This window comes from Leptonotus elevatus, chromosome 1 (genome assembly GCF_054856555.1).
Source record: "Leptonotus elevatus isolate MCC_2025b chromosome 1, RoL_Lele_1.0, whole genome shotgun sequence".
NCBI classification, from domain to species: domain Eukaryota; kingdom Metazoa; phylum Chordata; class Actinopteri; order Syngnathiformes; family Syngnathidae; genus Leptonotus; species Leptonotus elevatus.
Genome location: NC_141239.1, coordinates 21,679,595 through 21,916,884, shown reverse-complemented (window position 1 = coordinate 21,916,884; position 237,290 = coordinate 21,679,595). Strand labels below are relative to the sequence as shown.

The window sequence follows — 237,290 nt, the reverse complement described above, 5'->3', positions numbered from 1 at the left end:
CTTACTTTTGGCTTTCCCATGGTCTCCACAGGATCTAAATGATGCAACTTCATGAATGTGGATCTTGTCATGTGATTTGTGAAATATTTTCATCTGTGGAAATGTGTAAAAGTCATACGAGTATGCAACTTTTGGGTCGATACAGATAGCAAGTACCGACACCATTCGTACTTTTGCAAATTCCCCCCCCCCCCAACACAATGACAAATAATTTTAAATTGAGACACATATATCGTAATATACATTTTCTTTAACTTATTTACTCGCAGACATTTTCACTGCAGCAATCCCCTTTGCTCCCGGCTGTTTTACTGGATTTTGACTGATTTTGCAAGGTCAACAGAATATTGTGTTCTATCACTATAAAAACATGGAACCTACCAAAAGAAATACTTCTTTCATCAGGAAAAAAAAGTATATTTGTATCTGTTTCCATTTTGCAGCAATTAGTATTAGAATGTAGCTAAGTTTCATCATTATTCACGAATCTGTTTCAATCTGTGGGTAAATGAGCTTTGTTGAAACATGGCCATGAGATCTCTTATACTCTGCTGCCACCTGCTGGCTGTTAAAAAAAACTACCATTATAAATACGTTTTTGGGAGTGCAGGACAAAGTATTAAAAACGTATTTATATGTTTTTGGGTTTGAATGAGTAAAGACTACCAAAAATATGTAAAATTATAACGACTTCAAATGACTTAAATTTTTAAGTGAAATTTTAGTTTTTAATTCTTTCACATTGTATTTATTTACAATTAACAAGATCAATGTGCAGGACACTTTACTTAGTCGAATGAATACAAATTGCAATTGAATTTTATTAAAATGAATAAATAAATAAATACAAATCCCCTTGAGGCCACAAATAGCACGTGTTTGGTGGAATGGCCATTATTGTAAAAATACTAACACATATATATATATATATATATATATATATATATATATATATATATATATATATATATATATATATATATATATATATATATATACTTCTAAACGTTCCAGTTACCAAATTTGGTTCCTTAATCAATAAAGTGCTTTATGGGTGTCCAATAAAAGAAAACAATAGAACCCTCAAGAAAATCTGGATAATAATGACAAATTTGGTATGAAATACATATAGCAATTTGGGGGAGTCATAAAGAAAAAGTACAATACTAAATTGGAGGCCAAAATGTCTACGTGTGAAATTGAATCAGGATATAGTTGGAACAATACCAGTGCTTAGGTCTTTCCAGCAGGTCATGATGTCTACTGCACGAGGAGCAGATTTTTCCTTCAACAACAATAAATCCGCAGATACATTCTGACAGTTGCTTGGATGACTGCTCTGTTTGCACATGATTTATATGATGTACATGACAGGATTAAACAATGAGCAGTTTTGCTGCAAGGCCTACCGAGTCTCTCTGGTGCCTCCGCTTAAAAATCTTTCAATTACGCAAACAAATGCGTGATTAAAAATGGTGCACGGGGCTCTAAAGCCAGCTGTTTGAGGTCTGTCTGACACAGCTGTATACATGTGTCTCTGTTCGCGATGAATCAAATGTCCCATTGTGCTCATCTGGAGCGTATTAGCGGGAGGGAAGGTGGGAAGGAGTGGGCTTTGATATACAGAGAAGGAAATGGGTGATGTCCTGAAACCACATGCAGCATCCTATTAGTAGCTGCTGACTGATGTCAGGAGACAAGCAGATAAACGAGAATGCGGTCTTCTTGCTATTGAAAGGAGACTATGGAAAAAAAAATTAATTAAAATTTAAAATTTTTAAAATAAAAAATTTAAAGTAGACTATGCATCTATTTATTTTTATTTAAAAAAATGTTTTAATGGCTTGCGTAGAAATAGTTGGGTCTCCAGAGTGTCTGCCCCTAGTGTGAAATTAAACAACCGAGTAAATCTTTGTGATCTGTCTATTTCTGAAAAAGTGTGTCTGTGAGCATGAAGTCGATCTGCACCGCCGCCCATCTGTCATGTGACAGTGGGATTCATTTACATTAGAGCGGAACAATTAATTAAATTCAAATCAACATCGCAATGTAGTGAAAAGTGGTTTTCAAATCGCAAAAGATGCAATTTGTGGGTGTGTGGGGGGTAGTGGGGGGGGGGGCTGCTCCATTTCAATCATTCGCTAAACTTTATTTTATTTTATTTGTTACATATATTCTATTTCATACATTTATTTGTGGGGTGTCAAGCAATTAATACATTTTAATTGTATAAATTACTTAAATGACATACATTTTATATCTGCTCTAAATGTACAATAAAACAAGTTTAATACTACTGTTAATATAAAAGTGGAAATGCTAAACTAGTAGAAATATGGCTGTATATTTTAGTCACTGATACAATAATTTCATAATTATTCATAAAATTGAGTTAAGATGTAGGCTAAGTGTGATACTGATTTGTGTTGAGGTCATTTTTCAGCCACTAGATGGCATAATTGCATTTGTAAGACGTTAGTGACAGCTCAGTGCATTTTTCTTCATATTAAGAGCTATCTAATCTATATCATTAAGTAACTTGTGAAATACATTATTAACTAATTTGCTCTTTTACGTTTTATTTTAAATATTGCCATAGTCCCAAAAACGTATTTATAAATTTGTAATATTTTTTCTATGATAGAGCATACAGAAGGCTTTGATGCAGCTTCTGACCAGAAGAGGTCACTTAAATCAATGGTAGTTATTACAAACTATATATGTATAAAAGATCAACCAGGGCCATGTTGCAAACTCTTTTTCCCAGTGTTTTCAACAGGTTTGGGATAATGATGAAATTGAGCTATATTCTAATGGTAATTGCTGCAAAATGGAAACAGATACAAATTTACTCTTTTTTCCTGATGAAAGAAGAGACTGTAATCTTTCTTTTGGTAGGTTCCATGTTTTTATAACAGAGTTGAGTTAAGGGGGCCGGGGGGAATCGCATGTAGATTATTTTTCTAAATCATTTAGCCCAAATTTACACAATAACCACGCCCATACTGTGCTTCTGGCTTGGTGAAAATCCAGAGCCACTTACAAGTGACAGCCCAACTACATTGTTTAAACACTATCATGCAGAAACACCAACATCCACATCTGCTATTTTCAAAACCAAAATGCATGGAGATTTGGTCATTCCACAGATTAGCGATAGCAAACAGCATTAGCTTCCGATAACTGGCATGTACATTGGTGGCTTGAGATCGGGGGCGGGAACCAGCTGTTTGGGAAACTCCCGAAATTCCCAATGGGCAGTCCGCCCCAGCTTGAGATATGAGTAATTCAGTGACAAATCCTCTTCCGCACTGAAATGAATGGGAAAGGCATTCATCTGTCCCAACCCTGTTAAAACAAAACTTTATTTTATGTGTTTTTAACTCATTCACTGTCATTGCGCTGCAATGATGTCGTCATGATGCACAAAATGTTTAATTCTTTACATTCTTTTAATGGTATTTCTATATGTTTTATCGTATTATAGAGTGATAGTTCCCTTACTAACTCATTCACTGCCATTGACGGTTGTAGACGTCAAAAATTCATTTGAACAATTTTTATTAGATTAACATTTTTACCACTTTTGTTAACAAGAGTATGAAAACCTAGAATTTTTTATTGTACATTTAGAACAGATATAAAATGTATGATTAATCGTGAGTAACTATGTCATGCGATTAATTACAATAAAAAAAATTAATCACCTGAGGCAATTAAAAAAAAGAAAAGATTATAAAAAATTAGGAGCGTCAGGCGATATTTAGTTTTTATTGTAATTATTCGCAATTAATTGCATGACTTCACGAGTTAACTCACAATTAATCACAAATTTTATATCTGTTCTAAATGTACAATTAAAACAATTCTAGGTTTTCATACTCTTGTTAACAAAAGTGGAAAAAAATGTTAAACTAATAGAAATAGTTCAAATACATTTTTGACGTCTACAACCGTCAATGGCAGTGAATAAGTTAGTAACGGAACTATCACTCTATAATACGATAAAACATATAGAAATACCATTAAAAGAATGTAAAGAATTAAACATTTTGTGCATCATGATGACATCATTGCGGCGCCTTCTGGTGTGCGAGACTTGGACATCGGGGCCGTACAATACAGTCAAGCAGACACAAATTATGAAGAGTTTCACAACTACTGAAAAAAATTGTGTGTTGAATTCACTCAATTTTATTCTGTTAAGTGCACAGAATAAAATCAACTGGATCCAGATAAAAAAAATAAATAGATGCATAGTCTACTTTAAAACGTAGGAATGAGCAAGTACTATGGATGTACGATACCACTTTTTTTTCAGACCAATACTCAACTCTTGAGTAGTCACCGATACCGATACCAGATACTGATACAACTAGTACATAAAAAATGGCAGATAATTTTAAAGAAAGACCTATATATCCTAATATAGTATTTTTTCCTCAAATTTACATGAAAGTAATTGCAATTTTCTCATTTCAAATTTTTCGTTACCGATTGCATAATGGCAACTAGAGGACGGCCGATACTGGCCACCATTGCGAGTACCGATACCTTAAAATAAGACTGGTATTGTCGCAGATAACGATACCTGGTATCGGTACTCGCCCATCCCTCGTGAGTACCAATAGCAGGTATAGGTATTGGGCCGATAACTGGCCATATCGGCCGCCCTCTTGTGGCCATTATACAATCCAGAAGTAGAAATTAGAGTTTAGAAGAAGAGAAAATTGCCATTAATTTCATGCAAACTTAACTCATTTGCGCCCCAAAATGTATAAATGCGTTGTATTTTAAATGTTTTAAGTGTCCCAAAGACGCATTTATACGTTTTTGTTTTGTTTTTTTATGCTAGAGAAAACAGAAGGCTTTGATGCAGCCTCTAAACTGCAGAGAATGGGCAAAGCAATTGTAGTAATTATGAAAACGGCCAGCAGGTGGCAGCAGAGAGATCAACCAGGGCCGTGCTGCAACAAGCTCATTTACCCACAATTCTAAACAGATTTGTGAATAATGATGACACTTTGCTATATTCTAATGCGAATTGCTGCAAAACGGAAACAGATACAAATAGACTTGTTTTCCTGATGAAAGAAGAGACTAATCTTTCTTTTGGAAGGCTCCATGTTTTTATAGCAATAGAACACAACATTCTGTGGGCCTTGCAAAATCAGGCAAAATCCAGTAAAACAGCCGGGAGCGAAGGGGGTTGCTGCAGTGAAAATGGCTGCGAGTAAATGAGTTAAGGGAAATTGTTATTTGCGATATATGTGTCTCAATTTAAAATGATTTGTCATTGTTTTTTGGGGGGAAATTTGCAAAAGTACGAGTGGTATCGGTACTTGCTATCTGTTGCATACTCCTACTTGTATAGATTTGAGGGGGAAAAAAGGTATCCCTATTAAAATGATGATTTTAATTTGTGCAACCACTTGATGAAATAAAATTGAGTAAAATCAACAAGAACTTTTCTGAGTAGGTAATTTGGTAAGCTGCAGAAATATAAACTTAGACAAAATTTTGGACATCTAACACTCGGTTGCGTCATTTCACACTTGTTGAGTGAGCAGCCACTTCAGACACCTAACTATGTGTATACAAGGCAAGCTATTAAAAGGACATTTCTCATAAGTCCCCTTTAAGACACGTCTACCAGCTTGTTGGACTTTTTTTTTCTTCTTTTGTCTAGTGAACTTATTTAGGGCTTTAAGTGGTATCAGATCATATCCGTGAGTAAGGTCTGTGCACACTAACAAGTGCATCGCCCTGCAATTTCCCCAGCGCTCCGTAATGTATTCATGCCAGCTGAGGACGTGCTCACACAGTGGTGCGAGCAGCTAATTTAGGATAGCTGCACAATATGCCCTTTGAAGTCAGCGAACAACATCTTCAGCACAAAATAAGCCCCCCCCCCTTCCCAACTACACTGCCTCATTGTTTGGCTGCCTCGGTCGGGTCGCGCATGCATGAGAAAGTCCAAGTCAAGCAAATTATAGCGAGGAAGTCGTCTGGGAACAGTAAATTCCAAGGATGTCATTATTCTCTAATGTTTTTAGTGATGCGTGTTTTATCCGCAGATAAGGTGATTCACATTTGATGAAACTATCCAGCGAGGCGACCCAGACATCGCCAGTCTGGTGTCATTTCTCACTTCTTTTTTGGAAAAAGATGACAGAGATTATATGAGGATAACGTCGAGCGCAACATGGCCGCCCGAGCCAGATCAAAGCCGAGACAATCAAAGCCAGTGCGAAAGCTACAGCAGTAAGCTCTTTTAAACGTCCGCCTCGAGCTCGGGGGGCGCTCGGGTTCTCCTCGACTCTTTTCCATCCGCCGTCCTTCCTCTGGAGCCCCGGACAGTGAGCGAACTGACATAAATCCTTCAAAGCGAATGCAAACAGCCCCGCCGGTGACCCGCGAGAATATTAAAACCTGCACCGTGGATCTGCGCGGCTTGAGTGCGCGTGTGCGCAAGGCAGAGGCTGATAAGACACGACACTGGTCGCAATGGTTTAGAAAGCCATGCTGAGACCATGCAACACGGTTGTGACAAAGAAAGGCCTCGCACGGTCTCTGAGTCCCAAACAAGCCCTGGTAAAGGAAGGGGGGGGGGGGGGGGGGGAAATCATAGGAAAACACACCAGTCACCAGTGCATTTGGACTTGGTGAACTTTGAACTTGAACCCGCTGTGTGTTTGGGAATTGATGATGAATGTATTTTTTCAGCCTTCCGGACAACGTCGCACCAGGTAATTCATCACGTTTTTCCCCTGCCAGTTGTAGTAATATAGACCAGAAATCTTTGATTTTGTCTTTTTACGCTTCATGATGGATTTTTAATAAAACAATCAAGATGTGATTCAAGTCTTGACTTTTAGCTTCCAACTAAAGAGCATTCACAAAAATATGGCTATTAGTTTTAAAGCTACTGAGCATAGAAAATTCTATTTCGAATCACTACTGACGCCTGTTGACGAAAAATGAAACTGCGCATAACCTTCTTCGCATACAAAACGCGCACATGCCGTCATATCCGCAGAAAGATGGTGGGAAATTCGAACCTGAATCCAGTCTGAAAATTATTGACCAGAGGCTTGCAGGAGTACCCATTGTGTATGGAGGACCAAAACTGCCAAAATTAAAAATAAATAAATGACTAAATTAATAAATAAATGACTAAATTAATAAACAAATGACGGTTTCTGTCACGTCACCGCAAAAATCAGAACAACTAGGAAATAGATTTTTTTTTTTATGTACTTTGCATGGATGGATGGTTTGAGTGAGAGGAGACGGCATTTAGATGAAGAATTTGAAATGGCTAACAGTAGAGTGGAACGAAAATAGACAAAGGATTATTAAGAGAATTGTTTTGGTGGAAGAGACTCAAGCCGAGAATGCATCATCGCCGCGCATGAAGGTAAGATCATTTTTTTATACTAAATCATTTTTAGCCAATCAGCACAAAAGCCCGAGCGGGAGTTTATCGGGCCGGCGGAGTACCTACCCTCGAGTAGGACCTCCGCTCCTCCCCGTAAGTCACTGTAAATGTGGCCCGGTTGGGAAGGCTCCTGCAGTGAAGACACGCACATACGGGGCTGGCCCCGTAAATTTACTCCAAAGTTCCTGCGGTGGCTTTTGAGGAGGATGGTAGGAACACTGCCACACAAAAAAACTTGATGTCATACGTCACTTCCCCATTTCCCCATTCGTTACAAAAATGGAAGACAATTTGAATATTGATGCACGATTGCTGCTTTCCTGGCAGAAGCTGCAAAACAACTGAATTTTTTTTTTTCTGAGGAGACAAAAAAGGAAAAGGGAAGCTACCTGGATAAAAGTCAAGGACTAACATTGGCCCGGATTTCACTTGCTGGCGTGAGCAAAAAAAACAAAAACAAAAAACGACGCAATGCGCTTGTCCTCATAGGAAATGTGGTCTACCTTCAGGCATAAAAATGCCGCTTTTGTCCATATGGCGCTGCCATAATCAACATCCACTGAAAGTTCCTTGGTGTTGCTTTAAGGAATTAGAAAATTGTAGAATATCTCACTCTAAAAACAGTTGGATCAAAAGTAACCCAATTGTGGATCAAAATTGGACTGATCCACTTTATGGGTCAATTTGACCCAACTTTGAGTCAAGAAATGGGTCTTTTAGTGTAAAACAACTCATAAATATTGGTCAGATCCTTTACTCGGGTCAAAAAATTGGGTAATTTTGTATAAAACAACCCATAAAGTTGGGCCAAATTGACCCAGTTCTTAGGAGTTCAGTAAGGCCTTCACGGCTTTAAGAAAGCAAGTAAAATTAATATTCTTCAATGGGCAAGTCAATTGCCCTATTTCAAACCTAAAGAATGTTTTTGTTTTTTTTACTGACTGAGGATGAGGCAAGGCAACAAGTGAAAGCAGCAACAATGAAGGCCTGGAAAAGCAAGTGCAGGGAAGACATCGATCAGACACTTTTTTTTTTAGTTAATTATTTTTATGTATTTAATTATTGTATAATAGTATTTTAGTGACAGTTTTTTATTTTATGTGTATGGTCATGATCAGATTTCAATGTGCGGCACTTTCGAAATGCTTGATTTGTGCTATAAAAATAAAGTGGATTGGATTCCTGTAGAGTAGCTCCTTTTGTAGGGGCTCATGGAGGTCTGAAATACTTTTTTGAAGGCAAATAAATACAGTGGTACCTCGGAGTTTGAACATAATTCGTTCCTGCGAAGTGTTCAAAGTCTGAATTGTTCAACCTCCGAAAATATTTTTCCCGTAGGAAACAATGTAAATGCAATTAATCTGTTCCCAAGCTCCAAAAACAGAAAATTCCTATTTTAATTTATATTTATGTTTTTTTGCATTTATACCCTGTACAGTATTTAAACAATAAAAAATACCTTACCTTTTTTGTTGTGGTGTGATGGCATCAGTGGATGATGAATGCTATGTTAATGCTTGCTTTAGTTCAGTGCTGAGTTTGTGTATTTGGGCATATTGTTTGACTAAGCGGTCCTTGCATGCGTTGTTGTTTATGGGGGGTCCTCGTGCCAGTATTTACAGAAGTAGTCACGGTAGTTACAACTGCGCGATAATCTCCTTCCTAATTCCACTGTGGTTCGTAGCACTGTATATTTTTCTTTGCTGCCACTGGCACTGTTGTCTTTCTTTGGGCCCATGGCGAAGAAAATTGTTGTGAAAAAATCAAAATGCACTCGCGAGTATGGAGCACCTCCGGGAGCATTCACGATCTGACTGGAAATGAGCAGTGCATCGTCTCAACTACCGCAACGTGAGCATTCGGCATTGCTTGGCTTCGCTCGGCTTCACTCGGCTTTGCTCGGCTTCACTCGGCTACCCGTTTTCAAGGTACGTTCGGCTTAGCTTGCTTTGCTTGGGTGTTTCGAACTCCGAAAATGAGTTCAAACTCCGAGGCATTTTTTACTCCGATTTTTTGGTTGAAGTCCGATTTGTACGAGTTCCGAGACGTTCAAACTCCGAGGTTCCACTGTATATCCTTATGGACATGTCAGCTGTCTGATGTCAAGCCGATAGAAGGTAACAAGACCCACAAGGCCTGGCAAGGCATGGAATCACCAATGATCAAGGCAGCCATTTTATGTAGATCACTTCCATTTTCTGAGACTCATACAGGGCTGCAAGATGTATTGAAGGCATAAAATGTCATATTACTTACTCACAAATCCGCTTGCTTCATTTCAAGCTATTAGATTAAGTAACTATAGGATTTAACCTGAGCCCACAATAGAGTAACAAACATAGCATGATTTTTGATTACCTAAGACAAAATTGAAGGCAGCAAACAAGCAGTGAAGGCCTGGCAAAGCATCATGACACATTTCCTTTTTATTTAAATGTAAATGTAATTTTAATTTTAATTTTAATTTTAATTTTAATTTTAATTTTAATTTTAATTTTAATTTTAATTTTAATTTTAATTTTAATTTTAATTTTAATTTTAATTTTAATTTTAATTTTAATTTTAATTTTAATTTTAATTTTTTGAAGTAAAATAAAAAAATGACAAACTTCCTGGCATTTCTCTAAGGAGTATTATGCACTGTACACCACATTGTCCAAACACGTTTGAGCACTTTTGGCTTCGATTCCTCTCAAAACTCTTTATTGACAAGTTTATTGATTTATTTCAAATCTAATGGATGGCATGTAAAGGTAAATTATTCAAAACTCCGCTGCCATTGTTGAAATATCTCTGTAGTTTCTGGTCTGCACAATTAGAAACACCTGGTTGCTTTCATTTTTTTTACCTTTTTACTGAGTGTCATTCCAGAAAGTACTTTCTGTACCTGTGCCTTATTAAAAGCCAATAATAAATATGGCAGATAAACAATGAGAGCAAAACAAACCCTCCTCATTATGTAGAGAGAATCTTGTTAAAGTACTGAGGGTTTTCTCAAGGTTAACACCAGAAATACCTTCCCCCCCATATTTAGATCTGAGCATCCACTGTAGCACCTACAAAACACTTTGAAACTCTTTTGGCATAATTACCGCAACACAGCCGTACCATAAATCAGTAATGAATAATTTAAAAGAAGAACAAAAGTTTCATTCCCTACAAGTTGGTGGTGGGATAGGAAGCAAGGGCTCAGTGGGGAGGTGGAAAAACAAGCTCCCGCCTGAGGCGTTTTGCTTTTGCCTCGGGGACGGAAGCCACAGGTAGACCTCTCCTAGGGATAAGCCTGCGTCATGAATCACTAGTAACAGAATCATTAAACCGCAGATGAAATACACGGCCTTCCACTGGAGTGTGGATAATATGTATGAGAGCGACGTTGACGGAGCATGTTGATAGGAATTCTCATTTCAATGCGGTTTCTTCACGCTGTTTGCAAAACCTTTCAGTCTTGAGGGATTCATTTGTCCTGTGTCCTTGAATACCTTTAGCCAAAAGCGATAAAACACGGCAGTGAGTCACGGCGGTGCCATTAAGTGACACACATACATAAATGATCTTTGAAATCAACTTTTACAAACCCGATTCCAATGAAGTTGGGACGCCCCCTGCTTATTTCAGCAAGACAACGTCAAACCACATTCTGCACGGGTTACAACAGTAGTAGTAGCCTAGTAAAATAGGGCAAGTACTTGATTCGCCTGCCTGCAGTCCAGACCTGTCTCCCATTGAAAATGTGCGGCGCATTATGAAGCGTAAAATACGACAACGGAGACCGAGGACTGTTGAACAACTGAAGCTGTCCATCAAGCAAAAATGGGAAAGAATCCCATCAACGGTTACTGAGTGTTGTTAAAAGAAAAGGTGATGTAACATTGGTAAACATGACGCTGTCTGTCCCACTTAGCCACTTAACCAGAAATGGCATAATGATGTTTCCAAAGGTATTCAGACAAAATACATGCATGTTGAAATTACTTCATGTTGAATTCTTAACATGTTTCTTCCGTTTAACTTTACAAAGTTAACTCATTTTCTTTGCAATAAGCAATAAGCTTATTACAATAAGTACCCACTAGTCTAACCATGGCATTCTTAATGATATTGTGTTTGTGGAATACGAGTTAAGCAGCAAAATCCACTTGTTTTTATCCATCTCAGGGGGCGGCCATTTTGCCACTTGCTGTCTACTGACGATGACATCAATGTTGCTCGGGGCTCAGGCAACGACCAATCACAACTCACCTGTTTTCTGATGCTGAGCTATGATTGGTTGTTACCTGAACAACATTGATGTCATCTTCAGTCGACAGCAAGTGGCAAAATGGCCGCCCCCTGAGAATGGATAAAATGGCTGGATTTTGCTTCATAACTCTTATTGACTGAAAATGACATCACAGTTGCTCAGGGCTCATGCTGCATTCGAGGACGGTCGGAAGTTGGATATATCCGACTTTTTCTTGTTGTGACCTGAAAACGTTCAAGGCGAAAGTAAACAACCAAAATGACGGATAGTGATAAATTGTTTTTTATTTTGGTCCTTCAAAACTTATTTTGACCTAAAGCAAACTTGCCTTCTCGCAATTTTGCTTCATTTATTGTTGTTATCATATTTCACAAGTAGGGCTGGGTAAAAAAAAAAAAAAAACAATATATTGACATTGAATCGATATTCCTTTTCGGAGCCCAAAATCAATTCATAAAACCATGAATCGATACTTTTAAATATGGCTACCAAATACAAATGTGCCCTTCTGTTTTTGCCACTTTATTTACATAGTGCTGTGGTTGTAATCGATTTCAATTATTATTTGTTTTGATCAGTTCATGTTGAATAAAACATACATGACTAATGGAACTGCATTGGATTCAATTTTAAACGTAAATATTCTTTTTTTTTTCATACTAATGCACCAAATAAGAGCAAGAAGTTTCTACTGTTTGTAGCATTGATACTTCTGAGAATGTCTTCCTTTTTTTTTTTTTAAATATATATATATATATATATACACATATATACATACATATATACATACATACATACATACTTTTTTTTTTTTTTTTTTTTTTTTGTGTGTGTGGGTGAGTATGTGTGTGTGCGTGCGTGCGTGCGTGTGTTTGTTAGCTCACCAGAAAACCTATTAGAAAAAAAAATCTTATACCGTTCACCTAAATCGAACACCAGGAGACCCGAGGGGACCGAAGAAAACCAAGGAAGGTGAAATCCAGCACCGACCAGACACCCCCCACCAGAACTCCTCCCCAGCCCAAGAAACATCCAGACCCCAACAAATCCAAAAAACATAAAGTCAGGGAGGCCTCAAGAGACCAACGGAGAGACCGAGAAAAGGAAGGAAGGACAGACGAAGCCGCGTGAGATCCGAGACACCAGCCTCCACCGATTCAATAACCTGAGGAGGAAACAGATTGTGTCTGAGTTTCGGTAGATGCTGGTGTGGTGGATCTGGCATGCATGAAAATCTCCACCAAAGAGGGGAGCCGTCGACCCCCGCCGGAACAGAGCAAGCGCAACACCTCAGGGCCCCCCAGGCCGCGGCAGCGCCAAAGGACGACCCCCGGGCCCCACCAGGGCCACCGGCCAGAGAGCAAACCCAGGAGCAGGAGCGCCCCCCGCCCCAACACGGCCCGCGCCCCCGGCCCAACGCAGCAGGACGGGGCACTGCAGGCCCACCAGGCACCCCACCGGCCCCCAACCCCCGCCCCCCCACCACCCCCCGCCCCCCATCCACCCCCCGCCACCCACCCCAACCCAGCCCCAGCCGCCCCCATGCCCCCAATCCCCCAGACACCCCCCACCCCCAGCACCCCCCACCCCGCAACCCCCACCACCGCCCCCCCCCCCAACAAAGCCGCCCCCCCCCCCGACCCCACCCCGACCAACCGGCAGCCCCCCAACCCCCGACCCCCAGCCCCCGGGGACCACCCGCACCCAGGCACCGGCGCCGAAGAGGGGCCGGACAGCGGAGCGGAGAGGGCAGCCGCGCCCACCCCACCCCCCGCCGTGTGGAAGGACGGAACACCGGGGGCAGAAGGGGGAGATGGGGGCACCGGAGGGCGGCCGACACCCCCGAACCCCAGGCCCAGCGGGGGAAGGCCCCGGTCGTCACCCCAGCGTTCTTTGTGAAAATTAACCCCTGTTACTGAGTCCGCCAGCTCGCGGACTGGCGAACTCTACCCCTAAACCGTGAATGTGACCCCACCCAGTGTATATACAAGTGTGTGTGTGTGGTGCATTAAAATTAGGAGCAGGTGAACCGGAGCCGATGGAAATGATATTCCCACGCTCCGATCCACCCGCCACCCAAGCATGTTGCTGAGTGTATGTGGTGCATTAAAAAAAATAGATAGGGCGGGGGGGGGGGGGGGTGGCGACACGGACAGGGGACCGCAGCACTGCTCTATACTGCGGCCCCCAACCGATGGCACCCCCACAAGCCCCCAAGCCCCCCCCCCCCACCCACAAGTTGTGTGGTGTATTAAAATTGGAGGGGAGTTGTAGGGTGAAGACGGTGTTTCCACCCTACCCCACCCCCCAAAGTGTGTTATGTGCCCTATATGTCTATAAAAGTGTATTGTGCAAACCTAGTGTAGTGAGTTAAGAGGTGTGACCAGCGGGGCCCCCCCCAACCGGGCGGGGGCAGGAGGCGCACCGGCCCACCAAGCCCCCACCCACCCCACCAGGACCCCGGCGGGCATATGGGACCCGTCCGGCGGGGCGATAGGGCTCGCCCCCCGGATACTGGGTCCCGCCCGAGGTGTCAGGACGCCCACCGGAACGGGGCGGGCACGACACCAAACCCCAGCCACCCCCGCCGGCCCCCATAGCACCGAGACCCGGGCCATGGATGGAGCCCCCGGCCCAGGGGAGGGGAAGGAAGGCGTACCGGGGAAGGGGAAGGGAGGAGGGAAGGGGACGACAAGAAGGGCAGGGGGCAGCGGCAGGGACGCAAGGAGAGGGGGAGAGGAGGAGGAAGGGCGACGAGGGAGAGGGGACAGGGAGGCGGAGGACGGGCGGGGAGAGGCGAGGAGGGAGAGGCAGCAAGGGGGAGGAAGGGGGAGGGGAGAGGGAACCACCGGGCACCCCGGCGGCCCACAGGCCCCGAACCGCGTCGCCGGGCCCAGAGCGACGGACCGCGCCGGAACGGCGCCGCCCCCGACACCAGGGAAAGCCCCGCAACGCAGCACCCCCCAAGAGACCCAGGGAACGGCCAAGACGCAGCCGCCACCCAGCAGCCAACAGAGGGGGAGACCCGCCCACTCCCCGCCAGGGGGGACAGCACCCACAGAATTAACCCACTGGCATGCCGTGAATCCGAATATCAACCCCTGGTGCCCATCGGAGGTGAATCCGCTCGATCCCGCTGGCAGCAGCCGGGTTCCTGACTATGGAAACACAACCATTAGTTACAAATTGCCTAATACAGAAACATCAATGCCAGTTATAACGCTGCTGTGGCTCTCGCTAACAGGCAGAATTAAAATCCAAGTTTAGGTTAAAAAATTCTATATACGTAGACCATGTTTCTTTAAATTTTGACATTTGGTTTTTATTTGAGGCAGATATTTTTTCCATTAAAATATGATTTATGAGGAGGTTAGACCATTGGTCGATATTCAAAGTTTGTTTATTTTTCCAGTTAACAAGAATTGTTTTTTTTGCGATAGTAAGGGCTACAAGTATAGATTGAAATTGTTTATGTGGTAAGTCAATTGTTGTTAAGTCACCTAGCAAACACAAGTTTGGAGAGAACGGTATCCTACAGTCCAAGACAGCGGAAAGTTTTTCTAAGACTTTAGTCCAGAAACACATAACCGGAGTACATAACCATAAAGCATGAAAATAAGTGTCTGTAGTGTTTTGTAAACACTGGAGACAAATGTCGGAGTCTGAGAGTCCCATTTTCTTCATCATATATTGAGTAATGTATGTTCTGTGAATAATTTTATATTGGATAAGTTGTAAATTTGTGTGTTTTGTCATTTTAAAAACATTTTCACAAACTTGAATCCAAAAGACAGATTCCGGAGCTATAGACAAGTCTGTTTCCCATTTTGAGATGGGTAAAGACGTTTTATCAGTATATGAAAGTAACTTATATATTTTTGAGAGTTTTTTTGTTGTTGTTGGAGAAAGCTTGGTAATATCTTTAGCTAAAACAGGCGGTTGGAGCGTACCCTGGAGTGTTGGAATTTGTTTCTTTATCATACTTTTAACTTGCAAATAATGTAAAAAGTTTCCGTTTTTTATTTTATATTTTTGGAGCAAGGATGTATATGATATAAACATATTATCTGAGAAGAGATGGTGGAGATGTGTAATTCCTTTCTGCTCCCACACATTCAAATAAAACTGAGAATGTCTTCCATATAAAAGTAAAATTGGTACTGCATGAAATCCTTAACTGAATCGAAAATCAACCGTCATGTACGTTGAGTTACGTGAAGTTATGTCGAATATTTATGAATGACGAAAGCTATCTAGTTTTATACTCGAGTAAATTGTATTTTTACCATTCACGGTCTGTGTTTCCAAAGGGGTCGCCATTGTAGAGTGACGTCACATTGTAGTCCGTCGGTGAAGTCGGGGTACTTTTTTCCCCCCGACTTCGCAAGTGAGATTTCTGAGTTCAAGGGGACGTTCCCGTACACACTTCCTGGTTTGAAGTCGGAAAAGTCCGACTTCCGACCATCCTTGAATGCAGCATTAGGTATCGACCAATCAACTACAACTGTGATGTCATTTTTGGTCGACAGGAAGAGGCAAAACGGCCGCCCTCTGAGATAGATAAAAACAAATTGCTTTTGCTGCTGAATTCATATTCCATTAACACAATGTTAATCAGAATACCGTGTTTAAACGCATAGAACATTATCGTAAAGAAAATTCCCTTTTAATTTTTTCGTCTATCTATACAGTATATGCATCAGTTAATGACGGACATCAATGTTAATTTCTTGTTCTTTTTTCATCTCTCTTCTTTTTCTACTTTTTTTTTGTTTATTTATTTTATTTTATTTTTTTATTTTTTATTTTTAAAGAGCTCAGTATTGTTCATTCGGTAATGTCATCATCATTGCTCTTTTTTTTTTGTATGTGTGTGAGTATGTGTATGTGCGTGTGTGCGTACGAGTGTGTGTGTATTCGTTAGTTCACCAAAAACCTATTAAAAAAAATCCCATACCGTTCACCTAAACCGAACACCGCCGTCAGGAGACCCGAGGAAGGACCAAAGAAAACAAAGGTAAGTGAAATCCAGCACCGACCAGACACCACCAACCAGAGTTCTTCACCAACCCCAGAAACATCTAAATTCCAACAAATCAAAAAATCTCTCATCTCTCTTCTGACTAATCTCCATCCAATGACGATGCATTCATTTCTTTTTCAGATTCTGAGGTCTTGTATTATCAACTCTAGAGAATTTTGGATGTTTTTGATTTATCTTCATCACAAGGGGCAACATCTACATCACTCAAGAAACTGCAATCATAAAATAAGCATTCAAGTTTATTTTGTGAAGGTTAGGTCCTGTCAGATGACTGCCTGTTTTTTAAAAAAATCTCCATTCTGAGTTTCGAATAAGATGCCAAATTTCTGACAATTCTTTGTGCCCTCTCATTTGTCTGAGTGCACGACAAATGACTGTTGGCATCGACACGGCAGCCGGCGGTCGCCCGTAACAAGCGACTGAAACACCTCTGCTCTAAATATTTATCCACAGACGCTTGTGTGCACTTCTAACAAGATGTGACTGCGACTGCATTGGCGTTATTGCACTTTTCAACTGTGCTTAGCACGCCTCCCGTGGATGTGAGAGATTACTAGTTAGCAGGGGGTGGTGGTCTGCACACCGTCCTTAACTTATGACAAAATCTCAAAAATACGAGTGTCATTTATTTTTACTCTCCTCATAGCTGAGCTTCCTGTGTCTCCCGCCATCGCAATTAAGGCCAAGAAGGATCAGAGCGGAGTCGGATGAAAGGCTCATAAAGCCCTGCTGAATAGAGACGTATGCCAGGCACCAGCTCGCTTACACACTTCGTTCTTTGTTCCTCGCCAATCTCGCTGATGGGCTGCAGGAGCCCCGAGCAGCCAAGGCGGGAAAATATTCCAGGTATTAACAGAGTCTATTTCCACTGCCACCATGTGGTAAGTGAGGCTTCAAAAGGGACAACAATCTGATGTGAAATGAAGCTAGGGATCAGTCAGTCCAAGCCAAGTGGTTCCATCCTTGTGACTATTCCATCGATTAATTGCCCTCCCACAGTTATAATTTCTTTAATCCCTTAAATTTGAACGTTAGTTGAATTGAGTGGATATGGGTACTCATAATTTATTATCTTCTATACATATGCATGATTAAACAACAACAAAATTAGCCTATGCTAAACGGTTAGCAATCACAATTAGCATTAGCATGCTAGCGATTACCACTTAATCGCCACCCTACCCATAATTTGTATTTATTTATTTATTTATTTATTTTCCCATTTTTTTAAATCCCTTAAATTTGGACGTTAGTTGAATTGAGTGGATATAGGTACTCATAATTTATTATCTTCTATACATATGCATGATTAAACAACAACAAAATGAGCCTATGCTAAACGTTTAGCAATCGCGATTAGCATTAACGCGCTAGTGATTACCACTTAATCGATAGGATAATCAATTCTGAAATTTACAAATTTCCTAGAAAATCACAATTCCACATCATTGGTGAGCTACTTTTTGAACAGGCCAACGGGTTGGTGACCCCTGGTTTAGGGTGATGAGATTATGAGAACGCGTCTGCTCCATCATGAAAAGTTGGACCTACATTTTTACTTTAGACTTCATTAATACTTAAAAGCAAATTGTACAGCTTTTGATTCCGATCTCATTAATTTTCCAGTCATCCCACTTTTTCCTCCTTGCATGAAACCCGTTCCCAGTGCAGTCACTTCCCCACGTTAGCCCCCCCCCCCCCCCCCCCAAAAATTCTCTGGCATAATTTCCTGACCATGCACCAAGGGAAAGAATTTCACACTATCGTGCAGTTTTATATCGGATAATAGAACTCCAACTTTTGACAGGCCCAAATGTGAAGTCAAGTGTGACAATTGGGAAGAGCGATGTTTAGGGTGATGAGGAAGCATCTATGTTGTCAAAAAACAGCTTCTTGTAGAACATGTTCTTGGTTTAAAAAAAAAATCCTCAATAAATATTTCAAAATCAGGTCTGATTAAAACTGCAAAATGTCACCGTGAAGTCATGGAGCGCACCTCAGATGGAGTAAAATGTCTCAGGTGCGATTAAGGTGAAACTGTTTCACGTCTATTTTTGTCAACATGACGCTCGCTTTAACCGTGCGGAATTTGCTTGCCGTCCCTGAGCAAACCATGTGGTGGTAGTCTTCGCACTCCACTCCTGATCTCCCCCCCGATTAAAATGAATGCCATTAAATCTCACGGGCGACATGCAATGAAACCGCATTGATCTATAAATCCTACACATCGTATGCATACATATCACTCTGCAAAGAATGGAAATTTTAATTTAATAAAAAAAATTAATCTCCTTTCACGGTGCAGCACCTTTGCGGACGCTTTGTGTACATTCCCTCAGAATGTTTAATCAGCCAAGGTCACTGTGTGTTTCCATGTTGTTCGAGGAGGTCCTGGCAGCAAAGCGAGGTGCTATTCGTCTCATCTGTATTCTCCCCACTTGGCTTACGTCTGCAGGATCATGCAGATATGGGATTTTGCTGGGAGAATTAACAAGGGTAGATATATCAGATAGAGGCGGATACGCTCCGTAAAATATTATTTATGGCTCTGCGGTTGGGGTAACTAACGCATCGGCGAGCAGTCACCGAGAACAATGTTTTATTAAAAAAAAAGAAAAATCCAGTTCCAGAATTTATATGGACCCCCCTGACTAAATAACACCTCATGCACACTCAGATATTTAATACGTATTAAATCATTTCACAGGAAAGCACAAAAGAAATGTTTTTACTAGTTTTGGATTGTAAGCTGATTTGTTGTTTATGGTTGTTGGCGTCATTTCCAGGAAATGGTGGTTTTCGCAAAACCTGATCCTTTCTTTGTTTGAATGTTTTCATATAACGGAAGACATGGATAGCATCTCTACCCCGTTTTTTAAAGTTGTGACTTTATTTTGCGATTCCCATGTGATTGCAAGCAAACATCCTCAAACAGTAGTAATGTTTTTAATGTGTTTTATTTATTTAGAATAGTGTGTTTCATTGCATTCTAATGATATTAAACCGCAAAATGGTTTAAAATGGAAGTCAACCTTAAACATTTCTTGACAATAATGTGTTATATGTGACCTCACTAATCTAAACATGACATTTGTGGAATATGAGTTATGCAGAAAAATCCAGCCGTTTTTATCCATCTCAGGGGTCGGCCATTTTGACACTTGTTGTGGACTGAAGATGACATCACAGTTACTCAGGGCTCAGGCAACGACCAATCACAGCTCACCTGTTTTCTGAAGCTGCGCTGTGATTGGTTGTTAGCTGAGACCTGAGCAACATTGATGTCATCTTGTGGCAAAATGGCCGCCCCCTTCTATGGATAAAACAGTAACTCATATTCCACTAATGCTTATATTAACCAGAATACTATCATATTTAGACTAGTGGGGCTGCATAGAACATATTATTGTAAAAAAAAAAAAAAAAAAAAGTTGACTTAATAAAAGAAGCTAAATTATAATTTCATTCTGGGGCTGGAATGGATTAACTGCATTTCCATTCATTTCAGTGAGAAACATGACCTCAATTTAGAAACATTTCAGGTTGGCTCACAGAACCAATTAAGTTTGTAATTTGAGGTTCCACTATACATACACACTACCATTACTTATGTTAGACAGCTATCAGCTTTCATGTCACTCCCTGCTCGTCACCTAATGCTGAACTGATGAACGAACGTCGATGCGGCACGGCTGTGCGTATGCTGACGGATTTGACAGCTTTGACACATTGATGTCTTTTGGCTCTGGAGTGGCAATCGAGTGACTCGCACAAGAACCTTTGGCTGCACCCCCCCCCCCCCAATTGCCCGCCCCACCACATAACTTTGATTACTGCGCCGCAATAACCGAGCGGCAACAAACAACACGACATCAAGACCGAGCAGGATGCGGCGATATGTGACATGCAGTATTTGATTGTACTGATGTGCAAACCAAATACGGTAGACGAGTGACGCCAAAGAGATTTTAATAGCTGGTTTACTGTGTTTGATCTTTGACACTCTATGGGAGCCTACAGCAATAATTAAAGAGATCTTGATGTTTCCTTCCTTCCCACTAGGAAACTTTAAATAAGACCTCAGAAGGGATGACAGCCTGGGTAAACTTTTTCTTTTCTTTTTTTAATATGACAGCGAGTGGCAAAATGGCCGCCCCCTGAGATGGATAAAACAGGTGGATTTTGCCGTTTGAGTTATATTCCACAAATGCAATATTAATCAGAATGCTGTGTTTAGAGTAGTGGGGGCTCATAATAACATATTGTAAGAATATTTGGGGGGGTTTGACTTCCACTTTAAAAATGTTTTGATGCCACATGGAACATTGATTATAATTAGGGATGGGTGAGTATTGATATCCGGCCTTATTTCAAATAATTTGGCAGCCCTTGTGTGGCCTATTTAAATAATATTTTTTATGCAGCCCCACAAGTCTAAATATGGTATTCTGGTTAATATTGCGTTAGTGGAATATGATTTAAGCAGCAAAATCCAACCATTTTTATCCACCTCAGAGGGCGGCCATTTTGCCACTTGCTGTTGACTGAAAATGTTGACTGAAAAAGACTGAATGAATGTTGCTTAGGTCAATTAATCACAGCGCAGCTTCAGAAAACAGGTGAGCTGTGATTGGCCGTTGCCTGAGCCCTGAGCAACTGTGATGTCATCTTTAGTCAGCAGCAAGTGGCAAAATGGCCGCCTCCTGAGATGGATAAAAACGGCTGGATTTATATTCATATTTATATATATTTATATATATATATATAGATTTATATATATACTCATATTCCACAAATATAATATGTTAATCAGAATGTCATGTTTAGACTAGTGAGGTCACATATAACATATTATTGTAAAATGATCTGAGCTATTATCTTTTTGGGGAAATATGTATCAAAAGTACTAGTGGTATCTATTGGTACTTTGTATTGGTGACTACTCAAGAGTTGAGTACTTGTAGTGGTAAGTGGTATTGAACAGCCCTAATTAATTATAACCATAGAAGCATCCCTCACATCTCTGCAGATATTGAATACATAATTATTTAAAATATATTTTCATTAAGAATATACACTTTGACACAAAGAGTCAGTGTACAGCTTACACAACAGCGTAAATGTATGAATCCAAAATGCAGCCATGCATAGCTAAACCCCTGGTAACAAAAGTGAGTACACCCCTATGTGAAAAGGTTTTGTGATCAAGTTTGACTATGGAAAAGATCAATTTCCTTCATTATTATTATTATCATTAGGGGTGTGCCAAAAAATCGATTCTCATAAGAATCGCAATTCTCATTTAGTACGATTCAGAACCGATTTTAAATGTCCCAAAATCGATTTTATTTAAATTATTTCATACTGTCTTGCCTTTGTCTGTGTGTTCCTTTATTTGGAGCGCTGTTCATGTTGTACCCGATTTGGCCACCTAAGGGCAGTGTGATTCCACGTGGTCTAATACACTGTTAAGCTGTAGCCACATTACAGAGTAGAAGGAAAAAGTCACGATCAAGTTATTCCAAAAAAAAACAATTTTTTTGCAGTGTGGAGCCGTTCTTTTGAGTGATAAAAGTGCCGCGAGTAGCGCGCTAATTAGCATTAGTGAGTCAGACTGTAGTAGATCATTACAATTCCTTGCACATCTATAGATTGAAGCAAAAATCATTGTCAATCAAATCATTTTGAATCAAAAATCGCTCTCATTCGAAAATCGATTCAGAATCGAATCGCAGACCCAAAAATCGGAAACGAATCGTGAGACATTCAAAGATTCCCACCTACAATTATCATCATCCTCATTTTTACTATTATTATTATTAGTATTATTATCACCATCATCCTCATTTTAATTATTATTATATTCTATGGGGAAAAAAATTATTTGTGCTCCACTGTGGAAGTACGCCACCTTGTAAACATCCACCGGCCATGCATGTATGAAACGCTTTCAAGTCATTACAATTCCAGTGTTTATGTCTAAAGTTATAAATATTTGAATAGGAAGCAGTCACATAAGTAACATGCAATTACATGGCTAATGCAAAAACAGAGCAGGGGCCCAGGCTGGCATTTTTTCGTCCCCTGACTCTTCATGCCCGCATTGACTGCATTCCGTCTCCTGTCATACTAATTCCACACATAGGTGAAGGCAGCGCGTGGCAGCCAGCTCCACTTAGGAGCACGGCATGTTAAATGGAGACGTACCTGAAGGTGACACAAACTTGGCAGGGGCGGCAAGACTTTCCAGAGAAGTTCATCAACCTCGCCGACCGGCCCAACCTGCGGCGGGAGAGAGATGGGGGTAAATACAAGCAGTCATGTTGACATGTCACACTTCATACATGTCACATGTGCGCCTGCCAGGCTTTACACTTTGTTTAGGTCTCAATTCAGCAGCTATTTGCGTCAAGAAGGCTCCATAGCTACTATGGCGGCCTGTAATTAACTCTAAAGCACTTTATGAAAGTGGCGTTTGTGTCGTCTGATGATGGGAGCATGGAAACTTCCTACCTGGATACTTCTCTGCATACGTCCTCCCGCATTCCATAAACATGCACGTTCGGTTCATTGACGACTAAATTGTCTGTGTGTTTATTATGCTAAACAAAGGAGAGTTTAACACATTAAGGATCTATTCCATTAGTTTTCGGAGAGGCAGCTTCCTGATGGCTTTGTGATTTTACTACCAGTTTTATTTGCAGTTGATTTCATTTTATTTTGTGATTTTATTAGTCCTTCACTTCAGTTCATTGCAACTTTTAATTTGCTGCACTTGTTTTGTACAATGACCTTGACTTTTAGAAACTTATTTTAATAAATACTTTCTTGTTAAGCGGTATCACAAAAGTGTATTTTTTTATTAAAAAACAAAACAATGAAACAATATAACATAATGTTTGGTAAATTTTTCACATTTTTGCACATAGGGCCCGATTATACGAGGAAGCTTGTGGCTAAAAACGACAAAATATTCCATCAGAAGTGCATTTGGTTTAGACAGTGATGGATACACAACATTTTGAAACCACCCACCACATGCTGGCCTAAAACTCAAAAGTCCGATCAGATCGTAACATACAAGTGGCAGTACCGGAAGGTAATTAAACAGATTATTATTATTATAACTGATTATAGATTCGTCGACCCATAAAACTAGTTTCACGACTGTAATAACCCAACAGGAGTCCTTCTAACAATTTTACATTATTTTTGTTTAAATATGTATATTTACAGCACAAAGTATACTAATACTCTAGGTTTGTACATCTTTCCGTCAATTCTATATGGTTTTCAATACGCGGGGTGGGAAATGATTCAAGGACGGTTCGATTTGAAAGTGGAGCAATTCGATTTGGTTCGACTAAGTGGGATTACAATTCAATTGGATATGGTATGGCTCAGTTCGAGTTCGATGATTGACTTTTTGGTTGTCATTTTACATACATTTCAATAAACTTGTCATTACTGTAAATGTGACATTTTCTTGTAAGAAATATCTCTCCAATAAAAAATAATATTCGAAAGGTATCGATATATTTCAAAGTGGAATGATTTGATTCGGATGCACTCGCACGTTTGAAATTTTTTATTTTTTATTTTTTGTTAAAGCCCCAACTAATGATACTAATAATAAATGTTTGCCTATGACATTCAGAATATTTGTTCATGTCAAATTACTGGAGTCTTTTTTTTTTCTTTTTCTTTTTTAATTATGCAGGTAATTAACTTATTTAAAAAAAAAAGAGGAGAATGAGAGTGTGCAGTGGATAAAAAAAATGCTGAAGACGTCCTCATAACATTAAATGTCGAAAGAATTAACACACAACAGGTGCTCTTCCAAATTGGCGGGGAAAATTTTTTCATAAAAAGCCTTTTAAAATACAAGATTAATCCTGATTAAGCAAAATTCTAAAATTTGATTAATCTGATAAAACATTTTTTAGTCATTTCACAGCTCTACTAAAAATATTTATATATGGCCATTGCTAAAACAACATCTATTATTGGCTGAGGACATAACACATGCCTTATTCTGGCTATATACATTTTTACTGGTGATGACGATTTAACAAAAAAAACATTTATTTAAAAAAAAAAAATCTCATAAAGTAATACCTAAACTCTTGGCTCTGATTTTAATCTGAAAGTTTCAACATCTGCAAACTGCTCTTTGGGACAGTTTGGCTCCAACGAATGCGAAGGAGTAACAGAAAAAGTATGTGTTCCGTCATGTTGGGGTGTAACGAGGTGAAATATTGCATAGTTTGGGAGTGAGGACTTTCAAACATCAACATATAATTCTCTCAAGTGTGAAAAACGACAAATTAATTGGATGTAGAGTATGTCAAATAGCCCATTTAATAAGAACGCTGATAAGGAAAATGGATGCGGCCTGAGTGAAAGCGTAATCCCGTTTGGGAACTGGAGGACATCTAATTACTTATTAATTCAAAACAATTTGTCCCATAGGAAATAATGTAAAGTCAATTCATTCATTTTGGGGTCCATCAGTTCATAACTTGACACTGACGGTGACATATAAGACATTTACAAGGGGCCCCTTTAAAATATATATTTTTTTGTAAATGTGGAAGTTTTAGAAAATGTTGTTGCATGTGTGCTACTTAAGATAAGGATCAGTGAAATGTACGTTTACTATGACCAAAAGCTCCATGACGACGTGTGTTTGCAGATTTTTTTCAAGAACACAACAATGCTCTCCATCCTCACTTCACTTAAAATAAATAACATTATGGTTTGCTAATTTGTGCCTTGAAGTTGTACTGATTTCTGTTGTGAAGATGCCGGTTATCCCCGGGCACCACATTGGCCACCCGCTACTTTGGACTGGAGCGTGTCATTTTAATAAACTATAACTTAATAATACTATAACCCAATATTGAGCAATTTTCTCTCAAAGTTAACGCAAGGCCCAATTATCAGGATGTCTCTATAGATGATCCTGAGCACTTATTTGTGCTTTGTGGTGTATTAAAGGTAGTATTTAAGTGTTTGCGAAAGTAGCGAATGTTTTTTCGTCAAATCCTGACGATAAACATTTGCAACGTTCGCAAACACTCGCAAGCCTTCAGCACTCACTGAGAAACGGGCTTAATAAGTGATTCTTCCTCTCCGAACTGATCAGAAAATGTTCCTCATGGTTGACAATTGTAAGTGCTAAATCTGTTCAATATTTCAAATGGCAAATCCTTCTGTGTCTGGACAACACAAGGTCGGGCCAAGCTGCCAACTCTAGAATTGTGACGTGAAACAGAAAGATTGCCAGAAAAAGACGAAGAAAAGAGTTTGCATACGCAATTTAGTTAAGCTAACAGTTAGCCTAGCTTGTTTTAGTTAAGCTAACAGTTAGCATAGCTTTTTCTATTACTTCTCCTACAACTCTTTCTTCTTTGTTATTTTCTGCCAGTATGGATGCCCTTTGGCACTGTGCTGCCTCTTGAAGGTCAATGTTGGTATGACAATAAGCATCTGGTTTGGGGGAGGAGACACGTGATTAAACAGAGATAACGTTATGCAAGTGTGATTTGCTGTGTTAGCCATCTTGAGTACAAGGCACACAATTAAGAGCAGTAACCTCGTCATGTGTGGAGTCGGTAACATTGTAACAATTAGCTGAAGCGGAATACACACCATTTTTATCCCACACCACAAGATAATGTTTTAGAGGCTTTTACTGAATTTGATCACGACGGAGAGAAAACACTCAAATTTTATAGTGTGTGTGTAACACACTAAATATGTTTAAAGTGACATGAACTTGTCGTACAGTATGTAATATGTAACATTTTGGAAGCGACTTGCCCAAATGTTGACCATCAACCACCAAGTTTAAAGACACATTTTTCCAGACCTAACTGTAATTATTACTTATTATTCAGTCTTTGGTAGATCCATTTCATGACGCTTCTACAAAGAGTCCAGATGTCGCCCTCCCGCTATTTTACGAAGCGAAAAACGCCAAGCTTCAGGGTGGCGGCCAGATATAAAGTCCACAGTGCGACATTAACATTTATGCGGCTCACATTTCCCACCACCACCCGCCGCAGTTTGTGCTCAAATCTGCTCTCCCCAAACAGGACGCCCTTTGAGTGATGCATCATCTCTTATTAGATGACCGTAGAAGTATGAAACATCTGGAGGGGGCTAACACCTCGCCGCTTCCCGCCGGGAGTAAAGTCATCACGTTTGTTGCAAGTGAGACTGACAAAGGTTATTTTTTTTTATGAGCAGGGTGTTTCCCCGCTCACATTTTTGGGAGGAGAATCCGAGGCGTGATGAACAGATTTGTCTTTTTCCCACGCCGTAGAGAAGATTGAGACCTTTGTGTTTACCCGGACACAGTGTCAGTTACAGCTTAAAAGTGGGTCCATTCTAGACGTCTTGACTTTTTGACTGCGTCATTATGGAACAATTTGCAGAGCTCCCAACCAATTTGGAAACGCTTTATTAGCATCATGCGGATGCCCAAAACAATCACGGCTGACGCGGACGATGCCCCGCGTTCTTGTTGCTGTCAAAGTATTTCCCTGACATGCGGTTTGCACTCCCGGCCTGCAATGGCTCCAGTTTCTTCATGGAAAAGGATTGCAGTGTGTGAGTGTGTGTGTGTGTGTGAGATTCACTGACGTTATTTACACGGCCACGGTTTTGCTGCCTCCCTCCCTCCCTCCCTCCCTCCCGGCTCGGCGAGTGGAGATTGTGGATTTTTTTTTGGCATTGACCCACATCTGGATTTGTGCACTCGAGGGTGCCCCACCCCCTCGACAAGTCTCTTGTGAAGCCACAAGCCGATACGTTCCCGCTCTTTCCCAGGGTACCGTGAATGCAAAGTCCGGGGTTCATCCGAAAAACTTCCTGCTACTCCGCTTAAAGTAGTTTTGTTTTTTACAAATGAACAGCAAAATGTCCTGAGGGCATTAAACGTGTCCTTGCTGTAGGTGGAAAAGTAAGCGGAGCGTTGAATCTGCTTTCCATCCCGGGTGCCCCACCTTGACTGGAATACAATGGATGGGGAGCAGGCCTACGACTCTTAACTCACTCTGCAGATTCCCCCCCTCCCCACAAAATTCCCTTGATGTTTGAGAACCAAAAGCAGCTTTGAATGCCATCACAAGGCCATATACTTTGTATATAGGGAATTGCACAATTGCGTTTATGGTTGGTAATGTGAAAACACACAGATGGATTTTTAGGAAGTGACTCAAATGATCCACTCGGATTGCAAAAAAATAATAATGTGGAGGTGGAACACTTTTTAGATAGCAAACTCACACTCTTATAACTGCTGGTTTAAAAGTAACCCAAATTGGTCAAACTATCAAATCAATTGCCACCCACGTCACCCGTCGATCCGGGTCAGTACAGACGGTTCTTCTTGGTCTGTGTATTTTTTCAAGGCTTCACGTCATAAAGCACTCGCCGAAAGGTGGGCATCCGTCAATGATGGGCCGACGTAGCAACGGAAGTGCTCGTGCGCCTCTAGCCCAACCTTGGTTAAAAGTAACCAAATCTGTCCAAAATCCACAGCTAACCTACAACCCATTCCAAAAAATGATGTACAATCGCTAATATAATTCACCAAAAAGTTGCTAATTGGACTATGCTGTCATTGATTAGAATGTTACCTGTATGACACAGACTGCCGCCACTTATGTAGGACCAAATCTGCCAAAATTCAAAATAAATAAATGACTAAAAGTGAAAATAAAAATGGATATAAAAAATATAATTCAAAAATTTAATGCAAATGCATTTATTAATATATATATATATATATATATATATATATATATATATATATATATATATATATATATATTGTTGTTGTTTTCATTTCCAATTATTTTTATTTTTTTCATTTAATTATTTAATTATAATTTTTTTACTGCCGTTTTTATTTTCACTTGTAGTCATTTATCTATTTATTTATTTAGAATTTTGGTCCTCCATAGCCACTAGCATTACCCGTCAGTCTGCGGTTGCGCTAGCCCCCCAACAAGAGAAAAGGTCTCAATGGCCAACCAGAGCTTAAAACTGTGGTTACATACATATGAAATTTAATTTCACATGTCTAAGAGCTACGCAAATAACGATGAGATTATTCAATTTAGCTTTGTGACTCACCGGCTTCCTTCTTCGTGAAGCATTACAGCTATCGATTTTGAACAAAACAGGTCGACTCAGATGTTGCTAACCTATTTTCACTTGTCATTGTCTATCAAGGATTTCTTACGTGTTTTTATATAACGCCGTGAGGCTGCCACAGATTGAAGAGAAGTGGTAGCGTTAAACATGAACTAGTCCAAATAAGAACATGAGAGTGATCATTTTTGTTTCATCATCCGTTTGTTAGTTAGCATGCTAGCTACTGCAGCTGTTGCGCTTCATGCTCACGCTGTGTGTTTTCCCCATGCTTGTCTGCTGTCAGTATTTTTTAGGCGTCTGTGTGGCACACTCATTCTCCCACTCAGTCAATTTGTACCAACTCCAAGGAGTACCGGCTTGTCGTTTCATTTTTTTGGGGTCAAACATCCTCTCTTTTCTCACCGATTGGCTGGTAGAACGATCACGCAGTTCTCTTAAGTGATCACATCTTTCTCCTTGCCAGATTAAAGGTTGTTGTTTTGTTTTTTCTTTTAATTTGTCACCCGCCCATGTATCGATTGGGCAGGCGCCCGGGACGTGTCAACGCGTCTATATTTGTCAGTGTTGCTTGCAGCCTCTTATTGAAGGCCAAGCTTTCCATACATAATTAAAAGAAGCTGGGATGAAAGAGCCGCTGCCTCAGTCAGTTGTTCATCCATCAAAAACTTTGAACTGGCTTTTGCACAGACGTCTCCGCCAATGATTTTCTGGTGGTAGCCACCGGACAAACAAAGGCACCCCTTTTCCATTTGCGCCTCATCCCTTTGTCTCATATTTGACTCGAGGGGGCTTTAAGGCTTTAATTAAATTCCAATCCCCCGCTCTCACTTCTCCACAGACTGTCCCCCTCCGTCGTGCCTCTGTGGGAGGTTGCGAAGTCGGCTTTGCTGCCTGTTGTGGTTTATTTGAAAGAGTCCTGTGGAAAGCTCAGCTCTTCATGATAGAATTCGCACATGTGGTGCAGACAGTAAGAGCAAGAGTGTGGGCCTGCACATGCACTGTAGTGACACCCTGTCTAGTTTGAGGGGCTCCCACCTGACCTAAGGGATTTGTGCAAATTTGTCCTGACCGCCATCCCTCTTTTTTATTTTTATTTTTTTTACTCTGTCATTGCACCCTTTTCCGTGGCCACCCACTACCATGGCCCACATTGCTCGCAATCAGACGCAACATCAATCTGTCATGAGACTGAGCTTGTCTAGTCTTGAGAGGAAGGAGGAGTTCTGCACGGCTGATCCACACTGACAGTGATGGACAGGTCCAGAGAGGAGAGCTGATGGCCAAAGTTCCTCTCCTGTCTTGCCCGGACAACGTCGGAGAGGATGGATGTGGCGCTTGTGAAGCATCCAAGTCGTGCTTGCTTCATATGTAGGCCGTGAATGTAAAAGGCGACGCTGAAATCCGAAACCTCTTTTTATTTGTCCAGGGTTTGTACATTTCCAGACAGAATGACAGAATAAATGTGAGCAAGTGATGGAAAACACACAGTAGGGACATTTTAGGGCTGGAATGGAATTCGGCAACCTAGCTTTTTGTTCCTGTGAAACCAATATATCGATATATATATATATGTATGTAATGTGGTTAGCTTGACTGCCTCACACTTCTGAGGTTCAGGGTTCAAATCTCGTGAACTTGCATGTTCTCTCCCTGTGCTTGTGTAGATTTTCTCGGATGCTCAGATGGAATTGGCCCCAGTTCACCCACAATTCTCTCTCTCTCATATATATATATATATATATATATAAATGAGAGAGGTGTCAAAATTAGTTAATTAATTTTGAGTTAATTAAAAGTTCCTTAAACGCCACAAATTTTTTTACTTACTTGGGAGAATTCTAGTCACAACGCAGCAATCACATCCACGTCAAAATTTTGCAGTAATAAATTTAATAATGACGCTTACAATTGTGGAGACTGGGGTCAAGTTGTATTTTACAATTTTAAAAATGTGAGGAATTTCACAAGTTACTTCATGTTAAAGAATATATACATATATATTTCAGAAATTTGGTTTTGTATATAATGAGGGAAAAAAGCCCAATACTGTACAGTATAATAAACTGCTTTTATCTTTTTACCATCTCTTTACCAATCCTAATGTCATCACAGGATAAAATGAGTAAGCAGTATGTCTTGTTTTCCCCGGTTGTGTCTTTTCAAGGGTATCGTTTGTTTAATGCGCCGTTGAAAAGGCTACAGCTGGAAAAGTGAACAGGAGCATTTTTTAACAAGCTCACAAAGCCCCTAAAGCCCAAATCCAGAGATGACCGGCTCACGCACACCAGGAAACAGTCCCGCAATCCGCCATTACCAAACCCTTCACGTCAATCTGCAATTTTAATTGAATTTCTCTCTCTTTTTTTAAAGGCCAAGCTCATCAGACATTGATTTGGAGAGAGCAATCTTCTGACCACAGTAGAATTCTAATCAGCATAATTCAAATTTGAAGCCGGCTCGCCTGAGATACGGCGGCGAGACCTTCAGGGCGCCCGTGGAAAATCGGCATGGACGAAGCTTTTCTGTGTTCGCTCATTTCCGCAGGGGGTGAAGAGGGATTTGTCCCATATATTGTGCGGCATTCCCGAAGGGATGACAAATCACCACAGAGAAGCCATCGTCAACATAAATAGGATATACAGCCCGGTCGAGTCTTCAGATTCCGCTAGGCCATAATGTGGATATCACGAGAATTAAATCTTACTTGTCCTTGGACGTGATAGCACATGTCATACGTGTCTGCTTCAGAAGGAAACCTGCGCATCAATCTGAATCATCAAAGCGGACATAGGAAATACATCATCAAAGCCATCAGGAAGATTTTTTAGTTGACATACTTCATTTGATACGCGACTCTGCGTTTTGCACGCATAAACATCACAGAGGATTTTGAAACATAAATTATGTCTACTATGGAGTTATTACTCTAAATATGATGTAAAATCCACTTTTAAATGATGACAAAACATTAGTGAAGACTTGCTTGGTTTTTGTACTGCCTCCTCTGATGTATGTAAACATCTTATCAAAGGATCTTTTGATTTGGAAAACTTTTAGCTATTCTGCCCTCCTTGAACATGCACCGTTTTGTTCAGCAGAAACCTCACAAAACTAACAAATTAGAAGCAAAGTCTATTTTGTCACTCTGTTGGGACATACACAAAACAAAGAAGGATGAAACATCAAGGGCCCTATTTTCGTGCCTCGCGGAAGTCTAGCTCAAAGTGCAGAGGAAGTTTTTTCTTTTGGAATTTCCTAGAAAACTTTGCACAGGTAGGATTGGGCGTAAGGTGGCGCTTGCCTTCATGTCAATCAAATGCACCAAAGTGCGTGCTAACATTTAGACGTGCTTTTACCAAGTCTAAAATCAAGTCTACTTCTTGCCACCAAATTCTGAGATGTGCTGGGGGAGCGTCAGCCGGGACCCTCACAAGCACGCTAAACTAGACTTGCTACGGCGCGAGAATGAAGATCTGGCCGTTTTTACGACAAGCACACAGGCACCCCGCTAAACATCCGACGTCCAGTGGACCTCCAGATCATGTCCGTATCGCGTGGGCCGCTCGTGGACCGTATTTCTACGTTATATGACCGCCAAAATAGGTTGACATATGACGTTTAACCATGGCCTTAATATGGACGTTGATATGACGTCCCATACTCACCATGTTTGTACTTTTTTAGTTAATACATTTTTTTTATTTTATTGCTATTTTTTGGACTTGAAAGTTTACGTTTTGATGCATATGTGGAAATTCATTCTATCCTGCGTGTTGTATATAGATTTAGGCTCCACCTCTCTAGGCTCTCCCATATGTGCATTCTCAGAGGAAGTGGTCCTGCTGATCTGCTCAAGGTAAGTTGCATTACGCCGCCCCATTTATTCGCTAATAGCCACATTTATACTTTTCGTTTCAATGCTGTATTGTGATCTGTCACTAGCGTTATTAATAGCAGGAGGACCTGCTGAGCTGCGTTCTTTTTAGCCATGCGGATGAAAAAATGGTACACATTTAGGCTGGGCGCTATGCTAGGTGCTAGCAGCTATAGCTAGCCACGCACCACCGCCGGTGTTCGTTGCCACTGTTGACATGTTTTAAGATGCTTTGTAATCATTCACCTCATCATATGTTCTCCTTTTCATATGTACGCTAAAGCAATGTGGGAGGAGGAGGGAAAAGAAGCGCAGGGCACGGTGCCATTCATCCGGACCGAACCATCCGATGGACACATAGCAAAGCACACATATGGCTTTAAAACAATAAACCAATTGTAACAAACTGAATTAGCACGCTATATTTTTATTTCTTTATTGAGCATTTTCATGCATGATTTCACACCAAAATAATGAATATAGGCCTGCAATTTGGTCTATACAAAGTGCCAAAAGGACGTCCACATGACCTGTTTTGAACCCGATTTCAATTACGTTGAAAAGACGTTGATGAAATTATGTAATCTGATATTGCAATCTGCAGCCTAATGTGACGTCTGTTCTACGTATGCCCGTTAGGGCCCCAAATGTTAAAGCACCCAAAAATGTCCAACCACAACTCATAATTATTTCAACTTAATATATTTGTCAGCTTGCATGTAATAGTAATGGACGCTGTCGGAGAGAGGAATAACGTTGTGGGAGAGGCAAAAAGTGAGTAAAAAAAAAAGACCCTAAACAACACAAGAAAAAAAGTTGCTAAATTTGTTGCGAGTCACTTTTGACGGAAAAAAAAAAGTCGCCAAGAAGCTTTGGAAAGTCGCCAGATTTAGCGAGAAAGACGCCAAGTTGGCAACACTGAATCAGTCTATTTCGCATGAACTCTACTTGTGTCTATTGATATCTAGCACTAGCCTCTCAATATTGCACCACAAGAAATAACAGCATTCTCGAGACTTTTGTCCATGTCGCTCGAAACCCAATTCTAATACCAAAAAGCTCTTTTTGTTTCTGAATGTGACTTTCTGAAGAGCAGCATATCATTTTCGATGCACTTTTGCCGGAAGTCGCAGTGAAAGTGAAACATTGTGCTCGCGATGGGAATAAGCGCAGCTTGACTCGCTCTCCTGAAAACTTAATTTTGAAGACTGATCTCCTTCAGAAGAACATTATAAAAAAAAGTTTTTAGAAAATGAGCACGGTTTTCTCTGCAGTTACTTTTATTCTGGGTTTCATGGTGGAAAGTTGAAACTACCGCTCTGTAAAATTCCCATGTCCAATAAAAGTGATGACAAAATGTGTTATTCCTTCCTACGAAGAAGTTCTTGTTAATAACAATTTGTAAGAGAAGTCTTACAGTATTTATGTCCACATGTTCCCAGGAAGTTTACAGCGGGATCTTTCCCCAAACAAAGGCCACAATGAAACATTTATTTTCTAGTTCTAGTTACATGTTGGCGTGGTTTCGTCTGAGTTTATCGATGCTTCTAAGCTAAATATTTAAGTGAAATCGGAGCCCTTGTTGACGCAGTCTGTCATAAAAGGGTCATTAAAGCGCCTGCGAGAAGGTCCGAAAATAAGACGTGTCACCGCGTGAACAGGTTCAACATTTTTCCCGCATGTAACTTTTATTTTTCAAAGCGGCGGCGCGGAAAAACGTTTGCTTTCTGCGCGAGCGTGACATTGATTTTCCTCCTAATTATCTCCACATGCTACACTTCTCGTTGCAAAAATGAGGCCGGCCCAGCGCCACCGGGATGCGTTCGCTGCTAATATAGTGTAAGTACATTAGCTGTGAATTAAACTTTTAAATACAGCATCGATCAGAGGCACCCCCCGCCCCCGCTTTGTAATGCTCACACTGGGAAGTCGGCGGCAATATACGGCAGGCTGACTACAGCGCTGCTTTATCACATTATAGCTTTCTATTTAAGTGTTTCATTCTAAAGGATGTTGCCCTTAATATGTCACTTATCTCTCCTGTTGGTAATGGATGGCAAATGAAAACATGAATAGCACTCAATGGAGCGCAGACTCGAGGGAAGAAAATGAGGACTGCATTTGTGTCTGGCCTTATGCGTAGCAGGGTACACACAAACCGATAATCGACACGAGCTTAAGTATCTTCTTGGCTTTCTATCAAAATTTAAAAAAAATCATGATTATTAGCTATATCTAAAAAAAAATTCTGATTTAATTATTAATTCAATTATTCAAATTATGCAGAGGTATTTTTCTAGAAGTGAATGGTCCTTTTTTTTTTTTTCCCTGAGAGAGCTCAGTATTGTTCATTCGGTAATCTTACAGGTTCAACATGTCATCATCATTGCTCTCTCTCTCTCTCTTTTTCCCTTTTTCCTTTTTTTTGTATGTGCGTGCGTGTGTGTGTGCTCATTAATTCACCTAAAACCTATTAAAAACCGAACACTTCAGAATCCAGCTAGAGTCGTGAGGATGTCAGGAGACCCGAGGAAGGATCAAAGAAAATTTGAATTTCGGTAGATGCTGGTGTGGTGGATCTGGCATGCATGAAAAACTCCACCAAAGAGGGGAGTTGTCGACCTCGGCCAGGACAGAAAAAGCACAACCCCCCAGGGCCCCATAGGCCGCGGCAGCGCCAAGGTACAAATCCCGGGCCCCGCAGGGGCCATCAGCTGGAGAGCAGACCCAGAAGCCAGGAGCACCCCCACCCCAACATGGCCCACGGCCCACGGCCCATGCCCCAAGCCCAACGCAGCAGAATGGGGCACGGCAGGCCCACCAGGCACCCCACCTGCCCGGGGCAACGGCCATTTCTCATGCAACTATATGGGACGTGCGTTGAACGGCGGCATATTGGCTCCATAACTGAATCACTTTGTGCTTAAAAATACTTGTTATCCCCTCCGGAGGCAGCTCTGACACTAAAGCGAGTAGCCCCGTACTTCCTACTTCCTTTCCTCCGTGACCGGGCGGTGGTCACATGACTACAGGGAATGCGCAAAAAGTGTTTTACACTTTTGCGAAATACTTCTATTTCGACACGTCTTAAAATCCACCTCATGAGAGCGTAAAAACATTTTTGCGATATTTTTTCCGAAAATCATGTGTTTCCATTACCAGCCTGCTTTTGCGCAATTTGCCTTTTGCGCAAAACTGCGGGTAATGGAAACGCACCAAGTGACGGACTGGGAAATTTGTCCTGATAAAATACGTCAATGGGTGGGTGCTTAACCTGGCTATAAACAGAGGTGGGTAGTAACGAGTTACATTTACTCCATTACATTTACATGATTAACTTTTTGAAAAAAAAATTACTTCTAAGAGTAGTTTTACCACACAGTACTTTTGACTTTTGCTTGAGTAGTTGATTCCGCGCCTAATTATGAGATGCACCTTTTGTGTGCACCGAGTCTATAAATGTGGTTGTGTGGCTTTGGTAAGTGCTCCACTTGACTGACTGTGTGGGAGCATTTCCACGGACATATTGCTTATATACAGGAAATGTGTCCCTGGTTGAGGACTGGCAGGCATGATGAGAACCTGAAAGAGTCAACTGAAAGATGACGTCTTGGTGCTTTTGTTTTAAGAAACTGCCACCTATGGTCGTTAGACTGGGAGTTAGCGCCGAGCGAGTTACGCCACAATTTGTGAATGGATTGTGCATGCTTGGGCTAACGTGTCTGCTTGCACTGTTCACAAGCTCAAAAAGTTCTTTATTTTATGATTTGAAGATGCCAGAATTTTCACATAATTTTATTGTTTTGTCTGTCTAATGACATTGTTTTTAAAAGTAAATCACACTTTATGTTCAAGCAGTTACTCAGTATTCTTTTCAGTGAATACTATTTTTGAAGTAATGCTACTCTTACTCGAGTACAATTTTTTTCTACTCTACTCACTTTTGGCTTTAAAGCCTAGTGGGCCGCCAGGCTTGTAAACGTTGGGGGAAACCCTGCAGTTGTTGTAAAAGCAATTCAGGACTGAACGTTTTTTTGTTTCTTCATCTGTTTGTTAGTAACCAGGCGACTTCCTGGTTCACAGTGGCTGCCCTAAGATGAGGATACTTACTATTAACGTGCCATAACATTTTTGATTCTTGATCTTGATTCTTATTTTTTTTTTATAAAAAATGAATTACGTTTTTTTGGTTTCTTTTAATTATCATTCTACTTTCCGATTATGTAAGACGACGGGCTACTATTTTGTTTTTGGGGTCGGGTCAGCATTTTCATCAAGACTCAAATGGCAAAAAGAAAACATAAATGACTAACTTTGAAGATCTTTGATAACTCGTTATGTACACCATGACCTCTGAATAAATCAGGAACTTTTATGCATATAGTTTGGGAATGTAAAATTGTTGCCAACTTTTGGCACTGTACTAAACAAAAATCCTGAAAATCCCCCCAAAACCTATTCTAAGTAAGTTATCCACAATTAACGCATAACAATGTCAAAGACGAGTAAAGTATTACTGGCTGGCCTAACAGTAACGAAAACTAAACGATTACATTGAGATGGCAACGACCGCACGCACTTAAGCATCTCTTCATGGTATCTGACGTTTCTTGGTATATTTTATCTGGAAATATCTACAGCCCAAATCCATGCAGCAATATGGCAGCAGATCAAATGAAAGCCAGACTTGGAAGATGACTTAAAAATGGGCACGCCTTGTATTTATTAATGATTATGATTTGCTTTGAGTTTATTATAGTACACCACTTCTGGATCATGTAAGGTGATAGAGCCACATATCATTTATGGATTCAAGGGCGTGGACAGCATTTACATCGTGATGCAATTAAAGAAATTACTCGAACAAAATTGAATAAAAAAAAAAACATTTTCCCTGTCCGATTGTGACTCCGCCATTTTTATTCTGGAACTCAGGGGAATCGTTTAAACAGCGAAATACGAAATTAATTCCACTCTCAATCGTTTTTATCCTGACGCTTGCGCCATTCATCCAACAATTTAAATAAAATAAAATAAATAAAAAACACAACATCTAAATTCAGTTATTCAATATGTAGTAAATAGAGCTCTGTAATGACTGTTTTCTGACAATAACATCTGTGCAAATTGACATATCAAAAGGCACTTTGAAGTGACAAGCACAGGAAAATAAAATGCTCATATTTAATTTTACGAGTTTCAAGTGCTGCTTATGCTTGACAGGGAGTCACGCAGTGTACTCAGATATTGCCTTTTTTCTCTCAATCCCTCTGCTGCACGTTAAAAAAATTACAATCATTACGTCTGCTCCCAAACGGCCACGAACTGTGGGAACAATTGCTTAAATGTCGGAAAATTCCTCCTCCCCGGAGCTTTAGGACTAATGGCAGTCATATGTTGTGTCACAGGGTGGAAGGAGGGGAATGCATTGCTATTATTTCAGCGGAGAGAACCCAACAAAAACACAGCCTCAGTGTGTTTACTGTATAATGGCGGAGACAGTGTTACCTCTGTTTGCCCGCCAACTGGTGTAATCAGACTCAAACTAGGAAAAACAACAACAATGGCATTTGCTCAATGGTCATCCTTTTTAAGTGCATGACTTGACTCGAGATTTGCAGCATGAATGAATAAAAAAGAAGTTACAATAAAACAGTAATGAGGTTTTGCTAAGCTAGTATATGCTAACTGGGCTACATGCTAACAGAACTTCTATTGCTAAATGACTTTATAAACATTTATTTTTCATTATTATTTTTTTCATGTGTAAAGCACTTTGAGTTGTTTCTGTACATGGTAAGGTGCTATATAAATGAAGTTGACTTGACATTGTATTGTTTGTACAATAACAATCAGGACAGTGACATTAGTTAGTGCTGGTGAAACAAGGTGGTTTCTGGTCCATCCATATTGTAAGCTATTAAAGTAGATGACCTGGAGTTCTTTTTGTCTCAAGATTGAAATCAGAATTTAAAATAAATAAATAATCAGAAACTAAAGATGCCAAGAAAGTAAACATTAGAATTGACAATGACGCAAGTGCTAGCAAAAAAATCTATCTAAACGGATTTAAAGCACATAAAAAAAAGCATAGCTAACTTGATTTTTCCATTGCATAAAGATAATTATAGTAATTAAATGTAAATTTTAAAAAACAAACAAAACAAAACAAAAACCTTTAGTAAACTGGGGAATTTTTTTTTATCAATTTGAGCTCAAAGAAATTGAATCTTAAAGTCAGAAGCTAAAGTTGTCAACCCAGAAATGCTAACAATGCTTCAAGCTAACACAACTCAGCTTATTCTATGACATTATGTCTTGAAATAAACATTGTGTTGTTGTTTTATATGTACAGCAAAACTGAGGATCGCTGCATTAGACCTGGCGTATTTGCCAACACAACCTGAGAAGTGTCTTGGCTCGTCCACCTACAGACTAAGTTGCCATCACAGATATTTTTCTAGTTAACATGATATTCTTAGTTTCTTACATACAGTAATTGTGCTTTAAATAGCATTCTGGATACAGCTGTGCCCTTGCTGCTCCAAGTATTATGTAAGGATAAATTATCCCATACCATTGCTTTACTTAGCAAATGCAACATTATAAATTAAAGGTCATTTAATATAGATTTTCACCATACTTTCAAATGTATATTTACTGTAAGCTACATCCACTTGCAGAGTCGATATTCCATACAGAGAGGGATACGCCCCAGGTATGAAAGATTAGTGCTCGCGGGCTGTTTTGACTCTTAGCTTGAGCTGCAAATTCAAAACAGAGCAGCCAAGTGGGCCGCTGACTTCAGCGCAGTGTTGCGCTGTGGGATGGCGGCGAGCGAGCGAGCGTCAGAGCGTCTTTATCTTGTTTGTGCAGAGTGAAACGTGGAGGAATGTAAGCTGTACATTTACACAGGCCCTGAGGAAATAGAATAGCCCTTCTGCATTGTGCTTGTCCTAATGTAATTATGCATAGTTCCTGCTCAGGCGAAAGGAAAGATTCCTATCCGCCAATATAATGTCTGCAAGTATGCCCCGTTTTTACTTGAATAATAATGTTAATATTATTTTTCCCAGCAAGACCTTGGTGGAGAAGGTCAAAAAGTAAACAGAAAGGAGTTTGGGATACTGCAGAATCTCTTAAATTAAACATAATTCCTTCTCAGGACGATACACCTCCCCATAGGGAATAATGGCAAAAGAAAACCTTGAACATTCTTTGCTGTCATACGATGCAAAAATAAGATAACCACTTCAAGATGAATATGATGAAAAAAATTGCAGTCATTTGAAGACTTTAGCGTCTTTTTTTTTTTTGTTATGATATGTATACTCTTTCAATAACATGAATCTGACATCTAACATTCTTTCACTAGGAGAAATACCAAAACTTGGAACATGAAAGTCACCCCAAAAATTTGCCACTAAAAATACTGACCAAAGAACTAACAAACTGAAATTCGGACCCAAAAAAGTTGGACAAGTTTATAAATAAGTAATGGTAAACTATCGTATTAATAAACACATTTACTGGTAACTAATCATTCGCAGGCAGCATTGCAATTCGACGCAATGTATGGCATAAGCAGCTGTTTTCGAGCCTTAATCTATGTGTGATGTGATTTTGAATTCTACGTGTTGTTTGATGTGTGTTTTTTTTTATATTTATTTTACCAGCGTGGACGTGAAATGATGTCCAAACTCTCCGGCGGCTGCAACATCAAAGGCGTCCAAGTGAAAACCTGCTAATGTCCTCTCTGGCGTCCATCAGCTCTTTAATTTGCCGCCAAAGAGGAGGGAGAAGACGTGCTTTCATCTTTTGGAAAACGGTGTCGTTTTTGTGTGTGTGCTTTTTCGAATGCAATCTGGGCGTGGCATGGAATAATGCGTCAAAAAAATTGTGTAAACTGAAAAAAAATATATATATATTTTTTCAAATTTCTTTTAGGGAGGAGGGTGTTGGGGTTCACAATTTTATAAATCAATTCCTTAGCGTAATTTAAAAAAAATCTGATTTTGTATTGATTTTGCTAAAAAAAATAATAATTCAGAGACACTTTTTTGGGGTAACAATATTTTTAACCATTTTCTTGTTTGATTTTCCGTGTCCTCAATAAAAGCCATACAGTAAAAAAATGTATATCAGTTACATTACAGATGCTAACGTGAATAGCAGATGCTAACATACAACAATAAACACCTATGTACAGTATGCCACTTAAAACATTAATGAAAAAGTTAATAGCGTCATTAGGGAGAGTTTTTTTTTGTTCCTTTACATCTCCAATGTGAATAACATGAAATAAAAAACAAACAAACTCAGAAGTCAACCAGCCCTTCATCACATTGAGGAAAGGACGTGATCATCTTTCTATGCATATTACGTTGTTCCTTTTTCACAATTCAATGTGCTTTAGGAGATAATACGGAGCACAGGTGACTTGAGTGATAATGAACCAATATATATGCATCAAACAAACGCTGTCCTCAGCCTTTATGAAAACGACATCACACAACACAATGCCTTTTTTTTTTGGAGGGATCTTTATACTTCAGAACAAGGTCTCTTTCTTGGTGCTTCTAAGGTGATTTATAAACGAATGAAACGCTTTCGCAAGGAGGCAGCGAGCCACGGACGACTCGCATGTCTGCAGCTTTGGCCTCTGCGCAGGTCTCTTGACATCAAACTCATAAAATGAGCCACCCGCAACATGCGCACATCGCAAGAGCTCCCGCTGAGCTCGTGTGTGGCCATTTTGAGCCGCAGCAGCTGAAAGATAGGCTATCGCGCTAACTGTCCGTACTTGACAAACCGCAAAGTCACATTCATTTTAAAACGTTTTTATTGGCTTGTTAATGTTGTGTGTTTGTTTAAGGGTAAAAGTATGTGCCTCCGTGTAAGGCAGGGGAAACTACGACGAAATACTGTAACAGCACTTTAGAAGCAAGCTAGCTAGTTTAGCCAGGCACAGTATTAGCCCTTGTACATTCCTATTGCAGATATCACTGAATCACCAATTGGTAGATTATGCTTCATTCTTTCCCCTCGTAAAAACAATCGCAAAATCCGTGCTCTTTTCCAAGCTGATATTGTGTCTGTGTCACCTGCAATATCATACTGGAACTGTCGTGTAAAGAATTTATGTTGGGAAAAAAATGTGGACCATGCCTCAGAAATTGACAAGGTGAAGAAAGTGTCTTAAAAAAATTATTCATCTTTGTTATCCTGTGAAATCCTTTTTTGTTAAATTTGGTAATGATATGGATCTGAACTGCCGCTTGTGTGGCTCCCAATCAGAGACTCGTGTGCATTTGTTTTGGAAATGTTCTTATGCTCGCAAGCTATGGCAAGATGTTTGCAAATTTATTTTGGACAATATCTTTTGTAATTTTGTGCTTTCCTTACTAAATGTTTTTTTGTTTTTTTTTGAACAATGACAATTTATTTGAAAAAAAATATCATTCAATTAGTCTTTTAATATATCTTGCTAAGTTTTATATTCATAAGTGTAAATTTGTAAAGTCTAAACCTATTTTTTTCTGTTTTTGAAAGAGATAGACTCATATTTACTAGGGGTGGGAATCTTTGAATGTCTCATGATTCGATTCGATTCAGATTTTTTGGCGTGCGATTAGATTTTGAATCGATTTTCGATTAAGAACGATTTTTGCTTCAAAATGATTTGATTGAGAATGATTTTTGCTTCAATTTATAGATGTTCAAGGAATCGTAATGATCTACTCCAGTCTGACTCGCTAATGCTAATTAGTGCTCTACTCGCGGCACTTTTATCACTCAATAGAACGGCTCTACGCTGAAAAAAAAAAAAAACTTTTATTGGAATAACTTGATCGTGACTTTTTCCTTCTACTCTCTAATGTGGCTACAACTTAACAGTGTATTAGACCGTGTGGAACTACACTGCCCCTCAATGGCCAAACCGGGTACAACATGAACAGCGCTACCAATAAAGGCACACACAAACAAAGCAAAGACAGTATGAAATAATTTAAATAAAATCGATTTTGGGGCATTTAAAATCGATTCTGAAGCGAACGAAATGAGAATCGTGATTCTTATGAAAATCGATTTTTTTGGCACACCCCTAATATTTACAGTCCATCTCTACTTCCAAATATAAGAAGGCTGTCAAGACCTTAATATTGTGTTTTCATTTTGGTGTTTTTAACATTTCTTAGTTTAAAACCCCTGGCATTTTGTTTTCACTATTATTATTTACCCCCTTTTCCTTTACTATTATTGTGAGATTGTTGTGAATGACTTGTAAGTTTACTGCGATGATGATGATTGTTTCCTTAATGTCTACCATGTTTTGGCTTTTGATTTCAATTTGTTAAATCAAGCAATTAAAAAAAAAGTATTAGCCCTTGTACAAAGAATCAACAATATAATACACTTACCGCCGCTGGTGTTAGCCAAACAAGTTACTTTAGTCCCTGTAAGAGAAAACAACAACAACAACAATAATAAAACACAATTACCCAAGAAGTTGGATGGTTAAGTACCTTTGTTAGCTTACTAAATCTGTAAGTAATTTAACGAGCAAACTAGACGTCTTAGCTCGCTAACTAAACTAAACTAAACAAAAGCTAGCTCCAGAATATGCATCTTTTTACAGTAAAAACATATAACAGTTTCTTGTGCTACGAATCTGTCAAGCGTAACTTGCAAGCGCCGCCGCCGCCTACTTACCGGTACCTAGCCTCGCTAGTTCATATTACCATCACTTACTTACTTAACCATAAACCAGTGCAAACCCGGCTAAACGATAGATACAGTATATTACAGTAATTTTAAACCAGCGTGCCATGATCCATTTATTTAATTTAACTGAATATTTTTATTGAATGATCTCTTAAGGCAAATAATTTAGGCTACCATGTTTTTCTGACTGTAAGTGATTTCCTACACCCCGTCCCCCTAAAGTTTTTCTCATACTCATCTGAATATTCTAGAATGTAAAGAGTGATTTTATAATTAGCAATGCTCACTAAATATAGAAGCTGTTAGCCATCTGTTATTTAACTTCACTAGGCTTACTTTACTGCCTATTAAGTGTATTTGGAGATCAGGGATGGGCAACTCGTGACTAGCCTGCGACCACACTATAAGAATTAAAAATAAAATACAAATAAAACAAACAAAAATTCTGCATTCTAATGATTTTGAAATGTAGTCTACGATGCATTTGGGGTCATTTTGATCCATGTTCTTGCTAGCGCTCCACTGTCTTAAAGCAATTTTCTTGGCTGCTAATCAGTTGTCTGCTACATTTTTCCTGGTTCATCCTGTGGGAAATTACTTCCGAGTTTCAGTTCATTGTTTAGGGCTCCCACAGTATCATTACTATTTCGGACCATTCTTGGCGGATCTCTTGTGTTTTCTCAAGAAAAGAAAAAAAAGGCTAACAATCTGCCGTGTAACTAGCTGCATAAAGCCGAATAAAGAGACCTAGTTAACGAATGCCAATGAACACAGCTGAGCACTTAGCGCATAAAGAGACATATTTCCCTCCGGGGTTTGATGGGTAAAACAAATGACTGTGGGATTTGTGTTGTCGGACAGAAACAAATAAATGATACTGTAATGCAGTTCCGTGTCTGCTGGATGCTTCATTAATCAAACTGCGAGAAGACGCCTTTGGAGGGGATTCACAAATTGGCTCAGCTGTTCACATCTGGCCACAAAAGATAAGGTCATACAAATTTCGCTTTTTTGTGTCAATCATGCATCTGAATGCCAAGGGGATCCTGCAGTGGCAACCCTGGCCGGCGCGCAGTGTGCTTTAGCGACATCGACGAAGTAAAGTTCCAGTACAAGTCCAACACGCAGACGGGGATCCTCGTGAGGCGACACCGGTAAAAAGTGAGCCGAAAATCTCTGAAGAAGACTCAGACAAAGGTATATATCAAGTAGTGATGGAAGTTAACAGCTGGCCAGCTAATAATGGCTAACTAACGTAAGGTACAGTTAAATGCCCAGCTAAAGCTAAAGAGCAAAACGGTAAATGGTTTAAACTTATTAAAAAGTCATAATTAATATTTTGACATGCGGCAGAAACCACGAACATCCAATGATTCTCATAAATATCACAGCGTCGGCTGAAAAGTTGAGATCTGTTCATATATTGAACCAAAACCGTCTGATAGCAGAGATCAGTTCTCCGGTGAAACCAGGACGTCCACCATCAGCAAAGTCAAAGTCTGATTTGAACCAGAATACTTACATTCCAAGTTTCTCCAAGGCATCGGTGACACAGATTGCTTCCGTAAATATCAAGCTAAGAGCAAAATTAGGATTGATTTCACAAAAATCACAACATTATCGGCAAAGCTAGCTAGTTAGTTAAATTCCAGTTCCAGGAAGTAAAAACCCTGAAACAGTTTAGCTTGAAGTGTTTCTGGTCAATAGGTGGAGATGAGCTCGTTTACCTGCCAGTTGAGTAGAAACACCTGTGACGAAAGAACAGGCCCCGTTTACACGGAAGTAAAGCCTGCTTCGTTCCTCAAAAAAATCTTGTACAGACAGAAACGTTTCTAAACATGCGAGTGTCCAAAAGAAGACGCTGAGGACGTTTAACGGCTGTAATGTAAATGCTGGAGTGAGTTAACGGAAAGCGTAGAAGAAGAATGAGCGAAAATGATTGGCTGTCCACCCTTGTCTCCTAACCCCTCATTCACTACATAGCCATGTTTTTTTTTTTCATACTCGCAATGCATTGTGGTCTATATCAACCCGGTTGAGTGAACATCGACGTTCACTACTTTTCAGAGTGCATTGTGGGTAATGCCCTACTCTTTCGTTCCCTGGACATTCAAACGCCACTCCATAATTTTTTAATTGTAAATGATCACATGGCTTCACTAGTTAACTAACAATTAATTTTAATTAAATTTTATAACTGTTCTAAATGTACAATATATTTTCCTAGGTTGTCATACTCTTGTTAGCAAAAGTGGGAAAAAAACTAAGTTAACTATGTTAAACTAATAGAAATAATTCAAATGAATTTTTTACGTCTATAGCCGTCAATGGCAGTGAATGAGTTAAAGAAGTATGATTTGAAATTATACATGGGATTTATCCAATTTAGGATTATATTGGGAAAAAAAAAGTTTTGGAAAGACACCGATGTGAGTTGCAGGTTTGGATCTGATTCTCCTGAAATTGGGGTACATACATAAAAAAATATCTTTGAATATATAGTAAATCATATTTAATATATTTATATTGAAAATTGCACGTGTTAAACTAAATTGTGTTATAAAGGACTAGATGTAATAAATTGGTACCTTACACGTTAAATATTTCTTATTTACGCTCATAAAAGGGGAGGAATACTGTACTTACAAACGTGATGCTGGCGGGGGCAGCAACGTACATGCCGTGCCTTGTCTGCCGGAAATGAAAGAAGAAGAAAGAAGAAGAACAAATGTGATGCCTCTCCACTGCCATTCGTTCCTTGAAGTACAAAATGCATCTTGGGATATTTTCTCAGCCAAGCCTTCACCAAGCAACAACCGATGGATCTTGATTTAAGCTAGCAAAAAAGAACGACATCCGGGAATTGCGTGTGGTCTTGGCTTATGCATACTCCGATTGGAAAAGTACTTGGGGCGCCACTGATGACGTCTCACGTCATCGCAAGGACGTAAGCAAAGTTTTTTCTACCGATGTATGTTGTTCAAACACATTTTGAAACATCATCATAGTTCATTGAAAGCTAGTCACATGATAAAACTGCGATGAATTACGGAAATACGCCAGCGCGATATGCGTGCTCGGGAAGTACGTTCTTGAGACCGGGTTTACCAAGACCCGACTCGTTGCGTCACAAGAACGTACTCTGTGTTGTTGATATTGAGAAACGGCCTATAGCAGATAGGCCAAGACTTTTGAAGCCGCAAGGCCGCCATGTTACTCCTCCTAAGAAACGTTTCTCGGCATACGATCCTATGGGATATATGCCACGGAGGAGGCGGGACTTCCGACTTCCTGGTTTTTACACACCAGCTTTGTTTCCGTGTCCTGTTTGCGACGCTTGGGCCGCCTCCCAGTTCTTGCGCTTCCGCCTTTGTGCCCCTCGGTTGCGCGTTCCCGTTGACGGGTGCGAGTGTGCAGTGTCTTATACTAACTGCTTACGAGCTGAATATGTCTCATCTGTACGTATACGGTAAAGTTTATACAGTAGTCTGTTTGTGAGGTGGGAGGAGCAAGATGGCCGCCCTGTGGCTTCAACGGCTTGCGCGGGGGTGTATGGGCTATCGGCTATCCAGTCATATATTCAGGTCAGCGAGAGCAGTGGTTCGTCTTCTTCGCTGATTCTTCTTCTACGCTTTCCGTTAACTCCCCGTGGCTGCGCTACAGCGCCACTCCAGGCTTGGCATATACATTACAGCCGTTAAACGTCCTCAGCGTCTTGAAGCAATTCAATTAAGTTAGTTCAACAATTCTCTTTTTGGGTTAATGGCAGGGTTTTTACTTTCTGGACTTGGATATGACACCTCTGATCTGTAATGTTTTGTAAATCTCTTCACCAATCAATGCCCCTCCATCGCCCTCCCAGCACAATCCAATACCCAATTAGTGTGGGACACATTCCTGAGAAAAGTTTTGCAACTCCGCCACCATCTTGTACGGCACAGCGGCCCAGTAACTTCTGTAGGATCCCACAAACCTGTGTAAGATGCACAATAAAAATTCAAATGTCTTTTTTTCGGGCATTTACAGATAAACACAAGGCACAACTTGTTGACCAAATAATCACTGGGACATTTGTGAACAAGAAAAAAAATTCACATTTAATTGATATCAAACAGGAGTTGAATTAAATATCAGCCGACAGTGGGCTCTTACAAAAGAAATTACATGAACGTAATCAGTGCCGCAACAACCTTTGCACAGTTTTTTTTTTTTTTTTACGGAATAGTTCTGTTAATAAATTAAAAAGCGAAAAAGAAAGACAAGTGTCTGCAAACAAAAAGTCCCGGTGACACATTTCCTTCCATGAAAGCAAAAGCACTTCACAAGCAGAGGCGTGAGCGTATGGATTCATATCTCTCTCCAAATACAGTTTTTTTTTCTTTTTTTTAAAAACATTTGATTATACAACAAGTGTGAGAGGAAACAAAAGCACATTTCCTCTATTTTTAACCTCACATAAAGAGTTCTATTAACATGGAAGAAGAGATTAATTACTGAATGGTTGCTTTTGATAGTTTTTTTGGTCACATTTTTTAATTTATATATTTTTAAACAGTTTTTCAGTTTTTTTACACTAGTGGTACAGCAAAATATAAATTCTTTAGCTGTTACTTTGACAACAGTTAATTGTGCAATAGCGAAAATATAAGGCCTGAGTCTGACTTAAGTGGTTTCAGTACTTTACAATCGCGATTGTGGAGCCTACTGGAGTTGGTCTCGAAAGAGCCCCACCAACCAGAACCCCAGGAGGGTGTCAGGACCTCCTTACTGGGGTATTGAAAATATTTTCATCCTTGAGATTTAGTACACACAAAGATAATCAGGCTGGTTTGGTCCTAAATTTGCTCCTTCCCGAAAGGCCAGACTAGCTTTGCTGTATGTCTTTTAAGATTGTCCGTCCCATAAAATGGTCCTGTGGTCTGAGGTTTGTTACGTTAAGAGTGAATTTGTCCCAATAATAGGGTCCAAGACAGGTTGGGCCCAACAATCTTAAATGTTAAACAATAATCAAGAACAAGAACCTTGGTGTGTGGGGAAAGCCGACGACTTCCGAGTCATGATTGTGAACTGTGACGTGGAACGGAATTGAGCCAATCAAGAAGAACCCGGAGTGACTATATATACATGCAGTCAATGTCAAATGTCAAAACACACATGTTGGCATTATTTGGGTTTTGAAAGGCCATGTAAAACCGCGCAAAAGACAAAATATGGGGCCGGTTTTTAGCCCAGTGGGAGAGCACCTGCACCATGAGCTGAGGTTCGATTCCTGAACTGGGCGGCTCTTTCTTTCTCCCACTTCATGCTCAAATTTCAGCTGTTTTATCATAATAATTTTTATTTAATTTTTTTATAAATCTGAGTATGCTCTTATTCAGGTTTAAAAACAAACAAGTTACCCTTCTCTAACTTAATATGTGGTCCTTAAACTCATTCACTGCCATTGACGGCTATAGACGTCAAAAATTCATTTGAACTATTTCTATTAGTTAAAAAAAAAAAAAATTGTTAAAAGTATGAAAACCTAGAATTTTTTATTATCCATTTAGAACAGATATAAAATGTGTGATTAATTGTGAGTTAACTAATGAAGTCATGCGATTAATTCTGATTACAAATTTGTATTGCCCGACGCCCCAAATGTTTTATATTTTTTTGTATTCATTCACTGCCATTGATGGCTATAAACGTCAAAAATTCATTTAAACTTTTTCTATTTAACATTTATTTTATTTTGTTAACAAGAGTATGAAAACCAATAATTTTTTTTATTGTATGTTTAGAACAGATATAAAATTTGTGATTAATATGAGTTAACTATTGAAATCATGCGATTTATCACAATTAAAAATATATATATATATATTTTATTTTTCATTTTTAATGAATTTATGGCAGTGAATGAGTTAAAAGCTTATCGAAGTGCCTGAATTTGGTTAGTATGCACGGCGGCCATCTTACGTTGCCAATCGCTAAACAACCCTAACTTGAATACATTGATTTCTCTGCGGCATTTTCACATTATTTTCTGTTTCTATGGTGAAAATGCCACGGAGTGTATGCACACATGCGTGTGTGCTTTATATAAGTATAAAACAAAAATGGCGTAACATGGCAACGAAGGACAGAACCACTTTTGGAGCGAGTGACGTGAATAGAATGTCTTTTATTGACCTGTTAAAGTTAAAATAAAAAATGACGTCTAGTTGCATAATGACGCTGTCCGTGCGTTGCGGTTTAGATTGCAATATGTACACGGGAGTTTTCCCGAATGTTTCAGAAATCGGAATTTTGCCCTTAACCCGAATATTGACTTCATGTAAATGTAGTCACTGAGAAACAATGACGCGTCTATAAATTTAAAGGGCAAGTCAACCTTGAACATTCCTTGACAATAATATCTTATATGTGACCTCACGAGTCTAAACATGACATTGTGATTAATATTACATTTGTGGAATATGAGGTATGCAGCAAAATCCAGACGATTTTTATCCGTTTCATTGTCACTTACTGTCGACTGTGGATGACATCGCAGTTGCTCAGGCGACGACCAATCACAGCTCACCTTTTCTCTGAAGCTGAGCTATGATTGGTTGTTACCTGAGACCTGAGAAACTGTGATGTCATTATCGACAGCAAGTGGCAAAATGGCCGCCGCCTTATATTGATAAAAACTGCTGGATTTTGATGCTTAACTCATAATCGACTAACCAGAATACTGTATTTAGACTAGTTTGGCTGCATAGAACATATTGTGCAGATTTTTGGGGGGGGTTGAAAAAAAAAAGTCCTATCAGATTTTGTATAAATGGGTTGGCCAGACGGCGAGAAGTTTCCAACGCAAATCTTTATTGACAACATCACCATTGGACAACACTCTCAACTCAGGAAACATCAATGCAACATATCCGGTTGTGTCTCTCCATTGTTTTTGTTCGATCACAGTTGATCGTGCGAGATTTCCGTCTTGGAGGACTGGACTGGATTCCGGATAAGAACAGAAGCTTTATGTGTGTGGTGTTCGGTGTCGATGATTATCGGCACACATCACAAACAATATGAACAAAACTCTTAAATTGTTTTCTTTATGTGCATGATCTGTAACAAACAATCTTTTAAGATTTGACCAAACCTGATGCGTGTCCTGGGCCTTACACAGTCTGACAGCAGGGTGTCCCCAGTCCACATTCAGGCCTCAGAAAAACATGTTTATGAGTGTCAACGAGTTCCGTGTGCAAAGCAAAAAAAAATGTCACTGATTCATTCCTTTATCCACCCAACAACGCCGCAACTTTCTGGGGCGCTTGTGGAGTGCAGAGCCGGGCTCAGCGGCTCATTTGACATCAACCGACAACATCCGCCCGCTCGGGTTCGAGCTCAGAGGCTGGTGATGATCTGCATCTGTCCGTCGGCGGGGGCGTCCCCCTCTTGGGGGGGGACGCCGCCGTCGCTGGGCACTCGGTTTATGTGGTAGTAGGACAGCGGGGGCGCATCCCCGAGCTCGGGCATGCTTTTATGGCACGCGTCCTCGCTGTCGCTGCGGGTTGAAGGGGAGAGCTCGTCCTCTTCCTCCTCCTCGGGGGGGTACGGTGAAGCTGGGGGCGAGTCCCTCAGGTTGGGCATGCTGGTGTAGAGCGAGTCTCTGTTGTTGTTGCTCGCGTCCTCCCCCGGCGTCACCGTCCCCTCCTCCAGCTGCCTGGGAGCCTTTTGAGCGTTGTAGAGCAGGGAGTGAGTCCTCTGGGGCAGGAGCGGGGCCTCCAGCGCCTCCTTGTGGTGGGGGTGCAGGAGCAACTCCAGGGGCGCGTGTCCTTCTCGCCCGTTTCCTCCCTGCGGGGACGACGCCTCGACGTGATCCGCCTCGATGGCGTCGTCCTCGCTGCCGCTTCCGCCCCGGTCTGCCGCTGCCGTTGTCCTCGGGGCCACCGGCGGGTCCCTCTCCCGCTGGGCGTCGCCGCGGCCTCTGGGGGCGGCGCGGGGCCGCAGGTTGTTGTGCACGATCTCGGATATGATCATCTTCTCAAAGGCGACGTCGTCCAGGTTGAGGCCCGCCATGTCGGGCGGGGGGGCGCGCACGCCGACGGCTTCATAGTCGTCGTCTCGCAGGGAGTAGCTGTTGTTGAAGTTGCCGTTGAGGGGGAGGGTGTCCATGGCGCTGATGTCCCTGCTGTTGCTCAGAGACTGCTGTCCTGCAACAAATGACAGACGCAGCACGTGAGATGACATTTTCTGCCTTATGACCGAACCCTAGTTAATAAATACGACGTCCTCATGGACTTTGATACTGCTCAGGATGCTTCTTCTCGTCATTCTACACGGTCTATGGCTCGAGCCAATCGAATGCTACGTCCACAAAAATAGGGGTATTTTTGAAAATAAAGTTTATACATACATAAAAAAAAAGAAAAAAGGAGAAGGCACGTTCATCTATAAACAACGCACCACAGAAAATCACAAAGAAATCCCAGAAAATAACCAAAAACTTAAAAAATTTAAATCCTACTTGAGTGATCATCACATGGAAGTCTTCCTGGACCTATGCCACAGGGTGTGAAACTCAGGGCCCGGGGGCCAGATGTGGCGAAAACAATCAAAAATCTGTACCAAAATTGCAAAATGTCTTAAAATGTTGAGATTTTACATTTAATTTCTTTGTGACTTTTTTAAAGTAACTTAAACAATAATTGATCAAACTATTGTCCTTGACTTCTGATGTCAAAACTAGTAATCCATCTCTTTGTTGTATATTATGTAATAAAACGATTAGACGATCAAACATTTCACAAAGACCCTCTGTGGGAAGCTCTAACTACAAACCGGCTGGTGACAAAGCTACCGTCAAAGTATATGGAAAAAATATTGTTTTTTTTAAAGCATAAATAAATACATATGATAAAAGTGAAACAAATTAATCAGGTAATAATACACAAAAATCTAATACATAAAATTAAAGGCATAAATTAAAAAATAAAATATGAGTGCTGTGAAAATAGCAAATGTCGGGTTGGCCGACGGCTTTTGCGTAGTATCGTACCGTTTTTTAATCAATTTTATGATAAGGATAAACGAAAATGTAAGTAGAATAGTAAAAATGTGCTAAAATATAATAAATAAGGGATGGGAAAGTACTGGTATCGGGCCGATAACCTGATTTCAAAGTACCGGTACTCGCGAACCTCTGTGGTTATTTTACAATGAGTAACTAGAAATGAGAAGAATAGAAAATTGCCATTAATTTAATACAATTTCAAGGAAAATACTATATTGGGATAAATAGGGGTTTCTTTAAAATTTTGTTTTTTTTAATTGTGAGTGGGGAGGTGATTTTATGAAACAAAAGTACACGTGGTATCAGTACTTGGTATCGTTATCAATTACTGAAGAGTTGAGTACTCGTACTGGTATTGTTCTGAAAAAAAAAATGGTATCGAACATCCTTAAATAAAATAATAAAATAAATAAAATCTAAATGAAATAATATAGTAATGTATCACAGCCGAAATGATTAACATGCAGATGTTAATAGTAATATACTGAAAATATAAAATACTATAAAAATAGTATATTTAAAAATATATCCTGGACAAATAGTGTATTTTATACTCAACAGGTTAAATAGCAAGTTATTACTTGGTACAAAAATCGACATATTCGGCAAAGAATAATATACATGTTTATACTGTATACGATTAAAATATACATACAAAAGTGTGTAAGTAACAGTAAAGTTAAAAAAGACAAATGTGAATATCATACAACTTAATCCATACAAATGATGTAATATAATACAAATAAAAATCATTAAAAAAATAAAATGTATCCTAATTATAATTTTTTTATTCCATAAAAAAATACCCATGTATTTGTGGACACGGCCTAAGAGTTGATCCCGAACAATATCTGCGCCATGAGGAAAGATGGCAATGAAGATGGCAATGAACAAACAAAACGGATCATACAGTAAAGCATGAGCGGCCGTATGTGAACAACAACGGTGCAGCACACAAAGCAGCCAGACGGACTGAAGAAAGAAAAGGAAAAGCACAAGCGTGGTGAACATAAAACATCCCCCCCATTCAAAAATACCCCAAAAAAGATCGGTGTGAAACACGGATGGCCCGCCACCTTTGTGCGCCCCCCGCCACAAAAAACACACACATGGTACGACACGCACGCACGCACAGGCACGGTGCAATGACTCACTTCGCCACCACTCACATCAAGTGTGTCTGCTCAGGCTATCTGGCCTGAGCACAGCTGATGTGCAAAAAAAGTGGGAAAACAAAGATGGCCGTTTTCAAAATTGCAGCAGAAACCACAAAATCACTCAAATCACACACACACACAAAAAAGCAAGAAAAGTGGAAAGTGCGCTGGATTCAGTCGGCTCGTGTCCTTCCAATACAAGATAATAGAATGCACATATATGATGTGTGTGTGTGTGTGTGTGTGTGTGTGTGTGTGTGTGTGTGTGTGTGTGTGTGTGTGTGTGTGTGTGTGTGTGTGTGTGTGTGAGTTAAACACTTTTGGAGGAGGACAAAAGCAAGGACGACTGAATCCTGGACTCAGCAGGTGCAGGAAAAGGCTCAGCGGCAAGCACACGTCAATTATTCCAACCTCACAACCCTTACTTTTGACTGACACATGACTTTTTTTTCTTCTTCTTTTTTTTTTACTTTCTTTGTATAAGACGCACATGCGCACACACGCGGAATTCACTCGCCTTTTCCAAAGTCAAATTTACGCACTTTCGACATCCATTTTGAACGCTTTTGCAGCTGCATATTTATACAGCAAAAAGTGCTGGCCAATCATTTTGACATAAAAAAACAATAACTGTTGTTGTTGTCACATGATGAATCGTATTCTAATATTTGACACTTTATTTTGGTGTGTTTTCAAATTAAGAGAAATAATTGTTTTGGGTGGAATATCATTAACACCACACCTAAAAACATTATTTACCTAATTGGAGCTATAAAAACATCAGTGTTAGTATAAATGGACAACATTTTGTGCTTTTAGGACCCGCCTGTGGTGGTTAGCTTGATTAAATAGAAAATAACTTTTTAAAAGTTTATTTTAAAAGCGATAAAGGATGGTAGCTCTAATTAAAAAATGTATTTACATTATAGACAAATTTTTTGTACACATTACAACTTTTCTCAAGTTATTATTATTAAACAATATTATGATATAGTTTTGCTATCATTAACAAATAATTATTATACAGTAAAATAAAATGACAAAAAATAATAGGGGTGATTAATACAAATTTGAAATCGTAATTAATCGCATGACTTAGTTAACACATGATTAATCACACATTTTTATATCTGTTCTAAACGTCTCTCTTGGTAACAAAAATGTTAAACTATTAGAAATATGGCTGCGTCTTTTAGTCACTGTTACAGTAATTTCATAATAATTTATCAAATTGAGTTAAATTAAAAAGATGTACTGAACTATAAAAAACAAGTGTGATATTGATTTGTTTTGAGGTCATTTTCTGCCACTAGATGGCATCATTGCATTTGTAAGACCGTGGTGATTTTTCTTTCCATATAAAGAGCTATCTAATCTTTAACATGAAGTAACTTGTGAAATTCTGCACATTTTTACAATTGTAAAATACAACTTGACCCCAGTCTCCACAAATGTATGCGTTATTTATTAATACACTCTAAAAACGGTTGGGTTAAAACTAACCCAACTATGGGTAAAAAAAATGGACCAATCCTCTACTTGGGTCTATTTGACCCAACTTTGAGTCAAGAAATGGGTCTTTCAGTGTAAAACAACTCAAATATTCCGATCCTTTACTTGGGTCAAAAAACGTTTTTTTATTTTGCATAAAACAACCCAGAAAGTTGGGTCAAATTGACCCATGAAGTGGGTCGGCCCATTATTGATCCATCATTGGGTTACTTTTGACCCAAATGTTTTTCGAGTGTACAAAATGTTGCCGCGGATGTGTCTGCTGCGCTGCCACTGGTATTTTCATATAAGGGCGTGGCCATCAATCGCGCATTCATTTGGACACATCTAAATAGAACATAAATGTTTCGCAATTCCAACAATAAATAACTGAATGCAACCAATGTTACAAAGCAAGTGTTAAGATGGAAGTTTGATTTGGCGATGGCGTGTTGTTAACGACTGTTCAGTGAGCCGTGTAAGTGACACACAAAGGGAAAAAAGCTTCCAGCACTTTTTCCGACCTTGAGACGGCAGCTTGAGTGTTTTGTTTGTTGCTGCTGTTGTTTTCCCGAGCACTCGCGCTAACCTTCATGCGCTCGCTCTCGTTTGATGTACTTTGATTTCACGAGGGGATTTCATGAGGCGGCGACGCGCCGAGGCTTCTTGTGGCGAGCTGACATTTTAGTGGCGCATAGCTCGACGGGGGAAAAAAAATAATTAAAAGAATCAAATTAAAAAAAAGATGTCGGCTAGCCAACATGAAAGCGATTTCTTGGATAGACGGTAAGCAGAGAGGTCAGGTGATTATTGGACATCTCTTAAATTTGCATGTGTTTATGCACAGACAGTTATTGCCTACTGGGAGATTTGCCGACGGAGGGAGGAGAGGCTGGGAAAGATGGGAAGTGAATCCGAGTGGACGCCGTGACAGCTGCACTCTGGGAATCCATCCAGAGGAAAAATTCATCCAAGATGTTTGCAATGCTCGTACGGCGCGAGGAGGAACATCTGCCGTGCATTTACTTTGTATTAATACACTCATAAGACATGACGATGTGGCTTTTTTTTTTGCTTTTGACTCCCCAAGGCGCCAAATGTAACGATTATAGCAGGCCAAATGTGAAAAGAATCTCGCGTCTCCCGCCGCGACTTTCCTACTTGGGAATCCGTCATTGGGCTTCCAGGAAAACGGCGCTCCATATGTTAGATTGCTTCTTGATCGACTCATAAATGCGGCCGTAAATGTGGCTGACGCTCCTCGAGAGGCAGGACGGAGCCGCAGATAACACAAGACATGTTTGATCTATAGCAACTTCTGCCTTTTAAACGTACATCATTTAATTAAATACATTAGGGGCCCAGCAAAAAGAAGACATGCTTGCATTTCTGACGTTAGTGATAGACTACTTTACATTCCAAATTCTAACACTTGCAAAAACTGAAATCTTAAGTAAGATATAATTTCTTAAATTTAACCTAAATGTGCTTTGACAAGTTATATCTACTCAAAATGGAATTGTCAGACAAGATCATCGTGCAAGTACTGTTAGGCTTAAAACAAGCATTTTACGCATTTTAAGATGACAACTAGACAACAACTGAACTGGTTGATTTTTTATTTTATTTGAAGATTTTGCATAATCTAGTAATAAGATAAATGGAAAAATACAAGTATGACAAATCAGTTAGTTTCGTTATATTCACTAAGCTCATTTTTTTCTTGTTCCAGTACCAGCTGTGTGGTCTAGTGGCAGGGTGCCTACCCCCGGACTTAGAGGTTGTGGGTTCGATCCTTGGCTGGGCCATATCAAAGATTATAAAAATTGGGACCTGGTACCTCCCTGCTTGACACTCAGGCTAAGTTATCCAAGCGTAAAAAAACTAAACATAAACACTTATGTATTTTAAGAAAATAGTTCTATTTATTACAGTTTGAAAAAAGTCAACATGACTTGTTTTTAGTTTAAAAATACTATTTTCAAGACTGCTGTGGTTGATATGGGCCGAGTATTATTTTCCTTTTTTCTCTCCAAATCTTACAGGTAAATTGAAGTAAAATTAAGCAAAAAATAAGCAAAACTATCTGCCAACAGATTTTGCTAATTTTAAGTAATAATTTTCTTATTTTACTATTTTTTTTCTTAAATTTTCTGCTGTCCTTTTTGCAGTGTACCATTCTATCGCTTCCTTCAGCAAACAAAATGGCGGCCAATGTTAGCAGTAATCGTGCGAAGCTAACTAAGCTAATATTTCTGTCAAGTTTCTGAAGAATAGTTGAAAGGTTTCATGTATTTTAAAGAAGATATCTGCGGTCTTGTTAGGCAAGATGAGAAAAAAAAATCTTATTTCATTTCCCTAATTATTTTTTTTTGCTAACACTACATATAAGCTAACAGAGTGTTTCGAGATCAGATGTACCGCAATTTGTGACTGTGTTTAACCAATGGTTCAAAAGGATTCAAATGGCTTAATTGATAAAAAAATATTAGCTCAAAATAAACATATCATCAGTTGCTAATACTTCTTCATGGGTTCTGCTGGTCATTAGCTTCATTTTTTATAGTTGCTTTTCAGTTTAGGAAAGAGAATAAACTTGTCACTCACAAGTCGTGCGCCATGATTTACGCCGGAACTAACATTCCTAAGAAAGCTGTTTTGGGCAACAATTTGTAACGCTGAACGGTAATCTGTTCCAGCAGGCTTCTAATATGCTAGAGTTGTTGAAAATTTGCGCCGGAACAAACTTCATATGGCACACCAAGAGTGGGCCTCCTAGAAATTGCCAAAATTAGCCCGAAAAGGAACAAGATAGGCGGGACATCATTGTAGCAATGTAGTATTTGTGTTTTTCAGATCCTCACTTTAACCTTTCAAAAATAATACACATCTTTTACCATACACAAAAAAAAAAAAAAAAAAAACAACAACAAAAAAACAACAACCCTAATCTACAGTTGTCAAACTCAAGGCTCTGGGGCCAGAATCGGGCCACCACGTCATTTTATGTGGCCCTCGAAAGCTAATTATGTGTGTCAACTTCCATGACTTTTGCTAATATCTGTACCAAAACATTTGAATTGTCATGTGTAATAAATAACAGATTTTTTTTGTCACCCTTTTTAAATTAACTTGAACAGAACGTAATTAACAATTTAGGACAATTAAACAATGATTTGGTTTCCACGTCATAACAGCTCAATGAGGGAAGCGACAAATAATTTTGACACCCCTGTTCTAACCTTAAAAAAAAAAAAAAAGTCAAAATACATTTTTTTTTTTTTTTAAAGCTAGATTATTATTTTTTTTCCCCCCAAACAATAATGAATGCTAACTTTCTCTCAAAAAGTTGCAAAATGTGCATTTTGAAGAAAATATTACGAGGCAGTGTTGGGACATCAGCCAGGTCGGTATTGTAGCATTTTGACTGTTTCTTGGCCTGATTTGATCTTATTTAGTACAAACGTTTCAATATGCAAAGCAAAAAATAAAATTTCCCTAAATAAATAAAAAAAACATTGAAAAGAAAAACATTATTCAGACAAATCCTAAAACAAATTGTAACACTAGAATTCTGAAAAATAAATACGAAAATACAATTCTGAAAATTCTCCCAAAATTTTAAACATTCAAAAGAAAAAAGAAAATCAATTTAAACAATGTAAAAAAAAAGAATCCCTCAACGTCTATGAAGAAGCTGCTCAACTGCAGTTTGAGCGACGACACTGCTGCTATACGAGCATGTCAAAATGCTAATATTTAATATTAGGATTCACTGACTGGATATGTGATATATTTTGTATGATGTTTTGAACAAGGTGTTTGATTTCCGATTCTGCCTTTTAAATTTTATTTAATTTTTTTTTGCTTTTTGACTTCATTGCATAGCAAGCGACTGACCTAACAGTGGATGAAAGTTAAGGTTGTGTTAAGTTTAACTCTTTGTATTCGTTCCACTGTTGGCCTATCATCATGCTGCTGTTGCTTTTCTTCATTCTCTTTTATCATCAAATGGGGAGAATATCTGAGGGCTACCACCGTGTACCCGCGCTGCATCACGCACGTCTTTTCTTCCCTTTGATTGGCTTTTTTTCCCCCCCTTTGGCTGCGCCGGCGTGGAATTAGGTCACTGCAGACACAAGTAAACATCGACTAAATAAAAGATAACTGGTACAAAGTGTTTCTCGCCGCTGACCGAAAATCAGTGAGACCTCACACTTTTTCACATGACCATACGTTCTCTCTTCGTATTAGAATAATGAGTGTTGGCAATAATGAATTATTCAATTATGTTTACATGTTCTTGTGTGAGTTTTCTCCAGGTGCTGCGGCTTTCTTTCTCCCACAGTTAGACTCGAAAATTTTCAGGTTTACTTGACTTTTCGCCTAAAATGAGCTGGGACAGATTCCGTCCGGCTCACCTGCAACCTTAATCGCCAAAGCTTAAGCGCCATAAAAATCAAATAGCTTGTAAGACATTTAAACCATGATTCCATGAACTCAGTCTGAATGCGTTATTCCAATTGCTGTAACGAGGGTTTCTGTTGAAGTTTCTACTTCCTGTAAGGTCATTGGCAGGATTTTGAGGCCGTTAAATATACAGATTTGTATGCTATACTGCAGAAAAGTCATGATTATTGTAAACATTTATAAGAAAAACTCTAATATGAAAGAAGCAAATTAAAGTCACGGAAATGGTAAATGATGAAAGAATGAGTAACCTTAAAACATAATTAAACTGAGGACCACCTGTAATTAGCATTATACTACATTTTGGATGCAACTTGGGACTTTTTTTTTTCCACCCGCCCTGTAATGCTATGAAGCTTCCTCCCATAGCAAGCTACCTTTAGCTCATGTTCAACGGCAAATGTGTCACTTCGCTCGGTTAGCCGGCTGTCTCAGCATGAGTGCTAAAGACATTGCAATGGATCCTGAATGCCAATAGTAGAAAATGAGATTTCGCAGCGTTTTGCTCTCCTCTTTTGCTCCACTAACGAGCGGCGAGCTTAGCTGTTTAGTGTCTTATTCCCGCAGGTAAAGGCTTTGTTGGCTTAAGTCCAGCACAAAGGCTCGACTGTGCTTTTATCTCTTACATTTCCATTGTTACTTGATTCTCTGTATGTCAAAGCTGAAAGACTGATATAAGTCAGAAAGATGAAAACGGGTTTTCTTTTCAGTCCCGCAGGCAAGATTGAATGTGGATTAGGAACCAACGGAAATCCAAAATCCAAAAATAAAACCATAAAATTACAAAATAAAGACGCAATTGAATGAAAAATATAATAAATTAGAATAAATGAATTTGTGACACATAAAACACAATCTGATGAATTTACAAATATTTAACAATATAACTTTTTGGCATTTTAACGTCAATTTTTTCCCCTCAATATTTTTCTCCTTATAATTAGCCCCCCCCCCCCCCCCAAAAAATTTTTTTGATATTATTTTTGCAACTTTTTCCTTGAAAACTTATAGGCTAGAATCCGACTTTTTATATTAGAGTTCTTGTTTTGTTATTTTTGTGTTTCCTTTTTTCCCCCCATTGTGGTTCCAATACTGGCATGTGAATATAATAATTTAATAAACAGCCATATTACACTATATAATTAATTGACTTTGTTGCAATTGTTATACATATTCACTTATTTATTTTAGATGAAACCGAACAGTCTGCTGGCTTCCGTTCCAATAAGTCGGTCTTTTCGCCTTCCTCCCAAACATCTCTCAACATGTTAAGCTTGCAGACAAATCAAAAGCGCAGGCAGACGGCGGAGGCAGGACGTGCACACCTGGAGAGTGAAAGGTCGGCGGAGAGGGCGTGTTGCACACCACCGTCTCAGCCAGCAGGTTGTTATAAGGGTTAGTGTCGTGGGTGCGGAGGAGGGGGTTAGTGAGGAGGTAGTTGCCCGTCATGCCTGAAATAACAGAAGAAGAAAAAGAGAAAGCAATGTCAGTACGGGCAGTCAGGGAAAAGTGAAAAAAGGCACCCTGACGGAATTGGCGCACCTCTATCGCCATCATCACAACACCCTCAACCCCCCAAAATATCCAAAACAAACTGTTAAGACACAAAGCGCGTTGATTGATTTGACATAGAACGGCCTTGTTTCCAAAGTTTCACACGTTCACCTTTCAACACCCCGATAATGTTGTACCTCCAGGATCTCAAAGCAGCCAAATCTAAATAAAACGTCCACACGCCCCATTCAAATGTCAGACTTATTACTCTTATAACGGGGGATGTGACTGTTTTCACAAATGGGACTCACAACACACCTGCCAACATTTAAAGTGCCTCTGATTAACCCTGATTAAAGCTCAGATGTTCTAGTAGGTTTTTCCTGCCATTTTTGTAGTCTTAGCTTACAAGTAAAAGCCAAGGTCCGCAAGAGAACTCACACAGTATAAGAGGGATGTCATTGTTCAAAGGTATCAGTCAGCAAGTGAAGACAGTCAGTCGTCATCAAGTTGCGAAAATAAGGCAAAACTGTGACATTACCAAGAATTGAATGCACCTTCAAAGCTGACGAAAAGACCCCCCAAAAAAAAGCTGCAAGAATATCTGGCAAGTATTGGCACTTGAGTAAATATTGACATCAATCTCCCATTTTCTCTATACTGTATGGGGTAGGATGGCTGCAAATTGTTTGCCCCAACACAACACTTGCTCATCACCGAAAATACACCATAGCATGGTGCTAGCAGCATCGTGCTTTGTTTAAGTCTAAGTTTGCTAACTGCAAACAAACTTTTTCACAACACAAAGTTGGCAAGTAAACTATGATTATCATGAGAAAAGGTTTGCAAGACCTACGAAAAAAATGTTCTATGATATTAAATCAATGTGATATTTTTTTTAAATTATAAATAAGTGTTGAATATTCCAACATTGGGTACATGTTTTGTGTCTGATTACTGAAAATAACATGACCCACAGTTTTTAAATTTTTTAGTAAACTTTCCCTCTTCGTTTAAAATGACTTCCGGTAGCCGAAAGAATGATTTCCTATCTCTATAACTCTAACCATACCACTGAATTTGTCGCAGATTTAGAAACTGTTTCACATATTTTTTACGTCTCACTATCTGATTTCTCATTCACTCGCGTTGGAAGAGTCTATATGAAGCCCCGTTAGCGTGTAGCTATGTTGACTGTACGCGGTGGAAAAGCCCCTCTTCAAAGCATAAATGAAACTCTTATTGTTGGTGTAGAGCTCACATCTCCTGGTCTCTGGTGAAATAATTGACATGAGGTGTGACTTTTGTTGACACGTGTACTTCCTGAACAAACACATAACATGCAAAACACTGAGGAATTAATTAAGTTAGCATTAGGCTAATTAGCTTAACCTGTTGCAGCCCCAGCTGGCTATACCCACCACATTAGCGGGTGTGGGATGATTAAGTGAAATCACTCCAGCACCTTAAGTTACGTAAGGCAGGCCCATTAGAACACTGAAAAACTAGCATAAATCAATATAAAGCCCATTTAGCATTTATCTAGCTACTGCATGTTGAATTATGTATTAAAACAGCATTTCTACAATTCTGAATACATGCCCTTCAATACACCAAAGTTGACGCACCCTGACACCACTTATTTGGTAAAAAAATAAATAAAAAAATCACACACTCGGGAAGCATAAAGACATTGCCCTGCGCGACACATCCAAACAAGCAGTCAAACAATATTAGTGCGACAAATGTTGACAACGCGATCATCCGCAGCATTTATGCGAAACAAATTACGGCATACAAAAGCATCCATTCGAGACGCAAGACAAAACACGGCGCTCTTATCACCCGCCGCACGCTGTTTGTGCAAAAGAACATAACGAGTCATTTCGCCCATTTAGATTTAGGTCGACAAGCTCTCTCTTTCTATGCACTGGCATGCTTTTTTAGAAAGGAGAAAAAAAAAAAGCTTGAGATTTCTAATTACGTTCCAAATCTGCAGCGGCGCAGCGGGGAGCTTTGGCAGTGTCGGGATCCATCCCAAAACATGCTCTGACCTCCGCCTGACTCACTCATCCCTCCCCTCCTTCCTCCTGACAAACTCTGCAGGCTGCAGATGAGTCAGGAGAGGCCGCTCCTGTCACCGGTGCCGCCATTTCAACCCGTCAAGGCCTGAAATATCACAACTTTTTTTTATATATATTTTTTTTAAAGATGATCCAAAAAACAGCATGAGCGAGAGGCAAACAGCTTCGGACTTGCAATATGTTATTGTGTGCTATTTTTGAACACAATGCGAAGAGAAAGAGGGGGAAAAAAACAGCATTAAAGTCTGCATCTTTTCCACCGCCGCCTCCATTGAAGCGACAAACAGCGAGCTCCGTCTCAAAGCGAATAACGTCTGGCGGCTTGCTTACCCTGGTTGAGCGTGGAGGTGCTGTTTATGTCTCCCGAGATGAAAGAGGACTCCGACTGCTTCCGCACCGTGTCGTTCCACATGCGCCTGATGCGGCTCTGCGTGCACAGGCAGAGAGACACGGATCAACAGGCTGTCGCCGCCAGCGTTTAAGTGGCTTACCGTCTTCAACCTGGCTTCGCAAAGCGTGACGCGACTGATCTAAAAATGGATAATTGAAAGATTTTAGCACTCTGCGGCACTCTTTTAGCAGGCAAACAACTCCCATAAGAAATCTTTGCAATGATTTAAATAAGTGATTTGCAACCTCAAGTGTGTTGTGGGATATGATCCAATTTCACTTAATTGGTCTAAAAATTATTACTCATTTACTTTTGTGTAACTATCAATTCCAGCGATGTACAGTGACAGGCAGAACAATTAAATGCTCTTACACCTAACGGCAAAAGGCACAACTAACACGCGTTTCCACTTGTCGCTATTCACACAACAGAATAATAACTTTCTGGTCGATAAAACAAGCCCACATTTCAGACCAAGCGAGTAAATTGTGAGCAAATTGAGACTAAAAGCATCATTGTTGCAGTATAAAAAAACTTTTGTGCCAATTTTGTTTGGTTGTGTGCTGTGAGACTTCTCCAATGAAAAATATGTGCCTTAGCTCAAAGTTTGGGAAACTCAAAATGAGCAATTTTGTCCATCTTGCCCTTGTCATTCGAACGTACTGCAAAGTCGATCGAACGACTATCAATATGCCCGAACGACTTTGGGGTACGTTAGAACGATTTTATCAACACGTTAGAACGACTTTGCAGTACGTTCTAACGACTTGCACAGTCAAAAGTGTTTACTTCACATTTCCACTCCACTTCCGTAATGGCTCCAGTTTGTAATATTTACCTCCATGTTTCAGTGTTTAATAACCACATACTGACTTCCTAACTTTCCACATTTGGAGGAAGGCTTTAGGGATGGATGACTAACATGTAGGGAATGCCGGAAAGGCAGAACAGCTGTGTTATGTTTAACAATATTTATCTTTATCATGACCTGTGTTTTTGTTGACATTAGAATTGCTTTGATTAGATTTAGTTTTGTTTGCTAATGAGTGTCTTGTCCTCGTAGCCTTGCTCTTTGTGTATCAACCAATCAGCTTTCTCCTGTCACTCGTGCCGATGTGCCTCATTATCTTGTCAGTTGTACTTTGTGTTTTGTTTCTTGGTTTCTTTCAGTCTGTGTCCGTTTGTAGTATGTAATAGACTTTGGTGAAAGGGAAAGTCAATCTTAAACATTTCTTGACAATAATATGTTATATGTGACTTCACTAGCCTAAACATGGCATTCTGATTAATATTACATTTGTGGAATATGAGTTATGAAGCAAAATCAAGATGTTTTTATCCATCTTAGGGGGCGGCCATTTTGCCACTCGCTGTCGACTGAAGATGACATCAATGTTGCTCGGGGCTCAGGCAACGACCAATCACAGCTCACCTGTTTTCTGAAGCTGAACTATGATTGGTTGTTGCCTGAGACCTGAGCAACATTGATGTCATCTTCAGTCAACAAGTGGCAAAATGGCCGCCACCTAAAATGGATAAAAACGGCTGGATTTTGCTGCTTAACTCATATTCCAATAACGCAATATTAACCAAAATACCGTATTTAGACTAGTGTGGCTGCATAGGACATATTGTCAAGAATTTTTGGGGGGGATTAACTTCTGAATTTTGCATTTTTCATTCTACCATGTACCTTTGTTTTCCTTTTTTGTAAATAAATACTTTTTCTTCAAATTACTCTTGTTCCACTGGCTCGCGACCCTCCTGCAATTATTGCTATCCGACAAGTACGTATTTGATATCTCACGCCAGATCCCGGCACTGCTGTTGTTCTACAGTCAATTATCTGAAAGCAGAACTCTGTGTTGGGTCTGTATAAGTATGGACTTATCATTAAAACAACTACAACATACTTGACCCTTGAGCACGTGTTTTCCCACTCGTCTACTTGCTGCTGGTCTATGGCTCTGAAGCTGCAATATTGCAGGAAATGTGAGCGTCAGGTGTTAAACTTCACAACCCCTTTTCTGCCCCACCTCAGATACTCCCCTTGACACCCCATTCCGTGCCGGGACCTTTCACACCAAGCATCCCCTGAAGACGGTTAAAGGCATCAGAAGAAGCTCTCTTCCTCTTCTCCCCACCCACACAACTGTCTCTTTAATCTCCTTACCACTTTGTCTCATTGAACAGTTTTAGTACTTTTGTGCTTGGAGGCCTGCGCCTGAATGCAGACCTTTGAGAGCACCGACGCCGCTGAGATGACTGATTCACGCGGCGTCGACATGCCTCACTCTGAGGAACCATCAATCCGGCGAGCGCCGCGGGGAGCGTGGATGAACACGGCGGTAAAGACTTGTCAAGCTGCGGCATTTCAACTCTACTCTACTTGTGAGGCCATGTTGGCATGGTTACACGTCAGAGTGGGCATTCACAATGGGGAGGGAAAAAAACAATGTTATTTTGTCAGTTTTTTTTGTGTGGTTGCTATTACCGACCTGGGTAGCAGAAGAGTAGCGCGCCGTGGTACGAGAGGTGGCAGTCTTTACCGAGCCGTGGGAGCCCTCGGGCGGCAGGGTGCCGCGGCACTTTGACTGACGGAAACATTTGCTGTACTCTTTGCGGACCTACGCAGGAAAAAGGACAGGTCAGGTACGAAGCAAGACAAAACACAAAAAAAGTGCATGTTCGGAATCTTTTATGATCGGATGTCACCGACAGCTGACGGCTCCTTAAATGCCACATGTGGAGGAGCAAGTATAAAATGATGGAATATTGAAAACGTAGGGGATACAGAATGATCTGATTTTGTTATTTTAAAAAGTATTTTAGATGGAAGGGTGTGCAGGATGTGCGGTGTCTTTGAAGGCCACATCCATCGATAAATTCACAGATAATACAAGTACATACTCGAGGTTACCTTGAAGCAGAAAAAGGTGGGCCTGTATGACAAAGTGACTAAAAGGACACATTCACACAGAGCTGAATCCATCTGGCATAGTTTTGAGTTTTGGAAACAGAACAAAAAAAATTCTCTTCAAGCTTTTGAAAGAGACAAAGGTTGATTTTTCACTGATTCAAATGACCAGGTGGACAGCGGCAAAGCTTTATCCAGCCTTTTTTGGAGTTTTTTTCCCCTTTAACCTCTTGGGGCAGACAAAGGTGCGCATGTTGATTTTTGATGGACGAAAATCACAGTGCCGAACAATCACAGTTTGATCTAGGTTAGTTTTTTGGGGAAATGAAGTAATAAAAAATAAAAATAAAACTTCAACCTGTTGGAGCCAGCCAAGCTGTGCTTGTTGCTTTGCGACTGATTCCATTTAACTTAATCCAGCTTTAACTGGGTTTGTTTGAGAAATGCAGAAACCCCCCCACCTTTCACTATTTGGGAGAAAAGCTGTGCAGAATAACCGCATACTTAAATCCATTCAACTGGGTTTGGAACTAGCATGAAAAAAAAAATAAATACTACTAGAGCGCCACTCGAGCAGATAAAGGTGAGACAGAGTCAAACAACTATGGCTGCATTCACACTGCAGCTCAATTCAGATTTTTTCAAAAGTATCAGAGTTTTTCATAGTGTGAACGGTACAATTCCGATTTGTTTACACCCGACCTGGGCCTCTTTCGTATGTGGATATAAATCGGATATGTATGCGATGCGACTGCACTGTGAACCCTCATCCGCACACATCCGATTCATACGTCATCAAAAACCTGATATGCGCTGTGCGCGGGCGGGAGAGAGTGCTTGGAAGGGAGACTATTGACACGTCTGTGAATATATATAAAACTGTTTTGAGTAACAGTGTTAACTTTTTATTGTAATTTATAATAATCACTTGAAACATGAAGCATAAAGTTGACATATGATGCGACAGTAGAAATTCAGTCCTGCAGACGGCTCGCATACATATCTGATTTATATGCACATACGAAAGAGGCCCAGGTCGGGTGAGAATTTTTTTTCTTTCGGAATTGTACCGTTCACACTGCATGAAAAAAAATCCGATACTTGTGAAAAAATCGGAATTGAGCTGCAGTGTGAACGCAGCCTAAATGTATCGAGAGTAAGTTATGAAAATGAAACAAGAAAAATTGCAGACAAAAGTGTAGTTGTTGCTTCCAGACTTATTCAAATGACTTATGTGGTCGGTTGCATTCCTTTTATACACATTCGGCTCTGTTAGTTTTAGATTTCAGAAACACAACAAAAAATATATACAGTATTCCCTCACTTTTTGCGGGTGATACGTTCAGTGGTCCCCGGCAATAGGTACATTTACGTGAGGTAGAAGTTGACTTTGGGGGGGGGGGGGGGGGGGGGGGGGTGTTACGTTTCTATTAAGCCATTACAAATCCCCACAACACAGTTTATATCCTCCTAAATATGTTACACTTAATAAATTTAACTTTTAAAATGAAAAATGAAGAATAAACACTGGTGCTGTAAATCCTTGTACTTCCAGTACTTTAAGACCAAAAGGAAGGTGATGAAGAAGAAGGCGCATTAGCCCACTAGGATTCAACGTTACAATGCGACAAAAATTATATGGTTGAGGTAAGACATTTTCAACTAAAAAGAGAAACTGTAACTTGGCATTTAACGGAACGTTTCACAGTCCCCTCGTTATTTCTGAATGCAGCCTATAATCAGCAGCTCGCGCTTCAACGGTTTACTACTGCCTGACGCACTGGCTTTCAGTACTGGGCAATTGTGAATAACCGAACGGCAAACTTCGAACAACACTGAGTTTCCGAACGGTCTGAGTGAAGCGGTGCGCCTGCAGTGTAATTACAAATGCACCCACGGTGAGGGAACGGGGATTTAGGGGGCGGACAATGTTCTAATACAACTTGTTACTGGTCTTGGTAAAATTATTATTATTATTTTTTCACTGGTCCGACTTTGAATAAAGAAATATAGCATGAAAAGCCACAAAATAGCAAGTTAAAATGGAAATAGATTAGGTTATGGTCACAAATAAAAACCTGCGATAACGTGACGTTGCAATGACCGAACCGCAGAGTAGCAAGGGAAAAACATACATACATATATATATATATATATATATATAAAACGCAAATATTTGACAGAGAGCTTCGTGCGTTTCCACTGGGTGTGTGGCTTAGCGAGTGTTTATTTAGCATCAAAGCCTTACCTTCTTCTGCAGGAGGCAGTGGAAGATGAAGATGAACATTCCTTGAAGGGTGTTAAAGATGGTAAAAAGGTACGCCATCACAATGGAGGATTCGTTGAGGAAGAACAGGCCAAAGGACCACGTGAGGCCCAAAAGACAAAGCAGGGCAAACGCTCCCAACACCCACGACCTGAGAGAAAAAACAAAACGTTTTTAGAGATCATTTTCTATGGCGAACAAGCTTGCAGAGGAATGCAGAATAAACAATGATACAAGCTATTGTGCTTTTGAGTCCCGAGACCGCAAAGGTAGCATGTTTTGCCTCGGCTGCTTCCAGGAAAAGCCTGGAGGAAACGCGATCACTTGGCAGTCAGTTTCAATGACGACTGCTTCTCCTTATGGATACACTGTCGACAAGTGAGATGCCCCCAGAGAGAGCGCGCAAATCCGAGAAACCTTAGCAGGAAAAATGAGACCCGGTATGGAGAAAGACAGCCGACTGCGCGCGCGGGCCCGGGACCGCATTTTCGCTCATAATCACACAGGATGTAACCTTCCGTTTAACTTTTGTACACGCACGGCTGATTTGAGTTAGAGCCCGAATTAGAGGCAGTTAATGAGATGTGACAGCTGGGGATGAGGAGTCAAATGTGAGCTAAACAAGTTTTGATTAGGAAATCTATAAAAAGGAAAATGTGAAAAATGAGAGAAATTGAGACATTAATCATGCCGGCTTCTACGACGTGTGCGATTGAACCCGTTCACTGAGAAAAAAGACGCCAAAAGGTCTTGTGATGCCGTCATGAAGAAACAAAAATAACTCGCAATATATGACCCAGTATAGTGAAGACGACTGAGGCTATAAACTACAACCTGCAGACAGAAAATCCTTCACTTGCTGTTTGAATGCTCTATTGGGTTCAAGTCAAGCAAATGGCTTTTCCATTTAAGAATATTCAATTTATTTGGCTTGGAAATGTCTGCACTTACTAAATCATACATCTAACCTATCAACTATGTAGCATTAGGTTGAATCTGGACATCTACATTATACACATTCAGCATTCATTTGGTATACTATAATCTACCATGTGATGTGGTATGCTTTGGACCATGAGCTATTTCTTTTCCTTCTGCATGATTTCAACTCCAGTGCAGCGGTATGCAAAAGGCAAAATCATTACAATGGCGTCATTGTTAGCAAAAACTGCCTCCACCATGTTATGCTTTGGATTCCTTTTTCAGTGGCCAAAAGTATGTAGACAATTACAGTGTTGCCTCACTTTTCGCGGGTGACACGTTACATGCCCTCCTGGGATAGGTGAATTTCCACAAAGTAGTGTTTGTTAAAAAAAGAAAGAAAAGAAAAGTGATTTGCTTTCATTTAACTTCAATTTTTTTTAACACCCCTAAAAACGTACCAAACAGTTTTTATTTTGATTAAAAGTGTAGCAGATTGTGTGGAATGAAAGAAAGAGCTGTTTATATTTACATTTTGTTGAGTAAATACTTTATTCAGTCCCAGTCAACTTTATACTTGGAAGAGAGTAAGTATTTTACTCTCTTCCAAATGTAAAGTTTACTCTGTTTAGAGTGGGACAGAATAGTCTTTTTTTAGAGTAAAATTTACCAATAAATTTACTGTGTAGCAGCATAAAAAAAGGGGATACTAACTGAATAAAATTCTGCGAAACAGTGAATCGAAAATAAGTGAGCTGCGAAGTAGTGAGGGAACACTGTACTCATTTTTAATACTTGGATTAAAACAATTTTGTTCTTTTTGTTACTGCTTGGTTGTATTTTTTCCTTTATTGTCTTCACTAAATTAAAAGCATGCTCTATTGGGTTTGAGTCAGGCAACTTGCTCAATGAAGTACATGCCATTTTCATGTTTTGAAAACGTCATGACTAACTAAATTTACATAACCATCCATCCTTTTGTAGCATTAGTTTGAATTTGATTACGTACACACCTCACTGACTCCAGCACGCGATGTGGTATGCTTTGGACTGTGAGCTGTTCCAGAATTTAAAATCTATTAGCGTATGAAATCCTAAAGCCCCGCGCCAAGTCTTCACTGGTTGTAATGGAAATTGACCAGAGCAGGCTCTTACGTGTGATCGGATAATAATGTCTTTGGTGAAGCAGCATGTGGCTCATTGCCCACATGACTTTTGTGCTACGTCTTCCAAGTAACCGTAAACCATTGTATATTTGTGGTCACGGCACATCTGCCTACCAGGAGCTGCCATGTTAGTCAGAAAACCTGCCAGGTTGCATTCCATACGTCAACGCTGTACAACCTCGACATAAAATGGCTGTAACGCCGAACTTGTACATCTTTTAAATGGAAATATATCTTTAGATTTTCGGTAGCAGTACGGTATTATTGTCTGTTTTTAGGCTGAACAACACCTGATCCTCCTCGAGGGACTCTCCTCACCTGATACCCCCCAGCCTGGAGGAGTCGGGTTTCATGGAGGTGGAATGCTTCACCATCTTGTACATGGTCACCACCAGGAAGATGACGTTGACCTGTCAAAACAAACACGTGTCAAGACTGCGACGCGATGCACTTAGAGCGGTGTCGGATTCCGTCATCGACTGGCTCTCGTCCAGATTCGTTTTGTCTCAATCGCTAAAACGACTACCGTTATACGCCGGCGGACCTTTACCTAGCGGAAAATTAAATACTTCAGCAGATCATTAAGATTTCCGGGGGGTGGAAAAGCAACAGCGGCGGGGGTTAACAAGAGGTTAATGCGAGCGCTCGACCTCCCGCGGCGCTGATCTTCAGCATAGATGACAATATGCTTAATCTGCAGCGCGCGCACACATGCAGCAGTAAATGTGATCAGTAAGGCACAGACAAAAGGCTCCAGACAAGCACTTGAGGGGAAAAGAATGAATGTGAGGTGCCATATTTTTCGAGCCATTCACCCCGTAATGTTTTCCAACATTCCTGGACGTGTGTGTCGGGAAGCACCGGAGGGCTCGGAGCCAGCGTGGGGAAAGGGAAAGAGACGGGCTTAAATTTCGCATAACACCTTTGAAATGAATTCCTAGTAGACAAAAGAAACTGTGCCTGCCTATTTAAAACTGATGAACTGCCTGGCGTGATAGGAATATACTCTACTGACTGTATTCCATCTTACAGTGGCAGGAGGTGTTTATTTTTGCAACTACGGATGGGGGCGCGGCATCTAAATAAATGTATTCGGGTAGAGGTCTTTATCTTCCTTTCTAAAGATTTTGTTGAAAATTCTTAACTAAAAAAACAAAACCCTATGGTTGGTTTAATACCGCCCAGGAATCCCGTTTATAACGTGGTGAGAGCCCGCACTCTAATTCAACTGAGGGACTCTTCATGTGCTGCTGTTTGGGTTCGCAAAGGAGTTCAAGTGGGCTGAGCGGTTACCACTAAAATGTCCGTTCATAGACAAAAGTATTGTTGAAGTGAGATAATTGATATTGAGTGAGTAGAGGAAGCACCTATTTGAGGAGCCACATTTCATAGATGGCAGCAAGTAATTAAGACATGGAGTTTATTACAGTACGGACCACTATTTGAGGAAATACAGTATTTATTTTAACCAAGGTCAGTACAGATACTACCTGTTATTTTTTTTTCTTTTCCTTGAGGCGGGAAATATTCTATTTGTAAAAGGAGGCCTTATTTGAAGGAATGTGTTTATTTAGTTTAATTTAATTTATGGCGTCTATGAAAGTAGGACCACTATTTGAGGCGTATTTTTTTCCACCAAGGTAAGTAAAACAAAAATATTTTATTTGAGTAAGGTGTTTATTTAGTGGATAACATCATTATTCTGAACTGATGCAATTAAAGTTATATAGAATTTAGTTATGAAGAATTCTGTAAAATGTACTCTAAACTGAGTCTATTTGGCCCCACACTAAATAGAGTCAAATTTACACTTGGAAGAGAGTAAAAAAAGAAAAAAAAAGGGGGAAAAAAGAAAAAAAAGAAGAAAAAGTCACTCAATAATTGAGGAACAAGCCCACAACTTCAGGTTGGGAGATGGCCAATCTACTCACTGAGCCACGCAACTGTGTGTTAGTATATCACTCGTGTTAGCTGGAATCTTCTGAACTCCTGTTGGATATAGAGTGGCAGTCTTCCAAGGTGAAGGTCGTGAGTTTGTTCCTCAACCTTTGTGTAACTTTTTTAAAAATTAAATAAACTAGTAAAATTTAGTTAAAAACTCTCCTTGCAAAATGTACTTAGAGAATTTCTAAGTGAAAAATCTTAAATAGGTTTTTTCATGTGATTGGCAAATTATTTTGTGGACACTAAAAAATACTTTGGGTAAAATTTAACTATCTCTATTTAGAGTGGGACCAAATAGACTCAGATTAGATTAAAATTTACTCTAAAAAATGTACTGTGTTGAAGGAAGATGACACACACTGGAAACCAATTGAGACATGGCATCCATTAGTGTTGGAAACATTATTTGAGGAAATACGGTATACTATTTTGTAGTATAGAAGAGAAATATGCAGGAAATCAGGAGAAAATAGAAATTCCGCTCATCGCAATGGTAGTTGATGGGAAGTTCTTCAAAACCAAACTCACTCCAAAAGGCCCATCCCCTTCAAACAAAAAAACAAAACAAAAAGAAGAAGTTGGAATCGTAATCAATCAAACTGTCCACTAGGCTTGATAAGCTCTCAATATTGCACAATTGGCCAAATACTAGCATCCATAAATTGTACACTGAAAAAAGAAAATCTACCTCTGGAAGTAGAATAAAGCCTTTTCTTCTTTGCCGGATTTCTCATTCAAAGTGAACTCCCGAGTACCCTGAAATCTCCTGCACTATATTCCCGTAGGAGTGCATTGCGAAGCGGAAAAGGTTGTTTGCAGCAGAAATAAAAGGAAGCGTGCGAGGAAAGTCAATGACCGGAAGGCGAGGACACCGTATTCTGGATGGTTTGGTCTCGGGGTTCCGCTACGGTTGACTTTTGTCTGCATGATGCATTTAAGGCGCTGACTACAACATCCGATAAAATGGACAGGAGGGGGCGTTTAAGCTCTGAGGGTCTTTCTTACTCACCTGCCAAATTCAAGTGAAAATAAGCATCGCTGCCAAAATGGAGCTTTGAGGCTACGCATGAATTTCCAAGCTATGGACAGACGGACATGGCAGTTTTGTGTACGGATGCGTGTCCGTGTTTCCTCTGTGTCATCGGCCACTTGCAATATCGCAATATAGCAACTGTTAGTGACATCAGCAACAAGCTCTAGCAGATAGGATTTAAGCTATCACAATACCATTTGCAGAGGACTTATTGAAAACAAATATATATATAGCTAGCTACAAATAATGCAATTACTGTTTTCCTAAAAAGTTAGTTTAAAGTAGTGGTGTCAAAAATAGTGGAGACTGGGGTCAAGTTGTATTTTACAATTTTAATGTGAAATCTGAAAAATTTAGCAAGTTACTTCATGTTAAAGTTTAGATAGCTCTTAATATGAAAAGAAAAATTCACTGCGCTGTCACCAATGTCTTACAAATCGACCGAGGGTGATGAAATGCAATTATGCCATCTAGTGGCAGAAAAATGACCTTAACAATCAATATCACACTTTTTTTCAGTACAGTACATCTTTTTAATTTGAACAATTTTATGAATTATTATGAAATTTACTGTATCAATGACTAAAAGATGCAGCCATATTTCTATTTTAATTTTTTTTCCACTTTTATGTTAAGTGTATGAAAACTCAAAATAAAAATATTTTATTGTCCATTTAGAACAGATCTAAAATTTGTGATTAATCATGAGTTAACTATTGATGTCATGCGATAAATTACAATTAAACTTTTTAATCGCCGGACACCCCTAGTATAAAGTTTAATTTGTTATTTTAAATGCAATGTAGTCATTGCTATTTATTGTTTGTTACGCCTCAAACTAGATAATACCACTTTTTTTAGACCAATTTCAAATACTTCAAGTGCCGATACTACTGTAGATAATGCCCTAATGTTTTGCAAATGTGATGAAAATGAGTTTTATTTTAACAAAATATTGTTTAAGGACAAAACACTAATGTTTCTTATACTAATACTATTTACAACTTGTGGGACTCCGTCGCTGACATGGTTGTCAGGCTGGTGAAGTGGTATTTGTGTCATAGTATTGGTGCATCCCTACCGCTAACTAGTATAAATGCAGTGTAAACATTCAGTGTTATGTATTGTTTGAAGAGTGGGTTCAAACAAAAGGCCGAGACATGATCCTCCGCTAAAGGTCGTACGGCCCACCCACTCGCCGCTTCCATCTTGTTTTCCCACCGAGCAAATGACCTTCACGCCCGAGACGACTCCTGATGAGACCGTCCTCCTCCTCCTTCTCCTCAGCGCAACCTTTTAAGTTGTTTCTGATTGCGCAGGATTTTTCATGGCCGAGTGGACGCCGCTGATGTTCTCGTGTCAGCAGCGCTAATGGCGCCGCTTGGCTTTCATGCAAATTGATCCGCAGACGGCTTGCATTACAAAAAAAGAAAGAAAAAGCAAACAACAAAAAATTCATACAGTGTTTTACTTCGCAGAAACTCAACTTACCACAATGATAAAAGTGACCGGCCCGATGAAGCTCCAGATGAAATGGTTATCCACCCGCAGCCAGCACCTGACGATGACAAAAAGGGATTGCTCATTAAATCACCTCAATATCAAAGCAAGGTTACGTCTCAGCGTAAAAGGCCGCAGTGGTCCAAGTGACCACACAACATTGATGATGTAATACGATTGGGCCCATCTGTCCATTTAAAAATCTAATGTCACATTTGAGCCCAAAGGTTTTCCCACCCTGACTCATTATAGTGGATGTCATTTTAGCTTCCAAACGTAGTGTGAATGGGACACAAATCCCCTTAAAGTGAGTGGAACTGAAATGGCCATCTTATGTTTGTCATGAATTCAAATAGACGTTCACATTTTGCTATACAAATCAATCAAACAAATATATAAATAAAAATGTGGTAAATGAAGATGTGTTAAATATAAATGAATATTTACTTAAGCAGCTGTCAAATGTCAATTAGTATGACTAAAATCTAAGTGAAGGATGTTTTTTTATATTCCATTTTAAACTGCTTCCAAGTGTCGCCGGATTGCACCTCAATGAAAATAAGATTGTATTGACTATGTGTTGTTTTAAAGTGACTGACTAAACGTAAAATCAGTGCATTAAAAAGTGGAATGCATTCAAACTTTGCTCCCTCGCTGCTTCTCTGTCCTTCGATGCTGCAGCAGTTTTATTTTTTGCTTTATCAAATGTTTTCATGTTCACTAAACAGCCGCATGAGAACCTCCAGTTCAAAGTGGGAAGAAAGTAACTTCATTTTTGTTCTCGGTTGCCAGAGTGAATTGAGATATCGGGGCTCCATTGATTTTTGTTGTGGTTCAGCTCTTCTCGAACTGAATACTCAGTTTTCAATTTAATTTGTATTTAGATTATTTTTCTTCACACACAGACAGCTTTTCGGTTTACATGTTGGTTACACCTCTCAAACTAGTCTTCACAGGTTAAATAAAAAATCCAAAAACAAAACAGAAAGTGGGTCAGCAGTTCTTGTTTGAATATTTAATGCAATAAGACGCATCTGAGGTTTAGAAGTTCAGTCATCCGGGAAAGTTACAGAGTAGATCTGCTCTTCCTCTGCATTGAGAGGAACCAGGTGAAGTGGCACGGGCATCTGTTTAGGATGATGAAGTGTTACGGGCAGGGGCCAGGGGGAGACCCCTGGGACAACCTAGGAAATACTGGAGCAATTGCGTCTCCCAGCTGGCCTGGGAAGTCCTTGCGATCCCTCCCAGCAAGAGTTGGCCAATGTGAGGAACTAGATGAGGTGGCTTGGGCATCTGTTTAGGATGGTGACCCCCGGGACGACCCAGAGAATAATGGACAGACCATCTCCCAGCTGGCCTGGGTAGGCCTTGGGATCCACCGAGGAAGAGCTTGCCGAAGTGAGGAACCAGATGTGGTGGCTTGGGCATCTATTTAGGATGGTGAAGTGTTCTGGGCATGAGCCAAGAGGAGAACCCGGGTTGACCCGGGTCATACTTGGGAGACTGTCTCTCTGGCCTGGGAAGGTCTTGGGATCCCACCGGAAGAACTGGCCGAAGTGGCTGGGTAAATTAAAGTCTAGGCTTCGCTGCTTAGGCAGCTGCCCCTGCAATCTAACCCCGGATGAAAGAAATGGAAAATATGGATGGATGGACACATCTGGGCGGTCGTATATGCCATTGCTCACAAGAAAAATAGGTGCGCTTGAACAAAAGGTCTTCTAAGTTAGGTATATGATCCAGATGTAATAAAAGCTGAAATGTGTCTTTTGTCTCACATTCATCTAATGTTGTCAAACCCAAATGGAACTGGCCTCACCATTCCAATTTTTGGGGAAAAGAGTGTAAAATTGACCTTGGTGCAACCGCTGTCAGTGAGGAAGTACCCAGCGTTACAAATGTGTGCTAAATCTGTAGGAATGACGACGGAAAATAAAGAAATAAATAATTCCCTAAATTAGAGCACAGCAGTGCTACAAATCATGTTTTTTTCTTCTTCTTTTAACTGGCCAACAGAAGAAGCACATAAAGTTTTAACTGACAAGGTCGGCAATTACCCGTGTGCAAAGAATAAAAAGCCCTGTAGGTCAGAGTAGCAAGCCGGCGCATTCATTAGTGTTGCGGCTTTACTCCTAGCCAGTGACAGGGTGTAAATTTGCTGCCGGGCCAGAGCGAGGTACACTGCTCTTTGTGGTATCACTATCATTACCAAATGGCGGGGGGAAGGGGGGGGGGGTGGTTGAGGAAGAATCACCGCCACTTACGCTCGCGCCGTGCCGTAGCTGCGGTAGTCGACGGCCGCCGAGATTCCCACCACCGCCGCCGGGAAGAGGTAGCCGGCCAGGTAGTAGTACTTGCGGCGGGAGAACTCGCTCTCGAACACCTCCACCAGCATGAGGTACAGCTGCACGCCCTCCAGACACATCCAGGCGAAGGCCGCCAGGAAGCAGAAGTGGAGGACGCCGGCGATGATGGAGCACACCAGCTGATGGGAAAAGGAGAAGGAGAAGAATTACGGTGGAATCACACATTCGCAGCTACAGACAATTCGTTAATCCCTCCCACTCGTTTGTGGTTACCTTGGGTTCGGTCATGTTGATGCCCACGAGGAAGACCAGCTCGCCGACGAAGAGGTTGAGGCAGAGGTTCTTGTGGATGGTGTTACGGTCGCTCTGCAGGCCCTTAAAGAAGCAGAAGGTGTACAAGCTGATGGCCAGGCACACCAACGACACGGCGATGCCCATCCGGGTGATGACGGTGAGGAGCAGCTCGTGGACGCTCCCCTTGCCCTGTAGGGAGAGATGGAAAGGTCATGACAATAAGAACAAAACCTTTTCAGCCTACTTCATTTTACTGTTACATTTACAAGTATTTGGGAATGTGAGTACTTTAAAGAAATGCTAAACGAATATAACCCTAGTAGGGTCAATGAGTGGAGTTGAAAGCAAGCATGGTGAGGCAGCATTTAGCCGTTGTGCTGCACACAAATGGAATACATTTTAAAATATTCTTCCAACACTGTACATTCTTTTAGTAAGCTTATACTTTGTTTTAAATGTCTTCAGCTCTTTTGTTTTTAAATGTACTTTTAATTATGTAAAGCACATTGCATATGAAATGCGCTATATAAGTAAAGATGCCTTACCTTGCTTATTCAAATGAGAGAGATTAGCGGGCATTATTACCTCTGCCAAGGACATTTGTTTTTTTGTATGCAGGATTAGGCAAACCCCATTTACACTCAACTCTGTCAAGGGGTAGGATGGGCAGGCAGGTATTTTTCTTCAAATGAAGGCTGTTTTAATTCATTTGCAGCAAGTCTGTATTTGAGAGGAGGTATTCATTTATACAAATGTTTGTGTAACTGCCAAGCAAGACGTAGCATGATTTAATTGACAGAGGAATGGAAAATGTCTACTTGAGGTTAGGTGTTTATTTCAATAATTTTTTTAAAACTGTATATTTGAGCGAAAGCCATTTCTCCAATTTTGCTAACATCCTGAAAGACATAAGGCATTGTAAGCAGGAATGATTTTAGTTACTGGGGGGCATTTATTTTATTTATTGATATATTTCGTCAACAGACATCTATCTCAGAGGCCTTTATTTTGACTTGTGTATGCGTGGTGCTAGACAAGTTCGTTAATTATCTGTTGTTAATGCACCTTAATTTTTCAACGTGCGCAATTCCTTCAATAGTGTCTGGGGCAGGGGAGACATTGATATATTCAACTGCAGAGAGTACTAGGCATCCATTGGAGAGGTCTTTATTTATTTATTTTTTTTTTTTTTACAAATGTTTGTGTATAGGTGGCGCTAGACAAGTTTGTGTCCCCTACTTGGTGAATGTGCCTTCATTTGTCAACGCGTACAGTTCCTTTAATAGTGGCAGGAGAGGCATTTCCTCAGTTGTAGAGCATGCTAGGCATCTATTTGAGGAGAGGCATTTATTTTTATAAAAATTATAGTGTATGAGTGGAGCTAGACTTGCTTGTATACATTACTGAAAATACATTGATACTTTGTCAATGCGTATGATTCCTCAAATAAAAATGTTTTTTTTGTGTGGGGGGGCATTTATCTACTTAACTGCAGAACATAGACACCGTCTATTTGAGAGGAGGCATTTATTTATTTATTTTTGAAATGCTTTTGTACTCAGTCAAGTTTGACATGGCTGTTATTTGGTCAACAGAAAAGTCCAGTTGAAGGGAGGTATTTATTTTTCCTGTAGAGTTTGAAGTAATGCACCTGTTGATTATTTGAGGTATGGCATCTATCATGTCTGTGTATGGTTGAAGCAGTTTTGCCCGCTTGTTCGGGATGTGTCATGGATCGTTTACCAGAGGAGCTAATTATGTCTGTCAATTGCTAAAAGTGTCTATTAAAGGGGAGGTGTTCATTGTAGACTGAATGTTGTCGACAAAATGCCGACGTGCAGGAGGTTTCTATTTAAAGTTGCACAATTTGGTCAGGCTTGTTTGGCCTTGCCGGAGGTCTGCAAGTGCCATTTGGAGTGAGCTGTAACACAGAGCTACTTGTGGTGGTTTCATCTTTCTGAGGTCAAAGATCTAAAAAGCAAGCCTGTATCCACACAAATGTGTAAATAGCAGAGCGCCGCGCACAAAATATCACTCCTGCAAGTCGGGCAAATCCTCCTGTGATATTTGCACTTTTATTGAGGGCGAGGGCCGTGGCGGAGGTGCTGCGAAGGCAATTGGCGAGAGGCTAAGCCCTGCCTCGGGGGGCTCTGGTTTCAAGCTGCGGTTAAGGTTGAGGTTAAGACAGATGACGGGGGACAGGGTTCACGAGCGGGGGACGTATTATTAAATCAGCCACAAACTGATCCCCCGCATTTATGAGGGCCGCCGTCCTTGCTACATTTGCCATTCGTCATGTCATTAAATTGTAATTGCATTTTGTGACCAAAATGCTGGGCCAACCACTTCACAAGAGGGACGAGGGGGAAGTTTAGGCCTTGCGGTCGTCCCGTTTTCAGCGCAATTCTCCGCGACGTATGCATGAAATATTAGACAGTGACCACAGTGAAATATAATTAGCTCCGATAATGCCGCAATACCGCCTCAGTGCGAGCCGCCATTTCACTCCTTTAAAGTGACGGCCTGCTTCATTTCCGCACCTCCTCCGGAAATAATCGAATTAGCTCCCGCTGACGCGCCATTCTCATGCTCGTCGTCGTCATGTAGGTCGGACCGCAGCCCCCCTGCAGAGAGTACTTGCCATCTAATTCAGAGGAGGCTTAAATTATTTGTACATATGCTTGCGGACTAGACATGTGAGTGTCTGATAATTGGTATAAAAAACAAATTTGATCAAATATTGGTGGAGTTTGACATGGTAGAAAAACAGATGTCTATTTGAGGATGCACATTTATGATTTTTAGAAAACACAGCATCTATTGGAGCAGAGATTATGTGGCGTCTTTTTGAGAGGAGGCCTTTATTTGCAAATAATATACCCTTCATACCCTAAATCTTCATACCCTGGTTATTTTCTTGATGAAAAAGGTGAGATCTATAACATGCATGAGATTGTGAACAGTTCTAATAATTTTTTTGTAAATGTTGGCCTAAATTGGCTGCAAAAATTCCGTCCCATAAAGCCGAAACATGCGATACATCCATGAAACTAAATTCAGAGTCACTACACAAGAAGTAATAAGTACGATAATGAAATGTATGAGTAAGTTATCCACAGATTTTCATGATATCAATATGGCATTAGTAAAAAAAGTTATTGCTAATATTGTTAACCCCTTAACATGTATCTATAATTTATCCTTTCAGTCTGGCCGTTTTCCCAAGAATATGAAAATTGCAAAAGTAATACCTCTTTTTAAGAATGATAATCACAGTTTAACCAGCTATAGACCAATTTCTCTATTGCCTCAGTTTTCCAAAATTCTTGAAAAAAAAATCAATTCTCGACTTGAGAAGTTTCTGGACAAGCATCAAATTTAAAATGAAGGTCAGTACGGTTTTAGATGTCAAAGAACTACTTCATCAGCATTAATCGAGGCAATAGAAGATATTACAAATGCTTTGGATCAGAAAAAATATGCTGTTGGTGTTTTTGTTGATTTAAAAAAAAGCTCAAATCAATCATTCATCCTACTTAATAAGCTTGAAAAATATGGAATTCGGGGAGTGGCTGGACGATGGCTTAAAAGCTATTTAAAGGATAGGGCCCAATATGTCAAAATGGGGCAATATACATCTAATAAACTTAATATTTCTTGTGGGGTCCCCCAGGGGTCTGTGCTGGGGCCAAAACTCTTTAATTTGTATATTAATGATATCTTTAATGTATCCCAAGTACTAACATTTATTCTTTTTGCTGATGATACCAATATTTTTTATAGCAGTGATAATTATAATGAACTCATAACTACAATGAACCATGTTATGTATATTGAAAAATGGATGAGCATAAATAAATTATCCTTAAATATAAGCAAAACTAAAGCAATGCTGTTTGGTAATCGAAAAATGGATTCTGGATTACAAATAATCCGCCAATTGAAAGTGTTATTGAAAATAAATTATTGGGAGTAATAATTGATAGTAAATTGTCTTGGAAACCGCACGTCAGACATGTAACATAAAAAATCTCAAAAACCTTAGCAATTTTAAATAAAGTAAAAGCAATATCTTGATGAGTATGCACTTCGTGTTTTATACTGCACCTTGGTTCTTCCATACCTCACATATTGTATCGAAGTTTGGGGAAACGCATACCAAAATGCAATTAATCCATTAGTCACAATACAGAAACGTGCTTTGCGTGTCATTCATAAGGTTTTCTGGAGCACACGCATAATTTGTTTATTCAATCTAAATTGTTAAAATTTCACGGTCTTGTGAAATACTATACATCTATAATTTTATACAAAGCCTTTATTCTCGGCTAATGTACAAACATTTTTCACAATTAGAGTTTGTGCTCATACATTGAGAGGATATGGAGATTTCACGCTACGGAAAATCAGAACTACTCGAATTTTTTTTTATCACCATTATCTGTATTTTGTTCGTTATCATTGTTGGTATATCGTTTATTACCATTTCTGGTATATACTGTCCTACCAGTGTTAGTAGTGTTTACTTCCCACATTTGTGTATTTGTGTTGTTAAACTCGTAACACTTATTGTTTCTTATGGTAATGCCACCATGCTAAATCATTTGTATTCTAATTTTTTTCCTTGGTTATTTAATAATTATTGCTCTCTGGGTACTTGTTATTATTGAGTCTTAAGGTTAAGTAGCAGTGTAGCTTGGAATTTTGAACGGGAGATGGGGGTGGGATTAAATAAGTTTTCTTCTTCCCATTCCGTTTCAGGCAGAATTGGACTTTATCCTTTTGTTGTTGATGTTTTTTCTTTCGCTCTCTTTTTTGTGTGTGCTGTTTTTTCTCCTTGTGAAGCTTGACACTGACTGTGTGCTCTGTTGTTGCTTGATTTTTAAAAAATTTTTTTTACTGATGGATAAAGCACCCAGCACTTGACTATTTAACAAGCCCACTTAACCCATTTTTGTTAAGGGTGGGGTATTGAACGATTAGTTGATGGATCTATTGGAGGGGAAGTATTTATTTTAAGACACACAATCATTCAAAAGCTACTTTATTGAGGGGCGGGGCATGGGCATAGACTAAAATAACTTATTTCCTGAAAGTATTATTCAGAGAGAAGGCCTTTATTTTTTTACTGAGGATGTTTGATACCACTTTTTTTAGACTGAATATTGTCCGAGTACTCACCAATATCTCTCGTACTTTTGATCTATAAAAATTTCCTTTAAAACAATGAGAAAACATTGTAAAACATAAACGTTATTTCTGACACATATGAGGATTTGCGGATGTATCAAACGTATCGGGCCGACACAGATAATTTTACAGAAGACATGCTAGATTCCTGTTAATTGTTTGAGGTGTCTATTGGAGGGGAGGTGTTTCTTTGTGGGCAACTCTACCGCAAATTAATTATGTAACCCGCTTTATTTTTAGTTGCTAAGGGTAGACTAATGACGTAAATAACATATTTTATAAATTATTGGAGGAGGCATTGAGGTATGAGTATACATAGTACATTTATTACTATATTCGGTCCCACTCTAAACAGAGTAAATGTTACACTCGGAAGAGAGTAAAATATTATATATTTAATAAAAAATTAAATTAAACAAAAAAACGGTTCAGTAAAGGTAAAGGCTTCAGCAACAATCCCCCAACTTTCAGCATGGGAGACAGCCACTCTATCACTTGAGCTATGCCATGCCTAACATTGCTGGTGAAAGGAGACCAAAAAAAATGGTCGGAGGTTTGAGGATTCCACCTGACACCAGTAATATACTAACACACAATAGAGCCAGCATGGCTCAGTGGGTTGATTGGCCCATCTCCCAACCTGAAGGTTCTGTGATCGTTCCTCAACCCTTGAGTGATTTATTTTTTAAATATTTGACTCTCTTCCAAGTGTAAAGTTTACTCTAGTTTAGACTGGGACCAAATGTAGTCTTTTTAGAGTAAAATTAACTCTTAAGAACTTTACTGTGTACTAATATAATGTTAATAGGTCAAGGTGTTTATTCCAGCTGCGTCATTCATTTATGGACATTACAAGTGATTTATTTTTGTGAAGGGCTTGGGCATGGGAAAATACTTTGTATTTAAATACTGTATTTCTTCAAACAGTGCCTTGGGGGCGTTTGTTTTCTCAACTGCAGAAAGTGCTAGCGCGTATTTGATGGCCTTTATTTTTTTACTTTATACTTTCTTATTGATGTTTACTTTGAGAACCACTGGTCTCGGTTGTACGAGAGGAGCACGCTTACCACGTTCCCGCGGTGGGCCATGAGGATGGCGAAGTTGGTGAGGTGATTGCAGGAGCACGTGGTGTGGCTCCTGTTGGTGTCCAGCAGTTTGCAGCCCTGAGTGGACCAATATCCCATCATGCTCCGCTCAGAATAATTCCAGAAGGAACAGTTGGGATTGTAGTAGTGCTCCTTCTGCGGGGGAAAAAAAAGCAAAAGAAAAAAAAAGCAATTAATCATACATGAGCGGCGCGCTGCAATATGCATGGCCACACCTTGTACATTTTCAAGCCTCTGACTGCGCCGGAGGATGTGCAGCGGGCAAGGGGAGCGCGTGTTGTACAAATAAGTGTCAATTTATATTCTTTGAGTGCGCGCCATGGTGGGAAGGAAGCGCATGAAAGAGATCCAAATTAGGCAATAAAAGAAAGTCGACGAGACAAGATGCAACGAGGGTTACTATGGTAATGCGCAGATGGAAGTCGACTCGGATTCCACTCGTCTGTTCCTCTGATCTCTGATAATTGCTACGTGTGACACACAAGCACAACATTGATGTTTTCCTTCTTTATTCTAATGGCTTTCGTTGGAGAACGCCGGATTCAGGCGCGCGCAGCTGCGGTCTCGCGAGTGCGGCGAAGTGTGTGTGGGGGGGGTGTCTTACGTCCAGGTGCTCCAGCGTGAAGATCACGGGGTCGGCCACAAACACACGGCTGGACTCCTTGGTGATGGAGGCGGAGAGGATGTGGGAGTTGACCGTGAGGGAGAGGTTATGTTTGCCGGCGTCCCCAAAGCCCCGCAGCGTGGCGTTCTCCGTGCTGAGGAACTGACCCAGGTGTTTGTACAGCACGAAGACCAGCTTGGCCACACCTGCAACACATCACGCTCATGAAAGCGGCGGGGGAGGAGAACACACACGCAGGCATGAAATCAACCTCCGAGCAAAAGAAAGATGACACTTCAGGGATTTGCTTTTTCTGCATGCGTGGGGGTAGTTAATAGTTTGCGTGGGCTTCTATAATTTTTTAAAAATGGATTTAACGTGTGACCTGTACTTCTGTTAGTGGACACACCGTTGTTTAATATCTTTATTTTATTAATTTTATCATGTTTATGTGTTTTTTTATGTTGCAGTTTATGTTTATTATTATTATTATTTTTAAAGTAAGCTTTAATCAGTTATTATAATGTTCATATTGTATTCAGTGTGTTTATATACCTTCTTGTTCACATTCAAGTGGTTTATTAATTTTAGTATTAATTTTATTGTTTGTGTTTATGTGTTGTGTTTGTTATTAAATAGTGTTTTTTTAAATATATATTTTAACAATCATATTTATTGTTAAAATGGTATATATGTATATATCATCTTGTTTTAAGTGTTATTAAATTGTATTTATGTAATTGAGCCATGTCAATCAGTTTTTTTTTAATTGTATGTGAATGATGCATGTTAAGCCTAGAGTTGAGCAGTTCATTAAACACGTCTTTATATGTGTAAAATTATAAACTGAAGATATATCACCATACTCTCATATTTGAAAGTGTACAAAAGTATATGTTTTTCAGAGAGATTAAGTAGAAGTTGATGATTCTGAGGAATTATGGCTATGATTTTGGCCATGATACCACTAAGCACTGTATATTTTAATAGCATTGGCAATTAAAAAAAATATCTATTATTGATTATTTCAGCCCGCAACAATCATAAAAAATGCCTGGGAAATCCTTGAGGGACTGGCTCGGACTGTCTACAAATTACCTATAGATGACATATGTGCCACAAATCCCCATCTATCCAGTATTTATTTTATTTGTATTATTATTAGTAGTAACTGGCAGTGGTAGAACATACATCACCACTCCAAATTTAATGAATTATTATTATTATTGTATAATGTGTCATATTATGGAGTGAGGAATTTGTGTGACATAAAAACTAACAAACTTAATTTGAATTCCTTGTATAAATATATAATAATAATAATAATAATAATAATATATTTTAAAAACATTAAAAATCCCAATTGTTTGATGTAAAAAAAAAAATTAAGTGATGAAAATTGTTATTTTGCCTGGTAACAAGTTACTTTTTTATGAAGTAATTCATTTATTAGCTATTATTAATTATTATTATTATTTTTTTTAAGCAAGTAATGAGTAACTATAACTAATTACTTTTTTAAAGTAATGTTCCCAACACTGCTGGTGACGCAATTTTTTTTTTTTATCCTAATGCAAATGGGAAGTTAAAAGTTCAAGTTAAAGGAAACTGGACTCATGCAAATTATGCTTTCATATTAAGAACCCATATTTCAGCCAGACAACTGGCATGCATGGACAATGCTTCCCATATGCAGCACATTGTGTCTGTACAATGCTTCAGGGCAAACAGCAAAGATTCTACAAGTCCATCCCAAAAGTATCTATTTAAATGTTTACATCTTCATTAACGCATAATAATAAAGGCTATTGCGTGCTCTCACCATTTTTACTGTTGACTTTGACCGTGTTGGAGGAGAGCTGAAGTGTGGATCCGCCCCTGCTGGTCTGTGGGAACCTGAAGTCCTGCACCTGGCCGTCTGTGCTCACCACGTACACATCCATCACTGAGAAGGGCGAATGGAGAGAGATGCATTAGTCACGGGAGAAATAAAACGAAAAAAAAACAAGACAATGTTTAATAGAGCAAAAAAAACAACTGTCAGGTGAATGTTGATGTTCATTGTACCAGCGAGAGAACAAGACCCCATGCGGCGCCATTTATTTAACGCTAAATGTGTTTGTGGGCTGCTGGATAGAAAACAAATAAATAACAAGGGGTTGTGCTTGCGAAAGGATGAGCGTGCAAGCCTTCCTGCCGCATGAATGTCAAATATTCATAGGATCAAAAATATCATTGCGCTTTTACTTTGACGTCCTCTACCCCCCCCTGTGGCTTTGGATAACTCTGGGCTCCATGAGCAAATCTCTCTGAAAATCCTCCAAATTCCCGCAGCCCCTCCTCTCCGCCGCGCCAGCTGCCGGGTGGCGCTGCCTTTGATGTGCGAAATTACCGACGGGGTCAGGAGGACGCTCGCACCAGAAAATGGCCTGGCTTTCCGTAGATAGATGGCTCCTGACAGACAAAGATGAGGGATTGCCCTCCGCTGGCCTTCGCTGTCTGTCTTGATTTTTTGGACTTCAAGCTCTGCGCTTGCAACCAGTCTCCAGTGATACTGACGCTCGCCCGGAGGTGTTGTTTGGGCCACCTGCTAATTGGATATGAGCAGCCGTACTGGCTTCTTTTCACCCTGTGAAAGGAGGTCGGATATGATATGTTCACTTCGGCTCACCAGGCGACACTTGGGAATAGGAAACAAACTCGATGGCAGCGTTAAGTAAATATCATTGATACAATGTTGTGAAGTGATACTGCTGATTGTAATACAGATTAATGTATTGCTTGTGTTAAAAATATGAGAAAAGGGCCTTGAAAAAAATTATCACAGCAGTTGTGCGATTTAATGAGGATAAGCTGTATAGAAATGAATGGATGTCTGCCAGTGATAGAAACAAACGGGAGGATATAGTGAACTGACCACGAATCGGATCTAGCGCCGCCCCCTGGCACTGCCAATCTGCTGTTGGTGCCCAAACAGAAAGGTGCAAGTATGTGTGTTGAGCTTTCTTCTTAAAATTTTAAATGATAATGAAAATAAAAAACGGCAGTTGGAACGAGACAACACCAGTGGAGGACAACGGGGGTCTCCTGTATTTTCATCTGAGGTGACACCGGGGGCATCAAAACAACTGTGTTTATTTTTGTCAATTCTGTGGCTTGCACTAGCGGAGGCAGAGGGGAGAGTGTGGAAAAAAGCAAGCGCCTGTAGAGATGATAAAAATATGTTTTACTCATGGTTGTTCATACACTACACTGAGTGTATGTGGAGTTAGGGTAGCTGGTCAAGTCATGCGCGATGAAACTCGGTGCGGGGACAGGTAATATGAAAATTAGCCAAATAGTGACAATACAGTGTCTCGCTCATAGACACTTTTGGGGGAATAGGCAAATGACAAAAGATTCACTATAATAGCAGCAGAAGAATTTGAAAACCCTCATGGATCAGGTAAGTCACATGTATGGGAGCATTTTGGCGACTCAAACAAGTACTTAAGTAAATTAGGTAACATCCTTTAGACATTTAAAGGGACAGTATTGTGAAAAATTAACTTTCTGGAGCTTTTTTGCCATGTTAAAATGCTAATTCCGAAATTGTGTTTTCCTCCATTCGCCCCTCTATGAGCAATTCTAGGTCATTCTGCTCTCCAAGCACCAGCCCCTCCCAACCAGAGACAACGAGTGGGTGCTCACTCTATGATGTCATTAGGTGCGGACCCACCTCCGCAACGCCTATGCCGACTAAACACACGCCCACTTTCTCTGAGACCTCCATGCTAACAGGATAGTGACAAAAGTAGCCTTTATCAGTAAACATTCTGTCCAAATGAATTCAAAGCAATCAATTATCCTTCACATTTGCAATGCCAAAGTGCAATGACAATTGGCCATCTTAAATTCTTAAAGGTTGTGGCTGACACTTGTGTAAACTAGAAGTCAAATTTATGCACTGTCGAAACCTAACTGACTGAATGGTGTAGTGGCTAGCGCACTCACCCTGTAAGCACAGGGCTCTGGGTTAGCATCCCACTCAGGGCTTTTTTTCCCCCTCTCTTTCCCCCTCCCCCTCCACTACGATTTATTGCGGCAAACGAGCCGTTTTGTTTCTAATGTTTATTGAAGAATTGAACATCCGTCCAATTTCCACATTTAATGAAGGCGCGGTTCTTGCGTGGCCACTTCAGAGGAGTGCTCGAAAGCAGCTCTCCAGAGTTTTGTGGCAGGTGAGCGCAGCAGCCGGTTTAGGACGAGAGGGGCGCAGCAACCACACGGGGAGAGGCGGGGTTATACCGAACCGGGTGATTTACTTCCGCGTTACAAAAATAGCCAGCAAAATACCTAATATTTCCTAAAAAATTACATCGCCATGGTGTCAAAGGTAAGATTTAATCATTATATGCCTATAGTTAACTGTGGAAGGGCTTTAACATATAAAATAAGATGCTGCCTACGCACAGGCTAACTTCAAAATAAAAGCTTACCAAATAATACGCCAATGCAATAGCCTTAGTAGACTTTTATTTTGAAGTTGGTCCACGTGGTGGCGTGACGACCAGCTTGACTTGCCTTTTCAACATTTCGGCTAATCTTCGCCTATTTCCAGTTTTTATTGCCATTAGTTTGTTGCTACCAACATCAACACAACGTCATCCCAAAATCATTCAATCGCTAATTTAGGACGCTAAGAAACCGTTAGTCAATGGCACCGTCATTGTATGATACAGCACAAGCCTCTGCCGTTCGCGACCAGCAGCTAACAGCGAGAGCCCGGCTGGCAACAGCAAGTAGTCCGGCGGCTGTTGCTTTTTTTTTTTCATTTCATTTGTTTGTAATTCACTCTCGATGTTTAAAGGAAGAGGATGTGTTTTATATTGCACGTTGGGGTCTGCGTCATTTACGGTCCATGTGTATCCTTGTATCTATCCTTCCTTATATCGCACTTTAAAGTTTTGTTCCTAAAATCTTGGACGGCCATTCTTGACATTTTGAGTTGAATGTTTTCAACCCAATGAACCAGCTCAATGGACTAGTAGTTAGAGGGTCCGCCCAGTGACTGCAAGGTTGTGGGTTCAATCCCCGGCCAGACTATAAAAATGGGACCCATTGCCGCCCTGCTTGACACTCAGGATTAAGGGTTGCAATTGGGGGGTTAGATCACCAAATGAACCCAGAGCGCAGCTCCTGCTGCTGCTCACCACTCCCTCAGGGGTTGGGTCAAATGGGGAGAACAAATTTCGCCCCACTTAGGTGGGTGTGACAATCAGTGGTAATTTAACTTTTTTTCTTTTCATCCTGTTTTTGTTTTTTTGCTGATCCAAAAACAACGATCCAGTCCATGACTCAAATCTGTGATCCATCTGTGAGTTTTTTTTATCCGTTGCTCCATTAATATTTACTGTACTTACTTTACAAATGCATTAGCATAAGCTAGCATTGGTAGTTATACTACTATTCCAGACTTTGGAACAAATTCTGGTTGCAATACCGTCATCAAGAGACAACAAATGTACTTGGTTGCATAATTTCACACTTGATAAGTGGGCAGGCACTCTAGGGACCCAAACTATTTGTATACAAGCAATTAAAAAGCACATTTTGTTGAATCTGCCCCCTTTAACGCTTGAGAAAAATAGGCCTTTGACTCTGCAATTCAACTTTTGTCTACTGAGGTTCCTCATTACTTCAGAGAAACCTAAGAAGTTCCCACAGCTCATTAAAAAAAAAAAATGTATTAATCAGAGCTCCGGCGAGGACAAAGCCGGCGATCAGCTCGGGTAACTGGCAGTTATGGGAGCAGGCGAGGGAAGCGAGTGGAACAATGAACTTCAAATGGCGTCTTTGTTTCCAGGTCCGGGAAGTCTGTTCCCACTTCATCCAGCTGCACGGCGCTCAATGAGGTGACTTGCCTGATTGAAAATCAATGAGGTAGAAGGCTTACCTGACTGATATCAACTAGGAAGAAAAGAAAAGAAAGAAAAGCGTCCGCGGAGGATTGCGCTCGTCTTCAAGCGGCGAGAGACATTTCTCCTTTCACTTAAACATGGCGCTCGGCCAGCCAGCAAGAGAAGTAATAGGCCGAGCGCTGCGAGTGACGGGCGGTCTCGCTGATTGGCGAGCCACTTACCGATGTTCTCGGCGGGCACTTTGACGATGGATGGCTCGATGAGGTTCTCGGCGAAGACGAAGGCCCCTTCCTCCAGCGTATCCAGCATCATGGTGGCCACGTGCGTCTGCTCTGTGGAATTCATGTCTCGCCACGACTTGAGAGCCTCTGGCTTCAGGAGATTGTTCACTGTGTCCACGATGGCCTGTAACCATGGAGACACGTGAAATGTCAGCCACGCGCATTCCTGCCGTCGCAGTGTCAGGATTAAATAACAAAACGAGGGAGGGAGGGAGGGAGGGTATGGTGAACGATAAAAAGGGCATGCATGGCCGACAGTGACAACAGCTGATATATCGACAAAATTATGACCCGAGTCGTGATGGCGGTTCAGGGGAGGGCAACTCAACTGCTCAACTTTCCGCTGAAAAGAAAACAAAAAGCAAGCGTCTTTTTCCCCTCGCTCTTTTACTTTATTGAATAATAATCATGACAAAATGCTGGAAGGAGAACAGCAACCCCCAAATGTTTTTCCACACTAGTCCAAAAATCCCTGTGAACAATATTCTGGTGCCCGTCATGACCTTGAAAGCTATTTCTCCCCCAAGGAAGACGGGCATTATCGTCAAATCCGTGTCCGGAGTGGCAGTCTGAGGCAAAACGGTGGAAAGAAATCGGCTTGTTTTCAATGTCAATCCTTTCATTTCCTGCTTTGTGATACGATGCAAGTAAGCTAAACATTCCACACTAGTATCATATGTTGATAAAACAACGCTGACCCAGGCAGATCTAGTTCAGGACTCCCTTTTTTTAAAAATCCATTTGTATTGTTTATTTCTATTGTGCAAGCCGGTGGTTATCATGAATAACAGGTGATAAGATCAATCACATAGTTTATATGATGTAATAGAGCGCACTGTTGTTGTTGTTTTACTTTTGGGGATTATTTCTAATTCTATTGCACACTGTGGCAGTTATCAGGAGTAAGCATGATCATGTTTATACAACACAAACTGGGTAAACTTTTTTTTTTACTGTGGATTATTACTGCTCATTCTGTTGTTTTCTATTGTGCAAGGTAGCAGTACCATTAATAATTTGTTAGAGGAGTGATAACATAATCATAAAACAGCCTATTTCTGAAGAGGGTGCTGCAGACTTTTGTTTGACTCTGTGGATTATTTGTAGTCATTTCTATTATGCAAGGTGACGCTTATCATGAGTAACTGGCAACACATACATTGCACACCGTGGACTACTTTTTGTAATTTTGTGGATTATTTTTTAAAATGTTTATTTCTATCGTGCAAGCAAGGTGTCAATTATCATGAAAAACTGTATTGGAAGAAATCAAATAAAGGTGGCATGCACATTGCGGATCCACTTTTTGTTTTTTTATTGACTGTGGATTACTTCTAGCTAGTCAGTTTATTGCTATTTGGCAAAGTGTCAGTAATCCTGACTAAATGTAATCCTCTTTTTTTTTTAATTGACTCTGTGGATTACTTCTAGCTAGTCAGTTTATTGCTATTTGGCAAAGTGTCAGTAATTCTGACTAAATGTAAAAATTAGATTGTATTGTTTATATGACAAATTGTGAGCAACCGTGCCATGGATTATTTCTTGTGTTTAAGTATACAGTATATATACAAGGTGGCGATCATCATGAAAAACTGACAAAACAAGAGATGATTTTACAAAGTATTGCATACATGGCAAACGGACACACTGTAGACTATTTTTTTGTAATTATGTGCATTATTTTTTAAAAGCTATTTATTTCTATTGTGCAAGGTGTAAATTATCATGACTAAATGTCAAGAGACGCAATCAAATAAACATTGAGCATCAGCATATACGAGACCAAGCATGCTGAATACTTTTTTTTATTGACTCTGGATTATTTCTAGCCATTCAGTTTATCGGTATTGTGCAAGCTGTCAGTAATCTTGAATTAGTGTTAACAGGAGTGATTGTATTATTTATATGACACATGCTGCAATCAAGTGTGCCAGGGGCTTCTTTGTGGATTATTTCTTGTCGTTATGTATGTATCTATAAAAGAGCCATCATGTAAATTAAACATGTAGTGAGTTTAGATTATTTACTGTCATTGTATGTATTTCTATCATGTTATTAATCTGTGCTTTTAGTGCTACTATGAATAACTTTCAAGCAGGGATGAGCAAGCATTGATACCAGGTATCAATTTCAAGGTACTCGTGAAGGATGGCAATACCAGCCACCGATATTTATGGTATCTGATAAATCTTCTTTGCAACACTGGGGCCGTTTGACACATTGGTGAATCATCATGTGCGTCAGAAAAACAAAAAGGGTTTTGTTCACAATTAACTCTCATACTAATTGAATTTTTATCATATCATAAGTACGGGTGGTATCAGTACATTGCATCGTATCGGTCTGGAAAAAAAGCGGTATCAAACATTCATACTTCGAAGGTATGCTTATATTATAGTGATTGTATGACACGCCTACATTGCATTTAATACTCGTCAATGGCATTAGGCCGCTTTCAAAAAATTCCAACATGGAGGGCGCGATGAAGGCGAGCGCCAATTTAACCTTAGGTGCCATTAGTCCCAGCGTGTGCATCACAATAATGGTAATTAACCGCAACCAGCCCCTGCTCGTAATGCCAATTAGTCATTGCTGTGATTATCCAAAACACTGAAATGACCACAGACAGTCGCATCCTTTCGGTTGCATCCGTTTCCCGGAATAATGAGGCGACCCATCTAACACAAGTCGGCGCTAATGATGAATGATTAACTACGACTGTAACGCAATATTCAGGATTGGAATGACCTTGTCTGAGCTAATCGTGTGTACTTGTGTGCATAGAGGAGTCAGGGTTGATTACAGGGTTAGAGACAACGAGGCGGATTTACAGCGTGCCCCCTTCTAGTAATGATCCACCCCTCAAGAGAAACTGAAGCTTTCTTTTTAAACAGCATTTGCAAAGGCAATTATAGTGAACACACTACATATGAATCAAACATTATTTCTAGAAAAATTGGTGTGTTTAATAAAATTTCAGAACAATACAATAGTTTACAGCATTTTACGGACCATTATAAATTGAGGCCAAATTCTAAATTTGGGAAACCCTACATTATACTATAGCAGGTTTCACAAGTCGGTATTTTACTTTATTTATGTATTTATTTATTTTGATATGGACTCATTCTGGTCGGTACTACCGAGCAGTGATTAACATGAAATCAAACGATACCGTGTTTCGGTTCCGCAACGAACAAGGAACGAAAATAAACACTAAAACAAATATTATTTATCTTCATTCTATGTATTGCAAAGAACTTTGGTTGACAAATTGTATTTTCTAGTAATGTATTGTTTGTATTATTTATGCTTTACTACTTGTAAAATGTAATATCTTTGATTATTTTTACCCCGTCCTCGTTGGCTCACTTGTTTTAAAGTCATGAAAAACGTCACTGAAAATTTGCACCGTTGCGAAACAATTCCCAGGTACCGGGAATTGGAACTGAACTGTGAAAGGTACTCATAGGGATGGTATCATCAAGGTATGTTGCTTTTCAAGTAGATACAAGGGTGTACAGTGAGATTAACTCATTCGCTCCCAGCCAGCAATCTCCTTCTCTCCCGGCTGTTTTACTGGATTTTGACTGATTTGCAAAGCCCACAGAATATTGTGTTCTATTGCTATAAAAACATGGAACCTACCAAAAGAAAAGATTAGAGTTTCTTCTTTCATTAGGAAAAAAAAAAGTATATTTGTATCCGTTTCCGTTTTGCAGCTATTAGCATTAGAATATAGCTAAGTTTTATCATTATTCACAACACAACTTGTGCTTTTTGCAGCATGGCCCTGGCTGATCTCTTATACTCTGCTGTCATCTGCTGGTTGTTTTTTGTAATAACTACCATTGCGTTAAGCAACCTCTTCAGGTCAGAGGCTGCATCAAAGCCTTCTGTATGCGGTATAACAAAAACAACAACACCAAAACGTATAAATACGTTTTTGGGACCATGTCAATATTTTAAATAGAACGTTTCTATATGTTTTTAGGAGCAAATGAGTTAAGAAAAGAAACTCATGGTTTCCTATGGCTTGGTTTTAAGGTTACTGTTCCGTTTACATTGAGTACCCCGCAAGGGAGCAAAACGCGAAACCATATTTTACTTAAAACCCATTAAAAAGTATAAATCCTTTCTTTTTCATAAATTCACAATTCAAGGTTATGAACAGCAGCATAAGAATACCGTAAAAGGTCGAGTGGCATAAGAACTTACTATCCTAATTATTGTATTTCATTTGATTGGGTTTTTGTTTATGTCATAGAAGCGCAACATTTGACTTTTATCACTGTAAAAAAATCTGAAATCCATTATAGACCAAGAACTCCTTAAGTTGGTCTTCTTTTTAGGGCGCTAAACCATGCAGAAAACTGCAAATATAAGTGTTTACTGAGCTGTTATGCTATCAAATACACTACAAACGGAATTTTGTATGGCCTTGGTTCCATTTGAAGAGCCCACGAGAGGCTGCTTATACGCCGTTGGAAGTTATGTAATCACAGTTCTTGTTTTTTTTCTTCCATGCTGCACTGAAGTTCATATTTGCCATTTCAAACTAGCCGCAACCTTTGCTAGCCACAGGCTGAGCTGCGCTGTATTTGTTTGCGGAGATCTGCGGATCCAGGGCGAGGCACTTACATTCCTTCACATTACATGCAAAATAACACCTCCAGGAGATGCGCAACTTTTACAACACGGTGGTTGTGTCATCCCTGTGGGCTTCCCCAAGAAAGAAGAAAAAGTTAAATGTCAGGTGAGTGAAATTGAATTCGATTTGAATTAATTTCTTTTTTTCTTTTCTTTTTTTAAACAGAAACATGCTAATAGCTCAGAAATTAATCCCAAAGATAAAACACCATTGGAACAGGAGGACAGTTTTTCCATTTTATTTGACGCTATAAGGTAAGCACGGGGGAGACTGGATGAATTGTATAATGTAAGCAAGTGAAAAGTGAAGCACAATGCCACTTTGATCACACTTGTGGCTGACAGGGAGGTGCAATTACGACCGTGGGAAGGCAATTATTCACACGACGTATAGAGAGTCGAGAGCGAAGAAGACGCTGAGAAAGGATCTATTAGAATATGTGTGTGTGTGTGTGTGTGTGCGAGGACAAATGAAAGAAAGCTGTAGTGATAGCACAGAGGAGGACAAAGATGGAACGATATTGACATTCGCAGATGGAAATAGTTCACGGGGAGGCAGCCAAGCACGCAGAGTGTAAAACAATCAGGGACATTACACATTAGACATGTTGGATGCATGCTGCTAAATAAGCGGTAAGGGATCATGTAAAAAAAAAAGAAGAAGAAGAAGACACATAATCAAGTAAAAGCTCTCTGAATGTACCTTCATGTACGCCCTGCATGTCTTCTCCCGTTTTTGAAGCTTTTTTCCCCCCCACCCCACACAAACACACACACACAAACAAAAGAAAGACGGCAGTGAGAAACAGGAAGTGCCAATTCAGGCCACTTACCATAAATTACAAGTGCTAATGAGAAGAAGAGGGAAGGAAAAAGAAAATCTTAAGGGATCATCTGAAAACGATGCGACACCTCTTCACGCCAAGATGTGAGAAAGGAGGGGAAATCGCTGAGGTTTGGATGTGGGACGCTCCCTGTTTGGGGGGCGCTTTAGCATACGCCAGCCACAGGATGATAAACAATGTGCCATGTGATCATTTGTCCCTACTGCCAAGGAGAGAATAATACACTACAAACTCCTTTGTGGCTCTCTCGGCGCTTGAATGAATCCCCTTGCTCAAATCACAGACGACTGCACTCTCACACAGGAAGAGGAAACACAAGATAAGAACCTTCTTTTTGACTAGAAGGTCTTAAAGTACACTGGCACACTATGAATTCTGCAATATCAGCATAACTGGGGAAAACGTGGGCAATATATTCTAAGCAGAATGAGAATAATAAAGCTAAGAAGAACAAAATGCAGGAATTATGTCCTGGTCTCAGTAGCCATGAATATGCAGATTAGCTATAGTTTTAAAAGTGGAAAAAATTAAGTAGGATGTAGACGATATATCATGGTTGTAAGTATCTGCTAAGAAAATTCAGATTAGTATTAACCTAAATAAATATATGCGGTTAAATTAAAATGCAGCAAAACCTGTTTACAAAAAAAAAAAAAAAATGCATGTTGGTAGATTATAACAATTCATCTTACTAGGTACTTCCAGTTGTTTATGACACTGTGTATGAGTCACCTGCCTTGTTTTTATAAACCACTTGTAGGTGTTTGCTCCTTTCAGGCCCGTTTACAAATACAAGGGTATGAATATTATTTGGCAGGGGAAAAGGTTTCAGTGAGATACAGCTATGCTATTGAGTGCTCATTAACAAAATATATATCTACTAAAAGACAATCTCACTAAAATGTATTTAAAAGAAAAAGAAAATATAAAAAAATACTAAGAGAATTTAATAATAAAAGCTGTTGGTATAGTTTAAGAATACATGGGAAAACTGAAAATGAAATAAAAATGGACTAGTTAGCTAAATTATATTTACTTTTAATTGTTATTAATTGAAAACACAAAAGTAATAGTAACATCTTTTAATTAACAATTTATATTAATATAGTTGGATTATTAATCATAATATATTAGCATCAATAAACAGTATACTTTTCATTCATTTTACTAAAACTAAACATTTTCTTGCTGCTGATTGGCTGAGAGAGATCACATGTTGTAATGCATTGCAGTGAAGCATTTGTGGCCATTTTGGGTCATTTTTTTCCCCTTCACATTTTCACATCTCACTTTTTCACATTTTGAGTTGTTTGGTGGCCATTTTAGGTCACTTTTGTATAACTTAATATGGTTTTAAATTTTGCTAAAAGTGAGATGACATCCATCCTAACAACCAAATAATAAGAACCAACTTCATAGTGCTTAACCCTTTAATGGCCACCGTATTCGTTTGGCACACTAACTTTAGAATATTTTAAATTTCAGACATGTGTTTAGAAGGGAATTTCAGATCATTAAACCTTGTCTTACACTTGTTGTACATATTTTTTTTGCACAAAAAGAACAGTTTAAGACTATTTTTTTTGTCACATTGTAGTTTATGAATGTCTATTGAACATAACCAAGTAACATTTTGAAAAAAATATATATATTTTTTTTTTCCGAAAACAAGCTGTGCCAAACGGATACTAGGGCCGTTTGAAGGGTTGGGACGTAACAATAGGACACACATTCTCTGCATGGTGGACTCGGACAACAGGTGAATTTTTAGACAAAGTATTCATATCCTTTAATAATGAAATTTCGAGTTACCAATACGGTTCCTTGCACTAAAGCGCACCCCACCTGCTCTTGTGACAAAATTAGAAGACGCCCACTTGCTGCAATCCGACAAACAAATGGGCGTCGCTGGGTGCAAAACATTTTGTTTACAGATTAAGCGAATAACAATGCGCATCTTCACAACCGTCAATCATCCCGCCATGTGGCGGAGGTGGAGGAACATCACGGGCGCTCGCTGAACGTTTGATGCAAAGCGCGTCTGCAGCTCGGCATCATTCATTCAGTGGATGTTTTTAAAATAGAGATTTGTTGTATATATTCCCAGAGGGTTTGAACAGAACAGCAGCAGACCAACAGGCATCTATTTTGGGTCAATTAGAAGCAATCAAATAAGGTTGCTCGCACTATAAAATCCAAGTTAGGGTGGGTTCTAATGCCTTGGGCGTCCATTTTGGGTCACTTTCATGTAACAAAATGCGGTTCTTTGCACTATAATGAGCTGGGATAAATTACATGGCTTCACTGTGTTTTCATGTGGCGTCTGTTTTGGGTCACTTATGTCACCAAACATGGTTTTGCTGCCTTAAATAAGACGTTGGGGCGTCCATTTTGGTGTAATCAATCAGCCAAATATGGTTTGTGAATGTGAGCCCCGTTGGCGTTCATTTTGGGTCAAATTTAGGTAACCAAATATGGTTACTTGCAATCACACAGCTCTAATGCCAAACAGTGAAACCTACTGGCGTCCATTTTGGCTCAATTCTCTGTTGCAAAATACTTTACGTAATTGAGCGTAATTGAGAGAAATCTCGTGGTGATTGGTGTCCATTTTGAGTCAAATCTCGGGAACCAAATATGGTTCCATGCATTATAAAAGACTGCCTACTAGTCAGGCTTTCAGCGTCCATTATGGTTCAATCTTAAGTAACCAAATTTGATTCCCAAACGGCTGGGGCCAATGAAACGGTTCCAATTCCTCAGTGAGACATCTGGAATCCATTTTGGGACCTTTTTTTTTTTTACCTAATATCATCCTAATAAAAAGGCTGAGAGATATCACATGGCTCTAATGCCTTACAGTGATGCCTTTAGCATAGCTTTGGCTAAATTTACCAGATATGGTTCCTGGGGAAAAGAGCTTGTTGCAACATGGCCCTGGCTGGTCTCTTATACTATGTTGACACCGCTGGCCGTCTTTTGTAATAACTAACATTGCTTTAAGCGACCTTTTAGGTCAGAAGCTGCATCAAAGACTTCTATATGCTCTAGCATAAAAAAACGTATAAATAAGTTTTTGGGAGTAAAGGATAAAGTATTAAAAAACGTATTGAAACGTTTTTGGGTTTGAATGGGTTAATGTGTGCCATCCATTTTGGCTCACTTTTATGCAACCAAGTTGGTTCTACGGCCTTATTGTGAGGAATTTGGACTCCCATTTTTGCATCAATTTCAACACTTTTCCTTGTATTATAAAAGGTTAGGAGAAATCACATAGTTTTAATGGTGACCCATTTGGTGTCCATTTTGATTAAAATGAACAGATATGGTCTTTTGTGCTAGCTACAAAGGGTGGCGAGAAATCCCATGACTCTCCTGGTTTTAGCGTGCCATCCCATTTTGAGTCACTTGTATGCAACCAAACACGCTTCTAATGCCTTATAATGCGTTTGTGTCATGAATTTCACTCTTAAGCAGCAGAGGACTCAGCATCCCGTGATCTGCCTCTCACACCCTACGCTGTTCTTCTTCAAGAGTGTGCTAGTATGTAAAACAAGGGCACGCGCCGCCTTGTGTTTGGATTTATCGCCCGGCGTCCTGCCGTTTAGCCCCGCTGTGGTAAGACGAGATGCTCACAATGGGCCATAAAAAGGATAACACGTCACAGTACCTTGTTGAAGCTGCGTCCTGCCGAGTCCTTCTCGCTGGGCCTGAGCTCCTGCAGCTGAGCGTCCAGGATGTCCACCAGCTGCTCCATCAGGCGCACGGAGGAACTGACGTCACCAGCAAACACGGGGCCCCGCGTGTTGAACGCCAGCTCGTTGGCGAGGTTGGCCGCGTTCTCGCCGCTTCGGATCTGGACGTGCCGGCGCACGGGATGGCAGAGAATGGGAAGGGGTGATTAAGGGGGGGCAGAGTTTAATGCTATTAGCAGGGACGCTCGAGTGAGTTGCTACATTGTGTTGGGGCTGAATGTTTGCGTACCAAAAATAAAAGGTCACCCACGTGTGTAGTTGGCCAATTCGCTCTGATTCATTATAACAAAGTACAGTGGACATGAAAAACAACAAAAAATTCCACCTACTGGAATTATAATGGCTGTCAATTATTTGTAAAAAAAATTTTGGGGGAAGAAAAAAAAATCAGCTAATACTATACCATGGTGCACTGCAACACCAATTGGGCCTTGTTTATTATTTGGTTTATCACCTCAACCCAGAGCCAATTGTTGTTACTTTGTTTTAATAAACCATGGCCAATACTTGTTACTTATTCTAATAAACAAGAGCTGACTGTTGTTTAACTTCAATTTTAACAACTAACTTTTAATAACATTAATTCAAACAAAGTGGCAGTTTAATACAACAAAGTAACAAAAAATGTCCATAGTTTATTAAAACAAAGTAAGAATGGTCAGCCCTGGTTCATAACAATAAAGTAACACCAATCAGCCCTGGTTTATTACAGCAAAGGAATCCAAAGATGCTTTTCACATATGTCTTCTCCAGTGAAATACAAACAAAATTTCCCAGGCAATTAAAAGTGTTTGTTGTTGCTCCAAGTGAGCTTTGAAGCTGTCATCAGCCTCACGATGTATTTTGCATCTGCTCAACTCTCAGTAACATGAAAAGAAGCTGGAGTCAGAAATGTTTGAAAGATACAAATTGATGTTTATGAGGCACTATACATTCCCCCCCCCCCCTCTCACTTTCCTTAAATCCGATAAAAAGTACGGGACGGGAGCGCGCTTCCTATTTGATGTGTTTGCCGAAATGTTTCCTGACAGCACCCAGGTCTTCTGTTTGAACTCGCTTACGTTTGGGAGGTGTTTTTCCCACCGTGGCTTCCATGAGATGTGTGGCGCTTTGTGCATTGTTTTGTCAAAAATCAAAGCGGGCAAATCACTGAAGAAATAAGCTGTCGGGCTTTGATTGTCGCCTCGACTCCAGACAGCCACGTTCGTTTGTAGCTAGCGAGGGCGCTAATTTATTGTCCTCAGATGTTTGTAAGTATAGTGGCCTTAAGGGGTCAAAAATACTATTTTTGGTGTTGGTATCAAAGTAAGTTTAGAATCTTGTTTAAACTTTAAAGGAATACTTGACTTATTGAGCCATTTTTAGCAGTAAAAAGTTAATATTTTTTCCAGAATGAATTCGATAACTTCATTATTTTTCCTGTAGAATCAATACCTTTATTTTTCACTTGTTGCTGACTGAGGATGACATCACCTGTGCTGAGGTAGGAAACGACCAATCATGGCTCAGTTTGCTGCCCAACCAAACCCAGAAAACAGGTGAACCATGATTGGTCGTTACCTACTTCCTCAGCACAGGTGATGTCATCTTCAGTCGTCAGCAAGTGGAAAAATGTGTTTTTAAAGGTATTAATTGTTCATGAAAAATAATGACGTTATCAAATTTATTCTGGACAAAATATCGACTTGTAACTGCTGAAACTGGCTCAATGAGTTAAGTATGCCTTTAACGGCAATAGAAACAGTAACATGGGTTGGGACAGATGATCAAAAGTGAGACAGAACAGACGATTTGATATGTATCTCTATATATTTCAAAGTGAAATGACTCAATTCAGTTTGGTTCGATGCATCTTTTAAATCTGAAAACCTTTTTTGTTACACTCCAAATATATATATTTTTGTGTGTGTGTGTGAAGAATTGAGTCAAACAAATTAGGTTAATGTTGTTACTTTGCTATAATAAACCTGGGCAGATTTTCATTGTTTTGCTTTAATAAACTAAACTGTTACTTTGTTTTTAATAAAGCACAGCCAGTTGGTGTTGCTTTGTTCTAATAGACCAGAGTTGACTCGTGTTTCTTTGTTTTAAAACACTCGGTGTAATTGTTGCTAAAGACTGCGCTATGGCTAATTGTGTTGCTTTATTTGAATAAACCAGGGCTGATCAGTGTTCCTTTTTTTTTGGGCAGTATTTTTCTTTTAAATAAATATACCCAAACCTATTGTAATATCTGAACATGTCTAAGCAATAAATAATTTGAACCCTGCCTACCAAGGTTTAAAACGACCCGGGTAAGACAAAAGCAAGTTCAGATGCAATTTCCATGTTTTCACCATACATCCCTCCATGTTTGTTTGTTTTTAGCGGTGAAACATGTTATTCTTTTACATCTTTGGCAACCAGCATTTTTTCCCCTTTTTTTACCTTTTGTGCCACTTGAGTCACCCAGTGGGAAGTGCAGTTGCTGAGGTCCGGACCTTTGGAGCACCAGCTCCCTGCCGCCGTGCACAGGAAGGAGGCGACGCCTGCGGTAGCACAGAGCAAAACACACGTTGGAGGGAGGCCAAAAAAGCCGTGCTCGGAAATTCTCGCTTGGCTTTCATTCACACGCAAACAAACTCGCAGACACTCACACTTCGCTGCAGGAAACTAAATGTTCATTTCCAAACATTGCTTAAGCCTAGGCAGCTTTGTAAGGTAAGGATAATAATCATAGAGGGGGATTCTTGAAAACAGTCCGCTTAAAGTGAAACAGGGGGAGAAAACACCAACAGTTTCCTGTCAAGACACATTTGAAACACTTTCGACGTGGGAATAAAAAAACACAAGGTTACAGCTAATGAATACCTATTTTCTGACAACAATGACAACACGTGTAGTCCTTTTCCCTTTTTAACCCTCATCAGTCAAAACAAGTCTCAATCCGGCTTTGATCTTGCGCTTTTTAATTTGACAGTGCTGTCAGAGAGTGTGTGTGACGGGGTGCTAAGGTAACTCTGTACGTGGCTAACGATTGTCAGCACAGCCGCATAATGGCCATCAGCGTGCCAACGCTGCCGGCTTTGATGTGGGACACTTTTAGCAACTGGAACTAATTCTTATCTAATATGACCGTGCGGATACACTCACACAATTACGACTCCAAGATAGCAGAATTAATGCTGCTTATCACGAGGCGGCTGCTTTACTGTCCATGCACTGTTGCGTTTTTCTGATTTACATTTTTCCCCATAGGAAAAACTGGACTCTTAACTGGGTAGAACTGTCGCCATCATATAATCTTTATTAACTGAGCAGGCAATTTTTAAATAACACACAATATTTTCTTCTTGAGAAAAATTAGTACCAGGTAAGTGAGATTAAATAAGCGATGTCAGAACCAAAGTAGCAATTTTGCCGGTTAAAACCTCACATTTGACTAAGCCTGGTTTGTTAAAAATGCATTAGTAGGAACTACAACTGTGTTAGGCTGTCAGAAATTGAAATTGAGTCCTTTTTGCTTATTAAATTGCCTTTGAAAAGACTCTGACGTATCCTGCCGGCTGTGTACGGTTGTGGCACTCTCTTAACAGCTTGCTGCTAGCCACTAACGCTGGGAACATAAACTACATTCTACAATGTCAGTAATTCATTTAAAAAAAAATTTTTTAGCGTCCTTAAAGGGTTACTTGACTTACTGAGCCATGTAATATTTTGTCCAGAATGAATTTAGCAACTTTTACAATTAATTATTTGCAATTAATACCTTTAAATACAAATGTTTCCACTTGCTGTCAACTGAAGATGACAAAACCTGTGCTGAGGAAGTAGTTAGCGTGGCAATCATGGCTCAGTTTGCTGACCAAGCCCAGAAAACAGGTGAGCCATGATTGGTCGTTACTAGGGGTGTTAAAAAAATCGATTCGGCAATATATCGTGATATTATAGCGCACAATTCTCGTATCATTTCAATATGCAGCCAAATCGATTTTTTAAGATAATTTTTTGATGGAAATATTTAACAAAATGTCTTAATTATGGTTAGGGTTCAGATTTCAAGCATTAAAAAAAAATTATATTAATGGAACATTATTCCTTAAAATTTGATTTCAATGCTGTTTAAACATGTAACAGATTGCAACTTGTTTGTTTAACACAGTGGCTCACAGTTATAAGCCTGAAGTATATTTTCATACAAATCTTACAGTGTACATGTACAAGTTTACTGATTACTATTTTCTAAATTAGAGTAAAAAAAAAAAAATTATAATAATGTTTTTTTTTATCGCAATAATTGAATAAATAATCGTATCGGGATTAATCAAATCAAATCGTGACCTACGAATTGTGATACAGATCGAATCGCAAACTACTAGGCAATTCACACCCCTAGTCGTTACCTACTTCCTCAGCACAGGAGATGTCATCTTCAGTCAACAGCAAGTGGATTTAAAAAAAAAAAGTTATTCATTGTACAAGAAAAACAAAGACGTTATCAAATTCATTCTGGACAAAAAAAAATACTTTTTACTGCTGAAAATGGCTCAATGAGTCGAGTATCCCCTTAATTAGTGATTGAAAAGGATTTCAGGATGACATGTTGATGTTGGTAGCAGCAATTTGAGATGGGCTCAAACTATCCAATTTTCAGCTGGGAAGATGAGTCAGGTCATTTTCACCAGATTGGCAACATGTTACAAAAATTCCACAAATAGCCAAAGACAAATAGGATTTAAAAAAAGGAAGTTTTTTCACCTATTAAACTGCATTTGAAAAGAGTTTGCATCCTAACGGCCTATATGGGATACTTACTTAGTGGCTAGCTGCTCGCCACTGGCCGCTAACGCCGGGAACGTGCCACATTTTACAATGTCATTGTAATTCTTTTTTCTTTTTTTTTGCATCCTTAAATAGTGATTGAACATAATTTCAGGATGCCATTATGTTGCTGTTTGTGGCAACAGTTTAAGATAGCAATTTAAACTATGGGACACTTGCTTAGCAGCTAGCTTCTTGCCACTAGCCGCTAATGCTTGGAGCTTGCGACACATTTTACAAAGCCAGTATTTCTTTCCCCCAGCATCCTTAACTCTTTGACCGCCATAAACGTTATAAAACGTTTAGTAAAAACCTACGGAAGGGCGCCGAGGACGTTAAAAGACGTTCACTATGTTTTTTTTTTTTGGGGGGGAAACGGGTGGAGGAAAGCCTTGGGCAGCTGTGCTGAAAGTATCAAGCAGATCTGGTTAGTATAATGACTCGTTTTGGCCCCTAGATGGCAGCGATGATTCTCTTTGCACAAGGTTGGATGGGCCGCCCACCGTGGGCGTCAGTAGAAGACGTGAGGCGGAGCTAGAGTGTTGAGGGGACAATGGCTGATGAAGCCACAATGGCGACCGGTTGCAAGCAGCTCACGCTTGAGCATTTTTTTCAAAGACGGAAAGCATCGATCAATACTAAAAAGCGCATTGATGTCGACGATGATGATGACTCCGAGCTTGACGCCAAAGTTGGAAGCCTTGACGCGACCGTTATGATCACGTAGTAAGCCTCACCGGCTAAGCGCGGCTAGCGCGGCTAGCGCTGCTAACGCCGGAAAACGCGCACAATAACCGACCGGGTACTTCTACACAATCGGACATTCGATCGGGCGATGGAGAGTTGTCGAAAAGCATCGACCAATGCACATTGATGATGATGGTGAATCCCGAGGTTGACGCCACAGTTGGACGCCACAGTTGGACGCGGCCTTTATTCTCACGTCATAAAGCATCACCGGCTAGCGCTGCTAGCGCCGGAGCTGCACATGCGGACTTTCGGTCGGACAATGAAGGGTACCCCGAGTCCAATGCATATTTATCGGAGGAGCGGGTACAGTCTGATCACGGAGAAGACACTGGTTCTGGACTACGATGCCACCATGAATGGAGTGGATAAGATAGATCAGAACATCTCTTACCACCCGGTATAGCAACTGAAGGACATGAGGAAGCCAGACGTAACACCACCGTAATGTAACCGTAACAAATATCCTGATATTAGACTTTATGGCAACACACACTGCAGTATATACTTGCTATTCCCCGGAAAAAACGGCCTGCAAGAAAGTGGAGCACGCGAAGAGGCAATCTGTTGTGCAAATGCTGTTGCGTCTCCTTGCACGCAGGAGAGTGTTACACAAAAAGAAAAACTGTCGTTGAAACATCCACATAATTGTAAATAGCACCACAGTTGCACACAGTTTGCCAAATTGTTGTCAAATTGTTACACTGTTGAATGTAAATAAACGTATTTTGCTATCAAAAAACACTTTTTCATTCTTGGTGGTAGTGTTTTATAGAAGTAAAGCACTATTTAGGTGTTTGTGGCATCATTCGTGGACAAAAAGAAGTGTAAAATTCACTAGAGTGCATAAAATAATATCGTTTCACTAAAAGCTTGATTTCTCCGTATTTGGGTCCAAAACAAGCGAAATCGGGTGAAACTAACCATTTTCTATTGTTGATTACTAAAGAACGGAATAAGGTAGAAACAAACTTATTTTTTTCTGATGAAAGATGAAAGTCCAATCTTTCCTTTGGTAGTACGTGTGTTTCCATAGTCCAAACAGAACATTTTCTGTGGACCTTGAAAGATCAGTCAAAATGCTTAAATCGGCTGGCACTGACGGCATCCCTTTTCTGAAAACGTCTGGCAGTCAAAGAGTTAATTAGTCATTGAACATGATTTCAAGATGACATTATGTTGATGTTTGTGGCAACATTTAAAGATAGCAATTTAAACTACGGTACAATTGCTTAGCGGCTAACTCCTTGCTACTCGCCGATAATGCTAGGAGCTTGCGACATCTACAATGCCAGCATTTCTTTTTTCAGCATTCTTAATTAATGATTGAACATGATTTCAGACTTACGTGTTGATGTTGGTGGCAGGAGTGTAAGATCACAATTTAAACTTACAGTGGGCTCCAATTATCCAACTTCCAATTTGCACCGTGTTAGAAAAAAGACGTAAATAGCCAAAGATAAAAAGGAGGTGTTTTTTGGGGTGACTTTAGAGGTGTATTATTATTTATTTTCTACTGAAAATGTTGATAAATTTTCAAATTGTAACAATGTCTCGGGAGTGCCAATGCTCAGTCTACACTATAAATAGAAAAGGCACAATAATAGACTTGGAAGCTACAAGGGAGAAGAGCTCCCATAGAGACTAGTCAAGCCTTTAAAAGTCTACAGTTAGTTTAACAAACACACATGGCAGACTCACCTCTGGTGCCTTTGGGGCAGGGCCTCTCCACGGTGGATCCCGTGTGGGTCTGGGGCCAGTCGATGGCCCGCTGTTGGGTCGCCTCGCAGAAGCGTCTGGGAGTGGGCGGCATCTCCGGCAAGGTGGGCTGCGCAGTCGCAGAGCCTCGCGTGTCCTCGAACGGATCCCTGCCGTCTCTGGGGTCGGCTCCTCCGCCCGCTGTTGGGTCATTTTGACCCTTTGCGGTGGGCGCATCTGTGGCCGACATGACGGTGGTGGTTCTGGGCGGTGGTGAAGAAATGGGGAATTCACCCACTGGTGCCACTAAAGCGAGGGAAACGTGGAGATGTTAGTGATGGGAAAGTAAATAGTGGATGTTTATTTATTCAACTGAGATGAAGGTCTTCATTTGTACACAATTCTGGAGTTTTTGTTTTAATAAACCAGGAACTATTGTTGTCACTTTGTTGTACTAAATCAAACTGTTGTTGCTTTGTTGTGATAAAACAACTTACTTTTTTGTCAAATCAAATCTTTCTCAAATCTTGTTTACATTACAATTCATTTAAGAGAGTGTTTACATTAATTGGTAGGTGCTGCCGTTTTGGTTAGCAACAGAGTTCAAATGGGTTCATCAGTTAACCCTATAAAGCCTGAACTATGAAATATATGAGAGGAAATTCGGATTCTTTGTAAATAAGAGTATTTATTGGTCCTTTTGAAAAAAAATTATATATATATATATATATATAATTTTTTTGTTTTGAAAATCAACTTCCACATATGACTTTTGATTTGTGTCATATTTAATACATCCGGTCACAATGTTTTAAATGTGTATATTTATAACTGTCCAAAATATAATAATAAACAGACATATCAAAAATATTAGTAAAAATCTGAAATCAGAACGCCACTATTAATTAATTCCCCTCCCAGCCATTTTACTGAAGCAAACCCCTTTGCTCCCGGCTGCAATTAGCATTAGAATATAGCTAAGTTTCACCATTATTTACAAACCTGTTGAAAACACTGGGGAAAAGAGCTTGTTGCAACACGGCCCTGGCTGATCTCTTGTACTCTGATGCCACCTGCTGGCCGTTCTTTGTAATAACTACCATTGCTTTGAGCGACCTCTCAGATCAGAAGCTGCATCAAAGACTTCTATATGCTCTAGTATAAAAAACGGAGAGAAAAAAACAAATATGTCTTTGGGACACTGGTAATGTTTAAAATAGAGCGCATTTATACGTTTTTGGGAGCAAATGAGTTAATTGTAGGTGTCTTTCCGTTTTCAATTAGGGCGATCTAGCAAGCCTGCTAGAAAAGCCATCAGGTGGGTGATACTGCCCTCTAATGGATTATCCGTGCAATGCATGTTTCAGATCATATACGTCAGGGTTTCACATTAATGATTAAACTCCGTACACATTTTTTTCCTGGTTTTCTTTGAAGGGCGGTTAAATGCCTTCCATCCATCATTTGACTTTTCTTCTTCTCTTTAAACTCCTAAATGAGACATTTTGACACAGAAAAGTGAACGCTTTCCCAACAAGATTTGCTACCTTTAATTGATTAAATGTCAGCCGTGAAGACAAAGTGTGCTTACTTTTGTCTTTTTTTTTGGGGGGAAGATGCTGACACTTGGTAGGCGAATGCTCCATTCCGACCCCCCCCCCCACCCCACCCAAAACAAACCTCAAACATCAGCAACAACATGATTACCCAGTATTGAGTCTGCAAAGTCAATCTATGCACAACTAGTGTACAACGTGCATGCTAAGCCGCTCAGTGTTTGTCGCACGGCGCAGGTGCTTCAAAACGCGATGTTATCTCCCGCGGAGCGCCTCGAGATAAACAGGAAATGAGAGCAGAAATCGGCTGGGAATAGGGTGGAAAGCAGTCGGATTGGCCAATATGAAGACAAGAGGCACGCGGATGGTCACTTGTCTCTTTTCTACCCACAACAAGCCGATTGTATTGGCAGATAAAAGTAGCTTTTAACAATGAGGTCTGGCGACGGTGCCGTCGTCTTCCATTTCCCAGGGCGATTGTGTGAAAATGCAATATCATGCTATCTGACACTCCATTATCACACACATATCTCCATTTCCTGGGGGACCAGGCCCGCTGTCGCATTCACACTAATCAGCCGGGCAGGGGAATATTTGCTTTTTCATTCACAGTGAAATATGAGTTTATTACACAAAGCCGATGTGTGGCGGCGGCGGCGGTGGTCACGAGGCCACAGCTGTTGGCTATGAGGAAAATAAATATAAAAGCCCCCGGACCACCCCTTGGAGAGGCGCAATTGTGACATTTGCCCACAGCGACCTTTCTGCTTGGCGGGAGCTGTGGCTAATTACCTTACGCTCATTCAGTCATTGTGTGCGTGTCAGGCACACTCGCGCAGGTCGGCCAGGCTGAATGTAGCCGGCGTGAAAGCCTGTGTGCAGAGAGGATGCGGGTTTGCGTGGTAAAAATCTTCAATTAGAACTGATGAGAGAGTAAAAGAAAGGCCTGGGTGAAACGAGGTAAGAGGAGTACTAATAAATGGCATGACAAAAATGGCCAAACTTGTAAAAGATTTAAGTGTACGATAGATAACGTAATCAACTCTTGTGCCTGGACTCTTACGCCAAATTTGCATTTTCATATTCGTTTACCATTTAACCACTAAATCCCGAATCAATTTGAATGGGTTATTAACTCATTCACTCCCAGCCATTTCACTGAAGCAACCCCCTTCACTCCTGGCTGTATTACTGATTTGGCAAGGCCCCCAGAATATTGTGTTCTATTGCTATAAAAAAAATAGAACCTACCAAAAGAAAGATTACAGTCTCTTCTTTCATCAGGAGAAAAGTACATTTGTTTTGCAGCAAATAGCATTAGAATAAAGCTAAGTTGAATCATTATTCAAATACTTGTTGAAAACTCTGGGGGGGAAAAAAGAGCTTGTTGCAACATGGCCCTAGCTGATCTCTTATACTCTGCTGCCATCTGCTGGCCGTTTTTTTGTAATAACTACCATTGCTTTAAGCAACCTCTTCAGGTCAGAAGCAGCATCAAAGCCTTCTGTATGCTCTAGCATAAATAGAACAAAAAACGTGAAGGACAAATATTTAAAACAAGTATTTATACGTTTTTGGGTTTGAATGAGTTAATTGTACCGAAAAACACATTGTAGATCATTACATCACATCACATCACATCAAGAAAGCCTTTAAGTCACTTTCCCCATCTAATTGGAATAGTTTACCTGTTAATATTCGTTTGTCGTCTTTGCTCCATATTTTAAAAAATATATCTTGTCAATGTTTACAATGTGTTGTCACGCTATATCTGTATTTGTATTTTTTATCATCATGAAATTAATTAATTAATTATTAATCACTTAATTGTGACGAGGGCTTAGCTTTGCCGCGACGAGGAACACGGACTCCCACACAACGTCGACAATGCTCCCACAGCGACTGGACAAACAACAGACTAAAAATACACCAACACTGAGACACACCTGGGGAAACAGAAGTAGACGAGGGCACTGATTGGTCACACACACACTGGGAAGGGAAGAAATACACAGGTGGACAAGGTTAGACATAACGAGACAAGGGATAGAAACCAGGAACACATGACAAACACCAACCACGGACAAAAACAACAAGAACAAAACCCAACCCCCACAGAACGGAAACATGACAATGCACTCTCAAGGTTTCCACCAGTGGGCAACAATATACCAATAATATCCATTATACAATGAACAATTGAGCAAAATTCTGCTCACTATAATGAACGCATCCCTGGTGTAATAAAGTGTAACCGTGCCAATTGTACATAGGTAGGTCATTCTGTATAAAAGACTGAAGAAGGTTGAAAACGGACTCGTTTTGGACATGCGTTTCCATGACAACAGTCTTTTAAACCCTTGGCACTGGCCACTTCGTGTTTCTCTGCAAATTGATCGCCAGCCATTGGCCTTGTTGCGCACAAAACAGCATTTCCAGCCGTGACCCTCTGAATAGTTGCCAATGTCATGTGTTAAAGCATTCCAACATTCCAAATTTTACTGCTATTGTGTAAAAGCACCCTAAAGCATTCATCTGCGCTTCTGATTTCATTCCGTTTTCCTGTCTGTCGAGTCATTTTTCCAGTTGTGCAAGCCAAGCACAAGTCTGCATCCTCTCCATGAGCGAGCTAATGATCGAGATGAGTGAGCGTGCCGCATGCAGCTCCACAATATGTCAATACTTGGCATTGTTTTACCTCCCCGGCAGACCTAAGCGGCAGGCCGCCTCGTATGTGTATACCGTACGAGCCCAACAGCTGCCCAATGCTATTTACGGCGCAGATCGATTGGTCCTCCAAAATGGTTTTTATTTTTTTTTTATGAAAGACTTCTTCCTGTACTCCCGTGCTTTAGATTGCGTAAATGATTTCCTGAAAGGAGGCCTGTAAAAAGAGCAAGATATAATTGCAAACTGCCTGTAAAAAAAAGTAATGTACTCTGTCAACCTCGAGAAATAAAAGGAAATCACTCAGCTTTGCCTTAGTATTGTTCTGGACAGCTTTACAAATCATAATCTGCTGTGTTGGCTTTCTTTGTCCTGGCCCATGTTAGGAAACATGGTGCAATAAAGCGGGAACGCCAGAACAGACTGTCTGGACATTTGGAGTTGTTGGTCGGGACGATTGTTGTTAAGACTTTGAGTGTGCAAAATTGAAAACGGAGCACATTACTTGACCCCAAACCCAGGCCATATCTACTGATCTACTGAAATTATGACTTTGCTACTGCAACAGCATAAGTTAGTGGTAAGACTAGAGCGCATTATGACGTAAGCACAAATTTAGTTTTGTGTCCGGTTTAGGAACAGAACTCCATCATAAAGCGAGAACCCTCTGTTATTCAAACAATTATTCATTTTTTGGTTTCAACATTAAAAAATATTAAGACAAATTAAATTCTTTAAAACACTAATTATGTAAACTCCTTTTGGACCAAACTGAATTTATAATAACAATGTCAAAAACAACTACAAATTAATATTATTAGGGCTGCAGCTATCGAATATTTTGGTATTTGAATAACTTACTGAAAATTCTAGCGAATAATTGGGTATTTAGATATAGGGGTGCAACAGTTTCAGATTTTGGTGTAGGATTATAGTCTGGAAAAAAAAGAAGCGGTTTTACGTTTTTTACGGTTATTCTTGTAGACCTAAAAAAAAAAAATCACATCAGTGTTCTTTGAAAATGTTTATTTTTAACAACAATAAATAACTGAAAATACATTTTAAAAAGTTGCTGCCTTTTAAAACCAATACAGCAGATTAAACATAGATGTAGGCTCTTAAAATAGAGCCTGGGCACTTTGCATAACAAGTGGACAGTATATGTACCCTCTTTTTCTTTCATCTTAAAAAAAAATCTTCTTTTTCATTCATCTTAAAATGTATTTCCATTTCAACCTTACTTACAGGGGAAATATTCGTCCACAGCCTTTAAACTTGACTACGACTTCTTAAGCGCCTCAGAGGGTATCCAAGGCAGAAATGCCGAGGACTGGTTTCAGCCGCCCTAGTATTAATAAGCAGGGTTTTTTTTTTTTTTTTTTACGATTCTGCCTATTTTTGTAATTGAATTTCGATTAATTGCACAGCCCTACCGTCACATAGATGTTGTGAAATCAACACACTCCCACTGGCATGATAAGAGCTACAGCTGTAAGATGACGATTGCATTTACCTTACATGACTTTTACGACACACACAAGCAATTTCCTTTTGATAGCAAGGATCACAAACTTGTCGGAGAGAACTGCGCCAATTAACGGCATTCACTCTCGAGAGGAGGTGAAGTCATTTTTCTAGGGAAGCCACACGGTCAATGGTGTACCACGTGTGGATAATGTACGAGTTAGACACCAAACAAACATCACTCAAATACAAGGAAGAGGCAGCATTGGGCTTCAACGATGAAGCATGATTCATTTTTGATCTCTTTATAACTCCCCAGAGTCGTTTACGATCATGACAAAACGTTTTAGTCATCCATATTCCACCACGTTTCTGTTTTTGTGTGGTGGATGTGCTAAAATAATATTTTAATTCCCCCCAACTGAATACATGCTGTCAACATGTCCGACCAAGCAGTGGCATAAAAGACTCGTAAGCCATCTAATAGTGGTTATTTAGTGCCAACAAATGACAACTTCTAGTCATTTTAAATTCTGAAAAGATGCCTTGCAAGATTAATCTTCTTGGTATAATGGCAAACAAAAGGGACATCTTCCTAGAAGCCTCCCTTAATTAATAGCATTGACGCTCACAAAGTAGTTGAATGGTGAGAAAGAGGAGAAAATATGCAATGATATATATAGAAGGTCGGCCACTCAAAGCTAGTTCAGTCAATTTTGGTCGCGTTGCTCTGTACTGCTAAGACTTGATTTTCTGTTGTGGCTAATGCTAGCTTAACGCATCACCGAAGCCAAGCTGATCGGCTCCGTGGTGTGGCTTTTACGTTAGGCTTACAGTACCAGAGTGTAAATCTACAGAATAATGTCAATTGTTCGCATAACTTATCTTTCCAGCCAAAATGACAGATAAGTGGCTCCTTTGGAAACCACAGGAGTGAGTAAAGATGGCTGTTGGTTAGCCTTCATTTGTGGATAAAAACAGTAACTACAGTTGCTCTTTTTGCCTTTTTCACCTCGAGCAAGAGCTGGTAATTAATGACAGCGAAACAAATCCCACAAGACATGAATTTTACATCAGGCCTTTCTCTTTCTTCAACGCCGTTCCGCTTTTCAGTCGAGGTTTTGCGGCGTGGAAGGCAGAAAGAGACACGACGATTCATGTGCCGTTGCTAACTTAGGAATATTATTTCTGGAGATGAAAAAGCGGCCTGTCCAACGATCGTGACACTTCTTTAAGGAGCGGCACACAGAAAAAGCACCACTGGACCTGAACCTGACCTGTCTTGCGCGCGTAATTCATGAGGCCTGAAAGTGAATTTGGTGAAGTTGCAGACGTAGCGTATTTAAGGGAAAAGGCTAACCGACGCACAATAAAAACACATACAAAAAGGCAGAAATACATGTCCGCAAATACAGTAGTTGCCGAGTATTTATTCAACTGCAGATGGGTGGGGTGGAGTGAATGCCCATTTTTCAGAATATGTCTAAGACATAGAGTTTAAAAACAAAGTAATACAGTAAATGCTATAGCTCCCAGAAGATTTTATTTATTATTGTTATCATAATAGCACTAATAATAATAATAATAATAATAAATAATAATAATGGACATTTTTTTATATAGCGCTTTTATCTACCAGAACTTTAGTTTTTTTGGTTAAAGACTAGAGGTGCCCCGATTACAATTTCTCAGCCGATCAACAATCCTCAATCTTTTAAAAAGTCTGACCTGCCAATTCCGATTTTTTCCCCATAACAAGCAGCATATACCTTCAGTGTTCTAATCTTGTTTTATTGGAAAACATTGAACACTATCTGCGAAATAATACAAATGGATTGTTTTAACTGCACATGAAGTAGTTCTCTAAAATACAAATGAAAATCCTATTAGTCATCTAAGCAGAAGAGGACAGTGGCTGGCCTTTTCAGACCTCTGAGGAGGGAGATGAGATTGGTAGAAAAGATCGGTTTATTTTTAAGGCATCGTCCTATCGCTACTCCCCCAAAATTAAGGAAATTGGGGCCGATAAATCGTCCCGGCCGGCCGGCCGATCGATTGGTGCATCCCTATTAGAGACATAATTCAAATACAAATACAACATTGCAGAGCAACTACGCGCCGCGGCCTATTTAATACTGAACAGCGAGTTCACTTACAGCTTTGCAGGAAGACTTGTTGTGTATTCAATTTTAATGTCTGAACATTTTCCCAATGTTATATTTGTGCCTTAAGTGGATGATCTACCCAGCGACTAATTGGGACCTTGCGAACGGTGCACTGTGTATCCTGCTGTCGTCAAATAGTAAGTGTCGACAAACAGAAAGCAGCGGAGCTTAACGCCCTCCAAGGCTTACCTGGAGCCATCATTTCATGGATGTGCAAGTAAATCAGAGTGCAGTGGGCTGGCATACACTTTGGTTGTAAAATAACATCAGCCGGGGGAAGCACGCAGGGAAAGACGGGCTTAGTTTGACATTTCAATTCACAGCGGACGCCCCATTCGTGCTGACGACACGGCGGCAGCTTATGCCAAGCAGCCGTTCATTTTGAGGGCCCTGATCAAATGTTACCTAAAAGACAAATTAATTTCCCCCCATTCGCTCCTGGCAATTATTGGCGCCTCAGAATGATTTCTTCTTGAAAGAAATCAGTTTGTAATTGTATCTTTGCACATCATAGAGGAGGCTTCAAAGATGTCGCCCGCCTTTGTTGTTTAATGGCATGTTTTAAAAGAAGATCAATTGATCGATCAGCACTATCCTGTGTTTGTAATACATTTTCTTTTAATGACGTGTGAACTGTCTGGAACAATAAGCGGTGTGATCGATAAGGGCACTGATGTTTGCTAATCACATCAATCAAGAGCGGAATTAGGAAGATTGCACGGTTACAAACACAAGCGCAAAGCAACACCAACAAGGTGGACAATGATTAACTCTGCCAAGGAGGCTTTGTTGTCATCACCGAGCAGATTATGTGAAAGCTACTTAACTTTGTTAAAGGCGGAGCATGAACAAGGGAGCAATGACCATGAATTCAAATTGCTTAAGAATCCAGATAAAGGTGCAGTTCAAGGAATGTTTTTTTTTTTCCTTTTACTGACAAGATTGCCTGACATATCTGTCAAAACAGCACGATTCATATTTATGAAGGTAGTCATTTAAATAATCATTGTTTGGCCTTGTTGGAGGTCTGCACCTGTGAAGACTACGGCACATTGAACGCATCAATCGGAACAATACATGTTAACAGACAATTGGCAAAGGTCTGTGCTTTACTATTAGCATTTGTTTTGTGTCAATAGGAACTGTGTTTAATACTACAGCATGGAAATGGACCAAGTTTATGATGAATTTGTCCAATGAGTGACTACAATTCGTATATATGCCGCCTAAATCGGGTTATTCAATTATTTAACTCATTCACTCCCAGCCACTTTCACTGAAGCAATCCCCTTCGCTCCCGGCTGTTTAACTGGATTTTGACAGATTTTGCAAAGCCCACAGAATATTGTGTTCTACTGCTTTAAAAACATGGAACCTACCAAAAGAAGGATTCGAGTCTCTTCTTTTCAGCGTCCATTATGGTTCAATCTTAAGTAACCACATTTGATTCCCAAACGGCTTGGGCCAATGAAACGGTTCCAATTCCTTAGGTAAAAATTGTCTCACTAATATCATCCTAATGTCATCCTAATAAAAAAGGCTGAGAGATATCACATGGCTTTAATGCCTTACAGTGATGCCTTTAGCATAGCGCTTTACTAAATTTACCAGACATGGTTCCTTGTGCGTAAAGAACTACAAGAAATCATATGGCTGATTTACTGAATTTTGACTGATTTTGCAAGGCATAAAGAATATTGTGTTCTATTGCTATAAAAAAAAAAAAAATGCAACCTACCAAAAGAAAGATTAGAGTTTCTTCTTTCATCAGGAAAACAACGATATTTGTATCTCTTTCCGTTTTGCAGCAATTATCATTAGAATATAGCCAAGTTTAATCATTATTCACATTCCCGGTGAAAACAATGGCAAAAAGAGCTTGTTGCAACATGGCCCTGGCTGATCTCTTATACTCTGCTGCCACCTGCTGGCCGTTTTTCTAACGTTTTAATAACTACCATTGCTTCAACCATTCTCTGCCGTTCAGAGGCTGCATCAAAGCCTTCTGTGTGCTCTAGCGTTAAAAAACAACAACAACATAAAAAACATATAAATATGTCTTTGGGACACTGGTGGTAATATTTAAAATGGAACGTATTTATATGTTTTGGGGAGCAAATTAGTTAATTACCCTATTTTCTGGAAGCACTAGGACAAAAATGCATAATTAGGTAGAAAAAAACATACATAAGTCGCACTAGAGTATAAGTCACATTAAGTACCGTATTTTTACGGCCATAAGGCGCACTTAAGTCTTTAATTTTCTCAAAAATTGACAGCGCACCTAATAATGAGGTGCGCCTTTTGTGTGCAGTAATATGCTTGCTAACACATGCTTGCTAGCATATGTTTTAGCGTGCAAGCATGCTACCGTATGTTTTAAAAAGAATCCCGACTGTCATGACAAGTTGCTCTATATTATTTATTTGGTTGTTACCAACATCACAATGAGATTAATTTTTCAAAAATCATTTCCAGTTAAATGTGTTTTGTAGAAACTTTATTTGGATGTACGCTGCCATTCCATTCCATTCCGTGCATAGTGACGTAGAATGACGGCTGTCTCTCTGCCGAGCAATGTGGAACGTCTATAAAGAAAGCAAGTTAAGCCTCGTAGCGTTCCAAAACAAACATGCGATCGGGAAAGTCACCCTTTTCCACGCTGTGCTCTCGTCATTCACCAGACACATTAAAGAGTTTTGATCGCCCCTTTAGGAACGTAACGGAGGCTTACCTTGCTTTCTTTATAGACGTTCCACATTGCTCGGCAGAGAACCAGCTGCCATTCTACGTCACTACGCACGGAATGCGCTGCGACGTAAATAATGTCCAAATAAAGATTCCACAAAATGTATTAAACGAGAAATAATTTTTGAAAAATGAATCTCATAGTTATGTCAGTAACAACCAAATAAATAATTAGGATCAGCTAACTTATCATTACAGTCGGGTTCCTTTTTAAATAGCGCATGTTTAACCGTGGCTGCGCCTAAAAAGCCGGTGCGCCTTAACGTGTGTGTTAAATACAGAAATCTCGCGCTACGGTGCACCTTATATTTTTTTCATGTGTAAGTCACTTCCGAAGTATAAGTCGCAGGAATAGCCAACCAATGAAAATAAATGAGACTTACAGTCCGCGAATTAGGGTAAATAATTGTGGGCGACTCGAGGTTAGTGCAGGCTTTAAACTCTGTCGCATTGTAATGCCAGTTGAGCAAAGAAAAAGAGAAATACACTTTGGAGTTTCAATGGTCAGTCAATCTTTAACGACTGCGATTCATTTCCTTTACACCTGAAGTGGCCCCCTGGTTCCAAGCACTGACATTATTTCACCACCATCCGATTACCCTGCAGTGTTCGTTCCATGCGAAGGGAACGTCGCCGCCATAAATCCTGACGATGTAGCAGGTGTACATCTGACGGGCCAATTATTTTCAAGTGGCCGTCCACAGAGGCAAAGATTCCCTCTCACATTTCAAGAATGTGTCCGTAATACAAAAAAAAAAACTGCAGTGGGCGACTGCGCGCGCCACAAAGAGGCATCTCTTATTTAACCGATAAAGGTAGCGCTACTACTTAAGGCGGCTGAATAAAATAAGGAAGCGTGTTGTGTTCTGTCGGCTTATTTGACGGAATGCACTGTTCCTGCCGCTCCGAGGTAATGTGGTATTTATGTTAACCGAGGCATAACAGTAGCTGAGAGAGCACATAAAGCAGTTATTGGAAAAGCGCCGCGATGGCCAGTTTCTCCCTTCTCCCTCCTTCCCGCAGCCTCTTTTGAGACAAGGAGGGTGATTATGTATGGAGGACCAAAACCGCAAACATTTAAAAATAAATAAATGACTTCATGACTAAATAAATGACTAAAAGTGAAAATAAAAAGAGATACAAAAAAAAATTATTCGAAAAAAAAAAGAAAAATAAAGTTATTTATTTATTTTTAATTTAGGTAGTTTTGGTCCATACTGCCAGGTTGAAATGCTATTCAAATGAGGGGGCGGTCCTGAGTGTCTTGGGTTGGACTCCGCCGTTGCAAACTGCCTTTCATTGGTCGAGTGAGTGGCTCGGCGAACAAGGAAGTCCCGCCGGCTTGCATTGGAGAGCAATGGACATCTATCTTGTCCACTGTCACCTCGACTTGTTGTTGAGCAAAGTTGTGTTGACAGTGGACAAGATAGTCGTGCATTGCTGGAGCTCTCCATGCAAGCCGGCGAGACTTCCTTCTTCGACGAGCCGCACACTTGACTCAACCAATGAAAGGCCGTTTGCAACGACGGAGTCCAACCCAAGACACGCTTAGGACCGCCCCCTCATTTGAACAACATTTCATCCTGGCAGTATGGCCCAAAACAAAAAATAAATAAATGACTAAATAAATGACTAAATAAATAAATAAATAAATAAAAAACTAAAAGTGAAAATGAAAATGAAAACGGATCTAAAAAATATAATAAAAAAATTAAATACACGTATTTAATTTTTTATGTATATATATATTTTGTTTTGTTTTTATTTCATTCATATTTTGGGGGGGGGGGGGTTAATTTTTGAATAATATTTTTTCTGTTTTCATTTTCACTTTTATTCATTAATTTCTTTATTTTGTCATTTTTTATGTATTTATTTATGTATTTATTTATTTTGAATTTTGGCAGCTTTGGTCCTCCATAATTAAGATTATTCACTTGTTAATTACATTCATATACATCAGAATGTTAACAGTGCAGCATGCAGAAGAACTCATTAGGAGCATTCGTCACAACATGTGAGGTGGGGGTGGGTGGGGGGTAGGGGGTGGGATTGGACTCCCCCATACTCCCCAGGCTTGCGGAGTTATGGTGCTGGACAGATTCCAGGCTCCAGCGGGAAAACAAACAGACGTGTTGACAAGAGGCCAGAGTTCAGGAGCACACAGCCCCCATTGAGCCGTCGACGACAAGTCCCTTCGTCAAGGCCGCCTCGGCAATCTCATTTCCAGCTGGCATCCAGAGGTGCCGCTTCGTAATGTGGAAGCGCAACCTGATACGCGAACGTGACGTCAAGTCGGGTCATAAGGTTTTTTTTTTCACCAAGCAGGCTTTGCTCCGTTCAATGAGGACAGATAATTGCAGCTATAATTGAACAGATGTCTCAGTTCCTTAAATTAGCCTAAACTGGCAAACATGCAGAAAAACTGTCATATTTGATACAGACATAAAATATCCCATTTAAAGCATTGAAAATTACTTCTTTTTTTTTATCCCATCGGATCCTACAGCAAAATGATACCATGAAGTTGTTTTGCCATTTTGGCTGTATTGAATGAATTTACATACATCCAATTTCCCAAATTATAATCGGTGTTGAAATGTGTTAAATAAAAAAGACATTGGGTTTGGTCATGTGACATTCACAAGCTGAGATTGGTCGTTACCTGAGCAACTGTGATTAGTGACAAAATGACCACCCCAGAGATGGCTAAAAATGTGTGGATTTTGCTGCTTGATTCATAATCCATATATGCGCAAACTAGATTAAAAATACCATATTTAGATAAGTGGTGCAACAGCATAAAATATTATTATTGGAAAGAAAACTTTTGTGTTGACTTCCCCTTTAAATAAAGATGATTTTGATTCTTATTAGCCTAAATTAGCAAAGAATACACACCAATGGAGACATAATTGACAATAGCAGCTAAAAGCGCATTGAAAATGTAGGATCCCACATTTATTTATTTATTTATTTATTTACTGTCATCTATACGGGTGCCTTTCCATTGAAGTGTGTGCTTCTGAGAAGTAAAGTCAGGTCAAGATGTTTTCTCACCCATCAGGCTTAGCTCAGCTCAGTGAGAACAGATAATTGTGGTTTTTATCAGTGTGATGAGGTTTTTGGATCTCACTCCAACTATCTATCCTTCCTTCCTTTAGTCTTTCCTCTGGTCTCTTGAGGTCTCTAATCTGTTCGAATTTAGATGTATTTGGGGTTGGTGAAAGAGTCTATTTGTAACTCTGTGGGTGGGGAAGGTGGTGTCTGGTTGGTGTTGGATTTCACTTTGTTTCATCTTTCTTTCCTTTGATCCTTCCTCTATTCTCCTGTCAATTCTGAAATATCCGGTTAAGGTGAAGGGTCTTGGATTTATTACAGGTTTCAGGTGAATGAAAGAGCACTGACACACACACACACACACACACACACACACACACACACACACACACACACACACACACACACACACACACACACACACACACACACACACACACACACACACACACACACACACACACACACACACACACACACACACACACACACACACAATCAATAAATATATCAATCAATCAATAAATAAATCAGTCTAATGTCACATACATCACCTCTCAGCACTTTAAAGATCCTGAAGGAATTTTTTTTGCCGTTCAGTATTGAAGGTCAAATGTATCAGGGATAAATCATTTCTAAAAGATTTAAGCAAATGTCATTAATCTTCTTAAATGGAAAACTACACAAAAACAGACATTTGTTCCAAGTGAACAAAAAATTTTTAAATAAAAAAACACTGAAAATGTCATTTTTGATTGCACATTTATCGTCGTTATGTATTGCAATCATTGATGCCAAAAATGCTAAATGGACTACAGCACTTGCTCTCAATTTATTTATTTTTACTATGCACAGATGACACGTGTCGCATTTGATGTTGGCTAATTGGTATGGCATTTGATTTATATAGCGCTTTTCCACCTTAAAAGGCCCTCAAAGCGCTTTACATTTTGACTACTGATTACACAGAATCAGGAGCAACTGGGAGTTCAGCATCTCTCGCTCAAGGATACTTAAATCACACTGTCCTGGGATTGAACTAACACACTCAGGGTTGCAAGAACACCACTCTACCACTGAGCCGCGCTGCCCCAATTGTATGGCTGTAAAATGAAAATGAGTGTGTGGGTGTGTATTTATGTGTTTTTGGTATTAAACTTCACAACACTGTGTCATAAACTAATTAAACACTAAAATCTTGAAAATCTAGTATTTGATGTACTATACTAATCTCTAAATTATTCACTGAATGGATCTGGAATCAAAAACACTTTTTCGAAAAACATAGTGCTAAAAGATGGAGACAATTACAGAAAAACACACAAAAATGGTCCCTGTGGTGACACTGGCGCTACCATAGCAACCAAACTTGATGTAAAGGAGGAGAGGATAACCGGTGTCACACGGCTCACCAATACTTATCAGACATGTTCCCGGCATGCGAGGCAAGGTTCAAGAGGCCAGTGACGGTAATGGTTTTGGAAAAGGCTGGGGATTAAGGAATGTGATAGGGACCGAGCCTCAGCTGGGAAGAGTGCCTTGGCTTGCCTCATGGTAATCAAGAGGAGGGTTTTGGTGGCGATGCAATCGCCCTGGGAGACAGGCCTCATTGCGAGGTGAATCTGTCACTACTGATTGGATTTCTGACACACCCAAGTCTCTCCTCTTTAGTTGTTTTTTTTCTTAAAGCAGGGTAAACACGAAATGACAATGTGTGCAAATTGGATGATTTCCCATCGTTTATGATCAAAATTTGCAAAGACATGGATTATTGGATGCGTTGTGGAGAAACTCTCAACGGTCTCCTCGAGAGCTGTCAAAATTCATTGATTAATTGACAAGTAATCGATTATCAAATTAATCGACAACTATTTTAATAATAGAGTAAACGTTTGGAGCCATTTTTTTAAATAAAAAAATTCCAAATCCTCTGATTTCAGCATCTCAACAGTTATTGTTCACTGATTTCTTTAGCCCTTCAAGAATGAAGACGGATTATCATCTGTGCTTAATCAAAATAAGACATTTGCAAACATCAGTTCTTACTTTGGAAATCAATGACCGAACCGGTAACATAGCACAACATCAATCCCCCCTTTCTTAATAACTATATATGAATATGAAATAAGAAATAAACAACAATCGCTGGTTTATAGACAGTAATCAGTAACTAATGCATCCGATTAGTCGATTAATGGATTGTATAATCAATTCTAGAAATATTCGATAGTGACAGCACTATTCTTCTCGGTTCTTTCATTTCGTCTTCTACGCAGGTAAGCATTTTCTCTGATTGGCTGACAAGTTTCAGTTAAAAATATCCACCAATTTTTCGGGCAGGCCAAAATTGCGAGACGTCAAAATTTGCGTCCTATTTCAAATAGTGACACTTGCCCTAAAAACTGAACTAGCACAGATGGAAGAGTATTGGTGAGAAAGACAGCGAGGTCATGTACGTAGCAGTTAATTGTTGTTTGATGTATTTTTAGATGCATGTGAACTGCTCATTCCAGGTTTTTAGAAAATTCCACAAAGATGGCGGCCATTTGTCACAATCCTATCTACTATTTCTCCTTCTACTACCGCACTTTCTTGCTGTCTGGATGCCCTTTAGCAGCAAATCAGTCTTGGTGATGGACATCTGCGTCCCGGGGAGGAGGCTAGCGATTATCGGTGACGATACGGTTATTTGTTCCATTTGCTGTGTTGATCATCTCAGCAAGAACACCCATGCCCATTTTTTTTTTCCTCCTCCATGTGTGTAGTGTCTCACATTTTCAATACCGTTTAAAATGTTGAGCCTGACTTGCCTTCAACATGACACTTCTGCTGCCTTCGGTCTCTCTGAAGAAATTATTTTCCAATGGTTGGAAAAAGGACATTTCGGACAGAAGCAGGCGGAAGTGTGCCTGTGTCCCCTTTCAAGGTTACATCCACCGCATCAGTGTAAAGTGACAAGGAAATCATGCAAAACAAAACAAAAAGCTAACGCTGGAGTAAAAGTGAACCATCACGTTTGGGGACAACTATATTAAGAAGCAGCGCTGTTCCTGTAAGCCTATACAAATGTTGCAGTTGGGAGCATGTAGCCTCATTATCTGAGCTGGCTGCGGATAATAACCAGGCCTCATACTGGTAGGATTACATTAACAAGCACACAGGAGCGTTATTATACAGCTAATACAAGTACATTGCTTACCTTGGAGTCACTTAAAGATGCGCCGGTTGAGTCTTGAGGGATTCAAATGACTATGCAGACGACTGCTTAGCCTTAGCAAAAGCCGGATTAGTTTGGGCTTTTGGAAACAATGAAAACCTCTCTGGATGATACCATGGCGAAACAACCAAATTTTTAAATCAAATGTCTACGTTGATGACCGCATAGCTTTATCAAGTGTTGTGGTAGTTTAAGGCAGTGGTGTCCAAACTAGGGCCCGGGGGCCATTGCGGCCCGCCGTCCATTTTGTAGTGGCCCGCAGCATATACAAAAATAACTTTTGACACAGCCTGCTTTTCTAGATATGCAAAGAAACTCTTTAAAACTAAAATATAATTATTTATCTTCGGAATTTAAGTAATGAAGTTAGATATTTCAGTTACAGGAGCAAAAATGTTTTCCTCCATGTTCCGCTCGCTGTCTGTGTCAAGGTCCGATTTGTGAACATATCACATTAAGTCATTCAATCCCAAAAATTTGTAAAAACATTTTAAATACTTTTTCCTTCCCTCCCAAAACCGTGCTTACACGGTTTTAATGTTGTTTATTTTATGCAAGAGCATACAGAAGGCTTTGATGCAACTTCTGAGATGAAAAGGTAGCTTTAAAGCAATTGCAGTAGGTGGCAGAAGAGTATAAGAGATCAGACAGAGCCATGTTGAAACAAGCTCTTTTTGTCCGTGTTTTCACCAGGAATGTGAATATTGATTAAACTTAGCTATATTATTTTGCTAATTGCTTCAAAACAGAAACAGATACAAATATACTTTTTTTTCTTGATGAAAGAAGAGACTAATGTTTCTTTTGGTAGGTTCCAAGTTTTGATAGCAATAGAACACAATATTCTGTGGGCCTTGCAAAATCAGTCAAAATCCAGTAAAACAGCCGGGAGCAAAGAGGGTTGCGTCAGTGAAAATGGCTGGGAGTGAATGAGTTAATGATTAACTAAGATCCTCAAGTAAACAATGCTTTAAAAATTGTCATTTTATTACCGATTACGCTTCCTTTGATTTTGAATGTGGAGATTGACTGGGGCGGATCTATTCTCGTGGGATACGGGGGGTGGGTCACCCTAAAATCCTGAAAAAAATCCCAAACTGTTTGTCTTGTTTAAAAATAACTAAAAAGCCGCTAAAATAACTATAGTGGGTAAGTGATTGACTTATTCGGTTAGTCAGACAATGTTAACGCATTCACTCCCAGCCGTTTTCAGTGAAGCAACCCCCTTTGCTCCCGGCTGTTTTACTGGATTTTGACTGATTTCGCAAGGCCCACAGAATATTGTGTTCTATTACTATAAAAACATGGAACTTACCAAAAGAAACATTAGAGTCTCCTCTTTCATCTGTTTACGTTTTGCAGCAATTAGCATTAAAATATAGCTAAGTTTAATCATTATTAACAAACCTGTTGAAAACACTGACAAAAAGAGCTTGTTGCAACATGGCCCTGGCTGATCTCTTATACTCTGCTGCCACCTGTTGGCCGTTTTTGTAATAACTACCATTGCTTTAAGCAACCTCTTCATGTCAGAAGAGAATTCTGTATGCTCTAGCATAAAAAACAAACAAAACATAAACGTATAAATAAGTTTTGGGAAGTGAAGGACAAAGCATTAAAAAATCTATTTATACGTTTTGGGGTTTGAATTAGTTAAAGATGTCCTGGCATCCTTTGATTATGTATGCGGAAAAAGTTTGGACACCCCTGGTTTCAGATTTTGGAAATGAAACCAAAAAACAGCCATTTCCCTTTGACCTCTTGGAGCAGACATACTGTAGGTATGCCGACCTCAGACATTTATCCAGAAATAACAATCTGAGTTATATTGCTGTTTCTGGACCTCCAGAAAAAAGAAGAAGAAAAAAAACAACTAAAACAATCAAGTACAAAACCCTCACCTTCAACGGGATCCGGCGGCGTGAAGTCGAGATCGTAGCGGATGATGTAAAAGTTATTCCACACGTACAGCTGGTTATCCCTGGGGTTGTAATCCACGGCCGTGATGTACTGGTACTGGTTGGGGAAACCGATGTCCGTGTACTCGCCTTGGTTCAGCTTGGTGTTGTAGATGTAGTCGATCTGGCTGCCCCCGCCGTCGCTCTCGCTTTCCTCGTAGGCGGAACGCACCACGTGGAGCACGCCGCATACCATGAAGGCGTTGGAGGCCGAGCGCTTGTCGTAGGCCGTGTCCCACGTGGCCTCGAAGCGCAACGTGTACGGGTTGAGCTGGCTCACCACGATGCGGCCGTTGTTCTGCTCCGTGGCGTAAATTACCCACAAGCCCCTCTCGTCAACCGCCAGGTCGATGTCCGTCTTGCCGCCCCAGCGGTACGGCGACGTGTCGTGGTAGTTGGCGTTGTTGACGATGGCCTCACCGCTTTTGATCCGTGTGCGCAGGTCGAACTTGACGATATTTCGCGTGCGCTCTTTGTTGAAGAAGATGGCGCCGTCATAGGCCACAAAACCCGTGCCGTCTACCCGGTGGGGCAATTTGTACGTGGTGGTCTGCCGGTTGTTTTGGAAGTCCTCCAGGGAGGCGTACTCGATAAGGGTGTCCGTGCGGTACGGCGTCCAGGGCATGAAGAAGACCTTGTCCCCGGCTTGCAGCGGGTCTCTGCACCACGACCCCGCCTGCTGCTCCGCCTCGTACAGGAAGGTGGCGTCGCCGATGCCCTTCAGAGTCCCGGGACAAATGAAAACTAGTGGAAGAGAGAAGACCAAAGTGAGGCTAGTGACACTCAGGAAGCAGTCCCATCACTTTAGCTGCTGTATAGTAAAGATTCTATAAATTTGGAGGAATCTTGATATATCTTAACAGAACAAAATAAGGTGGCAAAAGTTAAGAATCCTAAGAACCAAAGACAACACAAATATATTGATGTGCTGTCTCTAATATCAACCTGTAGCCCCTTTCAAACTGGCCATCTAATGTGGCCCCCAACTGAGCCCCAATCAGAAACACGTATTATAAACAGATGTGTGATGCAAATTTGAAGCTTTTTTTGTAGGGATAGACTGATTATCGGCCTTTTTACGAATCCGAAGGCTGATAAACTGGTATCACTCAGTGGTGAATGCTTGCGAACGTAGCGAATGTAAGGTTTTCATCAGGATTTGTAAGATATTCACAGGCAGTTTTTACTTGTCGTACTTTACGAAAACCCCAAATTAGCTACACTCTCATGCATTTGTCGCTCAGTGAGATACAGGGAACTTTGCATTTATGAATCGATTTTAATTTCCACTTTACAAAAAATTATGCTGACACTAGGAAAACCCTAACACTTTTTATTTAAAAAATAAATAAAATAAAAAATTTGGAAATTATGTTGAAATTATGGAAAACTGTATTTACAGTAGAAAACTTTAAATAACTAATGACTTAGTTTTTAATTTACCTTAACACATGCTGATGACCCTAGAAGTTGTCTGCCTCGACAATATTATTTTCTCTTTTACTGCAAATTAATATTGGCTTGAAATATTGGTTATTGGCTTCCTTGACTACTAATAATCAGCATCGGTATCGACCTTGAAAAAAACCCAAATCGATCTATCACTCCTTTTTTGTGTGTGCTCATGCCACTGAATGTAGGCGGAGGTTCACCATGAAAAATAAGAAAAATTGTCCTGAAACTAGTTTCCCCTAAGCGCGCAAAATGTGGTGGACATATTAATCATAACATAAAATGACGCATGAAAAAGTCTCGAAAACTCCCGAAATTGAACAAGTAGTCGTCCATTTTGTTTCAAAGCAGCCATTTTTCTTAATTTCAATGGCTACGATGGAATTTGCCCAAATGAGCACCAATCGATTGGCTAGCGACCAGTTTCGCTTGCCCAAAGACAGTTTGGATAAGCTTCAGCATGCCGGCAACCCTCGTGAGGATAAACGGTACAGAGAAAGACTTGATGGGGCTCCGATCGTCGTAAGCAGTCATTTGAGACAGATGGTGGATGCTAAAATGAAGCTTTTAGTGCTAATGCCCACTGGAATGTTGGCAGGTCACAGAGTTATAATAGTTTTGGATTTTTCATTATACAGTGTTCCCTCACTATAACGCGGTTCACTTTTTGCGGCGGCGCTCTTTCGCGGATTTTTTTTAGTGCAATTATACATGCATTTTTTTTTAACAATAATGTACCTATTTTACAAAATTTATGAAGGCTTAACCATTGAGAATGTTTTTAAACGAGATAAATGTGAGGAAAATGTAAATGGTTTGATGAGAAAAGTGTATAAACTGTGGTGAGGGTTTTTAGAGCCTTAAAACATTTATAATAAATGCAAAACATAAAGCTAACTACTTCGCAGATTACATTTATTGTGGGTATTTTTTGGAACCTAACCCTAGCGGGAAACAAGGGAACACTGTAGTTAGTTTTTATTTTAACTCTTGATTTTAAAATTCAGTTTGTTTTAATGCGTTTTTAGAGCAGGTTTTTATATTTTCAAAAAAGTTTTATTTTATTTAGTTTTTATTAGTTTTAGTTTTAATTGTAGTTTTTTTTTTAATATATGGAATATTTATTGAATGCAAGGTAAAAGAAAAACGTTACTAAGTATTGTGCAATGAAGTAAACTACAATTTTCAAACGAATGTTTGACTTTACTTCTCTTGTACGGACAGCCAATACAGAAACAAATGCATTTAAAACGAACCTCGAAAGCTCCTGTATGATATTAATTAACAAAGATGAAAACAAAAGACATTCTCACTATATTATACTTTTACTTGGACATATAAATATAAGATCTAGGTTCAGTTAGCTTGACTTTTAATTTTTTTAAAGCATTTGCTTTTTTTCGTTAACATTTTTTCTTCTTCAATTTTAGCTTTCGTTATTTTGTACATTTTTGTTCACAATAATAAACTTGACGGGGCATAAAGTCAAAGTGTGCAGATTTTTATTTCATTTTTTCACAATGAAAAATTTGCCCATTACTCTAGTTTCACCAAGCTTTGTGAAATTTGGTAGACCCAAGTCATCTAATGATCTAAATGTACGAAGCCGCAATGACTGTGTAAACATGCACTTGCAATATCCCGCTTTGATAACTTCTACCTGAAAGACAAGCGAATAGACGCCATTTCTATCTTTACACCATTAATGCACTAATATGCCATTAGTGGCTGTGTGAAAGGGGCCGGTGTCTGACGTCAAATATCACAAGAAGAGTTTACTTGCCTCACACATGCATGGACCAAAAATAATAAGGCTTTACGTTTTTGTGAGAAAAACGGACATGTCATCAACGGCAGCAAAGCAGATGAAAATGGAGGCAGAGGGAAAAGAACAATGGCGGCAGCGGCGTGATTGTTGTCGCCACATCTTTGGGAACAACAGGAAGCACTGATGGCTGAGCAAGCACATGACCACGGTCCCGTATAGACAACTTCAGCTGTTTGATGCTTGGGCGATTCTTGTTCTGATAGTCGACCAGCCATCACTGCAAGTTCACGTCATGTGCTACAGTATATATACTGTGCAAGTTGGGTCAAGCTAACTAAATACAGGATTAAGGGAGGTTTGCTGCTTTTTGAGTGCCTTTACGTCTTAGATATTCATATCATAGCAAATGAAGGGGGTCCTTGAACACCCAAAATTGGTGGATTGTCTATTTCATGACAAGACCGTTAAATAGCCTCAGGCAACCAAGCCCAACACTGAACAGCACTTTGGCAAAGTCCAACAAGAGGAAAAAAAGCCGAAATGAGCCCCAATCGGAAGCTGACAAGGCAAAATTAGAAAGCCCTTTAGGATCGAATGATAATGATCTATCAAATGTTATCATTTCAAAGTTTCATCATACAAACTACCCTGTGAACCCTGTAAATAGCAGGAAATATACAAACACTCATTTTTCAAGGGTTCATAAAATGTCAAATCCAGAGACCCTGGAAAAATCAGCACCCAACCATCTGTTTTTGTAATTGTGTTTCAGGTCGCAAAAAAAAAAAAAAGCTCCATTGATTCATCATTGAAAAATTTGGGAGTCCATATGTGCAAACAATCCTCCTATGAGTTTAGGATTTGTCCGTGGGAGGTGTGTGTGTGTGTGTGTGTAGGCGGGGGTGGCTGTACTCAACACCACAGAACAAGGAGAAGACAGGGAAAGGAAGGTGGAAGGAGGTTAGTGGCGGTGGACTGGGCCACTTATTTACCTTTTTGCTCCACTTCTATTTCAGGCGGTGTAAAAGAAAGGGAAAAAAAGGAGTAAAATAGGGAGAGAAAGGTTATCATGAGTCATCTGGCAGGTACAAGGAGAGAATTAGCTATGAGAGAGGCGACCGTGACATGAACCGCACACTGGCTGCTTTTTAGGGGTGGAGGAGCTAAGGAAAAGAAAACCAAGATGTTAGTTAATGAACAGACATGCACATATTATTTCTCAAACTGGCGACAAAAAAGGATTCGAATAGATGCGTGTCTAAAAGCACGGTGCTAATGATACAAGCTTTAAAAAAAAATAATAAATGGGACCATGGCGCAGAACGTTACGGCAAGACAGAGCTGCTGGGCGGTGGAACGGCTGCGTGAAAAATTGCAGGTTAGACAGCAGAGGAGGTTAGTGGCAGGAGGTGAAAGGGAGGTCTGTTTGAAAGAAAAGGGAAACTGCACACGAAAAATGAGTATTTCTCGCATGTGTTTACAATTCATCAACGCAAAGCACTTTCACAGGGACGCACGTGAACCTGGGCTACGCTCTAATAAACTTGTCTCAAACAAGCTTTTAAGGCGGATTTACGCTCTTCATAAACGCAGACGCCGTTTAGAACTCAAACAGCTACTAAAGTGAATTGAACGGTTACATTTGAAATGGAAATCCGGCAAAATAAAAGTGACATCCCAAATATAGCATGTCGTTTTATTCACCAAGGTATGGAATTATCTCTTACTTCTATCCTTAGACAACACAGTAGAAGTTAGCGCGGTAGCTTTCTCTTCTTACAGTAATGGCAACAATTAAAAGATTTAAGCTGTGCAAATCCCACAAGGCAGAATGAATGTGTTGTCTTTTTCAAATGTAGCATTAAATGCTAAGAAATTCTTATTCACATACGAATAAATTTTTTTTAATGAAACAATTTACTATTTAAAAAGGTGCATATAATTGTTTGTATATGCAAATATCGTGATAAATTAAAACAGTCAACTGCAGTAAGTAGTAAGTTTACACAATATACATCATATTTAAAAAATACGATTACATAACTAAAATATATAATTTTTTATGTCAAAAATATATAATTCATTAAATTTAAATCTAGATTTGCATCTGGTTATGCCAACACTATGGGAGGGGGGGAGGTGGGGGGCACAATTAAAATATAATACAATATTACATAATTTTTTTTATAATTATTTAAAAAATATTTTAAATGAATTAAAAATATATATATTTACAGTTAGCTGTACTGACACAACAGAACAAATACACAATTACAATGCAAAACAAACACTAGAAATAAATGTAAAAACGACTTATTGCTTAGAACATTAAAATATTTTAAGTGAATTAAATTAATTAAACAAATACATGCATAATTATAAAGTCACTGATAAAAATGAAATAAAACAATTAAAAAAAAGAATCATTTGTAAATAATGATCTTGATTACCACAAAAATACCTAAATTCCATATCATGACAGTAAACCTTTTATTGAAAATACATTAAGAATTATTAAGTATTTTTCATATAAAAAAGTTGACTTCATTAAAACTAACAAATATATTTACGTTTACATTTAATACACCCTGGAGAAACTAGCAGTTTCAAGCTGAAATGAAGCTATAATATATTTAGCACCACCTAAACAATCTGCGACTTGAGTGGATTACCCCCCCCCCCCCCCCCCCCCGTTACATATTGGCGCAGTCATCCCTGGCGAGCCATTGCCAATAATTGCCATAAAATTACATCAGCTTGACACGTTGGCGCCCTAACACATAAATTGTTACGGTGTACTCTACGACAGCCGTGTGATACAAAATAGCACACAACAAAAACAACAGCAACAGTAACAACGTCATTTATCATGGTGGTGATACTTACTATAGGGAACACACTCATACTGGACCTCTAAGTACTTGTAGGTGCCGGGGCATGGATCAGGAAAGACATCGGAGCCAGTGACAACCACACACTGCGTACGGTTGTTGCACCTAGAGGGAATAAAACAAGATTGACCACAGATGTCATCACCCGCAGAGAGATCAGTAGGCACAGGCGGCGGTCGTGGGTGGCGTTCGCTCGTCATTAGGACGACATACGGTGCTACCTTCAAGTTTCTGCGCCCTAAAATTTGACATGGACCCGACAGAACTCTCAGCCGGTAGGAGATTTTTGTAAACAAAGGATGTGACTTGATTAAGATCTTGTGTGGCTGGTGCCGAGCATTTGCGTGTTTGCCGATGTTTGATGAGAAGGAAATGCAGACTGCTCTCGCACTAACTAGCGAGGTAGCTTTCTGCAAAACTTTCTTTCCCAAAAGCTTTGTTCCTTGTGCGGAGTAGTTTTGTGGAAACAAAATAATTCTGTGAGTGGATATTCTGTGACTGGTGTGTTATATTTGTTTCAGTCGGTTTGTTGATGTTCAACAAGAAGGAACAGAGTGAAGATTGCCGTGTTACGCTTCTCAATACCCACTAGCTAGCTAAGCTGTACAAAACTTTATTTTTTGCAGAAGGTTTTGTTCTTTTGCATGGAGCTGCTTTTCATTAACAAATAACACTTTGGTTGGATATTCTGTGACTGCTGCTGTACATTTAAGTGAGTCTGTTTGTTGGTGTTCAACAAGGAGACTCCTGTGTTAGCTTCTCACAATAGCTGCTAGCTAGGCTAATAGCTAACGCTTTCTGATAAACCTTTTATCCCAAAGTGTTGCTCTCTTGTTTTATTGTGAACAAAGGACTGATTCAGATTTTATGTGACTGATTTCGTACATTTGAGTCCATCTGTTTTGTGAGGATTTACAGGAATGACCATTAGCGACGATTAGCTTGTCATGGGAAGGCAGTTAGCGTTCTGTCAAACTTTTTCTGAAGGGATGACAGTGGCATAGAAGAAGACGTGATAGTGACAGATGATCATTAATCCTAAATGCTATCTTGGTTGACAGTTCAACAGTGCAACAAGGCAATGCACTCACCATTATATAAAATGTTATGCTCTGTCCTCACAGCTATTGGAAGCTGGCTATGCCATTTAACTTGCGCCAGTCACACATTGTATATTTGGAAATATACCGCTAGAAAGGGCAGCTTGCGTTGTCTGACTGATGAATAGCGACCGCAGTGGATAGTAGGACTACATTTCCTATGATTCTTAGATGCGAAGGCAGGAAGTAGTTCCAGTTCTGGTCAACGCCTGCTACCGATTAGAGGCGGATACGAATGAAAATTTAAATGTGAAGTTGGAAGTAAATAATAAGAAATATAACAGTTAAATTAGCTTTTAATGGGGTTATCGTATAAATCACTATGACAACTGTGTGATTGACTTACACATGGCAAAAAAAAAAACGGGATGGCGGGACGGGACCTGAATAATTTCAGGACAAAACAATGAGTTTGGCGAAATCCGCCGTGATACGGGACGCAAGGCTTAAAAACGAGACTGGTCACCCTAGTTTAATGTGTGCGTGTTTTAACATTTTACATCACATTAATTGTTGAATTCATTCTTGTATTGGACTTTTGGTTAGCACATCTGCCCATGTGTTCTGAACTTTGGGGTTCTGCCCTTAGAATCTGCCCTTGACTTGTCTAATGAAGTAGTATAGAAAATGTATGCTTACGCAAATATAGTAATTAACTCATTCACGCCCAGCCATTTTCACTGAAGCAATCCCCGTTGCTCCCGGCTGTTTTATTGGAGTTTGACTGATTTTGCAAGGGCCACAGAATATTGTGTTCTATTGCTATAAAAACATGGAAGCTATCAAAAGAAAGATTAGAGTCTCTTCTTTCATCAGGAAAAAAGTATATTTGTATGTGTTTCCGTTTTGCAGTAATTAGCATTAGAATATCGCTAAGTTTTATCATTATTTATAAACTTGTTCAAAACACTGGGGAAAAGAGCTTGTTGCAACATTGTCCGGGTTGATCTCTTATACTCTGCTGTCTCCTGCTGGCCATTTTGTAATAACTACCATTGCTTTAAGCGACCTCTTCAGGTCAGAGGCTGCATCAAAGCTCTAGCATAAACATATATATTTTTTTTTTTACGTTTTTGGGAGCAAATGAGTTAAACAAAATAAAAGGGTATTTGCATCACTGTAAACAATGACTGATGTCACTGGGAAACTTAGAGGCAGCACTGCAGAAGGGCTGTCGTGTGCATAAGTGCGTAGATAGCAAGGTGAGCGCTCATGAAAAACAGCAGCTAAAGGCATGTCAGGTATTAGCGGTGGCATTTCCGCTAACATCTGCGTCTATGGAGAGGGAAGACATTCGTTAAAGCATCACAAGGCAGGTGGCTGTGACATGTAACAGACGAGCGGAGACGCTCCCCCTGCTCGTGTGCAGAAAACACATCAATGGGAGAAGAGCTCGGCAATACCGTGCTGGGCCAATTGTAAAAGTTTGCCTGTTTTTGCAAATGTTTCTGGGTGCAAGTAAAGTTCAAGTTAGGAGGCAGAGGGAGTTGGAAAAAGAGGAATGGTGGGCATGGGGGGGGGGGGGGGTCGATGTTTGCACTTCAAACGAGTTCATTTGAGGCAGAGGGATGGTGGGGGGATAATGCGGGCAAGTGAGGCGCACACACTTGGGAAAAAAAATTGTGAGGTCGAGATGAATATTTCACAAGGTCAGCAGCCGCCAAGTAAGCCGGACATTTAAACATTGGAGGGAATGTTTAAAAGAGTCGTTAGTCATTCAACAGGCATCATAATGGGACCGTTTTGTACAACATGTAACACAAAGGGCAAATGGTTGCTTTTATATGCTGGATGTACTGTATGTATGGATGTACAGGATATAAAAGCCAAGACAAATTTTCCAAACATGCTACTTTTGCGTTAAAGAGACTTATGTTGCTCAGAAAACGATGGGATAGTCATTCGGCTTTCCTTACCTAAAATGCGCTAGAGGTGAACTTAATTTGACCGTCTCTAAACTGCTCAGTACTTTTTGCACTTTTTAATCATAATTTTCATTTACTTATATGTCTTTCTGTGACTCCTCCAGTCTTTTTGTTGCAATAAGCTTCCCTCTGAGAACATCTTGATTGACGCGCTGGAATGGCAATGTATTGTTGATCAACTTTAAGGTGTTTTTTTTAAAAGACTTTTGTAGAATTGTGCAATTTGGAATAGAATTTAAGAAATGCTGTCAATGATCTGTACTGACTTTACCAGACATTATCATTCACGTTGACAACAATTTGGGAAAAATATAAAAAAAATGCCAAATAACTTTATACTATACTTGATATTTTCGGCCTCTTACAACATGTTAACACTTTTACCGCCAAAAACGTCAATTTACGTTAAGGACACGCCCACTGTAAACCGCCAATAACGTCAATTGACGTCAACTATGTTGTTGTTTTTCCCCTCAATGGGCAGCGCTGCTTTGTTAATGGGGTTGTGAAATCCCAAAACACCTACTAACTATGACAAGCAGGTGGCAGCATTGTATCTCTTTTCAATGGGGTCCCGGGAGAATCAAATTACATGAAAACATGGTGGATCTTAGGGAAATAGAACGTTTTCAAGGATGACGTGAATGAGCAAAGCATTTGTCACATTAAATCAAATTAGTGTCCAAGTCACTGTTGTGCAGAAAAATTTTCTTTTCACAAAAAGCTTGTTTTCTCATTTTCGCACAATGTCACTCAAATGACCTATTTTCAAATGGTGATTACTAAAGAACGGAATAAGGTAGAAACATACTTTTTTCTCTAATGAAATAATGGAATCCAATCTTTTGTTTATGTAGTCATAGAACACAATATTCTGTTTGCCTTGAAAGATGAGTGAATTGTTGGAAATCGGCTGGCACTTTAGAGGTTGTCTTTTTGGATAATGTTTGGCAAGAAAAGAGTTAAAAGTCCAACACAAATTCAAGCCGGTCACGTTCTTGACCTCATTATCTTTCAAGATGTTGACATTTCCTATGTTGACGTAAAGGATTTGGCCGTCTCGCATCATTTCTGTGTGTAATCGTTCAACTTGAGAGACTCCTCTATAGTGTACTGGAAGGTTCACAATCCATTCATACTGGTTTAAGCTCGTTGAATAGAACATTTGGGAGGTTATTTGATGCACTGGGACAAGTTATAGGTGGACAAAACATCTGATGTAGAGCTATACAAATAAAATACCCCGCCATGATCAAGCTGCTTGAATGCCTACTTCCTATAAGTACAGCTCGTCACTTTATTACTTGTAATATCTGCTGCTGTGTTACACGGCTTGCCTGGTGAAATATTATTAATTGCTAATTTCAAGGCATAAAAAATGTTCACTTTTGAACTAAGGGTTCTTCCTACTTGGCTGCTGTTGCATGTGATTGCAGCTCCATTTCATTGAGCTCATTCTCGTGGTGGGAGAAAGAAAAATAAAAAAAACACCTTTTCAATCTCCTGTCTTTTTGCACCTCTGACCAGGCAGAGAAGGATTTATTCAGCTACTTTATGAGTGGGTCAGAGAAGACGTGGCAAATACCTGACGGCATTAGAAAATGCTCACACACACTATTTGGTTTTGCGGATCATTTTATTGCTGGGCCACAGCTGAGAAAATGTGGATAAAAGTAATGGAATGCTCTTCATTGATGAATTATTTAAAATGTTGAACAATTGAATGCTTTTCTGTTCACACTGCACAAAAAACAAGGTCCATAAAGACAGGCTTGGGTGAGTTTGTTGTGAAAGAATTGCTCAAAACCTGACTATGACTTGCCTGGATGGTTTTGATTGTCTACTGCATTTGGACCAACCACTTGACTTTTGTGGAAAATGGGCTCTTAGGAATACTTTTAAGCAGGGCACACACATACCAACAATCAGGAGGAATGTTAGCATGTGCCCCCACTTTCTGATCCAAGTCAGCAAAGGCCGGATGTGTCTAAAAGGTTATCCTGAGCGATTAGCTTGTGGCTTGGGATGTGCCAAGAGTGATTTTATCTCTCTTATCTGCTCGAAAATAGTCAGGCCTGACAATCGTAAATGTTGAACCTATTCAATTTTCAGTTCCAAATCCAAATCCTTTGTGCGGTGAACCGTGTGGTCAGTCTAATCCACGGACTCTGACTGTTAACAGTTAGTCTAGCTTCTTCTATTACTATTGTTTGGTCTTCTTTTGTAAATTCCAGAGTCCCTGTGGCATTGTGTAATTTCTCTCTTTCATTTTTACTAGTTAGTCCCAAGGACAATAGGAGTAGCCCACAGGTCTGTACTAAAAATAGCTCACCAGTGATGGAACACTGTGACTTACTAAGAAGAATCTTTATTGAAACTTAACATGGTACACATTTCTTCTGTCTCAAGTGTTCTATATGTTCAATGGGGGAAATGTTTATATTCACCCAAAGATTTTTTATTTTTTTTAAAGATCATTTTAGAGCTGTCATTTTAATACCATGATGCTGAGAGCCAACCAAAATAAACGATTCACACTACAACACCAGGGCTGGGAAAAAAGTCGACCAAGTCGGTTGGGTCGACCACAAAAATTGGTCGACGCAAAAATGCATGCATCGAAGCTATTTTTAATTTTTCATATTTGCGGCACCTAGAAGTTGCCTGAACCAATATTTCGTGTTTCCGCACGGACACATATTGTTGACGGACTCCAACGGCATTCACCACTACTAAGATGCTTCTTAGGGTTTGTTTGTGGTCTCTTTAGACTGAAAAGGGAGAAAATTAGCATCGCTACATGTCTTATGTTTGAAGCAAAACAATCCACGTTAAAATCGCTAAACAAATAAAAGAGTTCTAATTAAATTATTGGAGCCAAATACACGGAAGATGGCGGCCCTACGAGCGACAGCAACAGGAAGGCCCTATCTAATAAAACATAGAGCAAGACTCACTCCTCCCGATACGGTAATTCCCTTTTAATTTTATTTTTTAAGTAGCGTGCAAGCTAAGCTATCCAGTATTTTTTTTTTTTAAGACGCCACCAAATGTGCAATAACAGAGTCAAATTGACCCAGTTATCAGAATGCACTTAACAATAGACGCAAGGGAGTTTGCAAAGGCGGATGCTGGCAGACCTTAGAAACAAACTCACTTCGCAATACCATTGGCTAGGTTAGCATTCGCTAGTAGCACTATCAAATACAAAGCTATAATAGCGAGTCCTCATGATGTTCATGAATTTAAAATGGGATGGAACCAAAGAAAAACACAAGGGTGACGGCGCGGGATCCTGGAGCATTAAGTAAGTTATTTGAAAAACCTTTCTGTGCGGTTAGTATGCTGCATCAACGGCCATTGTAGGCTTAGACAATCGAATATGTTTGAACGAGACAAACGAATACGCTTAGTAAACATATGATGATGATAAGGCGCTATTTAAGTGCACTTCATTTACCATTTAATATTTTTGATCAAATAAAATGTTTCAGATTTTCAGGAAAAGTACAATAAGTAAGTGATTCGAGTTTATTCAGGGCTAATCATAAGCTAATTTAGTTTTGTATTTATATCCACTAAATTCAACTCACGTTCAAACTGAATAAAAATAATAAAAATCATTGCAGCACTATTGAACACATTTATTATTTACAATTGATGACCCTGGATGTATTGAGATCAGATCGTAGAAGGGGGAAAAAAACTATCTAAACACACCCCACACAACAGGATAATCGCTCGGGTTAATCATTCAGCGACGTGTCATTATCAGGCTTTTGCTGACTTTGAAAGCAAGGAATGGAAAATGCTCAAATTTGACTTAAATTTTGGTATGTGTGTCCCTCTCAACATTTCTTTGTTTTAGTTCGTATTCTTTGTTCTGCAAAGCTCCAAGGAAGCTCAAATAAAGTGGAGCGAAGCTTTTTGGGCTGTTGTCATCGCATCAGCCGTAATTACGGTCACTCCCTCTGATCCTGACGATCTCAATCGTCGCAATAAATCCGGATAGTTGCTTCTTGCCGTCGCTCACGAGCTCCCGAGGGAGATTTCGTCAGCGATATCGTTTTGAAGCGGAGCGGGGAGTTTAACCCGTCGACAGATGAGGTGTGTGCCGTGGCGGGCAGCGGCCGACCCGTGGTGGGGTGTGTGCAGATGCCGTCAGTAGCAGGGACTCGTGATGTAAATTGAGAAGGATAGGATGAGACGGCGGGTCCCGGATCTATTTCCGAGCGATGGTTCGCTGTCATGACGAAAGGTGGTAGATAGCGAGAATTGAGCTGAAGAGGACGGCGCTCGGTGCGTACAAGCTGAACTTTGCTGGTTACTATTTATGAATAGTTCATCCGCTGGCCTTTAAAAATCCACACACCTCTGGGGGTGGCGAGCGCAGTGAAGTGTTGCCGCTGCTGCCGCTTGACAGAGAGACAACATCCTGTGAGAGGGTAAGCGGGATGAAAGGCGGCGTGATGAGCATTGCCTGCTACCTGAGGCACAGCCACTTCAATGCCGTACAAGTGTTTGAACAAAGCAAGCCGGGCGCCCCAGATGGAGAATTAGGAGGCTTTTGGGTGACTCACACACAGTCTGTGGGAGTTGCACTAATTTTAATAACTCAAACGGCGGTGGCAGCATGCTGCAAAGGGATGTCAATTCCTGCCTGTCTAGAATTAATCCCCATCAGTTTTGGTGGGGAAAGAATTTGAACGCAATCGTCAGACACCACAAATGAACGGTTGTAGATAACCGCAATGTGTAGCAGTGGATATCGAAGGTCTATTTCCATGTACATTTCAAGTGACGCACAACTGATACGGCCGTGTTTAAATTGACGGAACACATGAATCATCAACAACTTCAAATTAAACAATATAAGCATATTTTTTAAGAGATAATTTTTCAGGATTTTTAAAGTTTACAGGCAAGTCTGAATTTAGAGTTACTATAGAAATGCAGCGTGCTGAACAACAAAAACTAGATGAAACCTCTTCATTGTTTGAGAATATATTTACGAATTGTTGTATGCTCTGTTTGTGTTGATGCTCTGTGTGGTTTTTTAAGGTTTAGAATTACGTACACCTATGCTAATTTGTTATGCTGTCAATGGCATTTCACATTATATGTTAGCAGTGCTACATTAGCATTAAGCTAGCAGAATTTAGATGAAACTATACTGTTTGGTTGAACATGTTATGATTAACTCTCTTTTTTTTTGTGCTGGTTTTACAGTAAACTTAACCGGGCGTGATAAACAAAAAGTGAGAAAAAAAAAAGTATGTTCTGCCTCTTTGGAGAACTCTGTTAGCAAGAGAGTGCGAACAGACGCTAAGGAATATTCACAAGTGTGTTTTAATGAGTATAAAGGTGTTGAAAGAGTGTGGGATGGGTAAAGCTAAGAAAAAATAATGGGGTTTCCATCCAAATGGTTTGAATTTTTAAGCTAATTTAATGAAAATATGCTAAGCGAGTATGTGACTTATGCCAGTTTCCATTCAGTTTTTATTGTTCGGATATAAGAGAGGAGACTGCGCCATGAGATGACATCATATGATAATGTCTATCTGCCAGAAGACACTTGGCTGACTGTTAACAAAACATTAATGGTCGCTTCTTTTATTAATTCCAGAAATATTTATATTTCTTCGTCCCCCCGCCATCCATATCTGACTTTATTTATACGCAAAACTTTTTCCATAGCCAAAATTTACATTCTTCCTTTTTATTGATACACTGAAAAATCCACCTCCTCCAAGCGTTAAATTTTTTTTTGTAAATTTTAAGCCTTTTTTAAATTCTGCACTTAATTTGCATATTTATTGATGAGCACATTTATGGTGTCGCAAATTTACAACAAATTTAGGTCAGACGTCGATGTGTATTTTGATGACAACAAGCCCGCCTTGATGGAGCACATCCAATGGAATGGAACTGGAAGAGGCCTGATTCCAATTTCAAGGTATGAAATTCCTCAACTTTAAACTTTTTACGCTACCATGACATCTCAATTGGCACGTAGAAGGAATTTTCTCATATCCTATCAATCTTTTCATCCAGATGAACATTTATGGCACTCACAATCTCTGTTCTCGTACATCCCAGAGATGGGATTTTCGCCACACCAAACTCACCCAAGTGTGCCTTTACAAGACCTGCTTGCTTTCTGCACTGCAAATAGGAAATGACTTTGGTTTTGCGTTAAAGATTAAAACACTGGATCTTCTATTATGGCTCGGATTTGGCTTTTTGCAAGATCTCTGTGTGAAAGAGTTTCAGTGTCAAGTATTGTTAAAAACAAGACAGGACAAGACAGACACCTTAAAAATACGTTTCCTGTAGCGATCCAACTAGATGATGGAAGAAAGAAATGTGTTGTGTTATGTGGATAAAATATCCGCTATATTGAGGGGCAAAACATTTTTCAATGTCAAACTCCACCCGTCTCCTCTCACGCACCTTTGTGATATAATCTTGTAAGCGTCAGGGAGGTAGCAGTTGACGTTCTCCATCTGGAACGGATCAGCATCGCAGATCTTGTCGTCAGTCCGACCGTAGTTAGCCGTCTCGATCATGATGACATCACTGCCGGGGCAGCGTAGGTCGATGGCGTAGCCCTCGCACGAGAGCTCCCGCCGGACCAGGCCGAAGGGCAGGGCGGCTCGGCTGAACCCTGACAGGAAACAGAAAGAAAAAAATATTTACAACCTCGGCTACTGCGTCAACCTCAAACCATGTGGTGAAAAATAAATGCATAAAAATAAATAGGCGACAGCAGTCCAGTGCTTACCGCGACATTTCGGTCACTGAAAGCAATGCAGGCATAAGGGAAGAACAAATTATTTATTGGCTAAAAGATCAAAATCAAAGTCCCTGGAGGCTAAGGGTAACCTCATAAAATGTTGAGTAAATAGAAGCGCAGTAAGACGGCATCCCTTAAGAGAGCATCGATTGCTAACCTTGGACTTCAAGAGTGAGGGTTTGTTTGTTTTTGTTTGCTCTGCAAAGCAAAATGACGAGAAAAGACCAAAAATACATGAAGAACAGAGTCTAAAAACATATATTTTTTAATTGGGTAGTCAGTTGAAAGTGGAGTCCACACACGACAAAAAATCCATACATGAAAAAACGCGAGGATGTCAGTGTGGCCAAATAAGTGCACTAAGCGGGGGAGAAAATGAGCTTTTTCATTGCAAAAATGACCCTCCTTCCAGGACATTAGAGTGAAATTGGCTATTACGGAGTATTCTCTTTTCTGAATAATAAAACGCCATTTCACAAAGAGAGAGTGGGCTATAGAGAGAGAGAAGAAAAGATGTGAGAAAAAAAAGGGAATAGCAAATCTATTATCTGGGGTTGAAATGATCCAAAGTTTTTAAAAAATGCAGCTGTCTGCAACTCTGAGAAGAAGAAAAAAAACAATTAGGTAGCGTCTAAGTAGAACATGTAAATGAGTTCCATTTACGGAGTGCAAGCAGAGAGCTGCGCGAACTGTCAATAATCGCCGCTGTTTGCTGCAATTGTGGGCCCCCCGAGGGGGCAGCCGGCGTCGGTATTTTCTCTCGCTCCTAATTAGCCCTTCCTTCACTCTGCTACCTTTCGTGCAGCCCCATTGGCTAACCCGAGCTTTGTCACGTAGGAGCACTTACCACCCCGGGTTCCTTTTGCCCCCTCACTCTAATTACCCTCACGCTTTTGACAGCCGCAGCCCGACGCAATTAGCGTAGCTTGAAACGCTCAAAGTTTCCAAGTGACTCCGACTTGAAATTCCTCTCCAAAAGGCTAGACACTATTCTGCCTGTCACCGTGACAAAACCATACGCCTGCAAAACTTACATGTTGGAAAATATAACGTTAAAGCTGCAGCGGCGACAGACAACACGCTTGTCGTGGAAGGAGGCCAATGTTTCTAAAAAAACAAACAAAAAAAAACCCATAAAGGCGAGTAGATTCACTTCACTTCGATTTTTATCACCTCATTAGGAAATGTCTCACTTAATAGAGTTAGCTTCTGAGCCCATTTGCTGACTGTCGCTAACCAAAACAGCAGCACGGAAACTGTGTCCTCGTAAATAAATAATACAACAGCTTTCATACCAATTAGATGAAATTTGATAATTTCTTGTGGCACACCTGATCTCTCACAGCACACTCATTTGCCAGAGCACAGCGTATGGGAGTTTTTTAATACTTTGTCCTTCACTCCCAAAAATGTATTTATACATGTTTTTTTTATGCAAGAGCATACAGAAGGCTTTGATGCAGCTTCTGACATGAAGAGGTGGCTTAAAGCGATGGTAGTTACTACAAAAACCGGCCAGCAGGTGGCAGCAGAGTATAAGAGATCAGCCAGGGACTTGTTGCAACAAGCTCTTTCTCCCAGTGTTTTAATCAGGAATGTGAATATTTATGAAACTTAGCTTATTCTAATGTTAATTGCTGCAAAACGGAAACTGATACAAATATACTTTAGACCAATCTTTATTTTGGTAGATTCCATGCATTTATAGCAATAGAACACAATACTCTGTGGGCAAAATCTAGTAAAGCAGCCGGGAGCAAAGGGAATTGCTTCAGTGAAAATGGCTGGGAGTGAAATAGTTAAGAGTGCGGTACACTATTTGAAGAAATATGGTCAAAAAGAGCTTTTTAGGATATAAGATCAGTGTATGTCCAAAGAAATATTTTTACTGTTTTTGGCTCATAATTGCACCTTGAAATTAACAACAAGATTGTTAAAAAAAAAGAAGCATGATTATACATGCATTACATTCTGATGCCAAATCTGTCAGTACTTGTTCAAGTACAGGTCAACAAGAACGTCGTTAATGAAACCAAGATGAGGGAGAATCAATTTGTCCTTCAGATGGCGAGAAACCTCCCCCTAATTGATGCACCGATAGCCTCTGACCAGAATGATCCACGTGGGTGAGGCATGAGCTAATCAATAGCCGGGCCCCCGTTTACGACAGCGTTGCCGTCTTGCCTTCGAGCGCTGATGGATGTGTCACATGGCGAGTGGACAGCTCGGTGAAAAGAGGTCACAAAGGCAGATGACGTACGTTCCCCCGTGCGACGGATCCCCTTTCGAATTTTAATACCCTGTGAAATGCATTCCTTCCTTGGCTGCTGTGATAAACCCGTCAGTCCCTCCGTGAGGAATGGCAGGCGTGGTGATCATTAGTCTTGGCGGTTAAGCCGCTGACTCCACTTGAGTTTTATCAGCCGCCATCCCGCCCGGGTTCTGCGGACGCTGCGGGTAATTGTGGTTGTTATTGGGATAGATGGACTGACCCCGCAGCTCCCCACGTACTGTTCGGCTCTGCCAACGTCTCCTAATGAGGTGATAAACAGCGGAGCTAAGCAGAATCCACTCGCATTGACATGCATGTTATTTTAAAGAAGGAGCCATTGGCCAAATGCAAAGGATTGATGATTTGTGGCACGCCTTTGGTTGGCGGTATATTAAGAGTTTCACGTGAAATGGGAATTTAAAGCAAAATAAAATGACAATGGCAAATAGCAAAGTCGTTATTGACACTGTCTCCATGTAACGCGAGAAAAGTCATCATCTTCACTGCTGCCTAAGGAACTCGTTTGCAACATTGTAAGATGAGCTAAAAAGTGGTGGGTAGGTGCTTCTGATTTTGTTAGCAGCAGAGTTCAAATAAGTTTGGAGAACTACTTTACTAAGTAAATGTGTAACTAAAGTGAGACAAGACAATCATTATTTCAGTGTGTATATTTTTGGGTGATATTTTTGCTTGGTCATGTGCAGTGAGCTTTTTCTAAAATAAGTTACAGTATGTGCATTGGCTCAGTTAAGGTTGGACAACAATGTCCTAATTAGTCGCCTGGGTGCATCCATTTGAACAAATAAACGCGCTCCATTTCCTAACTGTAATTATTGCACGCTATTGTTCACCCATATACATTCAATAGTTAACTGCTGGGACTGCTTACTACCCAAAACAGCAGCACAGGAAAACAGTCTGTCAAGTTTATTAAGTGGTGCGGAACTTGTTGTACATGACTTCTCTATGCAGTAAAATAGATGATCCTACATGAAGTAGAGACTGTGGCTTAAACCAGCAGAACTTGACCGGTGATTGCTCCTTTATGTTGGGTTATGTCCATGTTTATGTTCCAGGGGAGTTGCACGATGTTCTGCTCAGTCTGCCTGGCTTCTTGCCATATTTCGATAACAGTTTTTTTATTGGTGACTATTTGCAGAAATGTGGAAATAAGTGTGAAAAGGTGAGAGTTGTTCCTTTCACCTCACTTGTTTGGTTGGTTGGGTATTAAGATTTGTGAAAATATGACTTTGGTAGAGGTTTTCCACATTTCCAGCCATTCCTTTTGTGGAAGTAATGTTTAACTCGAGTTCTCACAGCTTTCCGGTTGTCTGCGTTCCAGTTCACTGACACTTCATAAAAGGTGGGCAAGATGATGCGCGCAAAATTCCGGCATCCCAGTGACGAATGAACATCTTTTCATCTGGCGTTTTGTTTGACTACTCAATTTTGGATGACGACAGGTGACAAAAGCTATGAGGGGAAATGCTATCAAGATGACTGCAAAGGGAAAACGTCCATATCCATAATCCCTATGTGTAGGCGGAAGAATGAAAATAAAGTGGTTGGACGATCTTTATCTGTAGCCCAGATTAACATGAATTTATACAATCAGTGATGGAATTGAATACTGCTTCAGAGAACGTTTTGTCTAATCGCCATGGCAACCACTTTTGCCTTGGCTATAATTGGCTGTGATCCCTATTTGTGGCCCTGTTGACATGAAGCCTTATCAGGCATTCTGGTCAGCGAGTGGCTGTGGGCAAAGTAGCTTTTCAGATTCCTCCCTCTGACCTGCCTGCTAAGCCTTCTATTGAGCTCGACAGAGCCAAGCCAGGCCCGGGAACGCTCCTCACTACGTTTCATTCAGGGATTTCTTTTTCCCCCCCCTAACGTCTTCAGTTGACAGACTATAATTCACTACTGAAAATCCTCCCACCTAATACATATTTTGTTTTCTATCAACACCCTTGAAATTGGAAGTGGCTCAGCAGCTCAGATGGGCGCATCTCAAATATCCCGTGGCACCGTGGGTCGTTTAAAACACCCGTAGGTGAAATGAAAGGATAATGAATGTCGAAATATTGCCATTTGGCCAGTGCGGCCACCGGACCGTACTGCGTATTTCTATCTCGAAGTTCATCCTGGGCGGAGTCATGGCGGACCTTTTAAGCCTAATCGCCTAAGGATATACAAGAAAGAGCGGAATGTTAAAAAAAGAAAGAAAGTGGGACAGTTTTTAGAAGTTAGACAGAGTGGCGAGGACTGACACAGACGGAGCGTAGAGGCATTGCTTGATGCTTGTCATCCCCCATTAAGCTTCCTTTTTGATTGGCCTTTGTGGTCTTGGAAACGGCAAACAGCTGCATGCAAATGTTCCCCGTTTTTCCCCGCGTCTGGCCCCCATTGTTCCTTTGACGGAGACACTCTCTTTTGCGGGCATAAAGGAGGGTGTAGCCTTTAGTCAAATAAGAGCGCCCCCGCCGCGGCCGCAGCGGGGGCACTTGAAGATTGTTTGTCTTTTTATGTTGTTTGCTTCAAAATAATACTGGGAGCCCAAGAGGAGATCTGAGAGTCAAGCTTGGCCTCCAACGGCCCGGGAATGCCTCTATAATCCTATATCCGGAGCGGTCAGGGAGTACATATTTTTTTTCTTTTGGAATGGAGATTTCCGACGGGAATGAAAAAAGTAGGACGAATATGAATAAATTCTTGATAGTAGGGGAACAAAGTAGCAGCAACTCAAATATGTGGCGGTACTTCGACGCACAAACATAATCCATTTCTGTGACATCTGTCAATATTTCAAGACACAAGTTCAATGTCAAACCAAGGAAGAAAAAAAAAAAAGCAATAATGTAATATAAGCCATAAGAGTATAACGGTAACACCAAAAACATGATTTGGTACATACCTTGATTTTAAATTCAGGTTTGGTTCACATTGGGTGCAATGGGGGAACAAACCGCAAAACTGATTACTTTATTTGAACACCAACATACCCATGAAACATCAACAGCTTGAATCTTCTTTCCATCAATATTTTTATTCTTTTTTATTTTATTCCGCACTAGTTTTGTTTTTAATATTGCTAGCTAGTTTTTAATGCTGCTAGCCATGACAACCATGACACATATTTAACACTGTAGTTTGCTTACTGTCTTTCACATATGGCAGCTAATTGTTGAGCTAATGTAAATGTAAAGCAATGTAAAGTCAATCAAAGTCCTCGTTTAGAAAAAAGTTGCTCGAAACCCTATCAAAGCACCAAAAGCAGGTAGAAGAAAACCTGTGAGAGTGCTAACCACTTAGCAGAAGCAACAAAGTATCCAAAACACAACCACGCACATCACATTCAGAGAGCTCATGGCTTGGCGCATATCTGTGTTGACCATACACATTTGCCATTGTTAAATACAGAGCAAGTTCGAGCATACTGGAGTGAAAAAAAGTCTTCCTTACACAAAGGATAATCACTCAGGATAATAATTTAAACTAACAGATATCTTTTGCTGATATGCTCAAATTTGGCCCGATTGTAGTGGAAGTCTTACACCTCACAATCCACACACCATGCAATAGCCAAACAACCCATATTTGCGAGAAGTCTACAGGCAGTGCCATGCACGAACGCTTGCCACATGTGAATGACGCCCAGTGGCAGGGTGTGAGATGAGCGAGGAGATTTGGGACAAAAACAACACCTGCTTTTCAAATACCAACAACACAATATCTCCCATTTCATTTCAAGCGTGTCGACATGCGGCCAAACACTCACAGAGTAGTGGTAGAGCTTTTGCTAGCATTTCTCGTGACACTTAAATCCGTCCGCTTCGGGCCTGTCTTGTTGGGAATTGTATCTAAAGGCAGTGTCAGACAAGACCACAATAGCCTCAGCCGCACCCTCCCTTTCCCAGACGACTGCTATCAGACACTCTAGATTGCGATAGGAGGATTCCAAAATAGAAACCTGCTATTTACAAATCCATCCGGTCCATTTGGGGTTCGATGCGGCGCTGTCTTCTGTGATGTTTACATCGTGACGTTACCGAATTCAAATGCTGTTGAGAAAACAGCCTATTGTTGAAAGGGAACAAATTTGTCAATTTCAGACCGAGCTCAACTCAAGATTCCATGTACAGTATTATTCATTCTTTCCATTATCAATTGACAATTCAAAATCATAAAACTGAACAGTGACTGATTATTTCATTAACTCATTCACTCCCAGCCCTTCACACTGAAGCAACCCCCTTCACTCCTGGCTGTTTTACTGGATTTTGACTGATTTTGCAAGGCCCACAGAATATTGTGTTCTATTGCTATAAAAACATGGAGCCTACCAAACGAAAGATTAGAGTCTCTTCTTTCATCAGGAAAACTAAAATATATTTGTATCCGTTTCTGTTTTGCGGCAATTAGCATTAGAATATAGCAAAGTTTCATCATTATTCACAAACCTGTTCAAAACACTGGGGAAAAGAGCTTGTTGCAACATGGCCATGGTTGATCTCTTATACTCTGCTGGCCGTGTTTTGTAATAACTACCGTTGCTTTAAGCGACCTCTTCGGGTCAGAAGCTGCATCAAAGCCTTCTTTCTGTATGCTCTCGTGTAAACAACATGGGACCATGGCAATATTTAAAATAGAACATTTTCATACGTTTTTAGGAGAAAATTAGTTCAAATGGAGGGGTGTGGGTAGTTCTATTTTAGGCTGAGGTCAAAATGTCATAACGGCGCAAATCGCTTCATTACTGTGCAATAATATGTGATGAACCGTGTCTATATGTGTCGGTTGGTGGACGTGGCCCCGGAAAGTTAGGAGAGTATGGTGCAAACAAGTCAAGCAGTAGGAAAACGTATACAAACTGGTTGTGACAGCAGCAAAGCATATCTTCCGTGTCAGAAGCCGATTACAATAACGCTTCAAATGCATTTGGTCTTGACATAATATAGCCAATGCATCATTTGATGGATTGTGGTCATGGTCTGGACTGACTGTGGCCGCTAACAAGCTAACATAGCCATACACATGCTCATTACCAAGTTCCAGGGCATGTAAACACGACCAATTAGATATTCAAATTTCAGTCAATCCTATAGCCGTTTTTCAATGTCATACTTTTGATCTGAGCCTAAAATTAAAATTTAAAAACACTGTCATTTATATCAAGAATCTGCCAACTGAAAATGGAAAGACCGAATGATACACAGATTCCTCAGGTGGGCCAATTTGGAGGATGTACACGTGCAGGTGATAGACTTTTCACATCAACTCTTCACTTGATGATGGCTCATGAGATGTAAGACTTTTTTTTTGACATGATAGCAGCAACTTCAGTCATGATAAGCCGTCTGCTTAGCTGCAGTAGGATTTCAAGGAGGGCGGCATATTTTGTGTTTGGAAGCAATCGTGGTTGTTGAGGCAGAAAATAAGCGTTAAAGTGGCCGACGCAGCTGCATGATTTGAGCCTCGTTGCTTCTGTTACCAGTGAGTAATTTAAACTGAAAGTCCGGTTTGACAATGACTCAGGCAAAATAAATAAATAAATAAATAAATAAATAAATAAAACTTGCCAAAATGTGTTTTTAATACCATGAGATGGGATAGTACAACACAACTTTACAATGACACCCATTTTATGGTTTTGAGCATGAACTTAGGCCAAGCAATGACACTATGAATCATGATCATAAAAGATTTGATTCAGGGTCAGGAAAACACGCCTGGTGAAGTAAGAAGTTTATGATTATTTATACGAGTGATGCTGTTTTTTCAGCCACTTCCAAACTGCCGCAAGGACAGTACGCACTGCACATTTTCCATAATATAATCGTTGCTCAAAACATGCTCAGATATTGTGATGTATGGCGTATATAAAACACACTATCAACACCAACAAGTCATGGCTAATCAAAAAAGTCAACCCAAACATTTTCTTTCCGATGATATGTTCTATGCAGCCCCACTAGTCTAAGCACGGTGTTCTGATTAATATTGAGTTGGAGGAATATGAGTAAAACGGCAAAATCCACCTGTTTTTATGCATCTCGGGGGCAGCCATTTTGCCACTTGCTGTCGACTGAAAATGACATCATAGTTGATCATGTGCTCATGACAAATGATCCATCTACCCAACCATTTTCCAAAACACATATCCTGATAATTGTCTCTGCCAGAGAATTCTGGGTATTATCTCTAATATAAATCAATAGTCAACAACAAAATAGACTCAATGCCCGTTTTCAATCTGGTCTATGCTGCTGTTACACCTGAATTTCCCTCTCTAGAGGTTGTTAAAGATCCTGTAAAGTGAAAATAAAGATGTATTTTAAATTAGTGACATTAGTGAGAAGTGTGTTAACAACAAATCTTTCCAGGTACATATAAAATGAAACTTCAAAATAATGGAAAATTACAACATTGTCTCCGTTGGCAAATGCTGTGTGTGTGCCGGCTGATTGAGTGAAACCACGCACTGCTGCGAAAAGGATGATACTTCACCAGAAACTTGATAATATTTCACTGGGCATTACTGTCAGGTTTAGTCAACCTACAACATTTAATAAACAACAGACAAGGAAAAAAGACATGAGACTTTGATTATTTTTGCTCGTGAGGAGAACGGACAAAGATGTGCACAGATTTCCTATCAACTCTTCAGTTGGCCTGTCAATTAAAGGCTAAAAAGACCCCCAAAATATATATATATATATATAAATATAAGTATATACATAAATATAAGTATATATATATATATATATATATAAATATATAAATATATATATATATATATATACATAAATATAAGTATATATATAAATATATATATATATATATAAGTATATATATAAGTATATATATATATATATATATATATATAAGTATATATATAAATATATATATAAATATATATATATATATATATAAATATATATATAAATATATATATATATATATAAGTATATATATAAATATATATATATATATATATATATAAGTATATATATATATATATATATAAGTATATATATATATATATATATATATATATATATATATATATATATATATATATATATATATAAGTATATATATAAATATATATATAAATATATACAATTAAAAAAAGCTATCTCCAACCTGCTTTTGAAGTACATTCTGCCCAGCCCTCTCTTTTAATTTCTTTTAGGGCGGGGGAACACACAGCAGCAACCATCGCGGATATGAGTCAATGTCAGATAATAATACAGATGTGTCTTTCTTCGGTGCTGAAGGTTTCAACAGTCAAAGTTCAACAGTTCATCCGCAAAGTGTTTCAGTTGCTATCTTGTGATAAGGGCATAGTTCTTGTTTTTTAAGCTGCAAGAGCATGAGTCATGCTTTGCAATACTATAAAAGTAAATATGGGATAACTTATGTACATTTATTCTAACAATTGCACGCCGACACTAGAGGCATTAGAAGACTTTTTGTGTTAGACTTGGTTGCTCTGAGTGCCACTCTGCCCCACTGTCATATGGTGCTCCACAGGGTTCAATTTTGGGGCCCTTGTTGTCAGTATGAGACACGGCATTGTTTTAGTCTTTTATTGTATTTACTGTCTTTATCTTATAATTTATTGATGCAACTGCCTTTGTTTTTATGTCTGATGTTTACTTAAGCGGTTAAGAAATGTTATTGACTTTATGCACATAACTTGTTCTGCAGCTATGGTTGTTTTTAAAGTGCTGAGTTGAGTTGAGGTGAGCTAGCTACCAGCTAGCTTGCGAGTCAACAGGCTTCAAAATTCCTCCCAGTCGACGAAAGGGCGGCGGTCTCGTCCGCGGCGTTACCACCTTGCTTGGGAATTTAAACAATGACACTGAGCTACTATGTAAATTGTGGCATTCAGGGAAAATATGTATTTATTTATTTTATTTTCACGCTGCAGACATTGCTAGCTAGATTACTGTGTGCCGTAGAGGAAGAGATGAGTGGCCTGCTTTATCTACCAAAAATGTAGGGAAACTGAAATGGTGGAAAACAGTTTAATGCTGTACTCCACAAATGAGTACGACATACTCGTCTTTGCACAAACTTTCAGCAATTATCCCCGAATGTGTATAATGTATTTTTAGAAGCAAATCTATGATTTCACTTCACAGGGTCTTCTTGTCATCTTCTCTTAATTAAACGCAGTTGAACCTCTTGTGGTTGTGCAATACAGTATCTTTCCCAGAAAAATACATCTCTAGAGTCGCAAACAATGTCAGAGTTTAATCGCTTCCATTGGCAAGATGGTTTCAAAATCCCCTCAAACAGCTTTTCTTGTTCATTATTAATTTGGTTAAGGAAGTATTTGTACTTTTGGCAGTAAAAATAGCAGAATAGCAGCCAAAACACAAACAATACCAGAATGTTAAAAAATAATAATAATAAAATTAAAAATTAAAAAAACATTTTTTTTAGTTTAGAGCATTCGTTATGGTACAGAGAGATAGGAAATTCCCACATGGAACACATTAGGTAAGGGACAGGAAGTGTAGCCGTCTCGTGCCTAGCCACATGTCTACGCCGTAAATAAATACAGTTCAGATCACAGCCTTTAAAGGCATTTAAACAAACAAACCTCTCCCGGGCTTATTCGATTGGGCCAAAGCAATAACAAATGCCATTGTTTGTGGTTTTATAGCATAATAATTCTCACTGTTCAAACTATCCCTTGTCTGCATCATGGATTGCTCCTATTGATGTTGCACTTTCCTAAAACATTTAAGATGTTATTTATTTTCATTTTATTATAAGCCTTATTTGATCTCATTTCATTTATTGGAGAAGTTACTGCTAGCAGTTTACCGTTTTCTTATGTTTCACATTTTGTATTTTATTCCCTTACTGTAATATCATTCGAACTATGATTTCTGGTGGACCTACACCCACACACAATCAACATGGTGGATTACATTACTGGAGACAAAACTGCAAATAAAGACAATACAGGCGGTCCTCGGTTCACAGCGGAGCCGACATTTGATGTTTCGAGGTTACGAACTAGTTTGCACAACGGCGTAAGAATATGTTGGCTCAAAGCCCAAGGCGGCACACTCAGTTAGCACCTCACTCTTTTCTCTTTTCTTTTCTTTGATTGTATTATATTTATGGCATAAAATTGTTTATGATTTACAATAATTATGACTTTCCTACTGCGTTAGTTATAGACTACGCACATTCCGACTCAGACATCACCGCCGCAGCAATTTACGAATGGAACTTTGTTGTCAAACCGAGTAGAGTCTATGATAATTACTGTGCTCTATAATCAAAGTTGTTGATTGGGTGGATGAGCCCTGACCCAGTGGGTGGAAACATCAAAGTTAAAAGGAAGTCAACCCTCAAAACATGTTTTGACAATAATATGTCCTATGCAGCCACACTAGTCTAAATATGGTATTCTGGTTAATATTGCGTGGAATATGAGTAAAGCAGCAAAATCCAGCTGTTTTTATCCATCTCAGGGGGCGGCCATTTTGCCACTTGCTGTCCAGTAAAAATGACTTCACAGTTGCTCAGGTAACAACCAATCACAGCGCAGCTTTAGAAAACAGGTAAGCGGTTATTGGTCGTTGCCTAATCCCTGACCAACATTGATGTCATCTTCAATCGACAGCAAGTAGCAAAATGGCCGCCCCCATAGATGGATAAAACGGCTGGATTTTGCTTCATACCTCATATTCCACAAATGTAATATTAATCAGAATGTCATGTTTAGACTAGTGATGTCACATATAACATATTATTGTTAAGAAATGTTAAAGGCTGACTGCTTTATGGCATATATCACTTCCCTTTTTCTCCATTCGTAACAAAGACGGAAGTCAACTTGAATGTCGACGCACGATTACTGCTTTCCTGGCAGAAGCTGTAAAACAACTGAAAAGTTTGGTCCGAGGAGGCAAAAAAAAAAGAAGAAAGAAAAAGGGACGCTACCTGGATAAAAGGACAGTCAAGGATCAACATTGGCCCGGCTTTCACTTGCTGGCGTGAGCAAAAAAACGGTGCAATGCACTTGTCCTGGGAAATGTGGTCTTCCTTCAGGCATAAAAATACCACTTTTGTCCATATGGTGTCACCATAATCAATGTAAACTGAAAGTTCCTTAGTGTTGCTTTAACATATGAGAAAAAAATACGAGACTTGGTCCAATTTGGAACGACAGTGACGATCTCGCTTTTTGTTGAAAACGCTCACGTGGTAAAACCTGGAAATTGAATGAAACCTGTGTATTCACTTGTGATTTACATTTCAAATCGCAGCCAAAGTAGTTGCAGATGGTCGACATGTCCTGAAAATTAGTCTTAGAAAACCGCGCACTGCGCGGTGTGAATTTTTCAGTGGAGTTCGGCCCCCTTGCTTCACCGCCGTTAACAAGTCATCCCGGGTACTATTCCGGCCTCTGCTGTGCTGTCCGTTGACACGTCAGTCAAGCTGAGGAGAAAGTCTAATTCGACGCCGTGTTATCGTCTGCGGAGAAAACAAACCCTTTCAAAGAGACAAATAACTGTCACCAAGGCTAAGCAGCTGAAAGGGAAACGACGCTCAGAAGATGAAAAGCACACATGCTCTGAGGCGAGCGCCATTCTGACAGAATTAGTTCATTGCTCGCTCGACATCCATGTCTTTTTTTGTGTGGGGAGTTGATGAAACGCACCGAAAGAGGTGAGTTCATGCAAACTCCCCCGAGTGCGGCGTGGATATACTCTTACAGGCTTGATCTGCCCTCCACTCCCTTTCAAGCTTGTGTTTTTTTGACCCGCCACTTAAAACCCAGCTGGATTTTCCGCTCAAGGTGCCTTCCCTCAGGGCGGTGGATGGAGCGGGAAGATGAAGAAAAGTAGGAACGAGGAAGGAGGGGTGATTGAGTTTGTCTTAATCGCATGCTCGCGCCTCCGCGCTTCAGCCACCGAAACGGCGTCCACCTGGGAAGCGAACCCGGGAGGCCTTCTCCTCGCCAGGGTGTCGGCACACGTCACAAATTGAACACAGATCGAGAGCGCAAAAGGGCAAAGCAACAACATAAGTATTACACATTCGCCGAGCAGCTTTTCATTCACCACTTCATAAGTCACAATTGAAATGCACAGTGTGATTTTTCACAGCTCGTCCCGCTTTGCCAGGGCCTCTGGACTCAACCAAGTGTCACTAACCTGTTAGGTGTCTATCCATTATTGCCCGTGTTCATTTGCAGCTTGCACCTGCCTACCCTTTGCTTTATGGGCCAAAAACGCTCCAGCTGGGAAAGACCATTTGAGGTTGTTATATCAAAAAAAATGAGACGATAAAAAAAGAAGAAAAAAAGCTGATCACCAATCAGCGATTGAGTTTGAAAACAAAAACAACAACAAAACACGAGAACCTATCACCAATTCGATCAAAAGATAGAGCAATATATCTATTTAAACAAACTTGTATATTTACTCTACAGTCGACCGCCGCCATTGCAAGGGGATAGGGACTGGCCCGGCCCACAAATAGCAAAAACCTACATATAATTGGCGCCAATTGAAATGCATGGAGAAAAATATAAATATAGAAAATTCTTCAAAAACCACTGATCAACATTAGATATAACACATAATCGTCTTATTTCAAACCGATCAAGGACATTATTGATCAATCTGGCAAAAACATTACAGCTGATCACCGATTTTTTCACTAAATGCAAAATATCGTACAATCCCAATCCAGCCTATCAAATCGGTGTAGTCTAATCCATACCAGATATATCCGGCCAATATCTGGCCTTTTTTCAAGGTACTGGTAATATTTGAGGCTGTTTTACGATCACGGACTAGAAGTTAGATATTAGAAGAATAGAAAATTGCCGTTCATTTTGTTAAATTTTAAGGGAAAATGCTATATTGGGATATGGAGGTCTTTAAAATTATCTCTCATTTCAGCGGTTCAGAAAGTGGATTGATAGATGGATGATTTTTGGGGGAGGGGGAAACTGTATGTATCAAAAGTACTAGTGGTATCGGTGACTAATTAAGAGTTTGTTAGATTTGTTATTGATACAAATATTAGCTGAAATTAAAACTTAATACTACTGTGTTGACATATAGTCCTTTGGTTTTTCTTTTTTAAGACAAAGGACTATATGGATTTGAAGACAAGATGAACTTTTTTAACCATTGTTGACATATGTTCGTGTGTCACTTACCGTAGTCACAGACTGAGACCCCGTGTGCTGTACTAATAACAGACATTGAATGTGTACGCCATGGAAAACAGCAGCAGGCAAAAGCAGAAAACAAAACAAAACAAAACAAAACAAAAAAACAGGAATTGGACTCAGCGTGCCAAGACGTAGAAAGGGGATGAATGTATTGTGCAGTGGAAAGGAGAGCATAATAAGCGTTAATCACAGATTTCAGCCTTTCGTAGGAGTAGCGTCTACCTATGACGACGTGGCCCCTGGCATAGATTTGCGCTCTGCTTATCTAGTTGCTTAAGGGCCAGGTGAAATAAATCAATTTTGCTTACCAACAATGCAAGCAGCCAGATGTCTTCCATACAGATTGTGCGGCTCAATAACAACCCTAATTACTGTTGAAAGCCGAGATAAACAGACTGGGGCTCAAACAAGTCCTCGAGTAATTCAAGTACCTCGGTTCAAATAATGATCGAGGCAATTTTTTTGCCTCGGGTACCCGTTTATTTATTTATATATTTATTTAGTGTGCACTGGTCAGGTAAAAGTCAAGCCAACCACAGCAACAAGTGACAGTAACTGCGTTTCCATTACAGTTTTTCGCAAAAGTAAAAGCGATATTGTACTATTTCGATAAAGTAGAATTTCGACTTGTCGGTGTTTCCATTGAAGAGGCGCAATTCTCGTAATGTCCCGTTTTGCGAGATCTCGCAGTTCTGTAGGAGGTGATTAAGATTATTTAAAAACTTCTCTCTCCCCTCATCGGACGGGTTCGGGCACTTGGTGTTGGTGTTGTGTGTGTGCGCTTATAACTTGTGTTATGGTGCGGATGGATGGATTTCAACGAGGACGTGCACCGTATGTCGCTCGATTGCTCGTTGCCCGGGGTAACGGCCATTTCCCATGCAACGATAAGGAATATGCATTGAACGGCGGCATATTGGCTCTATAGCTAAATCGCTTTGTCCTTAAAAAGACTTGTTATCCCTTCCTACGTGACCGGGCAACTTGCCTTTTGCGCAAAACTGGATGTAATGGAAACACACCTCGTGACAAATAAAATTACATCTAAAATCACGTTCAATTGCCAATTAAGGACACTAATAAACAATTATGCTGACATTATTTTTATGGCGCTTGTTTGTAGCATTTAGCGGCTAGTAGCGGCAGCAGCTAGCAGCACTCAAGTGCTTTTTTTTGGGCCGACTTCCCCTTTAAGCACAGTTTAAGAAAAAAAAGTTTTATTTAAAAATGAAAACCAGACGGTCATTCATTTTTAATGTATTTTTTTTATATTCCGTATTCAGTTTCTTTATCCAAGCAAAATTATATTGTTTTCATTTTTATCAGTATATCTGATTATTAGATAGAATTTTCAGCAGGCTACCCACATACCAAAAATGATGAATCATCAACATGATCATCAACCTTTGACGCCTCATTAGATGGCGTAGCAGTGGACAAAAAAGGATTGAGCTCATTTGAGTCAATTCCCATATTGGAGCTCACTAATATATTTCACCAAGACACACATGCTTGCAAGAATTGTTGAGTTTTCAGAAAATGTTGAGCCCCTCCAAAAAGCAATTTTATTCCATCAAAATAATTCCCAGTGGACCTTCGCTTCACCTGGTGCTCTGGCCCTAAACACAAAAACTTGTTGTCTTGTCAGACGGTGTGTTTTACTTCACTCTGCCAGGTGGGGAGGAAAAAAAACCACATTCCTCACCCCCCACCACTATCTGTGCACCGCTGCCCACTTTGACTGACTTGACCTTGCCCCGCTTCCTTTCCACCGGCATTCCGCTCAATAGGGGCAGATACAGGAGTGTTGATAAGGAGATACACATTTGAGGGTGGGGGGGATCTTGTATTGATGACGGACAGTTTCCTGCCCCTCAACCTGGATGAAGCCATTGTGCCTCCCCGCACCCTCACTGGGGATAGACGCTACATGAGAGGGTCAATAGCGATAGCGCGAGGCAAACAAAACCGCTCTTTGTGCTCCACTTTTTCTTCTGCGCCGCATACTTATTCAATTTCCTGCACGGCGGGAGAGGGCTTCCTTATCTAAGACTGTTTAGACCTGCAAATCGGCTGGTGGCCTTTGTTTGTAGGTGACCCACCCCTGAGGTGACATTTAATTCCTGGGCAAAAAAAAAAAAAAGTGTGGTCATGCGCTAAGGCATAGGCTCTCCTGCCTGAGGAGATTACTAATACAGTGAATGCAACAGTGCTGCATTCATTGCAGGTGCGGCTGAGCAACTAGCTGCTGGAGAAAGAGAAAGCCGACCAACACATATTATTAGATTCATATCATATAGCAGCACACAGCAATTACAAGAAACGAGCGAAAGGAAAGCAGAAGTAGGCGCATAAAAGTCTTCTGATGTTATATTTACAGCATTTCCTACTCCTCTGCAGGTGACGTTTTATATAAGTGAACAAAAGGTAGGCGGCTACTTAAGAACACTACACAACTCTCCATTACTTGACGCGTTCTTATTTGGAAAATAAATTCAGCTAGCAAGCTGCAAAAGAGAAATAGATCGTCTCTTGTTTAGGTTTTTTGGCAAGGTGTTTGTGTGGCTGCTTGTTGCCAGGCGGATTTCACGGGGCACTATAACTTCTGCAGCATGAGCACACAGCAGAATATGGATAGGGAGATGTGGCACTAATATACATTTTCTATAGTGCTTGTCTTCATTCTGAGTTTTTGCTTACTTTGAGCGGGAAAGGCAGTGTAGCACCTTGGACTTGTCGGCAGCCAATCAGAAGGCAAACATTCACACCTTTGGGCAAATTAGAGCCACAACTGTGCTTCTCAAACATGAATAAAAGCTTATGGAATCATTCTGACTAAAAGATTTTTAAGATTACAATTTTTGTGTTAAATTGTACATTGATTGATGTTGAATGTGTGATTTCCAGCTTCCTAATTTTAATGGATTATTTTTTATTATTTTTTTACCCTAGTTTGAAACACTTGAATATATCCGTACCCAGATTTAACAAAATTTTTAGAAAATGTCAAAATTTTTACATGCACGTCATGGCGCATGGTCAGGTTTAGGGATGTTCGATGTTCTTGAGTAGTCACCGCTACCAATACCACTAGTAAATAAAATTCCCCACCCATAAATGACAGATGATTTTAAAGAAAGGCCTATATATATCTCAATACATTATTTTTCCTTAAAATTGCATGAAGTTAAAGGCAACTCTGTATTCATATAATTTTTTATTTCTTGTCCCTGATTGTAAAATGATAATGGAATGGGTCACTGCCGTGAGTACCGATACCTTAAAACAAGACTGGGATTGGCACCGATACGATACCTGGTATCGGTAGTCCCCCATTATAGTAAGGATGATACCACCTTTGCCTCAATTTGAGCCAGGAAACTCTGTATTGAAACACAAATTTGAAACCCTGACCCTGTCTTGAAACCCCCTTTGGTAGGTGCTGCTGTTCTGGTTAGCAACAGAGTTTAAACGAGCTCAGCAGTATGAACTATAGCATCAATGAACTTAAATAAAGAGGGAGGCAATGTGAGGAAATCCGGCAGTCCCCTTCCAAAATCACAGCTACTTTTTCATTTGTGTTAAGCTTTGTTCTTCAGCTCTGCCTGTATTAAATATACATGAAACCTAAATCCAGCAGGTTCTTACTCCCTTATTATTATTATTTTTTTTTTCATAAATCACCCTCAATATGTTTGTCTGCACTGCAAACATACAAACAAAAAAGTTATGTTTATGAACTTGATATTATTTGAATCCCTTCTTCCTTCCTGGTTAAATGCATCACCGTGTTTTGACAGCTGACCCCTGCAGCGACTTACACGGAGCAAATACAAAATTCCGAAGTAAAATACTTTTCAGGGTTGTAAGACGGACTCATCTATTATTTGAATTAGGCTGCGTGGGGAGAAAAACAAGCGCAGGCAGCTTTTAAGAGAAGGAAAAGATTGAAGCAGGCATCTGATTCGGTGTTTTCACAACTTGTTACTAGGAGGTATTAAGAGGGAAAGCAAATGGAATCAAACTGTCAGAAAATGTAGTTTCGACCCTGATAGATTAAGGCCTCGCAACAGGAAATCGTGTAAACATAATAAAAGCGGAGGTCTAGGGCAAAGAGGCTTGATTTTACATTCTGGATTGAAATATGATTGCTGCTTGCGCCTCGTTGAACGCAAACAAATCACTGTCGTAAACGTCGGGCGACCCCATCACGGATGGCGTTGTATTTCATTTCCTCAGAGTAGAAGTGAAACGCTGATCCCGGAGATTCATACTTCTCCGCCTCATTTCAATCCGCTGTCGTGTTTTGATTCAAAACTTTCCATCTCGCTCGGCTATTATTAAAATGGCTTGTTGTTATTGCTGCCTGTTGGCTGGCGGGCCGACATAAGCGTATGGGTAAATAAAAGTAGGATAAAAATACAATAATTAAACGTCTCAACGTGGTGCTAAATCTGCATGATGAACCCCCCCCCCCCGCCTCATGGCTTGAAAAGCGTCCAACCGCCTGATGTATCACGGCACGCAGATTGACCGCTCATCTGTGACTCTCCCATGGTTTGGCCGATAATTCATGATCGCCCCGCCACGGAGCGACGGCGGTAACGCTCAATATGAATTATAAAATGGCAAGCCAAGCGTATCAATGGACGACAGACTGGCTGTGCATGGCCCCGAGCCAGTGAGGATTTAGCGCACAATAGTCCCCCCACCACCCACCACCCATCGAGAGGAGGCCCAGGACTGGAAATACCAGCATGGCACAAGGGAGGCTCTTCAATCGGCTCAATGCGTGGCACTGCTTGAGACAAAAAAAACGTGTTTTTAACCTTTACCACCTTTTTTGGGGGAGAAACGCCAGCAAGCTGGTAACAAGCCAGTCTAGTGTGCAAGCTGCGGGAGGCATAAAGAGGATTCTGATGGTGTGAATTAAAAAATAAAATATCCAGCAGAGTTTTTCAAGTTACAAGAAGCTACTTTCCTGACACACGGCCATCCTTCTGTCTCAGAACGCTCATAAATTATTAGGCCGACTTTGTCCACCTCTTCCATGTCAAATCCTAGCTGCTGTGACATGCTCGGTATGTGCTCTAATTTTGAAATGATAGGAAGAGCCAAAAGGAAGAGGAAGTAGCAAACCAGGAAACAAAATGGAACAGACAAACTACCGTGTGAGTTATTAAATGACTACGTTCACATGCCGTCAATGTTCGGGTTAAGGTTAAAATTCTGGTTTCAGAAAGTCAGTAATTTCTGGACTGTAAGGTGTACCTTACTATAAGCCGCGCTAGCTAAATTTGGGGAATACTCGAGTTTGTCACACATATAAGCCGCACCCGACTGTAAGCCGCAGGTGTTTTAATGGTACCGCACCGGGTACCCGCGACTTTCTTTTCCATAATGAGGGCGCAAATTGTCTCGCTCTAGTTCTGTCTCTCCTACTGTATTTGGGCTCACTTGGTTTGTTTTGCTCTGCCTGACGCTCTTGCACTTCCTTTATAGTATATATAGCCGCACCTTTGTATTGGCAGCAGGGTCGAATGCAAGTGAAAAAAGTAGCGGCTTATAGTCCAGAAATTACTGTACATACTTCAGTAGACAGAGTATCTCCCTTACATGGTAATGTGACCAACCGCCATTTTCTACCATTGGTAAGACGACATTTTAATGTCACTCATCACTAATAAGGAAGTCAGATCCTCCTCGCTTCAAAATTGTATTGCTGCGCTGTGTAAATTTTTTCGCCATTTTTGCCCATCTCTGCTTTTGTATATTTCTGGTGAGTACTCAAAAGACCAAGATTCCTTGTGAAGCATGCGTAGAACACTTGTTTAATCGAGGTACCTCGATTCGCCTTTATACCATGAAGAATTCGGGTTAGAAAAGAGGTAACTCGAGTCTTATTATTTTAGTTTTTAAAAACCCATTTGGGTTTTTACGCGTCTTTTCATGGCCTTACAAAACCTGAATACAGTATTGCCAAAATTCACCGGTCCAAGAAAATTTAAAGAAACCCTAAGAATTAGGTTTTGTCGTTTAGTGTTTGGTGAATACGAAGATGGCGTCTGACGTGATGCATCAAACAGTCAGCGACAAAAGAGGGGAAGAAGTGAGAGTCCAGTCAATTTTCACACTCGGGCTGGGGGGGAAAAAAAGGTTGGCTAATTCGGTGAAGTTGAGAAAAAAAATTGCCTCGAAACTATAATGAACAACTTTAAAACCATATTTGTGGCACTCCGAACCAATGTTTGGCCACCTCCGTGTTTCCGCACGGACATTTGTTGCTGCAGACACACTTTTCTGGCGACAAATGTCCATGGAGATGCCTAAGGTTTGGGGTCGCTTTAAGATGAAAAAGAAAAATTAAGTTTTGTGTAATTACTGCAAAGCTGGGGCGATTACCAGAGTAATTGATGAAAAAATCAATAGGATAATCGATTCTAAAACGATTAGTTAATTACATCCCTACTTCACACCCCTGTCCCAGGCTTGTGAAATTCCCTTACACACAGCCATCTCTCATACTTCATCCAGTAGACTGGCAGGAAGGAAATGGGGATTCAAATAGTATCAAGTTCAACAACATAACATTTTTCCTGGAATTGTAATTTGGTTTTGAAACACAGCCAAACAATGGGGAGGAAAAAAAAGACAGTATGAACCTGTTGGATTTAAGTTTCATGTATATTTAATACGGGAAGCTAAATGCAAATGAAAAAGTGTTAGAGCAATATGTTTGGATTTGGATGACCGGATTTCATCAAATAAACACCTGCCTCAAAAAGAGGCCTCAGTTCATACACTTTTAAACAAATGTTAACCACTGAGCTCATATAAACATTGTTGCCAACCAAAACAGCAACAGTTTTTCAGGGGTGGAGCCTTATCCTATCTCATGTTATGAATCTGTTCCCTTCATAATGTTAAAGATGATCTTGTGTTATGCAGAGTGTTCAGTAGCCTGACATGTCACTCCACAATGTTGTTTGTGTTTGTTCTTTGTACCACCCTATACCATGTCTGTCCTTTTCACACAGAACAGCAATATGAGAACCCCCAGCTGTGACAAGCTGTGTAAAGATGGTTCAAATTTGAATGCAAATTGATTTTGTAGCTTTTGTGTAAAAAAAGAAAAGAAAAAGATTCTCATGTCAAAATGACTGTGGCGTTAAAGGTCATCAAAACAACAAATCGAGTGGACTTTTGCACTGGACCCAGAAATCAAATAGCGAGCTTCTCTTTTAGTAACTACATAGACGTCATCTTTGCTCCATCACATTTATTACAGCCACAAGAGTCTATTAAATGTTAAGTATAGGTACTTTTGTGCTTACGACTTTGAAGGACCGTGATTTTATGGAGACGTCTGTTTAAATTCCAGTCTAGTACACTCGTTATTTATATTCAATGCCTTGTGCCGTTATATAAGGCACGTACCAAACACCAACTCCGCCGCTCCAAAGTAGGCCGCGCAGGTATCAGGTCTGTTTGGGTCTGCAGATGAAAGATGGCAGACAGAGTGCGCGGCGGCAGCCACAAGTGCACCGGCACATACCCATTGTGAGCCCATGAATGCTGAAATCGGAGTCTTACAAGTAAAGAAAGGGCAGATTTAGGGGGGATTACTTCCTGTGGTCTTTGTCCACATTCTTGGTCGGCTTGGGTGTTTAAATAGCAAACGGTTTGATTGTTGTGTCATAGCAGTGGAATAAAGAGCAAATGTTTGTTGAGACACTGTACTAGCACGGGCATGAAAGTGGCCCCCAATAAAAGACATGAGTTTGAAGCCTTTTTTCAGAGCAACCGTTCTATAGAAATGGCACAGACGTGGAATGTGGGGACCACCTGGCAATTTTCCGCTTAAGTTAGTGTCAGAACTTGAAACCACTTTCACAACGGCCATTTACAGAGGGTTACGCGCGCATACCAAATTACCAATGATTGGGCTGAATATGATGCATTTATATTTCTTACTGAAATTGGCTGACCCAACAATCGTGAATGTTAAACACGGGGCTGGGCAATAAATCGAATTAATTCAATTATTCGTCTTTTCAATAATCAAATAGTTGAAAATGTGCTAAACAGTGGAACCGAATTTTGTCTTCTGGATTATTAAAAGCTGTTGTTCTTATGTTACATGTTACATCCAGATGTTATTGTGAGTTGTAATTTTGCAGAAAAGGTAGAATGTTGGATGGGTGGTTTACAAGACTTGTTTACATTAGCTACCAAGTACTTAATTGTGGCAATTATGAAAGTTAAGTTTATGCTAAAACTTATTTAGAATCGGTATACATTAATTGTACTCTAATGAGCATTTTGCACAGGAATTATTTTTTAATAAATGAAACCTTTAAATAAACATTTGTTGGGTTTATTACATTAAAATAAATTAAAATCATAATCGTCCTGAATTACTGAATTTTTTTTGGGAGATTGTATTTTTCGGCCATATCGCCAAGCCCTACCTGGTTAAACATGTTAGATATTTATGATGGCAAATCCGAATGTGTCTGGTTATGAAGTGAAATGGAACGATGGCCAATTAGGAGTCACTATAGTGGAATAATAATCATGATTATTTCGTTGATTGAAATCACGATTAATAAATATGATTATTCTTTGATTTAAACACTTTGTATTTATTTAACTTCCAAAAGACAACTTTAAATCTAACCTGAAAGAACAATCAGAACATAAAATTAGTAAGAAGTAAAATAATAATAATGTCAAAAGTATGGTAATAAAGATGAATAAATAAATTGTATACCTTCGGTTCCTGCTGTGTGCGTATTGGCCTCTTAGGGGCAGTGTGGTGCAAGTATGTAAAGATACAATTAAATTAAGATAAAAAGAGTAGAAGAAGAAAGTCACGATTGAAATTTACTATGGAAGGATATACACTTGTGTGTACTGTTATATTACCTGCCAGTATGTGGTACGATAGCATTTGTGTGTGAATATTCATTATTTGAAGGACTTTCATTCCCGTAATTCAACGCTTATTTTTTATTAGCCTTTCAATGGGATTTTCCATTAACTGCTAGCATTAGCACTGGCGATATTTCCAAGACAAAGTATGTCCTGTATTTAAATAAACAATTTGTGTAGTTATTTTTGTTGTGTGTTTAGTTGTACTGTCAACTAGGGTGTTATTAAAAAGCATAGAGTACACTCAGGGAAATTACTCAATTTTTCTTTGATTACAATTTTTCTGTGATCGTGAGAAGCCAAAATTAGCATAAGGATTTTCACATTTTAAAAATCAGTATGTGGGTACCCCACTTAAGCCGACTCTTTCACTCCCCTTTTTGTAAGGTTTACAGGAATGTGTTGTTATTGAAGTCATACCATGAATTTGCTAGCTTCAGGCGTAACACAAGTGAAATGCTTTAAGTGTGTGAGAGAACAGTAGGAAGTGCTGCACAAACAACTTTGCGTTGAAAGCAGTAGGTATCTGAATGTGCCAAGCCGCAACGGCAGTGTGTAAGAGCACTTTTGACAACCATTATGCCAATTTGAAAACGGCTTGAGCTCGGACTACACCTGTTGGCATTTCACTTGCTGGGAAGAGGTGACAAGTTTCATACCAGACATTATCGTCCGCTATCCTGTTGTGTTGAAAGCAATTGTAACTGTTCAGACAAAACACCAAGTTAGATTCGAGTTTATCGTTCCAAAACTGTGTGCGCGCAACAGTGAATTCCTGCTCGCCTCCAGTCTCTTCCTGGTCAAAGAGAGTAATATCAGTAATGTGTGTGAGCTTTGTTTTGGGTGAAAAGCTGATTATCGTCTTTGCTTTCAAGGGGCAGGAGGTCATTAGCAAACACTAGAGGGTCTCAAGTCAAAGCAGCTCAGCATGGGAAACTTCAGGGTCAGAACCAGCTGGAGGTGAATAGAAAGCAGAACGATTCTGATATTGTTTTCAAAAGGAATCCATATCGACGAATGCTCAATATGCATTCTTTGCACCGAGGGCCCTCACGTCAGACGTAACCCAAAACCGGGCACTTTTGCATACCAAAGCGCTATTCTGTCTTTTTAAGTGTTTCTCCAGGTGTACTCGTCTCAACTTTGAAGCCAAAAGCTGACGTATTTTCTTCAAAAGCCGCCGTGCTACTTCTTTGTAAGATATACTGCTGTCAATAAATCCACAAATCAATGAAAGACTGCTTGGGTCGCCTGCTCCAGCAGCTGTTTTATCATCGCATCCAGAGATAAATCTATCGAAAGAACAAAAATGACAATGACAGAATTGTAATCTTCCTCAAAAAGAAGCCACTACATAACCCGCAATCAATGCTCGGCACGCAAGCATGTGATTTTGTCTTACTTTGTTGCCAGTACAATGGGAACAAAAAGAGGTGGGGGGGGGAGGTGTAATGATCGTCATCAAGCAGCCCGAGCAGCGGCATCGGTGGTTTTGATGGGCATGTAGCAGACGGGAGTGTTTTGTGACAATCCTTGTAATTACAGCCAAACGCAGCCATCAAAAGTGAAGCAAGAAGGCAGAAATGAAGGCTTTGGATGTCGCCGAGGACAATTAAAAACACAGAGGCGTTCCTTTCACCGCTCTGGCACCAAATCAAGAGCCCCGCTTTTGATGGTGACAGGTATACATGCTGCATGGAATTTCATTGGGCGGCAGTAAAATAAGTACTTCCTCGGGGGGTTCGGCTTCTCAAAGCACAATGACAATCTGTTATGGAGTTGATGAAAAGGGCTGGAATGGAGGGGAAAGAGTTTGACATTGGAAGCATGCGTCAGTAAAAGTGTGGGTCTCAACAAATACTTAAAGGGGACATTTCATAGAAAATTGTCTTTTTAATGGCTTGTATACAAATAGTTGGGTGTCTGGCTGCCTGCCCAGCCGTCAAGTGTGAAATAAAACAACCAAGTAAATCTTTTATTTGCCCATTTTCACAAAATGTGTCTGAGCGAGCTGCTCAGACGTTTTCCAGATTGTGCTATAATACCACTGGGATTAATTTAATTCATATAGCGTCCTTACACCGATTTAGCAGCTAGACTGGACGAACATCCACCATTTTCAAGCGATGGGCTACACGGAAATACTTTCATGTCAAAGCCAAGTACTAAGCAGAGTTGGTTTGGAATAAGCGGTTTTGCATCACAGTTTGTGGGTCAAAATTTTTATTTTGTGCCTCATTAAAACACATTGAATAGTACAAGGGAGAAGCCAACGTACGTAGGCAGTCGAGGCAAGCTTGGTGCCAATAGCGCCACAACCAGCTAGCTAGCAACAAGCTTCCCTGACCACTAGTGTGGCTAAACGTTCCGGATTCGCTTCTTAGTCATTAATCATCACCTATATGGTGGTGAATAAGCTACACATCTAACAAGTGTCGTTCTCACGAAGGGATGACAAGGAAAGACGAAGAAGCCAAGCTAATTGCTAAGCTAACCTAAGACTGACACAACTAGCACGTTACACTGGTGTGTGCTTGGGGTAATCGATTCCAATTTTCACAGACATGTGGTTGAAACCACGTTAAAGTGGAGAACATTCAACTTTGAACAGCAAAATAGCAGGCAAGACTATAGACTATATATTCTATCGACTCCGGAGAGAAAATCTACTTGCTCAACAAAACCGTAACCGACAGTACGTTGTGCCGAGCATTAGCCGGGAATGGCCGATAACAATACAAATACATTGATCAAATAAAATGTTTATAATATCAGTAGTATTATTTGTTTGTTTTCACAACAGTGTCCTTAGTTTAGATTTGGACTTTTGAGGTCAGCAGAATAAATGTTCTAAATTTTCTTACGGTAGATCTCTTTCTCTCTCTTTTAAAATCAATTTAGTTTTGCTTCTAGGCAAGAAAATAGTTTTCTGTTATACAGCGTGAATTTATAAAAAGAAAAAAAATCTTGAATATATAAGAAAAACAATTATTCATTAATTATACTTTCATATTCTTATTGTTTAATAAAAGCCTTGCTTCAGGATTAACCTGCAAAGAAGCTCCACAAAATGTTAAAGTTCTACTCTAATGATGTCAGTGGTTTGCAAAAACTGCTCTCCAAACAAAAAAATATATATATTTAGAGTCTTGAGAGGTGAGCGTTATCCAACGCCATCAGTTAGGATAACCAATAAATTACGGCTACTTCTTAAGTAATTCAGAACGTGCCATCATCAATCACTAATCCACGATAATGCCGTAGTGAAGTCATAATTACAGTAAATATGTATACAATTTATTCATAGGCCATGAATTTAAAACATTAAAACAAAAAAATAAAGCTCATCAAATGATTCCCGAGCGCGGCACTGCGACTGCTCACCTCGCCCTCACCCTTCTTGTGCCGCTGCGCCAACTATTACATTGCAAACCGGTCGTATCCTTGAAATGTTCTATGTTGGCACTGTCGTATAAAGAGAACTCCCTGTAGATGAACATGTCAGCTTGGTGATGAAGTGCCACCTCCACGTGCCAAAATACAATGGAAAAATACAAAGGAGGCATTTATGGCCTCTCACTTACATACTACTAACTTCACCCTCAGTAGTCATAGTGACAAAAGCCCCACATTAGAGGGGCAGTGGCTAATTGCATTAGACCAGAACACCCATGCAAAACAGGCCGAGTTCAGCAAGGATTAAAAAAAGAAAAAAAGGGAAAAAGAAAAATAGAAAAAAAGGGTATATTGTGCTGTAATTCTTGCGTGTGTCTCTTTTAATGAGTTCAACGGAACTTGTTTGAAACACCTTTTTTTTTATCTCCAAGGCTGAAAGCATTGAAGTAGAACTCAAACGCAACCTTGCTGCTGAACAGCTCTTCAGTCCCCTTTTTTGTACAGCCGTTACAAATTCAACGCATTGCTTAGACTGAATAATAAAGCGCTTCTTGAAAGGTTGGCCGGAATCTTATTAACACTGCGCGCCTCCATGGCAACTCACCTTGCGAACAGTGACAGCAGCAGAGGAGAAGCAGAAGGCAGGAAAAGGCCGGACATCTCCACGCCGAGGAGGCCATTGTCTGACTGTTATGCGAGCCGTCCAATAAAATCTTGGGTTGTTGGGGTTTTTTCGGAGGTGAGATCAGGAAGCTGGAGCAAAGTCAACGACGGGTGGTTCTCTGCAAAGTATCACCAGTCATCTTCGCATCTGCAGAAATGGACAAAAATGACTGCGTTAAAACTGAGCAAATTGGGCAATGATGTCATAATTATCATCCCAGCCGCGGATTTACGAGGACGCGTGCAGTGTCGTGTTGCATCGGGCTTTACGGGAATGTCCACATTAATCGCAGACCACTAATCTGGATTTAACATTTGCGCACTTGATGTTGCTTAATGGCGTTACGTCCGCTCGGCTGTCAACTGTCGGACTCACACAGTGCTTTAAAGATCTTCAAAGTCTGGATTTATCTGTTTTTAGGTATGTAGGCTCAGCCTAAAAATATTATCTGCCGACGGACCGACGCTCGTCATTGACTGCCTGGATATTAATAATAGTTCCGTGTTCTGGCGAGTCACCCAACAGCTCTGCCAAGTTGGGCCTATGCACACAATGACGTTAACTCAAAATATTTCCAAGTTTGTGTCGCTTATCTGAACTAGCATTCAAAATTTGGTAACAACCCAGTAAAATACCTCACACAAGGACTCCCGCAAATGGCCAAAACAATCCTAAAATGACAGCTTCAAAACAAAATGGCTGACTTCCTGCGTCTTTTCCAGCATGGACCAGCAAGCTAAATTCTCACGGTATTTGTTCACAACCACTATGAGAATCCATCTTGAACTGCTCCAGTGGATCCGTTTGCAACCGACCTTTTTTTTAGGTCGGACCAATCAGGCTTTGTTTAGGGTGGGACATGAAGCTGTGATGAAACCAAGAAGCGCTGACACCGGGGGAAACGAACAAAGCTAACAGACAAATGGACGTTCTAATTAATTCTGTTCTCGTAGAATTACTCGCCGTTTCCTCGTTGAATGTTGAACAGGAGGAGGCGCTTCGTGCATTTTTATCTGGTAAAGACGCATGCTCCTGGCTTTGATTTTTTAGTGGTGATGCATGCCAGATTTTTTCCAGTCCTAACCAAGACTTGAATTGATAAAGCCTGCTTGGATGCGATCAATTCAATGCCCTGACAATTTTCAGGATGAAATTGACATTTAAGCGAACTAAAATGTTACAGCAAAACTGTGAAAACCACACCACATTAAAACCCATCAGTTAAAACGAGGCACGCTAGCAAACAACTGGAGAAGAAAACAATCTAATTACTTCTTCACTAGCTTCTTGTTTATCCTGTAATGCTACCAAATCAAAACTTCACTAAATTTTATTTATATAGCATTTTTAACCAAATTGCCACATGAAAAATGCTGTACATAGAGAAAAAAAATCAGTTCTGCGGTAAAGACAAGTAATATAAATAAAAATAAAATTAAAAAAATAAAAATAAATAAATAGGTGAATAAAATAAATAATAACATTAGTAAGACAAGTACAAGTAGGCAAGTGAATAAGCAAATAAAATAAATATGAAATAAATTAACACAAAATACAGCAGGCACCAAAAAACACTGAAGCAAAGCAGTGTCATGTTGAGTGAAAAACTAAAGAAAAAAATATGTGTTTTAAGACAAGTTTTAAAAGTGAAAAAAAAAACGGAATAAATAAACAAACGAACAAAAATGCCATATTTGCATGACCTGGTACCATGTAGCGAAATCAGACTATTTCCATGCCATTATTCCAACTGCTTTTGACAAAGCAGGATTGCCGACTACAATCTAAACCATACATTAATTTTCTATAAGGCTTGTCCTAATTAGGATTGTGGGCGAGCTACAGGCTATCCCAACTGACTTTGGACGAGATTCAGGGTGGGTACACGCTCCTCTAGTCGGCAGTTAATCACACGTCACAACAACAAACGAGCATTAACACTCACACTGAAGCACAAATGGGAGTCTTCCACGTTACTAACATGTTAACCGCTACATGTAGAATTTCACAGCAATCCTCAGATGTCACATGCAAATACCCCCCCCCCCCCCCCAAAAAAAAATTAGGGCACAGGTGTCAAACCCAATGCCAGGGGGCCCGCCATATTCTATGTGGCCTGAGAAGGTAAATTGTGCGTTGTTCATGAAATACTGCAATTACAAATTGTCTTCTTTGTTATTAATATTGAGATATTGCAAACATTTTTGTTGCAGTTTTTAAAATAAATGGAAAAATAGTTAAATAAATAAAAAAATAGTTTTTTTTTTTAACGAGCTTGACACCTCTGTATTAGGGCAAGCTGGGTTTTTTTTTGTGTTTTTATTATCTTGACAAAATTTCTAAAATCAGAACCAATGAGTGTTGTGTTTTTTTTTGTATTTTTTTACTAACATAAAAATTCCCATTTGTGTGACCCATTAATTGTGCTGCTGGGCTCTCAGCATTCCAACTGCGCATCGTCCCCCGTCCTACCAACACCTACCCCTCACCTGCTGCTCGGCTGAATAAAAGACTGAGAAATGAAGTTGAACAGAAAACTTTTGCATTTCACACCTGAAAGGGCGCCAGCATGAACACAAAGTAAAATGGTTTTCTTGGCACTTATTTGACACTCGCCAACGCGTCACTAATGAATGTCTCATTCTCCGACTCGTCTCCTGTTCTACTTTCCCCTTCGTTTCCTCACGGAGAAGGCAATGAAAAAACTCTGCTGTCGCTCCAGCAACAGAGACACAACTGCTTTTGTGAGCGTACTTTTTGTCTTCTTCCTTATCGAGGGCGGAGGGGTGGGTGGGTGGGGGGGTGGGGGGGGGTGAACAGTTTTTTGTCTGAAGAAGCGGCAAAAGGTTCCAGCCTGCGACAAACTAACCCAGCAGACAGATAAGCTGCTTACCGGAGTCAAACAGCAAGCAGCAGTCAAATGCCACACGCCGACTTGACACATGTAAGCACGTACACATCCGCTAGCCGGGATACATAAATGCATTTGCATATTGCGACTTGTTTATTCCCATGTGGTTGCCATACAACACAACAGGCCACATGGTAGCTGTCACTGTGCAAAGACACAAAGCTTGGTAATGCGCTCTACCCCCATCAACCTTCATGATTATTCTTACCCACCTGGGTATTGCACCGACATCAAGTCACTCGTCTGAATAAATCTAAAGCCGTGCAACTTGTGTTGTGCTTGCTATGGTACACATTTTGAGTATTTGTAAAAGAAGGAAATGCCTTGCAATGATCTATAACAGCTCATACATTGAATTTATTATTTATTTGAATCTAACATACACCTTCACATAACACTGGGCCAGCTAGGTAATGTTTGCACAACTGAGCCAAACAGGAAAATCTGTCGTCGTTCTGGGCCCGCCAAAGCAGCTGGTTCTGCATGGCAGCAATTTTCAAAGTAAATAATCAAAGTCCTCTTTGTGTGCAATTAAATAATTGCCCCCACTCCTTCCATTTTGATAGCGGTGGCCGAAAAGTCCAAAATCCTGCTCGAGTCTGGATTTCTTTCCCTTTACTGGTTCTCCTTTCACTTAACAAAGCTGCACTTTCAGAAATAGAAGATAATTTCAATCAATTAAGGAGATGGGCTAATTTCATTCAGCGCACTAATCTATTGCTGTACGCGTTCCTGCCTTCTCATGTGAAAATGTTAGACATGGAGTATATATTGTGGAGTAGGAAAGTCGACTAGTCTGTACAACTCCTGTTTTATATAGTACCGTATTTTCATGTTTGTATCACCTCATTCATTTCTTTAAACATGTTTAATGTGTACAAACAAAATAATATCCATTTTGGGGCCCCCAAAAGCTACTTGAGAAGTCAATGGCTCAAACTGTAATTTGCCAACCACCTCTCCACACCCGCAGTCAGCCAGTCACATAAACAAATAATATAAATACAGAAGAAAAACAGCTTGCATCCACTTCTGTATCGGAATGCATGAGAAAACTCTAGGAAGATGCATTGCGGTTGCATACAACCATCTGTTTCTTTTTTTATTTTGCCTGCATGTTTATGATAAGACAAACGGTATCTCTAACATAATGAAGATAAACATACAGCACTGACATTACTACAAAATATGTATGTATGTATTAATTAAAAACTGTATATTAATGGGTTAGTACCAGTTACAGGCATTTACTTCAAGGTATCTGTACTCATGATGGTGGCTGTATGATCAGGAATTTGAAATTTGAGTAATAGAAAATTGCCATTAATTTTTGAGTGAGAGAGTGAGAGAGAGAGAGAAAGAGAGAATCTATTTTTCAATTGGAATGCATGAGAAAACTTGGGTGGTACACACTCCAGTCAACTACAACCACACGCTCCCACATTTCCATCATAATTACCTCTGGCTCTCCACGCCTTGATGCCAAATGTGCTTGAATATTTTTGGCACCTCAAAAGAAAGGCTTCGAAAACCTCACATTACCGCATTTTAGGTCACAACTGAAGTCATCCTATACGTGATCAATGTCCAACTGCCAGCTGGATCGCAACACTAACGTGATCCAGAGGGCTCATTTATTGATATTTTGTTTTGATCATGCCCCGGTAGTAGGGAAGCAAGACTCCCAGCCAAGGCATCAGTTTGACTCGGGTGGTTATGGTTCCATTTGCCATTCTGGCTGCTCAACAGTCAAATGCTTCCGGTAAGCCACCAGTTTAGCGGCGGGCAGGTCACCAATTCTCCCAAGATGCAATCCTCCCTACATATGCACATGCCCGTTTATCTTCAAATACAAGCACCCCACCGGGAGCCACGTGCTTACTCTAATGGTGGTTGACAGGAGGAAATGGGAAGCTGTCGAGGGGACGTCTTCCAAACCTTCTGGCCTGCTGAGCCCAGGAGCCCCTCTAGACACCAGGGGGTGAGAGCCAGCCAATACAGGCTTGCCCTCACCCCCTTGGGGTCCTTTTTCTCTCGATTAGCCCCGGCATGCGACATCACCCCGCTGAGTAACATGTCTGCCTTCTCCCTTAAGCCGAGCGTAGAGCATCTTCCTAAAAATACTGTTTTTGTTTGGGATTTTGGCAGTTTTTTTGTGGGGGGGGGGGGGTTAACATCAAGATGCTATACGTAAGTACTGACAGATGAGACATAATTTAACATTGGCGGGGGGGGGGGGCGGGATCTCAGAGCTTCTCATGCAGAACATTTTGTTAAAAAGGTAAATGAAGCATTGCTAACACTTACAAGTTTGTGCGGATGAATTATCTATACCTGAGCTTCATTCTAGTTTGCAGTTATTTAAAGCAGAGTCGGGAGTAATGCCATGCTGCTCAGCCTGCAGCTAAAAACTTTTAATTTGTGCTGGAAATGTGAATCGCCAAAGCGTGATGACAAGCTAATGTAGCTTACTTAAAAGGTTAAGGAAATGGAATTGTGCCAGGCTTATGAATGAACATGTTAAACGGTAACAGAATTGGCCAATGTCTTGAAATTAACTTTTAAAAGTTTGTTGTTTCAAGGCGACACTGTAGACTAGTGAAGTTAAAAAATCTGACACCTAGATGTCACCAAAATCACTGTAAATTGTCAGAATAAAAAAATGTCAAAACAATAATTCTGCTGCTACAAAAAAAAAGGTAATCAAGAAATGCTGTCACAACCAAAGATGGTCGCCAAAAAGTGTCATTAAAGTCTGCCACCCCAAAAATGCACATTGTGAACAAAAAGACACTAGATTTTTTTTGTATACAAATTTACACATAGATGGGACAGAAAGGTTTAACCCCAAAAAAAACTATCACAGAAAATTCTGACAAAAAACAGTAGTGCACTTTTTTCATCAAACTATTTCAAGACGTAATACATTTGTCAATCAGTTCCACACAATCAACATAGCAGCTATCACAGCCTGAGAAGAAACCTGGCAGTTCACCTGTGCTATCGATCTCAAACTTGATCCATGACCATGATGAATAGAAAATGCTAATCTCCTTATTACAAATGAGTGCATCATCAATATAATTCAGAAGATCCATAATGTTGCTAATTGCTATCCGGACAGCTGAAGTTATAAATATACTGTATATACAACAAAGATTTATGAGTAACTGTCACCGCCTTCTGCCTCACTCTAACAAATTCAGTAACATACTCAGTAACAACGGATGAAATAAAAAGTTCTTCCATTTCATCTGTTCCCTGAATAAAGAGGTACAGTCTGTACTGTATAGAGCCCCTTGAGATTTCAATTAACAGCATATTTGTCTGAAAATGACACCACACAAAAAAACACACCACCAACAAAATGAGTAATGATACACAAACATTCCCGACATCTGTTCTCCTTTTGTCTCCAGTTGTAATCCGAGGAGGAGGATCTATCATCGCTTGAGATAAATGGGTAAAGTTGCGGCCCGTGGTGAATTTTTCACATCCACCTGATAGGAATAATAAGCTGAGCGTTTAAAAAGGGGAACGGCGGACGATTAAAAGATAATTAAAACAACTGCCTGGACGAGGGAGACTGCCCCACATGTCTTAACGTGAGAGACAAAGATTGGCCTCAATCGGGCTTGGGAGGCATCCGGTGAAAGCGAGAGGGAAGGAGGGTTGGCGGGGGGAGAGGGAATGCAGAAGAATGGAGGTAGGAGGGTGCGAAAAGAAAAGGGGCGGAAGGGTCGCCGAGGAGGATTGACAGCCTGTGAGTACGGCCTGACCCCCCTGGTTTCGCCTCCAAGTTTCCTCCAAAGGCTTAGAGGAGCCTAAAATAAAGCCTGCGGAATGTTAATTTATTTTCAATTGTCAGCACCAAGAAGTGCGGAGATAAAGAGTGCATACATACATAATCAAGTGGGACCAGACCAGGCCCAAAACTAATGTGCAAGTCCAAGTGTAGCACTCAGACCAATTGAAATAGAGACGCGCTTCCACCAGACTGGTTCATCCTCCACTCTTTGAATAACTACTCATTTAACATTCTGCCCCTCCCCCATGCCCTACATGTGGCACATGTGAGCCGGAACATCAGAAAACGGTTGACGAACACCCCATGGATACTTTTCCCAAAGCTCCCGTGACAGTCCTTTGTCATGTCACGACTGTCAGGACCGCAGCTTCCAAGCCCCGCGGGGGATGCGGTGTCATTTCCTCGTCTCCACCGGAGAACTTGCCAGAAACATCAAGCGTCAGTTTGCATTTCCTCATCGTGGCTGATAAGATATATGTTACCAGGGAGGAGCCGCAGTTGTAAATGGTCGTGTAGGGTTGCTAGCGTCGGAACAATAAAACAAAAAATAAACTGCATGCAGCTGACTCTTAAGTTATGTGCAGATGTGCAGAGTCCTTCGTGACTCTTCATTTATATTCTTGGGGGGGGGAGAGTCAGCAAAAAATGTTGCTGAAAAAATTTGACCAAAAACTGTTAACAAAACCTTATCACAAATTGTGAACAAAACTTGTAAATAAAAAAAACTGTCACCCAAAAATGTCTCAAATTATGATCACAAAGTCACCAAAACATATGCCCAAAAATATATCACTAAAAATTGTGAACAAAAAATACTGCTAACATTTTGAAAAATGTGAACAAAATTTGAGCACAAAAAACTGTCACTCAAAAATGTCTCCAAATTTGTGAACAAAAACACACACAGTAAATGGGGGAAAAAACTGTGGGGGGAAAAAGGCCAAAATTGTGCTAAAACAAAAAATCACCTATCATCGAAAATTGTGAACTGTCACAAATGAAGGGTGGCAAAATTGTGAACAAAAAGTTACCCAAAATATTATTAAATTGTGAACAAGTCTCCAAAACATTATCTATGAAAATTATTAAATTCACCAATGAAAGCAGTCAGAATTGTAAAAAAAAAAGAAAAAAAAGAAAAGGTAAATGTCAAAATATCTAAGCAAACAATTTTCTCCTTAACGCCTAAATTTTCGCCAAAAAGTCAACCAAGCCTGTCTGCAAAAACTGTAACCTAAAAATGCCAGTATGTGTTTTCTCAGTCCTCTCGAGCTATGCCTTCATTGTGTCCTGTTTTACGTACAATATTCATATATTCTAAAAATCATAAGACAAAGACATTTCACCAAAAACAGCAAACCGGTTTAATGAACTTAATGCTGTGAGCCTGCGACTGAAAAAAAATTCACCAAAAATGTTGCAAAAATTGCCACCAAATATTAAGGCTAAAAAAAATAAAACAGCAAAATTGTCCATTAAAAAAAAAATTAAACAGCCCTTATTATTTCTCCCAAAACACTCCTTTTGTAACGCCACAACTTTCAGGACTCCGCTGAGGATGCGGTTTTTATTTTCTTGTCTCCACCAGTAAACGCAGAGAACTTTCCAGAAACATAAGCCAGTTTGAATTTCCTCATCGCAGCTGCTAAGATATACAGTATATGTAAAGGAGGAGCTGTAGCAACAGGAAATGGTGTAAAAGGCGGTGTAGGGTTACTCATATTGGAACAATAAAATAAAAAAATAAAACTAAACGTGGCTGACTTGTGCGATGACGAATGCCTTTTGGACTGGGTTGGATGGAAAAAGATCCTTGAGGGTCTTGCAAAGGTCTTACAGTTACTGCTGAACCCATATGAACTCCGTTGCGAACCAAAACAGCAGAACCTATCTACACAAACAGTCCTATATGAATTGTGGTGTTGATGTTGTAGAAGAGTTCCCCTTGCAGTTTTAAAGATAATCTTACGTTATGTGGAAACAGTGTCTTTAGCAACTGACATGTGGTCGCGTCACAATGTTAATGTTATGGGGGAGCTATGCATTTTATTAGTTCCGCCCAGTCTGCCTCAAGTTTTGCCGTCCGGTCTTGCATAACATAAACGGTAGGTCGGCCTTATTATTTATGGGTGAAAAAAAATATACAGTACGAGTCCGTATGAAATATTGTTCATTATGAAAACAAATGTGTCTACAAAAATATTAATCAGAAAAACAGTTCACCCAGTAAAATGTTAAGAACATTTCTACCAAAAAATTTGCACAAATATTTTGCCCAAAAAATGGCACTAAAAATCGGGACCCAAAAAGTAATCAAATATTGAGAGAAAAAAAATTATCCAAAAGATGCCACCAAAATCAATACCAAAACTGTCAAAGCCTTCCTCCATGAATCTACAGCTGAGTAAATAAATACTAGGGGTGTGCCCAAAAATTTATTCTCATAAGAATCGCGAATCTCATTTAGTACGATTCAGAATCGATTTTAAATGTCCCAAAAGCGATTTTATTTAAATTATTTTATACTGTCTTGCCTTTGTTTGTGTGTGCCTTTATTGGGAGCGCTGTTCACTCGATTTGGCCACTGAGGGGCAAAAAAAAGTCAATCAAGTTATTAAAACAAAAACAAAAAAGTAGCTTTTTTACAGCGTGGAGCCGTTCTTTTGAGTGATAAAAGTGCCGCAAGTAGCTTGCTAATTATCATTAGCGAGTCAGACTAGAGTAGATCATTACGATTCCTTGCACATCTATGCATTGAAGCAAAAATCATTGTCAATCAAATCATTTTGAATCAAAAATCGTTCGTAATCTAAAATCGAATCGCAGACCCAAAAATCGGAATTGAATCGGATCGTGAGACATTCAAAGATTCCCAGCCCTAATAATTACTATCAACCATTGTTTTTGCAAATATGTATTCGAAGTGAATTCCACTTTTAACCTGATACAGCTGAATCTATCTTAGGATCACTCAAAATGCAGTATGTTATATTCCAACAGTTGTTTTTAGGATGTTCCCAGAAATGCATACCCCTGATTATTCAGTCCTGTGTTCCGACATTATTCCAACTCAAATTGAAAACACTTGCTGCTCTTGTGCTTTGTTTCTTCTTCTCAGACAAAGCAAGAACACCTCGGAGGAAAAGAGCGGTCAAATGTTCTCTAATGCTGCTCGATGAAGGCCAGAATGCAGAGACCCTGAAGCCTGCGGAGTTGCATTCTTTTATTGAAAGCACACACAACAGTTGGTGTGTTTGGGGCTCTGAGCCAAATGATGGAGGCTGCAGATAAGACAAAGCGAGAGCTAGCGGGCCAGATGGACAATGGGAAACACAGTAAGGGTGACCAAAGAAACTCTGTAAAGTCAAGCAAACAAGGACGACCCGGGATGAAGTAGCAGGTTTGCATCCAGTACACTGAAGACAAGGGCAGGGGGGCGAAAAGGAGGCATAAGGTTTCGTCTAATTAGCCATCAAAACCGTTTGAAAAGTGTTGCCACTCTTTTTCTCCAAATTTGAAAGTTAGTTGCTGTATTTCATGATTATGACGTCGTAAACTGATGCTCGCAGCAGAGCGTTTTTACGGAGACATTCGTAATATCTTGTAATGTCTTTGTGAGCTCTAAGAAAGCCCACAGTTGAACAAGTCCTTTCATAGAAGCCAATGTCAGGTTGGTTGACAAACATTCGCAGGCCGGTCACGCTGAACTCTGTATCCGTGCTCGACATGAATGCGCTGACCTTGGAAGCAGCTGACAAAGCCGCGGGGTCGCCGGAGACGAGCGCTAAGCTGCTCCTCGCCGACGTGTGATAAAGTGGAGATTGTTCTGCATATTTTCGAAACAAATATTTGTCACCTCCTCCACACTTCTTTCTAACGCTTTCTGCTAGGCTCATTAGCCACACGCACGCTAACTCGCCCCCATGTGTACACAAGCAGCTCACTTAGATTGTTCAATGTTGAAAATGTGGGAAAATCGTGACATAATTGTGACCAAGAATGAAAAATGATGACCTAAAATTAGGACTGAACGTTTTATTGAAATTGCAATTCTAGACATGATCACATGATTTGCTAAAGCTTCGTTCTTTTTTTTTTTCTCGCAAAGTGCTTGACTGACCCAGAATCTCTTTTATCAACTATTTCACACAAATGCTCGTCTTTCTCTTCTCCAGCCAAGCTTACCAATCAAAAGCGGCATACTACACATGACAGTAGTGTAAAACCAATCAGCACCAAGCTACTGACATTTGTTCATTTTTCTCTTTACTGGAAAAAAGTCAGAAAAAAAGAAGAAGATGTAAACGCCATAGCGCCACTCCAAGGTACTGCTCGTGAACTTGGAATACTTGGCACTGACTTGCGCCGTTCCGAGGCACATGCTACAAGCTGCGCTTGCTAGCTTGACTGCGCTTGCTAGCTTGGCACGGCTAAACATTGTGCTCCCAAATTAGGGATCTTCTCTTCTAAGTACTCCTCTGCTCCATGGCGGCAAAAAAAAGCGACACTTCATCGTTATCATTAAAGGTGGGCCAGGATTAGCAGCAAGGTCAGTATATTAAATATATATATATTTATATATATATTAACAGCTATGTATTTGTGTTCGTTTGCTCTAATTTGAAACAGAGAGTTTAAATGTTTTGACTTTTGAGAGCTACACAATTATAGATCTCAAAATAAATCTGTCTGAATTACATAAAAGAAAAAGCGGACGTGTTTAAAATACTGTACAAAACATTTATGAAAAGAAGCAGAGAATAATATAGCTGATTGCCTGTTTTAGCTAACAATAACTTGCTATTGCCATTAAAACTTTTACATTTACTGGTAAGTTTCTATGCATGGTAAGTAGAATTATTGTGAAGGAATTCAATGTATACTTTGATTTGAATTTTAGCCCATATTGCTCAGTCCTCAGTCTCCATTTTGAAGCAAATTAGTCTTTGACAAAAATATTTATGTAGAATGGACATGCAGTGTAAAAGTAAAAAAAAATTTAGTTAAAAAAATATATATTTTTACATACAGTATTCAACATAAATACATATTTATATATGTATGACAGCATGCTGTAGTGCTTGCTTTATTGAACCATTTTTTAAAAACTTGAATAAAGACCGCCTCCCTCACACAGCCTCTTTATTGTCCTTACATTATTAGAGCAATAGCTAATATGTGTATATATTTTGATGGTATGATGTAATTTTCTGTCATAAGTTAAAAATATAACATCTTGAATTTGCACCAAAATGCCCCCCGCCACATCCAAGGTCTCCCCCACGCACAGACAAACGGCTCTCCTCCATCTCACTTTGATATAAAATTGGACTATTACAACGACCCCCACCCACCCACCACACCTTCCCACCTAAAATCACAACATGAAGAAGAAACTCATCGACAGCATGTTGCTAACAAATGATATGTTGACGCTCACACCTTTGGAGGGGACCGATCCACACAGCATAGCAGCTTTTCAAAGTAAATTAGCTATATTTGCGGACACGAACATGTTTAAAGAAAGACAAAACAGAAATTTGAACCACACTGCTTGCACTTCAGGCTCCGAGCCAGCAAGAATTGAGAGCGCACGCCGACATGACAGACTCGATAACATATTTCCGCCTCTACAGCCAACATATGAAAAATGAGTATGAACGCCCACAGAGGAAAGTAGTAAGTAAAAAATCATAGACAACACAGTGTATCCTAACAGACATCATCTGGATTTTTCTTATGCATTGACATTATTATGAAATGACATTTGGGCCACAATGGAGAATATTAACAAAAAATATATATTTTTGAGAATGTTCACAACTCTTGTTGGGAATCTTTAAATGCCTCACGATTCGATTCCGATTTGATTCAGAATCAATTTTCGATTAGGAACGTTTTATTTGATTCAAAAGGATTTGATTGACAATCATTTTTGCTTCAATCTATAGATGTGCAAGGAATTGTAATGATCTACTCCAGTCTGACTCGCTAATGCTAATTAGCGCGCAACTCGCGGCACTTTTATCACTCAAAAGAACGCCTCCATACTGCAAAAAAAAAAACTTTTATTGGAATAACTTGATCACGACTTTTTCCTTCTCTCTAATGTGGCTACAACTTAACAGTGTATTAGACCGCATGAAACCACACTGCCCCTCAGTGGCCAAACCGGGTACAACATGAACAGCGCACAGACAAAGGCAAGACAGTATAAAATGATTTAAATAAAATCGATTTTGGGACATTTAAAATCGATTCTGAATAGTACTAAATGAAAATCACGATTCCTATGAGAATGGATTTTTGGGCACACCCCTATTGATTGCTAAGCGACAACCTGGAAGTAGCCTAGTGCCTTTTCCAACTGGTTTGGTTGAAAAGTAGCAATATGTATTTTTTACCATGTCTGCAGAAAATGCTGACTTTGCTTAGGTTAACTAGGAGGATACAAACAGCAGCTAACAGAAGGATACGGGTACATCCGATTTTAATGTAATTGTAGGATCCAGGGGCGCTTAGGCTCGTCCCTGAGCTAAAGCTCAATGAAGACCGTTTCAGAAGTTTGAGATGTACTTCAGGCTGAGTTGGGAGCAGTTTAACAGCCAAACTTCAGGCAGCCCATTCCTCTAACTAAACACCGGGCCATTTGTTACTGATTACGTTACAGATTCCTCCATTTTCTCCTCAATGCTCTTTTCAGTGTAGAATCACTCTGCCAAGTGTCTTGCTTGTTGTCACTTTGAAATCACTCTGCCGCCATCACTCTTATTGGATCTGCAGAGATGCTGTTTTATAATCTGGACACGCCTGCTGCGGCCCAGCGTTGCTTGTGCCATGGCGGTAGATACACAATAAATAGATTGGTCGGTTGCACTGTGCTAAGCGCAGCGTGAAAAGTACTTAATTCTGCCTGTATGAATTGTCATAGCGTCTACAGTATTTACAGTAGCTCATCTTCTTGTAGCTGGACTCATGTTGTTCTCCTTTACAGCAGATAGCAAACTAGATAAATGAATAAACACCAAGCAAAATTACCAGCCAAAATTGTGATGTAAACGATCACCAAAAAAATGTCAACCAGAATTTATAACCAAATCAGTCAACATAAATTGGACTACGAAATATTGGCCAAAAAAGTTGAATTAAGCGACCCCCAAGAACTATTTTAACACACAAACGTAAACATGTTTTCAGATCTCTTTAGATGTTAGGGCATAAAATAAGATTGGGGTTAAAGGTCACAGACTAAGGGATAAGGGGTTAGGATTATCCATTCCTATTTCATCATGTTTCTGCAAAATGTCTTTTCACGCAATTTGTTATGATTTAAAGACGACCATGCCGCTCAAACTCAGTTACAGGCCGGTTTCATCACCTTGGCGGATGGCGCGTTCGTTGTACATTCAAAGTTTAGTTTCACCCGAGGGTACAATTTTTTTACCCCGCCGCTCGAGCCAATCAGCTTTACGGAGTTTATTGAGCGGCTACGTGCGGTCTCTGCTCATTAAACGTCTTCAGTGCTTTCGCTCACCTTATTTCGGCGCTCTCAAGCTAATTAGTAACGCTGCTGCGTTCCTGGAAAATCAACACGCAATTACATTTGAGGTCTAAACACGGCGCTACTGCGGCACAAATCATTATTGCACTTTTTGGAGGGGTGGGAGAGCAAGGGGTCTTTTGAGGTGGTCCGCTAGCAATTCAATCAGCAGTTAAAACTACAGTCTCCAAAATGGCTGCGACATTGACTCAATTACTAAAAGAGCTTTGACTAGAAATAGACGGAAATAAGGTATAATTAATCGGTTAATTTATTCATGCGTTATGGTTTTGTTTCCAGCGGGTATTCAGCACAAAAGCGATGGGTAGTGCAGCATTGGGCAAACACATAAAACATCTGCTAATATAAACAGCAATATCTTTATAACAACTACAAGACCTGAGGCATGTGCTTTTTCTCAGGAGAACATTATTAGAGCGCTCTCTCGGTGAGTTTCAACACAATTTCCCGTGACATTTAACGACAGGAAACCACACTCGCAATTGAATTTAGTTCACGAGACCACGGCGTTGAGAAGCGCAGCTACCGTCGACGTGTAAAAATGCAACATATCGTGGAGTAATAATCGGGCCCAATGAGTCCCGTGGGACAGTTGCCAATACTATTACAGACCCGTCGCCTCCATTTTTTTTAACTTGAGTCTTCTTGTGTTCGAACCTGCTGTAATGCACTGAGAAATTATGTTGATTAAATGACCTTATGTTTAGCATTAATATATATTTATCTAGTCTATCATAGATACAATACTGTAGGTGCAAGTTCAATGTAACCGATTGAGTAATGGAATTACGATTACGATGGAATAACCAATAGGATAATTGATTTTAAAAATATTTGTTAGTGACAGCTCTAAGTTAGGGTTCACAAAAAAACTTAATTTTTTTTATTACTATGTTTAACTCTTTTACTGCCAAAATCATTAAATAATGTTTAGTAAAATCCTAAGGAGGGGTGCCAAAGACGTTAAAAGACGTTCACTATGTTTTTTTTGGTTTGTTTTTTTAAAACGGGTGGAGGAAAGCCTTGGCCAGCTGTGCTGAAAGTATCAAGCAGATCTAGTTAGTATAATGACTATTTTTGGCCCCTAGATGTCAGCGATGACTCTCTTTGGACAAGATTGGGTAGGCGTTAGTAGAAGACGTGAGGCGGAGCTAGAGTGTTGAGGGGAGAATGGCTGAGGAAGCGAAAATGGCGATCGGTTGCAAGCAGCTCACGCTTGAGCATTTTTTTCAAAGACGAAAAGCATCGACCAATGCTAAAAAGCACATTGATGACGACGATGATGATGATGGTGACTCCGAGCTTGACGCTGAAGTTGGAAGCGTTGACGCGGCGGCTATGATCACGTCGTAAAGCCTCACCGGCTAGCGATGCTAACGCCGGAAAACGCGGCGCACAACCGAGCACTTCTGCACAGGCGGACGTTCAATCGGACGATGAAGAGTACCCCGAGTCCAATGCATATTCATCGGAGGAGTGGGTACAGTCTGATCACACTGGTTCTGGACTACGATGCCACCATGAATGGAGTGGATAAGATGGATCAGAACATCTACCACCCGGTATAGGAACTGAAGGACATGAGGAAGCCAGACGTAACACCACCGTAACGTAACCGTAGCAACTCTGATGTAGTTATTAATGTAATCCAATCACCATACTATTAAAATAATGTAACTTGGACAGTAACAGTTATGGGCTGAATAAATAATCTATGTATCAGAACAGCTCACTACCCATCCACACCCATCTATCCATCCATCCATCTTTATGGGGTGCAACCCTGTCTCGTTTTCAAAATGACGGAAATCCGTCCCCACGACGGAGAACTTTAACTCCTGGACTACCGATACCAAGCAAGTATCGTATCGGTGCCAATACCAGTCTAATTTTAAGGTACTGGTGCTCAAGGCGGTGACCGATACCATTAGCGGCCGATCAGGGACAAGAAATTAGAAATTATGTGAATACAAAGTTGCATTAACTTCATGCAATTTCAAGGAAAAATTATATATTGAGATATATAGGTCTTGCTTTAAAATCATCTGTCATTTATAGGTGGGGAATTTTATTTACTAGTGGTATCGGTATTTGGCATCAGTAGCGGTGACTACTCAAGAGTTGCGTATCGGTTGGGGAAAACATTGGTATTGAAAATCCCTAATCCTGAGCATGCGCCATGACGTGCATGTATTCTGTAAATTCAACCGACTCGCTGTCATTTTTTTTTTTTACAGGCAACATACAATAATTCCATGTTTCAATAATAAGAATAGTAGTTCCAATAAGAATATGACTATTATCATGTTAAAGCATTCATTCATTATCAGTCACTCAGGCTGGAGGTGGTGAGAAAATTAGGTGTGCGGTGGCCGCCTCTGAATTTTGTACAGAGGAAAAACCCTGGATTGTAATAATTAATTTTCAGATATAAAACAAACATTCTCATTTAAAAACAAACTTAGTATTAAATTAATCAATACAATTCATTCTTATTTTGCTCCCATATATTGTGCAGTGATTTCAATATACACAAATTAATTAAATTCTTTTTTTAGTTACTATATTTTATACTGCACATGAAGAAATAATTGGAATGCCAAAACACGCTCAAAGGCATAAATGGAACCAGTGCACCAGTTCATCAGTTCATGTATTAAATTACAATAAATTAACCCATCATCCAAATGTGCCTTGTAATTATATTTGCCGAAATGTATACTGATGTGTTACAATTAATAGCATTTAATTGGTGTGATTATTCTGAATTACTGTTCTGATCTTTTTAAAAGACGCATTAGTATTTAATCAAAACAAGCAGCTAATACAATTTTGGCCATATTGCCCGCCCCTACAGTTTGCTTGTATTGTGGAAATGAAGCATAGACTTAATATATGCAGCGAAACACATGCTGCTGGCCTGGACGTTGATGGGCTATTAATTTGGCCAACAGCTCTGTGTTTCTTTGGAAACGAGACACAGACAATCAATCTGGTGCATTAGCGCAGGGAAATAGTCGGACTCCTTTTCTCGCCTTTCAATGCACCAAAATTACCACCTTGTTCCCTTGCTGTCGTTTCTGTTAGTGTTTCACAGCTTTATTTTCTTGTTCAAAGGTGACCCTGAGCAGATTTATCTACCATGCATGTCTCTGACTTCATGCCAATTTAACTCATTTGAGCAGAGGAGAAACAGCTGAAAACACAATTCCTGACTTTGTTTTCGCCGCTGGAGTCTCTCATTCGAATCGTTAGCGCAACACCCACTTTGACGAAGTTGCAGGGCATCTTGGGAGTTGTACTCGGCGTTAATTGCGACCCCATCACGGTGACTAATCTGACAATCTGTCACTTATTCCCTTGAAATAGCAGCAAGCGATAACGCTAACTAGCTTATTAAGATCATAAGCTAATGTGAACTAGCGAATGTTAACTAGCCAAAAGAGCAGCTGATAACATAGAAGGACTTCAGACCAACCCACGTTAAGCCTCATTACGGTAATCGTGATTTATGATATTTCCATAAATGGTGGCCGGGGGTGTTTGTTTATTCAACTGCAAATGTGGGAGGTCTTTATTTCGACATAGGCATACATTGTTGGAACAACATGAAACAATTTTACCAGTGTGTTAGATTTTCATCAAGTGAAACTGGAGTATAAAAACAAAATGAATGAAAAAGTCTTCTGAAGTTACTACATGACTACTGTACACAAGATCAGTTTTAATTCGGACTATGCATGACTGACTCGTGGTGACTTGAATTGAGACGCGAATTGAAATTAAAAACTAATGCCGAATCAGAAATGTCTGATTTGAGCGACAATGAATCATCGTATATTGTCGTGGGTACTCTTCAAGAGCAACACTCGGGAATAATAATAATAATAATGCATTGAATTTATATAGCGCTTTTCTATCTAATTAGACAATCAAAGACGCTTTACAATGGAACGGAAACATTATTCATGCACTCACACATCCACACTGTGGTGGCGGTAAGCTACTTAAGTAGCCACAGCTGCCCTGGGGCAGGCTGACGGTAGCGTGGCTACCAGTGTGCGCCTATGGCCCCTCCGACCACCACCAAACATTCGCACCTTCCATACACCAGTGTGAGTAGCACTGGAGGCAACGTGTGTGAAGTGTCTTGCCCAAGGACACAACGACACATGGCTTGGGGAGAGCGGGGATCAAACAGCCGACCTTCTGGTTAGTGGACGACTGTCTCGACACCCTGAGCCACATGCTTGCATGTGTATGGGAATGGTTAGTCGGCTAATGAGCATTATATTAAACTGTTAAGCAATCCGTCATTAAAGCCCATCTAGACCATGTATTAACAGATTTGTCGTTGCTGTTGGCCCCTGAAACCGCCCTAGCACAAAGGAAGTTTGCAAACATACACGCTGGACCAGAAAGAAGAACCTCGCAGGGGTTAGCTTGGCGCTAGCTAGCAGCTACGACAGACGTGGTTTAAAACTTGACCAAAAGTGAAAACAAAAAAAAACACCCTGGGTGACATTGACTAGCGTACGACAAGGGATGTAAGTTATTGTAAACTGAAAAGGAAAACCTGTACGTAGGTTGATGCGGCTTCGCTAGCGGCAGACTCCTATTTGCTTTCAAAAAAGTAAATATGAAGCTTGGTAAAGTGCTCTGGACAACATATGGTGTAGATAAAGCTTTATATACTGGTACTGTAAATACACACCATTTACCATTATGATCAAATTTGATTTGTCATTTTTGGGACTATGACGTGTTTTTCGGCAAAAGTACTATTTGGATGGATTTGGAATTCACTTTGTTAAATGGTAAACGAATATACGAACGTGCATTTGGTGTATGAGTCCAGGCACTAGTTTGAATACTGCACGGGCAGCATGTCCCATGATTTCATTAATCTAACAACATTCATGGGCCTGAGTAGGTGCTGATCTTTTGTTAGCAACAGGCTTTTGTGTGAATTATAGCATCTATGAACTGAGATAATTACAACCTGTTACATAATTTTTTAGGTTGATGACGTACTATTGGAGACATGGTTACTTTTTGAGGAAATTGCATTAGAGTTCTTTAAAATTATAAAATTACACTAAATGAAAACGAAATGAATCCTACCATTACCTTTAACAAAAAATCGGATTTCTCCATTATTCCATTAGGAGGGCACAAAGGCTGCTGCTGCACTACACATAACTACAAAGGAAAACTCCCATGTCTCAGCCCTAAGGGGTTGTTTAAAGAAGTAAAAATAACCTTGAATTCTAGCATCGGTACTATTGTGTCTTTTAAAGCACCAAATCGGCCGTCGTAAAAGCAGAGCCATTAGTGCACATCTCGCGCCAAACGCGTAATGGACACGCTGGGTATTGAAATGACGTGTCGTTGCGTACAGCAAGTGGGTTTTGGCAGTTTGGGGGCGTCTATTGGGGGTTGGCTTGCTTCCTAATTGGCTATCTCACATCACAATAACGCATAAGGGTTTCCACATTAGAAACATTGAATAAGTTTAACATTTACGGGCAGATTGAGGTGGAGAAAAAAAAAACATTCTTAATACACCCACAGCACAGGATTATTCCGCAGGACAGTCTTTTAGAGACATCTTGTAATCAGACCATGCTGACTTTGATTACAAAGGAAGAAAAATGTTCCAATTTAACTGTCAGTGTTAGTGATGCACCGAATATTCGGCCACCGAAAATGGCTATTTTCGGCATTCGGCCAAAATAAAATTAAAGCCAAAAGAATATGGCCGAAATAGGATGTGTGACGCAAGCAAAAAAAAAAAAACGCTGCAAGCAAGCATCTGTTTTAATTAAACAGCGAACGCGGGGGCGAGTGTCCGTCTTGCTTCTCGCTGGCTTTTCGCCGTGTGAGTAAGCGGGTCGAAAAAAGACAGAACTGACGTGTACTGCAGTACAGGTGAGCCACTCTTTCTTCTGCAGCACCTTCCCTTTTTTTAATAAGAGCCCCTCGAACGCTTCCACTTTTTCACCGGCATCCCGGTGGCCGTGCTAAATACTTTAGCTAATGCTAGCACTATTGCTACAGTTTAGAACACGGAAACACTTACCACTGTCTCCGGTTGGCGACCTGGACAGGACACCGTGTGTGACTTTGCAGTCTGTTCCCGAAGCCGATTAGCTGGTGCGAACAAATTTATTTAATCTATTTTTAAACGTTGGTGAATATGTGAATGTGCCGATTTTAAGTGCGCCGCACCTTGTCCCGCCGCACGCATCCGTGTCCGCCTGTGCGAACTACATTGACTATAAAGTGCAATCGCACTGCCAGAAAATGCTCAACCCTCTTTTGATGTTTAATTAGCCAACATGTCTGCGGTGTGCGCACATTTAAATTTATATTGTGCTTTGTTAAAATGTCAGTGCTAAATAAATATTTTACAAGAATGTTATCATTTTAATTCATTATAATAAATGCAATGATAGTAAAAAATAGCATCATTTTTTTTCCTGCATTACGGTTTTCGGCTGTCGGCGAAGCATTTTTCATTTTTGGTTTTGAAAATTAGTCAGTGTGTGTATGCGTGTGTCTTAAGGGACTACATTAAATAGCAGTTTAAAACAGATGAATGTACAAACACTTACAAGGCCTCTTCAACAACTGCCCATTCTCGCACCAATAAGTGACATAACTCACGGGCTTGGGACGTCTTGTTTGAATTCAGGTGCCTAACTGGAAACACGTGTCGTTCCAAACGGAGACACGACTGTGAAATCAACAAATAGAGGAAAAAGGCGGCCACCATACAGCTTGTCTGTTCTTTGGAGAAATGGGGCAGGCTTGTTGTGTTGATGTAAAGCTTTGCAGTGCTGCCAAGCTGAAGCTCAACCCAACAGACATTGTAAAGAATGCAAGCTTTTTTCTTTTACTTTATTTTCAGCCTCTTTGCTTTCTTCCCCCCTCACTCTCCTCCACTACATCATTCCTTGAGTGTTTGTGCTGTGTCCCTTAGTTACCGGATAAGCGAGCCAGCAGCAGCAACGGCAGCAGCAGCAGCTTTGGAGAGTTAAAAGCTTGCCTGCCCAGTCCCACTCATACAAGGCCATCAATAATTCACCCTCATCGGGAAGCATTATCTAACAGCCTTATGAAAGTTTAAAGCTTCTAGGTGACAACACAAGAAGTCGCGAATGCTCTGCAAGAAGATGTTAAGGGCGCTGGCGGCGACCCCCGGCAACAGACACGTTCAAGTGGAACCAGACGACGCTGGTCGGTTTGCCCAGTGAGGCCCGTTTAAACGCTACAGCGGCAGATGCGAGTCAAAGAGGTAAAAAAAAGACAACACAAAAGGTGGAAGCTTTGGCTGGGCTGTATTAACGCCCAGGCTCGCTCTCATTGACAGTTAAATCCCTCTAAGCCCGGATCAATTACAGCAAGCGCTGCTGTAATTAAAACGCCCTAACAAAGGTCTTAGTAGCACCTTCCCGTTGAAAAGGAGCAAGGCTCCCATCTGTGAAACTGTCTTCACACAATAGTTTAGCTTGAGGCTGCTGTGTGTACACAAAAGTCCAGAAATGAAGTCAATGATGGTGAACCTCCCACATAATCGTTATTTACTATTCACCTATTTGTGTGGGGGGGTTTTCTGTGAAGAGCTTTTGCATTTTTTTGTGCTTTCTTTTAATGCTAAGATGCCACGAGATGCTACCAAAGCCTTGGTTAATAGGAAAGTAGTTATTGGTGTCAAATAATTATTTTAAAGTTATAATTCATCTTTGTATGCTGCTGAGGTGTTTACAAGCACCTTTATGATGCATTTTTTGAAAGCAAATGAGATGCAAGCCATTTCTTATTAACTCTTTGACTGCCATAAACGTTATATAACGTTTAGTAAAAACCTACGGAGGGGCGCCGAGGACGTTAAAAGACGTTCACTATGTTTTTTTTGGGAAACGGGTGGAGGAAAGCCTTGGGCAGCTGTGCTGAAAGTATCAAGCAGATCAAGCGGAGCTGCACAAGCGGACATTCGATCGGGCGATGGAGAGTACCCCGAGTCCAATGCATATTCATCGGAGGAGCGGGTACAGTCTAATCACGGAGAAGACACTGGTTCTGGACAACGATGCCACCATGAGTGGATAAGATGGATCAGAACATCTCTTACCACCCGGTATAGCAACTGAAGGACATGAGGAAGCCAGACGTAACATCACCGTAACGTAACCGTAGCATGATCCTGATAGTAGACTTGATGGCAACACACTCTGCAGTATATACTTGCTATTCCCCGGAAAAAACGGCCGGCAAGAAAGTGTAGCTTCTGCACGCGAAGAGGCAATCGCAGTGAAACTAATTGTTGTGCAAATCCTGTTGCGTCTCCTTGCACGCAGGGGAGTGTTACACAAAAAGAAAAACTGTCGTTGAAACATCCACATATTTGTAAATAGTACCACAGTTGCACACATTTGTAAATAGTTTGCCAAATTGTTGTCAAATTGTTACACTGTTGAATGTAAATAAACGTATTTTGCTATCAAAAAAAGCTCTTTCATTCTTGGTGGTAGTGTTTTATAGAAGTAAAGCACTATTTAGGTGTTTGTGGCATCATTCATGAACAAAAATAAGTGTAAAATTCACTAGAGTGCATGAAATAATATCGTTTCACTAAAAGCTTGATTTCTCCGTATTTTGGGTATATTGTTGATTACTAAAGAACGGAATAAGGTAGAAACAAACTTTTTTTTCTGATGAAAGATGAAAGTTCAATCTTTCATTTGGTAGCATGTGTGTTTCCATAGTCCAAACAGAAAATTTTCTGTGGACCTTCAAAGATCAGTCAAAATGCTTAAATCGGCGGGCACTCAGCATCCCTTTTCTGAAAACGTCTGGCAGTCAAAGAGTTAAAAGAGACGTCAACCCCCCCAATTTTTTTGACTATATGTTCTATGCAGCCTAACTAGTCTAAATACGGTATTCTGGTTAATATTGCGTGAGTGGAATATGAGTTATGGAATCTTCAGTCAACAGCAAGTGGCAAAATGGCCGCCGCCTGAGATGGATAAAAGCGGCTGGATTTTGCCTCATAACTCATATTCCAAAAATGTCATATTAATCCGAATGTCATGTTTTGACTAGTGAGGTCACATCAAGGTTAAAACTAACGAAAAAATAAAAATAAAAATAAAATTTCGTTAACGAAATAAAATAAAAACGAAAATGCTTTAAAAAACAAAAAAAACTAACTGAAACTACATTTTATGTTTACAAACTAACTAAAACTAACTATAATTATAGCAAAAATGTCCTTCTTTTTAGTCTTTGATAATCAACTTAATGCATGAGCCTTTGGGGATGATTTATTTTGATATTAACCGGAATAAGGACATTTGATAGTGTGTCACACAAAAGTGACGTCATCGAGCAACAGCCAATAGAAAAGCACCTTCAGATGACGTAGCTCCCATGGTGTTTTTTTGATATTGCACACAAGTAATACACACTTTTTTTTTTAAACATCCTAAAACTAATACTGAAATTAACTAAAACTAAGCATTTATATAAAATAATAAAAACTAACAACCACCATGAAAACTCATTAAAACTAACTACATTTCAAAAACAAAACTCAAAACGAAATAAAAACTAACTAAAATGAAAAATTCCAAAACTATAACAACACTGGGTCACAACATATTACTGTCAAGAAATGCTTAAGGTTAATTTGCAATTTAAGGGTAATGATGTGTGACGAATTTGATATCTAAGTGTTTTGGAATCATCGTCGTGGAATACAGTACGGCCTAAAAAAAAAATCCAATCCCTTCGCGGTATTGAAACGCATCACGATATATTGAAATATAAGTGTAAAAATTAAAATGGAAATATTTCTGAATGATTTGTATACTGTAGTCTTGTAGCAAAGTACACTTGTTAAAAAAATGTAAATTTTTGCCAATTTTACCCTCATAAAAAAAATCATAAAAATATATAAAAAATACACGTGAGACGTCAGTAATTAGGCAACTGTTTTATAGCGGGGGAAAAAACTACATTAAATCCAAACAAATCAGAGGTCGAACATCTTCCCTAAACAGATAGATTTTTTCTTTAAAGCTTCCCTTCAAATATCTTTTAATCAATAGCTGTGAGCACAAAAGACCACTTCATAGGAAAAGATGATGCTTGTGTTCAGCCCTGACAACAAGGACGCGTAATTAAGTATGTTTTTCAAAACATATCTTACATGACTATGCTCAGCTTCTGAATGACAGAATGATTATGTCTCCTAATTAAAACTCCGCCGTGAAGCAATTAGCAAACAGAACTTCATTAGAACTCTTCATATATCAAGATGCCGATCAGTGGTGCCCCTTAGCCTGTGCAAAGTTTTCAAATGAAAAAATTAGTACAAATAACACAGCCAAATTCGGATTCCATATAATAATTAGGGTGGGGGGGTCGACTTAATGCTTCATAGGATGAAACCTAGATTTAAAAGTTCGCTTACATCAGATGCCAAAATTGCCCTTGAAAGCTGCTCCCCTGTGGCGCAGAGGAGGGACGACTCCGCCGACACATAGCGCGAGCAAGACGGCTGAGTGAACTGACGCGTTGTGAAAGCAAGCCGTGCCATTCCGGGCCATACATCCTGCCGCAATTTCCCATCCTATGTGACAACGCCTGCCAATCACAGCCCTCGGTAACTATAAAGTGTCACCTTGAAGAACATGTTGGCATCACCCCAAGATAACATATATGCCGCAAATGACTATCAGACGAAAATATGTGCCTTTAACGTGTTTGGGACGCGGTGTTACGAATTGAATCATGTTGTATTGAACAATATACATTGTAATCTACACACCACAATGAACGGTTCCTCAAATCAATCTATATTAACAGAGTATTTCATGATTGATTGATCTTAAAATATGCACCGAAAATTGAAATGATAACTCCTCACTTTCCTTCTCTTCCTTGTTCTGCTATAAATAGCAGCAACTGGGGTTAGCATTAAGACGTTAGCCAAAAGGACTTGTCCGCTAGCTTTCACCGGACACTGTGCGTAACGTTGCCTGATATGAATAACGATGCTAGCCAAAAGGAGTTGTTGACTACCCGCTAGCTTTGCTAAAATTAATGTGCAGTGACGTCCAACGGGGTCACACACACACACACACACACACACACACACACACACACACACACACACACACACACACACACACACACACACACACACACACACACACACACACACACACACACACACACACACACAAAAGTTGCCAGTGAGCTGTCACGAAAATATCTAATTTTTACGAGGCCTTTTCATCGCGTCTTTACCAAAGTAATCATTGGAATAGTATTATTTGTACTTTTATTATTTCTTAAAAATACGTTTAGGGTCTCAAGGGCTTTTACGTCTCAAACACTTTAAATGTGACCTAACAGAGGTCAAGCCTGATATGATGAACTGACTCATGGATTTTTGATCATAGAAATCATTGGTTATTAGCCATACAGTTACTTAGTGGCAGCAATCAACACGAGGGTGCTATTAATTTAAATCAGTTAGTTGGCTGCGGGAGAAATCTAAATGAACAGTTAACAGATGAAGGTGCAAGTTGCACCTTTTCAACTAAAAAGTTGGAATGAGTATTTGTTTTAAACATATTGTTAACACATTAGACGTGCAAGACTGCTATGATCAGTAAGGATTTTGTCTGTGGAATTCGATTGATTGTTATATTATACAGATGCTTTAAAATATTTCAGCTCCAACTATCAGAGGACGCTAGGAGAATTCTCAACAGAAAGTATATATATATATATATATATATATATATATATATATATATATATATAACAAAATTGATTAAATTTGTTATTTTAAACATTTTAAAAAGGTGCAAACATATAGATTTAAACAATTCAAAAATGAGTATTAATAATCTTTTTTTTTTACGATTATGCTGATTTTGTAATTGTGAAGTGTAATAATTTAAATTGTAATTGAATTTTGATTAATTGCACAGCCCACTTTCTTAAGTATTTCTAAGGAAAGGGAGAATTTGGTGTGAATGATCTGAACTCCTGTCACTATTAATAGCTGAATACATTAATGCTGCCAGGGGTTGTGCCAAAGCGTAGATGTAGCTCACCCTTAACCGACTGCATGATGATGTTTACTCCATTTTTTCCTCAATTACATCAAGGCAAGATTAATCAACAACCTATTTCACAGAAATGACCATTCATATTACAATTTCATTTACAACAAAATGTGGTGAAAAGTGAATGGAATGCGGTTACCCAGGCTGGTAAAGATTTATATATCCAAATATTTTTTGCTAACGGACGAACTGCATTCACATGTTGACTAGCTTCAGAATACGAAGATGGAGCCACTTCCCTTCGTTACCAATGGCCTTTGCGTTTGAATGTGAGGAGGCTTAACTCAGAGCCTCGGCCCTTCCATTCCATTCCGCACTGAACTTTTGTTGAAAGAAAGCATGCCATTAATGTTGAGAAAGTGAAGCTCCGTTTTCAGATGTAGCTCGTATTAACATCACCACAAAGACACCTCTGTACAACCAGCATGAAAACATTGCAAGTACTCTTTCTATATTTGAGAAAGCATTTAAAAAGTGCCAGCAGTGCCATATCGTGGGAGGTGACATTCAAGCATGGCAGCATCAGCGCTCTAAATATGGAAGCAAAGGACTGATTCCAGTTAAATTATTTTTGCTATTAATTTGACTGAGTAACTTCGCACATGAAAGCCCCTGACAGAAGAATACCAGCTGTCAATCAAAGTGCAGCGAGCTGCGGACTGCACATGTGGGAAATGAAACACGGGCGTGAGCAGACACTGTTCCTGCTTCCATTTCTCCCTCTTTTCCGCGCCAAATGAGAAATAATACCGTCACACTACATCAGCGGAGTGATTTACATTTTTATATGATATGGAGAATGCCGCGGGAAGGGTGTGGGGGTTAGCAAGGTATAGAGAGGGGGGGGGGATCGTCGGGAAGCATTCCTCTGCAGTGGAGCATGAACTGAAACCTCAATTTCTTGGATAATTACATGAAATTATTGAGGAATTTGGGGGACGAGACAAAGCACAGGAAGATGGATGGCGCGTCGGGTGCACCTCATGCCGACCTTTTTTAAAGCACACTTCCTGCGATAAAGAACACAGGCTTGCCATCCCAACACACACACCCTCCCTCCCGCACCCCTGAGACAAAAGCGACGTGCTCATGTGCTAATGGCAGGGGAGAGAGTTGGGCAAACGTAGCAGTGAGGGCGGCCAGGACAACTCACAGGTCAGTGCTAATCTTCTGATAGATGGAGCCTAAAGACCCGGGACACATCCATCACGCGCCGCCGACGGCTCCCCAACTGGGAGAGATTTGCAAACAGCAAAGGGTTAACACACGGCCCAAACAGACCTCTGATGATCCATCACTCAAGGCAACAAGCTCCTTTTTTAAAGCGTATCAGCCCCTTTGACAACACCGAGGGGGCTGCGGAGGAGTGCTTGGGGGGGGGGGGGGGGGGGTGCTCCGTTTTAAGACCTTAAGCTCCACAGCTCTGTTGATCATTAAATATCCATTTTAAAATCAGTGGGGGAAAGTTTACCGTCAATTCAAACGCAGAAGGTGGTAGTAGAGGAGAGGATTTCCTCCCCACTGCCGCCGTCGAGGTCCGGGCCACCACGCACTCATCCGTCAAGTTAACTACCCTCACACGTAATCATTCCAGTCATTTGTCTCCTTGTATTTGGGTTTGGGAGTCGCATAACGGCCATGTTGGGGATTCACAGTTCAATGAAAAGCTCACCATGCAGCACTTTGTTGAACAAACAAAATGGCCTCTGCCAGGGAGCATATATTTACATCTGTCTTCCCATCAGGCTTCACCTGCCAATCGCGCCTCCTGAGAATAGTTAAAAGCTGGGACAACAACCTAACCTTGAAAAAAACATGCTGGCATCACCCCAAAGCAACACACGCAGGTCTCAAATGGTCAGTCGAAGATACAACACATGCCTATAAAGCCAACATAACACTAGAGGGCAAACGGGTATGATAAACAGTCTTGGGGATTTTTCATCATTAGGAATGTGGAGGTATAAATGTGCAGGTGCTTTGTTATACACAATTGTGCAGCAGCCAACAGAACAATTAATTCAGACCCAACAAGATGGCTCCCTAAACTCGTTGCAGGGGATATCGATAGTGGAACATTTTCAACAGCAAAAATAGGGATGGGTATTTATATCATAAGACCATTAGAGGTAGGGGCGATTACAATTAATTGACTGGAGTTTTTGTGGAGCAAACATTTTTGACTGGCATCGTCGCACGGCGCAGTCGCTTTCTGTTTCAGTAAATTTGCTTAAAATTTTTGGCGCAATTGGATGGAAACATGACTAATGACACTTCCATGCTTTCGTGCACTTTGCCAAACACAATTTTGGGCACTGTTAATTCAGACCCAACAGTGGGCTACCTAAACAGGTTTCAGGAGCAAAAAGACGGGTTAGGTGGACCATTTTGAACTAAAAATTATGGATAGGAATTTGATACATAAGAACCTTAGCGGTAGAAACGGGTATAATAAATGGACTTGTAAAAGTTCCCCATTAAGAATCCATGTGGCGTTAAGGTTGTGCAGTTGCAGCAAACAATTCGAGGGCACCATTATTTTAGACCCAACTAGTTGGCAGCCTAAACAGCTGTCAGGGGAAATCTAAACAGGAAATAAAGAGAAAGAAAAAGTTGGTTTTTAGCTAAAGAAGTAGGGAGGGGCATTTGTTTCAGAAGAACATTAGCGGTCCAGACGGGTATGATAAATGGACTTGTGGATTTTTCGTCATTAAGAATCCATGTGGAATGCCGAGCTTGTACCAATGGGGTTTTGTTGTGCGGTCCCTTTGTGGAGTCTTACGAGGTCCCATGCAATATTAAAAATGATCTTGCATTACGTGGTGTATTTGTGGTACCTTTAATGGCAATTTCTGTTCTAGTTCCATGTGATTGCGCCACATGATTCTGTTGTGGGAGCCTTATTAGTACTGCCCAGACTATATCATTCTTGTTGTGCCACCATAATAGTCCATATTTTGTTTAATCTTGAGTTTGTATGAATTGTAATAAACAGGTCAAATGTTTAATATTGTTCCAAAAAATGCTTTTTTCCCCCCACTCTTAATAGACAACTTCCTGCATCTGCAGTTGAATAAACATCCATATTTGCAGAAATACAGTAGTTGCTCTCCCCAGTGGGGAAGTTAGTATATTACAGTTTCATCACTCCTATGACAAAAAAAATGCCATAAATTCATAAAAACTGTAAAGAGAGATAAACATTTGCTCCGTGTTGGCACCTCAAGTATTTTTTTAAATCTGTGATCTGTATGTGAATAATTTCTGCAATGTCTGTAATGTTATAACTTGATATTACCCCACATGTTAAACTATTGTGAACAAAATTTGGGGTGTGGGGGGGTGTCTAAAGATAATTTCTGTGAAATCCAATTTGAAATAAATTGAGTGTGCGTGCCAGGTTACAGGGAATAATGCCAAACTAATGTAAGAACTAATCCAGGTCTGATCCAGATTGAGCATTTGATAGCGATATTAATTAAACATGAACTCCCAACATCTCAACATGTTCTGATGTTTACAGCTCTGTAAAATGTCACCGGGTAATGTTGTAATCTGTTGTACTTTTGTGGGATCTAAATAGCTTTGAAGACTTAAATTCTAATCCAACGCCACAATACCTTCTGTCAACACCACAGTTAACGCTATTCAGTCATTGATTTTGCAAGTGACAGTGAGTTTTCGTCTTCCCGGCTCATGACGGTGGGTGGCGGTGGTGAAAGATGAATGAAGCATAGCAGTAGCTCCTCAGCAACCTTTCAATAAAGTAAACAATCACGTTGCGTTGACCTGACCGCACTGTCTGTTACGCCGCTAGAGCCTTCCCACACATAAACTCGGCATAACGCTGGCCTATGTGAGTTAAGTCAAAAGTCACTGTATATAATAACACACTAAGGGCTCGCTTGTGGGATTAGCACAAACCTTGCATGTAACCTGTAGAAGAACTTTTATAGTCCAATGATGCTGGACATTCCGTAGTTCAGCCATGAAAAATAAGACTCGATAGTCAATGATAACCCTCACTAACTTCACTATCCCAAACTTTTTTTTTTTAAACTTACTTATTGTACCTTAGTTAAACAGCTAACCTTTACCAGCTGTTAACAACCACAACTGCCAAAAAAATTCTCGACATCATCATGAGAAGTTAACTGCTCTGCCTTTTCCATCCCGTTCCTGCATGTTTGCTGTCGAGTCGACTGGCTATCAGCAGGTGGCTAACTCGAGCCAATCCTCCGCTAACAAGCCGCTCCTAGCATACTACAATCCACCTTTTTATTCTCCACATGAGATATAGTTAAGTGTCCCTGGGTCTCTTGAAAGGCGCTATATAAATCTAAGCTATTAGTTATTACTAACGTAAGCTGTATTTATGCTTGGCTTTAGGGTTAAGGAGGCTGAGTACACATTCTAATTTATCGTGTTTATGTCTCATTAACACTAATACTTCTTTTAAAGCATGCATGACGGTGAAGAATGTTCAAATGTTACTTAAAGCATTGCATGTAAAGTCAGTCATTGCTTTATGATGGCATCAGTTTGTAGGTGAAAATGCCGAATTCAATTGCCAAGTGGGGGGGGCGGGGGGGGGGGGGGGTTAAAACATGAACAAATTGGGGGTCAACCTTGGAGGTTCGACTTCATCCCTGTGGTGGATTGCTCATCCTGTGATCGCAACAGAAGCGTCCCGTCTTGAACGGCAGCGATGATTCATGGCAGGCTATCCTCCTTTGCCTTATTGTCCATTTGCTGTCCGACGTTTCCGTGCGAGAGCATCAAAGGGAAGTAGACAAGACAGCTGTCAAAGCCCACGCCCAGTGAGTGAAGATGGCAGGTGAGCTTTTGCACCCCGCCCCAAGTCATTCTCCTTAGCTCAAACTCCTCTGAACAAAAAGGCTGCAGGCTTGAGCTATCCTCGACAACACACATGCATGCACTTAGCTGTATTAAACCTAAAGACATGTCCTAGTTCTTTAAGTCGCCGTTTGATGTTTAATTGCGAGATTTTGGGCCCTGGAAGAAGTCTGCAGAGTTGCATATTTGGAGTCCCAAAACACAAACTATGTAGTGCGTCGTGCAATATCGGTTGACTTTCCAGTGGTTCTCGCTTCAAAATGGAAATCATGGAGATCAAATTAACTTGGTCCATGCTCTAGCCGTCATCACAAAACAGAACTATGCCAACTTGCAGGACTTTATTCAGTATTTATCAAGTGTTAAGTGTATAAGTATGTTTATATTAACAACTGCTTGGTAAACTTAACATGTCTGCAATTTAGGGCTGCACAAATCAGTGGTGACTCGAATTGACATCCGAATTGGCCGTTAAAAAGAATGCCGATCACAATTTTCTGATTCGGGTGAGAACGAATCGTAGCATAAAGTCTCGCAGGAAAGTAACTTAAAATGGCAACGCGTGTGATGTAAGTTCGTCTGTGGGGAGTGTGACACGTGCTCTTCGAGACCTGTCACCCGGAAGTGTATGTACAGCAATGATTGGCCAGCTAACAGGGCTGGACTGGCCATCTGGCGCACAGGGCAGATGTCCGGTGGGCTGACCTCTTTTGGGGCCGATGCAGTGCCTTTTAATTATTATTTTCCTACATTTTACCACAACAGACTGGTCCAGAACTTAGGACCATTCCATTATAGGTAGCAAACTGAAACATCATCAACAAACATCAGTGGCAGAACTACATGTTAGGCAAGGGTTGGGTTGGGCCGGGCCTGACAGAGCGCCAGTCAAAATGCTAGGGATGATTTTTGGGGGTAGGCCAGTCCAGCCCTTCCGGCTAATGATCATTATATTAAACTGTTAATCAAGCAACCAATAAGGCCCATCTAGGTAGTGTATCAACGCCTTTGTCGTTACTTCGCCATTGGCCTCTGACAATGTCCTAGCACAAAGGGAGGTTGCAAATTTGGACTGGACTGGGAAGATGAACCCTTACAGTTGTTAGCTTAGTGCTTGCTAGCTATGACAGACACAACACGGATTGATTTAAAACTTTACCAAAAGTGAAAAAAAACACCTTGGGTTTTGCCTTCGTATACAGCGAGAGATCCTGGAGATTAAAGTAAATTATGCTAAAAATGACTCAGCTGTGCTAGTGCATTGGCTGTATATGTACACTCCAAGTTTTTTTTTTTTTGTTTTTGTTTTTTAAGCGGCATTTGGTGTTGATAAAGCGCTATGCAAATGAGCTCCATTTAACATTAGGATCAAATTGGATTTTTTTTATTTTTGGAGTATGAAGTGGTCATTGTTAAAAGTACCATTGGTACCCCTTTCGAATGGATTCAGGATTTAGTGGTCAAATGATAATTGAATATGCAAATGTTGTTCCAGTCCAAGTTACTGTAATTGTCATGTGTGACAAATTTCTCTCGAGTCAGACCCAACCCTACGCAGCAGTTCGTGTCATTTCTGGTTCTACAATTAGCGTCACACTCTTCCCATTTGCCATCATTGGTTCCTTCAACAACAAAAAAACAACAAAAAGCAAAACCTAGTCCTCATTAGGACAGGGTACATCCCGTACTGGTTGCCAGCCAATTTGCAAGGCACATTAAAGACAAACAAGCATTCACGCTCATATTCAAACCTAGAGACAATTTCGAGTTTCATGTTTTTGGAATGTGGCAGGAAGCCAACTAGACGGTGGGGGGGACACCCACGCAAGCACACGGAGAACATGTAAACACCACAAAGGAAGGCCAGAGATGAGATTGGAACCCAGAACCTCGAAACTATAAGGCAAGTGTGCTAACCCCCTCGTCCACTGTGCTGTTTCATATTGAAAATGTCCCTATTGTAGAACTAATAAAGATTATCCAAGAATAATAACAACGGTCTTGTAACCGTATTTTTCTTCACAATAGCTGCATGCAAAGTGTTATAAATATTAGTTCTGCTGTAGACAATGAATTGTTCAGTGTCAAAACAAGCTCCAAAGCTTTGGAGCCATACAGCGTGTGGGGAGAAAATTCCCTTCGGCTATTTTAGATGTCTGTGGCCAAACTACCAGCCAAAGTGGGTAAACACATTTTCATCAACTTATGTATGCACACACTGGACGCTTTATTCTTTCTCTTGAAGATCAGATCTTTGTAGATGCGTGCTCGAGGGGCAGAGGGCAGGGGAAGGGGGGAGGGGGGTGGGGGATCCAAGGTGGCCAGTGTTCCCGCTAAAAGACTATAAAAGGCGTTTGATGATTTAGATTACGGCCGACAAATTCTCTCGCTGAATCGCAATCGCAAACAAAATGTGGCCTGTCGCTGTCGCTGTCCCCCCCCCCCCCCAAAAAAAAACGCGGTCTGTATCGTCCAGCAGCAGCAGGACGAGGCTGCTTGAGAGGAGGAGGGTGGAGAAGGGCATGAGGAGAGCGGGTTTGGGGGAGGGGGGGGGGGGGGGGCTGCTGGTAGCTCATGTTCTCCCTATTGAAATGCAGACACTTTGATATGGAAATGGCAAGTTACAAAAAGCCGCTAGAATTCACACTCGCCTGCATTGAAACCATTTGCGCGAGGCGAGATGAGATGGCACTTCCTTCCCAGGACAACACAGACAAATGGACCCGAGCAGCATGCCTGGCTTGGGTGAGAGATGGAGTGGAAGTAGAGAGTGCATGTGTGTGTGTGTGTGTATGTGCTGAGAATGTAACAGAACATTTGTCCGCCTCACTCTCTCTCTCTCTCTCTCTTTCAATTCCTACTGTCCCATAATTCATTTTGGGCTGAAAAGCAGGATTTTTCAAACACAATCGCCAAAGAATGGACCTTCCTCCTTTATACTCCTCACTCCTTCCTTCTCCCAAGCCAAGAGGACTTTTGGTTCACGCCAAAACATAAAACTTCAAAAATCCACCCGAATTTGTCATCGCCCAACATGCGGATGATGCAATAACCACCCAGGAAAGAACAACCACTCCTCTTCCAAACACCCCGACAGCCGTTAGATACATTACCGGTACATGCACCACAAGTATTGGGACACAACTCTTCATTAGTGTTGTTCCGATACCGATACTGGTATCGGCAGAGGCCCCGATACTGCATTAAAACACTGGTATCGGTGAGTACTAACAAGTAACATGCTTTTCATGTTGAGAAGAAAAAAAAACTTGGGTATCGATATGGTATCGGCATCGGCCGACACTGCAAAGCTGGATATCGGAATCGGTGTCGGGGTCCAAAAAACGGTATCGGAACAACAGTAATCTTCATCAATGGATGGATCCATTAAAGGCTCGCATATACTTTGTAGAAACCCGCCATTCCTCCCATATCTTACATCGACAACTTAAAATGAGTTAGGTCCATACAACTGGGCGTGGAAAGCTATGGCCCGGGGGGCCATTTACGGCTCACAGAAAGACTGATTGGGGCCGATTACCGGTTTGACGGTTTATCGTCGTTTAAAAAAAAAAAAAACGTTTCATTAACCGCTAATATTGTTAACATCCTCTTTTATTTTCTGAAGGGACTTCTAAACAGGGCACAATATGATTGGCTGCTTGCAGAGTTGAGGAAACGAGCCGCCTCTTTGTAGCTAATTGACACCAATTAACTTTTTTTAAATTATCCATCTTGGATGCCCTTTGATTACAGTGCACTGTCTTTAAAAATGAAAAACAAAACAAAAAACATGGTGCCAGCTTGTAATAGTCAGTCCCAAGCACAACACGAGTAGCCCACAGGTCTATTCTAAAAATAGCTCACCAGTGGTGGGACACTGACTTACTAAGAACAATTTATTTAAAACACAACAAGATTGTCAACACTTATTTTCTGCTTGCTTCTGTATTTATTTAAACTTAACATGGTGCATATTTGTACCAAATATTCTATATTTAGTTTTAAAAAATAAAACAGATTGTGTTTAAAGCAAAAAAAATGCTGTTTTTAGCAACTCATTGGGGGGGGGGGTTAATAAATATTAGTAATTTTAATACAGTGATATTTTTGTTCGTGTCAGAACTTAATATCAGCCTATCCCTACAGACAACCACTCAACTCACATTCCCAGTGCATGGAAGCTCAACACACGCTGCATACATCAAAATCAGGCCGTATGGCACACGGACGACTTGCACAAAACTGAAATGGCCCTTGCTCCACAGATTTCATTCCAACAGTGTGAAACAATGCATCAATAATTCAGCCGAGGACGCTAACTAATTATACACAATGGCTATGTACAAACATAAGCATACAATACACAACAAACCAGCTGGAGCTGTTTGGCTTCACTTACGCGCTTGGAAAATCCCATTTTCAACCACATTTTCAAAATGAGGCTGACTTTTTTGCTATTTCCACTCAAGTTACCAAATATGCTTCCAAAGTCAACTACACAACTGTTATGAAGCAATAAATATGAAATATGTGCACATTAGTTACAATCAAGCTCCACCAACAATACATTTTGGACATTTTGGCCTTGCATGCATCAAATAAGGTACTTAGAAAGGCTACATACTAACTATATGTAGAAAGTGACTGTAGCACATATAACTTTCTTTTGCAGCCTATTTAAAATGTTCTTCATGACTAATCACCAGCATAATGCACATGTATTATTGTCAATATTGCTTTTCTAGTGAGGCATGTGGCATCAATTTACATTCAAGTCACCAAACATGGTTCCAAAATCAACTGCACAACTGTAATGGGATTAAATATGAACGATGGGCACATTAGTTGCATTCAAGGCCCACCACAAACACATTCTGGACTTTTGCCATGCACACATTTTAACCATCAACAGAAAATGATTTGTATTTTGTAAAACATAATGACAGAACTTTAATTCCTAACTAAAAATGTGACTACGCGATGGCATAATCTACTTTCTTTGCCTTGACCTCACCCCATTTCCTAGTGAGGTGTGTGGCATCCATTTCCAATCAAGTTACCAAATGTGTCCATAATTTAACCATTTCATTGTTATGAATCATTTATGTGAAGCTCATCAACACATTTATGACAATCACCTTGACATGCATTAAAATGCTTGCAAAATCAAAATGTGTTGAAAATACATAGATTATTGCAGTACAGATAACATGACTATTTATACAACATTTTCACCCAATATGCTTCATGATTATTGCCCATCTTTCCTTAAATTCAATTTATTTTTTCATTACTATATTGCTGGTTCCTTTTATTAAAAGTTGCAAAGTCCAAGTTACCAATGTTGCTTCCAAAAATAACTTAACAGTTATAGCTCCATCAAATCCAAACTATTTGCACATTAGTTGAATTTAAGGGCCCACCAAGGAGACATTTTGGACAACTGCATGCTTCCCCTTGTGCCTCATTGCAAATAAAGGCATGATTGGATGAGTCTGGCGTAGAAGACCACCAAGGCTATCACCTAAAGTGAAGATTGCAAGACACGAGGACTTTTCTTTTTAACTATTGACCTTATAAATAGCCCCCTCCGAATGAAAACACACTCCAACATCTTATAGGAAGAGTGGACGCGTTCTAATTGATGACCCAACACTTGATGGTGGCTGGCTTATATAATGCTGCAGCACGATTGAACGCCGTCCACAAGATTTGAGCGCAACGTAAATGTGGTTTAACCTTGATGTGTCAGCGGTGCCTTGCTCTCTGGAGGATCCCGGCCGGAGGCTGCCTCCGAAAATGCCTCACGTAAGGGGGGCTGGCAGATATTGCTCCCCAGCCTGTAAAAACTCTGCATCTGTCTGCATGTCTGTGTGTGCGTCTGTCTGTGTGCCATCATCTCGCATGGCTGGCACGAGGCTCCGTGAATTATACATGCTCTGTGCAATGATCTTATTTTATAGCTGCAAAATGGAGAGGTAAATGGAGACCGCAACTGACATCCAGCTACTTAGATGCTGTTCAAAGTGTGTGTGTTGGGAAATGCACAATGTTACTGCAAGACTCGTAATTTCACTCCGTTCGATTCTTTAATTGCGCACATTCAAAAAGAAATTCAAAAGAAAAGCGATAAACGCTACATTGCTACCTTCAATGAGATTAATGAACATTTCCGAAAGTCCGCCAAAGAGCCACTTCTTAACGCTATTTATCGATGGAGCGGGTGCTACTTACCGTGCTAGAAAGATGAAGGACTGTGAATTTCAGATCGCCCCCCTTCAACTCGGCTGGCCTGGTTCAGACGAGGCGGCCCCCACAAACTGAGCTCCAGGTCACACAAAAACAGGCTCGACTCGGCTGCATGTTCGGGTCGCCTCACAGCGGACAGGCGGCGGCGGCAGGTAGACGCTCCCCCACAAGTCGATACATCCAGGTCGGGTCGAATAGCTCCGAAGCGAGGAGAGGAACGTTTTTTTGGTTGTTGTTTTTTTAAGTGAAGCACCATGCCCCGCGTTTAAAAAGAGAAGGTTGAAGTGGGGGGGAACACGCTCCAATGAGACGAGGTGAATTGGAAAAAGTCCCGACCAGGTCGCGACGAAGTGGGTCTGGAGGGAGTCGTTGAAGCCCGACGGCGGAACACGCACGCCGGGTAGTGTTGAGATGAGATTCTCGGTGAGCTCCGAGCTTTAGTTGCACGCCCGCCGGCGCGTGTCACATCCACACGACTCCAGAGCAGTCAAGAGGACAACTGAGCAGACAAGCGAGGAGCACTGGACCGACTCTGCAGCAGCTGGCTGGACACAGACGCGAGGAAATCCCGGAGTGGAGTTTTCTCAAATCCATTTTGGAGTTCGGAATGGATTCAGGTGGATTCAGCCTCTAATTAAACAATGAGCTCTTTGCACAAATCCACTACTTTCTGAACTCAGCAACACTTCTTAATTTCCTGTCTTTCATGATTTGACAAACTGATTAACCCAGGCGTGCCTGACCTCGGTAACCACGACGACAATGGCCAGACACACCTGGGTTAATCAGTTTGTCCAATCATGAAAGACAGGAAATGAAGGAGTGGTGCTGAGTTCAGGAAGTAGTGGATTTGTGCAAAGAGCCCATCAAATAATTGTGGTTAACTCGTTAGCTAATCTAGATAGATCGGTAGTACAGTAACTAGTTATCTAGACAGATAAGTAGTTGGCTGGTTAGTTATAGCTAGTAAGTTCTGGTCAGAAACGGAATGGATTCAGGTAAATTTAGACTACTTAGATCATGTGCGCTTACTACTAGTAGTAGTAGTTAGCTTGATAGCTATCCATGACACATAAGTACATACCAAACAGCAACAGGTTACTTAGAGTGAAAGATAACTTAAGTTACTTGATTTGTTAGTTTGGTCACATTCAAAAAGATGTGGTTAATTGAGACTTAATAGCATAGCGTTCTGGCTGGAATGTGAATACAGTCAAGCAAATTCAAACTTCTATAAGTAGTTCCTGAGCTTAGCGAATGGGGGAGATGCCACGGACTTCCGGGTACATCGGCGTTGTTTCCGGCCACTGATGGCCGCGGTTCAACACACCTGCGCCCCGCCCCCCAAACGCGCGCTCCCGCCGGGCGTTTCAACTCTCTGAAATGCTTCGGACAACTGAGACAGACACACTACACACTCGCACTCGTCGACGGGAACGCACAACCAAGGTTATTTTAGCTAACTAAAACTAACGAAAAAGCTAAAACTAAAATTCCAAAAACGATTTCGTTAACGAAATAAAATAAAAACGAAAATGCTTTTTAAACAACGGAAACTAACTGAAACTACATTTTATGATACATTTTATAATTATAGTAAAAATGTCATTTGTTTTTGGTAATTAATTTAATGCATGAGCCTTTGGGGATGATTTTAAATGTGATTTTAGGTAGATTTATTTTGATATTAACCTGAATAAGGATGTTTGAAAGTGTGTCACTCAAAAGGTGACGTCATCTAGCAGCAGCCAATAGAAAAGCACCTTCAGATGACGTTGCTCCTATGGTGTTTTTTAAATATTGCGCACAAGTAATACTTTTTTTTGTAAACTAAAACTAATACTGAAACTAACTAAAACTAAGCATTTATGAAATAACTAAAACTAATAAAGACTAACAGAACCACCTTAAAAAACGAATTAAAACTAACTACATTTAAAAACCAATACTCAAAACAAAATCAAAACGAACTAAAATGAAAAATTCCAACACCATAATAACCCTGCGTGTGACCAAGGGGCACAAAGGCGGAAGCGCGAGAACACGTCGCAAACAGGAAATGGAAACAAAGCTGATGTGTGAAAACTAGGAAGTCGGAAGTCCCGCCTCCTCCGTGGCATATACCCCATTAGCTTGATAGTTAGTGAGATATACATAAATAGAACGGCAACCTGTTATCTAGATGGATAAGTAGGCTAGTTAAATAGATTTCATTAAAAAGGTTTGGTTAATTTACGGCTCTAAAAAGGAGTGTATTACTGGTTGGAGGCAAAACGGGTTTAGGTGAATTCAGGCTAGAATTAGGCTCATGTGGTTATCAAATTAGTTTGCTGTATAGCTACATATGTAGCTTGATAGACAGCCAAGGGGCAACTAGTGAACTACATACTGTAAATATAGTTACGTTAGGTTCAAATGCGCTAAATTGTAATGGAGTCCTGGTTAGAACCCATATTTAGGCTATATAATTAGCACTTCATTTGTTACTGGTTAATTTGTTAGCTTGATAGTTAGGTAGAGCAATAAACAGCAACTATTATCGAGATTAGAGGTTCTCAACCCCGGTCCTCAAGTACCCCTATCCAGCCTGTTTTCCAGGTCTCCTTCAGCCAATACAGCTGAGGATCGTTATCAGGCTTCATGCAGAGCTTGCTGATTAGCTGATCGTTTCAAACACCTGTGTTGGCTGTTGGAGACATGAAAAACAGGCTGGATAGGTGTACTCGAGGATATACAGTATAAGTCAGTGTTTCTCAACCCTGGTCCTCGGGGCCAACCATCCAGCCTGTTTTCCATGTTTCCCGATTCCAATGCAGGTGAGGATCGTTATCAGGCGTCTCCAGAGCTTGCCGTTTAGCTGTTATTGGAATCAGCTGCATTGGGAATAGGGAGGCATGGAAAACAGTCTGGATAGTGGGCCCTGAGGACCAGGGTTGAGAAACACTCGTATAATCGGTGAGTTAGCTGTTTAGTTGGGCCAAAATCTAAAAGGTTAGCTTTTTTTTTTTTTCAATTAAATGATTTCTACAATGATTTAGAGAGTTGTCATATTTCTAAATGGAACACGATAACATCCCGCACACATCCGGTAGCTCAAAATCCGTCTGCGTGTACCTCGATCAAATCAAACAAAATAGCGTAACGCCACCTGCGCCCCAACATAGACATGCTTTCACCTGGTCTAAGTGCACTTTTTATGACAAAATTCTCAGGTGCGTCAATGAAGAACGACTTCGGTCCACATAAATGAAGATGCAGCAGTTTTTACGCCGAGCGCACATGCACCTATCTATGAAAATAGGGCCTTACGAATCTATTTGCACAATCACTATTAGTGCTTGAGCTTTCTAGATGAACGGGCCGGCTAACTAAGACATATTAGACTGTTGGTCTCGTGTTGGCTGAGGCCTTTCTTTTGGAGGCACTCGCCTGTTTTCCGTGTTCTTGTGGCCTAAAAAAACAAAACTCTGGCTTCCTCCTATCCTTCAAAAATATTAATGTTTATGTTAATTTGAAACACTTGAATTGTCCATAGCTGTGAGTGGGAGCATGTCACACCTTACTGTATGTCAGCCACGAATTCAGGGCTGTAGCTGCCCAGCCCAGAATAAACAGTTTTCGGAAATGGATGGTTGACTGGACCCCTTTCAGTCTGGCCTTGAGTTTCATGTATTATAATGTACATTTATTTATTAAATATAGTAAATAAAGTATAAAATTCAATTATTAATTACAAATCAAATAATAATAGTAAATATAAATTAATTAATTATCCCATTTGGAATCAATGTGCCTGCGCCTTTTTTGGGGAGCCTTTGTATGCCCACAAGTTCACACAAAATGAAACCCGCCAGTGGGTAGCACCCCCAAAATTGAAAGCTAATTGACGATACAAGGAGCCTTTGGTTACGAGTTTCCATTGGATAGCAACGACAAAGTAATGTATATTCTATTAATGCCCCTGATATGTATTGTTTACGCGCATCCTGGGGTGGTTTCAAAGAAGATTTATGGCTTGATTTTATTTTTAACTTTGTTTAATGTCCCTGAAGGGATTTCAAACTGAAAACCCAACTGACTTTTTGGGGCCGTGATTAAGCGCTGTTGCTGGAATTACCACTCCAAAGTTGAGAGCGCATTACTGTAAGCTGCAACACATTAGCATTAAAATTCCATTTGTGGGCAAATATGATCTAACCTTAATGGCTAACTGGACAACAAAATGTTTGCCTATAAAAGAACCAAAGCCATTTAGTCTGGATATGCCAGCTGCTGGGTATATAATACCATAAAAAATGAGGATGCGAAATATTTTATCCAGTCACCACAAAAAAGGGCGATGGGCACCCATTTTCTCTGTGTGATGTGTAATGTCTGAGGGTGAAGTGCATCCCGATTGTCACGGCAACATGCAATTTCTCTATGAGCTGTCTGCGCTCTGTCATTATGCCTCCAAACACCATGTGAAGTTGTCTTAGCAGTCAGATGACACGAAGGGAAGCGATCCACACAGCTGGAAGCCAGTTTTTTTGCGGTGACGCTCTCCTCATGTTTTTAAAGTTCAGCCCCACGTCGCTTCCTTTTTGGAAAGCTCATGTACGGCTAGCAGGAGCTTTCATTATTCAACTATTTTTAGCTCGCCTGTATTGATAATAAGAGCCCCCCCCCCCTCCTCTGTGGTGCAAATTCAGACATTTTATTCAGGATGTATTTGCTTAAGAGGAGTCAGTCCGAGTACAAATACTTAACCGCGAAATGAGGATCTATTAACGTCTGAAATGTCACTTGGCTCCCTCTCATGAGCCAAAACACATAGCCAGGGTGAGTGGTCTCTGTTACACGTGGCTTTGGTATCAAAACAGACGCACAGCCGCACACCAGAGATTTGGGTCATGCTCACCAGGTGGAAAGTGAAAAGATGAGTGAAGCAGGCTAAATTTACAAGCTCACATCATCTTACCGAGAGAAATAATGTTTATGTATGATCCTCCAGCGAAAGTGTAAACTTTCCCTGGATGGGTGTCATAATCATTGTGGTCAGTACAGTGTATATGTAAAATAGTCACACACAAAAACGAGAAGAACTGCAGACTGTTCCCTTGTTTGTTTTTTTAGTGTGTGAAAATGCTTTGCTTGGCTTTTTCTTCGCACCCTGTCATTCTCTGCTGTGTTCAAAACCCCCTAAAAATAAAAGCTCGCATATAAGAATCTAAGGAGTTTTTCCTGCCGACTCATCTGAGGGCTGGAAAGGCATGTCATTGCAGGAACAGGCCTCATGCAGTAAATAACTGGCTTTAAAGGACCTCATCATTACAACGCCAAATTGCAGTTTCCTTAGAAACTGTATGCAAATGTTGAGAGACGCTGCCACTGACTTAAATGCCAACGAAAGAACTGAACTGAGCACTGTGCCAAATATCCCCCCAGTGGCTGTGAATAGCATATGGGGAGGACGCCAGACCAATCAATCTGGATGCATACCAAGCAGAGTCGTAATGATGAGCCAAAAATCGAAGTTTGGTACGTGCCTTGGTTTTAAGGACACAATTCCGGAACAAAATGCAAGATGTAAAACTGCAGCTACAGTAAATTCGATCTATCTATTCAGTAAATTTGACTCTAAACATAGTCTATTTTGTCCCATTCTAAACAGAGTAAAATTTACACTTGGAAGAGAGTAAAATATTACTCAAAGTATTTTTAGTGTGTACATGAAAAAAAAAACTATTAAAGATTTTTCACCCAGAAATTCTAAGTAAATCTTGCAAGGAGAGATTTTGACTACATTTTACTAGTTTATATCTAAAAAATAAAATAAAATAAAAAATAAATAAAATTTACTCTGCCACTCTACCACCTGAGTTATGCCACTCCTACTGTTAGCTTATAAAAGGAGATTTTTGGTCTTGGAGTTACGATTCCAACTGACACGAACACACAGTCGGACCTGCATGGCTCAGCGAGTAGATTGGCTGTCTCCCAACCTGAAGTTGTGGGTTTGTTCCTCAACCCTTGAGTGACCTTAAAAAAATATATAATAATTATATATATATATATATATAAAATTAAGTGTAAATTTTACTTTGTTTAGAGTAAAATTTACACTACAGAATTTACTGCTAGCAAGTAAGCAATTGCAAGTTGTAAATTAGCCAATAAATGAAAACTCATGCTAAATGAGTTGCTTGAATGTGCTTAAATATTATTTAATTGGCCGAAAGAAGCTGTTCCATCGTGAATGTTCTGAAGACTTGTTAGTTGTTTCCATGCCAGTGTCATGCAGTTGTGCCAAGCTTATCTACACTAGTACTTCATATAGCAGACGTCATATTGCACAAACTGGTTGAAAGTGAATCAGCAATGGTTGCAGTCAACTAGTGTACGTGCGGCATAGATGGTTGTCCTCCAACGGACAATGACGGAAAGCTTACTTTTGTTTTCATTTTCCTCTTGCACGTATCAGTCACGCATGTGTGATCAATTCTCAACTCTTAGTATTTATAAAACTATAGCAGCACCAAAACAAATCCTGTTTCCCACCACTTTAAGACATCGCTTCCACATTCGAGTCCTGGTTTTGCTCACCCAATATACTTTAATTAGTGTGGTTTGGCAGGGGTGGGGGGAGGAGGGGAGGGTAAATACCAGGGTCACATACACATAACATTACCTATGACTGCTCATTATCGCTCGGTTACTGCATTTCCCTGCAATAATTAAAAGCAGGAACAATAAACATTACACTTTGTTGCTGTGGTGTATTGAATGTGTTTAATGGTCACATGTGACTTGAGCATATGGATCCTTTTACAGGTTGTTTGCTAATTTATTTATAAAAGGCTAATAAAGCTTAGCAACACATGCTTGAAAAGCAGCAGCGAACAAAAGAGCAGCTTGCATATATAAATAAAACGTTCGTTCACCGCTTTCGATTTACAAACTCGTACTGGATTACATAAGCGTAGTTTAAATTTTTTGGGGTGTCGTTTTGTGATCTTGCGGTTTTGAAGCCCCACAGGGAGATGCCGTTTGGAGGATTTGAGTCACTCGCAACGTGTTTGCCTTTAAACCGTGTCGTCTCGTGTGAGCGTGCGGACAAAGGCTCCAGAATAACGTGGGGTGTGGTGAATAAGAGGGTATATAGCTGGGAAAGCTGCGGTGAATACATCCCGAGTCATTACTAAGTGGTTTTGCTCATTATGATCAAACGCTTCAAACTCAAAGGTGATCTCATCCTATAAGAGAGGAGTCGTTTATTGAGGAGAGAAAGGGGAGGGAGGGTTGGAATCAAAGGATGATTCGATAAACGCTCTTGTTCCACACAGACACGAATACTGTGGGCTTCTCTGTATTGAGGAATTCTCCATCCATATCCCGGCTTATTGTTTAGGCCAGCGTGCCGCAGTATTGTGAGCAACGAGGCGGATAAAAAAGGGTCAACCTCATCATGATCTGGAGATCCACGGAGCACATTTTATGATACATTTATTTCCGCCCTAATCAGTCTTGCACTAGCAGTTCACAGGATTTTGTCTTTACTTGCAGTACAAAATCATATCGCTGCTGTTTTTGTTTATGCACCCCCTTGCTCTTCTAAATAATTCATTTTCCATTTGAGATTTTACTTTGATGTTTTGGTTCTCTGTTGTATAAAGAGTGTAAGGAAGGTCATTTGTCTTCATGAACTTCCAAAGAAGAAGAGTGGTTCGGCATGTAAACACACTTTTAAGCCTTAAGAAGGGGTAAAAGATGAAATACAAGACGCTAGGCTAACCGTTTCCTCATCTGGCAACTACATTGCAGTTACAAATTCATCGTCTCATTGACATGTGCATTGTGGTGAATGGCCGATGAGACTTATTATATACAAGCTCACAATAAATTCTGTAGAATCAATTTGACTCTATTTAGAGTGGGACCAAATAGACTCAATTTTTGAGTCATATTTACACAAAAAAGAATTGAAAATAAATAAAAGTCAATCAAGGCTTGAGGGACAAACTCACGACCTTCAGCTTGTGAGACAGATCTATTCCCTGAGCCACGCAGCTCCTGCTATGGGTTAGTATATAACTCGTGTCAGATGGAATCTTCCTCTCCAAGAGACATCATTTTTGGTCTCCTCTTGAAGATAAGCAAACAGTAGGAGGGGCATAGCTCAGGTGGTACTGTGGCAGTCTCCCAAGCTGAAGGTCGTGACTTCATTCCTCAACCTTTGAGTGACTTTTTTTTCTTCAATTCTTTATTTTACTCTCTTCCAAGTGTAAATTTGGACTACTCTAAAACGGAGTCTATTTGGTCCCACTCTAAATGGAGTAAAAACAATTCTAGATAGAGTCAAATTTACTCTACAGATTTTTACGTGTAGGCAAGTTATATAAGCAGTCACCACAATCAGTTGATCCCCTAAATTTGTCAGGTTGCTTCCTAATTGGCTATAATTCCTTTTCACATCACAGACTTCATATACATGCAGTCAAAACCCAAATATTGGCAATGCAGTGGGTTATGAAAGACGATGTAAACACTCTCAAAAACCTGAATATGCTCCCGAATAAGACCCCTGGATTACCCGAATATTTGGTCATATAATCGCAATCAGAATACGTTGTTTGAAAGGATCTATTCACAAGGAATCATATTCCTTTTAGTGCAGGAATTACTTGTATGTGCCAGCCATCTTACATTGCCACTCTCTAAATGAGTTTCACTTGAATGCGTTGATTTCTCAGTGACGTTTTTTTCTGTCTCTATGGCAAAAATGTCACAGTGTGTATATGCACACACATATATTCTGTGTATCTGGCGGGCAACCCAAAAGAAATACACAAGTAGAGATAAACAAACATGGCGACAAAGCGCAGAACAACACTTTTGGAACAAGGAGGAATCAGACTACTAAAATAAATTTTTGTGTAAATACTAGGGGTGTGACAAAAAAATCTATTCTCATAGGAATCGTGATTTCCATTTAATACTATTCAGAATCGATTTTAAATGTCCCAAAATCGATTTTATTTAAATTATTTTATACTGTCTTGCCTTTGTCTGTGAGTGCCTTTATTTGGAGCGCTGTTCATGTTGTACCCGGTTTGGCCACTTAGGGGCAGTGTGGTTCCACGCGGTCTAATACAATGTTAAGTTTTAGCCACATTAGAGAGTAGAAGGAAAAAGTCACGATCAAGTTATTCCAATAAAATTTGTTTTTTTTTCAGCGTGGAGCCATTCTTTTGAGTGATAAAAGTGCCGCGAGTAGTGCGCTAATTAGCATTAGCGAGTCAGACTGGAGTAGATCATTACAATTCCTTGCACATCTATAGATTGAAGCAAAAATCATTGTCAATCAAATCATTTTGAATAAAAAATCATTCCTGATCGAAAATCGATTCTGAATCGAATCGCAGACCCAAAAATCGGAATCGAATCGTGAGACATTCAAAGATTCCCACCCCTGGTAAATACATTGTCGGGATATGCATACGGGAGTAACTGTCCGCTCACACATGTTAACAGGTTATCCAGAATGTTTCACAAACTGGAATTGTGACCTTAATCTGAATATTGACTGTATTTAAACGTAGTCACAGCCATGTAGTCTGTGGCTCCCCTGCGTAAGAGTTTGCCATAGTAAATATTCAACAGGTTTGTCATTTGTGATTAACCTGAAAGGGGGAAAATCAGTGACTAATCAGTCAGGATAATCCTTTTGTGACGTCCAATACTCTGTCCTTTGCTGATGATAATCGCAAGGGAGCGAAGATGCCCATATTGTTAACATACCCCACCCCACTTCATGCAAAATCTTCATTGAGGGGGTGATATGCAATTGATCCAAATTGTGAGGAAAGTTGTGTTACAATGCTAAACTGGACCAATTTGACTGACACTTCAGGCGATTGAAAATCCTGCAGCCAAGCCTCTAATAAGCCTGCAAGCTGATGATAGCACAGAGCGTTAACTGCATTATCAGTGGAGCAAATGTGTGTTGGGTCTCTTGTTTATGAACTTGTCTTGTCCACGGTCGCTGGAACAACAAGTGTGCCCAAAGGAGCAAACGTGGCTTGTTTGGGAGGTTCTGGTGGAAAGTGGACGCTGTACTGCCCTCAATTGCCCCCGTAAAATGACAGATTAAAGATCTCCTGGTACCCGTCAAATCCAATTGCCCTCGATCCAATCCACCATGCGCTATCTGAAAGATGTTTATAATCTGGGTTTTGCAATATGGTGTTCTTTGCTCTGTGGTCAACGCACACTGACTGGCATGTATTTAAGAAGCATAGTGAACTTAGTGTTAAATGTAGAGTGGAACCTCAACATTCACATTTGGAAACCAACCAGAACATTTTGGGGGAAATGTGTCTCTCACACAAAAACTGAGACTTTGGCACAGTGAATATCAAAAGGGTACCAGTGATGGCAAAGAGGGGAAATATGATGATGACCACAGAACCAGAAATGGAACTTATTATGATGTAGCGTAACATCAAAAAGAGTCCATGTGTTTCTGTTCAGACTGCTTGGTAGAATACATTATTACTATGACAACAATTGGCCAAATATATATTTTTTTCATTGTTTTCTACAGGAAAATTTGTTATGAAATATGAATAAAGTGGCGGTGGACAGCTGGTGGTTGACTTTAAGGTCAAGTGTAAGTAATAGAGTTGTATTACCACTGCCAGTGAGAATGTTTTCATCACTATTCATTATTTAGGACAGTTACGCACAAAATACCGGTACTCTTCACAAAACTTTATCTAGAGGGTGAGGCAGGATCAGATGAATCCACTACCGGTATTCAATTTTGGGTCAAAAAAGAGACACAAATAACATTTTATATCAGTTGTCCTTATCTTCTTCTATCTGACATTTTAGTTTATATTTGGACAAATGGCATGTTCTGAATGGTATTTGGAAGAAATGGAAATATGTCACGATGCCCACAAAACATTTTTCGACTAATTAGCGTGGCATTTCGTAATTTGTGATGGATTGCATCTTCAATCGATTTTCAAAGCTTCCAAAGTTCTCTTGTTGTTTTGGCCGTGTGTGCGTGAATCTTACTGCAGATGTTCAGTTAATGTAAGCAGTGAAATTGGATACGAGTCAAGTAGAGTTTCACTCCAACAATTACCTCTCAACCTGAAACTGGTCCTTAATACAGATAAAAACAAATGCATGGAGCATTTGGGAGCAAGAATCATTACAAAAGTGGTTTAGCCATCACCATGGCTAATAGGAAAACAAATTGAAAAAGTCACACAATACAAATATCTGGGCATATGGTTAAACTCTCATAAACTAATACAGTATGTGAATGTCACATGACCAAACTCAGAAAAAATAAAATAAATAAAAAATACGCTGTAACAGTCGTTAACTGAGCTCTTAGGCACTGTGGTGTCATTTTCAGTCGACAGCAAGTGGCAAAATGGCCGCCCCCTGAACTAGGAAAAAAAATGGTGGATTTTTGTGTTGTTGCCTAATTTATATTGCACAAATGCAATATTAATCAGTATGTCGTCTTTAGACGAGTGGGGACGCATTGAACGTATGGTTGTAAAAAATAAAAAAAAATTCCCCTTCCCCTTCAAAACTCATATTGATCTCCTCACAAATAACCTAAAGTAAAAAACAGATGGTCAAAAGAGTTTATTTTTTTTTATTTTTCTCTCATTAGTTTTGGACTGATATGGCACTGTTAAAGACAGGCCTGAAACCACTGGACAATTTTTTGTTGTTATTTTTTTCTCCATTGCCGGCAACAGCTACTCCGCCAGCCATTGTACTTTATACCATAGGTGGGATGGACACTTTTATGTGTACAACAAGATATGCGCTGGCTCATTTCATTTACAAAGCCTTGAAAGGCATCATGTCACCGTACATCATCACTTTAATAAAGTGCTCTCATTATAACCACTCCACACGTTCAAGTGAACGCTTTACTGGTTAAAGTTCCTGCAGACTACGAAAGAATTTGGTAGAAGCGCTTTCAGTTGTTTTGCTGTGTATTCCTGGAATTCTGTCAAACACAATTGTTACCATTTACCATTTCAGTACGATCAATAACTATTTTGCTTTTGAAAAGTAATTGTTTCTGTCTCATGTCCTACCACCATTGAAAAGTCGAAATTTAAAAATAGGTTTGAATGAATGAAAATGGTTGTAAGATACAAATAACTACTGGATATAGCACTTTTTGAAGTCAACTTTTTTGCTAACAGCATAAATGTACGATTCTAAAGTTATTTTGGAGGTTGTTTGGAGGAGGTTTGAGGGTTCAGCCGCAGTATGTTCTCTTTTCTAGAGTGGGACTGTATATAAGATTCCTATTTTTTTATATATATTTTTTGCTTCCTCCAAACCCCCTTCCCCGCGAGAAGTTAGATCAAGAATTTAGAGGGCGAATTCAGCTCACTACAACTCATCAAGTCTGACAAGAAACACCGATCCAGACCCCCCCCCCCCCCCCCCGCTTAAATTTGGGGGAAACAGGACGCAGAATCGCTGTTGCTTTTTTTTAGAAGAATAACAACCTTGAAATAAACATATCCAGAGTGAGGAAGGTTTTCTATTCAGTCTGGAGTATTTTAAAATGCTTACTATAGCACTTTGTTTTAATTCAGTCCCCAGCGGTGCATGTTTATCTTTATCCAAGTGTTGTGTCACTGCTTTGTGCGCAACAAGTTGACTATTTTCCACAAATGGAAACAAATGCTCATTGTTCCTGTGTTAAAAGGAAGTAGGCACAATACAGGAAGTACAAAAGAGAAAAATCCAATGATTCCAAGCAAGTGTGGCTAATATACAGTCTATTTCTGTTTGGCGCTTAGTTGCTATGCAAAACCTTTCCTTTCAATAATGTCTTAGGTTAAGGTGTACTGTATTTCAGGGTTAACTTTTGAGGAAAAGAGAAAACAGGGTCATCTGTGCGTGCCAGTGAAAGGAAACCTGTCATTCATGCGCACGGCCTGGGACCGCCACTATTTTTAGCACCCTGGAGCACAAGCCTAACCTAACACCAAACACAGACGCAATAAATAATAAATCCAGCAAAGAGGACGATATTATCCTCGCTCAAGGTTGGTTGGTTTGAAGGCATCGGTTTTTGAAGCAGCTCATGAGAAAAAGTGAGTATTAAAATAAAATAAAAAAATGAAGAGAAAAAAAAGCAAGCTGAAATAGATGTGAGCGCTTCTCAGAAGTAGCCCGGCAGTGAAGTGTATATTTTCCCTGAGAGAAAGATAAAAGAAGTCCAACCGAGTGAGACTTGTGCTGCGAGATGGTTTTTCTAGCATGTGCTGTCAGCAGCCAGTAATCAAAGCCCTTACGCACGCCTGCGTTCTCATCCAAAATATCACGATCGCCCTTTGGTGGAGATGGCGAAAATGGCCGCGTGTTTTCTATTCGCTCGAAAGTCCAATCGAGTGCTCACAATTTTGAAATCAATAACACAGACACACTCTTGTACTCAGAGTGACGGATTGTCCTCATGCTCGGTTGAATCTCTTCAGATGATTGCGCTTCTTGCTCGTCGCCATCGTGTCGCCGCGTCTCATTTTCAGCAACAGAACCGCCGCCTCCCACGATAATGGCGGCTCTTCACAAGTGCTGGCTCCAGCTAAATGACATTGACTGAAAATTTACAGCACAGTGCGCAAACTGGCAGGTGATGCCAGAGAAGCATCACATCATTTCTAGCTAGCCAAAACATACCCTGTGCCTGTACACTATGTATTTGTCTGGCAAAGTCTAAGCTGTAACAAACAAATACTCTTTGGACAAAAGTCTTGGGACACCAGAGATGGACTGGGAACAAAATTTGGCCTAGAAAAGTATTTGCCAACGGGGTGGGTGTTGTTGGGTTTACGAACAACGGACATGCGCTACATTCTAATCGTCGTCGGGGCGGTGGGGGACGGCAGCCGACATCCAGCGACATTTGTCACCGGGGGAAGGGAGTATGCACGACAGCAATATTTACCATCGGGGGGGGGGGTCTAAAAAATGGACCCGCTATAATGAATCAATCAGGAGTTCGGCAAATATTTTGGACAAACCTATACAATTTTGTGCCAACAATTCTATTTTCTATTTGTAGTATAAAGCAATGTCAGTAAAGGCATACCATAAAATCCCGTGAATACCACGAACCCCCCCTCCTCAATCACCCTCAAAAAGCTGTTTTTTCTCTGTATTTGTTTTCGATACAGTCCCTGCAGCTGGTATTCTTTCAGAGTGAATAATATGAATGAATAAATACTGAAAGCAAAGCAACCGATAGGTGTAAATGCTTGATCAGACTTATAATTAAGGTCTTTCAAAGTATTTTTAAAATCATGTTTTCGAAAATCTTGTTCTGGCACTGTGCGTTCTTTTAGTAAGCAGTTTTTTTTTCTTCCTTTGCTTTTATAATCGCTTTAACTCTTTTTTTTGTTTATACATTTTTTGCCTTTAAATGTACTTTAAATCACAATATGAGAAGCGTTATAGAGTTATTTTGTCTATGAAATGCACTTTAAATCCGTGATTCTCTTTCTTTTGTTTTTTTTTTAACCCTACATACTGCCTAGGTACTGGTAAACGTATATTAACAATGTGAAAAGTTTCACATTTTCTGACAAAGTTTCCCCCCCCCCCCCCCCCAATAAAGTGTTATTCATGGGATTGTACAGTACTTGGATGAGTTTAGTGTGGAGGAACACCTAACTATTGTGAGGTGTAACGAATATCGTGATACAGAGGACAACTCCCAAATAACAACAATTAGCAGAGACAGATGGATGGTTGGATAAGTCAGTCGATAAGAGTCCTATATTAATTTGGATAACATGCAGAATAGTTCCTTTCAACCAAACACTTTTACTCAATTTTCCTTCTTTAATCAAAATCTGCAATACCAATTGTGTACTGTAATATAATTTGACAGCTTGGTGATGAATTGAAAATACAGTCCATGCTTTTACTTTTACGTCTTAAAGGGTGCTTGACTTTTTCATCACACTAAAGGTATGTTGATTTAAGTTTTTGAATATTTGTATAATTATGAAAAAAAACAGGAATTTTCTGCATTGATCTGAATATATTGGAGGTGTAGTTTCAGGAATTTTGATGATTGCAAGAATTTTTGATTGCTTGACCTTAGCGGAAGTCTGCACCGTTGTAGTTGGTAAAGACTTAATAGAAATTAATATAACCAAACACCAACCTAACTAATTAATTTGTGGAAAAATAAAAAAAATTAAAAATTGCAAAAAAAATTGCATCTTTAATGAAGCCTGTTCGGTGTGTGTTGTGTCAGGACTAGTTTTTATTTATTTATTCATTTTTTGAGTGCGTCACAGGCCTCCTTTTACACACGGATCCAATTTATCCGCCTGTGTCTTTGACACAGAACCTAGCGATCTTCGACAACTGTGCTCAGCGTCTCGCAAACAGATGATTATAAGTGTGACAAGGTCAGTGACTGATGTGTCGTCAGGTGTTAAACTTCCAATCTCCCCGACGTGGTGAAATACACGCCTGTTCAGGCTGTGATACTACCTCCAGAAAATTGCTGGGTTCACCTTGTCCCCAGGCAGCACAGTGGACTGTGGTTCTTGGCTCTGGCTTTCCTGTGTGGAGATTGCATGTTTTCCTGTTTTTTTCTCTGGATAAATGGATGGATGGATACTCTGGTTTCCTCACACATTCCAAAACATGCAGTTGGGGACATCAAAGACTCTAAATACTTGTTCATAGGTGTGAATGTGAGTGTGAATTGTCTACATGTGTCCTGCGATTTGCTAATAATCAGTCCAAAGTGTACCAAAGTCTTAGCCTACTGCTACTTAATTAGTTTGTGACATGTAAAAGCAGTTGTCTCATGTGCATCAAAGTATTCGGAGACTGAAAAAAAAGACGCTTCGCCGATTTAGAAGATGGAATAGCAAATGTTAATTACCTGACTGAATTTGGCGAGTGAGTGATTTCAATTATCTCAATATTTTCTGGTACATGTAAGTTACATAGGAGCTCTGTTGACACAATCTTAACACTAGCTACGGATAACATATCACTTACTAGAAGATTAGTTTCATAGATTCATAATGCTAGTGAACACGGCAGAAGAAATAACATAACTATCTACCGGGTGAGAATCAATTGTTAACGCTAGCTAGCTTGTATAGCTAACGGTAAATCACAAAAAAATGAACACTGATTAAAGCCACAGTGTGTAATCTTTAGCACCATCTAGTGGTGAACTAATAATACATTGAATTAAAAAAAACACTTTTGATTTCAATAATATAAAATATATATATATGGTCTATCACATTAATGTACATATTTTTATATAACCGTAAGTTTAGTAATCACTAATTATATTACACAACTGGAGTTTCGCCTTACAAGAGGCTGCCATGTTTTGTTATCATTTTCTTGCTACGGATGCCCAAAGAACAACTTCGCTAATGTAGTTAACCCTGGTTAACCCAATTAGTCGACCGCCGCTTACCTTCCACAGCTGGGGCCTGGAGGTGGTCCGCGGCTAAGTCCCGTGATTCGGGCTCCTGTCGCTTGTCATCTTCTGCTTTGCTCTTGCAAACTTTAACTAGTTTTTAGATTTTTACCAGCTTCTCCCGCTAGCCACTTTTGTTAGCCACTCCAGCCTTTGGCTCTGACAAACTCCCACTAGCCGCTCTTGTTAGCTGTTCCAGCTAAATCTGTCTCGCTCGGTCTTTCGCCGTCGCTCGCCGAGATGCTCATTTTCTCAAGCAAAATAAGAATTGGTGGCAGGCTTGTGAAATGTGGTTTCTGAGCCACCATATTGTGCGTGGTTCTGCTTGCTTCTAAATGCATGCATTTTGGCCGCATTCTATGCTATAGCGACATCTAGTGGTACCTTTTTACACACTTCAATGCTAATACTTCTTTCTCAAATCTATACAACTCATTTTCAAGACAGGTGGATGATGCTGAGGTGAGGAGACTGACTGGAGGCTGAAGATAAAATTGCCGCAAGCTAACAAGATTAATTATTCGTGCTAACTAACTTTTTGAGACTGATTAGCTAGCTAACAATGTTAGAAACAGAAATGGATATAAGGCTGAACAATGCTGTATAAAAGAGGCTGTTTACATAAGCTTTCTCAGGGCATTGACTTGATCATAATTGGACTGCTCTGTTGGAAGATGTTCAGCCTCTCATACAGTAACAGTAACATTTCTCCATCAGTTCATGCAACAAGGCTTGGTCAGGACTGCTCCAGCCTGAATTGGTGTGTACCACCCAACTATTTATGCTCCAAGTAGGAGGCCAACATAAGCTCGAAATAATGCTCAACTTCTTAACCGATGGCATTGTAAATTCTACTTGAAAAGCTTTTCTTCTGCATGTAAGCTGTGGCAGATGTGAAAAAAACACAGAATGATTTATACCTTTTTTCAAGACAGACTAGCAAAGGTGACCATTATTTCCAAAGCGTCCACGGTGGCCACATCAGTCGCTGTCAGACATGTTTGACTCGACTCAAAAGCACATTTCATGAGCTCACGTCAGCCCCGAGGACGGAGATGAGAGCGTACGGTGGATAGAACAAAAAATGCCTACTGTCAAAAGCTCATTGTCCCGGAATATTTCATGATATGTGCGCTCAGAGCGGGATTGTTTCACAGAGAAGGACGACCATCCTGCACACATGCACGCCATGAGCGCACTTGCAGGCAGGCACGCTTCATGTGAGACGATAGAAGGCGGTGAGACAATGATACGACGCTCATATTAAAAGCATTTATCCCTCTCCAGGCGCCAGGCTGTCTGACATGGGCTCAAATTGATTCTTAATTGGGTTTGCATGGACCCCGGATCTACTGTTGATGAGCGCAGGCCCAGCGCGGACATCTGCAGCAGCTTGGACTGCATGGGCAGGAAACGTGATAACACACTCGCCCCAGCGCGAGGAAGAACAGAACTGCTTCTTATAGAGTCCAGTTAAATAAGAAATGATGGAATCTGCACATGTGGGGAGCGGATTTAAAAGAAAGATCCGTCTTTTTGACGGAGCAGAACAAAACAGCGGAATCAAAAAGGGGATGGCATTCGTCATCGCAAGTCGCAACCGGTTGGCATTAACCAGCTGTGTAGCTTTTTTTTTCAGACTTATTTTTCCTTGTGTGCGCGCGAGGGGGGTTGCAATAAATCAGTCCGAGTTGCAGCGGAATGTAAGCCAGTCCTCTGGAACAGCTTGGTCTCGGTAGAGGTGATTTTCTCTTTTCTAGCCTGACATTCTTCATTATCTATTTTGGCTTGCCTTGCGTGCACGCTGGCTGCTGAAAAGACTGGTTAAAAACTGAAGAGGGAGGCAGACAAGGAGGAGGGTGGTGAGAGGGCCGCTCAAATGCTCCCCAATTGCCCCCCGGCTGCTGCCCCCTTTTTCTCCTGCAAAGCTCAGCATGCCTCCAATTGAAAAGGAAAGCAGGGAGGCCTGCCCTCTACCTTTGCCTGTCTAAGGATTTTCTTCTTCTCCTTTTCATATTAACAACAATAATGATGATCATTATTATTATTATTGTCGTTATTATTATTATTGGTAATCTCTAACTGTTAATGGCAGGAATTTTAAAGAGCACAGTCTAGACTTGCTCTATATTTAAAGTAGCCTAAAATATCAGTTCTGTGACCTGGTGGTATATTTAAATGAAGTGGACACGGTATATGAAATAAGATATACAGTACACACAGGGTGTTTCAATGAGCACTGCATTTTTAAAAACTGTTTTGCAGAGTAGCTAAAATATTTGAAACCGCCTTTAGTATGATGCAGTGCAGTTCTACGTGTAACACTAAGTGGGTTTCCATCCACCCGTTTTTATTCGAATTTTCAAGAAATGCAAAAATAAAAGGGCCCAAAATTAGCAAAAAGGTGTTTACGCTTGGAGGGGGTGGATTTTGAAGCATATCGAAAAAAGGATAATGCGAATTTTGGCTTTGGAAATAGCTTTTGCGAATAAACACTGACAAGACAGGATACATGTCGCACGTTTTACCGGATATTACGTCACACGTACGTTTGTAGTCACAAAGCAATGACGGATGATAAAGTAAGGTATGTTTGGGGGGGATGACGAAACAGAAATCTCTTTGGAATGAATTAAAGAAGCAAATGTTAATGCAATTTAAGATGGGAAACAGCAAAGAAACTCATGCCACGTCATCGCACGGCACAGTCGCTTCCTGTATTTCTTCTTCTTCTTTTAAATCACTGGTGGATCTCATCTCTATGATGTATATACCGCCACCTACAGCGGTGGAGTCCCCTCTAAATATTTGCAAAAGAAGAACAGATGGAAACGGGCAGAAGTTGCATATCCGTTTTGCGCATTTTTTGTAAATCCACCTAAAAAATTCGAAACAATTGAATGGAAACATGACTATTGTTAAATTAATAACTCTGGCAGTATCAACCAAAGCTGAACTTCTTTATTTTAGTTAAAAAAAAAAAAATTAACAGCTCTTGTATTGGATCACATTAGATTGTGAAAGTGTTACCAACAATAAGGCAGTTTAGTATATAAACCAATTATCAAGTGTAAGCTGCAAAAGCCAAAATTGGCTTAGCATTTATAAGCTTTTGCCTTCTGCACTGAGCGGGATATTTTTCATACAACAGCATGGAATCTCGCGTTGAGATAATTAGATACGGGACAGCGCCAGCCTTTTGTGTGCCGTGTAAAATACATGTCAGACAGCGATTATTGCTTTCAACACAGCAGGGCGGGAGAAGTGAGTATCAGCTGTTAATCTTCACACCCCAGTCCAGGCTTTATGCTATTCCCTTTCACGGAGGTGCCATCCCAGGGTCCCAGTTCTGACACCATGAGCGAAGCTGCGAAACTGCCGAGTTGACTTTGCCCGCCCGCCATCCCCTGTCAGGGTTGTAGCCCCCTTTTACGCTGACTGGAAAAGCCAGCATTTTCTTGCCTTTGCTCTGTGTTGCTGTTGTTTTACTGGACCGACAAGAACCGCAATATAAGCGTATTCTGCAATGCCGGGACCGAACCGTGAAGTTCAAGGTTCGATGGACACCGCAGGTCCAAATGTCTGATTTTGTGCTAAATTACTGACTGTCTATTTACATGTACATTTAAAATGAGACATACCCGATATAGCTGTTTAGCTGACAGAACACATGATACCACATGAATACATAGATTGCACGTAATTGGATCACAAGCATCAAGACTGCACAAAAGTAATCAATAATACATAAATACAGTAATACAAATATTAAACATTAATTTAAGGGGTGAGGTAAGTCCCCGAGTAATGCAAGTACCTTGGTTCAAAGAAATGCTTGAGGCAGTTCTTTCCTGCCTTGGGTACCTGCTTACTTTGTGTATACTGTACTGTCAAGGAGAAGGCCAACTTCAAAATAAACCTTACCTTGCTAATAATTCATGGACTTCAATGACTTGGGATGCTTTTATTCTGAAGTTGTTCCTGGCAGCATCTTGCAGCATAACGGCCGATTTGACACGTCTCCGACATCAATAACACAGCATTGTCCTGAAATCATATTCAATGGCTAATTAAGGAGACTTAAATAAAACTACTCAATTACGCTAAAACTGTATTATATGGCGCCTACTGCTGGTGTTGAGCAGCGGTTTCATCATTGGTGGCCAGCATTAGAGGTTAGTATCTAGCTAAGCAAGTGCAAGTAGGTTGGAGATAGGTAGCTGATTACTTCTCAAAGGCAGTTTGTTAGACGGAAATGACTTACTAATGTTTCTAGAGGGGAAAATAGCACAGTTTAAATTTAAGATTAAATTAAATTTAAAAAATGTTGATTACATAAAAATAAAAGCCAGTTGGTTGTTCATTATTATTAAGTTGTTTTTTGTCTTCTGTATTTATAATTATGCTTTAATTTTTATCCCAATACTCAATTGTTCAATAGCTAGATTTCAGTAGTACACCAAATATCCCAAAACAAAAATACTCAATAGCTGCAACCTTATAGACCACAGGTGTCAAACTCCGGTCCTGGAGGGCCGCAGTCCTGCAGGTTTTGGATGTTTCCGTTCTCCAACACAGCTGATATATGATCAGCTCATCAGCAAGCTCTGCATAAGCCTGATAACGATCCTGCTGATTGGAATCAGCTTGGGTTGGAAGAGGGAAACCTCCAAAACCTGCAGGACCGCAGTTTGACACCTATGCTATAGACCTTTTGCACGTGACATCACCGCCTTCATGGGAACGCCCCCTCCGGGATGCTGGACGGCAAAATAACCACTTGCATCTTTTTAAACCGTTGAAACTCGTAAAGCGTATCGTCCTGTATCTAATAAATTATCTTCTAAAATGGTCATATTTTGCTCTGCGGTAGCTTATACTTATTATTATTATTATTTTTTAATTTATTTATTATTATTTATTTTTTTGTAAAGAGCTCAGTATTGTTCATTCGGAAATGTCATCATCATTGCTCTTTATTTTATTTTTTATTATTATTAATTTTTTTTTGTGTGTGTGTGGGTGAGTATGTGTATGTGCGTGCGTGCGTGCGTGCGTGCATATGTGCGTGCGTGCGTGTATTTGTTAGCTCACCAAAAAACCTATTAGAAAGAATCTCATACCGTTCACCTAAACCGAACACCGCCGTCAGGAGACCCGAGGGGACCAAAGAAAACCAAGGAAGGTGAAATCCAGCACCGACCAGACACCACCCACCAGAACTCCTCCCCAACCCAAGAAACATCCAGACCCCAACAAATCCAAAAAACATAAAATCAGGGAGGCCTCAAGAGACCGAAGGAGAGACCGAGAAAAGGAAGGAAGGACAGACGAAGCCGCGTGAGATCCACAGACACCAGCCTCCACCGATTCAATGACCTGAGGAGGAAACAGATTGTGTCTGAGTTTCGGTAGATGCTGGTGTGGTGGATCTGGCATGCATGAAAATCTCCACCAAAGAGGGGAGCCGTCGACCCCCACCGGAACAGAGCAAGCGCAACACCTCAGGGCCCCCCAGGCCGCGGCAGCGCCAAAGGACGACCCCCGGGCCCCGCCAGGGCCACCGGCCGGAGAGCAAACCCAGGAGCAGGAGCGCCCCCCCCGCCCCAACACGGCCCGCGCCCCCGACCCAACGCAGCAGGACGGGGCACTGCAGGCCCGCCAGGCACCCCACCGGCCCCCAACCCCCGCACCCCCCACGACCCCCCGCCCCCCATCCACCCCCGCCACCCACCCCAACCCAGCCGCCCCCAGGTTCCCAATCCCCCAGACACCCCCCCCAGCCCCCCCCCCCCCAAGTTGTGTGGTGTATTAAAATTGGAGGGGAGTTGTAGGGTGAAGACGGTGTTTCCACCCTACCCCACCCCCCAAAGTGTGTTATGTGCCCTATATGTCTATAAAAGTGTATTGTGCAAACCTAGTGTAGTGAGTTAAGAGGAGCGACCAGCGGGGCCCTCCCCAACCGGGCGGGGGCAGGAGGCGCACCGGCCCACCAAGCCCCCACCCACCCCACCGGGACCCCGGCGGGCATATGGGACCCGTCCGGCAGGGCGATAGGGCTCGCCCCCCGGATAATGGGTCCCGCCCGAGGTGCCAGGACGCCCACTGGAGCGGGGCGGGCACGACATCAAACCCCAGCCACCCCCGCCGACCCCCGTAGCACCGAGACCCGGGCCATGGATGGAGCCCCCGGCCCAGGGGAGGGGAAGGAAGGCGTACCGGGGAGGGGGAAGGGAGGGGGGAAGGAGACGACAAGAAGGGCAGGGGGCAGCGGCAGGGCCGCAGAGAGAGGGGGAGAGGAGGAGGAAGGGTGACGAGGGAGAAGGGACAGGGAGGCGGAGGACGGGCGGGGAGAGGCGAGGAGGGAGAGGCAGCAAGGGGGAGGAAGGGGGAGGGGAGAGGGAACCACCGGGCACCCTGGCGGCCCACAGGCCCCGAACCGCGTCGCCGGGCCCAGAGCGACGGACCGCGCCGGAACGGCGCCGCCCCCGACACCAGGGAAAGCCCCGCAACGCAGCACCCCCCAAGAGACCCAGGGAACGGCCAAGACGCAGCCGCCACCCAGCAGCCAACAGAGGGGCAGACCCGCCCACGCCCAGCCAGGGGGGACAGCACCCACAGAATTAACCCACTGGCATGCCGTGAATCCGAATATCAACCCCTGGTGCCCATCGGAGGCGAATCCGCTCGATCCCGCTGGTAGCAGCCGGGTTCCTGACTATAGAAACACAACCATTAGTTACAAATTGCCAAATACAGAAACATCAATGCAAGTTATAACGCTGCTGTGGCTCTCGCTAACAGGCAGAATTAAGATCCAAGTTTAGGTTAAAAAATTCTATATACGTAGACCATGTTTCTTTAAATTTTGACATTTGGTTTTTATTTGAGGCAGATATTTTTTCCATTAAAATATGATTTATGAGGAGGTTAGACCATTGGTCGATATTCAAAGTTTGTTTATTTTTCCAGTTAACAAGAATTGTTTTTTTTGCGATAGTAAGGGCTACAAGTATAGATTGAAATTGTTTATGTGGTAAGTCAGTTGTTGTTAAGTCACCTAGCAAACACAAGTTTGGAGAGAACGGTATCCTACAGTCCAAGACAGCGGAAAGTTTTTCTCAGACTTTAGTCCAGAAACACATAACCGGAGTACATAACCATAAAGCATGAACATAAGTGTCTGTAGTGTTTTGTAAACACTGGAGACAAATGTCGGAGTCTGAGAGTCCCATTTTCTTCATCATATATTGAGTAATGTATGTTCTGTGAATAATTTTATATTGGATAAGTTGTAAATTTGTGTGCTTTGTCATTTTAAAAACGTTTTCACAAACTTGAATCCAAAAGACAGATTCCGGAGCTATAGACAAGTCTGTTTCCCATTTCGAGATGGGTAAAGACGTTTTATCAGTATATGAAAGTAACTTATATATTTTTGAGAGTTTTTTTGTTGTTGTCGGAGAAAGCTTGGTAATATCTTTAGCTAAAACAGGCGGTTGGAGCGTACCCTGGAGTGTTGGAATTTGTTTCTTTATCATACTTTTAACTTGCAAATAATGTAAAAGGTTTCCGTTTTTTATTTTATATTTTTGGAGCAAGGATGTATATGATATAAACATATTATCTGAGAAGAGATGGTGGAGATGTGTAATTCCTTTCTGCTCCCACACATTCAAATAAAACGATTGGTTGTTAATTTGAAAGTCGGGGTTATGCCATAGGGGAGAAAGCCCGCTGGGCTCCACTTGGGCTTTTGTCATTTCTAGTGCCTTCCACCAGGCAGTCAGGGTGGCGGAAATCATTGGATTTTTAAAGCAGTTATGTCGCTTAATCGATGTTGTAATAAAGAGTAAATCTAGGAGTCTGAGGTTATTACAATCCTTCTGTTCTAGTTCCAGCCAACAGTTAGTATCTCTATTGGGTTGTGCCCATAAAATAATATATTGTAGCTGGTTGGCTATATAATAGTGCATAAAATTTGGTGCCTCTAGACCTCCTTTGGATTTATTTTTCTGAAGAGTAGATAGACTAATCTTTGCTTCTTTTTTTTTTCCAGTAAAATTTTGTAACGGCTGAGTCCAACAACTGGAACCAGTTAGCCGTAGGTTTAAATGGAATCATTGAGAAAAAATAGTTTATTTTGGGTAAAACTTTCATTTTAATAGTGGCTATTCGTCCTATTAGAGAAATAGGAAGATTATTCCAGCGCTCCAAGTCACTATAAATGCTATCCAGAAGTGGAGTGAAATTTAAATTAACTAAATCAGTTAATTTAGGTGAGATTTTTATGCCTAAGTATTTTAAATTACCTATAGGAAATGAGTAGTATGGGTCCTGGCTTGCAGGGTTCCATGAATTTTCTGTAATAGGTAGAAGTGTTGATTTTGTCCAGTTAATAGAATAGTCTGATAACTGTGAGAATTTAGTTATTAAGTTAAATACTTCCCCTAACGAAATAGCAGGCTTTTCTAAATAAAGTAAAATATCATCGGCATATAGATTAATTTTATGTTCTGTTACCCCAGAGTGAATTCCTTGAATCATTCTTTCCTGGCGTATGGCTAATGCAAGCGGTTCAATAAATATTGCAAATAATAAAGGAGACAGTGGGCATCCCTGTCTTGTGCCTCTCTGTAGAGTAAAACTCTTAGATATAATCCCATTAGTAGTAACAGTAGCTTTAGGAGAATCATATAATACTGACACCCAGTGAATAAATGACTTCCCAAAGCCAAATTTATTTAAAACAGCAAAGAGGAAGGACCAGTTAACTTTATCAAAAGCTTTTTCTGCATCCAATGATATAATAACTGCCTTTTTATCATGCCGCTGTGACATACTAATAAGGTTAAAGAGCCTTCTAATATTATTAGTAGAGTGACGCTCTTTAATAAAGCCCGTTTGGTCGCTATGAATGATTGTCGGGATTACTGTTTCTAATCTAGATGTAAAAGCCTTAGTGATAATTTTAATATCAGTGTTAATTAGTGAAATCGGACGGTAACTTGATGGAAGGGTGGGGTCTTTTTCTGGCTTTAATAAAAGTTTAATTGCTGCTGTATTCATGTGTGGGCGTATGTGACCATTAGTTTTAATTTCTGTATACTACTCTTAAGAATAGTGGAGCAAGCATTGACCAGAAGTGCTTTAAAAATATAGCCGGATAACCATCCGGGCCGGGTGCTTTGCCATTTGGCATACTATCTAGAGCACTGTACAACTCGTTTATAGTAAGTGGTGCATCTAACATATCTTTATATTCAGTAGTTACCTGAGGTATATTTAAGATACTGAGGAATGCCTCAATATGCTCTGGGTTAGGTTTATTAGTTTCTGAGTATAGGTTGTGATAATAATTATAAAAAATTTGATTAATTTCTTCTGGTGACTTTTTATAAGATGAATATGATATAATTTTACCTCTAATTACTGCTATGCGTATTTGAGCTGGAGATAGGTCTGGAGAGTCATTTATTTCCAAAAAGTCTGCCCATTCTTTTCTTATAATTTTGTCAAATTCTGCGTCGTTTAGTAGTGAGATGTTAAAACGCCATGTAGGTGGTGGTTTAAAGGTATAATCAACTTGTAGGGAAAGGGAGACTGGTGCATGGTCGCTAATAATAATAGGATGTATTTTTGTAACGGTTTTATCAGCAATAGAATTATTTGTAAGAAAAAAATCAATTCTTGAAAAGGACCGGTGCACAGCGGAAAAGAAGGTAAATTCCTTCTTATTTGGGTTTTTAAGTCTCCAGCTGTCGACGAGGCCAAAGTCATCCATATATTCCCCTATTACTTTTGTAGATTGTGATCGCCTTATACATGTTGTTTTATTAGAACGATCTATTAATGGATTTAAGGTTGTGTTAAAGTCTCCTCCAATAATAATAGTAGAGTTCGCTGCTAATTCAAACAGCTTAGAGAAAAATTCATGGAAAAAGGCCGGATCATCATTATTAGGGGCATATAAATTACCGAATGTATATATTTTATTAAATATAGTCACCTGAATAATAATGTATCGGCCCTCTGGGTCTGTTATTGTATTATTTAGAGTAAAGAGTAAATTCTTATGTATGAGTATACAGACTCCCCTTTGTCTACTGTTATAAGGGGCAGAGTACGCTTGGCTAAAATTTTTATCATTAAGTAATTTTTCTTCAGATTTTTGTAGGTGGGTTTCTTGTAGGAGGCAAATATCTGCTTTTAATTTTAAGAGATGATCTAAAGTTTTTATTCTTTTTGCCTGTGAGCGAGCGCCACAAACATTCCAGGAAACCAGAACTAATTTATGCATACAAATAATATAAACTCAGTCCTATGTATATATCTGTATAGGCCATTTGCCACCACTGGCATGTTATAGGATAGAATCAAAGTGGTTAGGTGATTTATATAGTTTGTGTAAAATATGAGGTAACGTATAAGGTAATGTGTAAGGTAACGTGTAAGGTAACGTGTAAGGTAACGTGTAAGGTAACGTGTAAGGTAACGTGTAAGTAAATAAAACAGTGCAAAAACGAGTAGGGAGGTGAAAGTGAAGGAAATTAACAGGGGATTAAACATAACAATACACCAGTAACCCAAGCGAGATTTTTTTATTTAAATATACTTTTAGATATAGTTGTGTATTAATATTATATTTATAATATAGCCTAAACATAATAAGTATTCATATTTTTGGTTTTATAACCACATATACAGTATATGTATACACCTAGTAATCAAACTAAGTTTAGTTCCACCAATGCCAATTAGAACAGCCAGGGAGTGGAATTGGGGTTCCGGAATAGTTGGCCATCGATATATAACTTATCAACGGCTATCGTAGTCCGTTTACCCTCCTGCCTATTTTGTTTCATTATAGGAAACAGTACCTTTCGCCGCTCATTGATCTCTCTCGGGAATTGATCATTCATTCCAAATGAGGTCCCTTTAAGCTCCCGTCCTTTACTTTTAACAAATAATTTCTGTTTAAAATGCTCAAACTTGGCAATAATAGGACGGGGTTTGTTGCCCCTACGGGCTCCAAGCCGATGTACCCGGTTAAAAGAGATGTTATTTACAGTCTCCTGAGGAATTTTTACTGACGTCGTTAATTTTTTTTTTATCTCAACCTCTGGGTTATCAGAGGTATTCTCGGATATACCTGAGAATATTAAATTCTCCCGCATACTACGGGATCTAAAACTGTTTCTTTTAGCGTTTTATTCTCCTTTTTCATAGTTTCCAGCTCGGCTGAAACAGCCGCGAGTGAAGAGTGTAGCTCGGCATTTTCCCGTTGAAGGACACTTACCTGCTGACTGACGAATTCCAGGCTTACCTTTAATTCTTTGACGTCCTCGAGGATGAGGCCGAGGACGTCAAGTTTTTTATTTATGGACTCCAGCACACTGACCGAAACGTCCGTAGTGGTTAGGTCGTCCGTGTCCGTCGCTGAGTCGTTTTTCCTCTTCTTCGAAGAAGGTTTCTTCGACGGTTTCTCGACGGAAGGATCCTCCATCGCGCAGCTGTAAAAATATCCGTCGATGAAACGTTCAAGGTCCTCCACGTTGGGTGGTATTTCAGATCTGCCGGATGAAAGAGAGAAGAGAAAAGCCAAGATATATGATGGTTAAATTTGGATTAGTTTAGTATAATAAAGCTAGTTCTATCTTAGCAGCAGGGCGCCGCCATGTTAGGGTTTCTGGTCTCGCTGTAGGTAGCTTATACTGATAGACAAGGGTGTAAACCAAACTTTCTTTTTTAATCACATATCTGCTGATGAAGATAGAAGACGGGTGCATAGCAATTGAAAAGACTGGCAGCCTTCAAAGTATTCACGGATTTGCAGTGGTCATTTTTTACGGGGTTAAGTAGACCACTGCTCATAAATTTTACTAGCAAACATACACTAACAACGATTGTAACAGAGGTGTCGAATTACAACATCGTAGGGCTTGGCAATAAATCAAATTAATTCAATTAATAGTCATTTTGAAAATCGAATCGTTGAAAATTTGCTAAATTGTGAAATCAAATTTTCTCTGCTGGATTATTAAAAGTAGTTGTTCTTATGTGTTTTGTTAAATCCAGATGTTATTGTGGGTGGTAATTTTGCTAACTATGAATGTTAAGTTTCTGTTAAAAGTGATTTAGAATGATTTACATTATTGTTGTCTGAACATTTTGCACAGGAATTATTTTTATAAACGTTTGTTGGGTTTATTAGATTAAAATAGATTAAAATCGTAATCGTCCTGAATGATTGAAATGTTTTTAATATTTATGGCCCATATCGCCCAGACCTACAACTACGTGTGTTTCAAATCGCATTAACAAGCCAAATAATTACCGTCCAGTCGAACGGCACATACACAGGCTATGCTATTAATTCCATAGAGTTCAACATAGGACGGAATGTGTAAAAAATAGGGACAGTCTAAAACGCGTAATGTAAAAAGATAATGGATGGATGGATAAAAGCTACAACTTTTTTCACTTTTTGAAATGATTTATCTTAGTAAAAAAAAATTATATCACAAAAAAACATTTGGACATTGGTGTATAGAGTTTTTATAGCTACTGTACGTTTTTGCTGTAGATTGACAGCGGGTGTTTTTAAAAAATCTTTATTTGTTCTGTTTGGGCAGACGCAGTTGTTAATACGTCACGCATTGTGCAGCTGAAGAGCAAAAAAAAAAATCTGAATTGTATCAACTCAAACTATACAGTGTAAATCCACCCTTAATTAAACTTGGCGCTTAAAGATCCCGCACTATACTTGACCACTTGCCTCTTCAAGTGTCAACAATGCAACTCCCCCCTCTTGTGTGAGGGTCATAAACCGCCGCAGGCACCCCTGACTTTTTGTTTTAGCAGCCTGCTGGGGTGGTCTTTCACCAGCCGCATCCTGGTGTGGGCCACCATCAAGCCAGCAGCAGCAACAGGCCGGTGTGCTGCTTCTATTCTGGTCACCAACAAGAGGAAGAAAAAAAAAACAGTATAGAAGAAACCTGTTGCAAGTAAACACATGGTGGTCTCTTCCTTCCTTTTCAAAGCACTCAAATCCATTTTAAAGCACAAGCGAGGAATTTACAAGGCAGCACAGTAAAGTGCTTCTTGGAGCGGGATTCACTCACTACAACCAGGTGGTTGAGTAGCGACACAAAATAACTTGATTACATATAGGACGAAGCGTGCTAAAAATGCCATCATGTAAACGTCGCCTCACTCAATATGGCTGAGAAATTCATGATTTAATGGGCCGCAGATTGCTTTTCCACTTCACAGTAACAGTAACATTCCAATGTTATGCGATAACCAAAACTCTGCGGCAGGATGTGGCCGCTCCGTACATAAAAGATTGGGGATCCATTTGTTCCTGTAAGCCCCCTTGTTGGATCATGCGACATTCCGAGATGCTTCGCGTGAATTCAGAGTGGGCCACTTAGACCTTTCA

At 40.2% G+C, this 237,290-nt stretch overlaps 1 protein-coding gene across 7 annotated transcripts; it reads right to left on the bottom strand.

Moving 5' to 3' along the window:
* Positions 1-50,327: 50,327 nt before the first annotated feature.
* adgrl2b.1 (adhesion G protein-coupled receptor L2b, tandem duplicate 1) lies at positions 50,328-207,853 on the bottom strand. Of its 7 annotated transcripts, none has more exons than XM_086084104.1 (23): positions 207,328-207,853; positions 169,745-169,951; positions 141,976-142,189; positions 132,493-132,602; positions 126,330-127,130; positions 107,555-107,857; positions 102,734-102,834; positions 100,222-100,407; positions 96,410-96,448; positions 90,997-91,180; positions 86,698-86,820; positions 84,876-85,081; positions 84,233-84,406; positions 77,955-78,164; positions 77,640-77,860; positions 75,370-75,436; positions 71,220-71,311; positions 68,797-68,965; positions 66,130-66,258; positions 63,571-63,667; positions 60,988-61,113; positions 53,714-53,752; positions 51,559-51,684 (listed from the first exon to the last, which is right to left on the bottom strand). In XM_086084104.1, exons 2-22 carry the CDS (start codon positions 169,818-169,820, stop codon positions 53,715-53,717), a joined length of 3,666 nt encoding a protein of 1,221 aa, XP_085940230.1. In that variant the 5' UTR covers positions 169,821-169,951; positions 207,328-207,853; the 3' UTR covers positions 51,559-51,684; position 53,714. The 7 variants fall into 7 exon arrangements, with proteins under 7 accessions (XP_085940189.1, XP_085940206.1, XP_085940196.1 ...); XM_086084095.1 differs by having other exon boundaries at positions 51,560-51,684; positions 53,699-53,752; XM_086084113.1 differs by having other exon boundaries at positions 51,619-51,679.
* Between the last annotated feature and the right edge of the window lie 29,437 nt (positions 207,854-237,290).

What these genes read in the sequence shown, in the direction of transcription:
- adgrl2b.1 (XM_086084063.1), bottom strand. Translation starts at nt 169,820, where the DNA reads ATGGCCTCCTCGGCGTGGAGATGTCCGGCCTTTTCCTGCCTTCTGCTT. An exon ending in CTGCTGTCACTGTTCGCAAG is followed by an intron (nt 142,190 to 169,744) that starts GTGAGTTGCCAT and finishes GTTTCCTGTCAG; the next exon opens with GGTTCAGCCGAGCCGCCCTG. An exon ending in CTGCCCCAAAGGCACCAGAG is followed by an intron (nt 102,835 to 107,554) that starts GTGAGTCTGCCA and finishes GTGCTACCGCAG; the next exon opens with GCGTCGCCTCCTTCCTGTGC.